Here is a 275,436-nt window from a genome sequence, read left to right as displayed (position 1 = left end):
TCGGTCTTCTCGGGCGTCCTTATTCAAATGTTAAGCTCCTTCTGATCGATAGTCCACGATGACGTGCTCTCTCATGGGCCCTTGCGCTAGGTTAATCCATGGAGAGTTTGCCCAAACGATCAAAGAGCACGGCCGCCTCTCTCTCTGGTAATATCATGTAGTGGCCCAGCCAAAGCTCACCAGCTTTGTTGCTAATAACGTAGTTTAAACTAAATACCATCTGCGATTTGCTTTTACAAATTTGTGGAATCCGTAAATGTCAATAGGGTAGCAATGTCCATCTGTCAGAAAAAAAAAACTACAACTGAATTAAAGATGTCTAGGCGCAAAGTGATTACATAACATTTATTAATCGTAGAATAATTTATCTAGACATTATTAATACCAATTATTTTTTATTCATATTGAGTACTTTTTGCTACATTATAACGTTTCTCAGTATAAATATTATTTTATAATTAAAAAAGCATTTCCTTCCATAATGCAGTTTGCATCTTGTTGAAAGTTTGTTGTTGCCTCTATCATTATTTTGTAGCTTAGAGTTATTACAGCTACCATGAAGATTTAAGATGTTTAAATGAAATATACTACTGGCGTATTCAATTTACTGTGTGATTTTTTTCTTTCGATACGCAACAATAAAATATGAACCATGCTCATATCTTTCCAGAAACAAATTTCACGTGTTATGTTCCCTTGAGTTATTTGTAAAGATGTTTATCATTGTTTAAGGATAGAAGTATTAAACAGAAACATTTAAAGTAGATAAAATATACAGACAGATAGATGTATGAGTTGATATATATATATGTGTATATGTGTTTTTGGTCATCCTAGTGTTGTGAAACGTTTTTTATTTTAGAATTTAAACCTTAGAATTATCGGCAATTACGACACTTCGATGAAGTATCGAACTGGCTACGTTGTGTACAATACGTTACGTTCTTTATAAATTGTAATAATTTTACTAACATTTCTAAGTTGGTAAATACATATAATAATTATTCATTTGAGGGATAAACAACAATAAACATTAAGTATTGCAAGTATAAGATATTGAAAAACTATTCGTAACTTACAACGTTGTCAACGGATTATAAATGTAATAAACACGCTAAGAGCAGTTGAAAAGAGTTTGATACGAAAAAGTTACAATATAAGCATAAAAGCTTTTCAGCGAACAAAATGACATGTACTATATAGAATAAAAACATAAAAAGTGATAATCATTAATTAAAAAATGATATTAAGGTACATCCTACAACAACAGTTTAAATGGGTAAAAAATTAAATTTTTATAATTTGGTATAAATTTGAAAATCCGAAGTAGCTGATGCTGTGTACAGAAATTATAATAATTAAATTAAATTCCTTGCTAATAATAACTGTATGGTAAAAATTTTAACATTTAAACTGAAGTTAGATTTAAAAAGAGATAGAAAAATTAGGTTATTCTAAAGTGAACTAAGCTCGCAGAGAGCTTGTTGACATTGAATGATGTATTGGTTTATTGCCTGCTCGTTAAAAACGCCGACCGATAAATTTCGAGCACCGTATCGATAACAGATTTTTTTGAAGTGTTCGTATCGATTTTATTAATAGCTGAACTTTGTGTCGTTTACAAGCAAATATGACATATTAAAAATAACTATTAAATATTTGTACATGATGCCCATCGGATTGCCAAGTTGTAGTGAGCATACCACATGCGCGCAGAACAGATAACGGCTGGGGTAATCAGGTTTTGGAGGAAAGAGAGAGATCCGGCAAACGCGCAGCACGTCGAACCACAAAGTGGATAGACGACCTTGTTAAAGTTAAAGTTAAAGTTAAAGTCGTCGTCAGACACTAGATGCAAAAAGCTCCCAAATTTTCCAGTGGTAGAGGCCTATATCTTGTAGTGAAAGTCCTACGGCTGAAATCGTGATGATTGATGTTGATAAAAGCAACTGTGAAGAGAAGGGCTCTTTAAAAAAATTACAAAAGTCTGTCGCTTACAGGTTCTTTAACTGTAATTGAGACGAATAGGCATGATCAGCTGTCGCAGTCTTTACCTACTAGTCTGTCTATTATCCAATACAAAAACTAAAATATTTATGAATAAATTTAAGAATATAAAGGTAAAAAACGTACAATGAAGAAATATGTATAAATAAGAATCCGATCTTATTGGATCTACGTGGGACGCCTATATCGTTCCGTGAATGTCCTTCGGTTGAAATGACGATAGTAATGATGAAACGGCTAGCCAGTCTCTCATACTCTAAAAAAATAATAATTCAACATTTATTTACTCCGTTTTGATCTTTGTGATATAAAAAACTTATCTCGTATTATGGAATTGCAAATTTTAAATGAGTTAGGCGGTATTTGTTTCGAGATCACAATCCGTTGCTAGGCGACGGCGCAGTAGGCTTGCAGGCTTCGTGACGCGAATGCTGAACTCTCGGATCGATGCCCGCACTTTTTGCGAGGACCACGTCTTGAGGCTCAACTTGTCAGATTTAAACTAAGCGTTTTTAGATGTTTAGGCGCGGGAGAATTTTTTTTTTGTTTCGTAATACGTATCAAAGGACTACTAAGCTGTGAAGCAGTGTTCTCCCGCATTACCAATTCTAATGTTTAGGTCTTGTTCAATAACCGCATGAACAGTGTCTATAAATTTTATCATTATGTGGTAAATTGAAAATTTATTTATATATTTATTTACTTTATTGGAGATAGACAGTAACAAAAGGCAGTAAGAATGTACAAACAAAAGCTTAGAAATATAAAATTAGTTATATTTGTTACCTTATAACTATCTCACTGAGAACGTATAATGATTTATAGTCAAACAATGAAAAAACAAATAAGAATAAAAACATTACTAAACAGGGATCAAAGACTATGGTTTATATATTTATATTGTTTGTTTACATATTTATATTATGGTTTAAATTGCATTGTATGTACTCAATAATTTCGAACGAAATTGTACACCCATCACTTTTTAATCGTTACTGACTATTTTTACACGACATTGCCGTACATATAGCAGAAAGCGAAATTAAATAAATAGAAATATGAGATTTTCCAGTACCATTCTTCATCAACCGACCTTCGTTTTTTTCGACAATTAGGACAGTATCTACTGCTAAACAGCTAATAAGCATGAAAATAAACGCATTTCGAAAATTTCAATGTCGAAGTATTTCTTTCAAAGATCAGAATTGTTTTATGACAGGCATCTATACTTAAAAATCTCATTGGGAAAAGTGTATTAAAGCTAATGGTGTATATTATTATTGAATAAATACTTTTAGAAAAACGTTATCCTGTTTTTTTTTAATTTACTAACAAATCTGATATTACATTCGCACGAACCTAATGTAATTTTTTCGTTGATTTTAACAATAAAAAAGAGTTATTTGAGATTGATATTGAAATTATTCTCAGCAATAACTTTATTTTGATTAAAATATCAAAAGAACTTAATTGAAAGTCATTCTCTTTTCATTATTTTATGTAATTTGAATAAAAACTTTTTCTCTACCACTATGTACAGACTTTTGTTAAAGTTTTAAATTATATTTTGACAAAATGTACGATTTATTTTATTAATCACATCACGATTCAATTAGCAATATACAGACTCTATGTTTAATTTCACAATACAAAAAACTAATATAATGATTTTAATCCCACGATCGGGTGAACAAGTAATAGCTGAATTTCTTGAAATTATGTAATTTATTACCAACCACATTTACTGGTCGCAGACATTCATATTTTCTTACGGTGATTGCAATATTGGCACCATTTGTTGATTATCTATATCCGATAAAATAAAATTTTTGATGAAAAACCCTTTACTAAATATAGTCTTTTATGTATATTTTTACAGATTATATCAGCAATATCAACACGTAAATTCAAGTTACAATCATTATACAGTGTGATTAATTATAGGCGTAGAAGGTTTGAATGCGGCCAATTAATTAATACACTGGTTTAGTAATAATAAATAATATATGTAATATAGTTCGAAAAACTGTTTTCGAATAAGCATCAATACATATTAAAATTAGTTATAGATTACTGTTCATCCATGCAGACTTTGTAATGCCAGAACATCTGACGACTGTCATGTTATAAAAAAAATAATGTAATATATTACAGTCTGATAACTTTACAAGTATGCTGACAAACAGGCCATCTAATACACATTCACCTCTAAATACCCTTACATTTATGTTATCACTCTATAAGTCTTTGACAACTACAATTTAATAATGGACCTGCACAATATTTGTGTGAATTTATTTATTGTTTAGCCTAAAGACGCCCACTGCAAGGTGTACCTTCCTAAAGTTATCTATTGAGGGATATATCATAATCGCATCATGGTACGAAGAGGCCGTTGGTGTACTTTAAAAATTCTTTGTTTGTACAAAGCATGAATTATATAAAGACAATATTCCGGGAATCGAATCCGAGGCCTTTTATCGCAAGTCTGAGTTCTACCGCTGGCTTACCATTGCTCACGTTTATTAACAATCACAAATTATAAATATAATTACAATTTTATCTACAAATAAAATAGAAATGTAATAATTGAAATTAAATCTAAATAAAATCGGTTTGATTTCGATTAGTATTTCTTCATTGCCAGTAAGCTTACGAATAAGTATAACTCGTGAGTTATATTACAAGTGTGGTGGAGTGGACGTCAATAAAAGAGCAAAAACAATAAAAAGATTGTACATAGCTATTCGTTCAAGATGCGCTAGCTTCCCCCGAGATGTACCTAATTAAGCCGTAAAAAGCAGCATTTCCCCAGCTGAAGTGTTATTTTGTGGCAACGGGCCACAGCGGTCGCAGTTAGAAGGGAGTGAGTGAGTTATCACCCTTATCTTCGTCTTTAATTATTCATGAGCCCAACCGGACAAGTTCCTGAAACTTCAGGACGACATCTGTTCTTTCTTTATTATATTTTACACTCTCATCTCAATGTTTCGTTGTATTCGTGGTTAAAAATGTTTAATTGTAATTTTATATTAATCTACATATACATATAAAATAGATTTCCACTTATGTTCTGACTAATTGCGATATCTCTCTAAACTGACTTAGAGACTTGAAATGTGGTAAGAATATACCTTTTGCCGAAATTAGGTAAGCCAAGAATTTTAAGAAACTTCACATACAACAATAAGGGGGCGTTTACTAAAAACTAAAGCGGACGGGAGACAGCTGATCCTTTACTGTGTTAATTTACCCTACTCAGAATAATTATTTTAAGTATTATATATACTTCCGACGTGCCCAACCAAGTGGTGGATACTGTATTTAAAAGACGTTCTCGGTATTCTATGGATTCACTGCGGATGCCGGATCCATGACATTATAGGAAGAAGGGCTAGATACAATGCTCGGAGACGTCAAGTCGCGTAGAACTTTAAGGAGACCTCCTTGCAATAGATTAGCGTCTACCTTCACCGACAATTCTCCTCTCTCTTCCTTAACAGCTAGAAATGCTGCTTTAGAAACTCGTTCTATAAACGAGAAGATGTTCTTTCTTAACACGCCTTAATCCTTCAAGTTATAAATATTTGCTGTTATACCTTTTGCTTCTATCTTCACCTACATACATACCTACATAGCCATTGTGAATTGTTTTCTAATTATTTCGTTGACTAGGTCGTGCTTTTACTATAGTTGTGTGGGATTTAGGTATATTAGAATTACAACTATTAGAGCGGTGTGGTAGGCCACCAACTAAGTGGTTTGACAACATACGCTGAGCTCGCGGGAAGTTGCTGGATGCAGGGCAGAGCCGGCTGCCGTGGCGATCTTTGTGGAGGCCTTGGGTAGGCGTATATTGGTTGAAAAATAGAAGAAATAGTTTTCGAAATTTTTATCAAAACCATAAACTTGAAGATTTAATACATATAATAAATATATAAATACTTTTTTTATTACATATAGTGCTTTCTTTAACAGAAAAAACGTGAATATTAAATTACCGGATAACAGCGAAGGATGGGCGGGAATTGAAGTTTTTTCTTTTCTCCAGATGTTGCTGTGGTCGTGTGCGCTTTGGTGAAATGTATACTGCGCCAGCTGGCAACAATTACTCGTACGATGAAACAATACAGGTATAGATTAACAATAACCTTATGAAAATGTGTCAAATAAAAGAATAAACGTATTGAAAAACTTGTACAAATATTACTGAATTCGTTGCCATTCTTTTGTATGTTTTTTACTTTTGTTAATTTTTAACTGTTTTATATAATATGTAATAAAAACATAATAAAGTGTTATAAAACATTTATTAAATATGATATTCGAATCGTTTTAAACGAATATATAAATTATACATGTAAAAAAATACTATTCATAGTCTACTTTGCTTTTAATATCCTATTAAAAGAATCTACCTGGAGGAATTTTAACAGACCGTGTGGATATTATTCATAACATTTATACGAAATAATTACGCTCTCAATAAGCTTTATGTTTTTCTCTATTTCTAAACAAACTATCAAAATACATACGTAGTTTCTATTTTCAAAGTTTTCGTTTTATTCGAGTTCAAAATATGGATGCTGTAATGTGTAACAACGGTACATGGAAGTCATGGAAATTTAGCCTTAATTTTCAACGTCGTAAAGACTAATTCAGTAACGGAGTCATGGAATTGCAGGTTTTTCATGGCGATCCATAAACGCGTTCACGGTGTGTCCCTTCCATTACAAATTAGACCTTGTTTAATGTACTGGGAGTTTAAAATGGAATGACCGGAGACGAGTTTAGGGCCCGGAAGAAGTTTTTCAGTACGGGTCGTAACGACACATTAGGCGACGTGGGCGCTCTTACCTTTATTAATGTGGTACAGAGCCAAGCGCTTACTTCAACCTCTTGGCCCCGTAATTCGCAAATCGTTCTGTTTGCCTTAAATTGTTCATTTTATCTTACTCGTCGTGAATTTATAAAAGAATTATTCACGCTTCAATTTTGTCCTACCAAACCCGTATTGTAAATCTTACCCCGTATAAATTAAAATTACTTGATAATATTTGTATTACCAGTTGACAGAAGCACGCATGGACTGACGACACAACATTTTTTATAACGTTAAAAATAATAAAAGATTTCAAAGTGAATGTGTATGCCTAGACGAAAAAGAAAATTTATATTTAAAATTTGAATTTGTACCGTAACCTTTTATTTACTTTATTCTAAAGTTAATCTTCTTTTGTATCGTTTGAAAAGGAATACACCGAATTTTGTTCAGTCGTAAGTTACAGAGTTGCCTCTTATCTTAACACCGCACGGAGGTTCCATTCCGCTGATACAATATTCCCGGGGGTTCGCGACCATTTATCAGGCAGCGACCCACATTGAGCTGACATCTGCCGTCAGACTCCTCGCCTCGCTTTCCACCCCCTATATCGGACTGCTATTACTAGAAGCGATTATTGTGGGAATTAGTTCCTTTATTACATTGGCTCTCAATTGTTTTCACTGCGATTTCGTGCGCTTCAAATAAAACAGATTTTTACGTGTTAACAGTTTCTATTTATTGTCGATTGTCAGGAAGTACAACACGTTTGTTTTAGGCAGACCTATGCTTTTGTAAGTTATTAAACTATACCAAAAAGTCTTTTATATTTGTTTTATTTGAACATTTTTGGTTAGCAGGTTTAAGGAAATCGATATCTGTAATTTTTTGTATGCCGTAAACAAAATGACTTAGTGATGTTTTAAAAATTCCACGCTCTGAAAAGTCCGCCAAAGGCACAGAGGTACGTGAACACGAACGCATAGAGCGGAAAATTCGATTTCATGGCCCGCGCCTCCTTAATGCGCTGTGGTCCATATTGTGCCCAACCCTTGCCACGAAAAAGGTTGCTTAATCAAATTCACTGCGCCAATCTCCGGCCTTACTGATAGCGAATCGACGATATATCGGCTTTGGAATCTGATAAAATAATCGACAAAGAGCACTTAAACCGTATACTATCAAAGAAAAGTCGTTGATGTAAATCGTTATTAGAATAGCGTTGTAGTTAGGTTAGCATTTGAAATAAATATAAGATAATTACATCTTTCTCTAGATTCAATAAAATTAGTAACCCTTTTTAGGCAACTATGTATTACAATATACTCCCGCTTAAGATCTCTGAATTGACACATTATAAATTAAAGAACTTAATTTTATATTTAAGTAAAATATGATAAAGGTGACAAACTACAACATACTATTTACTTACGAAATGGAGACACTTTTTTCTTTTTTTTGAGCTGACCTGCACTTTTACCCAGCTGGCAGCTTTCAGATTCCGCGGGTGCAGTACAATTTAAATTACATTCATACAAATTGATTTAAATTGATACTCCATTTGAACAAACATTTTATAAATAGGTATTCTAGTTTAATTACAAGCCTAAATCAACACCAAGCGTTGTCAATTAAAGCGCTCTATACATAATTAGAAATTCTATTACGAACAGTCGTCTTAACACTTATTTATGAATAAAAATAAATATGAAATATTAAAATTATTCCCTATATCATATTGAGATAGTAGTTGTAAAATACTAAATATTAATTATTCAGAAATAATTGGTACTAAAAAATATTCGATATAATTTCCTGCCATCTAGTATCGAGTAGCAATAATAAAGTAATAAAACAGAGTGATCTTTTAGGAGAGTCTAACGTAGAGGGCAAAACCGATTGTTTTCAAATCAAACTGTTGGGTTCACGTGAAGTAAGATTAAAAAATTTAAAGTATGGTCTTTTAATATGATTTTTGCTGCTAGAAAATATAAATGAAATAGAAATGATACTTATTATGACGATTTTAATTACTGCACTAATTTCAGACGTATTCGATTATGTAAGGATTTCTAATTGCGTTTAATTTATTTATATTTATATTTCTCGAGGCAACTAGGTGTCAGTAAACGGATGTCGGACGGATAACATAGGGTTGCGACAAATCGCTGGACGTGGGCAGCGTAAGTCCATTAGTGGGATAGACCTATGCCTTGCAGTGAGCATCTATCTATCGGCTGATATGACGATGATTTTATTTACGTGCATTCGTTAAAAGTCGTTTTATTTTTTTATTGTCCAATTAAATTAAAAAACTTCAATCAAACTCAGTTTCGTGATTGGAATTATGACAAAATTAAAACAATCATAACAGATGCACAGAAATCAGTAATGACTGGTGTACATACAAAGGATATTATATTTTACAACAAATTTTCATTACGAATAGCCGTAATATAGTAATTAAAATACAAACAATAATGAGCAATATAAAGTAGCATATGTCCCAACACCATATCTCGTTGTTCATTGGCCATTTGTTGTAATTAACAGACGAAAGTTAATCTCGTCTGTCCCCGGTGCTCCGCGTCGCGCCGTCCTAAATCACGGACCAAGCTGCCATTGTGACAACTACTGTTTCGACTGTGACCTATCAACTACATTACTGTTAGCACGTATGATCATTTAATATTTGACTGGTTTTAACTTTTATTTTTGTGATAAAATATACAACATTTATTTAGCAAATTAATATTTGTTTAAGAGTATATTTAAATTTGACTGAGTTTTGATCTATTAATCACCATATTATTTTTAAGGTAACTATTGGGTTACTATTATTAATAAAGACGCCAGTTCGATTCTCAGTGATGTGTATATAACTTGGCCAATGGCCATAAACGGTAAACGAAATCGTTATGTATATGAAATAAGTGCCAATAATTTCCACCTAAATATAAAAAAAATCGAGTAATTTTTCGGCTAATAGCGATATCAATTGTTATTACTACTTATCTTCTTGCATTACATTTGCAGATTACGCGGGTTCTAAGGGGCAGGGCGTAGACGGTGTTTAGCCTAAAAGCTTTGTTAGTAAACGTCTTGGGATCCCTAAAAAAACGTCCTGGGCCGCTACTACAGTTTTACCAGATTGAGAGTACGTAAGGTTTTTAGATCGCTTAGGCCGACCATCCATGTACTAACCAGGCTCAAGGTTTCCTTGTGGGGCCTTCGGCTGGGGTTGTCATTCATTCGCCATTATATATATTCATTCAGTCATTCGCCAATAATACTTCTTTAGCATTCCGACTCCAGGGCACCCGAGAGATACGAAGTTCGACTTGTTCGGTTGCTGTTACTTGGCTAATATTATGACTATATCAAAAGGCGGTAGTGCAGTGAGAAGAAATTGCGGAGTAAATTACATCACCGCTTCTATGTGTGATTGCCGTGGGTCGGCGACCCTTGTGATACATGACCCGACTTCGCTTAAAGTAAGATTTCATCTGTATACAATATTAATAAATTTATAAGTTATAGTGAATTTTTGTCGAGGCAAAGTCAGCGGAGTGCCGGTTGATTGCGGAAACCAGCCCGCAGAGAAAAGAAAAGAAGTAGTAGGATTCGGAGGAAAGTGATGGTTTCATACTGCCTTGTTGTGCTGTGTACAGCTTGTAAAATAGAGATATAGCGTCATATGATCGGTTATGGTGCAAGCATTTACATCACACGCCCGGCATATAGTTTAGCAAGGGACTAATACGTTAGATGAATTTGATATCACCATGTTACACTGCTAATGAACAAACTTTGTTGGTTGTATGTATAAGCTTATATAGAATTGAGGCACAGAAAGTCCTTTGAGAGGTTATTAGTTAATTTTCTCTTTTGTGTCCATGCTGTGTGCGGTGGATTTTCAGTAACTTTCAAACAAAAGGAAAACGTTGCGGAACACTAATTTCATTTGTACTAATTCAGTTATGGTTCTTTGAATTTGATATATCGTCATTATCGTAATGAGAGCTGATAGATGCTCACTGCAAAGCAGGTCTTTCCCAAAAATCGATAATTAATTAAAATATAACGAATACAATATATACTTCGATAAAAAAACATTTTGTGTAATATCAGAAAAAATTTAATATTTGTGAAATATTTTTTTATAAAAAAGTATGAAGGCAGTATTAATTTTTGAAATTGGGTAAATGAAAGTATTACAAACAAATAGCAAAGGGTGTCAATCCCTAGAGAAAATGGCGTCATAATTTAATCAATTATAATAACACGATCGAATAGTCATTGTATATACTTATACAGAGAAATTACTACTATTTCGTATGTTTAAAATGATTACATTATTTGTTATACACACATATAAAGTTATGTAATGTTATTATTTAAGTTTGGACCTTAGTGAATGTAAGCCAAAAGTATATTTTTTGTAAGTATGAAGGCAACAACAGTTATTGATTAGACAAATTTAAAACATTAAATTAATTACTTAATTAAATGAACCGGTAGACACAAAACTCATGTGAACCGATATATAAAACGTGTAAGTGGGAATTGGAAGTGACGTCATCGGGGTGTCTAGGAGTTCCCGGATTCTTTCACCAAATCCTTACATTGCTTATTGCGATTATTCACACGCTATCTCAGTATTCCTCAAACTGTAATATTGAAACATTCTATATTTATATTTATAACAGTATCTTCTTACAAATCTGCGTGCTGATGTTATAATATATATATATATATATGTGTGTGTGTATATATAAAGGAAACCTAGTACATATGAAGTAATATATGATATTACTACATAAAGTTACTTCAAAGTGTCTTAAAAGGTTGCGAGATTGGAACTTATACTTGGTACTTACGCTTGGTAGGGCGGCATGGCGATGGCAGTGTGGTATTATGGTACGCAGATGACGCTGCTGCGCCGTCTGCAAACTTATTTGTGAGCAGTGGCAATCGTTTATAATTAATGCACAAAACGTGAATTATATGTGCTTGTATCTCGAGAATAGAACCTGCGACCTACGATCGCTCACATCTATTAACAATCACAAATTATAATTTCTTAATTGAAAAAGAAATCTATTTATTTCTCATAATAACGTTTGTGTCTATTTTTATTTTTAACTGGAATAATTTACCTGTTTAGGTAATAAGACAAAATTAAATGCGCAATAGTTAACTCTTGCTATGTTGATAACTCATCGCATTATTAATTTAGGTCTACATATACAACGCTAGAGAACTAACCCAAAAATTATATGCAAGTTTTACCACTTGAAATCGTATCACAGGTTTTACTGTGTAGAATATAGCAGATAGAATAGAAAATAGCAGAGTAAAAGTTTGGGAACCATGCGAAAGAAAAGAAATAAATGATCCCCTCTTTACAATAGTAATCCGGAAAGTAGATGGCAATGCGGTATCGTTTACAGAGTGTTTAAAAATTAAAAAGTTTTACAAAAATGTTCTTCAACATGTTATTTATGTTTTAGAACAATTAAATAAATAGATCATAACCTAGATTATTTGCTAAATAATACTGCAGATTTTTTTTTGTATCATAAATAATATAAAAATATCTTTAAAATCTTTATATCTATATGTGGAAAGTAAGTAACGCGATTAATATATTTTATTGTATTACATTCTAAAAAAACAAGTTATTTGTATTGTATTTTGTTTCATTTATGGTATCTAAATTTTCTTTCAGACTTTTATAATCAAACGTGTTTTATAATTTTTAGATTGGCGTATACATATATTTGTACTTTGTTTGTTATCGGATAATAGGAAAGGCTGGATATATTTCTATTTATATTCATACAGTTATAATTTGAAATATGATAGTGAATGGAACATCCTGTATATTAGGATGCACCGGTGCAATGGGCGGAGGGCGAACGGCCCATGGACCCATTGCAAACCTCGCGCCGCCTTAATCAAACCCAAGCAATTTATGATCGCACGACGATGCCGGCTCGCTGCAGGTCTATTCAGCAACCGTTTGTAAAAAATTATTAACTATTTTTTCCAAAGTTCTAATAATAAAATAATTATTAAAATTTCCATAACATCTGAGCGATTATTGTTTTTGAATAACATTCGTACGAAATAATTTTTAACATAAATTATTAAATTAATAAACGTCGATCGGCGTTCGCACAAATCTGCTTAGTTTTGTATATAGGACGGTTGATCGGCAAATAAGCTTATCTCTTTAAAACTTTTAAATCTATTTCTAATTACTTTGTATAAAGTTGTCACATTAATTTTTTTTTCTATTGTAATGCATCCGATCTATAACTTCTGGTAGTATAGTCTGGCGGAATAGACAGAAAAGAATTCGATTATTTAGTAATTCGAACTTTAAAAATGATTTTTACTATACTACCTAATAGTAACGTGTTTATTTATTATTTCTGAAACCAATAATTTTTGGGTAAGGTGTACTATATATCAATTTCCATTTTTAATCTTCAGCAATAATCAAGTTTTTTCGGTTTATAATTTTATTACCAGAAAGAGATATTGTGTCTTTTTATATATAAAATATTTTATGAACATTTTATTACAGAATAAGTCGTCAAAATGCGCGTATTGTATCTTAACTCTAAGGGCGGTGCGCCCCTATCGAATGTGCTAGCATTACAACTTACACTTTTCGAAGTAATATTTCCTGATCGGATTCACGATTTAAGCTTTACATGGTGAAATAGTTCAATGTTTTTGTTTTAACAAAATTACGAATGTAAGTTTTTACAAAAATAATAGAATACGTATTTATAATAATGAATAAAAAAAACTACGTCGCGTTAGCCTTGACGTTGATTTATGACGTCGTACATTTCTATAATAAAAAATAGGCATTTTAGCACTAGAGGCGCTTCAAACTACTGATTTTTATTACTCATAATAAATAGTGTACAGGAATTTAACAAATGGGTCATCGTCATTTTGCTGTTGGTTGATTACTAAAAAGACAGACTGAAAGCAGCCTTCATTCAGCGTGTTCCGACGAGTTTTACAATGTCAACTGTCCATCATATGGGTAGACGCCTCACGCTGCGCTTTGAGTCCGTTGTCTCCATTCCAGAACTTTAACCCTCAGCAGCTACCTGTTAGTATATTTGTAGAAGTTAACATACCTACTTGAGATCAAAGCAAAATTAATTTTCTTACTTAACATCTTAAGCATTTGCCTTTTCATAGCACCCATGAATAAATATCAAAGCTGTACAGGTCAATGCAGTTATAAATCATTTTTTTCATTCTTTTATTTAATTATTAAATGTTTAAAATATTCATAACACGTCAGTTATTTTTAGTTATAAGTCAAAGGATAATATTATTTTATTATAAACTTTATACAAATTTTTTTTTTAACTTTTTGGGAAATTTATTGGAATTCCTAGGAAGAAGCTTTAGTTCAGCAGTCGATGTCATACAGCTGAAATAATGACGAATAACAATCGTAAATAAACACCGTAGTAACTATTGTAACCCGCCTTTCGTATATAATTTAATGATGGAAAGATATAAATAAAAGTAGAGTTATCCAGATAGTACACATTCAAACCCCTAATTATTTTTTCCATTATCGTTTGCGTAGCTTGAAAATAGATAGGCTTTTCGAAGAATTAGACCGTAAATTTTGTGTAATGTTAAAATTTATAATTAGTGCATTATACAATTTGAACTTCACAATGCCAGGCACACTTTCAAATTCAAATGATTCAGTACAATTAAACTACGAATACACAACACTGAAAGAGTAGGACAAACCCATTAAAATGTGCATTTAAAGTGCAAGTCATCCAGGGTGAGTGGCTTGTTTAAGTCGGGTGACTGGTAAACTGCACTGTGCAGTAATTTAGTCAAGCGCCGATGCGTGAAAATGAATTAGCGTTATAAATTACAATTTTCTTTAATCTTCATCCAGCCTCCGTTAATAAAAGACGATGATATGTAATATTTGTTCTTTTATTAGAAATAAATTTGTTTCCAGAAGAAACCATCTATTTTACCAACTAAAAATGATGATGAAATACACGAAATCATTTTAAGTAATAAAGAAAAAGTAGTTTATAGATCATAGACGTACCGTAAATATATACAGGTGCAAAAGGTAACAAAAAATTAGGGGCAGTGAATGGTAGATGACCATTTAATATGATGTTGTAATTTGATATAAACCACATCAAAACGCTGATTCTCAATTATCACCTAGTAATGTATTTACGGGCGTTGAAACTATGCTATGCAATAACAGTCGTGGGACGATGGATTTACAAAGTAAATGTGGTATGTGCAATACAAATTGCAAACAATGTAACCCGTAATCTTTTATAATAAATAATGAGTGAGTGTAAAATTACTCCTTTTTCTTATAGGAGTCTTATTTATTGCATAATATACATAGTGACGTGTAAAAGGTTTAAAGTTTTTAAACTTATATACAATCACCCTTCATAAAGCAAGAAATATGTTTTGTTAATTTAGGTTTTTCGACAGAAATGCGACATGCCATTAAGTTCTGGTAGTACAAAGTCTGCAGGGACTTATAATAAACAATATTTGAGTTTTAATATGTAGTGATCATAATTTTGAAAAAGTTTCTTTTTATTACATTATGATGATTTATTTGTGGTTTTTCTAAAATGGTTTATTTTTAAACAGGGTTTACCATACATAAACTGTCAGCAAATTAGCTATTCACCAAGACCTTTGAAGCCTTTAAATCTATATATCCTTAAAAACTATGTTAAAAATATATTTATATTCAATACCAATAGTTAAAAATACCAATTGTCTATATCTTTTATTAACTCAATTATAAAAAGAACGCTATATTAACATATTTCCCGGTACTTCGCGATATATTCTCTTCCCTATTTGTTTTACGCTGACACATTTAGTTGTCCCAAATGAATCATAAATTTCGTGATGGGTTTTCAGAAATTTATATGTACATTTTAATATGTCTAAAATTATAGTTTTCTATTTTAGTATCTCGGATTTTCATATGTATTCTTTAAAAGTAGTGGCTTATTTCATTCGTGTAGGTAATACGTGCCTTTTCAACAACTCGTGCCGTTAAATAAAGGTCGAATTATCTTTCTTTACCAATGTCTATCCTACTTACCGAGATCTTACGTAGCCACTCCGTATTTCTTAAAAAGATCTTTTCGAATTCCGTTTTGCTACCACGTATCGATGAATAGTGTGTGTTATTTAACATTTGTTGTGTATTTTTTACTGCTCCGAAATTACGAGTACGATATAATGTTTTTAATAATTAATAAAATTAGTTTTCCTCATATATCTATCATAGGATTTTATAACAATTTTTGGTTTATTTTTATTAGCTTCTTAATATTTTAACGCGCTTTTTTGCCTAATGCATAGTTTTCTATTAGTACAGCTATGAATAATGCTACAGAAATTCCTCTTTAAAAACTATTTTAATTTGTTCCTTATTGGCCTATATAAAAGATACAAAAGGATGCATTTGTAAGAGAAAAGTAATTTTTCGCGTACAATGACTATCCAATTCACAGTAAGAAGTAACAATAGAGGTGGGTAAAATAAGCTTTGATCATTCGGTACCTAATATTTAATATTAGGTAATATAACTTGTAAAAAAATAATTAAAAATTATTTTACGACATTGTAAAACTTTAATATTTTTTCCCATCATCATTTCAGACGTCCATTACTGGACATCAGCCACTCTCAGAGATTTCTAATAGGAACGAGAAGCGGCCTCTGTCCAGCGTCTTCCATCTGTCCACTTTCTGGGAGGTTACGGTACAGATCTTTTACTCTAAGTGCAATTGGAAAGCCCACACTCACTCAAAAAGTGATGTTCGGAATTTCTCTACGAGATGGAATCAAATGTGATTAGATCCGTAAACGAACCAAAGTAGAGGACTTAGACCAGCGGATTTGCAAAGTAAAATGATAGTGGACAGGTCACAACGTGTAGAAGAGGTTTTTTTCATAAATGTAGGCAATTTTTAGTTGAACATATTTTGGTTTGTTCAATATTTGTGACACGTAAAAAGAATTATAATTTTTTTGTTATTAATTAGAATAAATATTTTTGTCTTATTCATAATGAAAGAAGTGTCAAAACTTTAACAAGTTTGGCAGAAACATTGGAATAATAAAATGGCGGTCTTCACCCGCAAAGGCATAAGGTAAAAGAACTCCAAGTGCGCAACGGTGGCGTCGGGCGGTAGGGGCGGGTGGAGGCTGTACGGAAACATGCTTTCCCAACGTAGGGCGGCAGTGTGCCGCTAGCTACCGTCCATGTCGAATCCACGCCGCGTTTTCGCGCTAAACACGTGACATTTGTTTATACATATGTGGCTACACCTTTATATTTTATTACGCGATTTGAAAATGTCAAAAATCCCGCCATTTCCGCGCGACTGTTTTATTCCAAACTTGTGATTAGTGTGTATGGTTTATTATGTGCTTTTTATATATGTGAAAAGTGCCAGTTTGTGGAAGTATATAAAAAAATTAAATAAACATACGTACTGTTGGAATATCGTTGGGAGACAGGAATCTTTATAAGTCATATTAAAGAAGTTTCTCCGCGTGGAAATGTTTCCATTTCTACGACTTAAATGGCTCAGCAAATCTCATTTGGGGGATACGTTGGTTGTGTTTTATGATATTACTTTTTTGCGTGTACATAAAAATATCACACTTGTGTACATTCTATATTTTATTAATACATTACGGCTTGGTTTCCTTTAAAAATTATATTAATTAGATTTCACTGAGTATTAAGGTTCTTTCAAGTTTCGGGCAAGTTTAACGAATAAGCATTAGTCATATTCTAATAGTTTTAGGTAGAACGTTTTATTGTAAAAACTATGTGAAACTGTAATTAAAATTGGTTTTAAATTAATTACAGTTATACATTTATTAGCGTTTTACTGGCAAAAAAATAAATGCTATTAACATACTACATATGTATTTTTATGCCTAGTATTGACAGAAAGATACATACATTCTGAACGTGTCCAAGAAAAGAAAACGATTCAAACGCTTGAGTTTCAATAGGTCAAAGCTCAAGAGCTTCTTAACCTCTATTTCTTCCTATCACAAAAGGGTTATGAATATCGGTATATACAGCTACGAATTAACTGCAACAATTTGGAACTTGAAGTTAAATAAAAGTCTCTTACCTTATGCATTAAAAAGCGAGAAAATATCTTACGGTGTAAAAATATCAATGATAATAACAAAATGTGTAATGAAAAATTAAAAATAATTAGCTAGTGCGAGCTAGATTTGATCCTACGACTAACTCTTTCTTATTTTATGCATTAATAAAATCTAAGAAATTTTTTTGCGAAAAAAAATCGTCTACATCGTAACGATTTCATATTGTAAACTTATGTAATGTTTACGGTAATATATATGAAAAATAATGAAATATTAATGCGGCTTATTTGATATTCTCGAGTCAAAACTCTAGCGCGAGATGAGTCGCTGTAGAATTATTGGATGGAGACGTGACCGGTTCGTCGTGGACCGAATAACAATAGAGCTGCGACAATATTTGTGCACGCCCCGGGAACCGGTACAGGGATACATGTCTATACGGACTTTATGACCGGCCTAATCCGATTAAGACTGTTCCTATTTCAGACCGACAAACTGTCATCGCGAGACTAAGTTGAACAATATCATACACTCGTACCGTATCTGTATTTCTAATACATTTGCATGTATAAAACAAAGTCCTGTGACTTATATCATTTAAAATTAAAAATTAAAACGTTAGACCACATTTTATGATTTCAGTGTTTTTAGATTTATCTTCGGAAGGATAAATAATTTAATAAATAAATAAATGTTAAAATATGACGTAACGTTAAAAAGAATAATGTTTGTGTACTCTTTTTATTTGAAAATTAATCAGACGTATGTGGCAATTACCTAATAGCTAGTGCGATATAAAACAGTTTCTAATAAAAACCTGACAAGCAGAATGTCTATCTATCAAAATAAAACCATGTCTAGTTATTTCATTAGTTACCTCGACTTCTACTCTGGTGTGGAATAATGTATACTACATTACTATTTTACGACGCTACATCTGTGAAAGACTTCTTGCAAAAGTGACCCACCTGTAACATAAAATGTAACATTAATTTTGTTTCAATCTATCTAGGTTGTGCAAATCAAAATACGTATCACATTCAACAGCGTAATTTATATTTATTGGATGACTTTACATATTTACTTAATTTGTTAAAGGTGTTACTTTTATTGTACAAAACATGAGGGAAAGTTTTTTTCTGAATGACCTAATGACAAGACAGAACGAGAATATACTGACAACGTCGTGTCGATCGTGACTTTCATTGGTTGTTTATTATTACAATGAATTAGATATCGATTTGTGTTTCTATTCCCAATAGAAAGAAGGAAATGAGTTTTTAATGATCATCTAGATTGTGACAAATAAGGTTAAACAAAGTTAAGGTTTATTGTTATACGCAAGTGAAGCGTAAAATATCAGAATGTCTATTATTTAAAACTATTTACCCACATAACTAAAGTTACCTATTAAATAAGAATCGACACATTAGTCTTTCATAGACATTATCAATAGCAAGAAATTGAAATTATGGCTTAGTTTTAAAAACAGACATTTCATATAAGAGCAACTGTTGCAAAATGTTATACGACATAAATTGTAACCGTAAATTTAGAACATAAGAGTGAAATAAATCTTTAAAACTTAGCGACCATTAAATTCAAAATATTTTTGTTGATTTTTTTTCAATCTTTTATAATGTATTACACTGCAGGTCTAAAAGCCGTAAACTCAATTTTGATATAATAGAACAAAGTAAATCTCGTTAATCTGTGATGAAAGTAAGAATGTCACCTAACAAAATTTGATACCCTGGTGGGGAGGCCTACATTTGTTTTTGATTAAACAAATTGTCCGCGCAGTTTATTGCTCCCTTGTGCACGCTCCATGACTTTCCTCAGCTGTGTACTTTCATTCTTTGTTCTACGTGCATATACACGTGTATATCCTCTCGTAAACTACTATAGGAACAAGTATCTTCCAAGTGCATTGATGTAACTATAGGTAAGTTTTCAAGAGCTACCTGACGAATAATGCTCACTTAGGTAGGTGACAAGTACAATGTATACTGCAAACTTTTTTTCGCTTTTCATACTCAAAATTAAGGTTAATTCAAGCAAGAACTTTATATGTATTTTTATTAAAATAAGTTGTCTACAAAGTAAGCCCGTGTGTAGAAGCACTAGGATAGAGCCAGGCTCTTACACAGATTTTTAGATAACAATTGAAAAAAACTTAGCTTAATGTATGTTGACAAAATTAGGTATTTCACCACGAACGCTAAATGTATTAACTAAAGATCTGTATCTTTTTTTGTTATTCGGTATAAAAAACGACGACGGTGTAATGTTACAAAAATTCTGAGAATGTATCAAGTAGTTTTGATATATAAAAAACAAGATATCACATGTTTTTATATGTATATATTTATTCCAAAATCAAAATATGTGTTTGAGTTATAATATAATCTAAACCTTCGTTAAAAATTTGCTAAATAATACACATGAAATTGACGAACAAATCATGTTTATTTTTTAATAGACAGTGTCCGCTGACAATTGTGTTGTAAGAACAATATCAGGATGTTTTGAACGTGTTTTATAAGCCGATAATGTTTCGAATGAATGTTGGTTTCATGCCCAAAGAAAAACAGAAGCAATTAGGTACATTTTTGTAATAAACAACAAAAATTGTTTAATGAACGTATCATTACCAAAGTGAATTTTAAAATAAATGTAAGGTGACAAACACAGTTTATATGATAACAAATTGGGGTCCATGAACGTTTTTAAATAAACAATTCCGAGACTATGTATTGGGGTCTATAGTTCTATTTATTCAAAATAAAATGCTGTTAATTGTACGTGTATATAATATGTTCAAAATCCTTTGTCATATCTTCGATTTGAAAAGCAATAACAAGGTTCTTTAGCTAAAGTCCATGAATTCAAAAGTTAAAATAAAAAATTAAAATAGATGAAATTTATTTATTCAATATGGAACTTTCAACAGAACCCTTATTGATCGGCAACTTATTATCCATTTATGTTTTTAATCTATTTTATTTTTGATTCTATTCTACTTCGCAAGGTGTTATAGTTGAGGAAAAGAAGACAGAAATTCCACAACAACACATTTTTTTAATAAAGTTTTTAGATTTATACAATTTCATTTTATCTGACAGCCTAAATCGAACCAAAATAACCCGGTGACATCATTGCCAAGGATTCTTATCGTTTAAATAATCGTTTATTGAATAATAAGCTTTTTCCGTAAATTTATTCTCATATGCGTTTCGAAGTTTGTTAATGGTAGTCCAATCATGTTTTGCGGAACTTTATTGAAAAACTTGATTCCGTTTATAACAAATGAATCAGAAACTCTCAGCAGTCGAAACTTTGGTACAGTCAGTTTACCATGGTGCCTTGTAAATACAATATGAAATGTATAAAATATTATCAAAAATATAGTGAGGCCCCTGTAAGAAGATTGACCTCTTTAAATGGATTTTCCGAAGAGATTCGCGCCGCCGAGCCGTAAATAGCTCGGATGGCTCTCTTTTTCTTAACAAATATATTTTATATCCGCACTTCTATCACACAGCATCAATCCATAGTACGTAATGCTGTGGAAATAATTAAAATGCATTATCCTTTAGTATAATTTCTATTGTAATGGTATTTATGATTGCAAAAATCCTAAAATTTTGGTGACTTACGTTGTCACAAATAATAAGTACAATTTTCCTTTAGGTTTTTAAAACATATGTTTATGTAATAAAAATAGAAAATATTTATTCTTTTTCCATGAAATTCTAATTCTAATTTGTGGTTTTCATTAGATTTAGTTGGTAGTATTTAAGTGTTATAGATGTCTGTAACAGAGGCCGAAGCAATAAAATAAGAAAAGGTTCGAACGGCCGTTTCGGGAGCGGGTCGATTGTCTGGAACCCCGTCGGGTGAGCTGAACCCGAGTTAAATTGCCGTTGCACCTGACGAGCATACGCAACCATTCGCTTCGTTAACACTTCAAAGCAGTCTCTTTGAGATACTTTAACATATAGTTACTTCTTCCTAAGTTAAGGTTCTTCTTATACATATATACATAAATGGTTATAACATAAATATTTAGTTTTTTTACCAGACAAGCGACAAACAAGCAGGTAAAGAATGCGACGGGTAATCGTGTTGCATCTTTGTGAATGCAAGACCTTCGTATTTTTTCTCTGTCTGCTGACTTTCTGAGTGGATATAGTACGTTGCCCTAGCCGTTACGTGGTCTTTGCCCCAGAACCTTGAAGCCCCGCTCGTAAACTTTTATGAACACTAACTTTAACCTTTGAAGCCGAATTTTAAATATGTCACTTAGATAACTATAGATATCTATTTCTTCAGTGTTCAGACTGGTAACAGTTTTAAACTCTTGCCCGAATTTTGATATCGTTTTTATCTGTGTCGAAAAAATACGCTGAGAAACTTTCAGCTTTTAACGTTACAACGTTCACGTAATAAGTCTCAAATAATAAATTAGTAGTACAGTTATTTTTGACAAATCCCATCGTAAAATGTAACTAATCAAGATTTGTCAATAGTTGAAAGAATTGATATTATTATTTCTGTATATCTCACAAAAACCTTTTTCGTCCTTCTTTCAAGTTTAAGCTACAATTGCAAATATTTTTTTTATTTGTAATCCTTCGCTCAAGGGACTGTTTCCGTGATTCGTATAAGTAATATCGCTAGAGAGTACAGAGACATAGAGAATATTTATGCTCTCTATTCATAGACAAATTTTGTATCAATAGGTGTTGAGCAGGATCGTACAATTCCCGTGACGGAAAAAAAACTTTTTTGCTGTTTTACTGAAAACAATTGAAAATTCCTGATCGGTCTTTCTCAGTACAAATCGTTTTGACGTAATGTAATTTAATAATTGATTTTTCCATTTACTTACTCTTTTTTCCACTGCGGATTAATCATGTCAATCGTTTGTGTGCGTCCAGTGGAAAATGCCAGAAGAACCCAATATGATTTTAATCGGTATAGATTGAGCTTCTCTGTTATAATATTGCTGAACTTAAAATAAAACTGCATGGTTTTCAAAAGTGTCCAGAGTAAAGCTTACTACAAACTTAGTCATTTTTTTGGATTCACTGTCACAAGCTTCCTAAATACCAAAAAATGTTCCTAAGTACAGATATTGTTTTGAATGTATTGTAAAAGCGTACAAACCCAAAAAGAGTTATAAATTTGATGGAAATTAAAACAAGGTATAAGGACCGCGTCTTGTTTTTGAATTACAAAATTATATACTCTACAATTTACATGTATTTTTTTTATAACAGTGTTTTTCTTGTAAATAATTTTTTGTGATATTTTGAAGTCAATCTTATTTCATATGATTAAATAAGCAAATAATACAAAGTATTTACCTTTTCTGCGGAATATACACAAAGGGGAAACTTAGTTATATTAAAAGTTTTCTTTTTTATCCTATTGCTTACAACCATCTAAGCCAATAAAGTACAAAGCTTCGATCCATTAGCACCGACATCTTTCAAGACAGTGTAAAGTGATACCGCTGATATTAAAGTTGCATTAGTCAAATAACTTTATCGGGAAAATTTATGAAAGCTTGTGTGAACAATTGTTATATAAAAAATGTGTGAAAAGTTGAAATGTAAATTTTTTCGTTTCAAATATTTAATTTCGAGGGTGTGAAAATCTTCACATTTATATCATGCATTTAATGCAGATTCCATTAAAAGCCTAGTGTGTCCATCATAGTGTGATAACATACACAAATATACATTTACTTGGTGTTTTGCGTTTCGGTGATTACGTTCTAATCCGTCATTAGTTATTTGAGTGTAAGGAAACAAAATACAACTCTTTTTAATAGATTTATTAAAATTGATACAGTTTTAAAATTATTAAACCATTTTATTATTTTCCAAAATTAAATGAAAATAAAATTGCTATAGATTTTATTTCGTTTTTAACGTAAAAGCTATATTGTAACCACTCACAGATAATATTGACAATACCAGTGGTCGGTTCTGTATTTACTGAAAATATCCATCCCGCTACTGTGGTTTTTATAGTTGTGAATGCACATTTTTTGCCTTTTTGAATAAACGTAAAAACAAATTTTCTCTTCGATTAAAAGCATTGAATTTTTTTTATATTTATTTTAAATATAACTCCTGTTAAGTAGATCGATATTAGGTAGGAAAATATATTATTTAAAAGTCAAACATCTCGACATTTTATTATTTGTTATTAATCATGTTTAAATAGCATTTTGTTATAGAAAACATTATTCCATATACATCTTATGTGTCATAAATTCTCCAGTTTATTGCGTATATTTTTAATAAAATACTATAGAGTTTTGTCGTAAACCACTATACAAAAGTCTTGAAGATATAAAGGAACTGTATCTAAATAGACAGAGATACAGAAAATAGTTTACATAGGATATAAAAACGTAATTTTATTGATTATAACGTTATAATATGATCAAAAGACACGACATCCTTAGCTCTAACATAACGTCGTCGTTTTAACCCACAGATGCCAACTGCAAGGCGTAGGCTTCCCCAAGAGATATCTGTGGGGGATATACTATAATTACCACGTTTGGCAGTCGGATTGCCAACCGCAGTGGGGTATTCTGGAACGCAAAGGAGGCTGCTGCCCATCCTTTGAAAACATGTTTGTGAACAGTGGAGACCCTTTATAATTAACGCACAAAGTGTGAATTGTATAAGACTATTCGGAATAAAACCCGCGACCTCCGGTCGCAAGTTTTGGTCCTTACCACTCGTAATGATGGACTGCCACTGTTAATATAACGTAATTATAATTGAGTTACTAGTAATATTTTTGACGAGTATAACCACTATATGTTATCAGTTATGACTTACGGCTCTGAAACATCGCTCTTATTTTGGGTCTTACCACCGCTCTACAATTCGTAGAGAGGGCTATGCTCTGAATAACTAATAAAATAGAATCAGAAATGAGAAGAATTGTAAAAAAAAGGAGTAAAAAATATTCCCAGAGTTGAAGTGATAATAGGCAGACCTCGTGGCGCAGCATTGTTGGCTGATGAGGTCTTGAGGTTCTGGAGTGGAGGACATGGTCTGGCAAGCGCAGCGGAAAACTTCCAAGTGGATAGATGATCTCGAAAAGGACCGTCCAAAAAGAAACATTTGAAAATCTATAGCCTATATCCAGTAGTGAACTTCCTACGGCTGAAACGATGATGATGACGATGAATCAATATACCATCAATTAATTTAATGTATTGCCTATCAAAACTATTCATATGTAAATGTTTGATATGAATTTCGGTACATTTATTTTCCAATCAGTAGTTGAGTGTTCCTGGCTGCATATGTATTTATTTTTTATCTGTACCGGAATATAGGCGGCGTGGAGAGTTGTGTCAAGCGGTTGCGTGCGTCGGTGACATTAGATACAGCGAACCCTTTGGCGTTATTTATCGCGGAACAGTCCGACGGCCGTGGCTGAAGTTTGTTTCCAAAGCCACGTAATACACTTATCAAAAGTTCATAGAACTTTGTTGAAAATAACTTGAGATTTATTTATCGCGCGCATACTCGTAAAGAACAGGATTTATATTTCACTTAAAAACATTTACGACAAATGTAAAGTAATATAAATACTTTACATGTGTTATGTTGCTAAAATAAGCTATTAATTATAAAAAACTCATGATCTCTGTAAAGTTTAACGTATATTTCATACGCAGTAAAAAAATCAATATTACAAAAACCAAGTGTCTGATAGATATGACATTAAAAATAGGAAACGGTTATCCCCTCGGTAGTATAAATAATTAAACACAAACCATAAGGTAATTTACTACGAACATTCAAATCGATACGATAATGTTGATATAATCTTTTGAATTTGTCGATACTTTGTCATTAAAACTTAAAGGGCTACTCTAATGGTAAATCAATATTTTCTGTGAAATTGTATTGTTAAGGAAGTCGATGGATATAATAACGTATTTGTAACCAAATTAAAAAGTTTTTCTTCATAAATTTTTATAATTTGACAATAAATTACGCTTATAATATATGTATTATACATATACGAGTATGCTGTATATCTAAGTCGCGGTAAAGCGGTAAAATATAATACAATGTAATGTAAAATAGAACGAATAGCTTATTTTCTGTCTGTCTGTCATATTCATATCAAACTATTATCACTAACTTTTGGCGTGTATATTACATACGAGTATTTTACCCTTGAATAACGTTGTACAGCACGCACTTGATCATATTTTGCAAATCTCAAATTTGTTTTATCTCTTACTGTTTGCAAGTTCTCCAAGTAAATAAATAAAATAAATTTATTATATCACTATTAATTATGAAAGAATTTTGTTTCACACATAAAATAAAAAATCGATACTTACATTTAGCTAAGCATAAAAAACAAAATCACAAAAGGCTTTGAAAGTATTTACTAGAAAATTGTAGCTAGCGTACACTTTTTTGTTTTCTCTACCAATACTATTGAAGTTTCCAGACGAAGTTGGCGTACTATGTAACTTATGCTACGTGATGGAGAACTATTTGTGGCTGCCAATACAAAATCAGGTATAAAATATGCGAACATAAGACAATTTGTAAACATGTATATGTTTATATCAGTTTTAGTTATAGTAAAAAGGTCACGTCAAAGTGAATCTAGTTTGATTTACAAGAAAGATAAATTACACTAAAATGATAAATTAGTGGTTCATTCCATGTAAATAAAATCCTTAATGTAATTTTCTAGATTTTTTTATGATCGTAGTGGTATTTAACACAAGGCGGAAATTAAGAAGTATAGATGACTTCAGAATTAATCTGTGAATTATTGTTTATTTGAAACGAATTTATTTTCTATGGCAACAACTCGTCCATTCTACGGAGATTATGTGTTATATCTGGCAGACTAAAGCCCTGAAAAAAAAATGTCTCGTTTAGATGAAATTGCTTAATCTACTTAAAAGGTACACAATACTTTTTATATGGATTAAGTACGTTGTAATTGTGTATTAGGTAGGAGAGTAAGCTACTAGTAGACTAATTCAGAACTCAGGTGCCAATTTTTGTTAATTTTAAGTGAATTTAGTTGTAATTTAATAATAGAGGTTATATATAGCACAAACTATAGTTATGAATAAAAAAATCTCTTTTAGATGATGTTTCTTTCAAACATTTATTGTCAATGTTATGAAAGAGCAGTTTTTTAATATTTCCACGGTATAGCGCCTTAATGGTTTTAGAACAATCGTAAACCCCGTTAACTTGACCACACATTTGAACTGTAACTACAAAACTTTAGTTACCAGAACGGGGTTAAAATCAAGGACGACGATATATTACTGCTCACCCTCGGCGCCATATTGTCTCAACGATCGTTAATATATCCTGTTTTAATTACCCTACACCTTTTAATTGATATTACTCACGCAGAGATAAGATTATGGTCTTCCACGAATGTTTTCGCTAACCTTTTTAATAAATAAGATACTATTAAATAATTCGCGAAAAGTTATGACAAAAATAAGACGCATATTTTACGTCTATTTTCGGCGGCTATGTTTCATGATTTACGATTTTGTAAACTTTAACGACTTTTAAAGCTTCATTGAATTTATCATTAAAACACATTATAGAATGTATTGATTTCAAATACAACATGTCAATTGAAACGTGGTTAGGAAACTAGTGTACAAGATGAAAAATCCGAAAGATGACACATTTGTCTACCAATCCGTTCTGAAAGCGTGGTGATTGTGCACACACTCTGTCCAAGGGCGTTCATGCTATAACAGTGTCAAACATCATGCGACAACAACAACATACAGTTTTTTTTATTAATTATCTCGTCTTAGTTATTTATTGCACTGTGAGATCTATAATTTTTTTAATGAATTTCTATATCCTTAGTTCTACTAATACTAAGTATGACTTTAGTCGCTTTTCACAAGGCAGTATTGAAGGAATTTATTCCATTATACTTTTATCAGATTTTTTATTGTTCACGTTACGATCCATTTAAATAGTTTCATAATAATGAACAAAAGAGCACAATGGGCGATCTTATCACACAAGGCAATCTTTTACAGACAACCATAGCATGGAAAAGGTAGAAGTATAAATAATAGATAGTTAACGTATACAAAACAAACATACTCACGAACATACATCATAGAGATAAAAATCTATAGCAGATTTTATAAACGAAGTTGATATAATAATATACCCGCGTTGATTACAATTTTCCTTATGGTACATTTACCACTAGGTTGAATCTGTATCGTATAAAATAGCGCATATTAAGAAAATTTTATTAAATGTTCTGATTGAATTCTGAAAGGTTTTCTATAGAACTTGTTTGAAATTGTCTGCATCCAGCATCTTTCGACTTCAACCAAAATGTCTGTCTACCCTACGAGTGGTTTTCCTTCTCTACGCTTGTTAGTCCTAGTCTACTTGAATCCGTAGTCCACTTCAGAACCTTAAGGTTGCAGCGACCATCTATTCAGCGCGCTACATTACCTGCCCACTGCCAACTTCAACTTGTCAGGCTATATCGGTTAGGTAACAGAACGAACATTCATTCATCTACGGATCTACTCGTTTCTGATTCGATCTCAGTGAGAAATCTCGAGCGCGAAGCTTGCAAATGAGGCTCGAATTATAAACTACTATTTAAGTATTTTATTATAGTCGTAATTATTATTATTTATATATATCTAAAACGAGTTGTTATTACAGAAGCTTAATTGTTAACAATTGTATCATGTTTCGCTAATTACAGATAATTTGTTCAAATATTTTACAAAATTCTGTAAAGTTTTGCAATGTTTATCTTTCATTAGTCTACATGTGTGTTATGAGTTACGCAACGCCACTAAAGTTCATACTTTAGTTTAAAAAGTATTTCTTCAAATAGATTTATTTTCTACAAATTTTATTTTTGCAATTATATTTCGATAACGATTAATAGTAGCTACTTGAAATTCATGAGCGGAAACTACTTAAAGGCACGTTTCGCTTTTGAAGAAATGGATTTAATTCTATTCATTTTCCACCTCAATTATGAACGCATTCGTGCAAGGCAAAACGAAATTTTAAAAGATTCGAACGTTTAAAAATACGACTGAAGCCTATTAATTTTGAAGCAACGTTTTAAAAGCGCATTTTGTATAATTGAACATTGTTATAAGTATTGTAAAATATCAATTTCATTAAAAATTTGCATTTTATGATGTTAGGCTTTTTCATAGGCTTTAACTACAGCCTTAATATTAAAATTACAAAAATTAAAGATGACACTGACATATAAGACAGCGGACAGACGACGGCGACGGCCACATGTATGTCTTTTAAGTAAATCGACTTAAACTGTCTGTCTGTCTGTCTTCGTTTGTAACTGTTCCTCAAAAAAAAAAAATATTTTAAGGTTTAGTTTCTAGGTTTTTAGGTAAAACTTATTTTCAGGATTGTGAAAGAACGTCTTTGCACTATAAATACCGGAAGAGAATATTATCTCTTTCATTATTTATAGGCACAAGACAAATGTTTTGCAGGCACAACATAAATAAATAATCCATTCGATGGACGGAACCAATTTGTTCAAAAGTCCGTGAACCGACGCGCGGGTAATAATGCCTATGCTAATATATGACCTGATGGACAGCGGTCGACCGGGATCCGCGTAATACCTGTTGAGTTACTGTCGAGCTTTACTGACCTGTCCGAACTTTAACCCTTCGTGACGATATTAAGAAATTAAGATTATTTACTACCCGGGGTGAAACTTGAAATGGTCAAGCGGTGATTTAGATAAGGTTAATATACATAGTAGTACCATAAGCAAGTTACTTCGTTTCTTGTGCTAAGGGTTACTGGCAAGTTTGCGTGCTATGTTATTTTGCAGTTATTATAATAGCGACGAAAGTATGTATCTATTTATATATTCAGATTCTTTTCTTTGGTTCATTAATAGCGATCACTTGTGTACGTTAAAAGTTCTAGAAGCGCATAGTTTGATAAAAACTACAATCAAGTTAAAGTTTTCTATAATGGGATACTTCAATTTAAAACGCATGATGACTACGGGACCTCAAACGCACCCATAACTAAGAAGAGCCCACAATAAACTTAGTCGGTTGTTTTTGTTATCAGTTTCATAAATATTCCCAATAATCTGTATTAACCATTTACCAGTTTTAGTATAATCATTAGTTTCCATTTTATTATCGCTATCAGTTTAGCTGTAGGCCTACTGTTAGATCTATATCTCTGTCTCTCGGCCTATGCCTCCGACATAGATTTTCTTAAAATTTTACTTTTTCCTATTAAGGAAACTTAAAAACTAGTTACACGATAACAGGCGACGTACACAACAAGTGGTCATTACAAGTTTGCGCTTCAACATTATTTAGATTGTGAGGACGTGCAAAAGGATCATAATCCTACATAGAAGAAAGTTACTCCATAAACTTTATAGCATATTCAGGATGTGCAACAAAGTCTTGCAAGATACATATTAACTTATACACATATATTCACATACTCATGCATATATACATATATACATGTGCCTACAGTATATAAATAAATAAATAAATAAAAAGTAATCGTTCATATATTTACGGCTAAATACATATTGACACCAAAAACATCAAATTCTAATTCTTCGACTAATTCATTCAATCTTTTCTACAACTTCTACAGTCGTTTTCTACAACACTGTTTTGAAACGGCCTGTATTGATGATTTACCAAGATCATCAATCTACACTGCCTGTTCGTGTTCACCACTCCAGAAGTTTAAGGCCCCATTTATTGAATGATAATTCAATGATAGGCAGCAGTGAGCAGTAGTACGATCGTAGGTAGCGGATTCGATTTCCGGGATACAATCTTATATAATACACATTGTGCATAAATTATACAGGATTATCACAGCGCACAAACAAGTTTTGGGGCAGCAGCATCCTCTGTGCACCGTAAAACCACACTGTGATCGTCAATCTGCCTACCAAGCGTGGATTATGGTATATATCCCCATATATTTTTCGGGGAGGCCTAGGCCTTGCAGTGGGCGTCTTCAGGCTTAAATAACGAATCAAGAGGCTTTTCGAAATAAAACACAAAAGGTTGACTTATTTGATGAATACCCGGTGGTATAATTGTGACACAGCGAGTTTTAAAAGTTTTTTTTTTAATTAATTACAGTAACCTAGATTGCTATTAATTAAAAAGTTATTGTGAAACTGATACGGTGTAAATGATATTATCTATATTATATTCAAACGTTTATAACAAGTTTCGTAAACTAAGACAGTTATTAAAAGCACAATTAAAAAGTATGATGCAATTGTTTGCGTTTTTCCAATTTAACGTAACAAATCAAAAAGTACAATCTGCCAATTACAATATGTCTTTTGATTCATGTTATTACAGCAAAGAGTATTCACTTAATTATATGTGATATGATGGTTGGTATATAACAGAGCAGTACTACTAACTTACGTTAAACTGCGTGATATAACATTTGCGTTCAACAAAGGGTTGAATTATGTTTACCTTGTCTGTTATAACTCCTTCAAGCTACTGCTTAGTATAGAACTTAGTTAAGGTTATACACTACTTTAGTAGCATAATAAGCGCATTGTACTTATGTACCTGGAACGAAATATCACAGCATCTCTTTGAGATGTGTTGGACTATATTGCTTACTTTATTGTTACACTTGTAATATTATGTTACTAAGACTGTTCTGTATTATTTTTTTTATCGATATTTGTTAATTGATTGATATACAGATATTTAGAAGTATCGCTTATTTAAATAAAAATGGCAGTGTATAAGGTCTGCAGGGATCGCTTATCAGGCGCTCCATAAAAAATATCGCACGACAGATGCCCTGCTGATCGATGACCAGCGGCTGTTTGCATTGTCGGACTGTCACGCGAGCACTGCACTGGGTTTTTACTGTTTTACCGCTAACATTTTTTTCATTACGTTCGAATTTTAAATTTTTTTAACAAATGTCATTTATGATAAATTTGCTTACTGTTTTAACACTCACAAATAATTAATTAACTTAGGATTTAAGAGTTAATTACATAATGTTGTATAAATTAAAAACGTGTACTAAGAAAAGACAATATATTATACAAAAGTCAAAAGTATTTGTCAGTACATGTATAGTCAGTACATAAATATGTACTCATAAAACTTTCTTAACGTCAACCGTCTTGATATATCTTTATAGCGATAATTTAATTATTCGCCGCTAACATTTTCCCCGTTTTAATATTGCTTAATTTAATAAGATTTCGCCGAATACCAGAACAGAACAATCTCGACTTTATTTCCTGTACAAGAATTTGTAATTATCCCCTTTAAGTGGTGAAGATTGTTTCATTATAACGCTTTTATTATTTTGACGTTTTAAAATTCAAATGTGTTGTTTTGTATTTTGTTACTTTGTATAAAACTAAAAAGTCTTATATATAGCGGAAAGAAATTGAATATATTAGTCTCCAAAAATATTATTATCTATTCTAGATACTTTTCTATTTTTTTTTAATTTTTTAAATAAATTGTCTTAGACAGCTTGGTAACAAAGATAAGCTTTATAAAAATGATCCTAGCCGAAAACTTTATTGGAAATCAATCGTAATCTCATACATATTGATACAATAATGTTAATGGTTAATCTGCTTGACCATATTTCATTTGTGAAACAACATATCGTTCCGCATAAATTAATACATACCACCGATTGCACTTAACGTGATAGCTTATTGCGGCACAGTTCCAATATAGAGCAAATGCACCCTTCTAAAGTACTTTTTCCGTCCATGCGCGCGTCATTAAGGGAATGATCCGGTAGCTTGAACGGATAACTTATGGTCGGTCATGGAATCTGCATATAAATAGGAGCGAGGTTTATATCAGAGGGATTACGGAGGCGGCGCAGCAAGGGTCTCTTCTAACGTTCCATAAACCCTATACAAGTTCCATATTCGTTAAAAAAATGTAATAATTTTTAAAGTAAAGTACTTTAAAAAAGAATTTGTCTAACTTTGAGCTTGATACTCCATATTTTTAAATTGAATTCCTCGATGTAAATGGAATTAAAATGTAAATTAAGTGTGTTTAAGTTGTGCGATTAGGATGTGTAATAGCCTAATAGTCAAATATCACTGTCACTGGTTAAGAACTGCCTAGACTTAAATCATAGACTAATCTAGATTATATCATTTGGATCACATAACATCGCAGCTAATCAGTAACAATGAAGGAAAATATCGAAAAGAAACCATCATATTCGAAGACTAAAAATTCTTGATTCGCTAAATGAATTGCCAAATGAGTTATCATTATCATTTTAGCCATAAGTCGTTCTCTGCAGTACATATACCTCTCCCATAGATTTCCAATATGACCAGTAAGAAGGTTGTCCCGTTTGTTCATGTTGTGGATCCTACGCAGCGCTTGCCGATCATAGTGAGTCACTTAGCGGAAAATTTATGAACGGCTTGTTCATTTCGGCAATTTAAAAAAAAATACATACGTTAATGCACTAGGAAGGTTCTTATAGACGTTAAAAATAAGAAACATATTTCTTTTACCCATACAAAGACTTTATAATAATTTTTCTTTGAATTATTTAAAAACACTTAAGATTCGAAAATATTCCATAGTTTTTATATTACAAAACATTAACCGATCGTTAATTGTTAACGTTTAAAGTTATTAATATTGAAGTCGAGATGTTTACTACTTCATACCACAAGGCTCCGTGGGTAAATACACATATGTGTAATAGTTTGATTACCCAGAATTAATTAATAATATATACTATGTTGTATATAATACAATAATTAGGCAAGAGATGTTCGTGGTGAATGTTCGCTTCCAACCTAGATATGTCAAAATTTATAATAAACAATTCGGCAACGTTGATATTCTCAATTTCAAAAATAACAATTTTCATTAAGCAATTATAGAAGTTTTAATAACACATCAATATAGTTAAAGCAAATGATCTTATCGTAGATTTTATTGTATAACTTAGATTTTATGGAAAAGGGATAGCTATTTAAAATAGTATAATGTATAAAACAATATAATGATCGGGTTTTTCTCTAGCGTATTGCTTATACATAAGTAGAGACAGATACAAATAATTAAAAAAAACCTATTTGTTTTCGTACTTTGGATATGTCCTGTGTATCCTTTTTATAAATAAACTAATCTGTGAAAACTTTGCGGGTGTATAGTAACCTGCTCCTGAAATTATTAGCAATATATATGTAAACATGTTTTGTTTAAATTAAAAATTTACTAAAGCCTCTCAGTGCACGAAATAAAATAATTGTTGGTTCTTCACGTGAATGTCTCTGTGCTCACTATGTGACCTCTAATATTGTAATTGGGTAAAAACTAAAATATATTATTTCCCAAAAGCATATTTGTAGATGGTATACACTAAAACAATTTTCTACTCCTTTTAGTTCTAATAAAAGAAAGGCTTTAAGTATGAAATATTGTTTCATCGTGCAAAACAAGCTAAAGCATTGGTGTACACACAAGGCGTGTACGATTTTATGAGGCCACCGAATTAGTTGGCGTGCCTGATCCCTCTGTAATGGAAAGCGAGGCGGGCGGGAGAAAAAAATCCTTATGGGGCGGTCTAATACAAATCTGATTTTAACGCTTTGCGACTTTGGTTTTAGGTGAGTTTATTGTTTCATACTTTAATCTTTTTTAAACTACGCTGTGTTCAACCCCTGTCGCTACTGAAATGCGAAAATTGAAAATTAAAAGAAAATGCATTAGAATAGTTATGACTTTTATTCATTAATAATGGATAGTATATGCCGTTTTTCAATTAAAGAAGAGAACTGGTGGCCACTGAGGCCTGAAAGTTCTGGAGACAGAGAGATCACGATCCTGAAAGAGCAGCATAGAACGTTCACCCAAAAGATGGAAAGATGACCTTTTAAAAGTCTTTGAAGGTGAAGAATCCGGGCCGCTCCCAATCGTTATTTTTAAAAATTTATGGCGGATGTATATATATAAATTTATGAACATTTATTGCACATGTCTAGCAGTAGACAATCTGTATCTATAATGATAATATACTTTTTAATTATTTTACATTGCGTAAACATTCTTCGTTCGATATATTATTTAAAATCCACTTTTATTTTTATATGTATTTTAAAAAGGTTCTTATGTAGATACAAAGTCACTATTCTCTAGGGTCGACTCGTGCTATAAGAATCGTATAAAGGCGCGTTTTCTTATTACATTACCATATCAAAGGATTATCAAATCTTTGAGACGACTGTGCACTATTTTGATCAGCGTGAACGCCGACCCTATACAATTATACCGTGATTAATGGATCACGAAAAATCTAATCTAAATATTTAATGGAAAATTCCCCCACAATTTCTCAAAGTGCAGACTGCATGACACTGCATCTGTGTGCGTTGTAGTGTTACACACAGTCATAAACAATATAATAATTATTTTATTTATATTCGCATGTCGACAAAAATTATATATCAAAAACACATCTGCAATTTTTAAAAACAATATGCGGAAAATTTTCAAAGATAATTTGTGTGCTATTTAAAAAAGAAAAGGATCACTAAACTCTGATTAACACAAAAACAAATTGTAATAGACTGAACTAGTTGATGGGAAATTCGTCCAATTATGGATAATTTTTTTTATTAAAAATCTTGATAATTTTGTAATGAATTATTTTAAGTAATGCAGACGAACTTGGAAATAAGAGTAGATAAAAAAAAAACCAAGTGCATACGTATTTCAAATTATGATCATGACCATTACGTCGAATGCTATTTTAATGCGTTATTTAAACTTGATTTTGAACTGCAACGCTGTGTTCAGAAACAGTATTGCATAAGCATTTACTATGTTTTAAGTTAAACGGGTGAACCATGTCTGAGTCCGGCACGAAGTGTTAATGTTATGATGTTACGAAAATATTTTATTGTAAAACTATCAATTAAACTGCTTTATTGTAGGAGAGACATATTTTTTATCGAATAGGTAGACAACCAACTAGTTTTGTCCCTGGTATCATCACGCTTTCAACAGTAGAACATCCTCTGCTGAACATAGGCCTCCCACAACCCTTAAGTTAGACAGCCGACCTTCGTCTGTTCAACTTTGTAGTTGGATGTCCTATACTGCTGTTGCTTATCTTGTCTCTGGTATAAAAAAATAAAATATAATATAACGACGTAAATAAACATAGGTAATGTTTGCAAAATATTTTATCTAATTCGATGCATCTAACGACATCGTAAATTCTGCACCATAAAATGGTACATGTTCTTCCAAACCTTTGAGTTTACTACTTACAATTTAAATATGCATGTGTGGGTGGGAGTGAAGACAAGTGCATAAGTGCAGGAATGCAGCCCCGACGTCCAGAGCAGGGGGACAACCCCTCCGTAACAAATGCAAATAATATTTCTTTCCGACAAAACGAAGCGGTGTTAATATCGCGCTAAAATGCCGCACGGACGCCCTGTCATTGTGTACGTTGCATATTGAGTTTTATTAGTTATCTTTATTGGTTGCGAAAGGGCGCCAAGTTTGTTTTGTAACCCTCTTATTAGTTTGGTTAAGATTTCATTAGTTTCATCACACGAGTTACTTAGGACAGAGTACACGATCTACAATACAAAGTAAACTTGGTTGTATTGTAATATTTGACTAACGCGAAGTTACATCACTCTATAAACTTTGGTCTTTGTATATTGATTCATAGATCACATAACTTTATAAAAAACGCAAATAATTCAATATTGCAAAACAATTAGAATATTTGTCGGTATATTGCCGTTAGCCGGGTGCAATTAACAAACCTTTAATGTTAAAGCGAAAGTCGAAATAGTCAAAGAAACCTCAAAATAGCTTTATTATATAAAATTATTAAATTCATCTATAATCGTCGGTATAAAAAAAGTTAACGTTAGATCATAAGGCGATACCTGCGGAGAGGAACTAGCAAAAACTCAGTGTGATTAGTGCAATCGTAAAGAAATGTTTTTTTGTATACTATTTTCTAAATTTATTGAAGTTAAAATACATTTTCCTCTTTTTTAAGCAAAAATTTTGAGATTTTGTTTGAGCTGAAAAAGATTCAGCTTCCGTTTTTCAAGTGAAAGGTATATTGGCAAATCGTGCAACATGCGATCGATATCACTAGGTTTGGTTATAAACAAAAGTTAAATTTTTTTAAACAAAACAGTTTACCTAAAAAATGGTTAATATTAATTAGAGCAACGTTGATTGGTATCTTCACTCGCGATTACTTCACTATTTGTGATATTGCGCTCGACTAATTGAAAAGTTATGTTATTAAGTAATTACGCAGGTGTTAGTTTATGCGAGATATTACTGTTCAAACTATCTAGATTGTTTGGCAGCATAGCTTCTTTGGGAATACCAAATCTTTTATTCAAATACTAGATAAATTATATCCAATTCAGTAGAAAAAATATGTTATTGACGTTTATTCACATACTAGGTAACTTGGCAATCGGTGTTCTTATCTTAAAAAGAGTTAATTCAATAATGTAGTGTTTACTGGAATGCATTTTGATACATATAATTGTAAAATCTACTTTTTAGTGCGTGGATTAATAATGTTTATGCTTTTTCAACACGAGAATAGCTGTCATACAAAAACATGGATTTGCAAGATTGGTGCTACAAACACTCAACGATTTCCTTGCCTTTGAAAATGGAAGCCGAATTGGATATTTTAATTTTTTTCATATGTATTTTCCAATATTTATAATCCTACTACCAAGAGAAATACTAATTATTGTTTTATATCTATACCGATATAATGAGAAATGTAGTTTTTATAAGAGAAATACTGAAAAAAAACGTGAATGTAGAAAAGGCATAAGAAAAACTTAATCGAGGAACTTAGCAGAATTGTAAATATCCTGTACTAAGCCATCAGTGACGTTACAAAACAGCGTATTACATCATTTGTGCTTGACTTCTTGACACTTAATTAAGTATAATCATACCTCTGTTTAGTGAACTAACATTTCTCGGTACAGTAATCTACAATTCCTATCGCAGTAATATTTGCATTATTTTTTAGTGGCACAAATAAATACACCGATGTACCTATAAACCACCTTATGTAAAAGGCTCTCAAAACCTGATATTGAAAATTAGCTTTTATTAGAAAGTTATTATTGTTAAGTCTTTCTTTAATTTGTTATATCTATAATTAGGCATAAAATTGAATGAATTTAAAAGGGACTTAAGGGGTGGATACTCCTGAATAATTTTCTTATTCCACCCTTATTCCATAGATTTTATTGCGTTTCGGTTTCCTTAAGACGGAGCTGGGATGTAAACTTCGCCTTCCTGACCTATTTAGCCGGATATTGTCGGGGTGTCTGCCTGTTTCAAATTTAGATTTTAAGTTGCACATGATCCTTTCCTTTTCTTCCTTTGAAATTAGAAAGGGACAGGTGTATTAAGGAAGTTGCAAGGAAGCCGTTGGAGTAAGTAACCCCGTTAAGGCGATTCTCCCTTTTTGGAAGGTTATATTTGAGAATGGGTCACAAAGCGCTAGTAAATCACTTAAGACGGACGGGTATAGGGTCCCGAGCAGTTAAAGTTTCTGTTTTTACTCCAGAGGGACTGGCGACGTGACGATAACAAATATCAAAAGGGAAAAGGCTTTATATTTCATACTCTTAACAAAATTACCTTTAAATTGTCTAGATTGTATTGTGTAATATTTCTGACATTAGCTTATTTTGCATTATGTTATTAACGTTCTTATATATCTATCTGGTGAATATTTAGATTGATTAAAATAATTTAAGAAAATTTTTCTAACACAATTAATTTTCCCCGTGAATATAATAAAACCTACAAATCACATACGATCTTTTAGACATTAAAAATTATAACAAATGAGTTTTATTTCTCTTAACTAATAGAGACAACTGACAGCATTCTACTGCCTTGGTTTCTTCAACCAGAGGTAGTTGGGTAGTAATTTATCTAGCTATTGAGTACGCAAGTAATTAACTTCGAATTATACAATTGGATAATAGATATAAGGCTAAAGGTTTGAATCATTATAAATTAATGATAGTCATAAAGCTGTTATTTGACAGGCTGAAGGAATCATCACGATAGGTGGTTTATATTATTAATAATATTAATATAAATTGTATTCGTAAATATTTAAATGTATTATGGTATGTTTATGTAAGGTGTTTTATGTGATTATTATCCTTCTCAAATTGATTTTACTATTTTTTTTTATGATATTAACTTTACCGACCTATATAATTTTTTGTCTGCATCGCCCAAACTGTTACCCGGTAGAGAATGATTTCGGCATTAGGTACAGAAAATGTATAAAAAGTGTTTGTATAAAATTAATAAATAAAATTTATTTAAAAAATATGTGAATTTGAATAAATAATCGTAAAATTTTATCAATTTAATAGTTTATGTTTATCGGAAACGGTCATGACTCGTGCAACCGATGACCGTTGGGGTCGAAAGGTTCTTCATTCTCAATGACCGAAGGTTATTTTAATAATAAAACTCGCACCTGTGAATAGATGTAACAGTTATAATATACACATATAAATGTACAATTTGTTCCCCTGACTCTAAACTCAAGATGGCTTGCGATGAAGGAAAGGAAGAAGCCGAAAGCAGTTGATGTGATTGTTTACTGTCAAAACGGAGTTACAAAATTTAAATCATTGTAAAACGAAAAGAGAAGTGATGAACAAAAAAAATATGAATTGAAAAAATAATAAAGGATACGTAATAATGTAATTATGAACACAGACAAAATGTTGAGCAATAATTTATAGCTAAACACTACTTGATATTAATATTTTATTAGTTACCTATCCATTCTTTTTTTGGTGTTACCCACATTGTATTTAAATGGAGAGTATGACGTAAGCAAAATAATTTTCTTAGCTGTGGACTTAACATTATGTCGCGATATAAGCGATTCTTTATCACTCTGATCATTGATTTGCTTTGATTCGTATGTTACTCAGGTGTTGTTTAGAGTCGCTGCACGTTGAAATGACAATTTTTTAAGCTTTGTTTTTATTTGCTTTGTTTTTTATTTTTGTTCTATTCTCTAGTTCACTTTACATTTTGTTTGGCTATCTTAATTTTTTACTTTACTTCATAATTCTTTATCATTATATATTGTTATTACGTTACTTCTTGTTCCTTAATTATTTATTCCTTTTGATCGTTTCTTCTATGCCCTTCCTGACAAATTCTGGGAAGGGTTTCTTCCTCATTCCTTTGCTGCAACCGAAATTGGGACTCTGTTCGTTCCGCGCCAAATACGGGACAGCCGGTGATTATGTGCATCACGGTCTGGTTCACACCTGGGTCATAGATGCACGAAGATCTCTCCTTAAGCCTAAGCCCATGAAGGTATCCATCGTACTCCGTGAACATCAGGACTAGAACTGTGTCCAGCTCAACCTGGCGAAGCGTACGGTAGGCCGAGACGGCGTCCGGAAGATTTTACCATCTTTATACGAATTCTTTTCCGGTATTTGCAATGCATAGCTTTTAGTGTTGGAAAATTTTAGATATACGAATCCTTTTTAAGGTTAACAAGTAAAATACTTCATATCAAATTATTTTAAATCTATTATTCTTTATATACTTATTGGAACTTTTAAAAAAACCGCAAATACCACATGGTTCATTATTATATACATAGCACGTAGATGCTTTCATAATTGATTTAAATTGATGCACGCATGAATTGAATTAATTCTATAAATTTAAATTTATACATTTCTTTATCATAAAAATGTACTGTCTAATTTCATTATATTAAGTTTAATAGAATGGTAAAATGAAGTAACAAAAGCTACATCTATATAACAGAAACAGTAATATCCAACTAAGATAATTTATATACCACATGATCCCATGTGGGGTTTGCGACGAGTTCGTAATTAGATAACAATCGAGACCGGCTACATGTTCGTGTTTGATTACACTAATGACCAACTTACGTAGTCTAATACAATTATCTATATCGCCATCAGAAATTTACCAACGATTTTCCAACAGTACCGATGTAACTGTGGTTTATTTAACTAAACATTTAACAGAAGCACGTCTAACAATGTAGTAATGTAATAATGACTAGCCAAAGACGATCGAAAAAGAGTGGTCAGTGTACTGTACAGTCTTTGGATTGGGATTCTCCATCGACAGATACCGGAACAGTGAAGAGAAGAAGGTCTTCCTGTCCTGAAAGTTCATCAAAACAAACTATACAATTACATGAAGCAATATATGAAGCCGAAACCCCTTCGGACTCTGGAAGTGGAACATCTTCGCGGAGTATTGGAGATAGCGATAAGACTGATACACTTATAGATATAGAAGAAAGAATATCAGTAATTATTAATGAAAATAGATCATCTAAGAGCACGTCCGAGTCGAGCGACGTAGATATACTTATAGAAAGTGTTTTAGACGATCCTAATGATGATGTTCAAAACAATGTCTTACCGTGTGATCGGAGCAAAACTTTTATCAGGCTATCGCAGAATTTATCTAAGAAAACTGAACAAATTATTGATAATGTAACTACAACAAAAAAGAGTAAAGAAAAAAGACTTAACGCACCTGCACCTATGATAAAGTTTAATAAACCTTTAGATACCGGTAAAAGTATTAAGAGGGTAACCAAAGAGACAACAAGAATAGATTCTAAGTCAAGTGTTTTACCTATTTATAAAAGCACTATACAAAGCGCTGATGTAGATCCCAGGGTTAGCGCACAGAAAAAGAAAGTGGTTTCTAAATTAAAATTACCATTTTCTCCTGCCAAAACTATGGATAAGCCTAAGATTAATATATTTCAAAACAAAAATTTACAAGACACAAAACCATCACCATTATTGTCGTCTCCAGTGCGACGAACAATTTCCAACGAATACGTAAGATTAAAATTTTCAAACGATACAGTTGTCAGGCGCACAATAGATGGCAGATCCGTGCCAAAAATCACTCCAAAAATACAATCTATAATACCGGAAAGTCCAGTAGATAGTGAAGATCCTTTTTTAAATTTAAGCCCCAACAAGAAATATACTGTAACCGTTAACAATAAAGTACGATGTGATAAAGACAATTATGTTATATTCGATCCAAACACTGGATTTAAGCCAGATGAAGCGAAGCCGTCGAAAATTCCCTCTAAATTGGAGTCCATTAATGAAAAGTCAAGGTTATCACTTAAATCGCCAGTTGGAGAAAGTTCAGCTTTGTCTAGGAAGTCAGTTAATGTTAGTGACAGTGATAGTGGCATTTTGTCTCCTAATTCACCTTTAGAGACAAGTGAGAAAACGCCTGCGTATTACGTTAACGCAGCGGCGTTCAGCGAAACGGCAAAAAAATGTGCAGCGGACTTGGACATAACGATCCTCCATCCTGAAGTGGCAAAAAAAGCTACGGAGCAAGTGAAGGTTAGTAAATATTTTATTACATATAAAAAAATAACAAATAGACACATGTTACAAAAAATATAGTAAAAGCATCTAGCAACACTTATTTTAAAAACACTATAATGTGTGAACTATTTAATCTTTTTTTTGTAGCATAAAAAATTCTAAAATGATAATTATTAACGAATGTAAGGTTTTGTCTATTACTTTTCGTAATGACGAAATCAGTTTTGAGTACTAGGTTATTATGTTTTTTTATTCATAAAAATAGCTACGGATTGATTCTAAATCAATTAAGCAATATTTAATTATTAACAATCTTGTTGGAATAGTGTATAATACTGAGGAATAATACGCAAAAAGAAATTAATTTCGTTTTTTTCACTTTACATTTTTCAATCTCTTCATCTGCTATAGCAGAAAGATTGAAAAATATGCTGCAAATAGAAAAGTTGGTGTGTTTGGAAATTTTTAAAATTCTTAAACTTTTAACGAAATATTTTAAGGAAAACATCTCCAAAGAGTAATTATACGTAAAGATTTAATTTAGTGGATCTCTGTTCTTGGGAAACAACCATTGAGCGCCCTCTGTTAGTCAATAGCAAAACTACGACAAATTATTTGTTGTATTTGTATGTACTCTCTTGTTTATGAGTTCCATTTATGTGTTCAGTACTAAATAGAGTACATAAATATATGTTACATGTGTAAATTTCATTTTTGAACATTAAATAAAAAAGAAACTTTTTTGAAAACAGTTTGACTGGTTTTGCTATTCAACGATAGGTGGCGCTATTTAAAATAACCGCAAAGGCGTTGTGTGTAAAGTTCCACAATTTCCCCTTCATTTGTTTAACGAGTGATATATGCGTTATAGTCGAAGGTTCATTATTCGTGAGCAATCGCGCAGTTAATTTTCGAATGAGTCCATTTAGCGAAAATAACGAACGTTGAAAAAGGGCGTTGTGATAGTTATCGGCTCTCTTATGAATCGCTGGTAGAAAGGCAATTATGGCGAACCGGACAATCGCTGATGTTTGTAAGGGTTTATTGTTTGTGTTTGATGATGTGCGGTCATGGATCCTATTATTGCTTTGCGTTACTAATGTTAATGAGAAATTTTATGCAATATTTTATATATTATATTATATCAAGCGTTCCAGTGGTTTGAGCGATTTTTAAAAACCAAAAACATGCTTGACAATTATTTTACTTTATATTATACTAACCACAACCAATGTCATCAATCAGGATTACTGATATTCAGCTATTTTTATGTTAGATGACAAAGGCACCCTTACGAGTCTGGATCCACCTACTCTTGTATTTATCTAAAACCCGTATCTTCATAAAAAATGTGGTTGTATCGATCGAAAGGGCTGTGTTTACTGTATAGCGATATGTTATAAATAGGGCTGCGGTGTTATTTGCAGTGACACGTTAATTACGCGTGCTATGATAGGGACAAACATTGCGCGGTGTTGTCGCTTTAAGCGTGTGAGAGATAAAACGTAATTGTATATTGCAAACAGTAACCATACTTAATTTACAGGATAAAATATTGCAATGATTGCAGTCGTAGTGAACGAAAACAAAATTGCAAATTGGAGTGTTTACTACTTTCGTGTCAATTTCTGTTTTATAATCAAACTCAAATAAATTAATAGATTCAATTGCATTTCGATTAGCTGTAAATTTTGTATCACATTCAAAAAATATTGTATAAACTCTGTATTAATGATGTCGTCACATACTAAAGTTTTTCTGAACTTAACCTGTTCGAATTTAAGTTCAAGAGTTAAATATCACCTGCTAATAGTTTTGTAGTCTTTGCATCTCAAAACATTTTTTAAAACATATTTTAAAACTAATAAATTAAAAAAAATCCTCAGTATGGGCAGCCACAATACCATACTGCGATTGCCAACCCATAAATATTACATTATGTATCTACTACGTGGCCAAATCAGTAATGTTTTTGTGGACATAAAATACATTCGTACACGTTGAGAAACAAAGTGTAAATAAAACAATTCGCTGAATATTTTTATAGTGCGGCATAATAAATGTATTCTTCTACTTTAGCGAGATGAAAATTTCATTCTTGAAATGCTTTAGCGACTCGATTTTCATTAACACTGACCGATTTTAAAACTCTTACAACGACTTTAGTTAGTAGTGTATTCATACGAGCAGATGAAAGTTTTCTAGGTAAACTAAACCTTTTCATGTTTCATTAAAACGAAATAGTATTTGTTGTCATTTATTTTATGTATTTTTATTTTTGTAGTAACACATTTTTAAACTTAAGTTTAATATTTTCGCTGTTTATAATACACTGCTAATTTGAATGTACTATTCAATTATTTCGTATTTAATTAATTTATTTAATTTAATACAGTTCATACATAGAGCACTTGCCAGCGACTTACTAGAATTATATCTACTGTACTTTAAAAAATGATAATTTTTTTATGTACATAAAATAAGTTACTTTACGATTTTTTGTTAAATTTAGATATAAATAGGTTTAATTTGCAGTAACTATCTAGTTTATAACTGTAACAAGTATTAATTGTAACGTTTTGTTTCATTCTTTGTTATGTACGAGTACACTTGTCAGGTTTAATTTAATCACAACGTTCATTTCGAGCTACAAGTCCGTCACCTATTTGACTTCATATATTCATAAGGTTTTATTAGCTATTTTTTAAAATATTATAACATATTAGTTTGAATACAACGGACATAGATATTAATCGCTTTATTGATTTAACTCTGCGTCATGAACCCATACGATACCGCTATGATATGTGAAAGATATCACATTTAGGCCTTGGGTGTGCAATAACTATAAACAAGGTCGCATCGGAAAGCTCATTAATGTTATATTAATGCATCCATTGCCATATATAATACGTGCAAGGGCAGTACGAGAAGGTGTCAGAATGCAGTGATGTCTTATTTGTAATTTTAATGTACAATCGGCAATCGCATCACATCCGAAGCAGGCGACCTGTGAGAATCTGCTGTCCGATTACTTAAGCTGCATGCCATGAATACACAAATTCGTTTGACACCTATAGACATATTTAGACTACATTACATTAACACGGCTTAGAATTATTCTTACAGTACGTATTCTTAAATTCAATAAGGACAGAGCTAAAAAACACTATTTTATAATAAAACTTTGAATCATACACGTATTCATAGTGAATAAAACTGTTGTGAACTGTGGCAGATAAATAGACATAAAAAGAAGATTTTATGAGATAAATATGGAAGTTTTAGTGGTGAAAATTTTACAATTTACGTGCAAAAAGATATTAATTATAATAGCTATATTTATAAATATAGAATAAAGGCCGACATTGTTATGGTGTCATAATAAAAAAAAATTGATTCGTTTATCTTATTTATCATAGATTGATATAAGTGCTGTATTTAGTTCTACGCAAATACGCAACCGTGTATTTTTGTTTTTGAGTCTAATAAGCTGTGGGTTAGTTAGGTTGAAATACGTGCGGCGCGAAAATTATTTAGCTTTTAATAATGGGTTATAAATCCGGTATGGTTATCACTATTAAGATATAAGGATATTCGAAAAGAGCATTTAATTTCTAATGAGTATTTCATCATAATAATCATCATCATTGTAGCCAAAGGACGTCTACTGCTTGATATAGGCCTCCCCTATGGATACCCAACAGGACCGATTGAAAGCGACCTTTATGCAGGATCTTCGAAGTCAACGTTTAAAAAGGTCGATTGTCAATCTTATCTATCGCATTCGCTGTTTTTATCGGACCTTGCTCTCTACCCAAAAATCTAAAATTTATTTTTACAAAATTATTGTTTTTTTCGTAATTATTAGTCAGATATGGAAAAAAAGTTATGTAATTGTTGATATACCATAAGGTACCAGCTGTTAGATAGTGTCAAAATAGTACTCTCTGGAGAAAAATGAAGTTAGAACCCGTATTTATTTCTGTGTACTATATTTTTAATATTCAGGATTGATACATTCTTTGTTCTTGTGTTGGTCATCCATCTACATTATTGTTACATTACGTAAATTCAATAAGCTTGCTTCTTTAAATTGGTTCACCGTTTAATGTTTTAATTTAATTTTTATATTTAAGAATAACAAGACTAAGTACTCACAGTTGTTTTCTAGATATAAGGGATAGTCTCTCACATGTTCAGTAGAGTCATTTGTTTTGTTTTTTTCTGAATCTCTTTTATTATAACAATTATGACTTTTCGTACACGTCGACAGCTTCCGTAAAAGAAATTTTATGATACGTAGTATTTTATTGGAGCTATTAAAAAGGGTAATTTCTCAATGTGAGTGGTAAAATAGGTGTTTTCAGAGAAAATTTACGCTAATGAGTGAGAAGGGAGGGTACAGTATTCAAACACTCGTGGCAAACGGTTGTGCTGAGGACCCGAACCTCTTCACGGAGGACCCTTCACGTAAACGCGTAACGCTCTCTGCGCACTACTTACACATATTTTGTAATACTCAAATAAATAATATTTTGTAAATACATTTTAATATTGTCTTATTGAAATATGGCATTTATCTATGTAAATAAAAATAAATCAAATATATTGTAAACTACAACGCAAAAAGGACTTGACCTATTAAGATAATACAAAAAGGTTTGAAAGGAAAGAAAAATCGAAGGAAAAATAGTAAGGCGATAACTTTTTTTCCCGGAACCGTTGTTATATTTGACGTATATAAAAACAAGGCGCGTCAGAACATCTTTAATCAATCACTTTATAAATAAAGTAAGTACGTAAGTGAAGATAAACGTAATGGAAGGCATATTTGTAAATAATCGTTTTTATTATTAACACATACATTATAACAATCAGTAAATATAAGTATCAGTCTACAAAACTTTTTTTTTTCTGTTTGACTGCGACATTGCAGTTATTTTTTACAGTACGCAGGCTGTCAATTGACAATCGAATATCTTAAAAACAATGTATTTTTTCGGATTTGCTTAATACGTAAATAAAGGAATTTTAATGGGATCATATATATAAAAGGTGATGGTTCTAAATTTGAATGAATGTTTATGATTATAAATTTTGAATAAATGTTACCTACTTTCGACGAAAAGCTTATTAATGTTTCGAAGTCCATTTATAAGATACGTGAATCTGTCTTTTGGTTTGTATAACTGTTCTAATTAATAATAAAGTTTGCAAAAAAATAATAATAGTTGTATTAGGACTTCTCTAAGTAGTAATCAAGAATGAGGAGTTCTATAGACGAACGAAAGTAACCATCATTTCCCAGCGGATTGTCAAGTTGAAATAGCAGTGGATAGGTTGCGGTACGCAAGAATAGATGGAGGCTGGGGCGATAAGCTTCTGGAATGGAAACTACGTTAAGTACATTGCATTGCATATGCGTTGTATTTGAAGTGTTTGAAGTTTTGTTGCTATCTGATTTAGGCTTTTGCGGCTGCATCATAGCAAGTATTTACAACCATCCACAAGGTGGACAAGCGACCTTGTAAAGGTCATCTGAAAATACTGGACCGCTTAGTGACTAACTGCGACTAGGGCAATTAGGAATTAATTCTTTGATTATGTCAGGTAATGTGGAAATGTATATCCTCTTTATATATACATTTTTATAAAGATTTCATATATTTTACGTTTTGTCTGTTTGCAAATTGTAGTTGTTAGAAATTGTGTAAATACAATGAGTTTCGTAAAACAACATGGCGTGCAGCGAGGTCTGCAAAAGGACGCCTCGGGCGTTTGTAGAGCGCTCACGTCGCTTGGGACTATAACCTAATTATCGTCGCCGCTACACCACCGCCTCCGAGACATAGTGCTTGGCATTAAATCTCCACATTTTATTCATTTTAGTACTTTAAGTTATGGAGACAAAGGACATTAACATATATTTATAAACACCTACTCGTGCCTCTCTCTGTACCTCAAGTACATAGTTTGTTAAAAGTATTGATAGTTAGTTACATGGTCAATAACTGATAGTAGAAGAATGGATTACCGAAAGGCAAAAACTTTTTTTTGAATTGTATAACATAGTTGTTGCTTTCTATCTTTAGGTGAATGAAATATCGTAAGAAACTAGACTTCTTTAAAACGAAATTATAAAATATTTATGACCTCCAAAAGCGGCCTGTTTTGAGTTGGTGTAACTGTGTACAGTTTATATTTATTTACTTATCTATTAATATTATCATTCAATTAGAATTCTTCGCAGTCACCACTTGTGTACGACATGAGAAGAATACCAGAAGAGCTCAATTTAATAGTAACAATAATCAGATTTAGTCTCAATTTTATAGCATCTAACTTACGGTTACAGGGGTTGAAAATGCGGAATAGTCTAAGAACAGTCCACAACTAACTCATACTGATTTTTGTAGAGAAATTTATTTCCAAGCTTTATCCCAAAAATTATTTACATTGTTATAGAGGATTGTTTTACAAGTGTTTGTTAAATAAAATTCTTAAATTTAGTGTATGATAATTTAGAAACATTTCATGGAATTGTGTTATAATAAAGTATACAGAAGGGTTTAAAGGCATAATTTAATAGTGACGTCAAAAGACCTACCTGTTAGCAATAATAATCTAGTATGTTTAATCTGCTATAAAAAGCAAACATAAACGAAGAAATTCTTTTAACCCACAACAAGCAACTTTACTTTTTTATAACGATTCATTGCGAGTGCACATTTTTATAAAATTTGAAAAGGTTTTTACTAATATTAAATTGATATTAAAACTTACATCGACAATGTAACAGAATTATGAAGTTAAAATTACCATAATTTTTTTACAGTTTTTATCATTTAATGCTACTTGTACATTATAAAATGAAAATAGCAATTAAATATGAAATAATATACATATCTTCCGGTAGAGGTACTGAGAAATACAAAAATATTGATAGAGTGTTACAAGAGTACTTAAAATTAACAAAGATAGTTTCTATTAAATTACAACAATATAGTGTCAGATGGAAAATTAAATTTCCACAATACAGTATAAAAACTTAGATCAATTTAATCAACATATTAAAATACTTTGACATCAAAACAATATGAACACAAAACATGAATTAATGATTTACTTAATCTTCTTCAACTATCACATTTACTGAAGAGATGTGTCTTACTATTGTATATGGCATCATTATTTAAGATGAACGTGAGACCCCTATGAGATGCTTTTGTAAATTAAGAGGGGTGCGTTCATTTTAAATACACTTCTTTAGACATCTTATCTTTCTCATTTTCATCACTCTCGGGAGAGACACGAGACATATATACGTTTTTTATAAATACAACATTTACTAAAAAAGTCTTAATTTTTATATGTTTCTTTACATGTATTTTATCTATTTTCGCTTATTTGTTAAAATTTTAAATGGTAAATGGATAAAGTAGTCCTGCAAAATTTAAATATAACAAAGAGAATATTATTTTCCAACCGATATGCATTACATTGAGTTGTGATTTAAACACGACGGTGCTTCATGTCACACGGTCAGTAAAATAATAAATTTAATTGAAAACAAATTCCGCGCCTGCATAATATACCGCAATTTACACACTGATTTACCGCGTCGATGCGATTTAACACCATTGAATTTTTTTTGAGAGAATGCTTACAATAGAGTTTATATTTTATATTCAAAATTCGTGATGTATAGAAAAAAATCCGCCATTTTGCCAAAACTCGGTTGAAAATAGATAAATTGATTGCGTGATCATGTTGGGTATTAGTTTTATTTCATTTTTTTACATGTCATATTTAGTATTGTTTTCTATTTTAAAATTTTTGGTATTGGAAGACAATACTTTTTAAAATACGATAAAGAGTGGAAGTATTTTCATATAAATTAATAGTTTCATTTTGATTTCAAAAATATGGTTCATGTTAAAAATATATTGATAAATGTATGTCATTCTTTTTTATCATACTGAAATAAATATTGTAAGGAATAATATTTTTATAGACCTGAAAAAACTTTGGGCATCTATATCACCGCGTGTGTGGAGATTTACCGGAAGCGTGGGTTCATATATCAGTCGAGCAGACCGTAAATATTCTGAGCTCGTGCCCGATCACACGTCGTGAATATATCTCTTCTAAGTTTAATAAAGTATGACGGTGGCTCCCTCTCGTGGCAGCTCTGCAAATACGCAAAGTAAACTCAATGCATTATTGAATACCACCTTTGAAGTGCGTCGCCTACTTCCCAGAAACACTTCGAGCATTGATATCTTATTCTTATATCCCTACACATGTTTTTCATGTAATATTAAACATTTTAGATTTTATCTAAAACGATTTAACATAGTCTGCTTAACGTAAAAAATATAAGTAACAACCTAAAGTTAAGGCTTGTATTTTATCTATTAGTTTGTAAAAATTTAATATTATGTACACAAACGTATAGGCACGTGTGTATATATTTAACAATATATATATATATAAGTTAAAACAAAATACTAGAAAAATCTATACAAAATGGTCATTTCTTTGGGGACATTCAGCCTACTAGGTCATTTACCAAAATCTTGAAGAATGTCAACCGTGATCGTATTTTGAGCTTTCAAGATGTGCTGCTCGAGGAAAATGTTCGATCTTAAAACTAATTCCAGGATTTTCTACCATCTGGTCGCTCAGAGTACTAGGGTTTCCGAACAATTAATGATGATTAGAGAAATCGTAGACAGATATTCGATATTTTGTAGTCGAATCAGATGGTCTGGTAAAATCGGTTAGGCACTACATGCTACGCTCCACAATGCCAAACATATATGTGTCACAGCGTAATGAAAACAAACATCACTCTGTTTCCAGAGGGCCACAACCCTAGTCGCATAGTTTTTACAATTTTTTTTCCCAAGTATTTTATTGTAAAACAAAGTTCAAAACCTGTTCACAAATAATCTTAATACGTATGTTTTAAAATATAAAATACTTAAAATATAAATAAAAAAATGTTTACGAATTATCTCCAAAAAAAAATAATAAAACGATTATGATATAATAATCAAGCTGATTTACAATTATTAAGATCACCGAACTCACGTAGCATATCGGTAAAGGACTGAGACATCTTATATAATTCACACTTTGTATATTCATTATAAAAGATCGTCAATGCTCACAAATAAGGTCTAAAAGGGTGGCAGCAACGTCTCTACGTACCATAATACCATATTGAGATTGCCAGCCCGCTACAACTATCAAGCGGAGGCCTAAGCGGAACAGTCGGAATCTATGGGCTGAAACAACGGCGATAGAGCTCACTGTAAAGTAATTTTTTTTCACGTGGCCTCTACATAAGATGAGCAGGCTATTATTTCTCAGTTTAATATTTTTCCTCTAAAATTATAACGTTTCAATTAGTATTACAATTAATAATAGCTATTATTAATAGTATTTGGTTACGGTAATAGGAATATAACACGTACATATACGAATTTGCAACTTTTACACAATTTATTTAGACTCTGATAAACTAAACTTTCATTGACACATAAAACAATAAGTTTAGATTTATCAAATACAAAGAGTCAAGTAATTTATAAATAAAATAATTGCAATTTTTTTCATATAAAATGATACCTTTAATAACACAAAAAATGATACGTAATAAAAACCTACAACTGTAAGTAAATGATTTTACTATTTGATTACCTATAGTGTATATCTATCGAATGAAACACGTGAAGTTAAATTTGGTAGTTAAATTTATTAGTCGTTCATAAATTAGACGGCACGTGGAAACTATTTCAAAAGATTAGTTCGAACTTTCAAGACTTCGAAGGCTTGCTGATTAAAAATCGTATATTTGGTAGTAAAAACTAGTAATTTATTTTAGGATCGCACTTGTTTAGATTCTTTGAATGTTATTCGTTTAAATTCTAAAAAATATGCAGGCGTAAAGGTGTGGTTAAAAACGCAATGATGCAGCTTCTCAATTTTAATGAAAATGAAACAATGGAAATACCGTAATATCTCAAGAAATACAGAAATCAAATTTGTCAACTTCTTGGTTTTCTCCATATTCAACTATGTGAAGATCTGCTTTCAAGATGTGATAATGGAAAAAGATGATGATAATTCTATGGACTACTTAGGACACTCACACGTTATTTTGCTCGAACTCATAATTTAAAAAATGGCCAAGACTTCGAGTATTTCCAAAACACGGTGACCGCAACGCTTGTGGATAAAAGTCCAAGAGGTCGTAGTGCTATCAGATGGATAGACAAATTCCGCTCGTCACTTAACACCAATGTAGCGCTTGCTTCATGCTACGCTTTACACTTTCAAAGGTAGCTACATATGGTGCAGCCTAATAAAAATACAGCTTACTCTGGGAAATCGGTTTTCCAGTAAGTAAGTTCGTGAAAACAAAATGAATGCCCAACAACAATTCATAATCCGCCATGGAATCTGGTTATTCGGCAAAATATAAAAAGGTGCGACGATAAAAAGGTCTTCGTCTCAACTATCGTGCTATTTAATTTTGCCACATAATATTGTTTAATATTGTCCTTGATTTTTAAAAAAGTTTGTTGTACTACGAAATACAGTTTGTTTAGAAATATACCACGTTTGACATTTGATTCTTGTTTACATTTAGTACCTAAACTAATGAAGTAGAGTTTTAATTAGGTAATTGATTATGTATACATACTTTTATCGAAACTATTAAATTTATATTATTTACTATATCAATAAGAACTACCGTATTTACTTAGATATATTATTCTTCACTATAAACTTTTTTAACTGTACCGAATGCCATTAATCTTCACAATTATCTCAGTTTACTTAAACTGTACGGCTCGTTTACAGGACAGTAAACTGTTCATATCCTGTCTGCGTTTATTTTGGTTGTTCGGGATTAGAAGATATAAATTATTTTCTTTCAGTTTGAATTATAGCTTACCGCTTGACGTTGCAATACATTATCTTTTTTAACGGGATGACAATATACTTACGTATTATTTTATTTTTAGTTACAGTACTAAACTCTTCATATAACAATTTCTTTTGTAACTAAGTTTATTTACATGGGCGATGTAAATCTTTGTTACTCTAATTGAATTAATATTAATAACGTTCAAAAACAATTATACACAGCATGATTGGTTATAGATGAAAAAAAATGTTGACAATTTGCTGTCGACACAAAAATTATTGTATACAAAGATCAATGTTTTCAGAAATATTAAATAAAATAATCAATATGTAGTAAAAAAAGCGTTACCAAAACTGATGATTTTGTAGTAAAATTACATATTAAAACTAATTATTTTTTATTATCTATCCCTGTAGATTTTGTACTGCGAGAAGTTATGGATCAGTCGCATTCTTATAGAAATATTTCATATTTCAGAGTGATCACTTTAGTTTGCTGACAAATCAGTTATACAATGACATCCTTTATAATTTACCAAAAAAGTTATTTTATTTAGTAGTAACGCTTGACAATCGTATTTAATCTTATTAAATTTCAATAAGACTTATTGGAGTTTTGGATAATTTTATCTTTCTCTAGGCGTAAATGAAAGCAGGAAATAAGGCGATAATAAAAGTCGAGTTTTCATCGGGTTAAATTTTAATTAAACAAATTGAAACGTGTCGTATCGAAGTGACAATTTTGAAAATGAAACCTAGTATTTTATACAAATCACCGTCCAATTTATCTAGATCCCCCTCGCAGACGTCTGACGGATGACAGGGGCGATAATTAGTGTGATCGCGCTATTCCGAGATCGGCTGTCGCCTGCCCTTCCTTTGAGACGCTCTAAAAATGGCCTAATCAGTCAAACTATGCCTTTTAATATCTTTACTGTGTTTTGTAGAGCTCCGGAAAGTGTGGCGTTAAGTATCACTTTGAAATTAAGGAATAACACAAAAACATATTATCAACATTTTGTTTCAATGTAATAGTAAAAAAACATAATGTGTTTATTGCTGTAAATTCTGACTTAAACACTTTTCATAAACAATCGTAAGCATTTCAGTCTTAGTACGTCAACGGCTGGACATAAGCCTTCTTAATAAATTTTATAAAGGACCAATTGGAAGTGCTACAGCCGTTTTACGCTGCGTTTGTCAGTCCGTGCTCCTAATTACTCTAAAGTCTCACAGATCATTATTTTTAATAACTATTAATAATAATTAGTTAGACATGGAAAATTTATTTAATTGTTGGTAGAAAATAAGGTAACATTTGTTATATAGTGTTGAGCTAATGTTCGTTGGAAACAAACGGAGATATATGTGAATTTTTTCATTACATTATTTTCATGAAATTCAGAATCAGTACATGTACGCTTGTCTATAGTAACTTTTTTATTTTTAGTTCGTTTTTGCAAAGATATATTTATTTGATAATCACAGAGGTGTCAGTTTTTGTTGCTGGGGTTTAAAGTCTTATCTAGTGTAAATATTGGATAAATTAATAGTAATCGTACAATTGTACATTAGAATTAATATATTTTTTATTTTCAAATAATTTTCTTTCTAATATTTTAACTTCATACTCTTGTTACTTAAACTGTAAAATTTTATTTTTTAAATAATTTTATCACGACTACAAAACCTTATATAATTTCTGAACGAGATTGCAAAAAAAAATACAGATGGTTTTAAAAAAATGGTATATAAATTTGTAAATAGTCTATATTGATTTTAGCATTCCGAATTTAAATTGTTTAAAGTTATTGAGCCATCAACGCGTCCGGTCATTGTTCGACAAATCATTAAATTCAAAATGGCACAGCCTTAGCAATCATTATTCGATTACTAATTCGAGTACTCATACGGCCTTGGGTAATGTTACATAATACATGTAATATAGAGAACTAAATTATGAAATGAATTTTTGCATATAATTTTACACAATTATTATTGATGGTTTAATTATTTGTTTATTTACGATTTGACCACGAGCTACGGTAGAGATGGCGTGGGTAGGCCTCTCTATAGATAAACTGAAGAGATAATCCAGGTCTAGGAAAGTCAATGGATGCAGGCAGTGCCAGATCGGTCATTCAGTAGGTGTCTATTGCCTGACGCTTGATGATGGTGATTTGAACACAAATAAAGCAAGAAAAGCAGTGAGTGATTTATTAAATTTTTGGTATCAATTCAATATAATTTAATGTACATGGCTTTTTAAACGTAACAATAACTTTGATAATATGATACTATTAACATAGTTAATAATGAAGTATTACGTGAGCTTTGTAACAAAAATCCAACTAGTTGCATTCTATTAAAAAGATAAACGGTGTATATTTACGTTCAAAGAGCGGCTTACCCTCAAAGGATGCGCGAGGTGAGTCAAGGCTTTACAGGAACACATTACTCGTTTCACACACGATAAAATATGAGACGCAAACACTGTTGTTATCATGCAAAATAAATTGTTCTTGCACGGATACGGAAAAAAGGAACTTTGCCAATACGTTCACTTTAAGTAACTCAATCCCATTTTCAAAGGGACAGTCGCCTCAAATAGATGGCCTGTCGTACTTCAGATGCGAATGCGTGGATCTTCCGTGAGTTATTCAATTTGTAGAGCGTAGATTCACAATTACTAAATGTGGCTCTTTAAATGTCGTTGATAATATAAAAATAATGTACATATATATTAATATTAATTGTACAAAGATATGATGCAATTAAGCATCGATTTTATATTCTTATAATAATTATAATTATATTTATCACAGGATGTCCACTGTTGTATACAGACTTCCCACGTTTATTTCCAATAGAATCGATTGGAAGATCGACAAGGTCGTCTTAGCCATGTGAGAGGACACCACGCTACAGTCTATGTCAAATAGTTATAATAAATAACCAAAATATAAATACAGTTTTTAGATGACGTAAATACTTATTTTAATTATGTGTTACCAACAGTACCGACCATTCTAAGAACACGACTTTTGTTTTGAGTTTTCAACTACGCTTATTTTTAAATCGTGTTACAAAAAAGTCACTTCTAGGAAAAGTATGCAGCATGCATCCATCTGCATCCCCGCGGGACGTGGTCGTGGTTGTGCCGGCGGCTGACAGCGGCAGGGCGGGATCGATCCGCCCCAGTCGCGTGCCGCTCGTCCGCCCGTACGTACCGCCCGCCGCGAAGCCTCCTCGTTTAGGCGGGAACGCGCACGAATTGCGTCCGAAAAATCTAAATACAAAACATATTTCAGCATTAATTTAGTCCACGTTTAATTGACACTTCAGTTGAAAACTATGCAAGTGGCGTTTTGCAAACGTAAACCAATTTGAGTGTACAGTTTAATTGACAGTTGAATTGGTAACGAAGCTTTTGGAATTTCGTGTCTCTTATGTTTTCATGCTGACGTTTTTTTGGCAGAAATTGCTATAAATGTGTTTTTGTTGTTGTATTTTAAATATTATTCATCCATTAACGGTGATTAAAATTTCGTTTTCCCGCAGTTCTAGTGACGAATTAATATAAAAACTATTATTTCAAATTGAATTATTTATTAAAGAGTTAATATTTATGAAATAATATAGGTAAATAATAATTTACAGCGTAAAGTAATTTTATTTTCAGTTTAAGGGAAGTCGCTTGTATTAAATTGTTAAAGTTTATTACAAATACATACCAATCTGTTAATTTATTTTATTTGCACATGTTATCAAATGAAATACGTATATTTAATAATGAAATTATATTATTTTATTTTTATGCACCATGGTCACATTTTATTAATACATAACTTTTGGTTTTATTTTTTTTATCTATTGCACGCTATTTTAGATCGAATAACACGAGTACATAAATAGTACATAGTAGTATAAGTATATATTTTGCGATTTTTAATTAGCGATTCTTAAATAAAATCATAACTGATGACACTTATATATTTTTTTATTTTGTTAAAATTGTGTAATGAAAAAAATTGTATTTAGTTGTGTTTTTTATATAAACAATATAATAAACAATAACAAAAATTTAGAATAATCTGCCAAAATAAGTTGTTTTAATACTAAGGAATCATAAATACTTACACCTTATTCTCATTTTACTTCTAACAATTGCCTGTTATTTGTTTAAGTATATATAAGGTAAAAAAATATAACTACTAAATATGGTTTATAATTTACACGAGGCAGAAAGGTGGTTCATCAGGAACATGTCAGAACCAATTAATTTCATTCTACCCCCTGACTTGCTTTGGGGACATGACGTCTGCAGACCACCTTAATCCTCGACACACGCAACCCGCACCGAATTACTAGTAATTCTATTATTTAATCGTGCTGTGGTTTTCTCTATTAATATTAATTTAGTCTTTAATTAATATTATTTTTGAATGAGATAAGTAAGAATTATAGTTTCACTTATCACTTTTTAAGTAAAAACGTTTAAACTATTTTTGTTAATTAGTATTTTGTATCAAATACCGCTTAAAAATTGTGCAAGGTGTGTGTAAAGGAAACTATATCGCTTAATAGTACGCAAACATTGTGGTTCTGATTTGAGTCGCCATGTTTACTTGGCTAATTAAGCCTATTATTTCGTTGGACATCGATGAACGCAGATGCAGTGTTTCTCAGAGTGTTGTGTAACAAAACTTTATAGCATCTCAGTATTCTAGGCAACCCGTGTAGTTATATATAAGGCGAAATCCTTCTTCATCTAAACGTCTAATAGTAAAAAATAATTATGTAATATCAGAAGTGTCAAGTAGGAAAAATCTTAAACATGAAAACATTATAGAAATAATTGTCAAACACATTTTATATGTATTGTGTAATTAAGGTATAAATTACACAATACATCTCGACTAGATACTTTTGAAAGAAGACTCTTTATAAAATTAACATTTTTAACAGTAGCTTGTTTTTGGGGTTGCTGTTGTTCAAGGATTCAGCCCAAGCGGCAAAACAGTTTCTCTTATTAAACCCAGAGATATTTCAAATTGGTTCGATACCCATCTAATGGCCGTTTATAGAGGCCCCTATAAGATTGTGAGCTTATCAGTTAAGTTATTTAACTGGATACGTATACTTTAACTGGACTTGTTAAGATAAATTTATATTTCCGTACATTGATGTGAAAATAAATGCTCGTAATATATAGGTTTATAAAATCGAAAACTGCAAGTAATTATTCAACGGTTAATTTTTGTAATTAATTTCACATTTTTCTTAAATTTAGTTTACTTTTTGTATTTTCCCATTCAAAAAAAAAATATTCTTGTGAAATAAATTTCTAAGGCAGTCTCAGCTATCAGCATATCTCTTGTCCTATGTATATTATTAGATATATCTGTAACGATAAAGAATAAGTTACTCCTGCAAATTTGTTTCTCTCAAAAAAGTGTGATAGAAAAAATTAAAAGCTCATATTTTAGAATAATCACTTTATTTACTAATTTAAAAAAATAATTTTTCTACTGCGTCCGCAAATTTTTTTATTGGGATGTACAAAATACGCCTTTTTTGATTTTGATTATAAATTGACAGGTACAGATATTTAACTTGCTCCGTGGTTTATTATTATACGATATATTATCATTAACCTTGTAATATTATATTCTTTCTCTTCTCTCTTATGCATTGATAAACATAAAAATATATGCTTAATTGATCGAACTTTTATGCTGCGCAATACATTTAGTTATTTATATCTATTTTTGTTTATTACCGCATTTCTTTTCTATAGAATATTATTGTCTTTTTAGGTATACTTTTACTTTTAGGTATATTTTAGTTATTATTTACGTAGCAACATGTTTTTGAAGTTATTTCGTTAGTTAAAAAAAATAAAAAAATTTATTTGTACTTACAATACGGAAAAATAAATACATAATTTAGCACGAAGTACAATTGTAGCACAAAGAACAAATTATTTACAAGAGTTGTATAATATAGCCATTTAGAAACGGAACCCATCAACGACACTTTAATGAGTCTTCACATGACGGAAACGCTTGAGAAGAATGCCTAATCATGCATACAAGGGCGCGTCATAATATCTCTTGTTTACTTGTTCGTTGAAAATATTGCTTTCATATGACCAATTGCTATTAACGGAATATAAAAACTTGTGATTGTTTTCATAGTTTCAAGATCATTTGAAAACAATCCATGCTGTATTGTAGTAATTAATGTCTCCATGAGCAGTGGTAGGTGGTAGAAGACTGAGACTAGTGAAGTAGGTTTCGGATTCGTTTCCCGGGATACAATCTTACATAATTCATACTTGGTGTCATAATTATATAGGATTGCTTATATAGGATTGCTAACAAACAAGTTTCCAGAGGATGGGCAGCCACATCCTGGTCGTACCATAATATCACACTGCGATTACCAATCCATTTGCCAAGCGTGGTAATGACGATTATGGTATATCTCCCATAGATATCTTTGGTGGAGCATTTACTTTGCATTGGGTGTACATGAGTTCAAACGACGAATGTTTCCATAGTTTTAAATATATATTTTTTTTTTATGTTATGGCACATCTACAAAGTTAACTTTACAGTAAATCCTAACAGTAGTGCTTACGTTAATGACACATTTGTAAAACATCTTCATTTAAATTACGTACAATATAAAATTATCCTAATTCAAACTATAAGCGAAAAAAAAATTAAACAACAACAACAATAAAGGCAAAATATGAAATAAATAAATAATTGTAACTATGTAAAAGACAGGAGTTTTTTTGAAGGACTTGAAAAATAAGATAACTAAGTCAAGCAGTGTGCCAACTGTTAATAGCTTTTTACAATAGTAAGATAAATAATATAAAATAAATTATGAATTAATGTTTCTCATTATGTACATTATACTACAATATTAATCTAAATTGTAAAGTCCAGGAATTCTACAAGACCATATGTACGACGCATATAAAAAAATGTAAAAGTGAGTTGCAGACATTACTAAATCCTACCAAAATTTGAATGAAAAAATGTCCACCAGTCAAAGTAATTAAGTTTTAATACTCTATTATTTAAAAAGAGACACATTAATAATTATCTGTCTAGGTAGACTTTTTAAAGCCTCTAGTTTGTCACAGTCCTGTTCACTTTATTCATTGATTTGATTTTAGAATAACAAACCTCGATAAGATACAATTTTTTTTTTAATTTTGTACACTGCGAGATTGTGTTAATACTGTCAATACTAATATTTTTATGATGCAAAGCAATGTGGTAAACGATATTTTTCTAAGATTTCATATTATCAATGTTTTACAGAGAGATAGTATAATAATTTTCTTCGGGCCATAATGAAAATATGAAAAATTTACATAGCCGAATTGGATGTGTCGTTTTCGAATTTTGTGGTTACCAGGACATTTGGTGATTAACTTTTATTGAAATAAATAATTCTACTAAACATTATATTTAATATTTATTAAATATATCGTAAAATATTGGGTATAAATTAGAAGAATGAACTTTGAAAGAATAAACAATAAATTTTCTGTAATCAGATAAAGTCTAATTATAAATGTATATGTGTTTTACACCTAATGGTCACGTAATTGCTCCTGGACTCGTCCATTCCAAAGGGTAGCCATTTGCATTTTAATCACGTGTTGATTTGAAGTAATGCCCCTACGTGCGCACATAAATTACACTGCACATATGGACGGTCATTCTGAATAATTATAAATGTTTCTCAGCTGTGCCGTGTTGAGTATGAAAATTTATTATCCACATAAAAATTCAATTTCGATACATTACTGACTACATGTAACAATGATTTTTATTATTTTGAATCACAGTAATTTTTAAAACAATTTGAAAATCTCTTATTCTTTTTTTTAATGAAAAAAAATATGTATTAGAACTATCAACTTTTTATAACCCGCTTCCTTATTACGATATATATATATATATATATATATATATATATATATATATATATATATATATATATATATACGATTCACCTTAATGAAACTTAGTAAAAGAATTTCAATAGATTTCTTTGTGGATTCGATACGATCATTTAAAAAAAAAAAACTATTTTTTTCTTTCAGCCGTCAGTAGTTAAACCATATATTAATGTGTATATATTGAATAAAAGTAGTGGCAGGTCTCATATGTAAGATGTGTAATGGATTGACGCCTAGTGGCTTGCAGTGTTGCGCTAAATTTTGCATATAAAAATTAAAGAGCTTCCTCTTTCTCTTTCATTCGATTCGATGCTTTTTGAAAGGAAATTTTATGGCTAATACTTTCAATATATAAACGGTAACATTTTTTCAATAAAATTGTATTTTAAATGAAGGCACAAAATTAGAATATCATAGACACTTTAATTGCTAATGTTAATAAGTCGCTTTAGGACGGAACAATGAATAAATCCTCATTTACGTTTGTAGAGTTAAATACTAAAAACTTTAAGCGCAGATAAATTACTAAACAATTGTTAAGAGCTTCGCTGGACTAACTCCACTACTTTTCTCTGCGATATTTTCAACTGTTCAGATTTTGTAATTAACTCAAGGTAATTATTAAACAGGGAATGGTTTTGTACGTTGTTTTGTTCATTTCCTTTTACTCCGATAGCCAATAAAAACCCGATTGCTTTTAAATAGCAAAAAGAGATTGGAATAGAATGAGTGTTTGAACACGTGAGTAGATAACTTCAATTTTAATATATACAATAGAAGAACTTACATAATATTATTATGTAATTAAATACTTTTTTCTATTAAATTTACATACTTGCTTATATGTTATTTCTGCACCAACTAGGATTGTCTAGTAGAGAATTCCTATACGGTATTAAGTCCGCCATAACACAGGGTGAAAGAAGAGTTATTAAATAATAAATAAGTAACTAAATAAAGTCTCCTGGTGGAACTAAAATAGGTCTTATTATGGTATTTCTAAGTATTGTAAAACGATTACTAGCGATGTAACGAAAATCGATAGTGCTATCTGTGTGTTCACAGAGCACTTTCCGTTCGCTCTCTGAATTGAAACGCCAAGCTCACATAAAAATTAACTTTACTATTGTTAATATGATTTGAATAAAGTTTGAATCTAGAATATTCCCACTACTTCTTTTAGTATTGTTTAAAACAGCAAAACAGCCAAGTGTTATATCTACATAATTCACTCTACGAGACATAATATATATAAGATAATACATTATAGCAATCTATTCTGTTTGCTACATATTTTTTTTATTCGTAATAAGATGAATGGAGAGCTGTAGCATCCACATAAGTGCTACGAGTGCGAAAATAATTTCAATTATGTTTATCCAGCTTACCAACTCATCCGTAATAACTCATGGCAGGAGAACATCGAGCATTAACTTCCGTCTGTTGACGGCTCGTGGAGGGCATTCCCGTCAACCGAGAAACTTATTTCGGATTTATTTGACATGATAACATAATTAATCATTTCCTGCGAATCCAGTGTTTAAATATTCCAAGGTATAATTATCTAAAAATTTGCTTACAAATAAACGTAAGTAAAAACTTTATTCTTGTGAATAGAGACGGAAAATAAAACATTGCAGAATATTTTTTAATGTGACAATAATGAAGAAAAAAAAAACGACTGCGATGAGTTTCATAAATTAACCTTCTTTATTGAAATTTTCTTTATTATCCTATTTATTGTTATAATTCCTTAATTATTTAATTTTCATTGATTGCATAAATCCGAGAAATGAAATTAACTATGAAAATATCATATTTGTTTCTTTAACTAGTTCCAGAATTATTATTTTTTAATTATTCATAAAATAAGTCAACGGTATATGTATAATATTTAATTTAGTTGAAAAGAGGTTCAAATAGCATTCTTATATATCTGTCAACAATCAACACCAACAGTATTGGCAGAATTACTATAATTAAACAACAGATAATAATGTTTATCTGAATTGTTGTGTACGCAAATGTGTTTAATCGTATAACTTCTGAGATAGATTTTAGAGCATACTTTGCTATTTATTAATTCTATATAATCACTAGCTGATCCCGCAAACGTTGTTTTGCAAAAAAAAATTGATATTTTAATTTACAAATAAAAAATAAGGGTTGATCGTAGAGGGGTGAAAATTTATGGTTGTATGTATTCTTGTATGCTGTATTATAAAAAAATAAAAACAAAAAATTTCGTTAAAAAAATAAAAAAAATTTTTAAGTGTGAACAACCTTTATCACTTAGGGATATAGAAAATAGATAGTAGCCGATTCTCAGACCTACTGAATACGCAAATTAAATTTGGTAAAAATCAGTCAAGCCGTTTTAGAGGAGTTCAAGTTCGAACACCGTGACACGAGAATTTTATATATTAGATATATTTTCAATAAAGTGTCGTGTGCCAACAGGATAAATTAAAATAGTGCTTTTAAGTAATAGGTATAGATGACAAAATATACGTGTAAAATGTTGTAAATAAAGCTGATACTTATAAAATAAATAATTTTGTAGAGTTTATAATAACATTATATGTCATCAAATTTATTAATTCTTCTTTTCCTTAATAGTACGTCTATATTTAATAGTTAGAATAACACGTAAAGCGACTTAAGGAAATGTTTACGCGTATTCAAAGCATCAAAGAGATTTCAAACGTTTCCTGTATAACCGAATACAATTAGATAGTTGTAAAAATAAACACGCGGAGAGATTGTCAAGTTCGCGGTGCACATGGGGCGACGGTCTATTTCGGAGACGTAGTTACCGCCAGTTATTCCTATTTATTCTGTTGACATCTACCAACCGTGTTAAGCAGGTTCGTTGAACTACATTGACTGTGAAGGATTACAAGTTGTAGACAGTGCATGGCCCATTAAGCTAGAAATAAGTTAAATAAAGTAATGTCTGTGCGTATTTCGGTCGCAGCTTTATGTCACTTACAATACATTACAATTTTGTGAATAAAATAGGTTTTATTGTGTTTTAATGACGAAAATATTGACTTATTCATTAATAAAGTGTACTACATACTAAATAGTTAATACATTTTTGTACAACTTTCATATTTTACCTTTAACGTAAATAATCTCTTAACATTTTGCGTTTACAGAATAATTTGATTATGTAAATTATTCCACTTTATATTTTTGAAATACAAAATTCAAACATAGAAAAAGAAGAGAAAAAAATCAAGCAGACGGAACAGTACATTTTTGGTATTAATAAATTGAGGTTCAACATGGTTTAAATGTGATACATGCTGTCGTGAACTTTTACCCGTAGCTTCATTCATGCGCATAGTAATATTTACCAATTGTTTATCCTCGTCATACGACTATTAATCTAATGTTAAGCAGTAAAAATTAGTAAAAGTTTTTTCATGGTAGCTGTCGTAGGGTGTTGTCTTTTTTTTCAGGATTCAAAAATTTTATCTTAAAATTATTAAGAGCCTATTATACTAATCGATATTTTATTTCTTTGCAATATATTTTTGTAATAAAATAAAGATGCAATATCGCTATGTTTTTTTATGATGTTTACCTACCTGTCACCAAATTCGGTGCGATACAGTAGACATCCATTTGTGGCAACGTATTGAAAGTAATATGTTCTGGTAAAAGTTCGGAGTTTTCAAAAATTCAAACTTTACAGTGCTTCGACTTTGTTTTTTATAAACATTGCCTGATATCGAATATGATTTGAAATATTCAGATAGATATTGATTAAACGGGGTCAAAATATTCCGTTGAGTTATAAAGAAATAAACAACCCAAACTGTTTATATAAATAAATTATTCGTGTCAATTAATTATATGCCGATACACCTACATTACGTTTCTAATTTTCAAAGTAAATATTTACTCTATATGTTCTCATTCTATATTAACATATAGAATGTTCTGCGGTTGACTGATATAACCTAAAATTTCGTTTGGTTACTTGTTCTATATTTCTACTTTTCTGCCATGAAATTATGGAATTTGTTTTTCAATTGTTTTGTTACCTTCTTTTGCACTTTCTTATTTTTCCTACTATGTACCTTATTACTACGTACAAGTTGGTCACTTATATGTGCAAAAGCTTTAAAGGAATAAATGTATAGCTTATTAGTCCGCCCAAAAGCTTTAAAGATTTCAACCTATTTACAAACATATTGCACAGTGATTACATTGAAACATGTTACACACATACAACAAACTCGGTCGCCTTTTTTATCATTTTCGTGATTATCCTTATTTTACTGCAAGATTAATTCATTTCTAAGTTATATTATCACTTAAAAAACTCCTAGTCTGTAGTAGAAATTTTACTAGTTTATGTTCCATGAATTTTAAATATATTATTCCTTATTTCGCCAGGTCAAGTGTATTAGTTGCCCCGTGTCTGTCATCTCCAATTCGTCATGTCATCGAAATGTAATAATTCCCCCTTTGCTGCGTTCGAATCGGAAAGCTATTTACAAAGGTGCCGGGGACACGAGAGGGGACATCTTCCTACAAAAGAAGGAAAAATATCAACCAGAGATAAACTCAAATAACTACTTTGCTTGTATCTTTAATTTGGTCGTGTTTCAGGAGTAAATGAAATAAAAATAGCTTTCGTTTATCTATATTTTTTCTGTAAAATTTTGATTCGATTTTCCATTTCTGTTTGTTGTATCTAGACAATGTCAAAAGTCTGATATGTACTACCCGTTCTTAACAATAAGTACTTAGTGTGTAATTAAAAATCATACATAACATCATATTTTCTTACAACACTTTGAGACATATACAGTCCATTAGCTGTGGCACCCTCTGAAAAACGACACAATACAGAAACCTATCACCAGGTAACACTGGTAAAAATGATTTGTTATATAATCTAATATAGTTAACTAACTACGAGTATATTAATTTTCTTTAACTGACTAGCTTTGCCAGCGACTAGTTTATTTACTTTTTTTTCGGTTAAGACAATTTTTTAAATAAAAGCTGCCTAACTTACTCCTTATTATATCTGCTACCAGCCAGTACAAGTCCGGTCAAAATTAGTTCAACTACTTCAGAGATTAGCCGGAACGAACAGACGGAGAAAAATTAATAAAAATATAATTTTACTATTCACACCCATTTCATTTATTTTAATAATACAAAAAGACATTCAAGATTTGTTGTATGCATGTATAGGTGATATAACTATTGATCCCACGATGCCTAAACTTGGTGATTGATTATATGTGTAAAAGGTTTTAAGACATTAATATATAGCTTATTTTTCCGTATAAATATTTTAAATAATTACAATCAAATGGTATAAAGTGATGACTATGAAAAAATAATAAGTTACATTAATTATTTTTTTCTATTGGAATGCGATATACTAACTTCAGACTAAGTATACTGTCACGCACGGTAAAAAAATAATATGTAATAGTTTTAATTTTGAAAACGCTATTTCTTCTATCTTATAGGTACGTTATTTTTTTAAACATTATAGATAGTACTACTAAACATTACTTTTACACCTTTTATAATCCGCTGTATAATCATACAAAGGATTTTCGTTAATCCTCAAAGTAAATATATTTTGATGCGGGGCTTATTTATTTAATTAAATATGTTATAGATGTTTTCGTTGTGAGAGTTTGAAACGGAACGATATAATAACGTGCACAGTCAGCTAAGGTCCGTCTAATAGTCGATTGACCGCCTGCACCGATACAGATAATCGGAATCACGAATGGCGACCGAGGGGACCCTAACATAACATAAATTCGATAACATTTACACATCAATACATATGTGCATAAACTTGACCATTTTTTTTATTTTCTTATATCTTTCCTTGTTCTGATTATAAACTTTTTGTGATTCCTAAAATAGTAAATTTTATTTGTCGTTACAGCTGAAACGATTTTGTTGGTTCTTAATAGCAAAATTTTAACAGCAATATGATAATGAACGTTTAAATAGATAAACGTTTTTTGTTTGCAAGTAATACTGCCTTATATATTTACAACAGACCGCTTAGAAGCGGCATGCTTTCAGTGTGTTTCAGTGTTTGTTTGTCCACATCGTGGATGGAAGTCTTCGTTGCGCTGCGCTTCCTGATCTGTGATATCCACTCAAAAAAATTTAGATTATCTGCTTTGCACTCTTTATATTCTTTTCATGGCCATTCGTGACAACGTGTCAGTTTTGTGGTTTATTGTGGTAACTACTTGTTTGTCTATAGATCTCTTTATTGCTAATTCGACTTCGTTTTTTTGGGAACAGTTCGTTGGGCGAATGCAAGCTTGATAATTTGGTCCGAAGTGAGAAATTACGTATCGATTTACAGTCTGTACAAAACAAGGAAAATTTTCTATAAACAAATTAGTTTCATAAACGCCTTTTGTAAGCCTATTTTGATATGTATATAATTCGGTACTTTAAAATTTATGCCAAATGTTCAAAGTCTACCGTTCTCGGTTGCTACTCATCAGAAACACTTTGCCAATTTATTAAAACTTTTAACTATATCCATTGTAAACCTTACTGCAAACCGATAAGATATAAGAACAGCAAGGCAACTTGAATAATATTTTGCACGCATAAAGCTGGGGCGGCAGTGTTTACTCACGCACCACGATCGATCGAGTAAAGCCTCCGCGTGAAAATTTGTAACTCGAAGCAATGCGCCTAAACTTCTGTAAAATAATTTTTCCTCTTAACGCTGAGATATACCGATTTACATATGGTAGAGACAGTTGCATAAATCGTCCAGACGTATATAGATAGTAATTTTTTTTTATACGATGTGAACTTTTCAACAAAATAGTTTCTGTGTACACTTAGTTAACGTCATTTAATTATTATGTCTAATTCACTATTTATTAAGTGAATAGATAGATTGTTCGTGTCTTGTTTTTTTATTATTTAAAATACCCTTTGAAATTATTTTTCTATTATTTCATTGGTTAATGTTTGTATTTTAGCTAATAAAATTATAGTCACGGCTGTTCAAGTCTTCAATAGGCGTACATTAAAAAGTATGCGTATATCATGTTTTGTTGTTGACGTACCTATTTAAAATAAATAAATAGTCTTAGTTTTGCAAATATAATAAAATAAGTAGTTAAATATGGTTTAAACTAAAAATCGTTTATTTAGTTTGATCTTTCATTTTAAACGCACGTGAATTATATATTCCCTTTCTTTTCCTCTTTTATATTTAATCGCAGTTAACTCATAAAATTAATGTACATAATGACTCTTAAAACATTTGCATCTTTTTATTAAAATTCCCATTCGTCACTGGAACTGCGATATCTGAAGTTTATAGTATGCTTTTGGAAATAGAACTAAATATTGAAGTGTCGTAAAAATGAAGATGTTGAAAAGTGAAATAGTTTAAATTTAGCTAAAGTAATGACATGGCAAGAAAATACATGGAGCGTAGATTCTCAAAACCTCATCGAACAACCATTCCGTCGAGCTTTAAAGTTCCTGAACCGTACGAATTTTATAACAAGGCGACGCCGTTCGTGCAGCGAACTTTACTTTTCGTTGCGGATGAAAATTCCGGTCCGAAGGCGACAGGGAGCGGTGCAATTGAAAACTCAATTGATGTACAGGAAGTAGGACCGGAAGAGACTGCTGTATCGAAATCAAGCGATGAGCAAGAAAAATCACCGAAGAAAAGCTCATTTTTCTTCTCCCCATCGAAAAGTTGCAAGATTCATGGGCGAAGCTTCTTTAGGCTTCAGACAAGCCCCAAGAAGTCGAAAACTGAGACGACAGGGGACGCGGTAGCTCGGGCGACGGGGGCTGGGGCATCGGCGGGGAACGGGGGGCTAATCAGCTATGCTCCCGGGTGGTCGCTCAAGGGTGAACACCTCATGAAATGGCAAGCTTCGGGGAAAACTACTATCGAGGTGACGTAACGTTATTTTTATTATGCATTTTATATTTTAAGTATCTTGACATACTTCGCAATATCAAAAGTAAATGACCTGTCACAGTCAGACAGAAAAAAAAGTATTTCAAGTTTATCATTTTTTTAATTAAAAATGTTTTAACAATAAACAAGGAGGACGTACAAATACAAATCTTCTATTTTGTTCATAGCAAGACTTTACCAATATTGATACGATATATTTCATTTATAAACATACTGAAACGTGTTTTTAAGTTCTCTTGAAAAATAAAAGTGTTGTTCGTACCATTTTTTTAATATTTTTTCATCCATAAGAACATTCGAATTTTAAACTATAAACGAGTGTAAAGTTCTACACTTAGCAATTAGGCGATTATTTTTTTTATTTATGTATACCATTAATCAACATATGTTATTAAAACATGTTTATTAGTTTAATAAAAAGTTTTCATTTCATATTATTTATCAAAAATACATCGTTCATTTTTTTGCGTGTAAAAAATGTAAATGTTTCCTGCTCCGGTCGCAGTAAAAGTATACAACTGAAAACTCGAAACAACGTCGAAAAGTAAAAATTGTGCATGCAAATCTAAGGAGGGTAACTGGGGTGAAAGGTGGATGGTTTAAAAAAGAAAATGAAAATTTCAATTTAAAGCACCCCAAGGTGTCTACGAGAATTTATAAGTCTACTAAAGTAAACGTCGCTTGATTCAAGTTTAGTATATACATATTGAATTTTATAGTTCTACACGAATATAAATATTTTAATTTTTTTAAAATCACAAATTGCATGAGTTTAAGAAGTAATAATTATTGTTTATACTTTACATATCTAGTGCCAAAAATCATAACAAGTATCAGTTATAATGGTAATGTACATAAATTATATACCATAAGGTTTTTACATAAACGGGAACATTATTCATCTGAACACAATACAATAAATCGGAAATATCCCCAAGTATCAGATGTACAATATTCTTTTCGACATTTTGGTCACAATAATAATTTTGCGGGCATTAGCCGGATCGTCACCCCTATTTCTTTTCCTTGTATCGTGCGATACGGAAAAACGGAGGAAGATTATAGATGTTGATAGCCTTTCATATAAACGTAATGGTGTATGTAATTCCAGTCGTTTTCGCTGAAAGTCGTAGAGAGCTTTTTACTTTAAAGATACTTTGGAAAGCTTATGTCTACGATATTAACAAAAACGTATTAATTAGTAATAATAACATTGTATTTTTCATTAACTAATTTGTTTTGTTACTCTGTTATAACAAACAGATTCTAGAATGTAACTACTGAAATCCAAAACATTGTACGAGATTATTATTCAATTTTTATATAATAATACATACGGACGAATTTTTTTTTGCGCTCGTGAAATATATTTCTGAGTTTATTAAAGTCCCTGCATTTATGATATTTATTAATTTCTTACTGTGCTTTGAATCTTTTGCTATAAAATATGCGAGTAATTGAATATGTTTACTATAAAAATATGTAATAAAATCAGGCGTTACTTCGCGGCAGTCCATCCTAACTAAGAAAGGGACTAATATATTGCTACTTCCGCTATGCAATGCGTTATGTATAGCGGAAGTAGCTATATATTATACCTATTCTTAGTTACTATAAAAATATTGAATTGACTTAATTTTGCATCCAGTCAAAATTAATAAAGTGAAACAACATTTTCACATGATTAATGAATACAATTACGCAGTTAATAATTAAATCTGCAAAATAAAGTGTTTATTTTCAACAAGATCTCAATTTCCTTTCTAAACATACACCCATGGGCCACTGAAAGCTTCATTAGAGCCCCTCCAGACCGACGGCGCCCCAGGCGATTTTGAATATGCATGAGCAATTGTACCGGCATGTATGTAACGCCTGTCATGGACCGGTGATATCACGTTCAGGTAGAAATTTAAACCATATCTGTTTAGCCAGTAGGTTAATAGGGTGTTTTATGTAGATTAGGGGTTATTTTCCTGTTAATTACTACGTTAGCTTTGGAGAAAATTAAGTTTGTAGATTGATCTAGACCTCTATTTTTTTCTATGAAATATACGTTGTTTTAAATATTTTGAGTGCTTATAAAAAGATTTTATTACTCTAGCCAATTTTTTCGTCATTTTTGAATTTTTTGGGTGATTTTATTACATGTTATCAAGTGTTAGCTATGTATATAGAAAATATTAATTATTAATAAAATTTTTAGCGATGTTCGTATTTGTCGTCGAAAACGTCGAGCCGAACGGATTACTGCTAAAATTGCTGGTGATAATAAATTGGTTTCTAAATAGCATTGTTATTAGCCGAGATTGAGGGTAAAAAAATTTAATTTAGTATTTTTATAGTTAAGGAAAGAATCATAATATACCAAATAATGTATTCTCCTCTATTAATAGGATTGCCGAGATTAATTTTTCACTCATTATGGATATGGGTGCGACAGAAAGTGAAAACAAGAATAACATTTATATGGAGTTATAACTCTTCCCCATAGCAAGTAATATTTTTCTTTCTAGAAAGTACATTACCGATGCACCCTTGGACAAATTTATCTTTGTTTATAATGCACAGAACTGTTTATATAGAGTGCAATAAGTAAATTGAATCAGAATTGACATTGAGTACCTTCTAAATGTACTCGAAATATACTCGTATGTGGTGTTAACATACAAGTGAAAATTTATTTTTTAAAGATTGTAAAAGATATTCGCTGGGCTTTTTGAACCTTAACATTTTTTTTCTTCTATAGAATAATTACGATCATATGTAAAAGTAACCAGTGTTTTAAAACAATCTTACATTAATTGTTAAATTATTTTATCAAAATTTTGGGTAATGTATAATATAAAACGATGTCATCGTTTTGAATAATTATTAGTATCTTTCATTGCTTTCGTTTTAATTATACTACTGTTATTTTTTTCTTTTTTGCAAAAACTGAGAAGGTTAATATGCCGCAATCGTTTTAACCTACCCAAGCTAAACAGAAGAAGAACGATAACCATCGCTAAAGGTATTACTGTTAAGAAAAACAATGATATTACTGTGTATAGTCATAAAATTTGTAAAATGTATACTGTTATGTCCTGTTGAAGTATCTATTAACTAATTTAATATTTGATAAAGATTTTATGATTTGTGAAGAGTATTTTAAATGTTTTTTAATTTTTTTGATAACTTATTTTATTTACACATTTGCCTTCATGTTATCTCTCTACCCTTTGTCGACTAGTAGTAAAAAGTGTGAAGTAAAATAAAATGTTCTTGTTATTTATTTTATAATAAATTCTTTTATTTATTGTCGTGAATGTTTTAGCCATTGCGTTACTTGATTATAAAAAAAAATTGATGTCATACAAAGTTTTTGCACGTTGATAATATCAATCCGAGCACTTTCCCTAACGGATGTATCAACAGAGGGTCAAATAATCACTATTGACGGGTTCAAGGAAAAATAAGGTCTCTTTCGGCCCGCTGAATATTTCAGAAGTACTTATTAGCCGCCTAATTATACAAAGGAAGTAGTTAGGGGTCGTAGACGAAGGAGATCGTTCACCCTAGAACAATCTGTTTGTGACAGAATTGGGGTGTACGTGCTTTTATTTTAGATACGAAGTGCTATATGATTCGCTGATTAAATCAATTTTAAGATGAATGAGGGAAATCAGTTTTCTTAAGCTTGTATTTACGTATAAATACTTCAGAAAGGAATTATTATTTAGAGCTCCATATATATTAACCAATCAAAATATTATTATCTTTCACAGCGTAAAGATAGTACATATTGTACTTATATATATTTAAAGTGAATTATTAATTTACTATTTGTGATTAATTTAAATATCACATGAAAAGGGAAAGATTATTCTTGCTATTATGTCCGACTAAAACATTTAATATTAACGTTGACATTAAATTAAATTGTATTTAAATTATAGTTTATTTTTATGTAAATAGATGTCGCTAGTACAAATCGTAAATCGCGATGTAATTGTAAAGATGGAAAAGCAAAATAAGTCATAAGGGGTTTTGATTTTTCGTATGAATGAATAATTTCTTACAATGCAGGTAACTGGTTTAGAGAAAAAGCAGACCGGATCGTATACTACAGGGGATGGCATCCCGCAATCATACTAGATAGTAGCGTTGCAGCAGTTTCTTCCGTTACTTCTCCTCCCAGCGCTAACACTTTCCGAAGACAAAGATCGCCTTTGTATCGGACTGATAAACGTGTATTATAAACTAGCGCGAGCCCAAGACCAATTCCTAAAGTTTTAAGCCTAGTCTGTCCATAGAGCGTCCGCCGAAGTAATCTAAGTGGTGAACGGCCTCGCAATTCGGTAAAAAAGTAGTATGTAGGAGCCGAAGCTGCTCTGGGAGCCTTCGAACTTTGCTACCTTAAAAGATATGTTAGACTAGGCAACCTATGCAACCTTTACCACGAGGAATCTTCAACTGCCATTTAGACAGCCGTGAAAGTCCAATAAAAAAATCGATTATAAACAGTAAATGAAACAAATTGAGTTTCATTTTCGTAATATTGAATGGAAGAGCTTACATAAAACTCCAACAGGATTCTCGGTGAGGAACGATGTAGCATATCTTATAATCTGACCTTGCATTGAAAAAATATTTGTATTCACGTCTAGACTAGTGTTAATACCATCATGATCGAATTACTAACACGGTTCTGTAAACAATATTTATAGGAGGCGATCTTCAAAGCCAATGTGTAGCTTCGATATCCTTGATTACATATCAACGTCATTCATTCTGTGAAAGCAGAGGTGTGAAATATTTTTGGTGTAAATTTGATAACTGTTCGAGTTTATCATACATTCACAATTATTTCAGCGATAGGACATTCACTGCTAAACAGCGGTCTCCCTAATAGATTTCCAATAAGACAGATTGAAAGTGGCCTGCATCCAGCGTTTTCTGAAGATCTTAACAGGGTCGTCTGTATGCCTTTTGGTTGGATGTCATTGCCACTTCAACTTCAAAATGCGCTGGTCTTCAAACTTTCACTCATCTATGGATCTTATCATTTTTGATTCAATATCGTTGTAGGTTCCCGAGTATGAATCTCTCCATAGCTCGTTAAGCGACTTTGAGCTTGCTTGAGACTCAAAGAAAGAGTCTATGCATCAGAGCCGTTTTATTGCTTTAGTTAATTGCTGATTATTTTAATATAAACAAAAAAAATGTCAGAAAATACATAACTAATTTTAAGATATTTATTATTTATAGAGCTCCTAGAAACATTTTATTTGAAGTACATATTAACTTTTTATCACATTGTTTTTGCCATTTTTTAGTATTCCTCAAACAAACGTACACACGATGTTATAGAATTTTATGAAAACGTTTGAAAAGGTTTGAAACCTCTGCATAGAAGCGTGAGTCCTATTGTTTTCATTTCGCTCGTCTGTGGATACGCTTGTGAATTTTAATGTGGTAGTCCATTGACGATTTCCCATGTTCTAGCATGTCTGCCAGTATATGTTTATTTATTTTTTTGTTTACACTAAATTATTAAATAGATTTAATAAACGAATTTTCACTGTGCAATAGTAGTTATGGAATTGTAATCGTCGAAAGTGGTCTGAAAAAAGAAATTTTGTGTGTGCCATTAGGAAAGGCTAAATTTCTGCCAGTTTTCAACTTTAAGGCTTCACTGCTAGTCTCTGTAGTATTTTCTATACAACAACGGCAAGTAGAAATGTATGCTTTTGTATTTTATTAGACACAATTTTTATTCTTATTAAGTACATCTAACGATTTTGAGACCGTACTTTGTAATTTATATTTAGCCTGTTTCATCTTTTTTATGTCCTCTTGATTGTTGTTTAATCCACAATAGGCGCACAGATTTGGCATTACTGCAGAAAAACATCTAAAGGAATCTAAACCCTCCTCGGATAAAATATCTTACCGTCACTGTGTCGATGTGTGTTAACACAGTGTCATTATGTTCATGGATGTACATAGCGATAGCTTAAGAACTGTCTCGGAATAAAACACCTTTAAATTTTTTTTCCGTGTCTTAGCGGTTTTCACTGGGTAGAATTAACAGTTTCGGCGCTTTCGGTTTGAAGCGAGTGTTAAAATTTAGATACTATAAAAAGATTTGCTAATTCACTATTTATTTTTAAGAAAATGGTTAAAAAATATTTACTAGACCAATAATTATTGATCCTTTAATTCAGTTGGATTTTCTTTCTAAGGCTAACACGTTCCAAGTTAGTTTGATGTTTTGTGATTATTGTATTTGTCGATTATATAATACTGAATTTTTTATATGTGTGTATAATATAAAAATATGGATGTATGTCTGGATGTATGTTTTTGACACGGTAATACTCGTTATTTATTCTTCTACTGTTTCCATATTATGGTTGTCTGGAAGAAATTACCTCATATGATGAGACCGCCGATTGTACTTTTTTGCAACTATGTATAAATGTACAAAAAATATTTTCTAGCATGTACAATAAAGAAATATAAGAAATATAACATTATTTTTTAAAAATAACAATAAAAGGTCTAGACTCCTCTTTTTAGTAACTAAACTCGATAGCTTTCGGCAGCCTAGTTTCAAGTCGTTATATTCTAGCTCCTAGGACTTTTCGTAAAGGACAGTACGTGATTAAAATTCCGATCCGAGGGTGCCGGAGAGATTCACACCATGTCTCTTTAAATTCATCATTAAGTAAATTTTTCACTGGACATAAGCCGTCCACATAAATTTCGAATAGGACCGGATCGATTGCTAATGTCCATTACGAGACGTATCAACGGCAACGTTACTCGGCTATTGACAATTAAAGTTTAAATGAATTTGGTTCTGCATATTGCTAAAAGGGCTTCTCTTATAATCAGTTGTCGTTGGTGAGTATAGATGCAAAGAACTGATGACTTAAGAATAGTAATCATAGAATATTACAGTTTTTATTCAGTAGTATATGACAGAAAGGCTAGACAGCAGAAGAAAGCGAATTTTATCTGTAAAGATAAAAAGTTTCAATAAGGCTATATGTAGAAATTAAAATAAAAACCCCTTCGTATTTTAATTAACAACATATAAAAATATATTTGGCATAGACAACCTTAGTACAATTTCTTTTATGAATGATTTAAATAAGAAATTAATTTAGATGTATTTAGTTTTCGTACAAATAAATAATGAATACGTACAAAAAAATCCTTTAATTTTTTTAATTTTGTATTGAAACAAAGTTATGATTACAATTCATGCGCCAACATACACGAGGGCTCACATTTGAAATAGAGTAAATAATGTCATGACTTTTAAAGTCGTACGTAATAGGGCTCAAGGATTTGACTTTAATATTTATCTTTGCGATTCAATTTTCATCTACATTATTTCTTTTTTTTTAACTCAAATATTTCCCAATTTTATATGAGTTTTATGGATATTTTCACGTAAGTAGCTTTCATTTTTCTAAAATAGATTACACTAGAACTATTTTTACTTATACTATGTGTATCTTAAATCTAAGAAAAAGCAACGCATACTTAAAAAATAATATTTTTGGTAAATAAATGATTTTTCGTATCTTTGGTATAAAAAACTATAAAAAACGAACGCATGAGAAGGTAAACAGTTTTTACAAACGTGGTAGCGAAAATTAGCATTAAATTGGTAAAAACTAAAATGATAGTAACCAAGAAATTGTCGTGTGTGTGTCTATGTATATAGAAAGAATGTACGAGACCGATAAGGTAAATGTGAATATATTAACACGTAAAGCGAATGCTTTTGGTTGAAGCTTTTATTAAGCACAGAACAATTCAAACAACAGATCAATTAAAATCCGCCGGATTCATCGTTAACCATATTCAGCATAGTTACTGGAAACAAATAAAGCCTGTTATTCCCTCCCGAAAATCGACGCAGTACGTTTAAAATTGGTTTTACGGGCTTTTTCGCTCGGGCGGATCGCATGTGCTTAATGCATAGGACCGATGCGATATGAAAAACACTGTCTTTTCCCGAACCGTTTACGAGGGGTCCAGCGAAAATCCCGCTGTTATTCTTATATTACCGCAAGCGAAAATGAACATGTATTTTTTATTGTTCTCCCTTTGTGCGCAGTTTGAATAGAATGTACAAAGTATATAGAGATTTTTTTCAAACGCTCTTTCTTTATTACAAACTCTGTGACCGTAATTACGTGTTTGTGTGCTATCATTATTCACATCACTTCTTATTCATTAACGTTAGTCATATGAGAACTACTTTTATGGTAGTTAACTTAGAATTAAATAAATATTAAATAGAATAAACGTCAATGTTAGTTGAGACTTTGTAAACATCTTTGTCTTCTTCAATTTATTAAATATAAAAGGAAGGACGCTATTTGGATCTTCTAAATTTCTAGGTATGCGAAAGTTGCATCTTGAAAGTTTTTCAGCCATTCACACAAGGTCTTAATTTTTTTATTTTTTTTTTCTGGCAGAAATACATCAAGCTTCTTCCAACCGGACATATTATTTATCTAAATGTACCCAAGATATCAGCTCTTAATTTTCGCAGTCGTGATTTCTAGTCAGACGGGTCCTGTTCTTACTTCGGTCGATTCTGGTGTTCCTGCTGCTGTTTCTATGCGTGGCCATGCAGCTCCATGTTTGGCGATGTGAAGGCATTCTATTATATAGTTTTAGTGGCAGTTTCAATGAGATCTATCTATCTTGTTAGAGAGCGTAATCGAAATCACGTGCTTTCCACTTTGCCTTGCATCACCAAACATTCCATTGAGTCTATTACGGGTGACATGTTCAAAGAACTTGAGGATTTTTATTTGCACAGTCGACGATTACTTCTCTTTTATGTTGAGTTCTTTGAGAATGGAAACATTGATTCGGTGCAATAACAATAAGAAAGATATAAATCATGAAATGTTATTTTTTTTTGGTATAAATAGCTAGTTTTATGCAGAATGTGTGTATATTGTGACCGAATGGTGATGTTTTCAGCAAGCCATACAACAGGTGCATTGTTACATTTTTCTGTATTTAAATATAAGTGTGATCGTATTGTCATATTTGGGCTTAAAGACGCATTAGTCAAACTAGAAACTAGGCTAACAAAATTTGTGAAAATATTCTAAGGTGAAGGAAAAACAAAGTTATGTCCAGAAATTTGCATTTCAGGAGCCCTATTAGTAATTTATCGTTTAAGGTAAGGTGTAAATATTGGGCTCGTTACCTGCATTGTCGGGAATTATAAAAATATTTCATTGCTCAAATACTTACATCATGGAGAATCAATTTCTTAATACAGTATGTTTAGCTCTTTCCGCAAATAACGTATAGTATGGTATGCTCATATATATTTTGTAAAATATTTAAATATTGGATCTTCCTGAAAATTTATTTTTGATTGTAGTATGAATAAATATTTCTGTAATTGGCTGTTATGCTCTAAATTGAGTCTATTCTGACAGTACAAAGGATGACGTTTTCTAGGTCTCGGACAAAAAAATAATTGTTCCCGTATTCCATTTGATTGCTTCTTAATTGTTAAACCTACGGCCATTCAGAGGCGATGCAGATTGTCATGTTGATTAGAATGGAACATATGGCGGGATACTGTTTCGCACCACGCGGTCCACTAACCCGTCGTGTCAATTAAGAAGCGTCTCTGTTCGTACCCGTTCATTTAGATTTATTTGAACTGGTAACGCAATTATTGTTAACTGGCACAGACTATGGTTATCTGAAGAACATTTCAAATAACTTTAATAAATCAACACGCATCCTGAAACATGATCACTTAACTCAAATTACGCTCTAAACAAGATTCCCTTTCTCCTCTAAAATTCTGCTTCTCATTAATCTGTTCATTTCTGAAGCTTGTGCTTAGTTTCCTCCGGGTAGTATAGCTATTAACTTGACTTGATCAGATCAGCGAAAAAGTCTCTCAACCAGTAGATTGTCGAACTCATCTTGTTTGCCGATATTATTCCAAATTAATCAAGTTACTAAATCCTGTAGCAGGTTTTTGAACTATATATTTACTGCCATACATTTATTCATTTCATCATTTAATTGGTTTCATTGAATGATACCGCAATACCATTTATGCAGCGAAGTTTTGATTAATTTTTAAATTGAGTTTAACAAAAAAACTGTACCGTATTATCTGTAATACAATTCGTCAATATAGTATAGTAAAACTGAGACTATTGTGAAATAAACAATGGAAGCTTCAGATTGTTTTTTTTTAAGCATTTTTATGTTAAAATGGTAACAATATCTGTTTCTACACTAATTGAGTATTTGTCTAAGGACTACGCGCTGCGTGTGTTTGGAGAACATTAATATCACGCTCTATAAAAATATTGTATTTCTACTTTCTGGATAAGTCGATATCGAACTTAAAGAATCAATAAATGTAACAATTCAATTAATTTTATGTTTTTTATCTAGCTTTATTAAGGGTAATGGTTTTGGGATTAAAAATAAAATAAAGCGTTTAACAAAAAAAACTGTATGTTATTATTAAATAACTTATTTAACTCATAATTTCAGTATATATGACTGTTTCGAATAATATCACATATTTGTAAAATTAAAAATATAATGATTTATTGTAACATTTAGATAATATTTTTTAAATATTCTTAATGTTACATAATGCTATAAAACTGTAACATACGTATCAAACGTTGTGCGGATTACTGTTGCTTTATGAGAATTAATCGAACCGAAAAAAGGGGACCGGGAAAATTCAGTCCTTTGTCCTATTCCTAATACATCCTTTTATATCTAGCTTCAACTTTTTTCATAACCACGGCTTTGTAACGTCGTCAGTCTTTGTTCAATAGTCTGAGTTGAGGTGGCTGACAAATACATAACTATAAACCGTAGCAATTCCCATGTTGCGAACACATTAATATCTATGAACCTGCAACTTCCCCCCTCTCATTGACGCGACCGTTCTCTAAGAAGGAGTTGATGATGGAGGGATGGGACTCAGACAGATGGAGATTCGCGACTTATGACGGAGTTTCTGCATTTCCTCACGCGACCTTGAAAAAATCTGACATTTGCGAAATCCAAGATGGCGACCGTACCGCGGATACCGACTTTTGCCCTGTGTCGTTATTCCCCGATATCGATATCCTTTCCGTGTAATCAGGGGACTTTCTATACAATAAAAGTAGCGCGAGTCGAAAGAATAAGATGGTCGCCGAAATCTTGCATTCCCGTGAATTTTTCTAAAAACACACAGAATTACATGTCACAGTCATAATAAATACGTAGGTTAATGAACCTATTTTTATCAATGTCGAGTGGCAACACCGGCTGTGGCGATTTTTTCCGCTCATTTCACAATTTCGATTGCATACCCGAAAGTAAACGTGTTACGTAAAAACGATCTGAGTAAAAGATGTACGCAATTATATGCTGATTTGATGATTTCCACCAAGTTTAATATATTGTTGATATAAAAAATAACATTTTTTATATAAACGTCTCTTTGCTTTGTCTATATCAAACTGTTGCATACGATTGATATTTATAATGTATTAAACACTTGTAAATTCGGAAGGAATGAACATATTAGAGTAAATAAACTTTAATTTGATAAAGTATCGAGTATTATGCTAATTGTCAATCGCAGGTGGCCTTGTTATTAATTGTACGTATAATAATTATTTCCAACATACTCTTAAAGTTAACTATAAAATAAGCAAAATTTTCAAATTCCACTTGCCGTCTATACAAGAAGAGTTACACATACAACTGCATTAGTTACTATCACAGAACCCAAAGAGCCACCTCAGGATTTATTTTTGATTATGTTGACAATAAATTAAAGTACAATTTACGTGTAGGTATGTATCAAGGTATAAAATAATTTAAATATGCAAATAACACTGTGTGAAATAAGGACTTTAAAAATATCAAATTAGTTATACATTTTAATATTGTAAATCGATAATTCAAAATGAAAAATTTTAACGACATCTATCATTTGTTTTTTTAGAACAAATTTATAAAAATACTAAAGAATCTTTATTCTGTGTAGTGTTTGCTTGTAACAATACTTTACCATATCGAAATAACCAAATCAAAATAATCGATGTTTCGTTAATTTTGTCCGCAGGAGAACGCTTACTTCATTAATGTCAAAATAATCAATATATATTTTTATATTTATGAAAAATAAACATATTTATTTGTGTATACGTTGTGGCAGTTGAGAATTGTATAAATAGTATAAGTTTTTTAACAACTATGGTTTATATTATTTATTCATCAAACAAATAACGATCACCATGGAAACGCTCGAGAATGTGTTCCGTCTCGTGACGTTGTTTTATTGTCGCCACCGTGAGCAATAGCCAGCGCCAGCGCTGCGGCCGCTGCGAGGCTCGCACGGAGGGAAATAAGACAAGCCAACATGTCGGACAACATACTTTGAGATAAGAACATACTTTGAGAGAAGAATGTATACCACATTCAAAAAAATCAACAAAGGTATTTTTTGTTTTAAAATAATATCAACCGTTGCATTTTAAAATTAATAAAATCAAATTTCGTTGATAGTTTGTTGTATTGTACGTAAAATACTATTTACCGACATTATTTGAAAGTAAAGTCACCAAAATATTAAATAAAACTTTCCTTGTAAATAACATATCCGTAAACTAAACGAGAAATTAACATACGAAGGTCCTCATTCATTCCTAGGCTAATATAAATATATACATCAGTGCAAACAATGTCATTTACATAATTTAAGTTTCAATTTGATATCTAATATATACATTTAATTTTAATTATTAGAAACTATTACTTTATTTTATGTAAATGTTAATTAGTAAATGTGGTCACTGAATATGAAACTGTAAAGGTCCATAGATAGGAATAAGTCGAGGAATAAGTTCATTACGAAATCGAATCAGGAATGAGAAGAAACAAATGTAAGTAACATTGCCATTGAATGGCAAATTGAAGTGGCTGAAGGTAGGCCACATATCGCACAGAACAGAGCTAGTGTTTTAAGTTTTAGGAATGGAGACCGCGGATCATCAAGCACAGCGTAAGACGTCCGCCATATAGTGGGCAGACCATGTTAAGGTACCCAGAAGATTTCGGATCCGCGAGCCCTGATTCCGATGAAGCTGTAAAAGCCAAAACGGCTAACAACGTGCAGCAACATTAGAATATAGAAGACATTTATGGAAGCCTACCGATTTTGTTGGAAATCTAGATGCGAGGTCTATATCTAGCAGTGGGCGTCCTGCGGCTGTAATAATGATAATCATGATTGTTAATATATAGTTTTTCTATCATGCTTATAAGACTATCAATTTGGGATTCAATTAATAATACTTCGCAGCATCTGCTATTCACATACGGACATTGTTCACAGTTTTTTTGAACACTGTCGTTAGCACTTACCAAAACTTGTACACTAGATTATTTTATTGCAGTATCACAACACTTTTATAGCAATATAATTACGTTAAGTTTTTTATGTATTTATGATCCATTTTATTAATTATAATTAATTTTTGTAGGTTATTATTATTTCACTTATATAAAGCCTTTACCACAGAGGCATAAAACATGTAGTTTCTCATTTCTTAGTTATAAATAGCAGAATTTTTGTTTTTGTCTTTGAGCTAAGACATTATGAAAAGAGGAAAAGTTGGTCAGTCGTCGCGGAAGTTAGCAGATATACAAAACGTTAGAACTCGGATATATATGGATCTCACTAATGTTCATCCGGTGAGGTTATTCAACCCACAAATGATGTCGACGGAATTATATAAAATGAAGAAAATTTCTTAACGCCTAAACTGTCGAAATACCGCACAAAGAGTAAATGTCAAATATATAATTGTAATATTTTATTTAAAAATGGCAAATGTTAAGTAACTAGCCGACTCTACTTGCAAACTTCGTACCGTAGATGAATTATTGACAAATTGATGACGTTTTAAAAGTACGTGTAAATACCTACTTGAATAAGGATATTTTGAATTTCGAAAATAATTCAAAATCGACGGACAGTGGTGCTTTGTTTTGGTCATTCGTTTCTTAATTACACGGTACATGGGGAGTGCACGGGCATGTGAGCTGGCAGCAATTTGTTGGCATTCGCCACGTGCGTCATTAACGGTTCATTACATTTTGCGCTCGTTTAATTGACTTACCGTTGCGTTTCGTGCTTTGAATCTGAAGCGCCATCAATTTTTATCTTTAAACATGTAGCCTTTGCATTTTCGGCACGTCGACGTTTGGGGAGTTTATTACTGATTAGTTTTATAGTTTTTGATTCGTGATTACTTCGAATTTTAAATGTGTTTCTGGTTATGTAATATGTACTAAAATTTATTTGTCACTAACTGTTCCAACAGATTTCGTATATAACACAAGTTATGCGTCTATATTTTCACGAATATGGACAAGTGCTGTGATTTACTCCGTGCTTTGTATAGGAAAAGATATTTTACATAATTCTTTGAAATTTTTATGTTTTTGCTCTCCGTAAGAATCTTCCTCGTGCTTTAAAAAAGACGAAAAAAATCGCTCTTTGGATTTAGCGTTTAGCAATATATTTAGCAGTTTATTTTTATTTATAAATATATGAAAAACGCTGGAATTTTGCCGTAGCTGTTATAACCATTTTAAGTATTTTGATGACCACTAAATAAATGGAATAAAACAAATTTTCCATTACAAAAAAAAATATTTTCATGGTTTTCTAAAAGAACTCCATATCTTCGACTTTACTTTCTTAGCAGTAACAAAACTGTTTAATACAATGTATTTTTATTTGAAAAACTTGATTATGTGTGTTGGCACTTCTGGAAAATATATGGGAATACTTTTAAAAATTCATCAAGATGGCGACCATTGGTCAAGGGGTGGTACAAAGTGTATTGAAGGCCATCCGGAGGACTAGTTGACGATTGCTATTCGAACGCTATTTTAAAAGCACTGCAAAGTTTCACTACGTTACATAGATATGAATTATTATAAAACTGCAATTATTAATAAAAGTGTAATATTTACGCTAGTGCAAAATTGTTCCTCGTCACTTAATTCACTCATTTTTTATATGCATGAGAATAGACTGAGCTAAGTAAATTGAGCTGCGAGGGGCTTACCCGTAAATAAAAGTTTTGATTTAAATAAAATCAAATAAGTAAATAAATCGAATACGGGTAACAATTACAATAATTTATTATTAAGATATCAAATATCAACATCTTTAGAAAAGTGTGTCATTTATTCAAGTATATCAACATTCAACAAATCAAAAAAAAACATCATGCGATCTCGCGGACCCCCCACATGTACGTTTGGTATATTTACGCAACCGACTGCAGTTTTATCGTCAATTGACGATGTCTAGACCATATTAATTTATAAGTAAAGTCAGACGGCTAACAGCGAAATTATTAAGAGGACTCCTAACTTTTTAAATAATAAAGTTGTTTTTATAATTAATTAATTATAAATGCAAGTTTTTTTGGTGTAAAATTTCTACATCAAAAAGAAAATTGTTTCAAAGATTGTTTTTAAAAGAACGATTTAACAAAAAAAAAACTGTGATTTATAATAATTATTGTGATTATATAAAAGTATACTTTAATAATTTTGAACTTGTCGTAAATTTTTGTCTAATAGGATACCTTGGATAAATTTATAAGTTATGACATTCTTTGTCTGTTATCAATGAAAACTTGCTATATTTTAAAACTGGGATAAGTCATGAATACATCGCATAATATCATTGTATTGTTTATAAAGCCATTGTAAGGTTTAATCTTATTTGTAACAGAAAAACACGCGTATGTGTGTTATTGTGATTAAACTGTTTTCATCACAATAACACACATACACACGAGTCGTATATTTTCGTATTCTATTTTAATTAAACGTGTTTCCTTCAAGCGCGCGAGTTCCCGCCTCTCCATTTGGGCGAATAATTGTTGCCGGCACCAAATTATTTTGATTTATAGCTTTGTGATTGTTGCAACTCGATTATATTCGTTCTTCGTGGACCTTAAATTGAATGAAATGAAAAATAAATTAAGAGCAACGTTTTAAAAGTGGAGCGTTCGAAGTTGATGGCCTGTCATTTTATTGACAATGGTTTTAACAAATCGAATATACTTGCAGATGCATGTTCCTGTTTATATTATGTGTAGTCTAAAATATGTACCACTTTTTGTATAAACAGTATTATAAGCTATCCGTAAGATATTTATAAAGGTGTAATAATATAAAGGTGTAATAAAATAATAAAGTTTTAATGGGAAAGATGGATTTGCAAATACAGCATTGATATTTTATTATTATAAAGTTCATCGATTACAAAGAAAATTGTTACATCTTGACTTGCTACTATTGAATTTTTATTTATAATATACGTAAAAAATTCTTATATAACGTATATCAGAGATTTTTTTAATTTAATTTTTTATTATTTACTATTACATATAAAATGTAGTGTAAATATTTGATAGTTAAGGAAGTGTTTTAGTTTATTCCGCGTTTGAAAGGGAATTAAAAAGCATGGATTTTACTATTTTTTTTGTTTAAGGGTTGCTCTTAAAATTTTTCCACTTCTAATTAAATTTTAAAAACGGCTATATTGGTGAAGCATTTCTCGAGTTCGCACTAAACAACACATTTGGCGATTTATTTCTTTTCATATTAAATTTATTTTTTGGCTTTAAATTTCCTGACTTATTTGTTTACTAAAAATTGATAACATTGTTTATATTATATACAATTTTGCGATTACGCAAATCATGATGTTAAATGCAGTTTAGAAACAATTGTTATCGATCGTTGCACAACACAAAATTACACGTAATAGTCGTAGTGCGTTATGCTAAATTTACATTGCGTCTAATTTAGCCGCTAGGAGAGGTGAGTGAGTCAGTTCATGAGTCATCAGTCCCAAACTTCCCACTGGCGTACATCTAGCACATTCACTGAGAACATCGGATCGATCGTATGATACAGGTTGCCCTCTCAGGCAACGTGAATAATCTCTTCAAAGAAGGGATCTGAATTCCAGACGACGTGTGACTCAGTTGTCTTTTTCTCGTCGGTACGGTCATTACATTTTTTTATGAACGAAATTTTTATGTATAGATGAAATACGTACCGTTATCTTTAACAAAATATTAACATTTATGAAATGTATAATATTACATGTACTTTATAGACTCTGAGATATTATGCGTATTGAGTTGGACACCTGTTATTGTAAATATTACTATTTAATCAATGTTTACATTTATCTGTTATACTGTTTGTCTGTTTAAATAAGTATTATTGAGATTTCATAGTAACGATGTATCAAATTTTATTTCATTAGACGCAGTTTACAGCAAATTGAAATATGCGGTTAAAACAATAACTCATATATTATATTATTATAAATATATTGGAGGGTAAAACCGGCAAAAATTTTAAATTAAGAAAAATACATATTTCTTTATACATTTTTATTATTCGTTGGAATGTTTAATTTCCGGCTGGTTGCTTTATAATGGCGTTCATTAATGGTTAGCAACTCTTTTTATGGGCATAGTTAAATGTCCATAAGGTCTTACACCATATTACTTTGGCATTGAAAATGTCTTTTTTACATATTTAACGTACATTATGAAAGTTTTAACATTTTAATAAATTTGTCTATTAACTGTGATCATTTTTATCATTAATTCTTGTAGCTTTTAATACGGTAGTTTTAATAAATAGTGTTTCGTAAATATACCTATATATACATAATATTCATCGGTGAAATATAAAATTATTTATATAAATAAAATTACCACAAGTAAAAGTAATAATTTTAAATAAAATAAAGTAAAAGAATAGTATCCATATAGCATATAAAGAAGCTATAACAAGCATTATTTTTAGCATATAGTTATTTAGGAAGAAAAAATATAGATAAAATGGCGAAAAACGTATAAAATCTATTAAAAAGCAAATGCCATGTTTAAATGGTTATGCAATTATTTTAAAATGACGTTATGTTTACTTTCTTATTGCTTTCAGACAAAAGTTTCTGAATAAGGTTGCAGTTCACTCAGATTCACGTCAGGTAGATGTCACATAACTATATACTGAATGATAAGTATAAAACTTTGAATGTATAGGTTATTTGTAAGCAAAACGACTTATTGCTTTTACATTTATTTGCAATCACACTGTATAGAGCGATCATTTTAAAATATGTTACATTATATTTTTATTAGAATACAACAGGTTACTAACAATAAATAACCAAACTTTTTTTGAAACTATAAGTTTTAGAATAACGTATACTATACATTAATTGATAGCAAAAGGCTGTACATTTACCTGTTTCAATTTTAGACAACTATATCAAATCACCATATGCACAATAATTGGTGACCGCGGATATGTGGGCAGGTTGGCTACATAAAAATTTTAAACGCATAAATATAAACGCAACTGGTTTTTGACGTGTTAAAAATTGTATTAAAAGTAGTAAGAAAGTAAATAGATTAATAGAAAATATACTTTTATATTTTCCTATATACTTTGCAGTAAATAATATTATAAATCTATTACATATGTGCCACACATGGTATTTTTATTTTGGGAATCGAAGACACGATTTATTACCCTTCATTGAAGACTTAAACCGCCAGGCCACCATCGCTTAACAAAAGACAAAATCTGTTTGAAGTAATTTATTATCAAATTTTATATCGTAATGTACAAACAAATCGTAGTAATAAACCTAGTTACATACCTAGTACAGAGCAGTGTTCGAGGAACATCCATCTGAACTTTCTGTCGACGATAGCAATAAAACACAAATTTATCATAAAAAGTTGCACATTAAGTCTAAAACAGTCATAAATAAGAAAATAAGACCACCTATTTATATTTGTGTCTCTCCGTCGCTTCAAGTATTCTTGATATTTGAAAACCCTTTGTTAAAATAATATTAATAATAATTTTTATTTTATCTTACAGGAAAAAGGTTTTCGCCATACATTTTCTATTGGTAATCTGTGGAGAGATCTATTTCCAGTAATGGGACGTCTAACGGCTGAAATAAATAAGGTCTTGCAAGAAATAGATATTTTAATTCCTACGTCTGGAATTCAAAATTTACTTACCAGTAAATATTATTTTGTATTATAGACGGCATTTTTTGTTTAACGTACTAGATTAAATAAAACACTTTTTTAAATTAAGAATTTGTTCCGATTGGTTGAGACGAAAGAGGCAACTAACTCTAACAAAACAAAATTAGCGACCAGTCCCTCAATCTTGTTATTACTTCTAGGCTTAATATACAAATCTAACTTAACGTTTTGTTTTAAAGTTTAATTAATATCTTTATATTTACTATATAAGATACATAAAACATGCTAAAGATAAGAACAAAATTTAGATTCCAGTTTTTTATGGTTTGGAACTTATACACATACATAAATACAATATTAACAAGAGCACAATTGTACATGTACACATATCCATTCAAACATCCCCAACACATATACTATAATTATAATACTTCCACGATTTACTTATATTGGCTCAAATATACAAGTTCCGACCTAGTTTGGTTCTTTAGTTCAAGCAATGCGAATTAAGTGTATTTTGTACTACTAAAGTACTGCGAAAGAATGGTAATAAATATATTTTTGTTTTTGACAGAATTTGTTAACATGACCTACATTTAAGTGTATTCATGAGATAATAAAACATTAGTATTATATAACAGAAACAAAAAGCAACTAGTTAATATTTTATGTAAGTATCAACTACGGTCTATCCGCGTAAATTTACATCGCGGTAGGGCGGACGATAGCGACGCGCTCATTGATGTGGGGAAGCAGCGGGCGTTCGTGGCGAAACGGACACGTATGAAAATAGAGGCGGTCGGCATTTCCGCACTTCACCTGCATGCGTGTATAAAATATCAGAAAATAGGCAATTTTACCAACCTGATAAAACTCTTTATGCGCAAATCGTAAAGTTAATAATAAAGATATACATTTATTTAATACCTTATCTTAAATTATCCGCAAAAAATGTATGAAAACAGTAGGTACTGTTATAAGTTTTTAATACCATTTTTTTAAGTAAAGTTGACTATGTTCAGCTATTTATAGGGATATGTGGAATCCCTGCTCACTGAAAACCCCTTGGTGGTCGTCTTTGGTACATTTAGAAGAGCCGTTTTATCTCCTGCGTAACGTAACACTCAGATGCTCCAACTGTGTCAGGAGACATCTCGGAAGGGAACTGCTTGATTTGCAGAAGCAACAAGACCTCTTCATGTAACTGACTTCCTCGAGTTCCAATTGTAAATACAGAGGTCCTAAAATAAATAAAAAAATTGTAAAACAACGATGAAAAATAAAAAAAGAAATTTTGTTACAATATTGGTATATTTAGGTATGTGAAGAATTAGAAGAGAATAAGAGGGATAACAGAGTAATGAATGAAACATCTTAAGAAGGACAAAAGAGGTACGTTGAAATATCCAAAAAATTGAGAAAAAAAATATTTAATGGAATCAGGCGTTACCTTGCGGATTTAGTCTTACTTATGATTGTATCATTTTTTTAATAATTTGCATAGCTATAATTTTCTTACAAAGCTCTTTATATGACTGTCATCATAATTTTTCTCGAAAGATGTACACTGCTGTGCATAGGTCTCTACAAGTGATTTTAAGCGGCCTGCGTCTTTATATATATCTTGATTAAACTATAAATCTATTAACTACAAATCAATGCCAGTAATTTATCACAATCGTCAATATCAAATAAATGTAACAAAGGAACGTAATTTTTAGTTATGTACTTCGAATATTGGATATACTCTTTTCCTTAAGTTATAAAATAGTTGAAATGGTATAATGTAAAAGCAATGGTCATAATCCTGTGTTAGCCTTTCATACAGAGTATTAATGGATATCAAGATTAAAACGGACTGATATAAAAATATGTTGAGGGGATACGTCAATCTTATAGAATTCGCGCTACAATCACAGTTAAACATACACGTATGAAAGCAGATAGTTATACACAAAAAATAATTACAGTACTAAATATGAACGAAATAATCGCTTCATGTAATATACTATTTTTTGGTTAAAACCAGAATGTGAATGCTATTTACTATGTGGACTGAAAACCTACTGAACTATTTTTTTAAGAATTTAAATTGTATTTAATCCGGACTCGCTTATTTAGTTTAATATGTGTAATAGGTGTGTTAAAATGATTACAAAAGTGTTTTTATCAGTATATATTTAGAGGCATAGATGAAGGTAAAAAAATATGATAATATTTATTACAAATTCACAGCTATTTTTAAGCGTTACCGTAATATATTAAGTCACGCTTCTCTTTATTCCTCACACAAAAGATCTAAATACGTCGACAGGTCAAGTGTCAGTTTCCCGGACGCGGGGACAGGCTATCCCGGTATAACAAAAGATCAAGGTTTTTATAGGTATGAAACGTTTCGTGACAGGTTGAGAGGCGCAGGGGGTTGGGTGGCGAGATGTCAAGACAAGATAAACCTCGTAAGCTACAATAGAAGTTTACAAACTGAATTTATATCTATTTTATATACTAAGCTAAAACGAAGCGATCGAAATGCAATTTTAAAGTCTACTGCGCGTGAATTACTGCTAGAAGTTGAATACGTACACGTACTACACAGCTTCTCAATATGAATTTTAATTCTATTTCTTCGTAGTTTAATAAATAAATAAAAAATATGTAATTAATAGAGTTTTTCGACAAGAACTTTGTTTTTTAAATTAAAATACATTTATAAATTTATTTAAATATCAATACCTTTTTTTATTATTTTGGAAAAAGAAAGGTTTTCGCTTCTAAATCCAAATTCTCAATTTAGGTGATATACCGGGTCTATACCATTATTGACATCACGGTTTTTGACTTTAATAGCTGCAGTCTATTCAATTGGCTCTAAGAGTTTATATACATATTTAATATAGGCCCATAAACATCATCTAGTGACCAACGGGTTGACAAATTGGAGCTGCGTTTTGTTAAATTATGAAAAATAGTTTGTAATCATTTAATTGTGTCAGTAGTTGTCCGACATTTTTTAATCACAAATAATATATTGTATTAAGCAGTTGTATATAAATGAATGGTTCATGTTTAGACTCAAATTCACTTAGACTGTCAACTAAATTAAACATATGTAATTAATAACATTTCACTGTTAGCGATATTGCCTCAACTTACAATAATAGTATGACGGATCATCGGTTCAAAATACATATCTGTAATATAAATATCTGTTGGAAAACAAAGTTTTTATTGCATTTTCCCTGTATTTAAATGGTTATTAAATGTAATAGAACTTTTACTGCAATGGTAAAAAAATTATTTATATTTTTATTTTCCGATACGGTTTTGGTAATGGGTGTTGTTCGTTGTCCTTCTCTAACAGGAGTGAGCTTTCGTAAATGGAACTGTTTCGGGCTAAGCTGGATCGCCGGTTAGTGAGAAGAGCGCGGGCGCACTGACTACGCGTGTCACTGGAGCGGTTACACGCACGTTTTCTCGTGCGCTAAAACGGTCGATCGTTCGCTTCATTTCGATAACATGGTTTACAGTGATTTGTCTATGGTTTTTTAAAGGTGTTAATCAAGTTTTCTGAGCGATTGTTTTGTTTTTAAAACTAATTATCTATCACTGTACAAGAGATGTCCACTTATGTGCTGACTAATCACGATATATCTATTATTAATAGTTTTACTAACTTGAAATTTTAGATAAATACTTCTTTTGCCAAACAGAGATAGGTTAAGAACAGAATTTACGAAATTTTATCCACAAGGCGGCGTTCATTATAAAAATGCACGTTTTAAAATATAACTTTTAAAGGTATTAATTTTTTTGACTTAAAATAATCAACAAGTATAAATCTTATGATTTTACATTTACAAAAGGCAGTTTTGACTATGCGTAGCGGACGGGGGACAGCTAGTTTTTTTATTTATTTATAGACGTAGGAGCAAAATCAAGATTTTGATTTTAATAGCAAATTTTAATGTCAAATAAAAAATCTCAATTGAACCTTAACCTTTTTTGGAAAACCTACCTACAATATTTAAGTATTTATTGAGTTTAATTTCAATTCATTCTTTACTCTAATAACATTGCAGTACTATTCATTGATTCACAATGTTTTGGTTATGGACGCGATATCCTTAATACGCGCTTGTTTCTTTTATAAATATTGTAATACAGGTAAACATAACACGAACGTCGAATACACATTATGATTCACATTGACGGGGTGTTGTGATTGTAAATTCTGTGTAGGTATTCATTACAATCGATTGTAATCTATCGGATCTCTATTACATCCGTAACCGTATAATTACAACAGGATAGATTGTCGACCGCATGGTTCAATTTGTCTGGTTGGTAAAACATCTAGATTTTATTTCCGATTCAAAGAACGTGTAATCGATTTATCACTAAATAACAAAATTAAATCCTTACATTTACGAGCATTTGATGCTTTTCCTCTTCGGAATTTAGGACAACGAGTATGTTATTCATAATTGTTAGCAACATTTTATAAATAGGACGCTTCAATGAGACCGAATTTATTAAGAAATAAATTTGATAAACAAATGTGAACATAAATGAAATCTATTGCTGTTAAAATTGTCAAAGTTATTGAATTATTTTTATTATTTAAATTTTTTGGCTGTATAAGTCGACAGTGTAATAATAATTAAAATGATTTCCCTATCATAGACATTTGACTTTAAGCGAATATTTACCGCTTACAACTTTCTTTGGTGCATACGTTACAGGGTTTTATTCTAAACTATAAAAGCAAATTCATTTTAAAACATTATCATTTTTAACTATCAAATCTACCATCAAAATATTTTTAACTATGATATCAGGACAGAAAGAACTTGTTATATCCACTTATTAATAATTGGTATGTAAAACTATCTATAAAAACTAATTTAATATATTTGATTTATTAAACGATTGTCTGTTTTATAATTATTTAATCGGCTATTTTTTCAGTATAATAGTAATTTAATTTCAATTTAAGAAAACGTAAGTTTTTTTGAACAAAAGTGAAAAAGTACAACAGTGTAACAAAATAATGTATTAAATATTGTCCTTGGTAATACTGTCTTTGAAGAAAAAAACAGCCGCATGTACACATAGCTAACTTACATATTTATAATCATTTAACTATATGTATTTCAATACGATCGCAGCTTAAAAAAATTTTTTTTGTTGTTTGTATTAACTTGTACATGTGTTATTTTGTAATAAGATCTTGCACAAAAATGATACTTTCAAAAATAGAATAAAGTTTTCGGACACCCTTACGACAAAAGTAACGGCCGGCATATATTAATAATTTATAAAATTTAATTAACTTAAATTAGATTTTCTTTAAAAAATCTATCGAACGTTTGGTTCAGCAAATAATGCTGTACGATTCATTTTACCTACACATGGACTATTTATAAAATTCGTCGAATTGTATATTTTATTCTACATCCACGGAGACTCGATTCTTAAATAAACGACTTTTATTTTGTAAATTTTGTCTTGATATAATATAACGTTTATATACAGGATGATTGGTTATAGATGTCAAAGCTTTAACTGGTTGAATGTATAGCCAATTTCTCTTAATTAGTGTATGGTATACCTTATCCAATAATCAATGGTTTCAGAATATATAAATTCGAAAACGTAATAATAAGATAAAGTGTTAACAAAAGTCGCATTAATACAAAATAAAATTTAATTAATGTTTACTATCTGTCGCTGTAATTTTCATACTGCCAGAATGGCTTTTCGCATTTAAATATAAAACATAAATTAATGTATCACATTTCAGAGTGATAACGTTATAAAGGAAGGAAATATGTGTAAAATATTTAAACCTTTTTGGTGATAAATGATCTATACATTCAGCCCTATAAAACTTTTACAACTATTACCAATCACACAAATTAATATATATTTGTGCATAATGTGTCGATGGAAGAACGCTGTGTTAGAAATTATTATATATATATTAGGAGGGTTCGTTTTAAAGGTGCTTACTCTATGATTTTATTGATTTTCGTATTGGCAGTTAAGTATAAGGACTAGGTGAACAAAAGTCTTTGCGGTGGTGTAGTTTCCGTTAACCTATGTACATTTCGGGGATTCTTATAAATACTATCAGCAATCTTACCTTATTTAGAAGTTTGGCTTTGTGATTATTTTGTATCATTTTGCGGTATTTTCTTCTACTTCTTCTTTTCGTTTCGCTGCCTGCATCCACCGACTGCCTGTGATTTTAATTATGTCGTGAGTCCTAGCTCCTAGCGGGGCCCTACCGAAGCCACGTCCACCGACTTGTGATCGTCACTTAAGAATCTTTCGACCCAAATGGCTGTCGGTTGCACGTGCGATGTGTCCCGCCCACTGCCATTTCAGACGAACAATTCTTCGTGGTATACTGTCTGTGTATGTTACGAATTATTTAGTAAGGTTTTTAGTTTTGTTTAGTAGTTGTCGTTGCAATTAAAAAATTACAATAATATTATATAATGTTTAGCATAATGATTATAAATGCATGTGTGATCGGGTGTCACAAAAGTCAGGTATAATGTTATCGTTTTATTAATAGAAGGTTGTAACTTCAACACGTGACTCCAGACGGAACGGAGTTCTGTACGATGTAACTGCATCTAGAAATAACTTTTACGACTTTAGCCCTTACGTAATCAAAGCAAAATATTGTACATTAATGATATCCGACTTGTTTACACAATGTCATAATTACCTTATATAAATAGTTTAGTTATTTTTTATAGCACCTAGATATACGCCTGTAGATAAACCATATTTTAATACCGGTTTAAAACGTATTTATCTTTCAAAAGTTGCTAAAGTTATTTTTTTAAATAATCTACCATCGTTACTACTTGGTAGTAACCTAGCTATAGATAATTGTCATTATTTGGTGTCTATGATTTTTATCTTTTGAGTACAATTTTGTTACGCATAGCAAAAAACTACCTTTAGGCTTTATGCTATGACTCATATTAGTTTTAACTACTGGACAAAATTTTTTCAATTGGTCTCATTTTCATAAAGTCCGCTTCTATGATAATACAGTAGGAATTAAAATTGTCAATGTATGGTAGGAAAAGTTTGTTCTAAAATGAACAAACTTCTGTGTTTAAACTATTAGTGCAAAAGCTTCTACCTGGACTCAAGAGAATGATAAACCGACAGCTGACACATACAATGCAACGAGTTGGCTTGTAATATTTCAAAGGGTCTATTTGCTTGATAATAACTCAAGAATCAGTCTAGCGGGATTGTCTGCTATACATATTGTTGTCTTCCGAATCGGAGTGCATAGTGCTTATGATATAGATTTGTTTCAACAGCTAATTGTTTTCATTGTTTTAATCTTCTTTATTATTTTAATAGTTACTAATATTCGTGTTATTTGAAAGTATTAATTTATCTCAAAGATATTAGTCTGTGGATTTTTTAGTATTTTATGGATATTTTAAAGTTTTTTAAGGTCATTAATAATTTGGATGTAGACTATGTTTTAGAGGTTCTAGAAGATATATTTGTATATAGATACGTACGTTATACCTACGTTTCATAAACCTTTTGTGTCGATATCGTATTAAGGTAAGTCAGCACCGATTTTCTGACTGCAGCCCACGTTACAATGCACGCAAGACTGAACATCTGCGTCCCACTTATATCCAAGGCCGATCCTTTTATCACACATCGATAGCAATAACGGAACGTTCCCGGTTCGGTAATGATTGACGCCATGTTTAGACTATCGCAAGCCAAACAAAGGGAGCTTGCCTTAGGTTCAGATGCGGAGATAAAAATATTTACATTTAAATAAATTATCATACGGCATAGTTTTTCTTTTATTAAATAATCAATCTGCTTTCTGTATTTCTTAGTTTTCATTAATCTTAGAAGTGATTTTATAGACCGTAGACAAACAAGACCGAATGGATGAAATCATCAATTTTTTTTATTATATATTAGGGGGACCGGAAAGAAATGTTGCTTACATAAGTTAATAAATCTTAAGTAAATTTCTAATCGACAATATATTCACCTTTGTTATCAATAACCTTTTGCCATCTAGTGTACAACGTCTTCCAAGTACGTAATGGGCTACCAAATGACAATCAAACATCGGCATGCGCAGAAACGACATTACTTTCCGGTCCCCCTAAAATATCTACTTAAGTAATTATTATAAACTAAATTATTCACAGGTAAGTTAAAGTTTATGAATGGTTTTGAAATATTAAAACGAATCTACTTTTTAATATAAATTCCTATATTCATAACGGTAATACATATAAAGTTATTTACAATTAAATATTTTTTTCCGTCATCAATGTTTTTTCGTCACGATTAAAAAGTATTTCTCTACATCCGGTTTTCAAAGAGATGTTTGTGATTACCACATAAAACCTTTTACGGTAGTTTACACTATCTGTACGTTAATCTACAACTGTTTTAAGAGGTGCTTTGTTTCACTTTGTTAATGTTCGTGTTTTATGATTGTGTCACAAAAGTTCATTGCACTGCGGCGCACCTTCCTAGTGGTTATAAATACGCGCCGTGTGTCGAACTTTTGACAGGCTGGTAAACAAACAGTGCGGATCGGATGCGGTGCCGGCAGCCCGTAGTAGGAACTGCTCTAGTGTAACTCTAGCTTGATTAGTGCGTAGTAAAAAATACAAAAAGAATAAATAATGATTAAACTCCAATGTTTTATTCGTTGTATTATTTTTAACACAGTTTTAAATTCAAGATTAAGTCTGTGCTATTATCTTTTCATATTCAGTCTTTTCTCATATACAGGTTGATTAGTTATAGCTGTAAAATGCTTAAAAAGTTAAATTTCTAACTCGTTGTGATCACTTTGAAATATGTATTTTTTATTGAAATGCGGTAGGCTAATAGCTTCTATCGTAATGATTTATTTTAATATGTATTTAACTAAACTTTTGTAATTCTTTTTCTATGTTATCATTATGATATATTATTGATTTTTGGATAGAGTGTACCACACTGTAATTGATAATAAATAACCTATACATTTACCCGTTTAGCCAATCTCCCCGATTATCCATGATTCTTTTAATTAAAAAATCACACTCAATGATACTCTTAAAAATTATTAAAATGCTATTGATAATGTAATTATTATGAAAAAATTATTATTATCCGTCCTAATTTACGTAATATGAAACTGAAAGAAATATAACGTGGACATATTTAGCTGTAAGTCAATTATCATTCGTATCGGTTTTTGTCACATTGCCAACGATGGCTGGTTTATTAAATATGAAACTGAGTTCAAAGAGGCGCTAGGAACAGGATGTGTTCTATTTTCCTCTTCCCCTTTAGTCTGTTCTCCAAGTACAAGCATATGCAGAAACACAAACAGAAAAACCTATAGCTTTATAACTGTAAGAAGGTTTAAAATATCACGAACCAATTTAGGTTACAATAAAGATATTAGGTTTAAAGTTTATGGATCTCAATTCATCATAATACATTCGTAATTGAAATAGAGTAATGTAATACATAATTTGCTTTCCTGTGATTTACCGCTGCGTTATTTTCGTCCAGTCTAGACTGTTTCGTTAGTTCCGTTTAGTTAGTTATCCGTAGATCCTCTCTCCGCTTCATTAGAAAAAGCTTTGGTCATAATTTACTGTGAACGATTTTTTTTAATTTTTCGCAAATAGCTTATGGCATTTTAATAACAGTAAAACTTCTATTACGATCAAATTTAATTTTTTAAAATATTTACAGATAACATAAACGTTGTAATTTTAATATTCTTGTATTTTTTATTTAACATATAACTACGTCCTAATGCTGTAGTATTTTTTTATAGTTATATCATTATTATGCTTTTTTACTCATTTTAATTTTAATTTGTTTTGCTTCTAACTATATTAAGTCATATATTCATACGATTTTACTAATTATTATATGTTTTTCAATAAAAATGTGCCTGTTTTTTTGGCTCCCGCTATTGGGGGGTTTTTGTACTCCTATCTTTTCCTTTCGACAGATTCGTTTTATTTCATTTAGTTTTTTTTTCATATTACTTTTATTTCCGCGCTTTTTTGGCATTCCTCTTATAATCTTCCGTACTTCGTCTTTCTTTCCACATTTCTTAAATACAATATACCTGGTTAGAAACACTTGATCTGAGCATTATATTTTAAAAAAAATAATATTCTAAAACAAATGCCTGTACTCAGTTTTACAAAAGGAGGTGACTGAGGTGATAAATTTTACTTTAAAAATAATCTTCACTTTTAAAAGTGAAGTTATCATAAGGGATTAAGAAGATATGTTTCTTGACTGCCAGTAATTTACAAGGAATATTAATTACAAGGCCGCTTGTAACCTGTTCTATTCTAAATCTATGCGGGACGCCTATATCATGCAGTTAACGTCCTATAGATTGATATAAGACTATTTAGCATTGTTATTATTACAAATATTCTTTTCTAGAAGTCCGTACATAAAATTGTGTTAATTATTTTTTTACTTTATTATCTGTACTGTGTTTATGAAAGTCATAGTTTAGTAAATATTGTAGTTAAAAAATATAATTATAGGCAAAAATTTTAAAGGTGCCTTGTTTGCAACAATAATTTTTTTTTGAAACCATGTATACATGCTTGCTTGAGTCTTAATTCGTGTTTTATAAATTTGCGTACGCTTCCCAGCTCTTATCCTTTAATTGTTATATTTTTTATCCTATAATATATATAATAATGGATAATAATCATAGAGCTAGTATCCGTGTAAACAACAGATTATATTTTTACGAATAGAATCGTATAGAGCTGTATAAAGAAGATTGATGTGTGATAATTTCTGAATGTTGACAATCAAACAGTTTTACAGTTAGAACTATAACATGAATGCCGTCCCACTTATCGGATGCCAGTCATTGTCTTAAGCTAGTACCTACGTACTATTTCATTTTAATGTATTCATTTTGTTGGCGCCCACACAACGTAATTATGCTGATAAAATAAATGCATGCCGACACTTATTCTATAACACATTTGGTTCGTATAAATAGTTAATTAGATATGTTTGGTTTTTCATTGTTGCGTAATTATACCCTAATATTATAATAATTGTTATTTAAAATCATAAAATAGTACGTCTGCAAATATTTTGTTTAATTTTAGAGTTTTGAATGTTTTAATTCGGCATTAGTTCACTCTAAGATTTTACCCACGTTATGCGAAAGGAAGAGTACGCTTAAGAGACTCGTTCGGGGTAGACTACTAGACTAGTAGTTATAGTCTACCATATGAAATCGCCTCTAATTCAAAGTGCGCTAATGCAGTGTCTCGAAGAATGAAAAATGGAAGAGGCCTATGGGAATAAATGTACGGCAGCCACCACGATAATGACTCTTCTGCCAAGAGCACAGGACTAAGGAAACGAGGAATAAAAAAATTGAAAAAACAATACTTAGCGAAATTTTCTACTTATTACTGAATAAAATTTAAAGATTTATTAAACAAGGTGATTATATATGGGTGTTAAAGTTCTAAAACGGTAAATTTTTATAAAACTTTTACACTAATTTCCCATCAACTTGTAAAATGATCACTCTGAAATATGTAACATTAGCTTATTTTTTCTATTGGAATGTTACCGGCCAATAACTTCTGGCAGAACAATGTCTGCAACATCAGACAGTAAAAAATAATTAATTGTAATATATATTAATCCGAATTTCAAAACCGCTTCTTCTTACTAACACTACACTATTTATTATTTCTGAAACCATTGATTTTTGGATAGAGTTTTCCACACATTAACTAACAGCTATACACTTACTTTTTTAAAGCTTTTATACCTTTCTAGCTAATCACCCTGTGAAAAAATAAATGAAGTGTATCTTGTCGATGAAATGCCTCTTCGCAGAAAATGAAATAATTCAAACGTCAGTCCCCTGACGCTCTGCCTTGTGATGTTTGTACTTGTGACCCAGTGTGTCGTTGAGATGCGAGCGTGGGCAGCGGCGCCAAGCGCACGAGTAAATATTCCCAGATGTCTTCAAACACGTCCATTCACGCGCGAACCGTGTTGCACGACTACACTGTACCTGTATGTACAGCTTTGCTCTCGCAAGAAAAGTTCGCGGTAGGTCAGACAAGAGTGGTTGTTATCATGCTTTGTGTCGGCGTTCTCTTACCGCTTACGGAATATTAAAAGGACTCGGTGATAGTTAAAAGTTTATAACTCCTTAGATCGGTTGTATGTGATATATATTTACAGTTGCTCAGAAAACTTTAGGTTCTTTTTTTAATTAGTGTGAAAATGATAATGACGGGTTTGTGTACACTTAAAACCATGTGTATGTTTTTGTGACACCATGATACCAACTTGTATAAGAGCGCCTCGATCCATCCAGGGCTCCACCGACGATGTCACGCGTCAGACACGTTCAATTGTGCAGGTAACTTTCTTTTTTCTGTTCATAAATTTACTACTAATTTTGATAGAGAGAGGTCTAAAAGTGAAATCTCTCTATAAACTGCAGAAGAATTTAGTCATGTCCAAGGCAGTTGGAGAGACCATTTAAATCTTGAAAGGAAGAGGTGCTTGGTCGGTGATAGTGAACTGTAATGTATTGAAAAGTGGTATCCTATACCCTCTGCTGAATACCTTTTCTGGCCTTTCTTCCTATAATTCGTTAGACTCTGCAACCGCACTGCGAATCAATGATATGCTGAGAAGGTACGACTATATGTCAATTTAAATATATTCCAAAAACAAATACTTTAATAACTATTGGTATTTATTCTACACAAAGAAAATTATCACCAATACTATAAGTAACAGTTCTGAGGTAAGTTAATTCAATCAAAGTTCTGAAATAGTCTTTGCCACTACCACTGAGTCAACGGGGTCAAGACTCGTGGCAAGCCCACTGCCGCTACCCGTCCGCCCGCTCAGCTATATTAAAAGCTCGACCTCAATTAGTTTCCGCGCCTTGTGCCTGTAAGCTCGCACCTATCTTGGAACTGTTGCGTAGAGTAAACAAATGTGGGAAATTGTATTTCGTTAGTTATCAAATCTATTAATTTTACTCAACTATTTTGTAAGTACCATAAAAAAATAACTTTAACAATTTGTATACTATTTCAAATTTATATGTGCACTTATGTGTCACTATAAAATTTTGAATGTTTTGTCTCTATATACTATTATTAGTTTTGATTATTTTTTTTAGTTTATAATAAATGATCATAGTAAAAAATCTTTGGCAACTACCCAAGTTTTTACGCAATATGTTCATTCAACGAGACATTAAGGATTGTTTTGTATCATATTTGTAATGTAACTTATAGTTAACATTAAAAATATGATTTGTTAGTTTTTTAAATCTAAAAAAATAAACATATTAATTATTAACTATAAATAAAAGTACTATTGTGCTGTACTAATATAATAATTTAATTACTAGACGGAATAACAGAGTTTTTACTATCCTAGCTATGAATAATCAATTCGGACCTTAATTAATAACAAAAGGTATTTCAAACACAAAATGTTTGTTGCAGTGATTTCTGATACATTGTTAGTTCTATTTTATCGTGTATAAATAAATAAAGTTGATGGTTTTCCAATACGGAAACAGGAAATAAACATTTGGCCATGTGTAAAACATGGATTTAATAAAATAGAAGCTACAAACACTACACGATTGTCCTTGCGATTTATTTATCAACATTGAAAATGTAAGCCGCACTGCATTCAATTTTTTCATAAGAACTTTCATCAAAAGATAAATGAAATCGCTAAATTATGTTTCGTATTATGGTTTGACCAAAAAAAAAATAGCACCATCACCCACTTATAGATCATATTAAAATAATGTCTGAAATGTAATTTTTATTTCAAAGCATTTATTAGAAAGTAATTTGTTTTCTCTAAAATTGTTTTCTCTAAAAAATGGCTTAACAGTTTGATTATAGTTTGACTAGATATAAGAATTACCAAAAGTGCTTACCAACACAGTAAGTAATATTTTATGTGTTATTTTATAACACTTTCAATATCCGAACACATTTATCATTAAGTGATTTACATACATATACGATCAAATCGATATAGGTCACTTAGTAGCAGATGTTACACTATAGATCGAAAGTGACAAACATTATATGAATAAACTTTTGCTCAACCCAAAACACGAGAGCAGAATGACTTTCCATATATTTTTGTATGTTTAACGTTTTTATTTTAAGATGTTCAACATATGCTGCTTTCAATCACAAGATTTCACCACTATCAACATTTCAGTCATAGGGTGTCCTCTGTTAGACATTGGCCTTCTCTATAAATTTCCAACACCGGTAGTAAGCAGCCTCATTCAGCCGCTTCCGGCTGACTTTAATAAGGTCGTCTAACCACGTTGTGGATGGACGTCCTGCGCTGCGATTCATGGCCTGTGGTCTTCTCCAGAACCCTAAAACCTCAGCGGGTATATAAATACACACTCACATATACATATATATATGTGTATATTTACATATATATATACACACACACACACTTATATATCTAATATATAAAATTCTCGTGTCACAGTGTTCGAACTTGAACTCCTCCGAAACGGCTTGAAAAAAATTTTACATGCGTATTCAGTATGTCTGACAATCGGCCACTATCTATTTTCCATACCCCTATGTGATAAGGGTGGTCCACCTCTAAATTTTATTTTTTATTTTATGGACAATTTTTTTTTGGTTTTTATTTTATTATGATACAGCATACAAAAATAAAAACAAACTTAAATTTTCACCCCTCTACGATCAACCCTTATCTTACATTTGTTAATTAAAAACTATTTTTTTTTGCAAAACAACGTTTGCGGGATCAGCTAGTATATATGTATATAAGTGAAACGTTCAATATAAAAACGATGATGCAGTATTTTTTTTCGTTATTCGTTTGATAACATAACGTTTGAGCCAAATAAAAAGGTAGTATATATTTATTCTAAATATTATATACAGCGACATCAAGTAAAAACATTGTCAAAAAGGGCTTGAAATTAAAAAAATTGTATACATTGAAGTCAAGAATAAGCCAAGAATATATAGAATTCTTCACACCGGAACATTTTCAAAGTAATTAAGAGCTAAATAGTTAACAAGAACATCGAAATACAACGTGAGGACCAGAAAATGTTGACAGATACACGACCGGATGTTGAGGCGACAGAATTTGTCTAAGGAATTCTTAAAACAGTTGTTTTATATTCTAAATAACGAGATAAATGCGTTAATATTTTTAGATTTTTAACGAACATTTCAGAGGAAGATGTCTTGCTTTTTTCTACAGAAAGAATTAGTGAAGAGTGATTTTAATTAGTAAACATAATGACGTTAAATTATTATATTTACCAGTAAACAGGTTATATATTTAGTATTATATATTATAAATATAGCATAGGAGAAAAGAGCACAAGTTGAGTAAATGCTCCATTATTTTGTGAAGAAATTGATTATGTTTAAATTATTTTAAATAAAAATTATATTTATTTATTATTCTAAAGAGATAGAACAAACGCGGCTTGTGAAAATTCTAATCCCTTATTAGAATTTTCACACCTCTGTTCATGTAGGAAAGGCAATCGGTTGAAATAAATATGACATTTAGAAACATCAGTTAATTCCAAAACAATGCGTCTTTCCTATTGGTCCATTAGAGTACATTTTTTTTAATTTGATGAGATAAATATTAATTCAGCCAATGAACAAAATAATTCAGAAGCACACTGTATTGGGATGAATAATTAACTCTCGGACATGCAAATTTATTAAGTCATTTAATCATCATTTGCCATACGAGTGGCTCCACGCAAACGAATCTCACCCAAGTTCGACCCGGGGTCAAAGACATGCAAATGACTCCATTGCCCGTCATCTCGAACGGAGCTATTAGTCTAGATTGGGGCAATTGGTTGTAGACGAAATAGTTATCTTTTATAATTACATTACGAACTAGATACATCTATTAGGAGCAATTCTTGATATTTATTTTAGATAGAAACAAAGTTTAAATATTGCGACTGTAAAAGCGTGGGTATATTTTAGTCATTAGTCATAATACTTGGTTATATTTATACCATTTTAAATTTAATTTATTATATTCGAAAAATAGCTTTTAAGCTTTATAAATTGTGGTATTACTTTTTTTTAAAAAAAAGTATCGTATTAATAAAACATCTAAAATTAGTCTATACATAAATAAAGCGAATTACTAAATCTATTACTAAACGTGAAATTCCTGGATGACTCAATCAATTCAGCTAATTTTATTTTCTAATTTTCGTTAAGGGAGAGGATAGTTGAAAACATTCAAGAAATATGATCACAATTATTATCATCCTTTCAGCCACAGGATGATTGCTGTTGAAATGGCTAATGAAATGGCTAACAATGGCCTCCCCTTTAGATTTCTAATAGGACCGGTTGAAGTGGCTTGCATCCAGCGTCTTCCGACGACCTTAACAAGACTTGTGAGCGGAAGTTCCACGCTGCGCTTGTCGGTCCGCGATCACCATTCCTAAACCTTAAGGCTCCAGTAGCCATCTCTTTTGCACTCTATGTTACTGTCTACTGCCAGTTCAACTTGACAATCCGCTGGGCTATGTCGGTTACTGACGTTCGTCTACAGATTTCCTTTTTTCTGATAACTCAGAGAAATACCGAGCCCTCTCTATGACTCAAAATGCGTCTTGACTTCATAGTGAGAGATCAAAGTAGTAAAACAACAGTATTCTCTTTCCAAACAATAAAAGGCGTGTTAGCTTCAATCTTTGCCAATTCGCATTAAAATTCACACTCTTGCCAAAAAGTAAAAGTATTTTTGTAAATATCGCTTTAAATAATAAATAAAGTTAAAAAGAAGAAATGATATACGTTTTATTTAATTTTATTTTGTGCTGGTTTGCGATATGCCTTTTTATATATAGAACTATGTCGCAGCTTGATGGCATAAAATCAATTTAAAAAAATCTCTAAAACAAAGTATCTACATGAAATGTATTAAATAATAATTTGATAGACTTCTGTTAATTTTAAATTATCATTGGTCGTTGCTTACTCATGTATGAATTCAGGTTTTAGTATGCATTAAAATTTCCATCCAAAGAGCGTATCGGAACAATGAAATAAATCCAGCAAGAGAGTTTTATCAAAACATTTAGAGTAAGCAATACATTCTGCCGACAGGGCAGTAATACAGGCTAAGTAAAAGATGATTTGTTTATTTCAGACATGTTTCCGTTACATGAATCGCCAATTTAAATACGAGTTGGGTACATTAATGTTACTTGTTTAATTTGAAAATAATTTGCTTGTAACATATTTAATGGTAAATCTATAATATTATAAGTATGTAGCTGTTTACTAATGGCGTAAAACATAACATTATCACGTTTTTTGATCAGGATTTCCATTGTGATAATTATATCTCATGAAATTTAGTTTTAATAAAATTTCTTCTCAAATATTAAAGGAAGTTTCCTTAATTAAGTTCGTTAAAGGTAATTTCAAGTTGATGCTCCGGGAATTAACTCGAAAGATACGTAATGAAGAAGTAAATATGTGTGAAAGTGTGTATGCAACAATGTATGAACGCATGTACGTTATACATGGATTCATACATTGTTCGCGAGCTCAGCTGGGCGAAAGCATTTTGCAATAAAGTGTTATGGCGCGTTTCAGCGTCGTACTGCAGCGGACACTGCAACGCTAATGCTCTTAGCGAACGAAATACTCGTATTTCGACGGTAAATACGAACAAGCACGTAACACGGGAGACTAAATTTGACCGAGTTATTACTACTCAGTACAACGAAACTATGTTTACTAAAGCCATGCCACACTGACGAGCATTACAATAAGTAAAGATTTTAAAGGTTAACAAAAACCGAGACAATCGAATATAATGGAATTAACAGGGCCTCTTATAGGTAGCTTTGATGAATAAACTTACTTTAATTGTGATGTGAATATTAGAGCAATATGATACTGACTTGAAATATTGTTTCGATCGATTTCTTTTCAATTTTTTTTAAAAATCGAATGTAAGCAAGTTAATAAATCTTTGTTATAAATTATTACACTAGAAATAAAAATAACGTACTCGTGGGTTAGTATAAATTTTGAAAATAGACTATGACTTTAGTTATGCATGTGATCTAAATCGTGAGCAAAACAAATAAGATTAAAAAATATCCACCGGCGCACCGTCTCACAGGAACGGTCCCGTATTCCTGATACAGCCACCTAGAGCGATAAAAATGTCCGGTCCCAAAAGATTTATTACAATCGAAAGCCATTCGAAGTTGATTTGAATAAACAGGCGTGTGATAGCGAGAGATAAATAATCGAATAGAGAAGAACCGCGTTTCTAAACCGAAGTCCCTTTGAATGCATTATGTGTCGATTATTCTATTAACATGTTCGATTACTTGATAACATCTTCAAATATGTTATGATAATAAGTCGTATGTATTGTATAATTTGTCCAGCGTTCTATGCATACAATATTATTGACGGTTCTGTAAGAATAAAATGAAAAAAAAAACTGAACAGTCACAAAGGATGGATGGAGTAGATAATTGTGTTATAAGGAATTTTATTCCAGTGCTACAGTATAAGCAGCAATGCCTTTGTGGCTAGGCTTCATAGCTTTTATGTATAATATAACTATAGTGCCTGTATGAGTGTTAATTTTTAAAATTCTTACTAATAATTATTAACATACATACTGAATAATTTAATTAGTATTGTAGCCGCAGTTATCACCGATTTTAAAACATTGCAAATAAGAAGTTTATCGTATTCATCATGTAAGCAGACTGACGCCCACTGCAAGGGTTGGGCTTCCCTCGAAGATATCCGTGATGATCGGCCTTGCGCTACCTGCATTAAGCGACTTCCTGCGGACCTGGATATGTCGTTGGTCCACACAAACATTACACTTAAAAGACCTTGGTTCAACTTAATTCATTCGTAGTTAAATTGTATAAGATATAATTATACTAACATAATTAATCACGATTTTTATATTTCTACCATTTTTAGATTTAATTATTTAATATTATAATTGCGGTGTGTTTTATATATTACTTTATACAATCAAATTTAACTGCCATATTTTAAATAAGAGAAGAAAACAAATGTAAAAAAGGTTAGCACTTTGAAAGGAAATTATTTGTTCAATATCCTTTTACGTTTTTAAGTTTTTTAATTAAGCGGGTAAGTGGATTAAATTCCTGATTCTCGAGTGAGGCTTATTGCGCTAGAAGCACTAACACGTCTGAGTGCTCCCTTAGTTGGCGACGTAATGTCGCGGCGAGAACACTTGTCCTCGTTCTTCGGAGAATTAGCTCAAACGTGGCTTAATTGTTTCACGAAATAATTTATATTGTTCACGTACAAAATACAATGTTAAATCTATACAAGTGACATCTTATACAAAAAAAAATTATTATTTGTTCATTTTGCCTTGTAATCTAATCCTTATTAGTTCAAAATATTTTTTATTATACTTTTTTATACAATGTCGGTGTGATCGCGTAATTATTAAAAATTTATTATTCTAGTGTAGACACATCACCTAATTGTTAAAAAGTAAATATTGAGAATGGTTAAAGTTTTGCTGATAGGTATAAATAACGACAAACCGATAACGGTATGAAAAGAAGAGTTTTCGCTTGAACCACCATAGTGTTCGAAATTCTAGAAATGTTGTTACGATGTTAGTCGAAAACAATAACTCCGAAACCGTGTAGTTTTCGAACTAGGTTGAAATAATGTTAATGATGTCAGAGTTGCTGACATCACACTTTTATATCATGCTATTTCTCCGAGATAAATACCTAATTTTTTTTAAATGGCTGTTTATAAAGATCTTGGTTTTTGACCATTTATTTTTTTACAAATTTATTTAAATTATGAAAATTATTACAGTATCTTATAATATAGTGATCAAAACACACGTTTGTTTAAAGTTAGGTTAAAATAAGCCTATTTTTTTGCTAGAATTTACATAACACACACACACACATTAATTTAGAACACCTTGCGCAACCAATTATAAACAAAAAATTAGCTATTTAATCAATTATTAATAAAAAATTATAATAAAAATGTTTGGAAGAAAGATCACGATAATTTGTTCTAGTCCGGTAGTGTTCAGTCAGGTAGACGATTTAAAGCATTGCTACGAATATCAAAATCAAGTAATTGGGGCGCCTGCATACCTAGCTGACACTCCAATCTTTGCTATAATCTACGGGAGAGGTGCTTGTGGACACCTTTGGGCTGGAATGAAGATGATGATAGTGATGAATAACGAAAGACTGTCCATTTTTTCCATAAGAATCTTATTAGACATGATATCCAGAAGCGTTCGTTACAACTATCTCTTACATTGTGAATTGATTTCCAAATGCAAAAGCTTAGAACGATAAGGTTCATGTTTCTCAACTAAAACTTTTCTATATGATAAGTGCCATGTATATCTTTTCTGGATCTGTTGGTTGTCGTTGTAATGTAATCTATTTTTTGAAATTTTACTGTTTTGGGTTTAAACTTCGTTATAGTATTTTTGTAATATAGTCTGTAAACTATACGTTAGTCAGTTACATATCATCCATTAAATTTATATTAGCTTGTAGTAGCCTTGCTCGAGCAGTTATGGATTTTCTGATGACCTCATTGCTAGCAGGAACACTGACGATAATACAAAATGTGCCATAAATAATTCCTTCGGTACTTTCGCAGCGATAACAATGCCTGTAGTGTTAAATCTTCTTTCGTTTTTCAGTGAATCAGAATTTCAATACAACAAGCAGGGGGAACAGTCATCTGCCAAGTATGCAGTTTTTAACATGTACATATCCGCCCTTTTGCTGTTAACATGGCGAGTTCCTTTTGTTGGAAATTAAAAAGAAAACATATCTAATGGATTTGACCCGAAATTTTGGCCTTTACATTTTGTTATTAAAATTAAAAATTTGAAAGAGTGACAGGATTAAGTTAAACGTTATTATCAAAATTTTAATTTAATTTTTACACATAAGGAAATACTTTAAGCTTTGAGAATTACATTACAAACTAAAAATAAAAGGATATTTCAAAGTAAGAATGGGATGATATATTTGATCACGTAATGTTTGATTTTGGTTAACAGAAAACAGGTTTAAAGTATATTTTATATAATAAACATTTTTCTTCCAGTGTTTCCCATGCTTACCGTTTCAATATCAGCAGCGTATTGTCATAAAATTTTTAGTGGCCATTTCGCATCTTACAGCCATCAAAACCTTATCTACATCTCTTTGTGAGTCACTCGGCGCCAAAAGCTTTATTTTCACAAGTGATCCGCTATATTTGTTGACTATATCACAGATAATAAAAGCCGTTTTTATGTTTACGTTACACTTATTTTAAAGCAAAATATTCTTATTAAGTAATTTAAGGCACCGGCTCAAAATAATAAATGAATATAGTAATTATAAGTTAATTTAATAATTGCTTTCAAATAATAGCAAGACCAAACAGAAAAACGTTTTCCAATGTAATTTTCATTTTTTATAAATATTATTGCATTACTTTGTTCTTAGCTAATAATTAAAAAAAAATATACGAATATATATTAGAAGCAATGTTTATACCAAATTCCTTATTAATAAAAAACCTAAACATTAAAACACAAAAAAACAATTTATTTATAATTTAATATTGCTCCGAAAATATGTAACGAAAATAAAAATATTTTACTTGAATTTTTTTACTTCGTTTCTAAAATTAACTTCAAGCGAAGTTTTTAGACTGCAAGTTTTGCAAAAGCTTATGGTCACGGAGAAAAAATTTCATCATAAACCTTTTTATACACGGCTGTGGGAATATAAAGTCGATGTAGTATTTATTTTAACCAGCAAACAGTGGTGAACTATAATACGTTTAGTTTGAAGGGCGCTGTATCGGAAGAGGCCCTTAAACCAAGAAAAAATTTACCCAATGACCACCTTATGCCTTGCAGGGCAGTTTAATGCTAGTAAAGAACAAGACGATTAGAGCTGTAACTAATACAGCCAGTCTGTGACGCCGTGGTGATAATACTTTTTGATTCAATATTACAGAATATTTATAACACCACATGTTTGCTTACGATATTATATCAATACTATAAACAACCGTTTGCGGGGGGCGGCCGCCCGCTCTCTGATCCCGAACAGCGTGGACGAGCCGAGGTTGGATCCGGATCACTCCTTAGCTCGCCTGTGGTCAACGCTGCCGTCCCAAGCCGTATATACACAACATCAACACTGCACAGCTCTACGCGGGTAGAGCGGTTTACTACGTTCAAACCACTTTGTGCAACTGGAATGCGTCTGTCCGGCTTTTGTTTTTTTTTATGTTCACAAACGGATTTTAGTTCAGATCAAAGTATGATAATGATTATTAAAAAAATTTTAATTTTTTTCCAACAGATCTATACAGACTGGGCGAACCATTATTTGGAGCGCGCTCGTTCACGACGCCGCGCGGGTACTTCCGGAGGTGGTTTGGCACGGGACTGCGCCGACGGGCTGCTGCTTGCAGACGTGCTGGAAGGTGTTACCGGGCAGAAGGTGCCTCGTGCGCATCGAAAGCCCCGTAACCCGCAACAAATGGTGAGCATGCATCCTTATCCATTAAATATGGTAAAGCTAACAGCTTTATTAGCTTTTGAGATTTATCTCCGAAATGAGGGAATCCGTAGATGAACGAAAGTAACCGAGCCAGTCCAGAGAATTGGCAAGTTGAAGTGGCAGTGGCAGAGGACCTTAAACTTGTAAGCGGAGTAAAGGTCATTCACCCAGAACGTGGACTGACGACCTTGTGAAGGTCGTCGAAAATCATTGATTACAAATTGCTTCCTTCCAGTTCTATTGGAAATCCAAGGAAGGCGTGACGTACATGATGACGATAAAGGACGTCTTTTTTACTTTCAAATATGTCACTTACAAATTCTTTTAACGAGGAACTCTTGTACAGAGCTTGAATGCTGAATGCGATATTTATCTAAATAAAAATGAATTGCGTGTGAAAATGAATCGTGTTTTTAAACGCTGAACTCGTAACTCGATCAATTTTGATATTTACCTTTCATGCGTTCTTTCAGTCACGAGGAAGGTTCTAAGAGAAAAATATTGATAGTTACAGGGTAAATAGTTGAAGCAGTATATTTTTCTGACCATACAAACCACAGAGTAAAGAAAAACATCTGTCCATAACTATTAATCATAAGTCTTCAATCAGAACAAAAATAAACGTATCCATTGGCATGTAATAATATTGCTAAATTCATAAAGCACGCGAAATTTAAATCTAATTTTTACATTTAATCGTTGTTTAGTATAAAGACATTAAAAATGTAAATAATCACTCTGAAATACGTTTCGCTTATTTATCGTTTTGATTGAACTGCAACCAATTGTTTTAGAATAAAAGTTAAAATAATGAATACCATAATAAGCTTTGTGAAAATTACTCTTTGACTATCCAATAATTACGCATATGTTATATTAATCCTCATTAAATTACAGAAAGTAATAAAATCAATCTTCTGTACGTCAAAACAGAACGCTTTCGAATATCCTGGGCATTATGTTTATTATTAAAACCAAAAATGAAGGCGGTTCGGAAATATTTTGTTAGCTCAAAATAGACCATCGAATCACAAATCATTCGGGCAGGTACACATGCAGCATACGTGGTGGTAGCTACGTCGTATTTGGTAGTACGGTTGGCTAAGAAAGTTATTAATACCATTACGAATTCGCTCATGGTATAATCAGCTTTATTACTGTTGATGACAGAGTACACATTTATGTGCATACTGCAGCGTACTGTTAAGCAATCTATGTCAGTGTGGGTACGTTTATGGGCTAGTTAGCCCACAAACCCGGATCCTACGCTGCACATCGTGTTCTGTTTCCGGCGATTAACTATTATCATTGCGATGACTTTATAGATCTGTACCTATCGATCGAAGCAGGCTAAATATTAATGTCTTGTAATTTGTGGCATTGTATTCAACTCTATGTATTAGCATTGGCTAATGATTAATATTGATTAATACCACGACATGCACAATTTATCTCATTGGTTAGTAATAACGAACTTAAGATGCGTTTACACAGTACCATAGGACTGTTTACCGTACGAGTTATGCGTTTAATAATTTCTTTGATTTGAATTGAAGCTGTGGTTGTATCGTGTTATGAAGGTAAGGAACTAAAAATAATGCCATGGACCAATAGATGGAAATAATAATAAAAATTATAATATAGAAAACTCGGAAATAAACTTTTATATGAATAATGAAGAAGTTTTGATTACCGAAAAAATAATTTTTCTTCCCGTTATAAAATTAGCCATGTGTAAACACATTTTTATTTTTTTTCCAATTGTTTATGTCAACTTCTTGTGTCCCTTTCATTTGCTTACAAAAGTGCGGTAAAAAGACAATCGGGTCATTAAGTACATTGTTTTGGTATGTTCAGTATCATATGCAATTTTTCTTGAAGTTGATTTTTCAACACACGGTATAAAAAAGATTGATAACATTAATGATAAATACATACAGAGATACCTTGCCTTACTGTAATTAATATTATATCTTATGCAATGTTATTCGTTATGACAATATTTAAAGAAATATGACATAATGAAGGGATTTTAAAGGTAATATCGATGTGTCGGACAAGCGTAAGTATCGACCCCATCCGCCATCAATATATTGTATGCACGAAGCGGGATAGGAATTGCCTAGTTTAATTGTATCTAACACGTTTTCATTAATCAACAAAAATTTGGACAAGTAATTTTCTTGGTGAGTAGTAATAACTTCTTTTCGTTTTATTTACGAAGGAGTTTTTTAACTTATTTATGTATAGACAGTAAAGGTGACGCCAGTATGAACAAATAAACGAAAAAGTTCAGCGGATACGAATTAAAGCCGGAGTGGGCAGCCCACATAGCGCGCAGGAGTTTAACCGCTGGGGCACTAAGACTGGACCAGAACTAGCAGGCGCAACACAGGACGGACCGATGATAAAAGATGAAAAAAAGAAAGATGTTGGATATAGGCAGCTTCAACCGATCCTTTTAAATATCTATGACACAGGTCAACAATCAGTAGACGTACGTTTAAAATGATGATGATGGTAATAATGAATGTGTCAAGTAGTTATTTTCAAGAACTGAAAGTAGTCTTTTAGTGGATATCATACAAAGCGAAGGTAATATCAACAAAATTTATTCTTAACTACATTGTAAACTTACAGTTCCATTTTTAATTAAATTTTAAAATTAATAATAATGCTCACGTAAAAACTAATAGTGGATAAGAATCTTTTTTCACGGAAATATTTTTATTATATATTCATATTAATTTTACTATTGTGATTATTCTTCGTTGCGAACCCTGGTAAAGTAATATTTTACACTATTGGACTGGAAATGGCGTAATACGTTATTTTATTTAGTTTACATTAAAACTAACATTTCAAAATCAATTTAAGTGTATTGCATCGGAATGTTTTTAAATAAATCTTTATAATTTGTCATGTAATCAAATTTGCAATATGCTTGTTGGTACCTTGGTACCAACATGGTACCTTTAATCTGTATAGGTTAAAGTCGAAATGACCTTGGAAATTCCCGGATTGATGATTGAAGTTTACAGAAAAACAATAGTTAAGAACAGATGTAATGTGTCGGTTATTTTAAATGTAAAAGATAAAATGTTTTCTTGCCAATTCCAAGTATTGTGCGAGCATGTTTATATTCCACAATTCTAAATTTGGAAGATTACGGTGTTTGATTTAAATTATGCGAGTAGGAAATGGCGGCGGTTGTAGCAATAAAGTCGGCTTCTTGCGTCACAAAGCTGGATGATGGTCCCTTTGAAAGTATGTCATTTTATTTTTTCAACAGCGCGTGTTATCGTATATCTTTTGATTCTTCGGTTTTTTATGATATATATGTTTAGATACTATACTATGGAAGCTAAATACACCACTGTTTTTATATGTTTATTTACTTTTTACTACCTCAATTAATTTTTAAGTAGTTAATTTGAGCAACATGTCGTAACTCAAAGATATAGTCACTAATACTGTTTGAATGAAATAATTTCATTATATTATAATAAGGTAATACAATTGTGTGGTTATCTAATTTTATGTTTAATTTTGCCAGCGCTCGGTGCAAAAAGCTAAGGTATCTCGAAAGATATTTTTACAAGTATAATTTTATAACGTATTTTTTCCATTATTGCAAAAGTTGTGTAAAAATTTGCTTAAAATTTCGCAATATTTTTTTTATAACCTAACTTGATCTATAGATTCTGATCGCATCTTTTCTATTCTAACTAAATTGCAAATTGTAATCTTTCTTTTATACATTTTTCTTTTAGAAATTCTGATTTGATTGAATTTAGAAAATAGAGTACATGGCTATAAATAAATATTCTCCTGCCTACTCTACATATTATCTGGTGATTTTTGTTTACAGTTACGGAAAAGAGACCGTTACTAAAATTTAATTAGTCAGTGATGACGAATATAAACAAAACGATATGTCATTATACTTCAATCATAAAAGGTGTTAAAAGGTAACAGTGTGCATATATCAACTTTTAGTTTACATTTCCTGTAATAACACGTAAGGGAAACAACGATTTCACCAATCGACACCCAATTTAAACGCAACGAGTTAACAATAATCCGAGTACATATTAATTTATGAATAGGTGCCACATTCCTGGCACCCGTTTGCGTGCGTTTATCGAAAGCATTGTTTGAGCAAGTGTTGAAGGAAATGGCCCAGGCGGCAAAGTTTGTAAATCTACAAGCAGGGTCTAAAGTTCATTATACTCGTTCTATTTAACTATCGATTGTTTCATAACATATTTTGAACGGCTAAAACTATTTTAAATTAAATAGGTTAATATCGTATTCCGAATATTAGAACATAAAAAAGGTATTTTTACTATACACGACCTTTTTAATTTCGTTATTAGTCAATATGTTAAATAAATCACTTGTTGCGATAAGAAGATAAGTTATAAGTACTTTACTTTGCTTCGACATTTCAAAATTATTCGAGACAATATGTAACAATATAATTGTAACATTTAAACTTGCTCCATTAATAATTATATAGTGACCTCTATATATTATAAATGTATTCTAGAATTCCGTGACTCTGTTAAATAATTTATAAAAATATATGTATTTATTCTGAAGCATCCAATTAATGTAGAGCCGGAATAAGCGGGAAAATTAACAAAAGGTTTTCATTTTTAAGGACGACTCTTATGGAGAAAAATGAAATAACGACGTGCAAAATAGTAAATACTTTTTCAATGCCCTTTATTAAAACTCCTGTCCACCAGACATATATTTCAAATTAATCAAAACTAAAAAAGTTTGTTATTTAACATTAAAAACTATAGTATACCACATTGTTACGAGTCTGGCAATATACAAACAAGATATATTTTATTTAGTAATCTTTGGTAATTATGAATACATCGAATGAGTAAATAAAGTGATCGCCCAGAACAAAAAAAATGTTTATATTTTTTTTAAAAGATGAGGGCTGGCCTATAACTTAAGACGGTACCACGTCATTCGTGCAGCATTCTTTAATAAAAACCAATTTGTCGTTAACTATCGTCTTTTAAAAGGTAGTTGTAATTAATTAACTTCATCCTTGTAATGAAATTAGTCTTTCAAGTTAAAAAATTAGTTTGTATACTATTTCACGTAATTCTTCCGTAATCCCAATTTTAAAATTGAGCTTAGCTGAATCAAATAAACGCTTAGCTTTAGTCGGTCTCTGGCAATTGTCCAGCATTGATATGTTTGGAGCGTTAAATCTTGTAGCGTTGGCATTGTCCCAATCGCAGGCTGTCTATTAGATTTAAACGTTACTTATTATCACTTGCGTATATATTACGCTGTTTAATTTTGAATGATAACGTGAAGGTCTTAAATGCTCCAATATATCAAGCACAAATCTCGGGACCTATTAACATCAACCAAGTAGACTGAATGCAAAAAAATATTATAACTATTTTTTAAGTGTGTAAAACGTTATACGTGTACCTTATTATGGTCTTCGGAAAAGTCTGGATGCCTTTCCTTACTGGTCTTGTTGGAAGACCAGGAAGATCGTCTAATGGCAGAAATGATAATCATAATAACAGGTTGTCAAATATCTCCCTTCCGCTTTTTTGCTCTTTATTCAATGCTTTATAAAAAGTGTTACAGTGATCGGATTTAGTTCAAATATGCGCCGTTTTGTTCGATAATCTGTTTCCATCTAGACGGCAACTTCATAATACCTCCCTCGTAGAAGCCCCCCTCCTTATTTGCGAAGACACAGGTCTTCCGCCGGCTGGCTTATCCATGGTGTTGTTTTCGCCGGCTCTGAATCGTCGAAACCATTCCTCCGCGGTTCGAAGTGATAGAGTACCATCCCCCAAAACACCATTAATCTCACGGAACGTTTCTCTAGCGGATTTGCCTTTAACGAAGGAAAACTTTAAAATAGCGCGAATTTCGGCGTTAGTGAACTCCATGTTTACATGTCTATAACTGTTGAACGCAATATCCAAACTAATCATGCATAGCGTCGTTTTGTAGGTTATGTCAAGACCTTTCAAATTATGTATAGTATTGCCAGATACGAGCTCTGTAGCGCTTTGTACATAGCCGCGAAATTCAAAAGACAAAAAGGCGGAAGGGAGATATTTGACAACCTTTTATATACATGTTTCTAAATGCTGGGTGTAAATGTAATGTATAGTATGATATAAAAGAATAGCATGACATTAGATATTTTTAGTCTATTTCCGAGGCGGCTCATCTTAAAAAGCGTTGGTGCAGTGTATTGCCCCTAAAGTTATAAAAGTAATCTAAATTTCTTTATAATACATACTATTATTACAATACATTCTTAATATTTTCTATAATATTACCTATACCTGCGTATATTTAGTGCAAAGTTGTAACGAATTGCACGCCAGCGATTGCGCTCTTGTGAAAAGAAGTTTAGTAGGATTCCTAGTATTATAATTTATGAGTGCGAAAGAGAAGCATCGACAGGCCGCCACGTGAAACAGAACATTATGTATGATAGTTTAGTCTAGACTAGCCTAAAGGTCATATGTGTATAAACAAAGTTATTGGCTTCGTCACTTATTTGGCAGTTTATCTTTATTATTGTTTTTCGACGTTAAATAAAATAAAAACGTTTACGCGTAATATAATATTATGGCGCAAGACAATCTCAATACATTTCTTACGATAAGGATACAAAAATGTTTAATTAATTCACTATCTGATTTTTACATGATAATAAATAATAGTTAATTTCGCACACTAAAAATACCGGTGTACTGATTTCCTCTATGAATAAAATACATGGTAAATAATAGTTTTTCGTAAATTTTTTTACGAACGCTCATAAAAAATGTCGGACTACCTCTGGTCCATATGAAAGAAAATTATAAATTCATAAAAATGAGACAAATTTGTATAAATAATTAATTTGATATTAAAGAAAACATATACGTCGTAAATAAATTTAAGACAAAGACATTAATTACGTACTAAAATATAATATTAATAAAAATCCGATAAATATATGCATAATTATAAATGTCTCTAATAATGTATAAAAATAAATATCTGTGTTGTAAAATGTTCAGATTGACGGCCATAACAAATGTAATTGTAATTTTTTTTTGAGCCAAAAATATTTTAATACCGTGGTTTGTTTAGATTGTCAATTATAAAAAACTGTTTAACTAAACAACGCCATCAATTTAGTATAAGTTAAAAATTATTAAAAAAAGATTAATAACGTATATAGAAAAAATGCTGAAGGAGTTAGCAGTGTTTCATTAATTACGCCATCAATTTAGTAAAAGGTAAAATTAAAAAAAAAAAAATTACAATAATATCATTACAAAAAAAAATGCTTAATGGGATAGCAGTATTTAATCAATATCTAAACAAACCGCTACAACTTAACGACTCATTTTCGGATATTATCTCTAAAAGACATATCATCACTAAACCGTGGTACAAAAAATTAAGTAGCCGAACGTTTTTGAAAACGTTTTTTGCGAAGCGTTCGTGATTGATCGATGGTTAAGATGACTTGTAACTGACAAACAAATAAATTGTATGTTTGTGTTGTGGCTCGCAGTGATTTATTACAAGCTGTTAGATCGAGGAGCAGTTGAACAAGACAACGTTACAAAGCTCTAATCAGTAGTACAATAGTAAGCAATTATGAAGTTTAGTAAATTTAATAGGATAACGTAGAATATTGTTTGATTTTTTTTAATTATCAATAATGGTGTTAATTGTATCTTGTATATAAATTTATGGCAGCATTGGTAGCCTAGCAGTAAAGGACTGCTCACAAATAAGTTTCCAGAGGATAGGAAGCAAGTTTCTCTGAGTAACATAATGCCACACTGCGATCGCCAACCTAACTGCCAAGAGTGGCAATTATCGTATATCACAGCATAAAAGTAATAGTCGAGAAATTATGAATAAAGCCGACTTAAATCTGTATCAAATTACGCCGCAAAACCTATGATTCCTTTAACAAATTTCATAACTTATTAAAAGATGGTTTCCTTTTCCACACCTTCGACTAGTAGGGAAAGTAGTTCCAAGCAGCGTTGGTTTGTCTGCTCTTCCTAAACTGTTGTGTTAGAGTATGTACTAAAATCAATGTGTATATTTTATTCTAAATTTAATAAACTCTGAAACCTTCATCAACATTATCTTCATTGCAACGATAGATAGACGGGTAACGTTAATAATAATTACTATCAGATAATATTTTTTCAAAAGCTACCAATCGAGATGAACAGGCCTATGTTAAGGTTGTTGGAAGATGCTCATCTAGTCGGGAGATGCAGGCAGCTTTCAACCGATTCTATTGGAAATCCATAAGGACGGCCTATGTTCAATGGCAAAAATGATAAAAATATTTGAACAAAATAAAAAAAAACAAAGTTCGTTTATTTTTAATGATAAAAACTTTTTCGTGTAAGTTAAGTGAATCGTTATATTTTGTCTACAGATAATATTAGCAATATGTTAAATTTAACTAAATTGTAATTTCCGTGGCCTGTTATTACAACTATAGTTTACCTTACTGGAGTCCTATAGCAAATTTTTATAATTTGTGATAAAAATTTGGTTTACAACTTCACGTAGCAAATTGGTGACGACACATCGTATATAGAACAAATGTAAGTAATATTCAATTGTTTCAAATTAAAATTCGAATACAATAGAGTTTTAAATAAGTATGAAAACATTTACCATTGGCAAACATGACTCGACCGGACATTAAGATAATCATCTCATCAGATTTTCTAGAGGAAACTGTATACAAGTGTATTATAGTTATCCGACCGAAGAGTGAATAATCCGTAACAGTTACCATCTGCTTGATATGCTTGTGCCTATAAGTTCACTCGAGATAGATTGTTGTAACGTTTACTTTTTATACGAAACGTTTTCTACATAGCATTCACCTGACAATAATATTCGAAACCAATAACAATATATCCAGAGTTTTAAAATACAAAATTTCGCAGACAATGTTTGCATTAAATAGCTATAGATCTTATACAAAATTATTACATATATTATAATGTATATTTCATATATATCAGGGGGACCGGAAAGTAAAATCGTTTCTGCACATGTCGTTCATTACATACTTGGAAGACGTTGTATACTAGAAGGCAAAAGGTGTTTGATAACGAAGGTGAGAATATTGTTGATCAGAAATAAAAACTAGTTAAAAATGAATTCCTGTGATTTTAACTTAAGGAAACGACATTACTTTCCGGTCCCTCTAATAGTTGAATTTCATTTAAAAAGAGCAACTGTTGATTTCTGGCAGCTTTACTGGGCAGGTTAGCATTGCAAGTCAGTGTTATCTTGCTGTTAAAATTAATCGATTCGAAAGGTAATGTAAATACCTACTTGGCGTAGCAGGGTAGGTGCCGAGAAAAAAGATTCTACGGCCGACTAACGGAACAGAGCGGCCGATACTCCCTCCGCCCGCACCATACCCAAGGTGCGGTACATAGGTTTCGGCTGCATAGTAACGATTTTGTAGTTTAAAATCTTAGGCAGGTGTACAGTGAGACAGGATTACATTTCAACTATAGTATTTTAGATTTATCATGCTATGTAATATAAAACAGGTAAATACTACACTCAAACTATATTATAATATGTCGGCAATTGATACAGCGTTTTTCTAACGTTTGTATACGGATTATGGGACCTATTTTTTTTTAGCGGTTTGTAATTTTATATTGCCGTTTGTCGACAGTAGCGTTCAGTAGGTATAGGGCTTGTTGGGGAACGACCTCGTGGTTTCTGATTATAAGTCACAGTTTGCAACTACTTAGGTAAACTTGCTTTAGGATTAGGTGTATACTTAATGCTATAAAAAGTCGGTTGTGTGTTTAATACAAAGATTGTGGTAGCAAGCTTTGGAAGTAAATATTCTAACGTCCTAAATTATAATTGGATGACACTTGACCGAAATTATATCCTTGATGGAGTCACCTTGACATAAAATATGGAAAATCTCACTGACCCAGTAATATATTTAGCTACGATGCCATTCGAACTGGAACGTAGTGATGCTTACGCACTACTGCTTGGCGTCTGAAATAGGAGTTGGGTTTGTAGCTACAAAGACCGTCTAGACACTGATAAATGACTCAGTGTGTTTAAGATACCATTATATAATATATATTTAACAAGGACAGTTAATCACCTAATCAATTATACGATTCTCATTAAAATATTTTCGCTTCTCCACGTGATAAGTGGAAATAGATACATAGATAACTAAAATGAAAATTATGGAACAAGTTATTGGTTAACCTATAACTTTCGGATAAATTATTTGTAGCCACTTTTATTTTATTTTTTGTTGTGTAATTATAAATTTCAAAATATTTTGTGTGAGTTCTATTATTAATGATGGTGGTATTGACATTCCCTGAAATAAATGTTAGAAAAATGAAAAATAAAAAAAATAAAAAATATTTCGGTGAAATATTTGGTAAGGCCAGATTTAATTTTCTGTTGTATAATTGTAAGCTCTAAAATAAATTTAATTATATGCGTCTCTGTTATTATTTATATATCGCATACCAAAAAGAAAATCATCGGAAAATATAGCATTTTTTAAATAAAATAATAAATTTGTTTTTATAATTATCATTAATCTGTAAAATGCATTAAATTATGTGCAAATCTGTTTTTATTATCAGGTTCATCGGATTATAGACAATAGAATTGTCCTTCGCATAATAATCTAGCAAATAAATGAATAAATACAGGTGATAAAACTCTAGATCAAATTCCAAATGACTATTTTTTTTTGTATCACGCAAGACCGACAAGTCAAACACCCATTGGTGAACCATACACCCTACCGATATCAATACGATACTAGCGAAGGCTTCAAATAAATCCCTGCGTGTCCCCGCTTAGGTTACCAAAAGACTAGATGGTCATTTTTGATTGATTATATAGTTTAAAATATTTACTAATTTATTTCTAGCTAGATTATAAGGTAAAATAAAATAAATTCTTATTATAAATAATTGTACACAGTTCATTACCATATAAATTTTCAGATATGAGCTGTTGATTATTAAACAAGGCTTTTAGTTACCTAACTAGGTAACTAGTAACTAGTAGGTAACAGTAGGTTTGCATAAGTGCGTAATTTTACTAACTGATTGCCGTAATTACTCTGTTGTACTCGTACATCATTATAAAAAACAATATACACTAATGTTTATACTCGTAATTGCACGGTCCTCGATCGTTGCGCTTGTAGCTACGAATACAGATGACATGAGATGTAGGCTTGAGGATAGTTTGGAGATTATAGCTGTATATTAATCTTGATCTCAATTAATTGGATAACTATTGGTGTCTTTAAAAGAGGTTTTATGCAGTCTTTTATCGCGGCCCACGATAGTATACCTATGAGATACTTTATTATTAATAATCCAAAAATTTCCACAACAAATAAATTAATACGTAAGTATTATTATGTTTTGAGTAATAATCGGTTAGTCTAATTTTTTATGTCTGTTTATGACCCTGGGCAATGTACCCATCAGGGTAATAAAGAACTTGTTGCTACGATGAAGGTAGCTTTGCTCATTTTAACTCTTCGTTATGTGAGATAATTTATTTCCAAATAATTTAATTTCTATATCATTTGAAATTTACTATGAATTATTTATATATCATTTCGGAATTTTTTTTTCGTGTAACAGATCGCTACCATATAATATGTCTACAAAAAAGTTTATTAGTCTCTTCTGCAAAAAAAAAACGAGAAAATAACTCTAATACTGTAATAAAAGATCAACGAACGAATGGTCGAAGTTTGCTTTATCTATTTGTCATCTTTAATTTAAGAATATTAAAAAGTTATTAATCAAAAACATACTCAACACACTAAACGTACTCACTCCATACATTTCTGTAATATCCTAAACTCTTTTCCGTTGTGGTTTTACTATCGTAATTTAATATGAATTAATTATAATGTGTACTTAGTAATAGGCGTATGTTTTCTTTTGTTTCTATTGTTTTTATAAATTGTCACTTCGAATGAATTCTGAATAAATAAAAAATCGAATATATAAAATTTAATCAGTTGCTATTGCCTTGAAGTATAAGATTGAAATTAATGATAATTCCAATAAGTAATGAAGACCCGTATCGAAAGATGCTTTACTGTCTTCGTCTTATTTTAATCAGATGCTTTTTAATGAATACCTTTTGATTGCAATATATTAAAACAATATAATTAATACGTTTTCGATATGTAATTGCCACATCGAGAGATTGAAACCGTTAACCTTAATTATAAGTATTGTTCGATCCTTGGTCCTTTTAAGTTATCGAGGATTTTTCGATTTCATTCCTCAATCGATAGACATCGGTACTGTATGCAGCTTAAGGCACTCGTTGGTTGCTCATTCGCGCGCGCGCCTTGCTGTCAGAAGGTAGCGTCGGCCAACTTAATCCGAATACACTGTTAACCGAATCGCATCGATCTTTTAAATAGATTGATCAGTTGTGCTAGTGAATGTTTATTGTGATTCGAAAAAATTTATTACTAGTGCTCTCAGTTTTGTGTATATTCTTGTGTAGGTTTTATTGCCCGAAAATTTAATTAAATTTCGAAACAGGTTAGTGTTATTAAAAGTTATTTTGTAATTCAATTAAATTTTATGTTTTTAGTACGAAAAAAAATATTTAAGGTAGAGTGCAGAAACTTCGAAATTTTTATTTATTTATTAAGGTCTTACTGTTTTTAACTTTATATTGCAATCGTAAAAAAATACAGCTTCTGAATTATTTATTTTTTATCCCTTGTCTTGTAACTTAAAAATAATAAAAACATGTTTAGTATTAAAATAAACAATAAACCCTTACAAGTTGCCATACATCAGTGATAAATCTTTAAGAGTAAGTGCAGCTGTAAAAATGATACGATAAACTACTGTCGCACTGGAGTCGCAATCGGGCGCCAGGCGTACGCTTCGTCGCCTTGAACTGTCAAGGAGTGTTTAAGGAGTAACAGATTTAATTTCATCAAGCTTTATTGTAGTCGTTCATAATCACCAAAACCAGACGGCATTTGGGTCGCGCTGATTAAAACAGTCATTTATTTTTTTTTTAATTTTTCTAGTTTTGTCGGCTAGGCAGTGGCTTAGTAAGTAGTCTTAGTAAAATAATCACATGTATAGTAAATAGTTTTTTTGCTTATTACCGAATCACAATTGGCTTCAATCAGCAAACCTCACTGTTGTATTTTTCTTTTGAGTCCGTTGTATCTTTTTTAATGACGAGTATTTATGTGTAAAATTTTTCAAGAGAAAACTTTTTGAAAACAAAGGTTTTTCAGTACCTAAAACTTAATTTATCCAAAAGGCTATAGACTATGTTAACGTTCTCCTGAAAAATTATAACGATTTGCAGCGGTTATATACTAGAAAGTATGTAGCGATATAAAAGTTTTAAAGTGGTAAATATATGGTTTATTAGTTAGTGAAACGTTTTAAAGTTTCCAATCAGCTTATATAAGTGATCACTCTGAAATATGTCACGTAATTTTTTTTTAGTTTGAGTGCGAAAGCCAATAATTTCGAGCAATACAAAGTTTGCAGTGTTAAATATCAAATATAATTCAATTTAATATGTAGTAATTCCAATTTTGAAAACGGTTTTTCTTACTATATAATCTTTACGTTATTTATAATCTCTGAAATCGTTGATATTTGGATAGGGTGTGCCACATTTTAATTGACAACAAAAAAATTATACATTCATCCCCATAAAGGTTTTATTCATTTATAACCATCCAGGATCATCTACCATCCATTACCCTTTATATTTATTTTCGAGATTAGCTAGAGGACAATTAGAACGCAACCGTTTCACTACAGCTTTTTTTAGTCTAGGCGGCGAATGTTAACGGGTCAGCCCAATCGTTCGACAACCGGCTGTCGTTAATTATGTAAATGAGAGAATGCCTAGTGTTGTGATGATATCGATAGCGGCTTGATTGTACCGCAAACCGATTTATCGTTTATTATTCCCACTAATTTTAATCGCGGTGTTTCGATTTATCAAACTTCTCACTGTGGTCTACAGCAGAGAAGACAATTTATATTAATTGAATTAATCTCTGTAACTGTACTTATAATGAGCGTTTACTGCAAATTAAAAAATATTTCTTATCTTGATTGGAGGTAAAAGTTTGACAGCAATAATAACAAATGTGGCATATTGTAAATAATTCACTGATTTCTTAAGTAATTATTTGACTACATTTTGCAATTTTTAATCTGACTTACATAAGATGCATATCTCGAAATAACGCTATATAAATAATATATAATCAGTTATTTTAGCAGTTATTATGAATAATATATGATATTTATTTTGTAATTCAACATTAAAATTTAAATTAATTTATGTAATATTCACGTAAAAACATGTAATTCGTTAGCATTACGCGACATAATTATGGCATTTAGCGCTACTAAGCGTACGTAATTGGGTTGTTTAAATAATTTTCCTCGTTAAAATCTTTATTCTGGAATGGGCACTAGTAATTACTTTAAATACGTGACTCAGGCCCTAAAATGTTGATCTTAGTCAACGGATTGCTCATAGCCATCTTATTGTCAATAACTTGTTTTTACTGTACACAATTAGAGGTCGGTGTATGTGCGAGCAATGATTCTGCGAAATGTAGGGTAACAAGCAATGGTGTAGGTACATCAAAATTATATCGTAATTCATGGAACGCTCCGTCACGATCCACTACATACATATGACAAATGTTGAATCGTAGTGTGTGGTAAAACATTATCTATTAGACTCCGGGCTAGGTAAATTAGGAGATGACCAAACGATAAATTGTTTGAGTGAACTGGGCTAAGAATGATATATTGCAACAGTACAGTTAGCCGATTTGACGTTAGTTTGACTTTGTTTTCTCTCCGTAGATACTTTATTATTTATAACAAGATATTACGTTCTAATATCTCAGTAAGTTTGCAACATTTTTTCATTTATTTTATTTACTAAATAGAAGACTCGGTCAATATAAAATCACGTATGCAATTTTTAAGTAAAGTAGTTAAAATATTCGCCAATAATCGGTAATACTTGGTGAACGGTTCTAGTAAAAGTAAATAATCGAAGCCTTCGTCACCTGAATTTTGGTTTTTATATAACATTCAGTAATATTTTTAAGTATGTTTAAAACTAAATAAAGAACTAGAAACACTAAATAATAGAATATTAATTTAGTCATAAAATATATAAACGCGCTGTGTTGAAATAAGTTTTTTAGTAACGTATAAATATTTACAACATCTACAAAATTATATATAACTTAAAGAAAGTATGGGGCAAATCTACGTAAATTTATATTAAATAAAATCTTCATTATCATTTTAATGAATTTGCCTGATGAAATACCGACTTTATATAAGTATGTTAATTAGTTAATTAAACGTTCATAACTACTATAGGATGAACTAGTTACTTGCTCTAAAGAAGAGCAGTGATGAGATCACAGCTCATCGGTGTCACGTCGCCGACACAATTGTCACGTCCGCGAGCATCTTATCCCGCCCACACCAATCTTCTCGTATATAGAACTCGATTTACCTCCTTTTGTGGAATATAATAGCAAATGTCAACGACCATTTTTATAATATATCGGGAGAGTATTTGAAATAGTTCAAATACGTAATAATTATTATTAATTGTTTCTTAAAATGTTTATTTATTTCCATTAAATCCCAAATTTTTTTATTCAACAAAGGATGGATTACATCTTATTGATGTCAAAAAGAACTTACCACCTTTTAGGTAATAAATATCATAGATCTGCACAGAAAAACAGGCGGAGGGATTTCAGCGTGATTTCAGTGATATAATAAATAATATAAAATTACCAATTTAACTAATGTTGAATAAGCCTGAAAGCAAACACATCATTGCAATGTATGATATTTTTTATGAAGTCATTTACAGTGTAATAACTCTTAATAAAAACGTTTTTCAAAAGTTTTTCTACGGCTGAAAGAAATTTTGAATTTATTACATTGTGGCCTCACATATCTTGGAAAAAAAATGAATTTGTATTTATAATTTAATATAAAATAAATGTTAGAAAGATTTTAACATTTTAGGCCTCTGCTGTATTACCCAATTTATTTTACTAAACATCCTTAACTGATAACGTTAAACGTGTTGACACGTCTTAACGTTTTGGTAGAATACATGTATTTATTTATTTATATTATTATCCACTTAGGATTGCTTACAGTAATCACTAGTGTTTGTAACGAGAATAATCTAAAAGATTTCAATATGATAGAAACAAGAATCAGATTTAGCTTTTCTATAACGCTAATCCTATAATTTACAGTTACGAGGGTTTCAAACGCGACCTGATCGGATAAGGAACTATTAAAAACGCAATTTTTATATTGTGTAGTAGTAACCGCCTATAAGTTATTTTTTAATATAATGCAATTGTACGATAATTTACAGCACAAAATTTTCGCCGCAAAGTATTACGGAAAATATTCGATTTTATAGTGATTCCCGAGCGTGTCTAAAAGTAAACAATATTTCAATTGTAGCAGCAATAATCGTTTTTTCAATTCAAAATATATTCATCGTAACACTTCGATAGAATTGTTTCTTAAATTTAAACGTTAAATTAAATATTTGGTTAACATGTGAATAACAACAGAAACCTAAAATAGATTTAATACTTTTATGTAACAAAATACTTTTTGACACTTTAAACCATATAAAGTACGTTTCTTGTTTTTTTTTTAATCCAATTCAGTGATATTAATCAAAAAGCGATTATTAAAATTGAAATGTTCATAAAAGATCTATCATTTATTGTTGGTTAACAATTATAACGTCAAAAGGCTATATTCATTAACTTCATTAACGAAAATAAATGTTAAGCTGTTAGCTTATTATAGATAAGCCCTTATTTTATATTATTCAACAAAACCGAGCCTTCATCAACAATATTTGTATTTGCCGTAACCTACATACGTGCCAAATATTATCTAATTAGGTTCGATCGTGTTGTACTTATCAATAGATAAAGATAATACCGATATTTAACGTGGGTGTGCAGTATCTCTTATTGAACATATAAATTTATCGCATATCAGATAATAGATAATTATGTTGAAATTTTCATATATATATAAAAAAAATATATATTATGATACTGCAATTATCGTTCTTTTATTCCGCGGCTCTTCTGATATTAAGGTCTGTCGTAATATTTTTTTATAATAAGCGTCGATACGTTTTATTAATTCTGATAAATTATAAATTTTCTGTTATCTTTGTAAGTATATTATTTTTTTTATAGTTTGATTGAATTTGGAATGTATGATTGAGCGTAAAGGGCGCAGAAGGCGCTCAGCCTAAACCTCCTTTAAAGTAACTAAACTTGAGTTCTCCCGCTCGAGTGCTCAGGAATCTACAGTATCGAAATGGGAGGCCTCCAAGCCCTTAGATCAATGGGGGCCGTTCAATGAAGTGACCAGTTGCAACGGCCACCAAGAGGTAAACACTGCTACGCCTGTTACTCTTTACCTGTTTTGGGTATTCTTAAGTCGGAATGCTAAAGTTTGGTAAAAAGGTGCCAAACCTCGGCGTAGTTAACTGCTATTGACTGGCAGTATGAGAATGTTAGTCTAATGACGCGCGTCATGTATAAACAGACGTTTGGCAAATGTTATAAACAGTACTACCAACTTAGAATAAAATGTATCTGCCTTTCTAATGCTCGGGAGTTGTGAATGAAAAATTCACCTTTCCTTTTGATCGTGGTATTATGATTACTGAGCTATTTAGAAAATTTTTAATATAAGTTATTGTCGAACTCGTAATTAATAATGTTTCCTATATTTTAAGGATAACCAACAAATATATTTTGTTTACTGAATAACTTTCCTTTTTTCTTTTATTGTAACTTTTTTGTTACACACTGTTTTCACTCACCTTTTGCATCTATGTACATATATAAAATATATAATCAATGGACAACTTTATAAGCAATAACATATCATTTTTAATATCACTCAATTTTTTTATTAATTGTTTATGTTTAAATATGTTTTGTTTAAATAAATACCTGAAGGGATGGGCGTGGATGGTTTGTTATATGTTGGTCTAATACAACCATTAAGGAAACGTTTCCTCAGTTTCTGGTACAAAAGTAAAAGTTTAATCAAGCGACTTTTATGTATATATATGTTATGATATATATAGAAGAGCTTATGAATCCAAGAACAAAATTAAATTTAATACGCACACATAGCCATATGTTTCATTTCATAATTTACTATGCGTGTGGTAGTGTTTGTACGCTTGCCCCTGAACTTGTCAATACAAAGGTCAATCGTTGCGAAACGTCCTAGCGGCATTCGCTATCTCTAATACATTCAAATCGTAACCGTCTTTAACGGCTTACAATTAGTCACACTACACGCTATGTACATTATTTTACAAGTAGTTAAATTTTCTTTATAAGTAATACCTTAATATTAATCCATATCTTTTGGTTGTCTAAGATTTCAGGTTTAAGTTAATTATAAGTAATGTAAATGCAAGTGTTTTATTTTGAGAATGCTTTGTTCTATACGGACAATAAAAAGACAGTGACTACACATCGGTCACTACCTATTACATTCCTTTTTAGCATTGAAACATCTATAATACAGTTCATGATGAAAACAAAGAAACCTAACACTAAGTACCATGTGGTGTAGTGTTTTTAAGTTCCGGGGTCGATTGAAACGCTTTGTTTTGTTTACTAGACGGTACGTAGATAGATAGTTCTACGCGAAATAATATTAAAAGTAAAAATATAATCGTTATACTTATATTTCTAATTTTTTTATTATACAGAAACACAAATTATTAATTATGTTTTATTTATTTATTTATTATAGACATGCCTGCAATAATACATAACATAAATTTACATTAGTTTCATTTAACAAAGTACATAATTAAATATCTTTGCCTATAGTAGGGGTACACAGCCATGGCCATTATTATGTACAACTTGATAAATAAATAAACAATATTAAATGGTTTTATAAGTAATAATAAAAAAAAACAATACAAGAACGTTTACTGGATTATGGCCAAAATTTTATGTTTTTATTACAGTAAGTTTTTTTTAAAAAAAAGAAGAAAAATACAGTAAATGATTTACGAAAAGTGTTTAGGCATTTTATTCATATAAGGACCACCATAGACCGCTGAACCGATCTAAAATCTCGGCGGCTTCCCATTTCAGTGAAATAGTATAAAGCAGTTCCAGTCGAGGCACCCCTGGGAGCTCATAATTTTCGCTACCTTAAAAGAGGTCTTCGGTTAGGAACTCTTTACAGTCAGTTGTTTCGAACCAGCAAAATATGAAGATGCCATTTTTGCAGCAACGAGGATCCGGACGAAGAAATCATCATCTTAATAAATACTTAATAATAATATAAATAAAATAATAGAAATTATGACAATTATATTCTTGATTTTAAATATTAATACACGTCCACCTTAAATACTATAGAAGTTTGTATCCGAGTATTGAAAATATTATATAGTTGACTACATACTTTCTCTGCCGATAAATCATTAACCGATTTCTTTAACAATAATTACAAAAAAAAATGGACAGTTAGTTATTTAAAACAGCAATTATCTATAATTATAGATTTATTGTTTGTTTACTATTTAGTGAGTGTTTATTTCACCATATTCCAAATTATTACAAGTACTTTAAGTAATCGTTGAGAATTTTGAATCAAGAATGAGTAATGAAACTTAAACGGCTACACTTATGAAAAATGTGTTCACATTTCTCACGACACTTCAATCGGGCCATACATTGTTGAGTGCGTTCGTTACACCAAACAAAAAGAAATAATTTCGGGATTTGTTCCGGCAGTAACCGCAGCACCTCGCCCGCTCGGCTTGTAAGTAGGCTAATTTGTAACTTACGACAGATTTATGACCTCGTAGATGTTTATACATTGAAAGTAAGAATACACCACCGCGGGGAAAGCCGTTAATGGTCGAGAATTAACGTCCGCGATAATGAAATATCTCGTAACTTGGACTTTTACGAAAATGAGTGGCTCGATGTCAGTGTCACTGGGTTATTGAAGTACACCTGCTTGTTTATAAGAATTGAACAAGTCATGAACAAATATGTGCCTTACGTAATGTACTTAAAGCTTAAATTTGTTAATGTTATTCCATCGGACATATACGCCACCGTTTTAATTGCCAGTTGTGCATTCTCTTTAATCATTAGGAACTTGACGTAACCACTTTATATTGTCACAAAAATTTCTTAATGCTACGCTTCTAGGCGTTAACTTACATTAATCAATGTTACAAAAGGAAGCTCCCAGAGTTGCTGTTTTTAGTTTAAATGGATGTAAATGTTTTACGTTGATATCTAATTATTTTAACTTATTTCTTCTAGTTGAGATCAGATAGAAAAAAATCTTAAGTTTTCTATGGTACGAAACTATAAATAACATAGCAAACCACGGATTGTGATTAAGTTTGCGAATACCAGTGTTGTTTACAGTTGATTGTCAATTCGAGAGATCATATCAGGCATCACATGATTTATGCAGAGCTTCTGACGCTTCATATCTTGTTTATGACGCAACTCAAATAGAATAGGATATTTTATAGTGACTAAAATATGGTATTGTTATTCTTTTGATTGTTTTAATTTGAACAATGTATTAATTACTTATATAATAACTGAAAATAAAGCGTTCATACTGATATATGTTACAATAATTTATTCTTTGTATCGGACAACTGTATTATTTGCGACATGACTATAATTACGGGGAACGCCTATGTCTACAAATGCACGTCCTAAGACCGAAATGATAATAATGATGATGGTATCTGTTATCTCACTAATGATTTACTTCGCGAGTGTGCACAGAGCTTTGGTAAGAAATACTGAGAATACCGAACAAACCTCGATATCGAAAAGTCATGCAGCGAGGTGAAGGGCGAGGCCCAGAACACATACACCTGGAAAGTCACTATGGACGCTTACTTCCCCTCTGAAAGCCTAAATTTACTATAACACAGTTTTTATTAGAATGCTCTCTCACTTTTGTTCTGAGGTATAAGAGGTATCAAAAACTTACATACGAGTACCATAAAACGCTACAGAGAAGAGTGTACAGTACATATGATTCATAGCGTGCGCAGAAAAAATGATGATTTGATAACCTCCTGGATTGAATCGGTCGACAGAAACGGAAAATTTACAAACATTAAATTTCTAAATCGAATTATTTTTACGGACTAATCTATTACTCATTAATATACTAAAAAATAAAAAAAAAAATATTTGAAAACTGTCTGTCCCTACAGGCTGTTTACTGTTAGAAGTTATTGGTCTGTCGTATACCAATAAAAAAATCAATTAATATCACTGGTCATATGTCCAGAGTGGTCACAAAATTTATGAGTTTAATTTAAAAAAAAAAATTCGTAATCGATAAATACTGACTGATGTTGCAATTAACCGATGATATAAATTTATAGCGCACGAACAAAAATTTCAGTAGTCGATATATTATCTAAAATTTGTAAGTATTTTTTATTAATAGAACCCTTCGTAGAGTATTGGAAAACATGTAAATTTTTTTAATGAAATCAGCCAAGTCATTTCCAAATTAAGGCGCAATTATAGAAAATATTAATATTCAGATAAGGTTGTATTGGTTCTAATATAATTAAGAAATAATAATAACAATAAATTATAATATTACTTACAATATTATTTTATAAAATTGTATATTACTTAGAAGTTAATAATAATTAGGTTATAAAAATTGTTCATAGAAATACAGGCATATTGGTTTATCCAGTATGAGATGCAGATATATTATTGTTAAGTCTGAATATTGACTTTTATATGTAAATATACAACTTTACGCAAGCAGACAAATTCTTTAAGGAATTTTTGTACAACTTATTTTTAAGAGGTAACAATAAGGTAAAATAAATTTACTATCCTGCAATAAAACATTATGACTTCATATAACATAAATTTACCAAAAAAAAATTAAACAAGAAACAATAATACAAGAATTTAAGTCAGACTTGAGGGATGTGAGTTATTTGATATTTTTAACCGATCCAAAAAATAAAAAGCTTGCCGTCGTAAATTGAGCTAAACTTATGTTTAGTACGGTATCCTCATATATTTTCTATACGAACGATTGACTTTTATATACGGTTTTATAATATGCTCAATAAATTAAGCGTTCCTTATGTACCTAAAAACAAATTCACGCAAGTAGTGTGCCATAATATTCCAGCTATACTTAACACCAAGTATATCGATGGATGCAAAATATATAGAGCATAAATAGATTATGTAATGGATACAGATTATAAAAAGAAACTAGAGAGCTATAGCTTTTTTATAAGCTATCAATTATAAACTATATGCTATATATATATATATATATATATATATATATATATTATATATTAGCTTTTCTTATCGAAGTTTGCTATGAATATACAAACGCGATATAGAACACAAGGTGAATAGACGATATAGTCAAGGTCGTCGAAAGGCGCTAGATGCAGGTCATTTTCAATCGGTCCTAATGGAAATCTATGAGCGAGGCCTATGTCCAGTAATGGACATTCTATGGCTAAAATGATGATGGTGATGATACATTGTAAAGATCATCGTTTAATTAATTTAAATTTTAAAATCTGTAAATAAAAAACATTGATGTATTAACAATATATCTGAGACCCTTCCAATGTAACTGTTCATCACGTCGTGTCTTTCGTGTCGTGTTTGCTTCACAGATATCACCTAACTGAAACAAAGTAGACACCAAGACATTGGAATGTAATAAATTTAAATTCAACAAAACATACAAAACTTTCACATGTTCTATACAAAAGCAGTTTATTGTGTACGCGTCGTGTGAAATATTGCGCATAAACAGATATGGCGTGTTCCAGTTAAACCGGGAGGAGACCTCGGCATACTTGCGCCGAGTACCTCGTGCGCCCTGACCTAAGCCTGAATAACGGGATGCTCTTGAAATTTTCTGCACAGTCGGCCACCGAAAAATATTATTACTTTATTAAAAAATAAGTGATCATAAACATCGTAAATATACCTGGTACTATGTCAACGATAAATTTTATGGCACCTATGTCAATTATTTTTTACCTCGAATTCAAGTCATATAACCTTAAGATTCAAAAGTAACTTTCCATGTTACTAGACATACGGTTTATATGCCTTATTATATTTTTACGTGTATAGCATGCACATGACATGTATGAAATTATTTAAAATAAATGAATTTTTTGTCTTGCTAATTAATACGAATGTAAAATTTTTGACGAATTGACAGCAGCAAATTATTTTACTTGACTTTTTAATCGCATTGAAATAAATAATGAAGACGCATTGTTTTTAACAGACGCAGATAATAACTTAAAAAGATGGATAGTTTTATTATAACATTGGCTACCTCGTCAGACTATGTACTCTCATAATTTATTGTATAATAATTGTACAGATTTAAATGTATTTATTATTTTATAGCAAGGGACATGCGTTTTAAATTTCGGCGTTTTTACCCTAATAAACCCACTGTGCGGCATATGCCTTGGACAGTAGTATTGTGGTACGCAGAGGATACTGCTACATATTGTCTTGAAACTTGTTTGTGAGCAGTGGCAATCCTATATAATTAATGCATAAAATGTGAGTTATATATAAAACTGTATCCCGCGAAACACACCCGCGAACTACGATCGTAAGTTTTACTCCTCTATCATTGGGGAACACTACTCGTTTTTAATTTACTCTGTGGGTTATACAGGAAAATTAAGAGTTTTATTTTTTTTAAATAGAAATTATGGAGTTTTAATAGTATATTTTACAACATTATCTTTTTTTTAAATTTCATTGTTATTTTCTTTTTTTTAATGACATTGGTAAAGTCGTTCTCAAGTTATGGCGTATCCAAATGAATAGGGATTGATTTTATTTTTTATTATATATAGAAAATATTTAAGTGTAATTATCACATATAACAATTGTTAGATTATTATGATTACGGTTGTTAAACTATATATATATATATATTTTTTATATAATAAACAATATAATATAGATACAGATCTTTCACCAATAGTTACTTTTGTGTCTGTAACTATTCATTCTTTATATATTTTAAAAATTTTCCGCCATGTTTTAAGGTCATCGGAGATTTTTTATAAATAATATTAAATTAAAATCTATTACACAAAACATACTTGTTTTACTTTTGCAATTAAAAATAAATATTCCTTACATCACGCAGAAAGGTTCACGATGAAGGGCGTAGGTTTCACCTTGCCGTAATATTTGATCGCACGTGCCCCGTTCTTGATACGCCGCATTTAAATACTTTCCTCATTTTACACAATGCACTCCCGTTACGCTCCATTTTGTAGAGTAATTTATTATATAAAGAATATTTATGAGGTCAATCGAGTAGTTTATTACAAATTGTTATTCACCGGAGAGAATCAGATGCTTTATGGTGTGACGTTTTAATGGAAGATTTGTTAGCGCTTTCAAAAATGAATCACTTTAACTCAAATAAAACGAGCTGTATCTGTGATTATACAGTGAATAGACAAAACTTCGATAATAACTGTTGTTTATTTTTTATTACTAAATTATTTTAAGTTATTTTTTTTTATTTTAAGCTTGATAACTAATGCATCATTATTTCAGTCATTAAAGTGAATTGAATGGCGGACAAAGGCCAGAGATTTTGAATAGGACAGCATATACAGACGAACTTTACAAGTTTATCTATCCATCTTGTAGGTGAAGATCCTTCGTTGCGCTTGCCAGTCCGTGGTCTTGGTGTCGTGATTCCAGAACATTAAAGCCTTAGCGGCCATCTGTTCCTCGTAATATGTGGCCTGCTCGCTGTCATTTCAATTTACCAATTTGCTTTTCCACGTTGGTTAATTTGGTTTCTCATTCTTCCGATTTGATCTCATAGAGTAATTCCGAGCATGGAGAGTTATGCTCCATGGCTAGTTCGACTGTGAACTTACCAATGAAGCAAGAAGGGAGAGACCTTCGTTTTCCGAACGTTGTTCAACCTAGTTGAATTCGAACATTGATCTCTTTCTCGGAATTGGGATCGCCTAGCTTGAATATTTGTCCTCGGTTATCAAACTTATAAAAATTTCATTAAAAACGTAACCAAAACTTAATAAGTATACTTTAAGATAATATTCACCAATTTATTAATTTTTTTGTACATATGCTATTGATATTTTTAATAATACTCTCATGATTTTTATTAATAAATAGAATAATAACAATAATCGTCAAATTGGCAGCAGCGAGTATGTTTTTTCCTTATAGCTCGTGATTTCTCGGAGATGAAACACAGACAGATGAATAATAACCCAACGTTATTATTACTATGTCAACATGGTCACTGTTGTACATAAATAAAATATTTGTCATTAATTATGGCTAACCACAAACCTTTGTGGTCAGCTTAAATTAGTGTCAATGTACACCATACACTTCTAGCTTTAGCAACTCTGAAGGGGATGATGTATCGACGTTATCTAGAACCATGACAATAGCATTACAAGAGTTCAACACTTTATCCATTTACAATAAGATCTCTGCGAAGGATAGACTTCTAAAAACTTCGCTATTGGCCAAGAATGTTAACAATGTGTAAGAGAGGTATAAATGCATCTGTTAGTCCTACTTTTAAACGGATGGTACAATTGGATTCATCCGTGCAAATTTATACGTGTCGTCAGTGTTCACATCCGAGACAAGAAACTGTAAAAATGGCTATGCAGTTTCTGAGTCAAATATAAAAGTAAGATAACGCAGCGCAGTTTATTTAAATTTCTTATAAATTATTTTTTTTATCATAGATATTCGAAAAATACACTAAAAATGTAGCTTGCTAACAAAATTGACTATATAATACAATCTAGTAAAATTTCCACAATAGGTGATTGGTATATCTTAAAACAGCACAAAATGTCTAAAATATTGTGAAGCTATTATCTATTAAAAACGTTAATCTCGTCAATGTTTAATCTGTGATAAACATTTTAATAATGTTTTAAATAATTTCTTAAATCTATATCTAGTTATAATAAACTAAGTATATTTGTATATTTATACATGTCGACGTAACCGCGTTGTGAAATTATTGGTTGCTCAAAAATTAATTAATAGTTACCAGCATTTGTAAGTCTTGTTGAAAATATAAATAGCAACACTCTCAGATTGATTTTAAAAAAATAACGAAACGTCATGCTTCTTAAAGCGCTTTACAAGCCTATCTACTCCGTCATATCATTGTTTCAGTCTACAGACGCCTACAGCAAGGTAGTCTCCCCCAAATATAACTATAGAAGGATATATCACGCTTAGCAAGCGGGCCGGCGATCGTAATGTGGTAGTATAGAATGAAGAAGCTGCTGCCCATCGTCTTTAAACTTGTTTATGAGCAGTCGCTTTAAGATTGTATCCTGGATATCGTACCCGCGATGAACGATATAGAGTCCCAGATTTCTACGGTGGGCTACTACTGCTCGTATACTATTTTCTCCGTTATATACTATTTTCTCCGTTATATACTATTTTCTTTTCATACCAAAATGTCATGGAACGAACAGAGCATTGGCATGATGGTATATAATCCGTTTGTCGTAACAGCGCGATTCAATACCAAGTTTTGTTATACAAATTTCTTCAGAATACCTCATAAATTTTGTCCGCGTTAAGATATCTGATTTAGTTTATTATATATATAGACAACTGTATAGTGCCTTCATTGAGTTTGGAGCAGCAGGCATTTTGCCTGGACTTCTTTGTAGGAACTAACCTTAAGAGCTCTCCCAGAAACTTCTACTCGGATTCAAATATCAATGATTTTAAAGACGCCTCTAAGCTTTTAGATCACTTCGAAGAGTTCTTAGGTGGACAGTCGAAGCAACTTACTATCCCATTCCATTATAATTTTAATAGTAATGCTTGTGAAAATTCTTATTTTATCCTACTTACTACTCCTGGAAGACCTTTAGCTCAACGGGCATATCGGTTATAACATATTATAAATATTACATGAACAGATATTCCGCGTAACGTAAAAAAAATTATGAAGTGAAAAAAAAATATACTGAAAAATTTCTTGCGTATAAGTGGTGTTACGATGTTATGCACATATTTCTACTAAAACATAATTCTACTTCATTACAAAAGTAATTAATAGTAATGAATATACTAATACTAATAACCATTCACTGCTCCATTTTTGGTAGACAATGAGTACAATCCAGTTATTTTTCTTTTTTTTTAAAACTGACCAGCATGAAAGTATGCAATATATGATTCGATAGTTTTTAACATGAGGAGTTATCAAAATACATATTACAAATTAAAAATAAAAATTTGTGTGTATTTGTGTTTGTTATAATTCCGTAACAATAAATTTGCTTTCGTATTTCAAAATTTACCTTCGATAGATATTAAATGTGGTAAATTTGTATCTAAAAGTAAAATATAAACATAAAAACAAATCTAAAATACTCGCATGTTGTAAGAGTGATACAATATGTGCGCAGACGTAAGTTGTAATTATTTCGGTGTTCGAGTCGCGGGGTTTCAAAAGGCATCGTCTCGGGTGCCGGTGGCTGCGCGTGTGACCTATGAGATCAGGAGACGGGCCTTTTAAGGGCCGGCGCCGTACCCTGTCGTGTCGCAAGCACGCGTGGAGTAGATCCAATGCATTTATTCGATTCTAGGCCGCAGTTAGGGCTAATGTGCGTACGAAAGATCTAATTAGCATAAAGTTTCAAATTGCTGTAATAAAAACTATTTACCTCACGTATGTACTTATACTCGTATAAATTTAGTTTTTTTTAATTTTAGTTCTATAGCTGAAATGAAGATATAAAAAAAATTATCTACTAGCTGAAACCACTCGCTCCCGTTCGCTTTGCGTGGCTCAAATTATAGAGAGAAACGTTTTATTTTTACATTTAATTATTTATCAATAATGAATTTTACGGAGTAAACTCACTCAGAAAATAATCTAGAATTCTTATTAGAGATATAACAGCTTTAAAATATGCATACATTTAATGAACTCCCGTAAACTCTCTTGCGGATAAAAATTCGTAAAATCTGTTCTTTGCTAACCTTTACTAGGCAAAAGAAATATTGTTACGAAATTTCAAATCTTTGAGCCTTGGTTTCGGAGATATTGTGATAAATCACTGCGTAGGTGGATATTTTAATATTATTTATCTATACGATTATTATACATCAATATAATTGCTATTAACTATATTTTATTTTATTTAAGTTTACCTGTATGACTTTAAATTTACACGAGCGTATGTGTAACGTAGTGTAGTATTTACCTTACAAAACAGAAAATTAATATTATTTTAGTTTTATTTATTAAGTAATATTATATATAAGTACTATTACTATGTTTTTAAACATAAAAACGCGGAATCGTTTCGGCCAGTTTTTTTAATTTTTCTTTTGCATTTTCTTTTGGCAAGGGCGATAATTTTCTCCTATATAAACCAGTGTAAGTTATAACTCCTGTCTCTAGCTTTTCTACATGAAAGCGTCGACGAAAACCAAAAAAGAGGTAAGGATGTAATAAAACAAAAAGTGACATATACTATAAAAAAAATGATTATACCTAAAATCTAGTTATCACTAGTCTTGTATTGAACGAAATATTTGTTTTTATCATCAAGATATATTTTTTTATTTATAAATCAATAAATAATTACTCAGAAATTTGTGGTAAAATTTATTTTAATATTCGTTGAACTGGTCACAGTTTTAATAACAAAAATGGGTCGTTTCTCCCAAAAATAAAATTTGAATGCAAATATTTATTAATACATAAAATTAAACCGCATAAAAATAAATTAAAAAATCTTAATGCGAAAATAAACAGAACCTTTTCAGCGTCCTACGTATTAAAAAACAGCGGTCATCGTTCTCGTCAAAACTTAATCTTTTTTATGTAATGAAGCCACGAACTGCATTACGTGAACCTTGAGTCACTTTAAGAGTTGTTTTTTAATCAATATTTAATGTTAAACTTTTTGGATCACGACCGGTTTGATGCATTTCACGCACGATTATTTACAGTGGCATACAAACGTTGAAGGACATGCGACTTAGTGGACAAGATTTACAAAAGTTTAACGCGACTACGTCGGTCAAATAACTCAGTAGCGAGCTTTTGTTCTATCTAAAATTATTTACATCCTCTTCAAATGGTACATGAGTATATGTACAAAATATATACCTGTGAGATAATGAATTTCTGAAAAGTTGTAAAACATACACTATCTTATACCCTTTAGTATCCACATTTAACCGTGTAGTTACTAATTGTCAATTAAATATTTATAAATTACATAGCGAACTTGTATTAATAATCAATATACCGGTATATATAAAAATTGTACTAGGCTTATGTTGGTTTGACAGCACCAATAATCAAGTTTAAGTGACACTACATGCATTAATAATTCAAAGTATAAATGTAATGTTCAAGAACAGACTAGACAGATGTCTCGACTATTCAAACATTATTCAATTAATATTAAATCGGCGCTTATTCTTTTTTGTAACCGTTTGCCTAATAATACACAATAAATAAATAAATTTATTATATGAGTATATGATTTATTTAACAGAAATGACATTCAAAGTTATTTTTTAACTAGTGTAATAACTTTGTAACATAGCCTTTGTAAAACCTGTAAAGGATACAAAATAAGGAAAGCGCAACGAAATATTACAAATATTATATAACTAGTGCGTTTTCAGCCGTAGCCTGCGGCGTTGATTTCCGAGTCTACTTAAAACTCCCATTACCTCGAGTGAATAAAAGCTAAAATGGCATGTTAAAGTATATAATGCGCTTCATGAAGAGCAACATTACGCTCGTTCTGGTTTTGGCTCGGGGATAGAAGCGTGCATCGCCACATGACGTCGCAGACTAAACTGCCCACCGACGTAGCTTTCGACAATAGGAAATACATTTCCGCGTTGTGTTTCCTTTACTACTAATATTTTGGTCTATGGTATTCTTATGATGGATGTTGCTTAAACTACGCTTGAATGGTGTACCTGACTCCTTTAGACGCCGGAAGTTCTAGACGAGACACTTACTCTTGCCAAAATCTTTCACTGTTATAGTGAATATGATAATTCATAAACATTATACTTTTAATATAACTTATAAATATACAAATAAATGGCTTACACAATATAATGAAACGCCTATATCAGAAATAATTTTATAACGCCGTAAAATTTTTACACCGATGGATGAAATTTTCCATAAAAAATAACCGTAATATGCGTCTATGTTTTACAAATAAAGGCCAATCATTTCAGTATACATGTTTAATCGTTTAAAATAACAATCTAGATGTAGCCTTCTGAACTATACCAAGCGTCAATAAAACACCAACTATTGTCTAACTTTTCTATAGGTTACTCTATTTTACTGTAATTTATACACATATAAAAAACTTAAGAATAACAAAAGATTAATACATGAGATTAAAGCCGATAAAATAAATTGTAAATAATGAATTACTTGATATGTGAGAGCTATTTAGTTGCTGTTTAATAGTCATTTCTTATATTGTCGTGCCAATTTTTTTTTCAAAAATATTTTTTACCGTAATTGGATGACGATACACCAAGGAGGTACTGTGTACGTAATTTTCTTCAAGGGCTTTGGCTAAAATAAATAATAAAATAAAAGAACAACATCAACTGTTGCCACCTTTTTACAGCATAAGCAAAGTCAGTATAATGTAAAACAATAAAACAAGCGTGTACAATAAAGAACATTAAATCAATAAATTTATAAATAAATAAATAAACGACAGCTTGCTTAGTGATTGAAAAATGTAACTTACAATCATAATTCAAGGGTTCGATCTCTGACAGGCTGCATGCTTAACGCCACTATCCATTAACGATTATAAATAAAAACGATTTTACCATGGAATAAAACATTGAAGGTCCACCAATCTGCTCACGGTTCGTATCAGGTATCAGGGGAATAATTAATATTAATAGCTGACATGTAAATTATATCGATATAATATTTTATTTATATGTGCTCAATATAACGTCGAACTGAAAATATAAAAATATTACAATAATCATTACAATAAAATAATGTCAAGGGCGTTTTGATTTTTGAATTCAGAAACACTACTGTTAATCAGCGATTTTAAATGCTATCGCTATACATGTAGGTAAGTTCGCATCCTGTTCGGAAGACTTGTTATAAGAATATTACTAGTTTAACATAAATTAGATTAATCGGCTTTTCTCTGGTAATCGATTAACAAAGTGCAAAATTTTACCGCCAAGAGTTGTACCCGGAATGCCAGCAATGCTGGCCTAAAGTTTTATTCCGGCAACTCGGAATGCCAGCAATGCTAGAATGAAGTTTTATTTTGGCAACTCGAAAATCGAAGTTAGGTTGAATGTAATAAATATGAGGTATCCAGTAGTGATAAAGACAAACGCCAAAGGAGTTTTAAGCTGTATAACACTCTAGAAAACTATAATAATAAAAATTTTATGAATTCTCTTAATTTATGTAAAAATTATAAATTTTATTGTTTTAATTATTTAACTAATAAGTTATGACACATTTTTCATGTTACAATACATATGTCATTATCGAATGTTAGATGGAAAGGTAAAAATAATCTCCGAGTACAAAGGGTTAAGAAAGCTATTGTAAGATTCTAGGTAAAATTTTCCATTTCAAAAACTTGGGTAATTATTAGGCGAGGTATAATTTTTTCGATCAAATAAACTACTTTCTGCCTATTAGGTCACATTAAACCAATACTTTTATTCCCGGGCCATGTCATTAAACAACGACATATCACCGGGGAGCCATTACACAAACATACTCCGTTTATCTTTCTTCCGCCACTTCGCAATACGCGAAATATTGATAGCTTATAGCAATGACAATTTATTTTTGTATTTCAGACTATTTATAGGAGTGTTGTACTATTTTATTTTTTGAAATTGGTACTTGGAATATGAAGTCTTACTTTGAATATGTTTTTTTTTAGTAGATACACAAAATTTGATTTTGGTTTCGGTGTTTATGTTTAACATCGTAATGCCGAAATTATATTGGATGAAGTTAAAAATTTAAACATTTCTAGTCATTTTTAAGGTAGCTGTCTCGTAGAAATTAAATGTACACTGCTTATTTATGTCAATTTGGTATTTCCTCTTTTAGGTATATATTTGTGAATTTAAATATCCCTAAGGTATCCCAGCCGTTTCTTCATTTCTAAACGTCGTATCCGTCCTGAAACGCCTTGAAGGAATCAATGACAAGCTCTTTCCATGCCATTATATCATCGGCTTTCCTTAAGGTCCCTATGTTCAATTATTGACTTGACTTGTATCGACGTGAGCATCCAGATGATCTTTTACATTTTACAGTCTAGTATCGTCCACGTGATATTGTTACTGTCTACCTTAGGTCGTGTAGATATTTAGAATTGTTTATTAAATCATTTTTGTAGTTACATTTCTTTGCGCAGTTTTGCGCATTTTAGTCATAAAATTTGAAAAAAAAGCATAAATTGGAACACCAAGATAGTAAAGAGGATGAAGAATGACATATTATCATTCATCATTGTATGTTACGTCTAGACATAAAGAGCGCAATGCAAACAGATTTGTTTTATTACACAAACAAGAAAAGATTTATCTCTCCTTGATACAGTTGTCTGCGACAATGTTTGTAAAAAAAAAAACAAAGGCGACAATGTATCTCATTGTCCACCTAAATCTGTCACATGGCGTACTTCTTGCGTAACGAAGTCGATACAAGCGAACACTGATTTAACGTTCCAAATATCTACAATAGTGTTTCCCAAACTATAGCGCTTAAAACAATGGCTTGTACAATTTAAAAATGCACTTACAGAATTGTTTTATTCTTTATTCCAATTCCCAGTGCATGTGCTATCTATAGGGCAATTGGTGTCACGAGTTTTGTTTAACGAGAACGTTTCTCGTTAAACAAAAATTCTTTTAATAAAATTGGGCGTACGTCCCGTATTTTATAATCTAATATCAATAAATTTAGCATTTAAAACGATTCCGCAATTGTTTGGTAAAAGTAAAGTAGTATTTAAATATCTCCATATTAACTATACCATACTTATCAATAAAACACCAACTAATTATATATCCGTAGGTGTAAATGAACCATCCCTTTATTATTCTAATCTACATGCACTACAGGTCTTAATGTATAAAGCAGGTGTAAAATTATAAAGGATATTAAGGATATTATTTTACAATTTTTTTTGTAAAATGCTTATTTTTTTCTGGGCAATGTCAGTGTTAGGTAAAAAAAACTCATTTAATTTTGTCACGTTATGGTTACAGGTGATGTTCGTAGTTTATAGAATAGTGGAAGAAGAATCTGTTAGTTCATAATTCAAATTACCTTTTTTCAACTATGCATTTGAACGCACTTTTTAAGAATATAAGTAGAAAGCTACCACCAACTCCGAATGCTGATCTGCTGAGAGGAACCGGTCAATCAACAGTTGCACTTTTCAAATGAGATTTAACAAAGTTTTATTATAAAATGGCGTTTCGATCAAAACTTTTGTTAGCTGCAATAATATTTATTAAACAATATACTTTTAATTTATTAAAAACTAATAAAATGAAGGTCTTTGATATCTTGTGGGATTTTTTTTTATATGAGTGTAAACTCAAACATTGAGTATGTTAATTTGTCGAAGACTAAATTAAACGTTTGTAAATTTATTAATATTTTTCGTATTTTTATGTCAGTATTTTTTATATAAAAATTTAATGACGTACCACTTCGAATAAAAATCAAAGATTGGCTATCACTGATCGACATGATATTTTATTGTTCCAAGCTTATTTGATGAGAACTCATTAGCGAAGCCGGGCGCGTTGCACTCGCGTGACAATAGCGCCGACGTAGCTAAGGTCTGTTAATAATCGCAATGCGTTTCGTTAGCGACAAACGTTTATAGCTTTGAATTACTTTCCATTTTAGCCGGTACGCGAAATTTTGTACGTGTTCGCTGCGGCTCGGAACGGAACCAATAGGTTTCCTATCAACGGCACTAAGGCTAGCCTTTTTCGTATCACAGTTAGGACTAAAACATTACCGACGACTATGCGCCTCGGAAGAACGTGTCTTGAATTACTTTAACAGTTTTCAGACGTGACATTTCAATACGAAAATTTCACATTTTCTTTAATATTATCATTTCAGCCAAAAGGCATTCATCCAAGGCTAGGCGTATGCCTCCGCTTCAGGTTTCCAATAAGTTGGTAGCGGTCTGTATCCAGCGTCTTTCGACGACTAAGAGAGTCTGCCCACCTTGTAGGTGAACATTGTTTGCACCTATTTTATTGCATACAAATTGACTGTCATTAAATGTCGATTATATTTTTATTTAATGTCATAATTTTTTTTTCATAATTAGTACCGCAATTATTATAGATCATGGACTTTTTAAGATGTTTTCGCGTAATATTTCGAATATCTTATTAGTGCGAATGTATATAGAAAGCTTTTGCTAGAAATGAGCTGTTATTTCTTGACAGGCCTTAGTCCTTCTGCGGGTTATTCAGATTTCTCATTTATACCTCTCGCTACTAACTGGACGGCACACAAAATGATATTTATATGTTTATATATATATATATATATATATATATATACATACATATATATATATATATATATATATATATATATATATATATATATATATATATGTATATATAATAAATATATATGGTTATGAATAGTTTTTTAAACAGACTTTTACTTATCCGACACAAAACTTTTATAAACCTCTAAGAATTATGTGGTGAAATGTAGACGAAAAAAAAATATATTCAATAAATATAGTTATACTTTTTGCTTCGGACACTTTTGATTTAACTATTATGAAACATCATAAACAACGTTAAATTAGTACAATTTTCTTTTATACCAAAATTGTAATAAACGTTACTTTCATAATTAACTCTATAACTCTAATTATAATTACATAACCGAGATATTCTAATAAACTCTCGAATGAATTTAATAATCGGTAAAACTAGGAAGCTGTACGTAAGAGATAATTCGGCGATAAATTACAATGAATTTAATGGTTATCGGTAATTTTAATTAAGGCCAGTGATGGTTTTATTACCGCTATCAATAAATACCTTTGCTGTGATTGATTCCAGAATATTTATCGCTATATTTATATATTCTTAAAGGAAGATTTATTATGTTTGTATACATTCAACAATATAAATAATCTGTGATAAGTTAAGACAACTTTTGATTCATTTTGTAAGTCTTTAGGCGATGCATATTTTTGTGGCCAAACATAATTTGCATAAAATAATATTCTCGGATTAATTATTGTATTAGAAAATTTACCACCTTACGTTGTAATATTTGTATAATCTTTGTTATAGGTTGACCATTACTTACGTCCAGATACTTACTGATTAAAAAAAGAAATTTCATTCCGGTAGCGAGAAATAAAGTATATCATCAAATTAAGTATAAAATAAAAACACTGAACGTGGCAAAACATATCTCACGTATATTATATATATTAGTAACATGCTTTTTTGTCTTTTCAGTTGGAAAACGTGCAGTGCTGTTTAGATTTCCTCCACGCGCAAAAAGTTCAAGGACTGGAACAAGTAACAGCTGTTGACATTCGGGACGCTAAACTAAAGGCAGTACTCGCTCTATTCTTTGCTCTAAGCCGCCATAAACAGGCGTCTAAGCAAAGAATAACGCCATCTAGCGGAAATGCTACAGTAACTGGAAAGAACTCCACCGAAGATGGGTCTTTAAGTTCCGTACAGCGAATAACCGGTGGCAGTAGCTGCGATGAAATTTTAACAGCCTGTGGGAACAACGTCGAGATGACGACGTTAACTGCTAACAGGTAAGATTTTCAATAATTGTTTCCGCTTTGTATTATTTCATTAATTAATAACTCTTTTCATAAAATAAATTATTACGTAAATTACATGTAAAACTACGCCATCTATAAAAAGTTTTGGGTATTTCCCTGGAGGAAAACTACAATGGTTTAGCGGCTGACCGTTAGATGGCGCTTTACAGAGTAGAAAATACCTATCGAATAAGAAATATAAACTCTGGGTGTATGTATTATGCTAATGCAATATAGAAATATAGTAATAAAATAATAATATTAAACTCTAAGTGAACAGTTACAAATAATAGAAAATCAAGAAAAAACTTGGATCCTGAATGGTATTTTAGAATTAGATAAATCTGAGCCGACTCTTTGGAATACACGTGTTTAGCAACTGACCCGTGTTATTTATTAGACAGCATATATTTTGATTTCTATGGAGAGATGGTTTCAACTGATGCTACAGTTTTTTTATTCATGTTTGGTTTAACGACTTTGTCACTCGATAAAGACGTAAAACATTATGATAAATTATGAATAATTACACTTTAAAACTATTTATTTTGTAGTCACCGATTTAATTGCAATTTTAATTGACCTATTTCTGAAAAAAAAAAAAAACTATGTGTGAACAGTTTATAAAACTTTTCAATCTTAACCATAAATTATATCAACAAAATTAACTAATAATCTGTGTAAATTTCGTTAACTCAAACTAGGGAAATAGGTGTACAAGTTTCAAAGGAGTGAATGTGTTGGTTTGTTATTGGTTTGTCGTATTCCGATAAATCTTCAGTGCTCACTTAATACAGAATGATTGAAAATAGGTGCAATTAATGTACACTATATCCTTAAATAGATGGTTTATAGAAATAATAAATAAAGTAATGATAATTTAGCAAGATTAAGCATTTTCGTAAATTTATAATTAAACGTTAAATTTAATTATTATTTAGATATTGGCCAGTCATATTCCAATAGAGTTTCAGAATGGACATTTTTAAAGCTAAAAAATTGTTAATGTATTACATAACATTAAAGTACATTTAGCAACAAAATTGAAATCATTTTTCATTCGATTCACTGCACGAGAACTTCATATTACTAAAAATTTCTTCTTCTCCACAAAGTATCAACATAGAATAAAATCTTTTTCGATTAGTTATTGACTTGCGTTTAATATTAAATATTCGACCACAGAGATTGTTTCTTCTCAGACTTCCACAACCAAGATAATAAAAGACATGTCCTCGGTCGATTTTATTCAAACTTATTTGTAGTTTGTTATTACACGATCTTAAGAGATAAATAATATTATTTTGTAAACCATCGAAGTTTCGACAGACTTCCATATTTATAAATAATATTTGATTCTAGACTTTGTTTATTATTTTTAGACCCTAATAAGGTCGGTAGTCGTGCACGGGTTAGAGAAACAACAAAAGCTCTGTTTGTTTTTCGCCGACATGTGTTTAGTCTGCGGATAAATTGGAACAGACTATTTTAACCGCATAGTTATTTGCTTCCGTTTAACTTTTTATTTCATAACCGAGAATTCGCTATTTTTTTAATTTAGTTCATGAATTTTTACTAAATATTTCAACACATTATTATAATTGTAATGACATTATATATTTTTTTATGATTATATTATTTCTTTGTTTGCAATTCCTCATTCATAAGTAACATATTGGTAATTCTCAAGCTTTACGATTGCTGTAATTTCATCGAATTCAAAGTTCGTGGATTCGAAAGTCGTGAACCATACTGTATATAATCTTAAGATTATAACTTTCGCAATAGATTTTGTAAAATAAAAGAGTTAAACAAGCGTCCAACTCACAAAGAAATGTATACATAGTACACAGAACATAAAAATCACGTTCATTTTTTAAAAGTTAACTTTTAAATATTTTAAAGTCGAAAAACATGTAAAAATAATTAGAAATTCTTGTGTTTAAGTTAAACCTAAAATAGTTTAGCGTTGATTAGTTTAGTTAAGTTTAATCAAGAAATAATAATGTAAATTTGCGCAAAATCTAGTAGCAAAGCGACTATTTGTCATTCAAAACAAGTCAATATTTTAACTGTCTTAACGAAACATACGTTCGCACTTTAAACTAGCCTTTACTCCTAATAAGTAACGTGAATTCTCAACTAAGCTCTAAATCGAAGAATAAAAAACGACTAAAATGAATCTTGACAAGTTGAGAGTTACTTTGAAGCGCAACTAAACTAATATTAGCGCATTAATAATAAGCGAATGAGTTCTCTTTGCCACGATTTCTCAACGATAGGAGCAACTCGCACGCGCCGAGCACAAATTAGTCATTCAGGGTTGACGCTTTCGTAACAAACTATCTACTTAAATAAATCTGCAGAATCTTTATAAATATACAAGTATTTCATGTTTGTGATATATAATTCATACTTAAAATAAATGACAAAGAAAACAGAAATAACTTTTTAATTGAATATCTTCTTATTTTGAAACTGCGCATTTGTCGTTTCGCATTGTATACGTAATGATAACTTATATTGTCATTTAACAGCTGCTTTGGTCTGCATTTTTTGATAACAAAATCAACTTATTTCTTTCAATAAGAAATTAATGTATTCATTCTGAAGTATGTTACGTTAAATTTTATTGAAATGCAACAGTTCTATAATTCCTGGCAGTAAAAATCTGTCGGGACATCTACTTATAAATAGATATTAGTCTGGGTTTTTACGTGCCATTTTCAAGTTCATAGGTAATTTTTTATAAGAGCGTTCAAGTTACATTCAAAATAATAGCATAATATATATAAAAATTCCATCTATCTAGGAATATCTTCGTAAACATGCATGCTAAATTATTACAAACTTACATTTTTTTAAATGGAGTTGGTTATTTCCTTAAATTTAGTGGTGTATTATATAATAAGATAAAAATAATCATAAAAACATTGATTTATTATAGACGAAAATTTTAGTTTAAATATAATAATAATTTTAGTTGAGATAATTTAAATTTAAATTAGTTAACACAAAACTAAAAAGTATTAACGATAATTATTTAAGTATTTACGTAACGGTAACAAATCAAAATTTGATAATTGTGATTTTGGTTTATAATCTAAAAGTGTGAGCCCTGTAGAAACTTGTTTATAAATAGCCTTTCGTTCCGAGTTTATTCCTCTCTTGTAGGGATTTATAACCCGACCAAATTAAAACTTACAGGATCAACTGAACGTTGTCTAACAAATCGTAGTGCAATCGTAAACGTGGCGGTGAAATCGAAACGGAAGATCGGAAATGCCCACCGCGAAGGCCATAATTCTTGTTTACTGCACCTACTTCGACTGTTGCCCAGCGACATTCTATATATGGATCTTAGCGCCCTCTATTGGCGAGTTGCCGAGATGATGTTCGTCATTACGGGTTTACTCACGTTCTATGTTAGTAAACAAAGAGTCCAAGTTCTAAGAAAGATATAATTTCGTACTAATACTTAGTGTTACAACAGACAGATATAATGTATGAAGTGACGGTTGTTAGTTCATTTTCTTAATTATACAGTTGGAGTTGAAAGTGAAAAATTTGGTTTAAAAACTTTATTGCACTAACTTATTTTGCCACACCACTCATGAAAGTCTCTCTGCTATCAAAAGGAATACAAAGTTAATAATCGATTAATAGAAAAAAACATTAACGTTTTTAAGAGTTATCATGAATTATAGTAAATTTATGAGATCCGCCTTACAACTGTAGTACTAATTGGAAGTAACAACCTTACTTGTTTCATGTTTGCAAGACAAAAAATAAAATAGGCTGTTTTAAACTACCTTATTATTAAGGTTAAATGCAAAATTTTAATAATCGTTAGGAATTTTATATATTTTTCTAGTTTCCGCGATTACCGACTCAAATATATCAAAGTTAAACGTATATATATATATATATATATATATATATATATATATATATATATGACGCCATTTTCGGGATGTTGAGACTAGTTTACATTCAATGCTGTATTAAAAATGATTCCGTACAACATTTTTATCAGCATTAAATTTAAATTATCTTCCATTAGTGCTTAAAGTTTACAATATCTATACAATATTTAATGGATTCAGGCGTTACATTGCGGAAGTCCATCCTAAATAAGAAAGGACCAATATCTAGCCACCTCCGCACATGCAGTGGTTGTCGTGCATGAAAGTGCACCGCCCGCCAGCCCGCTCGTAAATGCGCATGCGCGATTAGTGCTAAACACCGAGTGAACACTCGGTGTTTAGCACTAATCTGTGTAACAACTCCTGAAGATGCCCCGTGGAGGGGTGAAACACGTGTTGAGTGAATTTACGGTGGCGGTTGTGTAGTTTGCATTGTCTGTCGCATGCGCATTTACGAGCGGGCTGGCGGGCGGTGCACTTTCATGCACGACAACCACTGCATGTGCGGAGGTGGCTAGATATTGGTCCTTTCTTATATCTATACAAAACATATTTGTCTTAGAATTTAAATGGACCGGTAATAGTCAATAGGTCGTCCAACGAGCTATTGTAACCAAAATAAGCTGATTTACAATCAGCTTTTGTATACTCCCCGTATTTCACAATATAAATAACATTTAAACTTACATAAACAAAAGGAACAGTTCTTAAGAATTCTTGAGAATTGCCTTTTGTTTGTTATTTTAAAACTACATCTATTTTTTTACAGGACCTAGTTATAATATATCTTTTATATGTTATAAATTTGTAATATTATTTATAATGTGCTAATATACATAAACTTGTTGCTATGCGCATAATTTGAGAACGATTCGACCAATTCTATGCATTTTGAATTCACATTTTAATTGTGGTACGAAAAAGGTTTTTAGAAAGAGAAAAAACTAAGTATTCATAGAAAAATATTAGAAATGAAACATTTTTTATCGCATTGACCCCATTCAGTAAATTAAAACAACAGTTCTTTTCTGTTATTTGATGTCGTTATTTTAGATACGTTTTTGAGTTGACAACAATGGCTTTTGATAACACGAAGTCTGTCGTGACAGCCAGTTCGGAAATTAAAACGTTACACCAAAGTAATCACACTTTAATTTACATATTATCACTTTCAAAAACAAAATTACACCGTTTTCATAACAGCACTTACACCGATAGAAGAGAAATCGTGTACGCTGCCTGTCCGACCGCAAAGTGCCCATTCACGACATCAACAAGTGCTATACACTTCCCAACCCCCTTGACTCCCGGTCAATGCTTCCCTGATTACACAGACAATACAAGGATGTCACGTCACGTCGGAGTGCCGAACTGCGCTCACGACAAAAGGCTAACAAGCCATTGTTTTTCATTTCTTGTCACGACGCTTCGACGGATCGTTCTCCCGGCGCACCCGCCATACTTCTCCGTTACTGAAACATACGTGTTGTTAAACCAAAACACCTTTCGTATTTTTTGTGTAGATAAAAAAACAACAATGGTTTAATTAATTGAATTTGAATACGAACTATATAACAACAAAGACATGTAAATTGAATAGAGATTGTTTGTTTGATTGACGATAGCTGTTTTATTTATTTATACATACACAAGTACTACAAAAAGTTAATAAATAAGTAAATAATAGTTTTTCGACGCGCGCTTCGATAAGTTAGTCAGCACCCCCAATCAACTTGCGGATAAGAGTTTTATAATTCGTTTGTAGCTGATCTCTACTTTAACAAAAAAATATTCTTACCAAATTTCAAGTCTCTTTATATTACAATAGTAGAGATATTGTGATGAGTGAAAGGAGACCAAGCGAGGAAAAATCCTTATGTGGCACCTCACTTTTCCACAATATAAATATGTATATATGTATATGTGTATTTATGTATTTATATACATATATATATATATATATATATATATATATATATATATGTATTTACATATATATATATATATATATATAAATACATATATACATGTATATGTATATGTTTAGTTGTCTAAGTCTACAACCCGTTAAGTTTACTTAGTATTCAGTTGCGATTAAGTCGAGAGGATTAATGATTTATGACGGTCCCTAGCGATTTCTGCCTAAAAGCGTTGTGTTTATTAAGTTTGCCATTGTTTATGCTATCTATGTTACAATTAGAATATTGCACGAAATTGTCGTGTATAAAAATTACCTAGTCGTAGTATCTTTCAGAGAAAAAAAAAAGTCTTAACATGTCTATGAAAATGTGTCTCCGAACATAATGACGATTTTCTCATGAAATGTAAATACCAGAACCAAAAACAAACTTAAGTATATCTATCACTTGACTATATCGCGCAATCTTTCTATGGGTATTATGTGCGATTTATCAATACCATTTCAAATAATATTCAGATAGAATCTATAACTATATTTAATAAAATTGTCAAAGAACCTGTGTATGTCATGGGTTAGTACATTGTAAATGACTTCATAAAATGTAATGTTAAAGTTAATTACATATGTAATTTAATATTCTTTGAAAATAATATAGTGTCCAACTGAGCTTTACCTCTTTTCAGATCCGATTCATTTATCATTCGAACTCGAAAGGTTTTTGTACAGCACCCCTTGTTGAGTAAAGAGTTTATAAAATTTTAATTAAGTAAGACAACAAGATCCAAAAAGTATTCGTGTGAAAGTTTATTTATTATATTTAGCTTTATTGTACAATAATTAATTGAAATTAAACGCCAAAAGACATTGTCGTTGGTATTTTAGTTTAGTAATTTCAAATTTAAATGACAAATGGATTAAGAACTTAAGCAATTTTAGCACGCATTGTTAGGTCTCAGGTTTTTCCTAATTTAAGGTTTGTGACAAACTATTATTAGTAATATGTTCTTTTATGATTAAAATGCGGTATACAGTAAAGCTTTTTATTTCCGGGGTATATATTCGATAAATATGCCGCGAATACAGAAATCGTAAATACGGAATGGTAATTTATATGGGGTTATAGAGGATACGTTCCTAGATGATATAATTAAATTTTTTTTAAAACAATTTAACTGTAGTTTTTGAACATTTTGATTAATTATCTTAAGGCTTAAACAAAGGTTTGAAAAATTTTGTAATTTTATTTTGCTTAGAATTTTTAAAAGTTTCCTCCATTATTAATTTTCCTCTTAAAAATAACACTTCGTTCCATAGACGGATTAATGTTCATAAAGAAATCGTAAAGCTTTTTTGCCATTTAGGCCGCTAAGATTTTTCAAATTAGTTGTCACTTTTCCAATGCTTACTGAAGTCGATTTCATACATATCTTCATCTTGCGATTTAACCAAATTCTGAATTTGTCGGCAAAGTTGCAATAAGATCTATTTTAAATTTATATTAGTTCATTAGACGATACATATTGGGAATATTTTATATTACGCATGTACTTATTACTACTTATATCTATACATACAATAGTGAAAAAAGAGCATGACCACCGACACGATCGCGGCGAAGGAATGGAGCTGTACTCTCCCTGTTTCGTCGCGCACATTTTTAAGCCGCGGTACTGTAATTTGAAGCAGTATGAAACATAAGGGTTATTGAAAGGCATGAAGTATTAAAATTCTGACAGTTTTTCGTATAGGAATGTAACCGGTGGAGCACGTTTGCACAATGGGTCCACTTTCCTTTATGGGCTGCTCCATCTTTGGATGTCCCGACGGCGTGGCGGCCGCGATGCCATACTTCAAACTTGATAAATTAAATATCATTATAACACGCTGATGACCGCAATGATAAAAAAAAACTGTATCAAATTGCCATATTAAGTGTTCTGTCTGTGTCTTATAGAATTTAGTATCGTGTATGTAGTGTTATACTGCTTGCTATAATAAAATCAATTTTGCAATGACTATGTAGAACTAATTAAAATTTAAATTCTTGCTTAAGGAAATTAATTATATAATTATAATACTCAGTTTTTATCTCTATGTCCCGGAAAGGTCAAACTAAAACATAACAATGGTAATTGATTTTAGACTTCCAGGGATGACAACAAAATATTATTTATATTATCATTAAATAACGATGGGGTATGTATTAGAATGATGTTTTCATTGAACGGAATCAAAGCTCCTCTCAGAGAAAACGAACAGGGCTTTCTCTAGCCTACTGACCATTTAGGAATTAGAGGATGTCATCTATTTTTTAACCATTTAGCGAACCCTATGCTAATGGTACAAAATACAAACAATGCGAGGTCCACTGAGAACAGATACTACTAGCACAAGTCACCCTTCAATTATTTTAAGCTATCACTAAAAGTGATATATTCTTCGTTTCAGCCCATAGACGCCCACTGGAAGGAATAGGTTTCCCCCAAAGATATCTATGGGGGGATATAATATAATCGCCACGCTTGGCAGGAGGTTGGTGATCGCAGTGTGTTATTATGGTACGCAGAATACGCTACGGTTATGTAATATTGTATTAGCGATATAGTAACATTATCTGATGTTTATGTATATACAAAAAAGATAATTGATAAGTATGTTGTAAACGCTCTTTTTGAGATCTACTCGACCGATATGATAAAATTATTTTTGCTTATTTTCGTTAAGACGTTAACTCTTTTCGTAATACAGAGTAAATTATAATCCCTGTTCCTAGCTGTCAAACATTTGACATCAATCAATACGAAAACAACAAATTTTTTTTATTAAATACATAATCACTAAAATCTTAGAGTTTATGAATTATTACACAATTCTTAATTTAGTAAGTAATTGTAGTTTTTTGTAATCAACAAATAAAGTGATTATTCTGAAAAGAGTTTGGATAATTTTTTAATTGAACCGCGATAGACCAATATATTTTGACGGCATAAAATCTATTTGAATAGCTAGTTCATAACATAATAGCTGTGTAAAAATTCTACTTTTTAAAGAGTTATCTTAAACGTTTTGAAAAGTTAAAATTGTTTAGGAATCCAATGGTTTATTAAGAGTCATTGTAAATAATAATATATCGGCCCTGTTGACAGTGGCACCCCTCATATAGGTTGTTTCCGCCTGTCGTCTCCGAGAGCGATAAACAAGCAAGATAAGTTTCAAGTTACACCGAGCGAAAGGAAACCAATTAAAAAATATTAGGGGGATATAACTTATCAACACAGTATAGATTATTAATACAGTAAAGATAGTAAAGATACAGCGAGCAGTGGAAGCCCTGCGATAAGAACTGAGATTTGTGAACATAGGTCGCGGGTTCGATTCCCGGGATATAATCTTATGTAATTTACAGTTTGTGCCTTAATTATATAGGATTGCCACTGTTCACAAACAAGTTTTTTGAATGGGCAGTAGTGTAATCTGCGTTGAATCACTGCGATCGCCAATCGGCTTAGCAAACGTGGCGATTTTGGTATATCTCCCCATAGATGTCTTTGAGAGAGTTGAGAGAGAGATGGCGTTTATGAGCTAAAACGACCGCAAACTTTAAATCTTACTTTGTAACTTGATTTTCTTTTGAAATTTACTCTTCGACACAGAATTTACTGGAGGCGGCTTTCTATAGACCAATGCAACTTTTTATTTTTATTTATTATAAAGCTATTACTATGTATTGTATTGTACCTATGTAATTGTACCTTTTGTGCTTGTTTCTACAAACTATTAGTATTTTGGGTATAGTAATATGTAAAGGCAGTACTATTAAAATCATTAAGATTATCGAGAGAGGTTTTGGTTTTTTAGATAAATAAAAAATCTCTGTGAGGAAGTTAAATATATCAATAAATTTTTTATTGTTTAATTATTGTAATTTTAATTCGTTTTACCTTGAAATACCAGAAGTAATTTTAATTTTTTTTAAATTTTAAAATTAATCTATGATAGTAATTAAAATTAAAAATTTAGGAAATTAGGATTGAGCATTATTTTAAAATTATAAAATAATTATTTTGGTAGCAGTTGCGGTTTTACAAAAAAATATTTAAATGTTTAAATTTAAATTTAACGATGTGTTTATATCTGTTTACTTTTTTAATCGTGTGCAAGTGACATTTCTTATTACAGCTTCATCTATTCGATTGCCGAAAAATACTGTCTTATCAGTGGTTGAGAAATACATAAACAGATTGAATATAATTAAAACACACCTATCCTAGGAAAAATTAATATAAGAGCAAGAGAGCGCTTTTACACCTCGCAAACGATGTCTTTTTAATGGCCCATTTTTGGTCTACCGCCAAAAACACTTAGCCTTTTTTCTCCTTTTAATCAGCTACAAGTATACAAAAGATCAAGAAACTTTTTTTTAGTACTCGTAAAATTGTAGGAAATTATCACCGCTTTTCTTGAATCGACTTTTAAAAGTATATTCGAATCGTTACAATCGCTCAAATGCAGATGAACTATAAATTTATCTGTTTAACATTAGTTATTTATGGATCAGATTGGGCGAGTGACCAAATCAAAGATTTGATCTCGTCCTCGATTGAGGACCCAATACAACTGTCTATTGTACTGTATTGATAATATCGCTGTGACACATATAATTGAAAGCTTAATATGGATCTAATTGTGATTGCGCTTTCGACTCAAGTTTGAGAATATACATATGTTTAATAAATTTAAATTGTATCCATAATAAGTGCAAATTCATTGCTTTTCCTGAGTGATGGATGTATAATTATTTATTTGTTTATTTTTTTTAATTGTGATAAAGCGTAATTAGTTACTCTGCTGATAATAATTGGTTAAAGAATATAGGGAAAAAAAATGTATATTTTTCAAATTAAATATTTCTATGTAAATTTAGAGGAATGAAGACTCGTTTAAGCGAAATGTTTTTGCTTCTTTATTAGATATTCCTCTTTTTTGTATGAAAATTATTGTTTTTAGTTTGTAAAGGAAATCATAAATTAGCAAGGCGATCGGGGAATTGACCCGATAGTAAAAAAAAAACGTCTTTATAAATTATAGTGAATATTTCAAATATAAACAATGTATGTAACAATCGTTGTTTTGAGTCTCTTGAGTAATATAATTCCAAAATTTCAAATAAAGAGGCTAAAAATAGAAAACAAGTTTAATGTGACAAGACCACAAGATTGTGTATTTTTTAAATATTTGAATTCATCGCGTTAGCGTCTATGACTTTTATTGTGATTATTTTTATTTCATTCCTCATTCTTTTCTAGTTCCACTGGATAAAATTCAGAACAGTAGTCAATAAAAATAAAACGGAACGCCAAAGATTACTATTTATGTTTTTATAGCAAACACAGTTCCCTGCGTATCCCCGGCAGTTTATTTACATTTTGTCCATTTTTTTTTCTGTCTATTTTGTCAACTGTTCGCATAACTGTTGTAATAATAACTGATGTATTGTTATTAATTATACGAATAAGAATATTATAGTTTCGAATGTTTCGGGCAAAATCTAGTTCGAAACAGAAATTGAGGAGATTCGCAAAAGAACCAAGGTCGCAGGTCACTCGAAGATTTGCTTGTCTGCAGTGGCATGGGGTGGAGCACATCGCTCATGCAATCGATTGCCGTTAAGGCCAAAGTGCTCACTTGTGACGACAACGAGCAGGCAGACGAGCTGTTGGTAGACGACATTGTTAAGGTCATGCTAAGTAGCTGGATGCGGGCAGCGCAAGAGCAGTCATCGTGACGATCTTTAGGAGAGACCTGAGACGAAAATTATGAGAATAATCTTCATTGGACAACAGAAGACGTCTATGACTGCTTATAATTGTTTATATTCTTCGTTATTTGTATTCTTCTTCGTGTAAGTCTTTAGGTATTTTTTTAATTAATAATGTAATATAATTTTATATGTAAATATTAATTCCTATAGTATTTTCTAATTTAAGTTTAATTTTATGTCTGGTAAGATGGTTGCATTTTAAGATATAAATATGTTAATTTCGCGATAGATTAAGTAAATAATACTTATGAAATTTAGTACTTAAAACAATTACGCCTAAACGCATTATTTCATAAACATTTATTTAAATAGAATCCTGTTGTACGTATTCGTTAACGAGGTCGAAAATAGATAAGTTTACTTCTATTTAAATAAATAAAGTTTTGGGTGACAACTTTTTATTTAAAATTAACAGTCACTAATCTTTGGCACTTTATAATAAGGGTCAAAGTCTAAGTAAGCGACCGCACGTGTTTTTTTTTTATAGAAAACTTCGATGGAACATGAGCAACGACGATTTGTTTTACGACCGTCTGGGCAGGCATTCGACGGGCCCCTGTTGAAATTCCACTTATTAAACTGCACCTCTTTATGTCCTCGTAAATAACGCATTATGAGTTCAATGCTTCGTTTAATCCAGCCGCGGTGCTTTATCCTAAAAGAAAACTTCAGCATAACACAAATGATTACCGTTATATAACAAAAATGCGTGATCTGTATTATGCGTTGAGTGTATGACATGTCATACACTCAACGAAAAGAAACATGTTTCTTACGATCTCAGAAGTAAATTGATGTGCCACTTAAACCATACGACAGCTCAGTGCTAAAGCTTTGAAGTGATTTGTGTATCTGTCTATATATCAATTAAGTGCATTAGTCAAGAACATTTCACTTTTGTGTATAAAGCTTATAAATATACTTACTTCAAGAAAATTTTGAATATACTTTTAAATGTTCTCGGAAAAGTCTAATCAGCAATGGAGAATTATATTCTGGTTGTATCGGAATATTTATGATTCGTTTCCATTTCTCGACCATTGTAATTGATTTAAATATAGAATGAGTTTTAAGTTTTTTTTAGTTCAAATTAAGATTCAAATTTTTGTAGCGTATTATATTTTTAATGTCTGTGTTGCATCAAGACGTGAACTTAAATATGCGACGTGTTTTAACGCTATAGAGCACTTTTAAATACTTTAACAGAACGCTTGGTGTAGACTTGCAAGTAAAAAGCTTTGTATTCTACGCCTATGCATGTATCGTGTTTTAAAATAAAACAAGCGAGTACTTTAGTGTTATCCTGGAATGTAGTATGTAATAAAATACGTTTCAATATTTTTATTATCTATATAATATTTCAGGCCTGTATTTATAATTCGCATAATATAATTTTAATTCACATTAGAATTATATTAAATTTACCAAAATAATATTTTTTAATATAACTTTTTTTTTAATTTCCGGTTATCACGTTATATTTAACGTGAAAATTAATATTTCATTTAATAGTCATAGCCAATAGACTTTTATAATGAATTACCGTTCATAGTTACAATAATTTTCGCATCTAATTTTAGTACAACTATTATTCAGTGCAAATAGTCGGTAAGTGATTAAATCGATTATTACCGAAATATATCAATTGCCATTTCGACAATAAACACTTGGTCGTTTGCAGCAGATACTGTTGTCAATATCATTAACGATAAATATGAATTCATAGTGACGCAAGGCCTGCTCGACCCACGCACCCTTCTATTACAAAATATCACTATGCAATATGCAACTATGAACATCTATTTAAATATTAACATTAGTTTTTATTTATTCATTTAGAATATTTTTTGGAAACAACTGTAACTTTTTGAATACGTGTGTATATGTGTGTTTTCTTACATATAATATGGTAAAACAATACTTCGTACACTTTAGTTTTTTGTGATTTTCGAAACTTGAATTTCGAATGTAAAACGCCGGGAACGAAGAAGGTGTATGAGTGCATATCAGTAGGAAGTTGTTTACCGTGATCCTCTACGTAAATTATTTCGCCGCAGACGGGTCGAGGGCCGAGGTGATTTAACGAGATAAGCCGCGAACCCTTCTGTGAGTGCATAATGTCATCCCGCTAATGCAAGGGCTCCTCCCCGTCGCAGATGGCACCCGTGCCGCAAGTTTTTCATACTCACCCACTATGGCATTAGCATTCGCTGCATCCCGGCGCGATCACGGTTTCGGAAGGGGCGAAGGCCCTCTTTCGTCGGCTGCGCTGTCTATCGCGTGAACGCAATGCCCGCGCGCGCACGTTTGCTGTGCGCCCCTCGTCGTGCGCGTGTTATACCCGCCTCTACACTCCGCGTGCTCTGTGACAAATCGTGCTAAGGATTATTGTTTACGGTGTGCAAAGCTCTACCTATTTATAGCTTCGAACCGTGCTCTATCAGTTGTCTAAGTGGACGCAACGAAAGATCCGTTTTTGATGTTATTTTAACGCTGCATTTCGAGTTAATTCCGAGTCTCTATTCGTTTTGTTTACGCTTTAGTTGTGTGATTCACTTTTAGTTTACTCTTACTCGTGATATAAACCAAACGAAAACTTATGTTTACTTTCATCACTTCTCGAAGTGTGATTTCTGATTTTAACATTCATTCAATATATCCTTTACTAATAAACTACTCTATGATTGAACAAAATACTGTGTGATTTGTTATATGTGTACAGGCCTTAAATGAGTGAATGCACATTTGTCAGCAAAAAGCTTTAAAGATTTTAAACACTATTTCCAATCTGATCATCGTATATGAAGTGAACACTCTGAAATATGTTACAATATTTTTTTTTTCTATTGCCATGCTTTTCTGTCACAAAAAAGTCAGCTGGTACAAGGAAATTTGTATATAATAATTAGAATTTTTAGAAAAAAAAAACATTTTTACTGTTTTCCCTTACGTTATTATTTCTAAAACCAATGATTTTTGGATATGATGTACCATATACATTAGTTGTCTGCAAATGAATTTATACATTTACCATTTTTTAAAACTTTAATACCTACAACCATTCATCCTGTTTGTGTACCAGGAGCACATAATCGAGACAATGTAAATGTTTATATTAAATTGACTATTGTTAGCTATTCAAAAGCATCCTATGAAATTCAACGAAATTGAAAACAAAGCGTTTATGTATAACTAAGGCCGAACTAGTTGCGCTAGTGAAGCAATTGTTTTGCTTTCCTGTATATTCGCAATCGGCGTACCTTAGCCGAGTTGACTTACAACAAGTCTTTCGTTTTATTTATTGGCGGCAGGCGAGGCTGTCGGCTGGACCGGGTTATCTAGTCCTGCCTACGTACAACACCTAGACTGGTCTCGTTACAGGGATAAATCGTTTTCAATTAAATCTTAGCGCACTAATGGAAAAAGCTATTTATAGCGACAAGCTTTCGTACTCGATAATCACGTAAATATTTTAAGCTATTACTTCTTTGCTATTTCATTAATTTTATTAAAATTTATTAAAAATGTAATCAATCATTTAAAGTTACGTAAATCTTATTTTAAATATTAAAATCACAGGATTAGTTACGAATATATAATATTCATTTTACATCAATTGTAATATTTCCTAAATATAGCTTTTAGTTAACGAAATAGCATTGTAAAATAACTAAGTAAAATTTTACAAGAGATTTTATAACGATATGATTTTTTGTCACATAGTATGATAAAAATAACAAAACCAAGGTACTAGTTGGCATTCATTTTTTAACTTGAATTTTTTAGCTTGAATTTTCAACATTGTGTTAACATATTGGAACATTGCCATACAAGGGACGATGCAGATATTTTGTTACGTTTTTTACAGCATTGAGCTAACGCTGTTAAAATTAATTTTGTACGTAATGAGTATAAGCTAATAAGCTAGATGAAGCCTGGATATAGGTTCTTATCCGAGTTAAACAGATAATCATACGTCACGCGCGAGCTCATCTATTTGTTTAATTCTGATGACTAATTTTTCATGTTGTCATTCTTAACGACGATTAAACTTCTCTAAAATCCAAATCAATACTTTATGTTATTTATTTCGTATAATTTTGGTATTAGTACCAGAGATAGTGGCACCATAGTAAAACAATTTAGTTACGGAGCCACACTCTTTGAATTAGTTTATTATTTAAATCCAATATCTTGTATTATGGATTCATGATACGTCAAATTTTTAACTCGTAATGCAATATTCTTTATTGATTATGATTTGATCTTTGATCGTTTGACTCATTAAAGAACCTGTTAAATAGTCAAAGTTTTTTTTAAAAATAAACTTATTGATTATAAATATAATAATATTATACCTCTATTCAACTTATAACTGTAAATTATTAATTTTGTGTCTAATAAAAGGGATATTAAAACCACGCATATTCCACGGTTTAAATTCCTTAGATGGATATAATCATTATTAAAAATGCCGCTATAACTTTGTAGGCATGATGATAAAAAGTACAATGTGTTATATTACTTTAATGTAAAGTATAATCTAATAATAATAATCCCTTGACACCATAAATTAAGAGATAAAGTAAATTTAAAATAATAATTAATGACACAGTGTGGGAAAAAATATTTACAATTTTGTACTTTTTTACTGCATAGTTAGCTTCGTATTTTTGAAAGATTCGCAAAAGTGAATTTATTGCGATAAATATAGACAGTTCTAAAACGCTTTTCTGGTTTTTATTTTTGATTTAAAGCATTAAATTTTAAATTTATTTTAAAACTTAAACTTATCTTGAAAAAAAGAACCAAAGATCGGAATTCCTGATATCAAGAGATTGTTAGTATGTTAAGCGTTTCGAATATACGTTTATCGAAGTAAACCAGTTTGCGGAGACCGCATATGTGGGTGTGCAAACACACTGCAACGTACCGCATTGCAACCCGGTGTAAATTCTCAAATAAGACTCGCAAAACAATATACCTTTCGTTTAAAATTTTCTTTTTTCCTTGCAATAACTGCGCAAAAGGAATGTTATTCAAAGCTGATAAAGCGATAAGAGCTTTAAAGTGTACGGTATTCATTTTAAAGTTACGGTTACCACGGATTTTATTTTAAAATTGTTCTCTGCGATAATTTTATTTTTAAATGTTTTAACCATGCAAAAGATAAATAAAACGTTTTTTAATAATATAACGTTGTAAAAAGGATCCAAGCAATTTAATATGAATAAAGAAATTACGATTTACTTAAAGTATAATATCAAAAAAGTTTCCAACAAATGAAAACACGTATACGTCGGTAGAAAAGTAAGGTTATATAATATTACTAATTATTATAATCAAGCTTCAATATCATCACCATCGTAATAATTTCGCCCATAGGACGTCCGTCCATTGTTGAACATAGGCTTCCCTATAAATTTCCAACAGGACCGGTTGGAAGCGGTCCGCGTCTAGCATCTTTCGATGACCTTAATAATCCAAACAGACTATAAAAAGATATTTTCAATCTTTGTTAAAGTTATAACTATAATGTGATTTTTAATAATTTTTTTCCTAATTTGAGATATTGATATAATAATTAAAACATAATAACATCGTAGTTAAAGTATGATAAAATATATGCGCAACATAAAAAAGCTGTTCGAGAGAAAGTACAAATAAATGTCAACAATTTGTATTAACAGTATACATGAAAGAAATGTCCATAAATAAAAATTAGCAAGCACTGACGACAGCTATAATTTACAAAAGTTATAAAAATAACAGTATTTCGGTTACCGTTTGGCAAAGATTAAACATTAAGAGAAAGAATTTTCAGACAGTTTAATAATTTGTGCGGTAACCTTTATGATCTATAAATATAACTTATTTTTAAATAAAAGTATTTTTATTTATAATACAATAAATGGAAATTTTTTTACATTTAAAATATTACAAAATATAACTGAGTTTTAGCATTACATTTGTTAGCTTTGTTTCGTATATCGAATTCGTAATGGTCCTCCCATTATTTTGGGGTGGCCACCCTAAAAGATTCTGCGCCCCCGTCTGCTGGGTACAACAATAGTTCACACGAAATAATCGATATCTCCCATACCAGCTAAGGATCGAGAGTCGTTTTGGATATTTTGAATTGTTTCGTGCGCGTGCACTATTAGGGACACAATTTCTGTGAGTTAATGAAATTGTTACACGCAACCGCTCTTACACCCATTTTTTACGTAGCCTGATTAGGCATACGATACTGTAACAGTTAAAAAAATTAAAAAATGAAATGTTCTGTTAAGACTAATTTGTTAAACTCAATTGAAACATTTATTATAAAACTTTATGTTACATTTTTTTATCTTTGGTTATTGATAATGCGTATTACGTACACCTAAATAAATTTATTTAATTAATACAACAATTATTTTTTTTTACAGACCTGGTCAATGTCAATCATAATTTTATATAGTTTCATAAGTTAAACACATCGTAAATAAATAAACTTTGATTGTAGTTTATAATTTAGCATTAAAGTCATTATTTTTTTTCCTTTTTAATGCTTGTTCCCCTGCTATAGGTGGTCAATGACATTGCTGAATATATTTAAATGTAACACAAATTTAATAAATACTTTATACAGTCATCATTGTTGTCATCGTTTCAGCCGGACATAGGCTACCCTCATAGAATTTAATTTATTATCTATAAATATTAAGTAATATCGAATTCTTAGTTACAATTGTCTCAGCTCTATATAAACATGAAATTAATTGTTTGTTTGACGTTGTTATGACTGCCCAACCTACGTCTCGCAGAGCTTTGTACTTTAAGTTTGCATAGTACGATAACAACTGATAATATTGACTACAATTTATTGAATAATGTTTCAAGTGTCCAAGTTTCTATTAAAGTCCAGAAATAGACTTAAACATTTGTGTAATTTATCAATGAGAAATTATTAGAAGAATTATTAATATGATCGAATTTTTATTAAAATTTCGGACTTTTGATCTTTAATTAATCCTTGTTATCCTGTATTTCAATAAAAGATAAGGCGAACTGTGTTTTAACTAGTGATCATCGCATAGCTCGCCAATAACAATGTGATGTTACCCAAGTTTTTTAAATATAAATTGTACATTAAATTTATAATACCAATAAGGTATATTAGTTTAGTAACTGCACTGGTTATTAGCATTAACGGTGGTAGAAATTGCGTATGACTTACGGCACTGAAACGTGGCCTCGCACTTCTGACATCATCGACAAGCTCACATTTACTCTACGAGTCACGGAAATGGCTAGGTTAGGTTAGATTTCTCCACGAGATCGAATCATTAATGAGGAGATCCGTAAATGAAAGTAACGTACATAGCCCAACGGCTTGGCAAATTGAAGTGGCAGTGGCAGTATATGTCTTCCGGGGCCATAAGGTTCTGAAGTTCACGATTCAGTGGACAGACGACCTTGTTAGGGTCGATAAAAGACGCTGGAAGAATTGGTCCTATTGGAAACCTGTGGAGGACGCCTGTGTTTAGCAGTGAACGTACTGCGTCTTAAACTTTAATAATAAAGACGGGAATTTCGCTCTCTGATGGTAAAATAATTTTTATATCCGTTAAGTCTTTGTAAGTAATGTGAGCGACACAAAACTGAACTTCTTATCTCATTTGTTTAGCATTGCTGTTACTAAAGATAAGTAAATTTTACATGTTTAAGTGAATAGCCAATACTAATTTAAAATTCGTACGGGTAGCCATAATCACCGCTGAGTTCGTTTAAACAATCTCTATATAAATCCATGTTTTTTTTTAAATTATTAAGCTAATAAACAATTTAAATTTCACAGCGATAAACACGCATAGCAAACATTGTTTTAGCACATGTTTTCGCAATAAACGTTAATTCTTTTCAATCTATGAGAAAACTAAGAATTTATGTGAAATAATCACTCGAGGCCGAATACGAAATCAAATCAAACAGTTTGTAAATAATGCATACAATTTAAAGTAACGACCCCCTCGTCTGTTCGTTCATTCGGCAATATCGCCTTAGAGTCCCTCGCACAGGATAGATAATATTTTAAGACTTCATAGCGTTAGTCCTTCTTGAATGATGTGCGAAAGGACAGGAAGGGGGAGTGAGTGATAAATCTGACTTAATGTCATGAGTCCGCACTTCCCTACCCACAGGTATGTTCTGCCGACGTTAATGAAAATATATCGAAGGTTACCAAGCAGTTGCTACTGTTCAGACTCATTAAACATTAATAAGACTATTTGTTTTAACATAACGATGTTTTATATTGTATTATTTACTTTTAAATAAACTTCGAAAATAATCTCTTAAAATAATACATTGATATGATAGCCACTTTGTTGAAAAAGTCGCGGACTTACTGTTTCAAATCTTATGCCATGAACTTAACTCACAAAAGTATAGATCATACAGTTTTTTTTCCAAACAGTATTCAGCAGAGTCCTTAAATAATATCCGACTCGTTATTTTGTTTGAATACATTTCCAAATGGAAATCTACGTTCAACTAAGATTTTTCGCAACTGAAGTTTAGTACAATGGGCTTTATTATCGTTATTTACGGGGCAGGGACAATGCGCTGCGTAATGCGTGGCCCAAGTTAAGAGAAGGTAAGTCTTATACAGTAAACATTCATTTACAGTATAAGGTTATATAAGAAAAGACAATTAAAGTTCATTAAGTGTATTTGACATATACATCTCACTAGCGGCTAGTCCTTAAGTTAATAATTTCTCAAATAATTTAAGCCATTGGAGCCATGATCTACTTTCAAACGATAGGGACAAATCTTTTAGCTTACTTGAGGCAAAAAGTTCGGGAGTACTTTTTGTAAAAAAATTATTCCGAACTTCCTATATTGATTTTTTTATTCAAATACTTACGTCATAATATTTTTGAAAGTAATTCCAAATTGTTGTTTTTTCACATTTAAGATGAACCTATAGAAACGGTTTTTAAATGTATTATAAAAAAAAGAAATTGTAAAAAAACATATGTTTAAAGTATTGAAGTTACAAATTTTAAGTATTTATTTTTGATTATATTTTTATACACAAAATAGCAACAGGACTCATTAAAAACGTTATCATAACAATCCTATTCGTTTACTATTAATAAAGTATAAACAAATATGACGTCATTATGATAAAAGTCAAATACAATACTAAATTTAAACGTTATCATGTTTATTTATATATTTATTATCATAGTCGACCAATCGAAGAAAAAAGAATGTTTGTAATAGCTACAACATTTTTATAAGTGACATAAAATAAAATTACGAAGTGTTTATTTTGCACAAATTTTTTTAAAAATAGTTTTAAACATTTTCTCCAACTAGGAGAAACATTGAATTGTTAATAACGTATTTACGCACAATATTATGTAAAATGATGGGCATATTATTTAATTAACGAATATTTGAATGACCACAATCATTGGCAATGATGTCGTTTTATTATTTTGTTTTCATGTAAGCGGTATTTAACAGAAATTATTTTTAGGTAAAACAATTTTCGTTTAAAAGATGTGTTGTTGAGGACTTCCTTTCTGCTCTTTCTTTATAATTATAACACCTTGCGAAGAAGAGTATAGTCAAAAAAATTGACGATCAATAAGACTCCTTTTGAAATTTCCAATGTTGAATAAATGAATTTTAAACTATACATTTATCTTATCTTTTAAAACATTTTATTTCGCAGCACATTCACTAACCTCCGCTGGCTTGGGCTGATAATTTCCAGCGTCCATTCTCCTCACGCCTCCCTGTTGCACAAACAAACACCCCGTTTATAGCCGAGTATTGTGTGAGCTTAATTAATTTGCTTTCATGTGAACAGTCTTCACGTTCTCGCTGAATCACGAGAGAATTATACAATTTTTAGGATTAATCGTGGTTTTAATCTTACACACAGAATTGTTGACTATCTAACGTGTATTCAAGCTACAGAATATATATGTACAATTCTATTTAAAACGGACAGGAATAATATTCTGTAACTTATTCGGCTAGATAAAAATCAAGTATCGATTTTAATTTCGTGGTTACAGCCCATAGACGCCCTCTGCAAGGCACAGACCTTTCGTTAAAACATATATGGGGATGATGATGATGGTAATCGTCATCGCAGCGTGGTATTATGGTACGAAAAGAGCGTTGCTGCCCTTCCACTGGAAACTTGTTCATGAGTAGTAGCAATTCTGTATAATTAATTAAAAAAGTGTGAATTATATAAGATTATATACCGGGAATCTAACCGGTGACCTGAAATCGCAAGTTTCAGGCCTTTACCTCTAGGCTCTACTCGATTTAGATTTGTGTGTCAAATATTGCCGTCTTCAAATCACTGTCATAATACTGTCTAAGTATTTATATGACTAGACGGTTTTGATATGTGAGTCGTTTGTTATTTTATGAGGTCATAATTCTAAATAAATATTCAATGTTGATGACAATAGCACGACTCCCGGATCTAACATCTAAAATTTCTCTAGGAACATTACTGCTACTCACGTGCGATTGGTTAGATGAAAAAATATATATAATGTAGTGAATGTATAGCTCATTTATTAGCAAAAAGCTTTAAATCTTTTACACCTGTTTACAATCACCTTGTATAAAATGAACATTCTCAAACACGTTACATTAATTTATTTTTTATATAGGAATGCGACAGGCTAATTACTTCTGGCAATCCAAAGAGGATAGGGACAGATGGTAAACAACAGCTAATTTTTATATGAAGTAATTTGAATTTTGAAAACTCTATTTTTACTATATTAACATTACGCTATTTATTACTTCTGAAACAACAGGTTTTTGAAAAGGGAGGATCAATTATTAATTCACTAATAAGCGAGGCATAAGTATATCCCTTTCGATTATATTACATTCTTGTTATAATAACTCTTTATTTATTTTTACATCTTTTACATCATTCATTATTTATTAAAAATTAAACGAGTTTTCAGGTTACTAACTTTTCAATTACATTAAAGAGTGAAACAGTGTTTCTTTGTCAATTGATATCAATTCTACATTAAAAAGATCAAAACGTCTGTTGTGTTAATATATCCATGTTTAAATGAGGTCCATTGACAGAGAGATATAAATCTGTCGTTGTAAGCCGCTGCGGTTACCTTGGTCTTGACTTGTTTATTGCTAGAAATTCTCAGACTTCCTCAAAGCACGCTCAGCGTCATTTTCAAAGCTATTCCTCATTATAAGCATGAATAACTTGTCGCTTTAATGGTAATTACACGGTAATCTTTCGTTATCCTATAATTTATCGTTTAAAAACGATTTATCATTGCTTATTTCTAACTTAAACATTTATCCATCAATAGTTTTTTTTTATCTTTCATCCATTTTATATATATACTCTGTGGTTACCGAAAAACGTATTGTATCAGCAACGATAACATATATTTAAAACTAAATATAAAAGAACAGTTAAGTGATGTCATCACGAAAGAATGACTCACTGACCCGAAAAACCAGGACTGCACAAATTTTAAAATATTTTTTTTATTTCCATCACGTATCAATTTCAGTTACTCACTATTCAAATTGTACTTTTAAGCCATGTCCTGACAATAAAAGTTCTTACAGTGTTTAAAAAAGGGACAATCCACTCTTAGGTATAGATCCACGTGTATCTGATAACCTTTACTATTATAAGCAACAGATGAATACGTTAATTACAAAACTTTGATATTCATAAACAAATGTGGTACTTCCACATTTGATTATGAATAATTATATTACTTGAACTATCAGCTAACTCTTCTAGTCTCTTTGTGTTTCAAAAAACCTCAAAACTGTAATTTTGATGCATTAAATAAAATAATTCACATTATACACATACACACGTAAATTGTTTTAATGTGCATAGAAGTTGAGTTTATAAACTAACCATTACAATTAAAATATTTATTATATTCACACGACTATACATTTTTTAATTTTTTTTTTTAACAACAACATATTTACCTTCGTTATTAACAATCTTTGACATCAAGTATACAAATATTCAATGCCGGAGCGGTAAAAATCAATGAGTTTTTTTGTAAAATATATCGACAGAAACGACATTATTTTCCGGTCCCCCTAATATCTACAGAAAACTACACAATATTTAATTTTTTGACTAGTGTTTATTATTATAATGACTACACACAAAACAAAATTAAAAACGTGTATGCGTTTGAAAATTTCTTTCAAAACTTATCGACAGCTACATGGATGAATTAGCATAAACATGCACGCGTGGTGCGGACCCGTCGGCGTCAACTTCCACGAAATGCTATTCTGTTTGACTGTGGGCTGACACAGCTCAAAGGAGCTTACGTCTTTTTTGTTTCACAGTGAAGCTTATACTACAACCAATTTTGAATTCAACACGATTCTTTGTTTACGCAATGTAGGTAGAGGAGATTTTAGAGCATTTTAGTGAATATATTTATTAAATTTAAAGAGAATATTAATTTAAAACATATTAATTATCTTAATACTTTTAATTGTTATCAACTAATCTATTACGCAAATAATGTGCGTAATAGGTTATTTGATATTTTAATTAATATCAAATAGTTACAATTCATATACACGTACACCTATACACATACTTATATTATTATTCATGCCGTTTTCTGTTAATAAATAAACATTTAATATATATATTTGTTTAAGGAAGAGGAGAATGCCCTTTTACTTTTATATTATACATGGTGATTGGAAATAGGTATATAAGCTTTAAAGGTATAGTTCACTTGCAGTCAAATAATGCATGGTAAACTGTATCCAAAAATCAATGGTTTGAGAAATATCAAATAACGTAATGATAATATACTAAAAAAACGGATTAGTACATATGAAAATAAATATATTTTTATTATCTGTCCCTGCAGACTGCTTGAAATTATTGGCCTCATGAATTTTAATAGAAAAAATAAATTACAGTAACGTATTTCAGAGCGAAGCTTTAATACTTTTACAACTTATTTAAAATTACTATGTATTATTATTAGTTTAAAATAAATCGGTTCCAAAAGATATATAATCGTAAGTTTTCTTAAATTTATTATATCGAATAATGCTATGTTGAAAAACAATTACAAATGATTTGTGTACAATGCGCCTTTTATAATTGCTGTTTCCAATGGCGTCATTAAAACACTGCCCTGTTAGAACCGTAAACTATACAAAATTTAAATCCAGTGAAACGCAGTGAATCACACGGGAATCTAGATTTAACCCTCACGCGCGACATTTGACATCTCACGAGTGGTCTTAGATCCTTTTACGCGATTTATCCATTGTCATTATGTATTGTAGATATACGTAAGTAGGCGTTGGAGCTTAGGTGAAGCTCTCATGAATTATTTAGACGCATTTATGCCGTCACTTATCGCAATGTCTCGTTCCTCGTGCCATTATTAATCGTCTGACGAGTTGTTATGATATAGCTCTTATTTATTGTTATTTTTTATTTATAGTTAGGTAAAGATAATAAAATATTGGGAGACGCGTAACATTTTAATGATAAAACATGGTTTAATTTTTAAATATCATAGTTCAAATCTAGAAGAGGTATAGTATAGTAATATTTTAGTTGTAAATGTTACGTTTCAAATTGTGCATGTCATATGTTATGGAGTGATAGACAAAAAATGTAGCATATTTGATTTCGAGAGAATTTGTTTAAACCTTTTTTCTTGAATACGCCTTTGTCAGCTGAAATCCATATTCGAAAATAGTTATAAACTTTTTAGAAAATATCGATCATAGAGCTACAAAATTATTTCACTGCTTGCGTAATAATTCCTACGGTAAATGTCAAATTTGTCTTGGTTTCATAGCATTATAAATTCCCATAGGCATTTGGTTGAAAAATTATTTTTAATAATTATGGCTTGTCTGACTTAATCTAAATATAACTACCTGTAGTGTTTTCTAAAATAAATCAATTTGTTTGTAACACTAACATATAAACAACCGTTTTATTGCCAATGAAACAAAATTCTAAAATTTAACGCGCACTCAATGCTTTCAAAATAGACTGGATAGGTTTTTTATTAGTATGACAACATATCAGCTGTATAGCTACTTTTGTGCTTATCAGATAAATAAATTAGTATTAAAATAACCAAATTTCTATGAGTAGTTACCTACAAACTTTATATATGAGAACACAATCTTGAATGTAAAACAGGTCCTTTATAGAACTGTGGTCGGGCTAGCACCAGGAGGTCCGCAGACATGTTGGGCACCGCTGTGGTATATTGTTAAATAAAATATACTTACTATTTTGCTGTTAAAATATCGATATCGGTCTGTGAACGTTACGAATATAATTTCCTCTAAGCGTGTGTAATCCACGCACCATTGAACCGAGGCCCGCTGCAGTCGTATGATAATTTCCATAATGCATATAAACTGCAGTTTACTTTATTCCAATACTAACAATGAGCTCTGTTTATTCTGGATAGTGTACAAATTTAAAGTATATGCATTAAAAAGGCTTTTGAGCGTGTTTAACTGGTTCTTGTCAACTTTGTGATATCTCGATACGAATACAGTACGCGCAAGGGCAATGAACTTTAAACTGCCAGTGTCCCGGTAATTATGTTCTTTTCTCCATTGTCTTGTGCCGAATGACGATACAATAATAACTAATCGTTCTGGCCCCTCTTTCTAAGCTACCATTACATTCAATTGTTGATAACGTTTGATCAATTAAAACACGCGACATCGCTGGTAAAGTAAAAAGAAAGACTTTTTATAAACAAATGCTGGCTTTGTAACAAAATATTTCTTCGATTACTCGTTATACAAATATGTTATTAATATTATCTCTTCTTTGTAAAACTATTTATCCTTAAGAAATAAAAAAATATTACATCATTTATGCGCAATTTTAATAACCCTTTTAAATTTATTTTTCATTGTTTTGTTTTTACATATTTTACCAATTAAACTTGTCTTTTGTGTTGGTATATTCTTATTAATAATTAGTTAAATTTATTATATGTATGTAAGTTTTAGATTGATGACATTGTTAAAGTGACTGGAAAAGACTGAACGCAGGCCGCTTCCTGCTAGTCCTATTGGAAGTATAGGGTAGACGTATGTCCAGCAGTGAATGTTCTGCGGCTAAAATAATGATTATTTCCAAAAAGTGTAACATTGAAACATTGCAGAAAAACATCTGTATTATATGATAATATTCTGATGCATATTGTATTTATTTTTATCATTTCTATTCCAAAATATCTAGTCAAATAGCCTTAATATCCTGTAGTGTGTGTGTAGTTTTTGTTTACTTTATATTATTTCCTCGTATTTAGGTCTCTCTTTATCTGTAGAGTGATTATATAAATAATATAGTATCTGTCTATCTCCCTATATTTTCATATCCTATATTTGTGTCGATTTTTTTTACATCTGCTTGGCTATCTCTGTACAGACTTATTATTTAAAAATGTTACATCGATTAATTTTGCGTTCTAAAATTGTGTCTGTGTTTCACGAACTTTTAATTAAATGTGTAGGTTGTTAGAGATAAACATTTTATATTTATTTTGCGAGCAAGAAATGTAAAAAATTATAGGTTACTTTTACTTATTTAATCAAACTTAATATACAATATTATAAACGTCAAACCTTTTTCAGCAACACTTTACAACGACTAATATTAAACAGGGTTTCTCCAAAACTATACTCTATTACTACTTTTCCGAGATTACCTCCTATTTCTAACAATCGCTTACAAGAACTTTTAACATTTCAAACTCTTTTATAGATTTCCATCTAGAACATTAATCGCGTAATATTAATGATTCGTAACAAAAAATACTAATTAATTTCGAAATTATAATATTGAAACAGTTCGTGCTATCGGTTCAGTAGACAGGGAAGTAGGTACGCCGCAACTCAACGGATACGATCATACGACCTCTGATATTCGAGCAATGTTGGAGCGATGGCCGGCGTTGGCATTTGCGGGGCTGGCCTGCACCATTGCTCAGTATTGGTTACAACTATCGCCGGAATCTTAGCTTACATCTGCATACCCATACTGACTGTACAAACGCCATTACATAATGATTTAGATGCCATTACAGAGCAGTAAATGGTGTTATAATATACAGTAAACGTAGTCTCGCACTTCGAATGTTATGAACAAACTGTCAGTTTCACAACGAGCCATGGAGAGGGCTATGCTCAGGATTTTTCTTCCAGGTCGATTTTCAAATTTGGAAATTCGAAGACAAAAAAAGTAGATATAGTCCAGAGGATTGGCAAGTTCAAGTGGCAGTAGGCAGACTACATAGTACGCAGAACGGATATCCTCTGGGGCCTTAAGGCTCTGGAGTGGAGAGTACAAACTTGTTAATAGATAACCTTGTTATGATTTTCGGAAAGCGATAAGATACAATATAATTCTGTATACGGTTATTTAAAATGACAATCTTACGAAACTTGTAAAAGTTAACACTCGTTAATAGGTTTATCATTTACTTGTATTCTTTTGATAAATTTAGTAAATAAAAGTTAAATTTCTGCAGAAAAATGTAGGTAGTTGACCGCTCTCACAAACTTCACTGTCATTATATTACTTTACAGCGAAATGTGCGAAAACTTCGACAACGATCCGAACAGTAAATGTGTTGTGATATTTTTAAAGAATAATGTTTACGTTAGGACTCCATTGTTGTGATATGAAGTGTAGCTAAAGTGAGCGCGGTAATTGTTCAACCATGGGTAACGCAAACTCCGGACAAGGGCACTCTAGACATCACAGCAAAAGCAGAAAATCAAGGAGTCTACCAACTTCACCTGAAGTTAGAAGGTACGCACATAAGAAATTTAATTTGTTTTAAGAAATAGATATTTAATTAAAAGTAGCTAGTTACTTCTGAACTTTCACGTAAATAAGTTTCCACAATTTTTCATGTATTTTTGTAAATATGCTTACATAAATTAAAATGTGTTTAAACGTTTTAAATAGCAACATAAAATTCTTTAACGATGTGTTAAGCTTTAAATATAACGATTTTAATATATGCTTTTTGGAATTCATTGTGAAAGTGTAAAAACCTAAGTCAAATAATAAGTAACGTAATTAATATTAATAATTACGCAGCCACGTATTTAAAGGCAAGGGGTGGCAATACCGAGAAATTTAATTTGGTTATATGTTATGTGAATTTGGGACTTTTTTGTGTTGTTCATTAGTAATCATTATATGTACATATAATGGCGCATAATCGATAATAATATGAATAAATAGTATGAATTATATAATGTCATTATTATTATTGAAGAATAAATCTTTACTATAATTAAAACTACTAATTATTGAAGATGTCAAAGCAATAAATGTTGCGAAAAAGTGTTTGTTAAAAGTAACTTTTTAAGTTTTTTTGTATGAAGAGATTATTTTAATTTTTTATTGAAATTTAATAGTTTAATATTTCATAGTTTATAATACATATAGATTATTTATTCTACTACTCTATATGTATGTTGTCTTCTATGATTAAGCATACACATTGCTTTGTAATATACTTTTGATGTCAATTTGTAACCATATCTCGTACAAGTTTTATCAGAGAACTTATATTAAAATATTATTGTATTTATTTTCACTTTTATTTACTAACAAAGGAATGAAAAAAATAGTTTCAAAATGCTCACATTTGTAAAACGCCAGTGAATGTTCGATGTTATATAAGTTATGAGGTGCGTTTTAAACAAGACCTATTTTCCCCGGTTGAAATTTCACACTTAATTTGACGCTAACACGAGAGTTCTTTGTTCTGGTTCTTAATAGCAGTATCAAACATCTAGTTCACTTAGATCGCCATGCTATAAACTGGCTTCATAAAGTTTTACATAAACAAAGATCGATAACGTAAACGTGAAAGCGTTTGAGTAAACTTTGATCTTCCGCTAGTGTTACTGTTGATGCAAATAAACTTACTTAGTGGTTTGATGGTGGTGGCTTTAACAAAGCTTGTAGCTTAGACATTGTATGATTGGCAAATGGCAATTCAAACATCAATATGTTTATTGTGAACTTACGGATTTAACAACTATCTTGATAGAATTCAAATCTTATCAGTTATGGTATAATTTACTATACCATTACGAAGAATAAAATCTTCTTGTAAAATCGTCAGTCCTCTAAAGATGCACAAATATGGACGATAAAAGCGATAGAATAGAAATATATCTATGCCTTAAAAAGTTGTGTTGGAACAAAAATATGATTTCTCCTAAAACCCCAAATCAAGCAACAGGTTCCAGGATTCACTTTAATATTTTATATAAAAAAATACAAATACTTTAGATACGTTATCCAAAAGAAGATGGCGTAATTTTCCATTACTTGACTTGTTATCCAGTGTAGAGTCAATGTTTCAAGATCCAGGGCTTGTCCAAACTTAATAAAGATAGATCAGTGAAAGCCGTCAAAGAATCACTAAAGCTGTGCATGCAAAATACCTGGACGGTAAAGAAATTTTGTGGGATTGTAATAAGGACCGTGCAACAAATACCATGATTACATTATTATTTTAGGTAAGACAATAAAAACATAAATTGGTCATAAATTGGTCCATTTGAACTCCCCTTTTTCCAGTTTTGCAAATTGCTTTTAGGCAATTTATTATTATTCATATAAATAGAATGTGTTTATTAACAATGCAATTAAAATCTTAATTGCTTATCCATATTCCAAATTTTTGTTTATTCACGTAATCATGTGGATTGAACATATATAAATAGAATTTAATCTATTACACATTTCATATCGCAGATTTCAATCAGTACAATGACTATAACGGCAGCGCGTAGGAATACGTAATGAAACGTCGTGACGTCACTTGTTGGATCCACGACAGCCTCCATTTCCGAACGGCGTTACCCCGGAAACCCAAGTCACGTTCTCTACTGAACCTAAGTGACAGATTTCTAAGCCCAATATTGAACTATTACAATTCGTTTGTTTAGTTTCGGCATAATAAGTATAAATAAATAGAAATATCAATTACATTTAAAATAGTGATATATTTCGTATTATGGTTACATATGTTTTAATGGTTATTTCAATAACTATTTAAATAAAATTCGACCTTTATGTATTGATTCATCAAAATATCATTGGAGATATAAAGCTTAGAAACATTAAAATTTGTAGGAATATTTTTTTTTGCCAAATAGAGGCGAGTTAAGAACATAATTCACGAAATTCTACTTGCAAGAGTAAAAAGGATTTGCATGATTAAGCAAAACGTTTACTAAAAATGTCAATCGTCATTTTAAAAAAATGTAGCGTTAATATGTTATTGATTAAGCCCATTTAAAACAGTTGAACATAGTGTTTAAGCGGACTTGGCAGCAATCAAGTGAATTTTCATATTGATAAAACAAATATTTTTATTTTTAAACTGTTATGTGTTTGACTATCGCTTATAGTCTCTATCTGCGTTTTTTTCTTTATCCATCTCTACATTAAAAATACGATCCTATTGAGAGGCGAATCAATTAGTTATAAGTTAGTATTAAACAAGTGACAAGCGGTTGTCAAATAACAAATCTCTTACGCAAAGCTGTCTGGTGGATCGCGTGCAGATGTTCACTGTTTACATTTCGTTCAAACTCAAACTTTCGTTAAGACAAAGGATCGGTGCTCGAGTTTCATTTCCTAACAATGAGGTTTATTGATAACAAACTTTGATGGGACCTGCATAGTGAATCATTATATCCATATTCACAATAACCATGTGCTGGTTTATAGTGACATTTAATTTTATTTATTATTAGTTTCACAAAAATCTGAAATTATTTAATCAAATAGTGGAGTGTGTTACAATACACGTAATGAAACACTAACATATTTACTATAATTAATTTTCATTTAAGGTAATTAAATCTTACAAAATATCATCTTAATCATATGACGTCCACTGTTGGACATAGGCCACCCTACAGATTTTTAATATGTAAACTTTAATATTGTGCGACACTTTGATAATAACAAGGTCTGATCCACGTTGTTAGTGGACGTCACACGCGTTTGCCAGTCTGTGGTATCTACTCCCGAACCTTAGGCCATAGCAGCCATTACATTATATTGGTATTTTAAAAGGTAGAAGTTTAAAATTAGAATTCACAGCTTTGTGTTTTTTGTTCATTAGAGCAACTTATTTATTCGGGTTAAATAGTAGATGGTTTATGAATATATTGTAATGTCATCATGTTTGAATTTCAAATACGTAGCAAATTAAATTGGATTTAGAATGTTTGACACCGCCATCTAGTAGCAAATAATATAAATTGTAGTGTGATAGTGCCATCACAACGAGCTTACTTTTGAGGGCGCTAGTGTTTAATTCTCTGTCTAGAATTTTCAAAGCATTGAATAATAATTTACTCTATTCTCAAACAAAACTGTTTTGAGCAAGTAAGCCCCTTTGAAATACTTCTTAACGCGGTTAAGTATTTACGATATCTATCCACCAAATTTCAGTAACAATAAATTTAATATTTTTCGAATGTTGTAATATTGGATATGTTGCTCGCTGTATGATCATAATATTAAAATTAAGTCCATTCAAATCTATGCGCTTTCGTAATTTTTGTTTTAAATAAAAATACGCGGTAAAAGCTCCCTTATTACGTTCCGGAGATAATATCCCTTTCAAAAAGTGTTGGGACTACTTAAGTATCTTGAACATCGAAATCCGTAGTGCTCTAGAGAGTTTGTTGCACTTGTTCCGCTGACGAAGCTTTATGCACTTATTTTCCACTTAATTTATACGTATTAAGTTACTGAACAGCTTGTCGTTATGCTATGCTGGTCTTTGAAATGAGAATTTTTTAAATAGATGCTTAGTGAAAAAAAAAAAATTAACCGACGCAATCGTATTTTGTAACTGTCCTACTTATTTGTTTATATTCAATTATTAGACAATATCTGTAAAATATGCACATGTTATCACGTTTATGGAAGTATGAATAATTCTGATTAGTTCTTAAAAAAACAAATCTTGGTTACATTTCTCGTAATATTTTATTAGCTTAAATATATCAGACTGATATGTCTCCTTATAAAGTCAAGAACAGATTTATTTGAATCACTCAGAGGAATTATAATTAATATAAAAGAATTTTCGACTGATTTTAAGTGTAGTGATCATTAACATTGCGGCAGCTAAACTAGAGGATCGTTTTCTTCTGCTTGAAGAAAGAAAAGAGATGATTTAATAATATTTCTAGAAGATTACGAAGAAGATTGTTCGGAGAGGATGAAGGAAATTCATAAATAATTACATCATCTTCATCATATAAGCAGCAGGGTGTATCATATATTAATTGACAACAAATGAGCTATAGACACACCACTTTAAAACTTACACGCCTATAATCAATCACTCTGTAAATACATATGAAAATGGATTTTTATCTTATTGAAACGTTACTAAAAAAATGATAAAAATATCGTTATCCTTTTCAAGTCAATTAGTATTTGACAGGTACATCTTGAGCATAAAGAATTTTAGAAGTCGTCAATGCCCGGACATTGCCCGCATATAAAGGGCACTCTTCCTGGGTTTTAGCCAGCATTACGTCTGGCAAATAGCAATTTTTTAGTCTCGTACAATTGACTCTCGCCGCATTGTAAGTGCCATGAGTATGTGAGAGTTCTACTACATATTTTAAACCAAGAGTGTCGTTCCTTGTTCGCAAATACGAACAAATATAAAAAATGTTAAAAGTAATGTTTATTCCGAACATAGTAAATGAATAAAACTTAAAAAAATTTACTAGGTTCTTAATTATTCCAAATAATGAACTTGCATTTAAAAAAAACTTGTAATATATAAATGAATATAAAAACGCAAAAAAATTGTTTCAGGTATAATGCTAATTCTTAATTAGCATAATTTAAATAATGCTCTGTTTTAAAAAAAATGTGATGCTTCTTTGTTAATTCTTGCATAGTTCTAGCAGTTCTCTTGATTCATTTAATAACTCTTATAACTGGGTTTATATCGATTTTTAATTTTTTTTATTTTATTAGCCGTGTCAACAACATAAGTATTAATTCGTCGTAATTTCTAAGTCGTAATTCTATTAATATTTAATATAAACATGTACAACATTTGTTTTTGTTATATATACTTATTATAGACATGTTCATTTTTTTGCAAATTATAACTATAATAACAATATCATCTACAAGTCTTCTTCTTCTCTGTCAATATCGTTGATAATGCATGTTGTAGAAACTTTTCCAGAGTTTATTAAACGTATACGATGCAGGAAATAAAGGATATCCACAACCGCCGGATGGAAACTTAGCGCAGGCACGCAAAGGTTTAATTACTTAAAGGATTACTGAAGAAAAAAAGTAGCGGAAAAGTCAAGATTGAAACAGATTTATTGAAAAAGAAAATAATTATAAATAATACTTTAAAATACTAGATCACGTAGCAGGACTAATTGGCAATGCGAAAAATTGTTGGTGCATCGTTTCGGTCACGTTCGTCGTTTACTTAAACCTGTATTTTGCTTCGAAATAACAGTAGGAAGAAGCCCAAAATATAATGGTTAGCTTCTTCGACATGAGGATGTGTCTAAATGCGTGGACTACCAATCTTGATTGAATTAGAAGACCTCCGCTATAGGGACCTCTCTAACCCCTGTTGTTTTTTTGGACAGGGTTTTTATCTATTTTTTATAAAAAAAATCACATAATCTTTATTTTTGCGCTCTTAAATCATTCCTGTTAAGATCTTTCTTTTCTTCTTCTTACATTATACGCTGCCACATCACACTCAATCTTGAATGTTTGGTGGAATTTGCTCCTTGAAATTCCACTTGGCGTTCCACCATGTTTAACTAAAGACAGGTTTCTACATAAGGTGTAAGACATGGAAGACCTAAGGCCAATGCCATGGACAATATCTACCGTCAAAGGTCATATTATCATATTCGAGACGAAATAATCTGCTAAGCCGATAGTGGGCTGCTAGGAATAATATTTAATTTCTGACCTAATCCAGATAAAGAAACAGAGAATAAAAAAGAAACCCAGAGAAGATCCAGAGAAGCCGATACCCTGCAATAGACGTCCCACGACTGAAATTATGATCATAATATTCAGTATGAGTTGAGACAATAGCCTCAAAAAAGTTTTTTTTTAATGTAGTATGAACTTTAGCCAACACTACTATCACACTTCCAATACAAAATACTTTCGGAGTATCTTCTTATACAAGACTTACATAGTTAACACCATGAGTGATCTAAATGCCTCGGCGGTTCAAACGACTCTCTTGCCGTCGGTGCGTCGTTAGTTATATTCCCCAACGAGCAACGTATGTTATTTAATTTCCACCATTGTCAATGATTATATTTTAAAAATCAGGTGTTTATATAATATGTGTATATTGTACAATAATTAATCGTCACCAATTACGCGATTGTACAACGCGGTCACGCTGAAACGCCAGACTCAGTCAGTACTGTCAAAATGTAATGACCTGTCGCAGTCTAATAAAAAATTAAACCCTTTATCATCAATCAATTCGTTGATTTATTGTCTTAATGATTACTTACAGAAATTAAGTTTTAATATCGCACTCCATAAAGTTTAATACGATTATTTAATAAACACATCCTTTTTTTTTTGTTTTGATTTACGACAAATGCATATCAGCTAAGAATAGATATTTTAATTTAGTCTGTAGTTTGTTTATATATTGTATATATCTAAGTTTTTTTATTTTCTTGTTTATTAAAAAAAAAGTTCTAATGAGTTTTTCCTTGTACCTGTCGTCGCTGTCCGAGAAATACATAAAGTCACAGGTTAATCAATCCAAGAACTGCGCAGGTCGTCGCCCACACTTGAAAATTTATGGAAGAGGCCATATCTAACAATTGTCATCCTGTAGCTAAAATGATAATGAATTCACGAAGTTAGACATAAAAAGTAAAGTAAATAGAACCAATCAACGCTTCCTTTTCACGCGAACGATTTGGACTTTTCCACAGATAAAAGCATGCTTACATTTATATCACGATGGAGAAAAGTTTACTTTCTGGTGTAAATATTGATAACTTGGATAGTATTTGATTAGAAATTTCTTTCCAGACAAGTGTCGGTGCTGCAGACTTCGATCCCGCTACCCGCGTCGGCGGCGGCTGTGCGCCGTGCCCCGCCAGACAAACGACCTTTGCCTGCCACACCGGGACATGCGGGTATGTGATCAGATCTCACGATAAAATTTGATTTTTCTTTTACGAAAAAATCGAAAAGATAACGAGTATAAATCTTTATATTTTTAATCTATTATTTTATTTTAACTGAATACTAACTGATTCGGTGAACTGTCATTGACTGAGCAGATTACGTATTTTAAATTTACATTAAATTGTTATGTTCACCTTTTACACTTTTATTAGACTCATGTTTTGTTTATAATACTTCTTTAACTGATAAATACCATAGCAACATATATTATCGTATTCAAGATAATAAAAAATCCAAAAATATAATCTCTTAAAACAATTGTCCAGTCGTTTTTGAATTATAAATGGTGCAATAAATAAGGCTTTGTTTTATGTATATTGAAAGATAACCTTACATGTTTTGCCTCCAGTTCGATTATATTTACAATTTAATATAAGGTTTTTTAACGAAACAGGTACATGTTTAGGCTGTTCATAAAGTTAAATTCTTACTACTGAAAACTTTTATAGTTACTATTATAAATTTCACCTAGGGAAGGCTTAGGTATGACGATCAGTTCAAGTACTGGTATAGCCTACCTAGCATATTACGTCATCTAATGTCAAACCAACCTTTCAAACACTTTAATGTGATATATAAATTGCGCAGAATCATTCATTACAGATTTAAAAAAAAACATTAAAATGATTTCTTTTTGTGACACAAATATATCTGTATAAATAAGTTGTTATAGGATACGAGTGAAGTGATTCAAAAGAAACTAATGCTTCATTGATATGACTTTATTCTTATTTAAAATACGATACAATCTTTATTTTATTAATTGTGTTATAACTACAATGGCCGCATCTATTGAAATACCTTTATATTTAAAAAAAAAAAACTAAGAACATGGTTTGAAATAATGAAATTCTGTAAGACCATTACAAAAGACTCGCTGAAGTAGAAAGATAGCGAACATAGAGATTAAAACACATCAAATAAATCGTACACTCTCGGACAAAGGTTTCAAAACTTCCATTATTTGGTTACAAAGGCAACATTTTTACATTACAACAAATATATTTTACTTTCACCGTATATATTTTCCTTTTGATGCAATATTTTTCACAATAACTAACAATTCTGCGGTAGATGTTGCCTGTACTAAAGCAATTTGTAATAACTCATACGTTTTATGCACTATCATGGTTTATTTATAATGCTATTGCATAAATATGTGCCAGATTACTTAAAGTTTGCACGAGTAACTTTATATGACTGCCATTGTCGTATTTACATATAGATCGATTCTATTTTCAAATACGTTTTGGGTGCAATTCACAACTTTGTAGATACATTACTTAGTTACAGACTGTAGTGTTAAAAGTTAATACGGTTCATGGCCTCGTTTTATATGTACTGTCGTCATTTTAATTCTTTATTAATTCAACGGTAATTATGTCATACTTTAATTCTCTGTCACGTTTAACACCGTACATGCTTATCAAATTTATTACAGAAATAAATATATTTCGTGTTTTTAATTTAGTTTTTGATTATAATACTTATGTGAAAAAATAATGTAAAAAGAATACTAAAATAATTAGAAACAACGACAAAAATTATAACAATAAATATTTTATAAAAAATTATTAAGGTAATAAATACTCATTAGGAACTTCTGTGCAATGTTGACTTGCGGAAACATAATAATATTTGTAGCTGCCACTAAGGTAGATTGAAGTCGTTCTAAAAATAGAATATTATTGGAAGAATAACAGCCAAGAAATAACATGTACACAAATTCACTCGAAATTGTCATTTGAGTATTCAATATATCTTTTTTAAATCCTTGCTAGCTTCTAGTATATTAACTTCCAAAACATGTACTTTGTAATTGCAGCTTATATGTTTATGATGTAGATAAATGTAAAGTTCTATCTGATAATAAAGTGTATGTAGCATAAAGCGGCTTCAGTCGGTGTTCCTAGGGGAGCTTTCGTGCTTAATTACCAAAAACGAGGTTTTAGTTAACGCCATTTGCAATTTCAAATACCCGAAATCTCATAATCTCTCGATAAAAAAGTTGGTGTTACTGATATACTTTTTAATTTTATTTAATTATCAAAATTAGCCTTTTTTGTCTTATACGATATTTTTTATCTCGATAAACATGTTTAATTAAAGTCCGTTATAAGATTTTAGAAACAATGTTAATTATTATTCCGATTTCATTTACGTAACTATACAAATAGTAAATCAAGGAAATCCCAATTATATTGAGCAATCTGTAATTGGAGGATGTTTTCGTAGTCAGATCATGACTATGACGGTTTACTGCATACTCGCATTACGGCCACGCACCAAACAGGTCATATTTTATTTATTTATTACCATAAAACCAAAAAAAAAATACATTTACAAATAAATTTATGTACTGTGCAGACCGTATTTCTATAACTGTAGACAGAAAATAAATAGTAATTCCCCGTGGTCATGGTAAGAGTCAACCTTTGTTATGCGCACCGCAGTTACTACAAATATTACTACTAGTGAAAATATAATAGTGCACAGTGTATTCTTACATATGAGGGTAAATGTTACATAAACTGTTTATTTTGGTATAATTATTATTTAAATGTACATATATATAGAAAGAAGCGTTGCTGGAGTTTCTTATACTGCTTCTTTTTCCAGTCTTAACGCCTAATTATTCAGAAGCCAAAGTTTCTCAAATAACGGTAAAATAATGAATGTAAGACACGAGCCAAGATACCTGGAGAAGCCCTCGGGCACAGTTACTGTAAATAGGTCTAGGTTAAATGCCGGTTTGTCCGTAGGCGAAATTGTAAATGCCAAATGCCAAGCAGCACTTATCTCATCAACTGACACATTTCATTGGAGAGGTTGTGTTAAATTAGTTTATATGACATAAAATTATATCATTTGTTAAGTGATTCAGAAAAACGAACAAAAGAGTTACTTAGCGAATACTTTAACATACAAACAAGCTGTCCAATATTTGACGTCTATCAAAACCAAAAAATCGTGTTAGGATGTAATCAAACAAAAAATAACGTACACCGTAATTCACTATACAATCATAAATTTATAGTTATTAAAGCCTTGTAGCGTATTAAATAGAAATCTTTTTAGTTTGTACTCGTATTTTTTTTAATTAACACAATGCTTTAAATCATTGGACCATTACATAAGACGTGTTATTTATTTAATTTTTCTATAACACTGAAAGGTAAATAACTCCCGCAGTACGAAGTATGTCAGGGCAGCTATATATTCATCTAAATGAAACAATTTTAAATTAAATTAAAATGCTGTTACGCTACACATCCTTTACTTATATTTAATAATTGCATATGCAATAAGGTCCTAGACAATGGCAGGTCTAAAGCCAAACAGGATGCATACGCTTGCACTCGAGACGACCACAAGTGCCACACTTAATAACAATTGAAAGTTTCATTTCATGATTAATTGAATTATATATTATACGGAAACCATTCGCATGTTTTTAAGAATTTAACTTTGAACTACTAAATGAAGGAATATGGTTATGCAAAATTATACGTAACGTGAAAAATTTAATGTAAAAATTGATTCGTGAATAAATAGTACAGTAAATATTATATGAATATAGTATTTTATAAGTTTTGGGTTATATTTCTTTGACATTTACGTCCTGACCTACTTGTTATCTCATTCTGGGTTGACTGGTAGAGAATGCATATAATACAAAACAAAATAATGCAATACATTGCATAATGTGCAGAAAAAAAGTAAAAATGAATAAGTACTTAACGTAGAGTAGATGAAATTTCCATCGAAAGAAGAATTATAACTTTCTTGACTCTTACTTCTTCTGTAAATCATTTCTTAATAAATATTATAATCATTTTTTATAGAATTTGTATGAAACCCTTTATCTTTTCAATAAATAATTTCACAATATATGAAACTAAAATTTTGGACGAAAAAGTTTTGAAGGATAAAGTAAATCGTCGTAGTCGTTGTTTCAGCCCATAGACGCTTACTGCAAAGCATAGGCCTCCAACAAATCGCCATGCTTGGCAAGCGGGTTAGCGATTGCAGTGTGGTATTGTGGTACGCGGAGGACGCTGCTGTCCCACCTATAGAAACTTGTTTTTAACCAGTAAAAATCATCATCAAACTAATGAAAAGTGTGAATTATATAATATGGTATCCAGGAAGCTGAATCCGCTACCTATGACCGTAAGTCTCAATCCTTTACCTTTGGGCTACCACTGCACTTAAAACTTTGTCCATATGATCTTAAATTGTAAATATTTGTTTGAACGTAATTCTTGAAACATAAAAAGAAAAAGATTTTTTTGAATGTCGTTAAGAAGGACATAAAATTGTTTACATAAGGAGCACTACGGATACATTCATACTAACAAAACGCTTCTCAAGTTTAGTAAAAATAAAAAAAATTCTTCGGAGTAAAAAGTCTAAGCTTGCGCTCTGTAATAAAAAAAACAATACTAGCAATAACACTTGTATAGTATTGTTTGGACACAGAATCAGACAATATATTGGTATTATACACGGCATTTCGAAAACGAGACCTATCATCACTGTAAAACGAAACTAGAACAAATGTAAAGCTTTCTAAAATTGATTTTTACCCGGCCTTCACTATGTAATTTTTCATTGATTATTTTAAATTACTCATCGAGGTGATTACCATGATGATTCGTATATATTATTTAAAAAATATAAAAAGTTTCAAAACTCAATATTTGTGGAAGATATTAGGAATAGTTCCACGCCTAAATAGAACATCGCAGATAATTCACAGTTTAACGATGTCAATGCATCATAATTTTGTCTGCCACCGAATTGTTCCAGAAAAGGATTGATTGAACCTACATATTTAACGAGTCTTTTTTCCAGAAAATGATAATAAATTTAGATAACATCTATATGTAATATAAGAAATAAACTACACTTATTAATTCAAAAATAAAAGCTAATTTTATGCTCAGCATTTTTTAATGTATCGCCACATAACTCATTATAAGTTATCTTCTCTCTATGAGAATGTATGAAACGAAAGTTTTTTGAAACTTTTAAAATGAAAACTTTTTTATTTCGTTATATGTTACAATGTATGTAGCAACATCGTTTTTTAGACAGTTCATGACAACGACTAGACATCTTCAATTACGTTAAATTAATACTAACAGCCCAACGGAATTTATGTCCAAGTGCAATTGGTGTTAAAACTACATAAGTAATAACCGAGCCAAGGTTATTATCATATTTTAAAAAAACTACTGACAATGGAACATTCATATGCTATTAAAGTTTCAAATAATAACGGTCTTCATTGATGGGTTGTAAAATATCGAGTCTGTTTCGGCCGAAAATAAAACGGACACGCATACCTGAAGGTTTATTCACTTTCTCGCTTCTCCATGATAAGTGAAAAGTACGTCATTCTATTCGTAAGATTGCCACACACGAACTAGTCGAGAGCCGTCGCTTACAATTTTAATTATACATTAATGATCACACTTGTATCAACGGCTTAACTTTTGACGACATTTTAAAACGCTTCTTATGTCATATGCTAATTCTTTGGTCCGTATAACAGGAATATAATAAATTAATACATACGCATATTTTATTAATACGTTAGTCTACTATAGAATATATTTATCATCTTAAAAAACCTTAAGTAGTTGCTACATATGTTTGAAGATCATATACTGCAGATGCACAGACACACCCACTCATAGAAATTAAGTAATGTACTCGCAAGTCATCGTACTTTGTTAATGTACATACGTACGATGTTTTGAAAATTCCCTATTACTTTTCATTTGTTTTTTCACGCCAACTTCATTACATTAAGCTTGCAACAGTCATAAGTCTCGCATCTTGATTATCTTTAGTATTATTTAGACCCGGTTATATCGCGTGGACGCACTGTCGTAGACTCAAATGCATCGTCAGTTGAGTTGCAAGTCTCGTCGCGCGCGCTGTTTCAATATAACGTTCAAAAACTTTTATTAAACCGCATATTTTAAATTTAACTTCGATATACACTATTGCGATATTATTGTGTACAATGTGAGGTGTTATTAAGCAATGTTCAAAGCATTAAAACTATTTAGTTACGTTTCCGTGCATCGAACTTGAGACACAAACGTAAGTACTATTTAATTATCAGTGATATACGTACAAAAATAATTAACCGTCATAAAGTAAACTTACTTATCAAGTAATTACTTGTAGCGTATTCTGTAAATAGTCCGTTACTTTTGTTTAAATTTTAAAATATCTTTGATTATTTCTCCGCACTGTAAAATTCTATCAAGTGGCATCCTTGTACATCATATAACACATAACACATAGGATGTAAGAATCAACCACTCAACTCATGTGATGGATCGACCCGAACTGCGAGCGGATACTGACCATTGCTGATTGAGACTGTTAAATTCGCTCTCATGACGTGTACACTATTTAGGAACAATATTTAAATTACTCTGATGGTTCTTAAAATAAGTTTAGCCATTTATTCGCTATGTATGTATTTATTTATCTACAAAACAAGCTTATCGTAATAAATTTTTTATTTTAGGTTCATTTATGAAAATGACATTTTTATATCATTTTAGTATTATATTAAATAACTACAATGTTGTAGAATTACAAAATATATGTGACCTACTTTCTACAACTAATAGAAAAAAAAATTTTGGTTCCAAATTTAAATGATAATGCGGTTATAATTCTCTTTGACATACATTGGAGATTATTATTATACAAAGTATAAAAAACAACAATATGCTAATTAATTGCATGCTGAATTTGTTATTAAATGATCATTATAATTTTAAATTTTGAGACTTCTTACAAAATATAATAAATTATTCTTTTCTAATATTACAAAACATCGCTGCAACATGTTATTTCATCAATAAATATAAGAGCATTTCCTTGTTTGTGTCGTCGAACAATTAGTATTGTCCAACAAAACCAAATAAAATTTATATTTTAATTATTTTTCCTACTAACCTTATTAAATTTTGTTTTATTACTTTGGTAACGACAAATGTTATATAAAATCTTTATGAACACTATGTTCTTACTGCCCCTATTTGGGGTTCATACGCACATGAATTCATTTATGACCGCTCTATGACGTCAGTGTTGTTGTAATTTTGTCGACTTTGGATCGATAAAAGAAACCAATATTTTTCGAGCTGCAATCAGCTGACTTTCCCCTCGTTTTAATTTTAAACGGCTACGAGGGGCACAGCGGCTTGAATAAAATTGGTTACTATAGTGTAAGTTTTGAACAAACACTAACATAAATATGACTGTGGTTCAATAAGCTTAGTAGTAGGTCGCGTTCGCTAACCACCCGTGCCGTATTGCGATAAAAACTTGAAGTTATCTCAATAAATATAACTTTTGAAAAGTTTACTCAGTGTGCTCAGCTGACGTACGATATAAGATAAAACGTGAACGAACTTTTAAAGGTTCTAAAGTTTAATAAAATGTTTTTATATACTTTAAACTACGTATATTGTTTTCGCTTCGTATACGTTGAGAGACTTAAGAATTTGTCATGTTTACAACTTCAGGAAAAAAAAGCATACCGTGGAAAGCCGCGTGCCTTTCAGTCATATTCAAAAGCTCTTTTTATACCAACTCAAAGTAGAGCAGCAGACTATGTTCCACACTCCCTCATAATGAGGAGAACCCTTGCTCTTGGGGATGCTTTAATGAATAATAAAATAGCTAAGAGCTTTATCACTTCTCGCGTATATTATTAAAATTTTCTTTTGTTTACGTGTAATGAAAATAATGTAATACACAAATAGTTATTTTTATGTCAAGGCATTAACATAAGTTTCCTTTACAGGTAAAAGCGGATTATCAGCTAGTTCTAGTCGCTCTACCAGTCCTCTAGGACAAGGGGCAGTTAGCTTTATACCACGTGCACCAGCTTCATCGTCTGGGTAAATATTTGATTAATTAAATTATACCATTACATCTTAATTTTTAATATATTACTTATTGTTTAAAAATATTGTTATCATTTATGTGCTGATGATATGACATACTTCCTATATATTGTATGAACATAATAATTGTACGATTTGGTATAAATTAAGAACAATATAACTGAAATCAGTTTTCGTAACTCTCATTAAAGAAATGCTGTTTTAATTGTCGCAATGTAATCAATCGATTAGTCCACTTCATGTAGTAAGATGGTTACAAATTTTCTTTATTTGGTGATTGAGCAGATAAATGTTTATTGTTTTATTTTATTTGTTAAATTTGCATTTTATTAATATCGTGAAACTTTAAGACGAGGCATGATTAATAAATTTTGAATCGAAAAGAGTCTTAATGTGTTATTATTACATACACTAAAATTAGAAACAAGCCTTCTTTTTATCCTTACTCTGTCAATCAAACGCTCATATAAAAGTGCTGTAACATTTTTTATTTCTTTAAAGTTGAAAAATGCAAAACTTTAAAAGGGTTATTTTAGATTTGATATTGAAAATTCATTTTATATTACTGTATTATTATCGTAAATATTTTTATTTCCCTATTTATATTATTTCTATATAAGTTAAGTTTTACCAGATTAGCTTGACGATGCCGAACATACTAAAAAAAAGAGTTTTAATAAATAAAAAAAAAGGGGGCTCGTATGTTTGGTATTTTTTTGATTCTCTTGGTATATTGTACTACATATAATTCAAAGGATAATGAAGAGTTTCATAATAATTATTAGGTTTAAATGTATAATTTTGATTTCTGATTCCAAGTTAAACTTTAATCTTTAAATTTAATAACATGTTTTATTCATTTATTATATATTTTTATACATTTTATAATATTAATTTTAATTTTAATATTAGTAGACAAATTAACAAGATATATTCTTTGCAGATCGCGACCAAATTCTTCATTATTAGCTCCCGGTAGTAAAATTCCATCACAATTGTCGCAGACACCGCAGCATACTCAAGCTTCTCATCATAATGGAACGCCAGCTAAACAGTCCATGTTAGATAAATTAAAACTTTTTAATAAAGAAAAAGTAACAAATGAAAAACAAAGCAGTAAAAGTACTGCAGTTTCAAAACGCACAAGTTCCTCGAGTGGGTTCTCATCAGCGAAGAGTGAAAGATCAGATTCTAGTTTAAGTCTTAATGAGTCTTCCAATGCAGGTAATACACATATCAAATCATCAAATTTAATTGGGCCTAAAAGTCTAAGACAACAAAACGACACTTTATCAAAAGACAAGTCCGGCAAAACTACAAAATCTAAATTTGTTAGCTCTAAAGGCACAAAAGAAACTTCCAGTAACATAAATAAAAGTAGTATCAGAAGTAGCAATGACAAGACAAGCAATAGTCCGAAGTTGCCAGCGAGGGATAAGGAATCCAAACTAACAGCACCAAAGTCTGTGAGTAATACAAAATTAAACGTTATCGAAGATCACACAAGATCAACTTCGAAAAATAAAGCGGAAACGAAAATGGTTAAGTTGACAGGAAGTCAAATGAAACTTGCAGAATCGCGATCAGAAAGTGCTGCAGAAATTAAAAATCACGATCACACGAGTGTTCAATCTAAAAACGTTACAAACCAATGTCAATCACCTACAGGACAAAACCACACGGGTATTCCAAAACCAACAGCTGCTGTAAAAGGAACTTCGAAAATATCTAAAGATGATAGGCATATTATACATAAAAGTACCAATAGTCAACTAAGTCCAATACAAAGCAACTCTAGTTTGAATTCTGCAAATAATGTCAGTATTCATCCGTTTGCACGAGAACAATCAAACCTGAGTAAAGAAATATCTCAGAAACAAACTTTAGCCGTTTCTCCTATGCCAGTTGTTAATATCGGAACTCAAAATTTATCATCACAAATGTCTGAAAGCTCACATTCAAATTCAACTCATAGCACCACAGGGCAGCAGTCTAATTCAAGCGACAGCAGTGTAATTTATAGACCTTCTAGTGAATCCGGATCCGAAATGTCACGAACAAATAATATGACTCCTAGTAAACGAATGGATATGAATGCTACCTATATAAACGACGTAATAAATGAAGCGGAGATATCAGAAAAAGAAGCAGCCCAAAAGCGCCATGATAATTCTGCACAAAGACAGATTTTTGATCATAATAAAACTTTAACAGAGTTTAATAAAAAACAAGAACCTGATAGTAGGTCTAGTACACCTTCACATTGCCGTGATAATTCCCTTGGTGAAGATGATAATCCGTTGATGAATGTTATGCCTATGAGACCATTACTTAGAGGCTACAACAGTCACTTGACCTTACCGATGCGCACAACTGGCTTAGCACAAAAAAACATACCGGGTTATCCACATCATGCAAATACTGTAAAAGCTAACTTTGGCCGCGATAACGTAGGATTACGAGAACGTATAAATTACGGACCTGGTTTTTCTAACCCTGATTATTGTGATCTTGATATCGCTTCTGGATACATGTCTGATGGAGATTGTTTAAGAAGAATAAATGTCAGTGAAATGGATCGCGGAAGAAACGACGTAATGGATGGCTACATGTCGGAAGGGGGGGCGTCACTTTATGGTCGTCGAATCAACTATCAACAGGCATCGCAATTTCAGCAACTAGATGAAAGGTAAATAATAGCTACATATTACGATATTTACACTACAGTAATACAAATACACACTAAAGAGAAATCGTAAATATTTACTGATTTTCAGAATTTTTATTTCTGCTTCAAACTGTTGAACTGCAATCATCTTACATACATATGTGTATATTTGTTTTGTTCATTTTCCTATAGCATCAGTTGAGCCGCAATCCACAAGTGGTCGGCGTGCATTCGTTAGTTTTTAAACACGAATTTTGCATATATATATTTTGTTTTCATTATTTATACCTTTATCATTTGATCAAATTTATAATTAAATATAAAACAGAGAAGTACATAATATATTGTGGCTCGATGTTAGAATACAAGCGAAAATATCTAGTTAACGAAATACACAATCGAATGGACACGTAAAGTACATTGCGCTTTCCCCAGAGAGTATATCGATAAGAAAAGGGAAGATTTAGGTGTGCGTTTTATGTTATTGTGCCATGTACGTGTTTATTGTGAATGGCATTGTAAACATATCTATATGCTTTAAAAACCGCATTCCATAAGAGAGCATCGTATTGTCCTATTTGCTCCAACGCAGAATTTCAATTACAATAAATAAAGGATTGTTAATATCCGAACCCAAATGGTGTGCCGCTGACGATCTCCCAGCGAGGACTCGCACAGCGCACTCACACTGTCGCATCGCTCGGGGAGAGGGCGGGGTGACTTAAAATCGATACTCCTACGTCTCACACCCTTCCTACCCCGCGCTCTATCCGTACTCACCACGCCTTAACCCTAACCACCCTCAACAACTTCGTCCAATTCGGGACTTTAACGATCTCAACATAAAATCGCAATTCTCTATAACAAAAACCTAATATGTTGCATTCTTGCACTAAATGTCACCGTCAATTGCTTTTGTGTTTTCCCGTGTTTGTCAATAATAATACAGAATTTATTTATTTGATGAAGTCAACTAACTTTTACCTAAAACAACAACGAAGACAATTATGAATTTATTTCCGCCAATGAGTGGGTCAATTGATTAGATGGGTGGATTAGTCGATATCAGTTTAAATTGGTAAGTTTTAAGTGATTATATAAATGGTAGAGCGAGCTTGAACGGCGCGGTGCGGCGGCTACGGCGGTGTGTAGCGAGGCTAGGCGGAGGGCGGCACTCGGCGCCGCGCTCTACCGGCGTGCGGGCGCGCCGTGATAGCGGCCCAGTTTTTACGTAGCAAACTTTCCCGATTTCCTCAACGGAAAATGTAAATCTGTTACCGGCATCGATCGTTCGTTCGCCAGACGCCCGCTCGCGTTACAGCTGGCGCCCGTGATCTGGACGATAAAGGTCCGTACTTCCTTCGCGGTGAACCCATGGACGACCCATTGTTGGTGTTATTTAGACGTATCGTAGCCGGTGTTGTGGACCATATGCGTTGTGCCTTCTGTTGTTTGCTCCGTGGGTGAGCGACGATATTCCTACAGACTATACGTTAAGATTTTGATACTTATGCTACGATAATAATTTTGCGAGACTAAGAATCAGTGTTGCCTTGCTATTGTGTTTTTGCTTTTCGCGATAAACGGTATAAATAAACGGTGCTTTGTAGATTTACCATATATATGAAAGTATTGATGTGGCTTCTGTTTTTTATGAAGATGGTTATCGTATACGCGGTAAGAACGCTTACTTATTACTTTTGTAAATATAATTTCATAACATAATTTTAATTAGTTAAGAGGCATTACCCTTGCAGACATCTGGTATATTGCGAAGCCAATGTATGAACCATTTGCGACATGTGGCAGCCACTCACGCTTTATTAATGTATACATTGTACACTAAAGTAATATTATAAATAATTATATTTTTGTGTACAATTTTTTGTCAACTTTTAAGACGTGGTCAACAAAATTAAATTTCACGTTCTAATAATACCCGATTTCATAAGAATAAACAGGGTTAGGCAAATATTTTTTTAGTTACATTTTTGATTGCCAAAGAGATTTCCTTTGTTTTTATTTACCTTGGTTTTTCAGTTAGATAAAAGTAATGAAAAACTAAAAGAATTAGAGAACTCTTCATTATTATTAAGTATGTTACTGATTTTGTTGTAGATTGTTCGTTATACTACAATGAAAAATAATTAGAAAAAACACTATTTGTTTGAAAAAAGTAAAGATTGATTGTTATCATGGTATTAATCAATCTTTAGTACTACATATAACTATAACCGAAACTGACAAATTCCATTTACACACGACGCAGGCGGATATTCCATCGTATCGAGCATTAAACGTAAACTTGTGGGGGTTCTGAGGGTTCGTGAATCATACGTATGTTAACATTAGGTTCGAATTGTCTCGAACGACGCTCGTGATCAATGTCTAGTAAATCTTTAATGGAATACGTAAACAGGAAAATTTACATTCTAGTGCTTTGGCCTCTATACATTTTTTTTAAGTAAACAAAGAAATAAAAGTTAATAAAGGATCATAAATTATATTCCTTCTTGTGTTTTTCTTAAATTATATAAAATCATGCTTAATCAAATTTTTTTAAAAAAAAAATAAGAATTAGATGTAGAATTATATGTTATTTTAAAAGCTAGGAAGACCTCTTTATTATTATAAAATGATACAATAAACAATATATGTAACTATTACACTTTTTCTTCTTAAATTATGAACAATAGCGCACCACGACTACCCCACTACCCCCTTTTAGTTCATTCACCTTAAAAAGCGTCGTACACGGCCATGAAACCGTTCAATTAGGTATTAAATGCTTCTCCTCTAAGAATACCTCTTCAATATTAAACTTTTTAATTATAAGACTATTTGAAACTTGTTATATAAACACCTTCAACACATTTTAAAAATTAAATTCTATTTATTTGAACTTTCACGTAAAATCAGCTTTTATCAGCTTTGTAGTCTGAATTTATCAAATCAAATTTCATTCATTTACAAAAGCTGTTGAGTTTCTGGCTAGCTCTCTTCAGTATAACCGCTTTGCTGGTGGTAGGAAACTCAGGGCTGACTACATTGACCTATATATAATTTTAAAAAATAATTGAAGATTTAAAAGTGGGTGTAAACTTGCGGTTGTGGTGTGTGCCTATCTTTTGAATTTTAATTGGAATATTGTCCATTTCTATGTTCAAGTGGGTTTATTTCAATTTCTTCATTAAATTTAGGATTTCGACCAAAACTATTATATTAAAACATTAAAATACTTTTATGGAATTAACATATATTTATTCATATTAACAAGTTATTGCTTGTTATTTTAAACATATATATGCATCACCATCTTCATTTTTTCAGACGTAGATTATCTTGTATCAATGCTGGACAGAAACCATCGGCCTACCTCCAACGTCTTCTGTTCTTAAAAGTTTTGTGATGAAATTGTAGTAAAAAAGTATGCCGACTTAACAAAACATAACTTATTTTTGGGTAAAAAATACACAATTTTACGTAAACAAAAATTAATTATCAATTAAAATTTTAATGAAATTCAACAGCGATAACTGTCACGCAGTAAAGCGGGTGTCGGGTCTCGCGGGAGTTAGTGCGCCAAGTGTTGTTAAGAGCATTTAAAAAGTTCGGATTGATGAAAAAAATTAAAAGGTTTCAGAGGAAAAAGTGAATTGAAAACATTAATTTTTCATTCTGTTATTAATACGTTTATTACATTTAACACATTTCATGTTCAGTCACATAAGTAAAAAATTAGAAGTCTAATACAAAGAAGTACATAAATTAAGAGAAACATTACAGCAAATCGCAAAACTGCTACGTATTATATTTACATATTTTAATTATTTAATTAATTACCAAACAAAACAGTTATCCTTATCGAATCTCTAAGTAAAATAGAAAATTATTCGTAAAGACAATAATAAAGTCAAATCATTCAGAAAATATGAAATAGAAACTACATAGAAGCCAAGACAAGTGTAGTCATTCGCGTGATAAATAATTAACAATTATTTTTTAACATACATACATACACCAGGATATTTGTACATTTCGAAAATTCTCAACAAGAATAACCATAGTTTTTTTGCATTCGAGTATTTATAAAGAAAATTTCAGTAACTTGTTTCCGATGTTTAAACGTAACGAAAATTATATTTCACATTTGGAATATCGATCTACACGAAAAAAAAAGTGATCAGTTCACAGTTATAAATTCATTCGCAAAACTTTAATAAGTTAAATTACAGCATAAGATGATTATACTTCAACGTACAGTTTGAAAAGATTTCGCTGATTTCAGAACGTACTTTAGAGCGAACGAAGGTTTTCGAACAGCGAGCGCTGTGAAGTAGTCCATTCGCCTGCGACGGCAGTGGAAGCTTTAATGAGCAATACTCAAACGCCGGCAGTAAAATACAAACTGGGGGCAATCTATGTATCTTTTGAGTACAATAACAACTTAATTAAAAGTGAACGAGTAATAAACCGGGTTATGCGATCTCATTAAAAAATTCCACTTGGGTGTTCTTTTGGTGCAGCTAATGTGAATTCATTAACGCTGGAAAATATTGGTCTTAGTACGATTTTCGTTTATGCTTCCTAGTGAGTAAAGCAATGCGTTAAATTTTAACTCTAAAAACGTCTAACAGTATTTCATTTCCTTTATAACATTTATGTGATTTTACGCGATTTTATTGACATCGTAGTCACTAAATGCGTCATACAAAAATAAATCCGATAATTATTTCACATATATTTACTTTGTGTTTATACTTAAGACGTCAATAAAATTGAAAAAGCTTTTGAAAGTATTCCGAATCGCATTAAGCTATAGCTGTAGTTTCTTGGGTAAAGTCAGAGGGTGAGTGAATTTTATATATATTTTCCCCTTTCTCGTTAACGCAACAGCGAATTTCAAGATTGCCCTCTTGCTTTGGCCGCTACGTCAAAATTAACGTGGAAAACAATAATATGAAACATTTTCATACCCATTTTTGTCTGACTTATAGTTTGTGCAGAGAGACCTATGCTCGGGATGTTATAGCACGAAGGCCTATGTCCAGTGAACTTCCTACGGCTGAAACGATGTTGATGACACTTTTATTTTACACGAATTCAATAATCATATTATAAACAAACGAAAAAAATTGAACCATTGGTTTTTTGCACCAGAAATAAAAAATGTTTTTTTCTAGATATTAGGTAAAATCCAAAAAGTGATTTCACTTCAAGATGACATTATTTTAAGACTGGAAGGAAAATTTACAAACATTGCTGAAAGTATATGTAATAATCAAAAATAAAAATAAAGAGATACCTTAGTACTTAATAGCATTAGATATATATCTTATTTTATATTACATATCTTATTTTTAAAGAAAATCATATAAAGTTTTAGTATGTTAATGGGTTAAGAAGGATTCGATTCGCGGTGGTCTCACGTGTTACGACAATTATAAAGCATGCTTGTCGCAAATGGTCCACAAAAGTCGTTGAGATATCGTTATTATAATGCTCCAAAATACCAAAATTTGTTTTACGACCACAAATTCCCACATGTCTGCGTAACGGAAATAAATTATTTCAATAGAGTAATTTATTAAATTACCTTTTTTGGTACATGTTAATACAACGAACTTCAAATAAATTAAGATGAATATATAATAAACAAAATCATGATACTATTATATTGTTTCAACGTATTATATAATTTTACTAACCAGAAGATTTATCATAAAAATTGATTCTGTTGATAAAAGAATTTATATTTTACTTATAACAAAGTAAATTGAAGATGAACGCGCCCATTTGAATCCGTCTGGATGTCAATATTTTCCCTAGGTTTGTTCTCGTATCTCGGTAAAATATATACAGAATAGATAGTTGTATGTGTAAAAACTTTAAATAAGTGAATGTATCGTCTATTTGACAGTAGAATACACGTAACGTATATAAAGCGATTATTCCGAAATGAAAAAATACAGTAACTATTTAATATTCTTCCTTCTAAAATTCTGACAGTAAAATATGCAGGGAAAGGTGATAATTAATAATTAATTTTAATATGTAGTAATACGAATTTGGTGAATGCTTTTTTACTATGTTAACATTACGTTATTTATTATTTTTGAAACCATCGATTTTTGGACAGCGTGTATCATACATTAACTGACAGCGAATGTGTCTGAAATTCACCATTTTCAAACTTTTGCGTAAAACCAATCGTTCTGTATACCGTATAAATTTTTAATAATTTCCAATACGTTTATTTGTACTAGATACATGTGTAAAACACAACTTTACGTATATAGATACGAATGTTTTTTTTTTCATTACAAATATTGTCCGCGAAAAAGTTTATTTAACTTGTGACAAGAGATGCATTATGTTTGGAAAATACACTCGCTAAATGGAAATACGCTCATAGTAATATCTGTGGAATTTTTAATATTGCACGGCCTACTTACGCTACCGGGACAAAGGCCTCTCACAAAGAGATGGTTCGGAGATTGATCAATTACTATGTATATATGTACATATAATGTTTGAATAAATTCTTTGGTCGATTGGGTTTCAGTTATGTAGTGTTAAACTTTAAGTTTTAGACTTATAATCTTAAATACTACTTGATATTAAAGAACTTTCGGGAAACTACGCAAAATACGATATATACAAATCAATCTTCCTCAGTATCTTAAGACCAAAGTTTGTGTGTTACCAGTGATGACTTACTGCACGACAACGTCTTTCAATTTGGACTTTATTGGTAAGCTCAATTAACGAACCTTGGTGAGGGATATGCTCGGAAATTTCATTTAAGTGGAGTCGAATTAGAAATGAAAAGATTTAAGAGCTCATTTTCACGAGCCCATGTCAGTGGGCGGGGTGGATGATTCGCCACGTGGTCTAAGACTGAGGTCTTAAAACACTGGAGTTGAGAGCACGGATCGGCAAGCGATACTTAGAATGTTTTTTCCACAAAGTTTACACAAGACCATGTTAAGGTTGTCGTAAGATGTTGAACACCGGCTACCTCTAACTGGATGTGTAAATTTTCTTATTGTAAATCTATGCGGGAGTCCTATATTCAGCTGTAAATATCCTGCGGCTGAAATGATGTTATAAAACATAATATATATAATGTTATAAACGATGACTATATAAAACCATCATTTATATTTAACGCTTTTCATCTATAAAATACAATATCATCGTTACTAATGCTCGAATTTTATTATCTAATTTCATTCGCCAAATCAAACTTAGTCTTAAACGCTGTATCGCACGCGTGGCAATAGTTACAATATATACATAAACAGTGAAATAATTTAAACCGTCTACACACAAACACAGACGTTTAGTGTTTCAACAAAAATAATGGGAAGGTGGGAAGAGAATAATGAGAAGGCTGCTCAGTTTGTAGATAACGAGGAACGCAATCGGTTCCTTTCACAGCATCCGTCATCATTAGTGCGAAGCTTCGGGCGCTGGGTTTTCATTAAGACGCCAATGTTTCAAATGACAAAGCACTGGCGTAAGGACGAGATGCTCGTGAATTGACGCACCTTATGATTATTACGCATAACGTAAACGCTCTGAGACGTCGGCTTCATTACGAGGTAGTGCTTACTTATGTGCTGTCCTATAAATTCTCTGTAACCTTATATATACCGAATAGGCAAGGTATTTCCAACAGAGTAAAACTTCTCTTGATACACACAAATGTATAAAAGGTGACCAACAAAAATTTGTTCGGATTTGCCAGAGAAAGGTAAGTAGTAGAGAAAGGAAAGTAATAATCATAAAGTGCGTAACTTTACGAGTATCTCATTATTACACCTCTTCTTTGTTCTTGTGTATTATTTCTTTAAACTCACTTTAATGATTATAGAAATCTTTCTTTTAATTGAGCAAAAGTAATCTAGTAATTTAAAACTAATTTCATTTGAAGAAGAGAATTATGTATCAATGATGGAGACATTATAAAACTTAATTAACATGGAATACATTCTATGATGAAAATAATTTCGAAATGAAAATAAACTTAACTTTATTAAAATGAAATGAAAGCAAAAATTTAATAAAGCCAACGCTCATCTCATTTTACGTCAAATAAAAAGAAAACTTCGGAAACGTCAGGATGTTTCTTTTTCTTTTTTCTCGCTGAAAAAAGTGGGCCGCGAGCGCTAACATTCTCAAAGGCTTCCCGAGCCCAAGGTTTACCTAACCTTTCTGAGACAGAAATAGTAAATAGCTACTTTCCTGATTACGTATCTCTACTCTACGTAATTGTACTATGGTTCTAGCTGAGCGCAAAACTCGTTTGTTACTTCTGGCATATGTAGATATTTCATTTACTCTTTTGCCTTTTATTTGAATGTACAAACAGACCAATTTATTTTAAACACTTTTAATGCTATATTATAATGAAAATATATTAATTATATCACATATTTGCTCGAACTAGATAGACAAAGAAGTTAGCTATGATTACTTTTTCGCATCGAAATGTTTACTGCGTTTTTTTTTTAATTTTGTTTCATTTCAATAGCCTGCCTAATGCAGAAGTTGGCTTGGTTAGCATGCATAATAATATAAAAAAATTATAATACTTTCTACGACAACAAAGCTTATTCGACTTGAGTTTCTTGATTTATTTATTTTTACAGTCTATAATGGAGTTAAGTGGATAGAAGCACCTTAACTGTTTTAATTTTTTATTTTTATCAAACAATTATCCAAAGCCTGGTCATATTTTTTATTACGTATATGATTTATATTTGTATGAAGTATTTAGTTTTTATACTTTCCATTAATGCTATGTTGTCAGAATGGTTGTTATCATTCCCTGATCGGTTCTGGTTCTAGTCAATATAATTCTAATACATTTATTTTAAAACGATTGCGGAATCGAGATTAGAGTGCTCTTGTACCTACTAAAGAAAGAAAACGCTTTAGCGGAGCACAAATAAAGTCTATACTCCGTCACAAAGGGTCCATTGATCTTGAATGAGTGCAATGGAGAATGATTAATGAAGTTTTGAATACGTCCATTATTTCGAATTATGCAATTAATATTCTAGTACTTTGTGTTATTTAAAAATGCATTAAAATTTTATGATTTTTTTACCATAAATAACAAGATTCCATTTTTAAAAATTGGATATTATTCTTTTTTTTAATTAACACGTCAATAAATTTGAGAGAAATTTAAAAATAAGACAAATTTATAATTTACAATCCTCTAATTTCATGTGATTATTTTAATTCATGATTTTTTTTAAAGAAACGGCAAAGTTACTGTATTTCTTTTTGTTTGAAACTTAAGTTTACACGCGCTATATAGTCTGTGCTCCTAGCCTGTTATATAAAAAAAGCAAAAAGTGTTTCGTCGCTTATTTCGGGCTTGAAAATGGCGTCTTGCAGGCTTTTCAAACTTCAACTTGCGTCTGCAGCTTTTTGCTACTGGAACTACGCCCACAATGCGGCAATACTGTTATTGTTATTTTTCAACTGATTACTGAGGTGGAATATAACAGTACTGTGACATTTTTTTATCTATTTCTTTGTCTGTCTGCAAAAGTAATGAGTTAGATAATATGCATTATCTTTATTCGTTGGATTTTATTTATTAATTTGCTATAAGATGTTTTACGGTAATGCTTCTTATAGGGGTTGATTGGTTATAAGTTTAAAAGTTCTAAAGTAATGAACGAAGCTCATTTGTCTACAAAAAACTATAAAACTTTTACACTTATTTCCAATTATTCTGTTAAAAATTATCACTCTGAAATAAGTAACATTAATTTATTTATTCTATTTGATTACGACATCCCAATGACTTCTGGCAGTAAACTTTTTATGCAATAATCGGAATTTTGAAAATGTTTTTCTTGCTACATATTCATCATGTTATTTATCATCTCTATTATCATTGATTATGTGTTAGGTGTACATTAATTGAAAGTAAACCACCCCTTTTAAGCTTTTACATTTATGTCCAATCACTGTTATGATCCGTAAATAGTTTTTTTTCTTTCTTTATTGTGTATCACGTGGTAAAAATAATAATTCATAGCGTAAACCTAGACTTATCAAGTTTATAATAATAAATAATATTCATCTTATCAATTTCATTGCGTAGTAATGTATCATCTAGTTCCTTTTTTATCATTTAGAGGGAAATACTTTGAAAGTTCAATATATCTTGACTCTGGGGTAGGTCAGGGTTGTGTAGGATTCCTACGCACTGAAACCAGAGATCTCTCTGCGTAGTGTGAGGGACTCTAGTAAGTAGATTACGGCCTTTTTTTATTATTCCTACAGAACTTCGCGCTACGCTATTTTAGCTAGCTCGTCCTAAAGTGTTTTTTCACTTCAGTACACTACTTGTAAAATTCTCCTGATCTTGTCACGATAGTTCGAGACCATGACGATCTTTCGTCCGCCTCAGATTCGCTGAAACTAATGGGAGCTTAGGACTCCTATCATTAACACCCTCAATTGTTAAAGCATAATAAACTTTTAACAATTATCAATATTAAAATTTATAAGTAATTAATATCTGCTTAATTTATTACAAGCCACAATGTAGTAGATAAGTGACGCCTTTACATTGCATTTTCTCGTTGTTTTTCTATTCCTTTTTCAAAAAGTGTAAATAAATGAATGAAGAATAGTGCAAAAGGCAGACGGTATTGGACTCTTTATGTTTTTGAGTCAAAAGAATCCTCTAACCGCATAAAGCACTATAGTCTTATAAATCTATGACTGTAAACAATGACTCACAGAGGGGTTCTGCTCCCCTCGTAGCTCGCGGGGTTACTCGAATACTTTAAGAGTTTAAATAATTCTAAACTCTCTCTCAATAAATTTTAGTTCTCTCGTTGCGTACGACCTTACTATTTGTATTTGAGTGGGGGTTAAGGTTATTGCGTATAAATCATTTACAGTACACGTTTGTTCGTCGACTGTTTAGAGTGTATAATTGTCGTTTTAAGAGTAAAAAATTGTGAAATTTTAAGTGAACTTTTGTGATAAAAATAAGGAAATTACTATCAGAATGTTATGATGGATTTATTTCAAGATTTATTCATTTTAACATCTGAATATAAGAAGGTGAAATACATGTTCGTTTATTACTTCCATTTTGTATGTGTTATAATTTTGTTAAAATTTGATAGCTATATTTCATCTATCCATACAAAATAGTCTCAGGCATTTAATCAACGCCATCTTTTGGTAACCGTTTGTAGTTACGTGAAGTCTTATACTTTTACAGTAAAATGTAAATGACAAATTCAAAAATAAATTACTTGCGTTACATCATAACGGGATTTGTTGCTTGGAAAACATATAACCTGAATTAATTGACAAACATGCCTTTAACGAAAGACAAAACATATGTTTAGCTGTCATTCAAAAGCACCCGGCATTTTAGTGCGTCGAATGATTGAATAAAAACAACAATGGGAGTCTTATACTAAATTGACTTTGACAATAACCGATTAGTTGACATCATGAAACTAATAGTCAAATTGTAAAAGTTATATTATTTTTAAATTGAAGCGACTTATATCTATTATTACCAATAAAATTGCTTGTATGTGGTACTATACTGGATCATAATTCAATTTAAACTGTTTCTTTCAAAAAATCAATTCATATTTGCAGCTTTAGTTTAGTACGTAGTACAGTTTGGCAATTATGATAAATGAAATAGGACAGATTTGACCATAATATTAATTCACATTAACAAAAAATCTAGCAATTTTTTTCATTATTTCAACAAGACTTTCATTAATATTTTACCGAAATGGCGGGTCATGTATCTTTAATTTTAAAGTTGCAATTATACCGGAGGCATTAAGTTAATGATTGGTTTGTAGAATTATACGTACAAAAAATATAATACAAAATACAATATTGTTAAGTTGCATGATAGAGTAAAACACGTGAATTTTGTGAATCGTAAATTTATTTTATGAAATTAATTGTTTTGACGACCATGTAACATGTAGCCATCTTTTTGAAACTACATGCTACTCCTATCGACATGTAATATTAAACCTTGTAATATTTAATTTGTAGACGAAACGGTCGCAATAGAGGAATGGAGGGCGGCAGCGGCGTCGTGTACAGGGTCGTAGGTCGCACGCGCAGCAAAGCCGACTGTGGGCAGCAGACCGAAAGGCAGCCGCCTGCACCGCGCCAGGACACCACCTGGAAGAAGTACACGGACTCGCCTGGAGTGGGTGCACCGCCTTTGGTAAGATTTGTTACGTGATTATACAAATACAAAACTATGGTAAAAACATTTATCGCGTTATTGTATACACATGGGGCAGACGTAATTCCAGCATTCTCTCTCAACCAATCACGAAGACCGTAAAAATTTAAGCAAATGATATATATTTAAGATACATACAATGCGATTAAAATAAGAATAGGACCGGCCTAGCGCCATGTTGTGACGTCACAACGGGAACTTGGTATAGTGTGCAAAAAAAGCAATGTTAAAAAATAATACCAGTGGCTAAAGTCACTCGCTCGGTTACCTTCGAAGCAGTTTCCAAATGCTTAATGAAACTTCCAGATACATCACGCGATATATGAATATTGCCATCTGGCCCTGGTACAATTCTTGCTTGTTTTAACTGGTCCAACAACATAATAGCACGTTTTTTCTCTTCCTCGAAGTACTTATCAACATTGCTGATAATCTCTCGAGCTCGCCGATGTAAAACACTACCTCTTTTGCTCATTGTAGAACAAATTAAACAATCAACAAAAACAATTATTATTATTTTTTTATTTTATATATTTAATGCTGACCGTACTTATATGAGTGAAGTTAGCCGAGAGCCCGTCCTATTCTTATTTTAATCGCATTGTATAAGTTTATAGTTTCAGTTCAGCTTCTAAGTAATGTATTTAAACAAGTTTTTGGTTTTTTTTACGAGCCGTCGAATATTGATTGGCGTTTTTTAAATGTTGATAAAAAAGGTTTGTAATTTTTATAATTTATTATTTATTTTTGCCTGATAATATTCCTATAGCAGTAGAGAAAGTGAAATGATTTTGGAATTTGCACAACGAATACTAAATACGTTCACCAAACACGTTACACCCAATGTCGCATCGGCCAGGAGTGGAACCTAAGTCTAGTAAGATCATAGCCAGTTAGCATTGTTCAAACAAACTTGTATTATGTATATTAGTTTGATGAATGTAATTTAATTAATTTATTGAATAAAGTTCTGGAGCTGGGCCTAGCCAAGGAACGTGAACGACCGACCTTGTTAAAAGAAGACGACTAGATACTCGCTATCTTAAACGATTTTGTTGAAAATCTATGAAAGAGGCTTATGTTCAGATGATGTCCTACGACTGAAATGATAATGATTGAATAATTCCACGTAAAGAAGTCAAGTTTGTTTCGTTAACATAGTATATTACTTTAGAACCAGCCAGCGCCAGCGCCGCCGAGTCCGTCCCATGGTCGCAAGAGCGAGAGACGCACGGGCCACCACTCGCCGCAACATCACAAGCGAGAAAAGCTCACCGCCGCTCAGCAACTTGGCATCGCCCCACACCCACAAGTGAGAATAATAATTTTTTTAACGTGTTTAAGTCGGTTTAATTAAATCACTACGTGGCATATCGTTCATTTAGTGCTTCCCAGGTTTTAGATGCATATATATATATATATATATATATATATATATATATATATAATACCTTATGTCTACTCGTATTTTTCTAGATTCGAGAAAGGACTCGAAATCGTGAGTATTGATGGTCATGAGTAAAGACCTATTAAAATTAAAATAAACCGTGATAGAGTCCTTTAGGAAATTGAAATTAAAATATTTTATATCTATAACACACACACGCGCGAATGAATATACATATCGCTGACGGCTACCCGAAATTTAATGATAACTTCCAGCTTTCGGCCTTTAAGTGGCTCGCCAAAGGTTAGTCTTAAATATTCCATGACACGTTCGGTAATAGAATTGGCCTGTAAAGTTACTTTAAGCTCTCATGAACTCCGATTGCGTAAATCACATTTTGCAAGTACACCTTGCTGAGGGTGTTCATTAAACTTTGTGTTTCTATTAATAATAGTAATTCGAAAAGATAACCTAACCTTCGAGAAGCAATCTACCAGGGAACGAAATCAATGGCGTAGGCATTCAGATGTCTTTTGAAGAGATTCTCTACATTCATTCACATTCGGTGCTTTCAAACTTCACGGCTTTCATAGCTTTGTTGGACTCATGGATTCTCCGAATTATAGGCGTGTGTACGACTCCGCATCTACTGTCGTTATATTAATACATTGGACGATATGCCGACATTAAACTAATAATTTCAAATAAAGCACTATGTTTATGCTTAGACCATAATAATCAAAGATACTAGAGATCGTACATTTATTAATACGTCATTAGGTTTGCAGGGTATTTGCAAAAATACATAAGTATATACTACTTACACTATACTATGTAAATATAAGTAAATATCGGTAGTCGTAATAATAAGAAAAACTTTACAGGTTGATGTTATTGATGGTCTATTAATAAACCTTTTTGAATGAAAATAATTATAAAAATTCTTGATCGTAATTTTTTAATTAATTTTAAGGGATACCTAAATAAATGCCCCGACATTCAATTTGGGTTTGACGTTGATTTATAGGACATGTCTGCAGGTATAAAAATAAAAAAAAAACTAATGTACGAATGCAGCCTTGCAAATTTTAGTTTATTAATAAACTTAGACCAACTACTAGTAAATTGTAAAATGGCGTACCCTAAAAGTTTAAATCAATATCAGCTAGGTTGAAAGAAATGAATTTGGATAATTCGCTTAAATAACTATTATACAATTTTAACAATTATTATGTTGCTTACGGTTATTATATTAAATTACGAAACGCATGAGATTACTTATATTAGATGCTAACAATGACTAGACAACAACATGCTTTTATCTAGTACAAGAAAGAGCGTTTTATGGCTTCACAGGCAAAGTTACTAGCATCTTATGGAAGTATACTTACACAGTCACTTAAGTCCCGTGTTCTTCTGTCTTAAATGTATGCAACCCTTGTGCTCTCCCCTGTACTCGAGGTATTACAGCAGAATTAACACTTTTACTTACACTCTTTTCAACTTACGGCCTTTCGTTACCGTCGTATCTTTGGAATACATTTTCTTATAATATAATATACGTAAATTAGAAATGATTTTTACTATCGTATTTACAAAAGAATATGTATTACAAATGATGATATTACAAACAATTGAATATCTTAAAGTATTGAATACTTTTTCTCGATTTACTGAAAGTCGTGTTCCGCTTGAAACACGTTAATTAAATCGATAACAAACTGCCATTATGCTATTCTATTTTCTGCTTTTCTCAGGGCAGTAATATAGTAATAGGGAATCCAGTGATTGACTTGATCAGTCCAGCGGACAAGTGATCGTCTACGCGGTCTTCTACCGAATACTTTCCTTACAACTAGCAATTGGTTAAAAAGTTATTTAGTTGTTTGCGGGCGTTGTGTCCTAAATAATTTCACAGTCATCGGTAGCATATTGCGAAGAGCTTAGTCTTGATCTTAAGTGGTATTTAGTTGATTCTATAAAAGTAAAATACTCAAAACGAAATTATTAAATTATACTCGTTAATTATTTACCACTGAATCTTGTCTTGAAAACGTAGACGATTTAGTGAAATTTTAATGAGACTCAACTATTCGAACAAATTTTTAGATAATTCGATTTAAAGTCACGATGAAACTTATTTAATCCAGTTGTTCGTATTTTTATTCCACGTAAAATAATATTTTTAATCATGGACTACCGGAATGCTAGTGGTAGTATATCAATGTGTAAAATCTTAAGTCTCTCTTCAGGTCATACAGAAATTCTTTTTTAAAAAAGAATTCAAAATGTGTATATATTCGTTTGATACCTTTGTCTCCGGTACTGCAGACGTAGCAAGGACCGTTACAAAGGTAAAATTCCTTAGTTTGAGGTAAGAACCTTTTAACCCACTAACCTGGACTGGGTCAGTGACACAACCCGAGAATAACACTACCGCAATGCCAACGTCCACTAACGAGATGATACTCATCGACCACTCTGCATTTTGCACGCGAAACTATTTTCGCATTGCAGCTTAATTAACCTACTCTTTATTTCCAGTATGCGGCGTCGAATTCATCTAGTCAACACTCGTCTAGGAGTGGCGGAGCTCAGGTAATATTTTTTTATAATCTTATACTGGTACTATAAATTAACTTTTTAAATAATATGTAAGTATTCGTGTAAAACTGTAATTGAAGAAAAAATTTGTCAAAAAATTCTGCAGGGATAGTTATTCCCCACTGACATTAAAAAAGAACTTTAAGTCAATACTACATATATATACTTTCAGACTTTATATGTACAAAAAATTTTTTAATTTATTAATTTATCTTGTTCATTTATGGAGATTTATACATTATCATCTATTGGTGGCATCCTTCCCGAACATTTTAAATACAACCGGTTGGAAATGTCTTGTATCGTTTTTCAACGACTATAGCAAAACCTTTCAGGGAAAACGTCCTACGCTCTGCTAAAATTGTTTTGATTACTGATAAACGTAAAACATTCTTTACTTTGGACTATTTGCACAAAAAGCAAAGCTTTATATGTATATTTTTTAATGAGATTGAAAGTGTCTACTCTCGAAAGTATATTTAGAAATCAACGTGAATTAGAAAATTACGGCGAGCAAAGGATCGGAATTACCATCTTCAATTAATCAGTCATGATTCTTCAATCCTCAATATTTCGATTGACCAGCGTTAACTAGATATACAACATACAATAACAATATATCTAGTGACTTTAATGACTTTAACAATAAAAATCCATGACGTCGTCCAATAAAACTATGGTTGTCGTACCCGAGTGATTTATTACGTTTCAGCTTGAATTCTTTTTATGGGTATCTTTCTCTTTTATTCTAATAAATAAATAAAACATTTAATCTATGAATGGTTAACATGTCCAGGCCGTCGCGATTTGTCGTTCTTTTAAATAAAATATAAAAAATGACTACGGTTTTAATTATGTAAAATTAAATCAATGTTTTACTTTTACAGTTACAATCTCCGAATGGTGCGTCGTCGCGGCCATCGAGTGTGTCCAGCGGTGGGAACGGAAGCACCTGTTCGAGCAAAGCTAAAGTGCCACAAAACTTTGGTTACGTAAAGAGACAAAATGGCGGACAGCCACCACCGCCTCCGACGAATGGTCCTCCACAACATGGTCATGGTAAATATCTATATCATCATCATTTCAGTCGCAAGATGTCCACCGACAGATACAGCCCACCTCCATAGACTTCCCATAGGATAGATCACACATAGCCTACATTTAATTAACCTTTCGACGAAGTTAACCAAATCGTTTGTCCAACACGTGGCAGGACGTTCTAAGTTGTAGTTATCGCTCCGTATTCTTCACCCTTTCTTCTTTAAAAACAACAAATGATTGTTCAGATTGTTCAATAATTGAATTTAGTGTAATTATTAAAATAGAGATAATTACTATAAAACGAAATGAAAAAGTACATGCTCGGATAGATTAATTTCAGAAAAAACTAGAAAATATCGTGTATAATTTTTAAATTAAAAAGGTATACTTAAATTATATTGCCTTTTAATGCAATGAGCATTAGGGCCTGTGAGTGTTTGAGTAATTTGTTTATTTTTTTAATAAAAGTTGTTATTGCGAAAAATCTAAACGATATAAATTTATTTTCCTATAAATCACTGAAAACTTTTTAATTAAATGTTAGATTAAATAATGCTCGTGTAATTTTCAGGAGGAAGAACTGCTCAAGTATCAGCTGTACCGAGAACTAAAGTAAAAGTATCCGGGGGAACGCAAACGTGCACACAAGATCTACAAATTCATAGTAAGTATTATGTTATTCCTATCAGCTGAAATGATTATAGTAAAGTTACTGTGAAGCGTCTTTAGTGCTCTACTGAACCTTATGAAGTAAAAATTACATGTACTCGATGGTTGATTATAACAGAAAAGGTTTAGCTTTATGCTTACCTGAAGCTTTTATGTAATAAGCTTTGAAATTATTGCCAATTAATATTTTTTTATTAGTAGATAAAAGGAAACTGTGAACGAAAAACAAATAGCTTACATTTTCTTTCAAGAAAATCAAGATTATTAAAGGTTAAAAGTACGTAATGAAAAATGTTAATGGAACTCTTGGTAAATAAAAAAAAATAATTTTGAATGTCTTTTAGAAGTCTGTTAAATATAATCGACATTGAAAATAATTAACGTGTATGATACAATACTGATGAAGTTAAATATATTTCACACGCAAAGCTGCAACTAAATTGTTTTTTTTTTAAATTCTGTTGTAGAAAACGGTATTGGTCCTAAATCGTATTCTTTGGGAGGTACAGCGGCAGCGCAGCTTTCGGCCTCGGTCCGAGAAAGACTTCTTGGTTCGCAATCTCTACCCAAACCGGGAACTCACGAATTTGCGGCGTTATTTCATCACCATAGGTAATTTTTTATTCATAAATATATTTTTTGTTTTAATTACTATTTTAGCTTGGAATAATTCTCGGCATCGAATAATGAACGTGGAGATTTGTAGACAAGTTGAAGTGGTAATAAACAGGCACATAGCGCACAGAATGACCGCTGGGGCCTACGGTCCGGTAATAACACTGACTAGCAGACTCTTTACCGGTCTTATTGGAAATCTATAGAGAAGGCCTATGTCCAGCTTTGGACGTCTTACAACCGAAATGTTTATGATGTTGATGGAATAATTTAAACTACAATCAAAATATACTTATATTTAATATGCATCGCGTAGTAATCCAACAATATGGACCGAGACTTGCGACTGTACGTCGCGAATTAGATTCCTGGGTTACAATCTTTCGTAAATCACACTATGTGCATTAATAAATTACGATTACCTCTGTTTAAAAACAAGCTTACAGAGGATGATCTTAATGGTATATCCTCCCATAGATATTTTTGGGTGAGGCCTATGCAGTAGGCGGCTGAAACGACATACGGGCATCGTATTGGTTTACGGCACTAAAAACAATTAATTTAAATGAATTCGTTATGACGACGTAGTTATTAATTTATACTCGAATCACAAGTCATCTAGTTACATCATCACAGCTGCAATTCCATAAGTCTATGATACTATTGTCCTTCAGACCAATTAAATAGTAATCTTCATACCGACTAACTAACTGTATTATAGCCTTTATTACTACGTAACAAGAGAACATTACTAAATTAAAAAAGGACTAACTCATTTACGCTTCTGTAGTCGGTTTCGTTTTCATTCCTTATTATACGTTTACTTAGATTAAATAATTATCTAATCTCTTCATTGTTCTTAATTATATGTTATATATACCCTCGACTAACTCGAATAATAACTGTACAAATCAGTGTACATAACATAATTTTAACATTTTGTTTCCTTGTTTAAAATATAACTTTTTTAATATCATTAAAACACGCTCGCTACAAACAATACCGCAAAAAATATTTTATTACAAGTTTATATACAATATCTGCGAAAAGAATATTGTTATTTAGCACTTATTGGGCATCAATGGCCATATAGATAAATGGATAGTTCATATTTCTATTTTAAAGGTAAGAAATACTTGCACGGTCATCCCATGCGCTAATCAATATTGAAGAAACCTTATCAGTGTCATGGTTTGTTTGGACAAGATTTCTACAATCTCTAAGCCCGTGGGAATATTTCAATTTAGTTATAACGTACAAACCATGGGGATCGGTAGTTTTGGCCACTAAGAAATTTATAATAATAGTAAGGCAGTTATATTCCTATATTGTATTTATTGGAAATTTTTACGTGTTAACTTTTTTATTAATCAATTTTTATTTTTGTCAGAATCACTCCGAGAGGCGGTATGAAGATCAGCGATGGAAGTCTTTCTGATACTCAAACGTATTCCGAAGTCAAATCCGATTATGGGATACCCTACGCACCGTGGCTACGACATAGGTATGGATTTATTTAATTGTATAATTTAATTATGTATCTATTCAAGTATGAATGTGAGTGACGTGTAAAAATAACAGATGTAAATATATTTATATATACATATATGGATAGACATTATTATGTTTTCATTGTATTATAAATGATCATAGTTGTATGTCATCCCTTGACCATATCCTCTATGCTTAATATGTGTGAGCATTTTGTGTAAGACTCAGGTTTGGTATTAACACAAAGTGTGACACACAAACCTATACTCATTTATACACGCTTCTGCAGTCCCTATAGTATGGCCAGTTGTTAAATTAAAAAGAAGATGTTAAAGGCAACTGGTCAGCATGTGACCCTTCATTTCTTTCGCCCATTTCAGCAACACATACTCGGCAAGTGGTCGTCTGTCCGAGGGTGAATCAATGGAGTCCCTGACCTCGCTGCACTCGGCGCAGGCGCACAATCACACCTCATCCCCTAACTCACACCACCGCAGCTCACTCACACACAATAAGCTCATCATGCACCGAGAAGCTCAGGGCTCGAGGCTTAACAGGAGCAACAGCATTAGGTGGGTCCCATATCTCTCCTCTCATTGGCCTGTTTTCTATTTCACCAATTTCATTTGTTGTGGTTGTGGATTTTCAAAATTTGTCTTCCGAAATTTAATTTGAAATTACAGTAATAACTCACACAGTCATCCATTTCAACCGCTTGTCTGCTAACTTTAATATCATCCTGTATATAAATTTTATTATATTATCACCAATATTTCTATTTGTGTAATATAAATTGCACCTTTAATATACAGTGATTATTTAATTCATCTAATTTTAACACATTTAATTTTCTAATATGCTAAGTATAGACTGTTACGTTTTAGCTACCTCAGAGATAGGACATTTCCAAGGTACGATACACAAGGTTGGGAATTTATTACTGTTATGCTTCGAGGTGGCACGCTTAACATGAAGCGATTCATTTAATATGCATGTTTATATTAAACATGGCACGGCTTTTAATAAAAAAAAATCTTTTTCCCGTCGACGCTGTTCAAATTGTCATAATTCTTATTTTCGCCACAGGATTTTATTTTAATTTTTTTAGTTCTACAAACACTAGTCAATCATCAGGTTACTTCTCTTTGTTGCACCCATTATTTTTCTTATGTGTGTAAAATTATTGCCTTTTTCAGAATTGTAAAACGGAATAATGGCTTCTGGTATCGATCCGCTAAACTTATTGGAGTCTTTGGTGTAATCCTTGCTTCGGCCACTAATTTTTTATTATTTATATTATTTAAACGTAACGTCATTGCAGATCCACTAAATCGGAGAAATTATATCCGTCAATGCTTCAAAGATCATCGGAAAGTGATTATGAACCTTATTACTGTTTACCAGTGCAGTATGGACCAGGCGGTCAAGGTTTGTATTTTCTTTAAAATTATAATGTCATCAAAGTTAAATTCTTTTTGAGATTAAAAACAAACTTGAAATATTTTTTTATTTAATTCTAATAATTAAAAACGTTGTTAATGGTAATTACTGTTAAAAATTCATTTTAGGTCTAAATTATGGGGTGTCTGAGCCCCCATCTCCATCACCAAGGTCAGCATTAAGCCCCACGCATCAGCCTGGAAACGTAATGCACACACCAAGACATTCTCATCACTATCCTAAAAAGAATGATGAAGGTAACTTCAAATTAATCTATATTTGTACAAAATCACTACTTTTACACGTAGAGATATGTAGAAGTATAGTAGATAGCTCTATACAATAATGATATGGCTTTTTACTAAATTTGTAATTATTTTCTTTTTAAAATGTTTGTTCGTCATGTTACTATCGGAAATAATGAAAGTTTTAAAAACATGCAAGTTTAAAATGAAAATTTGAAAATAGAACTTTTCACGAATCTTTTAATGTACATAATATCAATATGCGTTTTATTTTAAATTTGAGGAAACTTAAAGAATGCGTTTCGGCGTCATTACTGATTTGACATGTGTAAATTTTTGTTGTACGATATTTTAATATTTTCGCTGCAGTCTCTTTCATCACCTTCTAAAAAATGTTGTATTACATATGTATTGAGTATTGAGGATCTCTGTTTGTAAAAAGACCTTAATGAAAAAGGCTTCTATTTTCTGCTTATCTGTCTTTGACTAAGACCATATCGTCTAGCCCTACGTTTGAAATTATATTACCATGATTTATAGAAACAACAACCTTATCTATCTCTACAGTTTCTACGTATTATTTTATACAGTACATGGTTCAACCGCATCACTGGTGTCAACGGCATCTTCACTGGCTGCTGGTGCAGGCTCTGAGGAAAGACAAGCTCACGAGGTTTGTCACTAACGTTTTGTTTTCAAATTTAAATTCAAAATAACTTTATTCAAGTAGGTATCTACATGATCTTTAGAATCGTCGTATATTTTAACATAAGCTGTGACCTACCACTGGTTCAAAACGTTCATCTATTGAGAAGATACCGCCAGAAATGCAATAGCTACTCTTGTGAATGAGATTTAAAAATTTTTAATGTGTACATATGGATCTTGTAAATGAGTCATCAAATCTGGTATGTAAACAAAATTATTGTATGACATGTATATTCTACATGTTTTTTTAAGTCTGTCATCTTTTCGTAAAGTAGTGTATGAACTTTCATAGCACACAAATATCTATTATTCCTTAATTTAAGTAAATTATTAGGAGTAATATTTATTTATTTACTTTATTGGAGATAGACAGTAACAAAAGGCAGTAAGAAAGTACAAACTTAGAAGCTTAGAAATATACTATATATTATTACGATAATATATATAAATATTACGATTGCTACCTTATAACTATCTCACTAAGAACATTTAATGATTTATAGTCAAACAATGACAAAACAAATAAAAACATTACTAAATAGGGATCAAAGATTATCGTTTATATATTTATATTATGTTTGTTTACATATTTATATTATGGTTTAAATTGTATTGTGTGTACTCAATAATTTCGTACAAAATTGTCTTATTAATAGGTGGTATTTATTACGGGATAAATTCTGTAAAGGAGTCTTCCCTCTTCAACGTACCATACTATGACCGTGATAGGGACGTGCTAGGAACGTAAAGCACGTTTCTACATCGTTAAACTCTTTCTAAATCTTTTAAAACGAATTGAACGCGGTCTGTTCCGAATTCCCCGTGTGATTACGGTAAGCAACTCGTATAATGCCCGTGTTCTTAGTATTGATTATTTTTCTCTAGGTGCGAAAACTAAGGAGGGAATTGGCAGACGCTAAGGAAAAGGTTCACACTCTGACAACGCAGCTAACAACTAATGTAAGTAATAATTTTATTATGTATTTACGTTAAATGTATAAAGCCATAACGACCTTTTGAGCTCGTTCATTGGTTTGTTTGTTCTTCATAGGAAAATCAAGATTATTTCTTATCGAATATTTTTCTATTTTATATGTTTACTCGTTTGAAGGGAACAAGATGTCACGAATAAGAAGGAATTTATAAAGCGAGTATTTTGTATTAAATAACTCAAACCAAGATATTATTTCTGTGCAAAATATTAGTACAATGTAACGATAATGTAATATTCTGGATATATGATTTACTGTGTTGAGTGAATGTTTCATATTTTACTTTTTTTGTTAAAGTATTAAATTATCAAAATATCATTACTGTATTTTAAAAACATGAATTACCTACCACGTTTGTTCTTATGCACAATACAATTAAAATTAATTAAAAGCAGTAAATATAAAATATTTTTACCTAATATAACAAGGAACTCAAGTCGAATGATTATGTGGAGGTTTTTGTGACTTTTAATGGTAACTTTGCGTAAGCTCTATGAAACTGGGAAAAACTAACAGTACCCCAACACCAAATTGACGTTTGGAGAAGAAAGTTTATACGGCTTACACTTTACTTTCAACCCCTTTTTTAGTTCGAGAATTATTATTAATTTTTATTACGAATTATAAAAGTTGTTAAAAGCCTTATAAAACCTGTATGAATCCTTAGATATTACTCTCTTCATCTAGCTAAGCAGTTCCGTTCACATGAAGCCATCTAATGACTTGATTCAAAAATCGAACACTTTTGTAATAAATTTCTAAGTACTTCTGCACAATTAAGCGGCAGTTTTATAAATAATGAACTAAAGCTTAGTTCCGCATCAAATATATGTTATTTTATGTAGTCTCATAATATAAAAGAATTTGCATGCGGATTATTATGAGAGTCCGTAACGTTGTATATCTGCCTGAAAAAGATAGTTTAAAAGTATAACAGTATATCAATGAAAATACGGCGAATTTATTTTTGGTCTGTGAGATCTGGAACAAAAGATCTGCCTTGGGCAACAAGATACTCCCTTCGAAACTATTTTCTGAGCTATTGAGGAGGATAGTAAAATTTTTTCGCGCTACCTATCAATGTATACAGTGTTATTTTTAATACGATTTCCAATAATTGGTTTTGTTGGTAGTCTCTTTACTCACGATGTTTTCTTTTGACATTCGAACAATAGATATGTTATATCATTCATACAAAACACATACCACGAATTGAGCTCACGACGTACATCTCAAGTCTCTCTTCCTAACTATTAGGCTTTCAGATTGAATAATACATAATATCTAATAAATTCAGGCGTTACCTCGCGGAAGTCCACCCTAACTAAGAAAGGGACTAATATATAGCTACTTCCGCTATGCAGCAGAGTTATTGACTCGGTGTTTGGCACTAGTTGGTCTAACATCTCTTGAGGATGCTCTGTTGAGGGGTGAAATACGTGTAGAGTAGATTAACGTTGGTAGTTGGGTTTCGTATTGTTTGCCGCACGCGCATTTATCAGCGGGCTGACAGGCGCTGCACTTCATTGCACAACTACTGCTGCATAGCGGAAGTAGCTATGAATTAGTCCCTTTCTTAGTTGATACATAATATTTATTTATTCCTTATAGACAATTCAAAATGATTGACAAATAATTTAATAGTAATTAGTTTCATTGTTATAAAATATACGTTTATTCTTTTAAGACGCCATTTTAAGAAATATATTACATTCTGATAAAAGATTAACTAATTAAAATTACTTTGAATATGGGCTCGGACGTAAATCCTCAGCCTAAACATTGTGCGGCGCGAGATAACCTCGTGATCTGATAACTCGATGCTACTGCGCGGTTATATTTCGTGTTAATTTCCACTTTTATCTAATTTATCTAAGTATCAACATTTTGTAGTTGTTAAAAGAATACTTGCTATGTGCACTTTTTGGAGATTTATTTTTTGCCTCATATGACTAACCAAATTTTAAATAAAAAAAATATTACAACAACCTTTACCTCTGTAAATTGTAAATACACAATGGCGCGCGAGCTTATATATCTGTACAAAAATTAAACTCTATTGATCAAGCCATGACTTGGGGCCGACCGATTTCATTCACTCTTTTGCCATGTTTCCTTCATATTAGGTTTCTTAAAGAAAAAAAATACACAGAAACTTAAAATTTCTGAAAATGTGATAACTATTGTAGTCACGGATTTGACAGTTCTTGTCAGTCATCGGTTTGAAATTTTCGCTTTTGACAGTGGCGTCGGCCATAGTATGTTATTTATGGATACCTAAATTATTTATTTATTTATTTTACATTTAGTGAATAAATAAAGTGATCACTCTGAAATCTTTTACGTTAATTTAATTGTTTTATTTGAATATGATATGGTAGTAACTTATTATAAAAGTTTTAAACCGTATATGATTTTTTTAGTTGACACAACGTTAACTTTTTGACGATTTTACTAGTTGACTAATAAATTTTTGGTAAAAAGACTGTTTTGGTCTATAAGAAAGATATGCTATGAGCATTAGATGTTTTTCCAAATTTTACTAAATTAAAAAAAATATCTATCGATATAAAGTTGCAATTTGTACATAGCAGTTATTTGTTTTGCAAAAACTATAAATTTAAATATTGAACAGTTGCGGCCAGGTTAACACCTACCTTATTAATTAATAAGAAAAAGTTTTAATATTTTTACCTACTTTTGTGTCTAAATTCAAATATTTATACCTCAATTGCGTCTGATATATTTTTTACTTAAGCATAACTATATACCCTTCTAAATTCTTAGGCACGTATTTAAAATTACTAGAACTCGATTTTGTACATGTCAATTTTAAAAAAGGTGTTTTAATTTATTAGGTGCGGGAAAATAAAAGTGAAGCTTTTACTATTTTCCATTTCTGCACGGCACAAGAAGCTTTCTTGTGAACAAAAAAAAAACGAATTGATCGAGTCGTTCTCGAATTAACCGCGCCGATTAAAAAAAAATATATGTAGAAAAACATAGCCATTACTCTCACTACTAAACTATCCATTTCGTAAAAGTAACATTAGAAATCAAGTACAGGAAGAATCATATCAAGCGAACAGACGTCACGTCCCAGTGAATACAAGAATAGAAACTGACGTCGCTAAAATCGCATGCTAAACAGGCGAGACAATGTCGCCGGTAAGAGATCAGATAAATCGAGCTAGGCCGGGCCTGTCGCACGGCCGTGAGACGTACGGTTGCCCGTTTCCCTCCCATATCGGGCACTAGGAATGTGTGCCAAACGCCAAGCAGTCACTATCTACCATCCGAACAAGACACTACATGCTCAGTACCGTAAATCATTGCGGTAGTTTTTTTGTCCTTGATAATGGTAATGTCACGTATGTTACGGAAGACTTACAACACTTGCTTATAAGCGTTTATTTTAATTATTTTTTATTTATTTGGGGAAAATTCTGTTTGCATATCATTTCTAGCTTCACCAGATTTGATTTAGAAGAGAACTGAAGATGCTTAGCCTAGACAGTTAGCAGTAACTAAACTCGACGACAGCTTCTGGAACTTCGGCGCAGACTGTTGCATATTTGCTCAATTCGATTAGAAAATTAATCGTACATATAAAAACGAATTTTCAAACACCTTGCTCAGCCAACAACAGAAAAAATCGGTAAAAACATGGAGAAAATTAGTAAACACGAGTAGAAAAATATTTTTCTTTCCCCATATAAACTGCTAAGAGATAGTTAAAAAACCTGTGATTTAAATAAAGCATTACAATGAATTTATGTAAACATAAAATTAAAGCCGATAATATAATATATTAATATTTTTACACTAAGGTCTTTCAGTGTACGAAATACCAAATTTACTTTTGTCCGTCATCTTTCTTCATTATGAGGTCATTAAATCGATAAATAAGGTTTTTTATGTGATTATTTTCCCTTTCAATTTGATTTTACTTTATCATTTTATTTTTTGTTTTATGATATTAAATTGTTTCACTTTTATTAATTTATCTCTGCACCGCCTAACGGTTAACTGGTAGAGAATTCTTTAGGCATTACGCTTGCCACTATACATAAAATGTGTAAAAAGTATTTCAAATAAATACATAGGTATTTTCATAATATATTATATTTGGTAACATTTTTCCATTTATTGAATAATATGATCTTAGTTTGCGGTTTAACCACAAAACATGCATTGTTCCGCACGCGTGACATTATGAGTAACAGAACTCAATAGTACTGACCTATACGCTCGAATGAAACGCCTTCAAAGACAATGGAGTCACAAGAACGATGGATATTCCAAGCGTTGAATTATTTATGGCGGTGTTGTTTTATCGACCGGTGAATTAGGGTAACAAAAACAATAACCTCATACAGTTAACGAAAAGTCTGCTTTTTATTTGTCTCGTCGCATTAAACGGGCCGACACGAAAGCTGTATCAAAACAAAAGAATAGTTAGATTACTTTATCAACAATAAAAATAAGCAAAATGTGCACAGTATATTCAAGACGATTAACACGTAGAAAGTTCAGTATGTTTTAATATATAATGTACTTTGAAGAAAAAAATACCTCATGTATATTTATGTTTTTATGCATTAACATTAACGTCTTTAATGGAATAAGGAAGAGATTTTCCCGCGTTGTTTATCATGCATATCATGCCCTAATATAGACAGAATTTATTTCTATTACCTCAGACGTCATTATAATATTTTAATCTGATTCTAATTTTGTACCGTTTCTGTAATATAACCCGGTTTGCCTTTTTAATCTTTTTCTACCATTTTGCTCTTTAAAATGACACATATACTTATAATAAGTCACAAGCTTATGATTATAACAATCTTTCACAAAAAAATTTGCTGGTGAAAGATGTTATGGACTTCGTTTAAATGTCTATTATATTTTTTTATAATTATTTTTCAATACTGGTAAAGCATAAAATATTTTTAAAATTATTATTTAGCATTTTAAAGTTTTGGAGCCACAGACAAAATTCGAAAACTATAATGTTTCATTATTTTACCAAGCAATATTTGATAGGTAGATCATGTATTATTGTAACTTTTTTATTTTTTATCTTTTGTTCATTTCACAAAATTATATAATTTTTTATTCATCTATTTTATAATTATATGTTTAAAAAGTAAGCTTTTTCAAACGATCATGCACCTAACTTGTTTAAGGTAATTTTTAAATTAAAAAATGATACGATGTTTATGTTATAAAACGAATCTCGAATTACGAAAAGCCCGTTACAAATAGTAATATGAAACATATAAGGTATTTGAGGACAGTTTTGAGTCATATATATTTTTAACGAAAACTTAATAAAAGACCCCTAATAACTATAAAAATGAAATATTGACAATCAACATTGTTAAAAGTAATTAAAGACAATATGCTATATACATTTTAAATAGCGTTGATATTGTATCAATTGGTCTCAATGGATATTAAATTCAATGCGTCGGCAGTTCTCGTCTCGACGCATTATGCCGATGTTTCTTGCTGGGGGAGATGTCGATTTTTACTTAATTGAATATCGATGGAGTCATTTTATGTATGAATTTCAAATGATTACTTTCATTCATAAAACATTTAAATTTATGATATTTGTATTCTTCTGTACAATCATTTATAACGGTTTAAATGGGTAAGTTTAAGTTAGAGAAAAAGGTCAACAGCGTTCCGTAAACTACGAAATATCTTTTCATCCAAAAATCTTCGACAAATGTGTGTTAGAAGTGATGATGCCCTATGCCTTGAAATGTGGTCTGTCACTCTGGACCTCATTGGCAAGCTCAGTCATTCAACGATGATCATGGAGAGGACTAAGCTTGGGATATCTTTAATCATCAGATTCGATCAATCGGAAATGGGACCTGAATTGTCAAGCGTAACGGCGAGTTTAAATAGCAGTGGGGAGGGTACAAAGTGCGCGAAATAGATCGCTACTGTGGCCTTTATATTCTGTAGTGGAGACTCTCCTGTAGCGGAGAGTGAAAAGCGCAGCCTCTGACATCTAGTCGCAAGGTGAACAGACTTTGTATGCAAGACGTTAACCAACCAGCTCTATGGAAATTTACATGGGATATCAATGTCCGGTAGCCGTTGTACTACGGCTAAAGTGATGATAAAAATGACTCTAAAATAAATTATAATAATACTAAAACATTTATAATAGTACTAACGAGAATGATACTAACAAATGACACCATTTTCGATTTACTACTGTACGGTAAATCAAACATGTGAAATGGGCGAAGGGTCACGATCTCATAATTCTGGCTAAATGTAAAACAAACAGTTTAATGTTGTTATTTCGTATTGTGCGTAATGAGGACCGGACATCCAATTGCCGAACCAATTACGTTATGAGGCATTCGATCTTAGTGCGTAGGGTTGGCAAATACCTGTCTACGAACAAAAGCCTGATAAGTTTAATCAATACTGTAATTAAAAGACTGAAGAAAATTACATGCGACCGAGTTAGAAAAATATTTGATTTTTTTTTAACCATCTTTTATTAGATCTGGCTTACATTGCTGCCGAGGTGATAATTATAAATTCTGTAGATTCGAGGAAGTAAAGCACAGATAACCCCGAGCCTAAAGCCTTTTTAAAGGTAGCGAAGGTCATGGACTCCCTGGAGAGCCTCGACTCAGGCCGCTATGTACAACAATTTTACTGGATCGGAAAAAGGCGTAGCGTCCTCGAGGAGTGACTCGATCTTCGCATCATCATCATTCATCGATAATACTTGAAGATACTGCCTGTCTAACACTGCTAATATTAATAACTATCTTGTTTTTGCATTATCCTATTTTTTTTCTTTTGAATGTAAATGTGCTTTTGGACATTTTTTTAAAAAATAACGTGTCAATGATACTTTTTTTTACCTTTCTTTACGAAATATATAACTGTCAAAAATTTAACCAATTATTTCAGAATAATTTTGTAACAGCATCCTAAACAACATATCGATTTAATTATCTTGATTAAAAATTTAAAAAATATTGTATTTTGATGTCTGCAATTTTTAAATGTCAGAAAAATCTATTACTTTATTGTAGAGACAATAAATGCCTGTCCTTGCTGCTTCATGAAATTGTTATGAGTTTGCAAACTTGAGCGGCATACGGGTAGTCCGTTGGCTTCATTCCAACCGATACCAAGGACGCTCCTTGTTTATTTTTAATTATTTAAATTGAACGCCCTATGTTTTGTAACATGTTACGAATAAACCGTTTGATTACTATTCAATAGTTATACATGTTTGTACGTGTTTTAAGGAAACAATGAATTTATGCATCCTATTCATGTTATTTTTATTTCTAAACTACTGAAGTTTCCGTTTGATATTGAACATCAAAAACTAATATTTATCGTTTCTTTTTATCATGATCTTTTGAACTTAAAATCTATTTTGTGTTAGAAGTTTTCTTCTCTTTCTCACTTCATTATAATGGGTACGTTTTCGTTTATTTTTATATTTACTTACAATCTAAATGAATTAGTTTCCGTATTTATATTTATCAATTATTAATGTTTGAAACTCTTCGTTTTGTGGCAGTAACATGAACAAAGTGTTGTTATGGTATGTCGTTATGAAGTGGCCGGTATTAATCCAGGTAATTTCCACAAAAAATACAGCTATTAAATTTAATATTTTGTCTGTCTAAGGTATTCTTTGTCACGTGCGAAATATGACGCGGTCTAATTACGCCGTAGTAATTGTTTGAACGAATTCTTGCATTTGTTTGCATTGGCCAAACAAAAAGTCCGCTGTGGCCGTGTTTGTGCCGCGCGTGGAGAGACGTTATCATTTGTAACATGAGACCGTGCCCCATAAATCTTCTTGTGTGACGGCACTTGCGCAACAAGTGGCAGAGGGATATCGTTTTTGCTTCACTTATTATATCACTTTTATTATAACTTATTGATCATTAAAATGGTTTTTGTTTAACTATAATGAATTACAATTGTATATGGCAACTTCTAATCTCAACTTTATCAATATACTCTGTTCGCGTTAGGAATGCCCTGTTCTTTAATTGTTTTGCATATGTATATACTGATCACTAAATGTACGTAGCAGTTTGACTAAAGCTAATGAAAAAAGTGGAATTTGGATGATTTACAATAGTAACAACAATGAATCTGTAACTGGTCACTGTGAACTTGACTTTCCAATTAGAAACGATTTGATTCATTACGGAGCCTGGCTAGCCCAGCGGAGGATGATAATTCACTGCTATTTAAAAACTAAATATAATTATAAGTCAAATATATTATAGTATTTGCTCCACACAGCAAACAATAAGAACCTAAGAGGACAAATAAAATTATCATTGCTATAATTATGTCATTTGTAAAGGCTACAACAGATGATAATGATAATGGTGTCTACTGATTGCTGTTAAAAAGTTAAAAGAATAGCTTTCGTATATATTGTGATGTATGTTGATTATTTTATGCCAAAAGATTTGAATTTTACTTCTCCATATTATTAATTTAAAACATTATTAAAAGTTCATTTTTTTTATTTTAAAAGTTGAAAGTAATACTTTTTATCTTTTGAATTGATTTTTATTTAGTTCAAAAAGTTGTCTATGTCATGGTCTTCTTTGAACACGCACCCTTTGTAATTCTGTCCCTATACGCGACTAACCAATAGATGTTACGCTTTGCCTTGGCGCAGCCGTTGCATCGGGTTCCGTGACTTAGGTCGACTGTACAACCGCGAACTGTGTTCACATTTTTATTTTGTACCTTATACCGTGGAGTTAAGACTGAGAAGTTTTCACTTATTGTTCGCGACTGTACTACACAACTGTCTACAGCAAGGCATAAACATAAACTAGTACGACGTGAACGTTGGACAAGGGAGGACGTGCGTGAGTTCGTCTCTCTTGATATATACGTTAACTCTCCAAAACAAACAAATGAACTTTTGTGCCAATATTGTGATTTATGTGATTAGTACAGTTCAGTGATTCACAGTGAACCTAATAAATATATGCGACATGCGGTATTTGCTAAATTACGATATTTATTCTTGCTTTTTAAGCTCCCTGTGAGCGAAACTTGTTTGATTACGATTTGTTGTTTTGTTGCTAGGACATCCGGGAGTATCCTGGAACTACTATATTATAATTATTTTATTTTAATTTTACCAAATAGGTTTTTATTTTAAATTACTCTATAACTTAAAACGTATTTTAGATTTCATAACATGGTCCAAGAGTTTGAAAAAATTATCTATATACTCAAGAGCAGGTAAAAGCATCCCTTTTCTTTGATAATGGTTTTAGAGCCCCCTGTTCCGCTCTTCGGACCCGGATTTTGTGTCACATCCTCTATTGTGCTTGCAGCTTTTGTTCAAAGCCCGTCTATATACAAACAACCTGCTGATCAACAATTACATTTTTTTTAATACAAAACACTAAAACTACGGTTACGTTGCCAATTTAAGGGAATTGTAGCGGCGACCTGTCCTAAAACAAACATCAAAGCGTTGAATCAGTTTATGAGCATCTGGTTTTATTTGGCCAAATGTTTGGGATACGCTTCAACTCGTTTGATGTGTTTTATGTTAATAGTTTAACATGCATTTCACTTTATTTGTAATACAATATTGTTTTAAAAACATATTACATTATTAGGCGAATTTCTAGTAATTATTCACATATAATTATGATAAAAGTATTAATAAAATGATATATTTAAAAAGTATAAATGTTCGTATAACGGGATGAATAGTATATTAAAAAAAAAAATTTTAATACTGGCCAGTTTATCGTTGAACCTTTTGACATTATGTTCCAAGGTTAAATATAAGTATCATTATTGCTCGAGTATCTTGTCGGATGTTGGAGACGCAATATATTAGCGCTATTATTACTCCGCTAACCGTGCTACGCTGTGTCGAAATCGTCACCAAATAAACCACAAGGTTCCATCGGCCTAAATACGCAACCCGGAGCATAACATCGGTTAAGTCTTCCTAATCCTCCGCCAAACATACAAAACAAGCACGTGTAATTCTTACTCTATTTAACATGTCACTTGAGTCAGAGATTGCACGCTTATCAGGGTTTAAAGCGCTCCTCAAAGTAATAATTTCACTAAAGACTTTATTATCGTTAAATTTGTAAAGGTAAAAGAGACCATATTTAATGTTTACTTCAATTGGTAATTTAATTACATTATAGACACGTGCCGTTATCACTTCTATAATAAAAAAATATCTTGAATATCGCGTCTTATCATTAATCAACGCATTCGCTTTAGAACACTGTTGTACATTTTATAAACCTTGCTATGGTTGAGGAAGCGAATGCAATTTTTAGTATTATTTAAAGAACAGGAAGATTGCGAGCCGCGTTTAGTGCCAGTTACAATACGTTGTCTTCAATCGTCGAAGCGCCTCCTCGCCACTTTCAATTGAGGTTAATTCATATGGAGACGGGCCACAGATCCCTAGCGCCCCTGCATTATTTAAACGTTCAATAAACTAAATAGCCTAGCAAGTTTAGCTCGTATTCATAAATGAATGTTGCGATTTATATGGTGTTATCGATTTTGATAATGAAAAACATGCAATTTCAACAGAGAAAATTATTTCCAAAGCTATATGTCTGTAAGCGTAGAACATGTTAACAGTAAGAAGACATATTTTTTTTTTTATTTTCATTAAACAAGAATCACAAATAAATTAATGCGCGATATAAATCGCGTAGACATAACCGTAAGCAAATAAAATATTTAGCAACTGGAATTATATGTTTATTCTGTGTACAAAAAGGTACAGACTCGATTGTAGAACAGAGAATAAACTCATAATAAATCAAAAATAAAATACACCTATTCGATTAAATGGATAGTTTTTTTATTACTCATGAATGTTTCATATTAAATGAAACTAATTCCGGATAAAACTAATTAAAAATGTTTTATTTTAAACAAATGAATCCGACATTCGTACAAAATAACAACCGAAAACAGGAAGGAAATATAATTGGAAATTATATCAGTAATTATTTTATCCTCGAACCAACTACGGATGAATGAATAGAAATCAGATAGAGATTAACATATGACATATTTAGCAATCTTGATATATTTTTCTATTTATTGTTCAAACTATACGTCAATTTAATAACACGATTAATAAGTATCATAATCTTTGTTAAATAAAATAAGCTAGAACTTTTTTTATACACAGAAACAAATTAATAATGATAATAATCGACGCATAAAAAAGATAATGACGTACATTATGAGGGTCATCAGGTTACATTTGTATTATTTTTGGTATAACGATCGTTAATTGTGCATATTTTTTATTATTTTATGTACAATTTGAGGCGTAATTTTAAAACACACACAGCTGTGAAGATCGTTTATTTTTTGTAAATTAGGCACTCAAATGGACTAGGAGTAAACAAAACAAATTTTTCGTCAAAATGTTTAAGATTACCAACTAAAACCGTTGTCCGAGTCACGTTATAAATTAATGGATAAATTAGAGTAAATATAAGTTTAATTTTCTATTCAAGAGATTGATCAATGAGTAAATAAAACTATAAAACCAGTTCGATAAATGTTACGTCACATCGAACCGTTTACGTTGACCTTCACGGATATAAATTATAGAAGATCTAAAAAAGATATCATCCATTTACTTTATCATAAATTATTTGAGAACAGAATTATAAAATACATAGCGTATGTACATACGTACAAGTGGCTACAATTTCAAAATAAAAGTAAATGAGGAATATAAATAAACTTGAAATCAGTACGTGTAAATTTTAAAGTTTGTTCGTACCGAAATTTTTAAAAGCGTTGAAAATTACTTCTGCCTTTTTTATCTGTTACCGCAACCGGTTAAGACGAATATTGCCAAAAGGACAAAACATTATTTGGATTTTACACTTTATGTAGCATGTTTCGAAATTCATATGATTTTATCTCGTTAATGAATCTTGTAATACGAACTATTTAGTTGTGACACCTTATTAAATTAAAAAGATAAGTGACATTAAGTAACTCGAAAGGAAGTATAACGTTTGTTTGACGAAAACATTTATGAATGTATTCCAATGTGTCTGAGTACATATGCTTCCTCTCACCTAACTGGTTTTTAAAGCGTGCTGGCGATGTAGGTAGCAATATCCGTAAGTGGTTTTTCCATTATCCCACACATTGGCGGTGAGGAAGGAAGCTCTACAAAGCGGGTTCACGTCATATCTAGTCAGGAAGTGGCAGTGGCATATCCACTTAACTGCCTCTAAGCGGGTATTATAAACAAGTTGTACTAAGCATTTATCGTTGACTATTGCTTACCCTCTTTAAGTACACGGTGGTCTTGCCCACGTCGACTTAGTATGAAATGCTAGCGAATGCACAACTGTAATTTTTTATCTTATGATGCGTCGACGAATTTAATTTTATAATTACGTTGCATCGTTATTATCGCAGCAGCAGGAACTTGAAATTTAATCCGACATGATTGCGTTTATAATTTTCTCTTAAGTAGTCGTAACGGTTACACTGCAATAATTTTTTTATAACTTCCTTCTACTAAACGTTGACACTTACATTGCTATATCAATAATTTTTTTCTCTAAATGTATCGTACATATCTGAGCACATTATTTGATTGGTACCTTTTTCTCAAGATTCTAAATTTGTAAGGTGTTTCGCGAGACAACAATTCTTATTTATTGGTTTCAGCCGAAATAATATGAAACTTATCAAGATATTCATAAACAAATCAAGCGTTTAAAATACAAGTTAATTGGTTATAGGTGCAACAGCTTTACAGGGGTAGTTATGTCAATGAAAAATTATATACAAAAATCAATGGATTCGGAAATAATATAAAACCTAACGATATTAAATTAATAAAGGGTATTTGGAAATGGGTGGTATACATTTACCCTTATAAACGATCACTATGTATATGGAAAAAATAATAGAACTGACTTCATGTTCATTAGTAAGTAAATTTGTTAACAGGCAGTAGGTTAGAGGTCGTCTAAATGCCCTTATAAAATCCATACCCTCGTTGACACAGTACGTACACGCATTTAACAAGCAAACAATGCGCCAAGCCCACACGTCTCATTCGCCTCTTTACGATGTCGACGACTAAATTTGCTTTTGTCATACGTTTACCGAGGCAATTTGCAATGGGTATGCTAGCCATGTGATCGCGTATTTCATTCGAATCGTTTCGGTTCACTAAGATTTCAGTTCGACTGGCGCCTCGTAAATGTTTTGGAATTGAAGCTTTATGGTAATGAGGAACGTGATGCCGCGAACGTATTTGTCATGTCGTGCTATAGGATCACATTTATTTTCGGTATCGTAAATTTTGTTATATTTTATATATATAACTATAATACGCTTGCACAATTTTCGTTATTTACGAACTGTTTCGTTTAAATAATGATATACACGGAATCCATACAGCAATATAGAATACACGATGAATACTTATGAGAAGCAATGTATAGTAATATACAAGGTGGACCATGAATTAGTTAATTTTAAAAACACTAGACAAATTTTAAAATATGTTTACATACTGGCCAGGGAATTCGATGGAATTTATTTATAGTATATCAGCAAAATCTTTATAATCTGCTGAACGATTTAGGCGTGATAAATGAACATAAGCTCGTTTATGGAACCGGCTTCTAAAACATGTGGGATCATTTCAGATTAGATTAAGTAGAGAGAGAAGTCTGGTAGGTAAAGGTGCACAAATATATTAAATATTTATATATATATATATATGTATATATATATATATATATTTATGTATGTGTGTGTGTGTGTATATATATATTTATATAATTAAAACTACTGTGCGGATCAGCTCCGAGCACTGTACCGGGCCCTTCCTCAACAAAGCATTGGACCCGGCACTTGCACGGTTAATACATGTTGCTGTTGAGCGTGCCGAGAATATACTGACTCTCTTAAGTTGTATATGACGTTTTAATGTTTAAAATTGAAAAAATACGGGTCCATACTTTCTAAACTGGCTTTATTTACTGGTCGATGTGGACAAGGTCCTATTATATACAAAGTAAATGATAATTATGAGTTACTATTTTTAAACACACTAATATAACAATATATACGCACAAATTTTGAAAGGATTTCTATTAGATGTTATATAAAGATTAGCGCGTTTTACAATTTTAAAATTAATTTTTTTCTTGTGTATGACTTTTACAAACCAAATACCCATAGTAAAGAATTTTATGTAGATACATCATAACAGTGGCGTAGCTAGGGGGTGGCAAGCGGGGCGGCCGCACCAGGCACCACAAGCAGGGGGGGCACCAAAGTTGAAAATATTTTTTTAAATGATGAATAATGAAATGTTAAAAGAAAAACGAAAACCATAATTTAAAGTAAATAACATAAAAAGAATATCGAATTTTGTGCAAAAAAAGTTGTTAAATAATATGAAGATTAAAAAAAAAGTAAACCGTTACAAATTATAATATTTTATACACAGTGTTTAAGCTTTTCATTCGCAAAACACATAAAGTTATTTTTAAAAGGGCCCTAAATGACAAAATAATAAATTATTACATTATTGTAAGATTTTTTAATGATAAATAGATTAAATAATCTTGCAATAATGTCAATAGAACATGAACTAGTCGACACTATTGATTTTGAAAATGTGATTATTGACTTTGCGGGCTAAAAAGCGCGGAATGTTCGTTATTAAATTTCCCCATAAATTTTATTAAGATCTTATGTTATTTTATATATATTTATTATTATTTTGAACCATAAAAGAAATATATTAACTACATTCTGTTCTGAATTTTGAAATTATTTAGACTCTTTAGGGGGGGGGGGGGGGGCACCAAGCCCCAATCTGCCCCAGGCCCCAAATACCATAGCTACGCCACTGCATCATAAAGTAATTAGTTATTAAATAATGTTGGGAAATTGGAGGTAATAAAAAATCAGTTAAGGCAGATAATATAAGCAGTACACCTCACGCTTAAGCATTTCCTATTAAGCGATACGCCGCCATTTTTAATACAGAGCCATGTGTACGACAGATGCGGAGACGTAGTTCCTTACACTTGGACGACTTCGACTTCATTCTTTTTACTTTCGCAATATAAGATCATATTATTATTCTGTAATTATAAATATAAAGAGTAAAAAATAATCAGTTTAAATATTAATTTTCAATAAATGATTAAATATTTCTCTATTGTTTTATAAGTTACTCCTTGACACAAATATAGCGACTGTTCATTTGCGCAGTATAAAAACCTGAATGTTTTACGTCGAAAAGAGTTTTTTACATTTAACGAATATTAAAATAAGTGCTGCTTTAATAATTTTTTAACGTGACTTTTTTAAACGAATCCTGAACAATTGTTTAAAAAAACTTGTGCGTAATTCTGTCAAGGCTTAAAAGGTCTATGTGTTAAGGTTAACTAGTAGCATTCAAAATAACAGTGGCAACAAACGACAATGTTTTAATCGAATACGTCTTAGAAGAACATTTGTTTTGATCCCACTATAGCACTACGTGGATTATTTTATATGTTATCCCGAAAACCTTATTTTAAACACTAGGTGACAAGCTTATCATTTAATTTAATATGTAACTTATTAACAATAGACATCTACACATTAATCTGGACATTAATTAAAATAATAATTGAAATATTCATTTTTATTCTTCACTATAAGTAACAGAAATGTTACAGTGCAACGATCGACCGGGAATAATAAAATAAAATAAATGGAATAAAGATAAATGGTTACAAAGAAACATATTTGTTTAACAGATATTGTGATATGTATTTTTAGATTAGGTACATTTTTAACATAAGAGTTTTTTGATACGCCTTTTACTATTAATATGATTTTTTAAATTGATTTAGGATTTAATTGAATCATTACACTTGGTAAAAAATTAATTTGTTACATATAGGTTCTATAGTAATTACCTAAACATCGAAGTTCATAGCTGCATTAATGTTTTAAAGGGTAAATAATTATTTATAAACGTTTTCGGAAAATATCTATTGACCTGTACTGTCGCTAAAATGTTACATCAGTCATTTGTCTCTCAGCGAAATGTCTGCCGGAATAACTTTAAGTAACTTAGAGAATAATACTATATAGGCACGGCGATATTATAAAAGCAATAAGGTGTATAATTATTGCGCACCTCGCTAACCACATGGAACAATGTAACAACAATATAATGGATATTAACAATAAAAAAATTTCCACAGTACGAAGAGCTGTCTCATTAATTCAGTTACGTACTTAGAACACGTGTAGAGGCCGTCGTAAAAACGATACTTATCCGCATTTGAGATCATCGCATCGTTCTTTTCGCGTTTTAATTCAATTGAATAGTATACCTAAGTCGATTATTAGTTTTACAAAGCATACAGAAGAGGTATATTTAAATATGTACGCGTAGGAATGTGTTTTAAATTATGTTAAATGCGTAAAACACTTAAATATATGGTATAATTAAATACGAACAATGTTTGCATATAAATGAATGATGACATGATCGTATGTCAACTGACTAGTTTGCGCTGTAAATACATTGGCATTTTTTGTTAATAAAAAATTAAATTTTTAAAATTATTTTTAAAACAGCTGAATTGTTTATTATTTATTCTCACGACACTGAAGATATCAGAACAAATCCAGAGTTAATTATTTACAATGATATACAATTTTACACTATTTATATTTTCTTATTGTAGGTTATCGAAATGTCTTCATTATACGTATTTACATAGCAGCCATAATGAGTCTAAAACATTGTTGCTTTTAATTTTTATTTTAATGGTTAATTGATTGAAATTTTGAATACATATTCAAAATTTGAGAAACACGATTTCTTTACTTTTAACATCCGCCATCATTTTCTCAGTGGATTGACGCTCATTGCAAGACATAGGCCTTTCGCAAAAATCGCCACAATAATCGGTCTTGCGTCGACCGTTTCCAGGAATTTAATTACGTTTTCGTTGGTTCACCTAAGAACATCCGTAATTCTTAAAAAAAGGCTTGAGAACCTCATAAATTTATAGCCGTTGTCAAAACAGCGGCAGATATTCTGTCGTAAACAAAAAGTATATATTAGATGAAATCGACTAAGCCGACCTTAGGTAGAGAGCCAGAAAGCTAAGCGCGTTCTGAGTGACAGCCCAAACCGAAGTCCCTTTTCGAGGACCGGTGAGACAAGTTACTCCAATGAGTATCTCATCCCAGGATCTAAGAACTCTGGGATCGCGGATTTCGGTGATATAGTAGTACGACGCAAACCTGCGAAATCTGTAAAAGCCAACGGACAACAGTAACGTTAGAGGAATATCAATGTACCTACCATATTTCAAGTGATCATGCTTCGTCGTAAAGTGTAGTCAAAGAGCATTCTTTTTGACAATTATTTGATTAGCGAAATGTTCATAATAAACTAAACGTCGGAATCTGTAAATAGTGCATATGTATCTGATTTATTAGTTTGACAATTTTAAAGTCAAACTTCAAATAAAGTTCATGAACAGTTCATATCTTTCATCGATTCTGTTTAACGAATCTGATCGATGAAGCGGGCGCGGACAATTTTTAATTTATTATTTACAGAGGCGCAAATGATGTTGTTGTAACGTTACGAAACGGCCGTGAAATGGAAATATCGTACTGGGCACTGTTATTACGGCCTCAATAAGTAAGGCTAACGTACAGGTCGTTGCTACGGGACGAGGCGCATGGTCTGTGCATTAGCGGAAAAAAGATACCAATATAAACATTCTCCTTGTCCCTCTCTAATGGCATCGATCGTTCTCAAACTGTTCGATTCGTTAAAAATATAAAATCATAAAATAACCCAAACATTATAGTGTTTATTTATTTACGACCCGTTAAACATCTTTACACGATTATGCACTAGCTTTTATTTAAACTTTTCCAAGTATTAAGTAAGAGGTCATAGTTCCCACAATAGTTTGAGAAGGCATTGCGTTATTCGTAGGGCCGACAAAGGTCTGCTCTCGTTCTCCCCTCGTCTGAGTCTTAGTTGTGTGTTTGGCGCCTGAATTCACTTAATTTATGACTTAACCCGTATTATGGCATGACTTACTTTTGTTTACCACCGTGTACACCAATGGCGTCGAAATCCTTTTGTGAGTTGTTGCTCGACATAAATCGTAATATACATAAATTCTATTTTATTGGCTGTACTGTATTTTAACATTGACGTTTTGACGTTAATATTTAAATGAAGCGTTTAAATGTCATTGATCTGTGTTTACTCATTTTAATAAATAATAGTATGTAATCAGCATACTAACCTAATTGGATTTTTACAGCATGTAAAAATTTTGAATTAATAAATTTTATTCTATTAAACTTAGAAATGATGTATATAATATATTGACATTCATTATTTTTTTAATTCCAAATTTGAAAATTATTTAAAACTTTATGGGACGATGATTTTTTCATGGTATAGATGCAGGCTTTTTAGCAAAATGTCAGTTTTATTTTTGCAATAAGCTCAAAAATCGAATTAAAACGCGCTCATTAGTCAACTATTTAATTTATTTCCTTATTTTATAAAATATAGGTTCATGATACTGGCAGTCCTTATTCTTCAAAAAGTAGAAAAACAAGTTACAATTAAAAATTAGCTGTAGTACGAATCGATTGTCTCGTCGGGGCTGAATGGTAAAAAATATGACCGTTATTTAGCAGAAAGATTTCGGCATCTTGCTTAATTTACCCATTCGTTCAGAATTTCAAATATAAATACTTCATCTTATATCTTACAATACACGATTTACATTTTATATCAAGAAATTAATGGTTTCATAAATAACGTAATGACGTTTTAAAATTTAGATTAATATATTAATACTATTTGTTGTTAACTATGTGTTCCTGCAGTGTTTGACCTGCCAGAAGTTATTGACCCGTTACATTTCAACAGAAAAAAAATTAATAATGTAACATTTTTACAGTGTGTTCACTTTAAACAGGGTGATTAGCAGAAGGTGTAAAAGCTTATAAGCTTTTTGCTGACAAATGAGCTATATAGCTTTTACATCTATAACCAATGACCCTTTATATTAACTCAGTGATATATAGTTATGACAGATATGAAATTCAAAATTCTCATCAAATTTTAAAACTTGTAAAGGTATTGCGTAGAATTGAGAGGATTCTTGCATATTCAAACAACTTCGCTGTTAATAAGCGTAAGTGTAGTAATGCGAGAGGCAGTGAGTCACACTGTCTGGAGTTGCGTTCGCAGAGCATTTCGTTCTTTTACCTACTTATGTTATGACGCTTTGCTCGCTTTGTTGCTCATTCTTGTAACTGTATATGAATACACTTTCCATATTAAATTGTATATTGATTTCTCACGACTGACTTTAAGGTCACCGAGTTGATATTACTCGTCTTCTTTGGATGTGTACCAAATTATACTTCACTGAAAATACTTGGGTACTTAAATGATAGAAGGCGGCTACAATTAGATGAGATTGACCTATAAAATTTTTTTATTTTGGTGTTTAATTTATATACCTTTTTATTACTATAGTGCTTTTTGAACTACAGTTTTAAGTAAGTTTAAGGGACTGATGGTCAATAGGCGTCAACAATTAGTAAAAGGGTATTTTAGGTTTACATTTTATATATCTTTTATGTATCGGTAGAAAACTGAGACTTGCGATCGTAGTTCGCGAATTCGATTCCCGAGTTAGAATCTTATATAATTCACACTTTTTGCATTAATAATATAGGATTACCATTGCTCACAAAGAGATTGGCGGGTTCCAACTTTATCTACATAATACAACGAGGCGGTTATGATATATCCATCCATAGATATCTTAAGGGTAGGCCCCTAACAGTGGGCGTCTATGGGCTGAAATGACGATGTTCATTCCTTTCTTGTCATCTTTTAGTTGGTTGTAAAAAAAATACGCTGTCCCGATTTCTTGGTCCTTCTAATATACAACAAAATGTTTGAATAGCACTTAACTCAGGAACGTGGCAAATAATAATAAAAGGTTATATAGAAGCTTATAAAAAATACGTCATTGTAGTCTAAACGGGAATAATAATAAGAAAACGTATGCAACTGACAATTTTTTTAGTATTAGCTTAGTCTGACGAATACAATAAGGAAATTTTGTCAATTAAGGTCTGGCCTCGATGTCTTGAACTCTCATGTAAATATTGGAAACTTCTATTTTCAAATAATTACATAATGATAAAACTTGTGTTTTAATGTGATATTAAATTTAGCAATATAATTACCAAAAGTAATTACCAATCGAACTCACACAAATTTATTATGTAGTACATAAGTATTTTTAAAAACAACGGATGCGAAAAGTATATGCAAACTTGTTTTTTAAATAGCGCTGAACATTGACAGGTGATTCATAGATAAAAAATAATTATAACCACTTTGCACACATGTCTATTGGCTACACATGCAATGCGTGTCTTGTTTAGAGTTAGAAAGTTGATATGCTATTGCTTTAACATCCGATAAATTTCTGACACATCAATGATAGGAACGAAGACTGTTATCGTTTGAGAGCAGCTGTTCAGTATTAAGATATTGCATCTAAAATTATGTTAATACTACACATGCATTGCGCTTCTTGAGTGGTTCTATGTGAGTCAGTATTTAATTGAATAGCTTGTAGATCCTGACTTCTACTTACATTTTATACAGGTCAAGTGCTGAGGTAATCAGATTACTACAATATGAATCAGATTTAGATATACATAAAAAATAGTTTATACATTCATTGCTATAATTTAGCTTATAGTTGCAGGTTAAAAACACCTTTATCATTCTTTTATAATGATAAATAATGTTTTATATTTTTCTAGTTATATTTTACATTAGCCGTATATGCAAACCCTAAAGTAGTTTTGATTAGTATGAAAATGTAATAATGAATTAATTAACCAGATATTGATCGTTCCCATTTGATCTTTATTACCAAAATTACATGAATCTACATTAATATCGAATTCAAGCTGCTGCTACATCTGCCGTGTTTTCTATTTCGTTTTTTTCTTGTCTGTTTTAGAAGCGTAACTAGTAAATGCCGCTATGTCGTAAAACGCAAGGTGTAACTTAATGTTTCGTAATTTTACGCTCAGTGCAGATGACAAAACAAAAGACAACAGCTAACGCTGTGCACTTGGACTATTTGAAAACATGTTGGAACATTGTTAGTGTGTTTATATAAAATGTCAATAATATAATCAAAATGGCGGTCACAACGTCGCCATCTTATCATGGATCACCGATTCATGACGGATTTGCCACAATTCGTGCGCCAAGGAGCCGTATCAAAATAAGAAATCTCGTTGAGCCAAATAATGTTGCCAATCTACCTCAGAGGCATTCCGAGTATTTTACGCTGCAAAGGAATTCTCCGAATAACTTTCTGGATAGCAGTGTGGTAGTGCAATATACAAACAATGAGACGGTGAATAATGGAAATGACGCGGACAAGCCCTTGCGACTGAGCTTTACAGAACCTATTTATGCCAAAGTAACTCCGCCGCATTCTAAAAGTACGTCACCGGTGAAACATATAAATGGCAAAGCCGGCAGTCATAACGATTGCACAGAAACGAAACCCAGGCGGCGTTTAAAAAGCTTAGAATACACATCAGGAACGGATCTGTTCATAGATGAAAAAAATGGAATAGCTTTAAGTAACGGAGAACGACTGCCGTCCGAGCAGTATGCAGCTAACCAGGACAGCTCAGAGCTGCATTCCGTACGCACAGACACTACGGGATCATCCGTCGACTACAGAAAGAGGCACAGCGATCGAGATAATTGTTCGGAATCCTCATCTTACCTCACCGATAACGACCGTCCCATTTCCAGTTATAGCGACAATTCCACGATACCGTCCACCGACACTGAAGATGTATTAAAAGATTTACCGAACAAATCAAGATTCCATAAATCACCTCAGAAATTCGCAACTTTAAATTTACGAAGGCCAAAATTTATTGATCTTAAGCAAACCGGCCCTAAAGAGACCCAGTTCTATGGAAGCCTACAAAGGAATAAAATGGGCTACCATTCCGAACCAAACACTCCCCTTTCCGGGGACCGCATAGATTTGAATGATGAAACTAGTTTATTAGATCAAATTCAAAAAATACCACGAATGCCCCTGCAAAGTAACAGGAACGGTTTTAGAAGATCTATTAGCGAAAACAACGGTTTTTCGAAGAGACTGAATTACAGACATTCCTTTAGTGCTGACTATAGGACAGCTGTAATAAAAAAGCCACATAAGTGTTGCGAATGCGTAACTGGTATACCCGCTGAAGAAGAGGAGACTCCAACGACCAGAACTTTGGGTACTTTATATGAAACTCAAGATCCTAAAGTGGGCTGCCAAACAATCCTGAGGTCGAAACCACCAATTCCATGGTGGGAACTGGCCATAAAGAAGTCACGGTACAAAAGCTGTCCCATTCTTGAGGAGGTGAGTGATTGTTGTTGAACAAAAATGATTTGTCTTTTATACAATATTATCTGTACAGTGTTTATAAACTGATTTTATATTAACTTGCTTAAATTACATTTACTTATCATTACCTTTCAATAATGACATCGCCCGACAAAAAGCTTAATAGTAGCTGTCGACGCGATGACTAACAGGTGAATACAGCTTGCAAAAAATCACTTTGTGCAGTCTTAAACTCATCGACACTTACAATTGTTATGTCAAGTTAAAGAATTAATAAAAAGTGTTCATTTATTTAAAATATCAAATACTAATAAAAAAGTGATTTCTCATGTCTTTTTTAACCTAAACTTTTACAAGGTTAATAGACTGTTTTATGTATAGGAAACACTTAGTACAAGTACTACTATTTCATTGCAGTAATTAACTGATATGATCACTTGACCAATAAACAGTCCTTGAGTTTGAAAAGCTAAAATTGAAATTAGCTATACTGTCGGAAATTGTTACAACTACGCCCTTTTTTAGTTACTTAAACCATTTATTGTAAATAAAATACTATTCACGTTAAGTCAATTACAATCTATTTGGGTGTGGTTTCCCCTTCCCCTATGCGTTATAAAATAAAGGGTGAAGATTTGTATGAAATTATGTGTAAAAACAGTAATAGGTGTAAAAACTTCACAGGGGTATTTTTATGGATAATTCACTGTCAATTAATGTAATAAAATATGGTACACGTTAGTATAGTACGTATTGCTTATTATCTGACCCTACAGACTTTGTACTGGTGCATTCCTATAAAAAATATATTACAGAGTGTTAATTTTATACAGAGTGATTGAAGATAAGTGTAAAAGCTTAAAAACTCTATTCTGTCAAATGTCCCATACATAAACCACTTTAAACATTAACGTCTTTACCAAATCAAAATATAAATCAATTATAATATTTTTTTCCAACTTTCATAGCATAAATTTACTAAAAGATGCAGCTGTTTTGAATGGTATTTTACGTTATACTACTCCTAAATTTTTCTAAAAAGTGACATTTTATTTTTAAAAGAAATATTACTTTTTTATTAATGCCGTTTCTTGCCACGTTAAAAATACAATAACAATCTACTTTTATATTTCTACACAATATAGGTTTATAAATATGATTCGAAAGTAATAACACATACCAATGCAATGGAACTGTCTGTGGATTGATCAAAATTATCATGATCCAATGTCTTACATTTGCTTTCTAATTCATATACAATATATGCTCCGCTTATTCTCTAACAGGTGTCTTATGTAACTAAAATCTCTTTCGTTTCGACGGCTCACTGATGTGAACAAAAAATAAGGTGTTCTGTCTACGCGATAAAAAAAAATCTACCTGACTACCGAAAAAAGTCTCTCTTGTAAATTGCCATTGGTCAGATGTGGACTTAATCGAGATGTGAGAACGTTCATTGATTTCACTGATATTTTTTACAGTTCTTTCCCACGCTACAACAAAATGTTACACATTTAGGTTAATATTACATTTTTGTTATACAATTTTTAAAAGTTTTTAATACATACCGTAGTGTAAATGATTTCTTTACGATTTACTTTTTGCGTGTTACTTTAATACTTTCAATGTTAATACATTAATGAATTAAATTGACACATTATCTAACTAATATCTCCAATGCGTAAGTTGCAGTCAAGATAATGAATAAAAATGTTCTTGAAAGTCTGTAAAATATAAGATGCCACTAACATATTTAAATAACTACAATTAGCCCTATTAGTAGTAGTAACTAGCTATTAGTTACATAGAATTTTTTATATGAAAATTTCGTTAGCAACTTTCTTAAAATGTACATAAACCAATATTGATTACACAATATTTAATACATTCGTAAAGAAAGATACAACATAAAATAATATTGCAATCATCGTAAAAAAGGATCATACCCAGAACTCGCAACTCGGCAGTCCAATTCTACGATCTTGTCCAGGCAAACAACACTGAGCCAAGCGCTGACGTAAGATTGTATTGTCATTTGTGCGTAGGCGACGAGACCTTTAAAATAAGCATTCGTAGTCCAAAAGGGACATCTGATCTTGCGCAAACTCCACCCTAAGCATTCTTGTTTATCTAAAATAAACTACCGTTATAAAATAAACTTTCAGTGTTGTTTCGTAAACATAGCTTCAATTTTATTTAAATTAATTTTTTAGTAGTCATTAAAAATGTATTTTGACTAAATCATATTTAACGGAAATAAAAGATAAAAACGTTTTGCTTATTTAACGAATTCATATTGTTCTTTAGTATTGAAAAGAATTATTTAAAGCTATGATAATCGAAATATGTATTAATAAAAATAAATTCCTATTTGTAATAAATTCAATCAGAACGTAATATGATTATATAGAAATAGAAATTAGCGATGATAATAATGGATACCAAAATATCGATTCACGCTTATCATTTGGTCGCTCGCTTGACGTAAGGCAGTCTGAAAATGTAACAGCTATCTCAGCGGCTTTGCGAGTCTGTCAATAATATTGTCCACTATACTCTGTGAGCCATTCCAACCACGGCACACTTTCCTTACACGGCCGCATCCGCCTGTATTTTCTCGCAGGGCTCGTTTTATACGGATTATGTTTCATTCAGCTATTGCACTACTGTTATAATTACTGTCGACTATAATTATTAGTTTTGTTTTAAATTGTATTCATTTTCCTTTGAAACGAACCTACTTCTATCGACAAGTAGTCGATTTTTATATATTATTAATAATTAACAGGAAACAGACTCGTAGCTTAGTTAAAGTTAAAAAAAGGCTTAAGTTCCGGTATGAGTTTCAGAATGAGGTTTGAATCTTTAAGTAATGCCTCATTACATTATTTTATAAAAAAGCTCTTAAATATTCAGTCTGAATTTCTATGCCTTCACACACTTCACTATGGTACTTATTCCGCGTGTTCTAAGAACCTGTCTTATTTTGTTTTAATGACTAATTATCCATTCTTTGAAATTTCCTAATTAAAAAAAAATAATACAATAACTTTCACTACGCGACTAAACTATACTTTTAATTAATTTAAGCTCACTTGTTCGTAGGGCGAAATTGAAATGCTATCTATTAAGGTACAACACGCGTTGCGTGCCCCCCATAATAACTACACGGGGGCATTGTACTCATCGGATAAACGCTAACCTACGTGAGGCTTTACAATGTGTAATCACTCATACTTTTAAACATACCAACTTAAATGCAAACGGTATCATATATAGTAATAGGTAAAAAATAGACTTGTTCTAATTGGAGCACATTTTTAATTGAGCGGCTGTATATGCATCTGCCGATTAATAATTGTAATTAGCTTACACCTGTCTGATCTATGTTGTTTCCAACTTCTTATAAAACGAACACACGTTTTACTATCCTTAAGAGTCAATACAATTTGTTGAGGAACGTAAATAAACTAGTTTCAAGTGGTTTATCAATAACCGTATGTTTGCTTTAATTGGTTAAACAACGTGGCTCTGGCCGTACGGACAGGTGAATGTAATATATAAAAAGATAATAACGATTCTTCATTTAAATGGTTTTAAAAACCTTTAAAAAACAATTAAATGCTTTATTGTATTCGACGAACAGAAACTGAATTCTTTTGTGTTTTTGTAAATAATTTCCTTATTGCGAGCGAGTCGATTTGAAACTAAATGGTAATTGTCGGGTTGCCCCTTTTACATCTGTCACCTGTTCATACTTGTATTTAAAATGTTTGTAGAACTCTATATACAACAAACAGACGACATGTGTCTAAAAAGTTTCGTATGTACATCGTAACCAGCTGTCTATGCGTTGTTTGTTACGTACATATGTAATAAATAATCTATTTTGATAGTTTTATCTCGGAAGACTGTCAAAAGTTAACTATCAAATTTTAGCAGTACAATAAATAGGTAAAACTTATTTCAGTGTAATCATAATAATTAAAAACAGATATTTATAAACATTGGTTATTATTTTATAAGGCAATGTAGTAAGAGGAGTTCGTAGAGTCTTATGCATTATGTTACATATTATTTTATTTTAATTCATTTTTACTTTCTTTTTTGTTTTGATCGGCATCAAATATTTATTGGGTAGATACCAGTGTCGCAGATTACTCAATGATTTACATGGTAAAAGAAAAATGTTAAATGCCACGCAATTTTTCGATTTTTTTCTTTGCGTTATAACTTTTTTCGTGCTTGAACGAAATATGGAGTAGAATTGCCTAATTGGTAGCACATGTTTAGCAATGTATTTTTAGTAATAAAGGAAATTATGCTTATTATTTGTATTTATATAATCATTTAATATCAGTAAGCGGGAAGCGGAACATGAAAGTTATAGACACTTATTTAGTCTTGATGGAAATAAACTCTAAAAATATATTCACTAAATCCCGTTATTGGAGAACTGATATCCGCTATATGCAAATCTTTATTGTACTCAGATAAAAAATGAAAGTTTTTTTTAGCAAACTTAATAAAAATATTGTAATACCACTTTTTTACCAAACATAGTTGACTATTAATGTTGTCACGTGTCTTTCTATGTGAAAATTTTGTAAATGAACTTGTCGGTACAGTCAAAATGTCGTTAATAATAAGTTATTTGTTGTGGTTACAAAACAACTAATTAAACAAAAAAAAAACGCTTAGAACAAAAGCAGAGTTAAAAAGTTCAAAGTTGATATAGCGGTGCGATGTAACTAAATCTGATTATTTATCGAAGCCAAGACGGCACGTTTGAACTTTAATATAAATACGATAGTGCCGACGGTCGATACCCTCTTTTAATTTCGCTGAGTGCGTTTCTGGGACGTCACAAACAAAGGGTCTCGTGTCCAGCGCACCCATGGCCAGTAACATTGGACTACAGCAATTTATTCATATGAATCACTTACACTCTATAAATATTTATTTATTCATCGTATAACTAAAACAATGAAATTGAATAAGGCGTCATGTGACATGAGTACCTAATCGTTTTCGTCTTTATTCCATCATGGTATATTCTTCTAAAACTTTTAAACATATTTCACATATTCATGTTTTAATTTACTCATTTAATTTAGTATTTTGTATTATTTACATAGATCCTAAATCGTCTGTATCAAAAAATATATGTTCAAGGAATACTCTAAACAAAAATCCATTTCTTTCATTATTGTTTTTGTTTGATTTTTTAGTCCTTATTTAAGTGTACAGAAAGTTTCATAAGCATAATGGATGGTATGATAAATGTTGGTTCAAATCTTAATATGTATAATGTATCTTAAATCATTTCTCGACCCGTTTAATGTGTGATAGCATAACGATACAATTTGACGTCAGTAATTATTCTGTACATACATCACAGCCATAAAACCGGTTCGTTTGACACGTACGCGAGAGAGCAATTTGAATCATTATCGAGGTAGTGAAGTCGACCTGGATAGAAGACAATGTGGAACACAAAAGCGTAGAAGTCACCTCGTGGCTACTTGCGGTCATCTCTTGTTACAAAACTTGGTTCAAGTTACCTTTAATCACGTCCACATAAGCCCCTCTAAATTATAGTAGGCTTACTTTTGAATATTGGTTACGAGTGACAAAAAACACATTCAGATTTTTTTATAAATCCAATCAGTGTATTTTTTATAAATAACTATTATATTTTACTATCGTGATCACTAATCTTCCAGCCACTGTCTTGTTATCCATTCGTTATGGTTCCAGACGTTTCCTATTTAGTGTAGATAAATGTATTATGTTTTGTTATATAAACTTTTACATTAACATTGATAATGTATCACTGTGCAAGTAAATATTTTAATTTAGTGGTCACAAAAATTAAGCCTTGGAATATGTAAGGAGCCGCTCTCAATTGGGCTCTTCTCATTTGGAACTCTTGTTGACACGAATTTTGACTTGAAAGATGCAATATTAGGGTATTCGATTTGAATTTAGTTTCTATCTACTATTAACTATTATTAACTATTATTTATTATATTGAACTTGTCTAGTATTTCTCTCATGGCGTACACACAGTGGATAATAAAATAAATAAATATAATTATAATCCAAAAACACGATGTGTTAAAAAGACAATTTTGTTTCTAATTATAAATTAAATGCTTTATTTCATAGCGGCAGCGGTCATTGTAAAACATTGTTAGTGAGTTATAAAAGCGTGTTTATCGTCGATTTACATTTTTAAGAGATTAAGATTTAATAATCCGTCGTAGTCAATAAAAATTAGTTCACAGAAAAATAATTTAATGCGTAGTTATAATTATATTTTACGCCAAAATTGTATAGACTGATAGATGTTAAATTATGCCTTGGGGCCTTGGAAGACACATTACATTTCTAAATATTTGATAACACTTGTGAAGTTATAAAACAAATTGATTTTTAAAATAGCGTTCTCTTTCATTTAAATGTTAGCCATTTGAATTAACGTCGTAAGGAAATAGAAAGTTAGCGGCATAGTAAACGTAATTGTTAATTAAACCGACTATCCAAGGTTTTACTCGTTATCGCTAAGGGTTATCACGTACGAAAATTAAACAAATTGACAATGGTTATACAATCAAGTTTTATTATCGTGCAATAAATGCTATACATAAAAATAATTATAAGCATAATTTTAAGATTCTTTACGTTGTTTATTTTTTCATGATGGTTGTTTAATTGCAAATATTGAATTAACTGGAACGTATTTTGTCCTGCATAACTTATTACTGTATAGAGTGATTTAAGCTTTTAAAGTATAATACATAAGTTTATAAAATTCAGATTATAACATATTAAAATTGAACAGTTTACTATCTGACCATGAAGACCACACTGCCAGAAGTTATTTGCATGTTGCATTCTGAAAGAAATTATTTCACTGTGATCACCTTATACAGGATGATTGGAAATAGTTGTAAATTTTTTAAGGATTTTTGCTAACGAACGAGCTATATTTATCCCTTAAAACCTTTTACATTTATATGTACACCTGTATACTTTAACACACCCAATACTACAGTAATATGTCAAAGTTTAAAACTATAGATACGTTACCAAACCGCTAAGTCATTCACATTAAGTGGCCCATTTCTATTTTATTTTATACCGATACGTCCAGTTTGCATTCATTAGCACCTTGAGAACTATACACACAAGTGAAGCAAAGAAGACCTTGTGCGTTCATACTTTCCAAATCAATATTACACAAAACCTTACATTAGCACTGGATTTTAGTTTATGAAATAAATTTGTTAAGATTTACTTTGTACCTATTGTACAGTTTTTATATATTTTTGCTCTTGAGCAACATAAAGATTTATTTGTTCAATCAAGATGTTCTGATTTACGAAAGTTGTAACTCTTAACAATGTATTGGTACAGATCACTTTTACATTTTTTTCTTCAACTAAATTTATACTTTTTGTGAAAAGTATTGGAATGTAAATGTTGCACAGTTGTGTTTGCAATGTGTAATTTTTAATGTTTCATTATGAAGAGGGCTTACTTTTAATTTTTATTTCAAAAATGTCATACAAATATTCATAGTTTCAAATACCTAAAAAACATTTTTATACTATCATAAGTATTTTTTTTTGTCATGAACGCTGTGCTTAAGGTACACTTTGTTTCGTACCGAATTTTCCATGTTCATCGGTAAGTATTTCTTGTGTAATCTTTTTCGGATAAATTAAAAAAATACATATGTTTATTTTATTATACTTTGCATAAATAGATATTTTCAGAACGGACAAACGATTTTTCACATTTGACATTCTAAGCTTCTCCAGGTTTGAAAGGATGAACCGTTAAAGTCGCGTAACTAAAACCATTTACATTACTAAGTTTGGGAGCTTACTCAATAAACACGACCTTATCTTTTACATTAATTATTTTTATAATCGAACGTTAATAGCAGGATTATTGAGATATTCGAATAAATTTAATAATGTTTGTATCGTTTCTGACAGCAAATTGCCAGCAAAACCTGTTGTCTATTGATTTGAAGGGCGCTGGAACTATTAAACTGAGTCAAATATTGAGACGTACTATATAATTATTTAATTGTTTCAGGCTCACGTGGTATCTGCCTTCGAGCAGAGTCTCTCGAACATGACACAGCGTCTGCAGCAACTCACCGCCACCGCAGAGAGAAAGGTATGGATTGAATAACACCATATCCTGTACATGTTACCGTCTTATGCATGTGATCAATAAAAGGCACACGTTTACTTACTGTACAAAAAATACAGTGAACGAAACTAGGTTAAATAAGGAAATTCATAAAAAAGATTAACGTAATAGTTATATATAATTAGAAACTTAATGATATGAAATTATTAACTAATTTTGGTAGACAAACGCAATTATTTTTTTCCTTATCAGCTAAAAATTTAAACTAATTATTCACATTATAGCATCTGTGGATTCAAAAGTTTTGCGATATAAATCATTAGAATAAAATGGACCCTAATAATTTTGAATTTCAATTACTAAATATATTTTTCCTTTTAGTTTAAGTATTTTTTATTTATTTCTTTAGAAAAGATGTGTAAATTGAAATGGTATTAGAAAACACAGGTATATATCTAAAAATAAATTTCTCGGGTAGCTATGTCGACGGTCTGGTGACACGATTGAGAAATCTAGAATTCATTTCCTAGCGAAAGACGCTCGTTATAACATCGAATAAAAACACTGGCTGGTCACATGGGTCCAGTGAGAACCAGTGAGAAACTTTATATTAAGTTTCACATCCACAAATAAACGTAATTTACTCTTTATTTTGATTATCTAACGTATAAATTTATTATGCAACTTTCATTGAAAGAATGTAAATTATTTTAATAGCTTCTCCGAAACATTTCGTACAGTCAAAAGTTGTTGGCATGTCGCACTGCAATATATAAAAAGCTAACGTATTTCAGAGTGATAATTTTTAATCCGAATTAATTTCTTAATAATAAAAAATTATTACTCACAAAAATGCTTTCATATTTTTTTGTAAATTTTAAGATTTTATTAAGATAACATTTCTCATATTGTTATTAAATTCTTACAATTTTTTACTTTGATTAGCTTCAAATATTTTAAAGGTATTTTAATTTACTCTGTTGTTTGTGAAGGAATCGGATAATGTTATTTTTAATATTTTAATAGCAATCTATTCTTTTTTTTTCTCCGCTAGAACTTTCTTACTATAATGAAAATATGGAAAAAATTGGAATTGGCAGAGCCGTTCTCGAGTGTTGCGTTTAGCAGTATCGTATGCATATATAGCAAAATATCATACGTATATATATGTATATATGAGAATATTTTAGATAATATATTATATTTCATAAATGGATTTTTCACAAATTTATTTGAATATAGTCTTAATAATTTTGAAGAGGTTTTAATAATGTTCGTAACTGTTCGTACCAGGACTCGGAACTAACGGAATTGCGTCAGACGATCGAGTTGCTACGAAAGCAGTCGATCCAGGCGGGGCTAACGACGGCGCACATGCAGTCCATGGGAATACGAGCAGATGGCGTCAATGTCACAGGACAGGTATAATGCAGTATACACACACAAATTAAGTTAAATAGCATACATTGTCATAATATCTCTGGATGTTTATGGTCAAAATGTTCTTCTACAATAAATCATTTCGTATGTTTATTATAAAATATGTCTAGTTTAAATCACACAAAATACAAGCTTATTCACCACAAAGTGGAGATATGCACCACTAGGTGCCAATTCGGTGAATCTGTGAATGATAACGGGCAAACAGTATTTGTCATGATCTATGATCTATGGACGCGTAAAATAATAGTTGTCCTCCGCCCGGTTGACAAGCTTAATGAACGCTACTTCAAACCTAATGGCAGTAGAATTTCGAAAAACTCGTTTATGAATTCTCATCTTACCTGCGAAAAGAATTTTGTTAATAAATTTGAAGTCTCTAAGCCTTATGCTTTTAAAGATGTCGTGATTTTAAAGATTCGTAGTTAAAACCTCTTATCCATCAAAAGATATGTAATTTTACAAGAACGTATTTAGTCATCATCGTTACTTAAGCTGTGGTGGTCCACTGTTGAACACTGGCTTCCCACAGAGATTTTCAATTAAATTTTTAAAAGGCTCAGTAGAATGCAGCTAGTGTCTTTCGATGACCTTAACCTACAAGCAATATTTGAAAATTATATTTTTAAACAAAATAAACAGATGTTGCTTTCTATCAACTTCAGCATTAGAACAAACACAAAGGGTAGGCTTAAAATTTATATAGAATCTGATTAAATTTAGTGATGAGTTGACTAAGAGTAGTAAATTATAATATGAGATTATTTTAATTTATGTCTTTAACATTTTCAATTAGAACAAACATAATTTATATTTTAATCTGCATTCGACAATTAATAATGATAACTTTCGCAAGTATATTGGCTCGCCGACAGCAGATAACGTGCGGTTACATTCGCGTTAAATTGACCATCAATAGATCTGTTCTCGTTCTACATTTGAAACGTTGAAAGGCTAGTGACATTTCATCTCGTTATTATTGCACTGTATTCATGTCAATTAAAACGTATCATGTTATGAAATATGCATATATAACACCGGCATAATACAAACACAAAGATATTTTATAAACAATGTATTTGTTGTTATGTTATAGACCTATGTTAGTGTGTCAACAAATAGTTTTGTTATAAAACATATTACTAGCTGCTGATAGACTGTGCACTAGAAAGTATTGGCATAGCACAATAGAAAAAAATAATAAACGAAAACCTAATTCAAAATGATTAATTTATTTATGACATTTGTCTTAATGCTCAACAATGAATACATAATGAAAAAATAAATAAACAGTAAAATTTAAACGTTGTGTCATATGTAAAGGAATACATAACAGAACCATATGTTCATAAGGCAGTTTGTAATTTATTTTTGTCACATGTGTACTGCTGGTGTACGTAAATAAAGTAAATTTTTTAATTCACACACTGTAAGTCTTTAATATACATAGTAATGTTTTAAAGATGATTGACATTATATTTAATATTAAGATAGGTATTTTGATTTACTCCGTGGTTTGTTTATAAAAATTATAAATATTTTTTGAGACTGTTTTCCTCGTTATTTTTAAATATTAAATGTTTTCACTCTATAAGAATCTTCCTTGTGCCTTAATAAAATATGTAAAATATTAGTCGAATTAATCTAGCGGTTCTCGAGTTTTGCGCTAAGCTACCTATTATTATACTTTTTATTATGGTTTTCGTTCTTACTCACAAATTTTTGTTAATAGTGAAATATGAAATTAACCCGCGAACTATGGAAATCATTCAGTTGCGACTCCTGATCAACATCTTGTTTACAGAATTTGAAATCTTAAAAATGTAAACGGAACTTCGATACCATATCTATAAGTAAATTTGTTTAATATTACTCGTAAACCTTTGTAATTTCAAAAAAGGTTGTCGACAAACTATGTAATTGAATTTTTAATTAAACATAGTTTTATTTACACAGGAACCAAGCACCCAGGTCCCTCAGTCGTCGCCACAACGTAATATTCAGGCCGGTAATGGAGCAATAACGCGCCACCTCTCCACGGACAGCGTGTCTAGTATCAACAGCCTCAGTAGCGGCTCTTCTATGCCGCATGACAAGAAACATAAGAAAAAGGGATGGGTGTGTATCTCTTTCCATAATAACGATTATTATATTTTATCGGAAAATATATCGTATCGAGTGTTTATTAATATTTTGACGCGCAAACAGTTATCGGATATTTACTTAAAGCTATAGCTGGCACTTAATGGCTTATTATGGAAAACACTCTGGTGTTAAAAAAATCTTAGATAGCCAAACGATTGAAAACGTCAAAACTACACCTGCTCGTGTAGGTAGAATCCGAAAACGGTCAGTTCTATTTATTTATCTACTGATAACTCATCGAAGCCGCCTCCTTACATTATAACTAGCATAACTTTGTTAAGGATTTTCTGGGAAAATTTGTTTTAAGTATTTGTACAAAATTTAAAATTAATCATCATTATATTTTCACCCGTAAAACGTCCATTGATGGACAAAGGGCTCTCTCTTCGATTGCTAATAGTACTTGTTAAAAGCGGCTTGCATCCAGTGTCCTCCCAAGACACCAACATCGTCCACCCACACAGTGGTCACGCTAGTCCGTCATATCGACTCCAAAACCATTAGGCCCCAGCTGGGCATCTGTTGCCTTCCATTTGCTGAACTAATTCAGTCAGTTTCGTTCGTCTACGGAAATAGTTAAAATAGTATTAATATGTGTCAGTTAGAAATAAATGAGTAGTTTATTTTGTTATGATATTTTAAATTAATACAAAATGATGGTAAAACCATGTATATACTCTTTATGTAATTTAATATGATAATTGATGATTATTTCATTTTCCTTAATCTTTTGACGTATCGCATTATTAGGATACATGTCTTAAACAAAATGTAATTTTCAATATAATGTTATTCTAATTTAAGCTTCGATCGTTTTACAACCTTCAATCTAATCATTATATCCTATTACAGTTGCGCTCGTCTTTCACGAAGGCATTCTCGAGAAACGCGAAGATATCGAAAACAGCCAAGCACTCGTCGCTCGGACAATTGTCGTCTCAGGATAGTTCCTCGGGCTCACATCACTACGATGACCCTCATACTATTCGAGAGGGAAGCAATGAAAACAGCTTAGAACATTCTCACGAAGCTCTACCTGATACGAAAGATAGAACAACATGCTCTAATTCTAAGACTGATGAACAAACCAAAGGTAGGCGGTGAAACATTTAGCTAGTAAGAAATGTATATGTCGCTATAAAAGAGAGATTACTTGACTAGTTACCTAACAGTCTAACTAAGGGAGTATATACTATGAGTTACAGAGGAAATCAATATCCACTGATTAACATGGCCCCATCCCATAGATTTACAGTATGACCACCTGTAGACGGCCTGCATACCAGCATCCTATCTGCGATCATTTTATTAGACGATTATACCTTAGTTATACTTTACTAAATGCTTTATAGGCCACGATATTATTATTAATTTTTAATTGTTTTTGGGTAAAAAACGCTAAATTTTAACTTTCATTTCAATCCGTCAAATCAACACGTTTCCTAATATTTTCTTTTTATGCTATTCGTTATAATCGCATATTATATTTTTATTGTTCATTTTACTGTATATTTGGATTCGAAAACTTTAATTGGTATTAAATTTAAAGCGAACCGTAATAGTATTTTTCAATCCAATAATGAAAATCCCTTTTTCATCATATTTTATTCTACAAATAAAAACGTTAGGTTAGATGGCGGTTGGCATCTTTTCCATTTTTTATTTGCTAAGATAGAAGTTTATACATTTATTACTTTAGAAAACAAGCACATATTGTTTTTTTAAAAAAACTGAAACAACTCATAACTGATATAACACAAGTTAAAATAAATGTCGAAGGTAAAAAATTAAATAATTAGTAGTTACAAAAACTATATTATAATTAATAACCAACTAACTTTGTTGATTAGGAGGAAATTGGTCTCTTTTGCAAATGGCCGCCCAAATAAACATCGCCTATATCTGCCGTAAAAACCAATGTACCTAATTATCAATATTTTAGTATAGGGCATTATAAGTAACCAACCTAAATCGCTAAATACAAAGTTGCAAGCGTATTTGTACGTTCCTGGTGATTTTAACAACCTAAGCATATTTTTGAGAAAATTACTTAGCAGCGTAATAGTTAGCTAGTCCGTATCATACTTTCGAGCGTAAAAATGTACCCTAAATGTAAGTGGAAATCTCTTCCGCGGGCAACGACACCCCCAGTCATACTAGGAAGAGGCGTTACTATAGTTTCTTCTGCCACTTTTTCTCCCAGCGTAAACGCTTTTCAAAGTGGCAATAGTGATATTATCCAGAAAATCGCAACCGACCAAGCCTTTTGTGTATTAGATGGTGCAATTTTGCTAACGAATGATCATTCTTACAGAAATAAGTGAAAGCTATATTAGTATTATGAAGATAGAAGTATACAAAAGTAATCAGAATTATTCATGCGTTTTATTACTTTTTATAATTCACCAAACGATAGACATAGTCATTGTGTGAAAGTGGATTTTGCATTTATCATATCATATGATAAATGTAAGAAAAAAAGTTTTATTTTATTGTAATTTTCTGTCACCTAAAAATAACAACTGTTATTACAGATAAACCAGACGATTCCGGATTAGTGGACGAATTGAAGAGACAGTTGAGGGAGAAGGATTTAGTTCTCACTGACATAAGACTTGAAGCTTTGAGTTCGGCCCATCAACTCGAGAGTCTTAAGGACACTGTGATTAAAATGCGGGTAAGAACTCTAAATACAAATGTTTTATATTTTAGCATGTATTTGCTAGCGATACAACATCCAATCCATTGATTTTTATCTGTGACGGGTGGTAACTAATGTGTGTGCCCAATAGGAATTTACAGAAGGGAGAACCTCGACTTCAGCTCACACTTAGAATACGTTTAGCATTCAAGCTCAATAGCGCCCGGTAAGGCCGACTGCCGCCGTCGACGGTTGCTATTGACTGGTTAGCTACTTTATTACCAGAACGAGATTCAGTAATAATATTGTATTGCGGTCTGGACCGAGACTCCGTACATAAGCTTCATTTTAAAAAAAACGAGGTTTAGGCCTTCTGTACTCTGCAAGTGCTAGGCATTTGTAAATAAGGCTACAGATAATCTACTCTCAAAAACAATCCTTAAAATGAGCCACTTTCGTCATCACTGCTGGTTATGATGACTTTGGCTCTTTTTGACAACTGTTTTTATAAAAAAAAATTAAATATCTGTAGTGTTTGTTCTCTATTACAACTGATTTTTTAAATTTCAGAACGAGATGTTAAACTTGAAACAAAATAACGAGCGACTCCAACGGCTAGTGACGTCACGTTCCTTGGCCGGCAGTCAAAGCTCGCTGCCGGCCAGCGACGATCCACGACGGTTCAGTCTCGCTGATCAGCCAGCCTTGCATCAGGTAAAAAGCTATACATGTTATAACATTGTGTTATATGCTATAAATTGCAAATTTGTACCAAATATTCTTATATTTTGTACCAAATAAAATCGCCACTTATTTTTCGACTTTCTACTTAAGAACGTAAGATTATTTTGCCAATACTGCAAATAATGCTGTTAGTATATACTTCGCGTTAGCATGCAAATAATTCAGGTTTTTCTTCTAAAAATACCATGAACGAAATGGAAAAATGTCTATGGTAAAATTTGGTGATAGACCTGCATTTTGCCAAAAACAATTATCAGATTTTTGTTTTATAATTTTTATTAGAACCAACTAAAACCATTTTAAACTAGAGTACTTTAATTTCAAAACTAGAGTACGATAAATTAATACTTTTGTTTTCACAGGCGTCAATGGACATGCATTCACAACCGCTAGACTTAGACTTTAACTGCACACTCTCGTCAACCCCTACCATGGATTTCTCGAAGAAAAACTCACCAAAATCTAATATGGTAGAACCCATATACGGAAATAAAGCGGTTTGCGAATTAAACGAAAATAATGAGGCTATATTGGGAGCTTTAAACGGATCCAGTGACATCTTTACGAACGGACTGTCCACTGGTGACCGGATGAGCGGTGATTATGACATTAATACAGTCCTTCCTCCGCCCAAGACGAGGGAATTAGCTATTGGAGAGAGTTATTCTGATATTGGTGAGTTAATTACATATAACATTATTTTTTTATAACAATGAAATCATACAAATAAAAAACAACAGAACAGATAAAAATAACAGAAAAACGTTAGCATAAAATAAAACTGTGCTTTGCTGATTGATAAACAAAATTGTGATAATTTCTTTTGAAACATATTTGAATTAGGGATTCCATTTTAAAATAATAGATATTGGAGTTCAAAGTTGCCAGTACTTATACTCGATAATTTTACATTTATATATAAGTATTTATGAATACTTTATGTATGAATACATAATGTGTGTAAAATTATCGAATATCAATACTGCTAATTAACAAGTACTGCGTATTTTCCACACCTTAACTATTTTAATTATTTAATTTCACGATTTTAATAAGCCTAAATTTTTGAGAATTATTATTAGTAATGCATAATTAAAAAACAGTGTACGCTTACGGCGTCTTCAAAGAATTTTTGCGGTCCCCTTTATTAGGTACTTATTAATATATGAATAAAAAATGAGTTTAGCGTAAGTAAAAGACGGAAGAAATATACGCTTTAAATAAATATTCAGTCACGCGAAATAAAAAAGTAATTTCGTCACGCGAGACAACGCTAGGGTCAAAGGTGAGGGTGAAAGTAACACGCTATTTCCTTTATTTCCATTCAGTACTGTTTCTTTTTGTTAAAAATATTCACGTGTCGCTTCGTGTTCTTTTGAAGTTTTTCTATTTTTAAATTAAACTGTATTCTTTGAATAACATTTATTAATGTCAAGAAAGGAAACACAATTAATCTATATTTGACTTGAACTATACCTTTTACGTCGTTAATTATAAAAAAAAAATATATGAATATTCATAATCGATTCGTAAGATGTCCACTACTCTACAAAGGACCTCCTAACTCTACTTTCGACTATATAGGACCGTAATAAGTACTACTATTTACTTCTAAACTTAGTAAGGTGTTTGTTACTATTTATTAGTAGTAAGAATGAACATTTTTTTTAGTGATAGAACTATAAATACAATGTTTGCTTTGTTAATATTCAATGTAGGTAGTAGAGCTTTGAGGGCGTTTAATCTGTATCTAATTAATTATCTAAACGTGAAGAAGAAAGCCTTTCTTTTGAGTTATTAAAAAACCTCAACACAGGCTTCTGATAATAAATAAATCAGTTGAAAGAGAGCCATCCGAAATCTTAATTAGACTAAGTGGATTTATGGTGTATGGTGGGTAACATCTTACGCTGCGTATGATGGCGCTTTTTCTCCATTCTAGAATCGTCTGTAGTCCTTTGACTAAAATGCTAATGACGGTGATGATGCTAAATTTATTTGCAGGCGTAGCAGACAGTCAAGGCGACACGACAGACGGAAAGAAAATAGCGATCGCCGTGTATTTAGGACAACCGGAAACATTCCAAAGATATTTCGAAGAAGTCCAAGACACATTAACTGAGTCAGAATGTAGATTCTACGCGAAACAATCTGCGGCTGCTTTCAATCATTTCGAGAAACAGTCCAGTTACGACTCGCCCAGAATGTCACAGAACCATAGCCCTGACACAGAGACGCAGGACTACCCCCAATCAGTCAACAAATCGAACACGAATAGCCTTAAAAGTAATAAATCAACGCACAGCAATTCGTACAAGAACGTATATCATAGCGACTCGACAATAAACTGCAACGAATTCACGATTGCGTACACTTATATATCTGGAAAAACCACGTGGCAGAACTTAGATTATATAGTCAGGAAGACATTTAAGGACTACCTGTCTAGGATAGATCCAGGCACGAACCTCGGATTAAACACAGACTCTATTACGTCATACCATTTAGGTGAAGCAACTCGAGGGCCTGAAATCGGATTTCCCGAATTACTGCCTTGTGGTTATATTATTGGTACCGTTAATACGTTGTATATTTGCTTGCAAGGAGTAGGAAGCTTGGCTTTTGATAGTCTCATACCAAAAAATATTGTATATAGGTGCGTACAATTATTTTCACTTCATATATGAAACTTATATTTATTTATGATTAAAGCAAACTCTAAATTTATTTTAATTTGTAGATATGTGTCGTTATTATCTGAACACCGAAGAGTTATTTTATGCGGACCCAGCGGCACGGGGAAATCGTATTTAGCTGCCAAACTAGCTGAGTTCTATGTACAGCGTACACAAAGAAGGGGAAATCCCGCAGAAGCTGTGGCAACATTTAAGTGAGTGAATTAGTTTTAATCTATTTATAAAACAATAAAATTATAATCATAATAAATTATCATAGAATAGGTCAAATTTATTTGATAGTTGCAGTATACTATAAACAAATAAAACCTATTTCTGTGAATAATTAACCTATTGCTTTAATGGTTTAATTTAAAAAAAAAACACCAATTAATATTTTTTCAGCCTAATAAACTTAAAATCATACCGAAGATAATCCCAAAACTGTTATTTTTGTTCTAATTGCTGTTAAATGTTTTATAAATATATCAGAGTAAATTAGAATCGGTGTTCTAATTTTTACTCGTTTCAATATCTTCTCATAAAACCAGAAGCTTGAATGAAAATACGAAACTAATAACCGAATTGGTCGAGCCGCCTTCGTACTTTATGCTTATCAACTCGTTAGACTATTGTTTTTATGAGAAATGGACATTGACGTCATTACACTATCTACTGGCATCATTGTCATCATATCAACCAGTAGAAGCCTCTCCGCAAGGTGGCCACGATGAGACCAGTATCCATGGACTTCCACGACCTTGACCAGATCGTCGTTCCGCCTAGTGAAGGGCATATAATAATAAACATACTTGTCTTTTGGATACAGCGTGGATCGCAAGTCGTGTAACGAACTCCGCGCGTATCTGGCAAACATTGCGGAGCAGTGCGGTGCGGCTGGGGCCGAGGAAGCTGCTCTGCCCTCCGTCGTGTTGCTAGACAACTTGCAACATGCCTCCGCCCTCGGGGATGCTTTTGCCGGCCTGTTGCCACCTGACAACCGCAACATGCCCGTCATCATAGGTATGTAAACCCTGAATCGTAAATAGTAGATCCGTTGATTTTTTTTGATCAGCTATACCTAATTTGCGGTTTGCGGAGTGCCATTTATTTATATTAATATCCCCATAGGATCACTTATAGTGACCGGTTGTGTACGCCATGGAAAGAATCCTAGAAAAGCCCGGTCTGACAGAAAGTAAAATGACGTTGAACACCCTAGTATTGTCCGGCACTCTTCATTTTAAACTCTACGACGGCTCTAAAACGCGGGCTGATATGAGAAGAGCCCATAGCAAACTCAGTGGTTTTTTTGGGCACTCAATCTGTATTGGGCAATGTAATAGAACCTAGTGTTACTGAAATAAATGAGAACCTAATTTTATCATTATTTCAGCCGTAGTACATGGGCTTCATTACGGCTCAATGAGCTATATAGCATAATGAATAAGAGAACGCATTGAACTAACAAGGCCGATAACCGCGGTATCTTTAATAACCAATCAATACTTATAAATAGCTAATGGTATTTTTGTTTATTATCTGTGCTTTTGCTTGCAGGAACAATGTCACAGGCTACTTGCAACACCACAAACCTTCAACTCCATCACAATTTCCGATGGTTACTCACTGCCAATCATATGGAACCTGTGAAAGGATTTTTAGCGCGGTAAATAATTTTTTTTCTTTATGTATATATAAGAGACTTTTATCTATGTAAGTTGTAAGCTTAAAATTTAATGTATTCGTATCGCTATGTAGATGTTAGGTTAAAACGGATTATACGAAATTCCACACTAAAAAAAGAGTCGAGGAGGTTTTGATTAAGTTTGCGGAGCGGGCGGGGCAAAACTATCGTTATATATTTAACCGTCGAGCATTAGTATCTTATAAAAATGGCAGGCACTTAATCTGTCATTGATAAAAAATAAACCGGAATTCTGTTAAAGTTAAACTCCCTCGCTTAAGTTGTCATCAACCGACGACCTTTAACATTTTATTAAATTAATTTAACAGCATTTATTAGTGGGTAGAAGTGACTATATTCTTCTTTAATTAATCCATAGGTATTTGCGAAGAAAGTTGTTCTCTCTTGAGCTGCGCCTGGGTCGTAGAGAGCCTGCATTAGCTGCAGTACTGGAGTGGCTCCCGGGTGTGTGGTCCACGCTCAACGCGTTCCTCGAAGCGCACTCGTCCAGTGACGTCACCGTCGGACCAAGACTGTTCCTTGCCTGTCCAATGGATTTAGAAGCTAGTCAGGTATAAACGCAGCATAAAAAAACGTACTAGCGTTCCACGAATATAATACTTTAAGTTGATGAATATAGTAGTACCGAAATCACTTTACCGCGTGCAAGTAAACGTATTACATGCTTAAAGCGAATGCAGCATAATAATGCAATCCTACTACAGACCTAAAATATTTCTTTTCATAACTTAAAACATTTTTTGTACAACAGGCGTGGTTCGCGGACGTGTGGAACTACAGCATAGTGCCGTACGCATCGGAGGCCGTGCGTGAAGGCGTAGCACTATATGGGCGCCGACGCCACGCCGCTGTTGACCCACTGCATCACGTCAAATCCTCTTACCCTTGGAGGGAACCTAATCACTCTCACGTAAGTCTTAAAATTGTTTTTAAATCTTGAAATTGTAAAAGAAAACTAAGGTTTTCTTTTCGTTAAGACGAAAAACCCTAATTTTGGAACGATATAAATTTATAAGATTAGCTCAAAATTATTATTAATATTTTAGGCGAAATTTATCATTACTGACGAACATTAAATTATTTCGTATATTATTATCATAATATTAATTTATTTCCAGACATTGAGAGCTATAACAGTGGAGGAAATGAGCATTGAAGAGGCGAATCAAGAAGCAAACAGAAATAACAATCAAGATCCACTGGTAAGCAGTATTAAAAAATCTCCCAGACTATTTATTCGCAATAAAACATATTATTAACTAAAAGTATTTTTTTGATTTACATACTGTGAAAAAAAACATCAATTTTTTTATAATTGTTTTACTAAACCGAAATCCCCATTTTTCAGTTGAACATGTTGATGCGCCTGCAAGAAGCAGCCAACTACAGCGGAAACCAAAGTCAAGATTCAGACAACGCTAGTATGGACTCAAATCTTACTCATGACAGCTCAATGGGCAACGAGCTTTAACTACTTTTATTGTATAAATGATTACAGAATGTATAAATAATACTCTATTTGATTTCCTCATATATGATTGCTATTAAGTAAAATGTGAATTATTGTGTTGCTACCTGTAAAATTTTAATCAAATATTTTATGTTTTGAAATAATGTGAATATGGTAGTAGACGTAAAAATTTTCGTCACTCCTGAAAAACTATATAAAGCCAAATATTTGCCATATGTACATTATTTATATTTATTTTCTATAGGAACTTGTAATGTTTTAGTTGGTAATTCTTACATATTCACTTTCCATTTTGACAGCACAACTTTCGAAAGGATTTTTCTCTGCATATTTGTAATTATTAGCAAATATTACGAGCATGAGTTAGACCTTTCCGTATCTGTTACCTATTGTTGTGATTTTTTAAAGTCGATTAAAAATCATTGAATACGAACGTAAATATATAAATCACGACTGCAGTGCCTAGAGCGATGTATCTTCCATTTCAGTGAAGTAATACCGACGGTATAGGTCTGTTAACATTTGTATGGAACATTGTCGCTTTTACTATTGTTATATTTTTTCAGATTTAGGATAACAAACCGCGTTTGTATTACTATGACAATGTAAGTAAAATATTATTATGAAAGTGTAATTTTTATACCATTTTCATATTATAAACTCATGTACCTAATAAAAATATTAAGGTGTAAATAAAAATGTTTAATATAATTTTTTCTATGTGATTACACTAATTGCTATTATGCCATAAACAGTGTAGCATACTTTTGTATAGAAACATGTAACAATTACAGTGTTTGATATGGATTGACTTGTATGCTAACAGAAACGTGATATCTACAATCTATGCTTTACAAATATTGTGAAAATAAACATTGATTACTTATTATCAAGACTATTATTTATTGAAACCTACTTAACATGCTTTTTAAAAGATAGCGATCAATTTTAAAATTATGTCACTGAAGTTTTATACAATATACTCACTAGAGAAAATATGAATAGTTTTGGTACCAAAGGAAGTTGATAGACAATTCAATGGTTTTTTTAATTAAAATATTAATCTACATTTTACCCATCACTCATTCACTTCTGGTTATAGGCTTCCTCATAGATTTTCAATAGCATCTCATTAATCTTAAGATTATTCATCACCAGATCTATACAAAATACTTACAAATTAATAAGTAAAGACAGACATATGTTATATAATTCTCAAGATAAATAGTTGTCTTACAGCAGCTTTGGTCATATAACAGAAATTTCTTAAATAAATGTAAATTAAATAAAATGATCCTCATACATCCACTAATATACCTTCTATCTTTTTCTTTTTTTTTCTCTGCTTGTACATTACACAGAACAATTTAAGAAAAACAGTTTACTAACTGTTAGCTGTTATTTAATAATTTAGTTTTTGTTAAATAGTATTCTTGCTATATACTAGAAATATAAGGATGTTTGGGTTAATAAAAATATTTTGACATTTCAATTCAAATGTTTATTGCTTAACCAGTATTTAGAAACTAATATCAGAATTGTATATGACAATGAAGGAATTTGGACGGCACAAGTTATATGTTTCAAAGGACTAGAATCATTATTGACTGATTTTTAAAGGAACCTCTGATTCTGTCACACATCTGTTAAATAAGGCACAACCATATTATTTAAAATTTTGGAACATGTTGCTTACAATAGGTATAGTGATAAATACAGTGTTACTTAAAAGTGCTACTTAATTATAAACTGATTGTCTTAATCACCACATGAATTCAATAGTCACAAGTAATCATCTCACAAAAATAATATACCACCACCAGTGTTCAATTAGCAATACCTAATAGTTAACTTTTTCAATATCATGCATCACAATAAAGGAACTGAACCTGTCAAGGCACCCATTTGTTTTAAAATGTGCTAATATAAAATGTAAAAAAATCTCCTGAACAAAAATGGAATCATAAATATAATTGAAAATGGAACTTAATATTATAATGGACCTGCCATTTGGAAAGTCAGAAATATGTTTCATGGAAAATAATAAACTTTTACCTGCATTCATATTTGTCTGTTTTAAATGCATATATGTGAGTGTCAAATCATATTTTTAAATTGCCAAACCAAATAACAGCCAGTAATACAGATTTGTTATGAAGGAATGTGTATTAGAGCTAGGTTCAAATTTTGAGACAAAAATACTTTCAAAATCATAGATATTTTTTTATCATCATTTAAACCATAGGATATCTACTGGTAAACATAGGACATCCACAGGTGGACATAGACCTCACACAGAGATTTCCAAAAAATATAGTTAAAAGTAATTTGTTACATTAACAAGATTGACTTTCAGAAAACACCTTGTAGGTGGACATCCTTTGCTGCATTTGCTGGTTCATGGTCTCAAGTACAGAACATGTTCTTTAAATATTATTAAAAAATTAATGATTCCTAAACAACTCAAAAACCTTCTCTTCTGTGAATATCCAACTACAGAATTCTCTTTTGCATTAATATTAAAGAAAATGTGATAAAATGTAGTTTTATGCTTAAAAGAAATTTTAATGTAAGTTTGTATATTATCACAAATTTAACATAACACTCAAAATAATATTTTAACGTAAAAGCACCCTGAAATAGAAGCTTACCTTGCTGTATTCATCTGTTAGCACTACAAAACATTTAATTCTGATTTTTTTTGTTTGAAATTTTGAGAGCTTTTTTCATAAATCTTCTTTGACTTCTCTGTGCTGCTAAGAAGGCAAAATAAATTGCCTTGTCTAAAATCAGCACTAAATATATAAAAACATATTTACATAATATTTTTAGACAGTTTGAGGACAGTTTTTACATAGCTAAGTCAAAATATTACATGACAACATTTTTACACATTAAAAAAAAATATTTTTCTTGCATTTGTGAACACTAGTGAAAACATTACCTCACAATTTAATCAGTCACTGTGAATATCTAAACTAAGATTAGACAGGGATGGAATTGGAGACTCGGAAAAATCACCAGAGTCATCAAACATCTTGCTATCATTATAACTTTTCTTTGAATGATTGGACAGTGATTTAGACTTACTTTTTGATACATTTTTCTCAATATTTTTTTGTACAGAAGAATTACTGATGTCACTGATAACATCTGCAGCTTCAGAAGTGGAAACTGAACTTGGTGAGCTTATTGACTTCTGATCATATTGTTGCTGATGTAAAAACTTTAAAGGACTGCTAAGATTTAATTGTTCATGAATGGAATCTGGAGACTGTACTTGCTTATTATCCGCTTCATTTTTTCCTGAGGCAGGTGAATTAAAATCTAAACTATATTCAGTTAGATCATTAATTGAGCCATCTGATTTCTGTTTATCAATTTTATTTATTTCACTACTATAATTAACTACCAAGTTTTGTGAAACGGCAGGTGTCTCAGTTTGGGAATGTGACTTTATTGAATCAGTTCCACTTTTATCTTCTGTACAGGGCACACCAGTTGTGTTTATTAGCATTTTATCTAAAGAACTTAGTGGTTTAATATCAACGTATGAAGTTGAATCACTATTGCTCAGAATTTTATTCACCTCTGAAACAGGCGCACTGACATTAGAATTTAGTTTTTCTGGATCTTGTAGATGGTTGCTATGAGGACTTTTGTTAATGGCCAACATGTGCTCACTTGGTATATATTCCGAACTTGTCTTACCTCTTGTGGAGTCACTAGATGTATCTGTGTCTGAATTATCAAGTTGTAACCGAAGGTGTAATTTAGTTTTTTCATCGGAAGAATTGTCAGAGTTGGAATGGCTTATGCTACTCGAAGAGTCTTCGTGAACAATATATGTATTGTTTTGTCCGTCTTTGAAAGTTTTATCATTTTTTTTAATATTATGTCCAAAAGATTTTGTTTGTTGTTGTAAAACATTTTTGACAAGCGTAACTAATATGGGCTCTTTTTCTTTGTTACGTTTAGACAGCTTTAGTTTTTCAAATAACGAGTTATGGCCTTCATATGTATAATCTTTGCCTTGTCGCGACTCAGACATATAAACAAACAACGTGTTTTTGAGATTGCAAAATTCAAGAAATTCATGAATTAAAGAAAGGCAAAATATACCTTCTGGTAACTTTAACAAGTTGTCTAAATTAATATTTTGCTTAATGTTTTCACAGTCATCTTCGAAAACCAAAAAAATGTTAGCCCTTAATAGAGCCCGTATTTTAGCAAGTGATCCATTTTTTTCTAATGCTTCAACAACCAAATCACGTAGTTCTGTATCTTCCGCTTGTGCCATAGTAAATATTTATTGTATAATATAAACACTATCTTTCTATTATAAAACACTTTTAATAAATATTTCAAAGCGTCATTTCATATGACAAAAATAATTCAACACAACAAACAAGTTTACTATGGTTTGTGGTAGATAATTTATTTGTCTATTGCTTATTGGCTTCATTCAGAATTAGAAAAAAAATTCTCAACTATTGTATTTTCAAATAATTTTAAAATTTAAAATGCCTCTCAAATATATTTAATGTATTTATACACAGAAAAATAAGTGTTTTCTATTATAACAAGTAATAAATTTAATGCTGAAAATCGATTTATCACATTTTTTTATAATTTGCTATTAACAATATCTATTTAATTCCAGCGAATTTTCAAAGATTTAATTGCCATTAAATTTTATACAATATCGAAGTATGTTTCATGGTTACCCAAAATGTTAAAATTGTTATTTGAAATTTAAATAAAAATAATTTATGCCATTATATGAATTCACCGTTTGTTACATAACAAGTGAAGATATAATACATAAATTTAATTATCTATCATTAACAAGTAGAAGCATTATAAAGAAAATCATAAATACGTTCGTTTTTCGAAGATCGTCGAATATTAATTATAACAAACGTTTTCATATAAGGTGTTACAATATTTATATGTAATTAATACAATCGAAATTATTAAATCGACGCTGGGTAAATTATTAGAAAAATTGAGAGAAAAAATCAATGTACACATACACCAAACTTATATCTTCGCGAACGTGCTCGAATACAAGGGGTGAAGGCTTGCGCCGGGAAAATGTAAGAAATTCAGTCAGTCGGGTCGAGCTAGCGAAGAAGGTGGATGTACAATTCGATGCAAAAATTTAGTAACATAATGAAACTTTTAGTCTGTTTTTCATTCATATCTTGAAATGTAATGTTAAAGTTTATAATTGAATAAGTGTTTAGTAGAGTCCTATAACATTTTTTTTGGATTTTTTCGTAAGGTGTGCTATCAAGTGTTAAAATACTAGTGGCGGGAAACCGTTTTGATATCTCTCGCTTGACGTGTTGTGTCCTATGTGTACATAGAGCGAGTAAAGCTGTCTGCCCCAGAGGGCGGCCGACATGCTGGATTCGTTGTGAATCGATATTTTTGGACCGCTGTAGAGCAGTCACCATGAGGTCTGTGACTTAATTAAGGTACGCCAGGTGCCAATAATCTAGTGTTCGACTTGACATAGTTACTTATATCCTTTCATACATAATTCGCTATCCAACAGGCGTCAAAAACATTTGTCATTTGACAATGCAAACTTATTCTCATAACAAAATATTTTTTTTAACTTAAGTGTATATATAATCTATATTTAGAAAATAAATTTTAGGGTCAATTCAACAGTAACGTGATTATTTTATTAAATATGTATTTGAGTATACGGAGTTAAATACGGATATATTTTAATATCGTTAAAATTTAGAAATAAACAGATTTTCTTTTTTTTTAATCTATAGATTATAAGAAATCTTGAAATTAGTAACAAAATCTTATACGTACTTCATAAAATAATTTTTTATATGATACAATTACCGAAAACTCAAAAAAATAATAATAAAATGGTATGTAAAGAAAACAAAATTATGAAATGTTATGGATACGTAGTTTAATTGAAACAAGGTTTTTACTTCCATAAATGGGACTTAATCGGGAAATCCAGAATGTGTAATCAAATTCTCAAGCTTGATTTCGGACACGTGGAAAATAATTGGCCCTCAAAAAGCGGCGCCCGTCACGTTTGAATTTAGAATTAAAACGGGAACCATAAGGTTTTAAATGAAAAGAACGAGAATTTAAAAAAATATTATTACCTTATTTTCAAAATTTTGTAATAACTAAAATATGAATTTAATTTGTACTATACGTACGTGAATTTATTAGTTGTGGCTTATAGACAGACACATTTGCTCAAAGATTATTTCTGGTTAGAATTTTTCTAAAATGACCACTTCTGCTCTTTTCTTCAACAGCTTTTGTTACTATTAAATGCTGTTTACCTAATGGTATTTTCAACTTCACTGGATTTTTGGTGACAGAGCGTTGAAGGCGCTTAGCCTAAATATTTTTACAGTGATATGCATCGAGAATCGCCTGAGCGTGTTACATTCTTTATTCTACCGAATTGAAAAACCGTTCTTAGGTTGTTTAGGCGGATGTTTCATGGAGTGACTAGGCGCAAGGTACAGGGACACTATGAAAGAATTTCGGCTTGGACGGTAATTCTGTACAGTTAATCATTTCCATTCGTGTGTACCTGAGGGGTTAGAAACATCGCCTAATCGGTTGCAGTTGGTTACACTGTCTCCTTATATTTCCTTAAGTATTATCATGGTAATTTATTCATAAAAAATTACATGTTTCAAGTAAAAAATTTCAAGAACGTAAAGAAAAAGTTTTGATATTCGAACATGTTTCAAAATAAACACCGATATTCGTATTGAAGAGTGAAAGACAAACATGAGGGGGGCAATGACTATTGATTGTGGCACGTGGAAACATAGTTAACACTCTAATAGTAATTCTTTGCAATAATTAATGACAATATAAGACAAAGCATAAGCCCCGACATTACATTCTTTTTTCTACATTTTCCAAACTTTGTACGCGGTGTTGGTCAAAATGATACTGACATTATTGATTTAGCGCAATAAAAAATTCTAGAATTCAACAAGCAATACCGCTCACAACACTAAAATTTTGTGGGTGTAAAATACCCCAGTAAGGGTGAAATAACATTCGAAGATAAACTGTTGTGTTTAAAAGCGATCCATATTAGTTTATTGCAATGTATGTAAAAAGTACATAGCATTCACAAATGCAACATTTTCATCCCGACAGACATAACTATATATAGGGTTAGGTTTATTGGATTGTTAAGCAATGTTACTGTAGGCTGCGGAGGGATAGATATTCAGTGGTTATACTATGCCTGCCTCTAACTCTTATAACAGAACCTTGGCTACCCTTGGAACCTTGGCGACGGACTCGGGTAATCTGCTGGGATTTACTGGCCCCGCGGTGGCGTGAGAGCTAATTTAGTTCTCGTCCTTATGATTATTGGCGGGGGCAGCTCTACTTCAAGTCGTTGAGGCCGCCGTATAATACGGTAGCATGTGAAGGCGTTCCCGTTTCTTGATAGAAGTTCGACATAACCCGTTGATGGATTCCTCTACCAAGATTATCCTACTTAGAATTAGTCTACATGACAAATAAAAGATTGCATGCAAGCAACGTTTACATTATTATAAAGTACTTTTATCGAATTATACCAATTGTCATTTCAATGTACCTTTTGTCTAAAAATTGTAATAATAAGTAATAAATAAATAATATATAGCAAAAAGCTTCAGAACTGTAGAGGAAGACACGTAATAAAAAATCAATGAACGTAAAAAAATAATTCTCATTTGCAAGTCATTGTTCTTTTCATAATTCAAAATATAAATATCTTAAAACTCAATTTATTATACATTCATTATATTTTAGTCGCACGATGTTAATTGGGTGCGAATTTAAAGTTCAAAAGCTCTTTTATTAATTAAGGAGTAGGCATGTGTTTCGCCCTTTAGCGTAAACCACTTAAAAATCACAAAATCGCTGTTTGTTATTTAATTTTTCTTAGAAAGATTTTTTGTGTTGCATTTAAAATAATAGCTATTGATTTTTGAAACTGATAATAAGAAAATTTATACAAATAGATTGGTCATTTGTGTAGAAGCTTTAAAGGAGTGAATGTATAGCTCATTTGCTATTAATTAATGTATGGTACACCTTATCCGAAAATCAATGGTTTCAAATATAGTAAAAAAGAGGAGATTAACGCTTATTCTTGATAAGTAAGCTATAAATTCACTCCTTTAAAGTTTTTACACCTGAGTAACCATCACTAAAAATTAGAAACGTCGTTTCATTTTCAAACTTATTTTTAAATGCACTGGTCATAGGTACATATATGTCATAATTCGTTAACAGAGATTGGTGAAGACGAGGCACGGCTCTCTCTGACATGTTTCAATTGGAATGCTAAAAGCGTTTCAAGTGAGCTCAAGTAAGCTCTTAGGTCTTTGAGAAGGCAGTTACTAAACTTCATCATGCAGTACACGACATTTATTATTTGACCAGTGTCATAAGCTATACTGTCAGAACAACATTAAAAAGAGCCAAAAAAAAACTTTTTCCCCAAATCAATTGGTTTAATAAGAAATACATTTGAATTCAGAATTAAAAATATTTATTAAAAAAATGTGTTTGAAGTTGCCAGTACAGAAAATAATTAATTATACAGTTAAGGATTTAATATTACACACTAGTGGTGGATAAGAGTCAGCGTACGTGATTTTTATCTTTACTTAATATTTGGATTAATGTACATATGAACTAACCTCAAAGAGACTAGGATGAATGCGCTATTGCGGTTGCGTTTTGGTCAGGCCGTATAACTAGCAGTCAGTTAAATGTACATGTGCATATATTATATTGAATCACATGAACTTGTATCATCACCAAGCATTATAAATAGATGTAAATTCATTGAATTATTTAAAGAATTATTTTAACTTCACACATGTAAATCTGTAACGAAATTAAAACCTTCGAATATTTAATATAAGCGCCTGAAACGGTACAACACATGGTTATGAAATTTTTTATTTTGAAAAAGGAACTTCATTTTTTCATCAGATTTTAATGGCTTTCTGCTATATATGCAGTCACTACCCATTTGTTAGTTATATTATAAACAATAAATTAATTATGAATTACATTATATACTTATTCAATATCCATTTAAACAAAAGAAAAAATGTTTTAATGTGATCTAAGATTTAACGTCAGTAATACGTTTATCTTAATTTCTGATTCAGAAGAAATAAGATGAATAATTGAAAAAAAAATGTAATTTCATTTTAATATATTCAGAATATTAATTAAAAAGAAAGATTATGACAAATGTGGTACTTTATGTTCGTGATTATTATTAAAAAAAAAAACTGAATTATTTTTTGGCATTCATGGTTTCCTCCACTTTAAGGAAGCAGTGTACTGAAGGCGTTTAGCCTAGACGTTTTTACTGTAACTAAGCTTGGGAATTACTTCGCCGTTTCGGCTTCGGAACGTTAAACTATTTTATTGGTAAGATTAATATTTAACAAATATTACGTTAGCATCCAATAATTATGCACAGTTGCTAACATATTGCCCATAATATAACATTTATCACGCATATCAAATTTAAATTTATAATTAACAATGAAGCCTAAATAACATTCATTTGAATTGTTTATTTTACTGACTTTTGAGCTCATATATTGTTTAAAAAGACCTACCGGGTAATTGGGTATAGATGTCAAAGCTTTTAAGGAGCTTTTTCTCGCATCCAAAAATCAATTCTTTAAAAAATAATAAATCACGTATTCACGGATTACAACGTCATATAATTAATTATTCATTACTATCTGTCCATGCAGACTGTAATGTTAGAAGCTATAGGCTTATCACATTCCAATAATAGATAATAGAAAGATAATAGAAATAATAAATTAATGTAACATATTTCAGAGTGATCATTTTATACAGATTGATTGGATACAAGTGTAAAAGTTTTATACCATTTTGCTAACAAACGAGCTTCACGTTGCCGCGTTTAAAGCTTTTATGTCAATAATCTACCAATATCTTGTATATTATAGATATAACAGCCAAAATAACTTTATTCAAAAATAAATATAGAATCGATTAAATATAAACACTTTGAACCCAATTACCTGATTTATGTTATATCGTTAAATGAGCAAACTCTGAGAATGAATTTCTTATCATATATTATGTCATATGCCTACATATCAGAGCGGAAATTCATAAAGCCCTTCTTAAAGTACTTAGCGAGACATCTCAAGGTTTAAACGCCTGCTCGATAGGTATTGATCGTTTTTTGATCGGTATAAGGTATATGTAATCAAAGGAACATCCCTTCTTTACTTAGTTTTATGTTAAGCGGCAACTTAAAATTCAATTACTGGTTATTACAACCTAATTTTGATAAAAGCCTGAGAATTCTTAGGCTTTTATCAATAATTATATGTGTTGACACATGATTATAAAGAGGCCACTGGCTATTGTATTTTATTGCGCACGTTATTTCTATAAAGATAAGACGGTCTACGGAATTTTATCTTTAAAAAGCGAATTCATTGTATATCTTGAATAGTTATAGGTGTATAAGTTTTAACGGATGAATATATAGCTCATTTAATTTGTCAGCAAAAGCTTTTGCCCCTACTTCCAATCACCGTGTATAAAGTGATGATTCTATAATTCTCTTGGAATGCGATAGGTCAATAATTTATTGTAGTACTAATTCTGCAGGAACAGATAGTATTAGATAGTAAACTGAATTTTGAAACATTTTTTCATACTATTTTTTTTTGAAACCACTTATTTTTGGATTGGTTGTAACATACGTTAATTAGCAACAAATGACATATACAGTCACCTCTTCATATATAATCAATATAATCAATGAACTACTAACTATATTTATTATTATAAATATTACACTAATAATTAAACATATATGTATACAGGATTAAGAATTATATATTTATTAGTCTATGTTGTCGTCGTCGTCTTTCAGCTTTTTAGACAGCAACTGTAAGGCATAGGCCTCTCCCAAAAATATATATGGGCATATATATCATAATGACCACGCTTGATAGACGGGTTGGCGATCGCAGTGTGGTATGGTACGCAGAGGAGACCATCTTCTAGAAATTTGTTTGTAGGTAGTAACAGTCCTATGTAATTAATGCACAAGGTATGAATTATATAACATTATATTAGAATTAAACCCGCAATCTACGATCGAATCTCAGTTCTCTACTGCAACTATTAGTCTTTATACATCATTATAACTTAGTTGTCTACTGGTAAGCTTTTCTTCGAACAAATAATTGTATGGTTAGAACTTCATCATTTCACTCATGTTGACGCTAGGTTGCAGGCGTGTATTGCGGAGATCAATAGCATATAAGAAAAACTAAAGAAATGAAGTGCCAGTTTTAATGTTTATGTTAACGGAAATATAAAACAAAATTTAGGTATGGCAATGTGGCTTAATACGTTGTTGATCTATTTAATTTTACTTTAATTAAGCTTATTCCTTATTCATTGTAGTTTAAAATTTTCCTCTTCGACTAAGAAGCTTTAAAGTCGTAGTTCCAATTAAAATTGATTCCAGCAAAAATACCTTGATAATAGTAGTGTTACCGATCCGATTTGGTTAAGCTGATTTTGCAACAATGGAAACCTACCGTCATTCGATTAAATTGGTATCTTTTGGCAGAAGCATTTGTCAAAACATTACATTTACTAAACGTTTTTAAATGTTATCGAAATTTTACTGAGAGTTGAATCATTGTTGATGTTTTTTTTACTACAGAAGAAAAATATAAACATGTTAATTGATTCAAACGTAAAAAGAAAAAAGTGTTCGTTTGTCATCATAATTAGAGGGTGAATATGTCACCCTTGTTAAAAAATCATCTTTAACAATATTGCACCAGTCTTAAAAATATTAACGAGTAATGAATCTGTTTACCTTTTCGAAAAAGCGTTAATGCGTAAAGCCGGGATTAAGAATTCGTTTTGACGTAAATAAACTTATTGGAACGAATTAAATAGATATTGAAGCCGCCATAAATATTATATTTAAAAAATAAAATTTTAGAAGAATACTTTTTAAAAAAAATAGTAATCTTTCGTCAGTGTTTTTTTATTACGCTTACATTATTTCTATAAATAATTCAGTTATGATGTAAATATTCATTGAAATTTTAATTTATTTTGAAATGTAAAAATTAACTGAACACAAGCATCGAATTTAAAATAAACTTTTTTATGTTGGTAGTAATATAATAATATACTGTCAGTATCTAAAGTTTTTGTAGCATAAAAATGACTCTCCATGATAAGTGTGAGATAAAAACTCGTTAAAGCACTTCACCCATACAAGCCTCCGAAGATGGGCCTGATAGCTTTTCGGGCCGAAGAAAATCGGGTCATTCTTTCTTTAGAAAATACTTGTCTGAACATGCTTTACTTGTACCGGAACTTTTTTGTATGAAGAGGCAATGGTTGCTCTGCGACACAAAGGCGTTGAGTGATGACAGCGAAGTGATCGACAAAAGTAAAAGTAATATCGCGTGGATATTAAAAGCGATTGAAAAGAAAAAAAAATCATCTTCTAGACCTTTCTTCGTATCCGTCTTCATAATATGAGGTAATTTTGAGTAATTTTATACCGTACAAGAATTGGACATGTCAGAAATATCTAATTATACTCATCATCCGTTTTCCTTTAGTTACGCAATGTTAGGGTATTATAGAAATATAAAAATATCCTAATAATAATTTACATCTCGTTTAAAATTAAAAAATGCGATAGTTTTTGGTGTTAATTTTAATTAACTAATCTAAACCAATTTAAAGTATATATAATCAAAAGTTTAGGTAAATTATGTATATGTACTAAAATAATAACGTTCAAAAGCAGGTTCTGTTAAAATAATAAAAAAAACATTTTACGTGAAACAATATATTATTAGATTTTTTTTGTGGTAGGTACGTCACAGGTTCGTTCCCTTTGATATAATGTCAAATAATTCACACTTTGTGCATTTGTTATATAGGATTGCTACTGCTCATAAATAAGTTTCTAGAAGATGACCATATGGTCATCTTGATATTATTACCACACTGCGATCGTCAAACGGTCTGTCGAGCGTGGCGATTATAGTAAATCCCCCTATAAATATCTTTAAGGAAAGCTTATGCCTTGTAGTGGGCATCTATGAACTGAAACTACGACGACGATATTTATATAAATAATATGAGAAATTATTATTTGCTTTTATTATATTACAAATTCCTGGAATTTATATAATATGTGAATCCGTATTCCACGAAGAAACTTATTACAATCTTTGTATTATCGTTAAATACATATATCGAGTTAAACTTTAAACAAGGCGAAAAGTAAAAGAATCTCTAAATTGTTGACCAATAATATCACTTTTATTTTCTATATACGCTTTAAAGGACTATTTTGATTTTAATAGAACGCTTAAATAACATCAAAGGGCAATCGATTATAATAACTGTTCAATATATATTCCTTATAAAAGCTGTTTCAAATATTTATTAAATAAAAAATATTATAAGATATAGTTCAGGTTGACAGGTATTAGAGATTTAAATGCCTCGTTTGTCAACAAAAAGTTTTTTCATCTATAACCTACGTAACTTACATTGATTGACTACAAATCTGCTATATATTTACCGTTTTAAAGCTCTTACATATTCTAAACAGAATAAGAAAATATTATATATCATTCTCAAAACTTTGTCTATTATATAGTTATTCGCACCTTGTGTTTGTAAAACCTGTGCGATGGGGACATTGTGGATACTTTTTAAGTAGGCTGTAAAAAAGAAGGTTTTCTTTTTTTGCAGAACTTTTTCATTTGAAGGCTGGCAATGAATGTTCAGGGACACAAAAGCGTCGACTGACAACAGTATATTCACCAACAAAAGTAAAAGTAACCAAACGTAGTGTTTCATTTTAGAATTAATCTAAAAAGATATTATATAGTACATAACTTTTGTACATGTTGGAAGTAAAACCATAATACATTGTAACTTTTGAAAAATTATTTGAACAAAAAGTAGACTTTTATGTTAATAAAAACGTAATCATAATGTCTTCTACTTTCGAAAATATTTACACTTTCTCATAAATTTGAAGTTAAAAAAATCTCTAAATTTCTAGTAGATTCGATTATATTTATATTCAGAGTGATTGGAAGATATAAATACTTTAAAGAGGCAAAA

At 31.3% G+C, this 275,436-nt stretch overlaps 2 protein-coding genes across 6 annotated transcripts; one reads left to right on the top strand and one right to left on the bottom strand.

Moving 5' to 3' along the window:
• The first annotated feature begins 69,452 nt into the window (after nucleotides 1-69,452).
• sick (sickie) lies at nucleotides 69,453-262,102 on the top strand. Of its 4 annotated transcripts, none has more exons than XM_068772957.1 (33): nucleotides 69,453-69,469; nucleotides 111,166-111,348; nucleotides 147,215-147,528; nucleotides 183,405-183,511; nucleotides 191,407-191,503; nucleotides 192,453-194,198; nucleotides 206,256-206,433; nucleotides 207,629-207,766; nucleotides 210,386-210,439; nucleotides 211,333-211,504; nucleotides 212,058-212,150; nucleotides 212,623-212,767; nucleotides 214,161-214,274; nucleotides 214,642-214,833; nucleotides 215,583-215,689; nucleotides 215,830-215,958; nucleotides 216,537-216,619; nucleotides 217,540-217,614; nucleotides 248,330-248,413; nucleotides 249,683-249,811; nucleotides 251,786-251,947; nucleotides 252,827-253,067; nucleotides 254,509-254,651; nucleotides 255,186-255,329; nucleotides 255,722-256,034; nucleotides 257,364-258,015; nucleotides 258,100-258,249; nucleotides 258,864-259,057; nucleotides 259,595-259,703; nucleotides 260,101-260,293; nucleotides 260,494-260,652; nucleotides 260,861-260,944; nucleotides 261,091-262,102. In XM_068772957.1, the coding sequence occupies exons 2-33, from the start codon at nucleotides 111,346-111,348 to the stop codon at nucleotides 261,211-261,213; spliced, it is 6,627 nt and encodes a 2,208-aa protein (XP_068629058.1). In that variant the 5' UTR covers nucleotides 69,453-69,469; nucleotides 111,166-111,345; the 3' UTR covers nucleotides 261,214-262,102. The 4 variants fall into 4 exon arrangements, with proteins under 4 accessions (XP_068629058.1, XP_068629054.1, XP_068629056.1 ...); XM_068772953.1 differs by lacking the exon at nucleotides 69,453-69,469 and adding an exon at nucleotides 101,017-101,100; XM_068772955.1 differs by lacking the exons at nucleotides 69,453-69,469; nucleotides 214,642-214,833 and having other exon boundaries at nucleotides 111,283-111,348.
• A 624-nt stretch (nucleotides 262,103-262,726) lies between these two features.
• Nucleotides 262,727-265,586, bottom strand: LOC137929506 (centrosomal protein 43-like). 2 transcript variants are annotated; one of them, XM_068772490.1, is made up of 2 exons: nucleotides 264,304-265,586; nucleotides 262,727-263,996 (listed from the first exon to the last, which is right to left on the bottom strand). In XM_068772490.1, exons 1-2 carry the CDS (start codon nucleotides 265,511-265,513, stop codon nucleotides 263,899-263,901), a joined length of 1,308 nt encoding a protein of 435 aa, XP_068628591.1. In that variant the 5' UTR covers nucleotides 265,514-265,586; the 3' UTR covers nucleotides 262,727-263,898. The 2 variants fall into 2 exon arrangements, with proteins under 2 accessions (XP_068628591.1, XP_068628590.1); XM_068772489.1 differs by having other exon boundaries at nucleotides 263,917-265,586.
• Nucleotides 265,587-275,436: the final 9,850 nt, after the last annotated feature.

The sequence above is a fragment of the Battus philenor genome, unplaced genomic scaffold, assembly GCF_028537555.1.
Source record: "Battus philenor isolate CCGP_79_NKW_IND1 unplaced genomic scaffold, ilBatPhil1.0.hap1 SCAF_5, whole genome shotgun sequence".
NCBI classification, from domain to species: Eukaryota; Metazoa; Arthropoda; class Insecta; order Lepidoptera; family Papilionidae; genus Battus; species Battus philenor.
This window is presented reverse-complemented; position numbering and strand designations above follow the sequence as displayed.

What these genes read in the sequence shown, in the direction of transcription:
- LOC137929506 (XM_068772489.1), bottom strand. Translation starts at nt 265,513, where the DNA reads ATGGCACAAGCGGAAGATACAGAACTACGTGATTTGGTTGTTGAAGCA.
- sick (XM_068772953.1), top strand. Translation starts at nt 101,017, where the DNA reads ATGATACCAACTTGTATAAGAGCGCCTCGATCCATCCAGGGCTCCACC. An exon ending in CCCGTAACCCGCAACAAATG is followed by an intron (nt 111,349 to 147,214) that starts GTGAGCATGCAT and finishes TTGTCTTTTCAG; the next exon opens with TTGGAAAACGTGCAGTGCTG. An exon ending in ATCAGCCAGCCTTGCATCAG is followed by an intron (nt 255,330 to 255,721) that starts GTAAAAAGCTAT and finishes TTGTTTTCACAG; the next exon opens with GCGTCAATGGACATGCATTC.